Source organism: Scyliorhinus canicula, chromosome 13 (assembly GCF_902713615.1).
Source record: "Scyliorhinus canicula chromosome 13, sScyCan1.1, whole genome shotgun sequence".
Taxonomy (NCBI): domain Eukaryota; kingdom Metazoa; phylum Chordata; class Chondrichthyes; order Carcharhiniformes; family Scyliorhinidae; genus Scyliorhinus; species Scyliorhinus canicula.
The window spans coordinates 155,641,508-155,929,865 of record NC_052158.1 but is presented as its reverse complement, the minus strand read 5'-3'; the positions used below and the strand labels follow the sequence as shown (position 1 = coordinate 155,929,865).

At 48.4% G+C, this 288,358-nt stretch overlaps 3 protein-coding genes across 4 annotated transcripts; 2 read left to right on the top strand and 1 right to left on the bottom strand.

The window, feature by feature from the left end:
* Positions 1 to 4,962: 4,962 nt before the first annotated feature.
* On the bottom strand, positions 4,963 to 47,526 carry dynlt2b (dynein light chain Tctex-type 2B). Of its 2 annotated transcripts, XR_005462825.1 has the most exons (6): positions 47,372 to 47,526; positions 42,251 to 42,384; positions 38,062 to 38,131; positions 10,859 to 11,014; positions 10,094 to 10,157; positions 4,963 to 5,166 (listed from the first exon to the last, which is right to left on the bottom strand). XR_005462825.1 is itself a non-coding variant. In XM_038815826.1 (5 exons), the coding sequence occupies exons 1-5, from the start codon at positions 47,413 to 47,415 to the stop codon at positions 5,119 to 5,121; spliced, it is 360 nt and encodes a 119-aa protein (XP_038671754.1). In that variant the 5' UTR covers positions 47,416 to 47,525; the 3' UTR covers positions 4,964 to 5,118. The 2 variants fall into 2 exon arrangements, 1 of the variants encoding a protein (XP_038671754.1); XM_038815826.1 differs by lacking the exon at positions 10,859 to 11,014 and having other exon boundaries at positions 4,964 to 5,166; positions 47,372 to 47,525.
* A 20,183-nt stretch (positions 47,527 to 67,709) lies between these two features.
* Positions 67,710 to 207,857, top strand: LOC119975669 (IgGFc-binding protein-like). Its single transcript, XM_038815451.1, is given in 60 exon segments — positions 67,710 to 67,810; positions 67,897 to 68,061; positions 93,498 to 93,553; positions 96,126 to 96,275; positions 99,964 to 100,226; positions 101,978 to 102,065; positions 113,270 to 113,407; positions 116,118 to 116,374; positions 116,668 to 116,752; positions 117,313 to 117,378; positions 122,688 to 122,932; positions 123,023 to 123,306; positions 123,446 to 123,723; positions 124,326 to 124,688; positions 124,691 to 124,729; positions 124,732 to 124,773; positions 124,776 to 124,921; positions 125,633 to 126,194; positions 126,501 to 126,700; positions 126,804 to 127,184; positions 127,285 to 127,571; positions 127,987 to 128,266; positions 128,360 to 128,408; positions 128,514 to 128,605; positions 128,607 to 128,652; positions 128,741 to 128,997; positions 129,290 to 129,374; positions 136,307 to 136,551; positions 136,642 to 136,925; positions 137,065 to 137,342; positions 137,705 to 138,303; positions 138,662 to 139,223; positions 139,331 to 139,422; positions 139,558 to 139,734; positions 139,838 to 140,218; positions 140,322 to 140,608; positions 141,022 to 141,302; positions 141,557 to 141,694; positions 141,783 to 142,039; positions 142,333 to 142,417; positions 143,290 to 143,355; positions 149,353 to 149,597; positions 149,688 to 149,971; positions 150,111 to 150,388; positions 150,752 to 151,350; positions 151,709 to 152,270; positions 152,584 to 152,783; positions 152,887 to 153,267; positions 153,371 to 153,657; positions 154,070 to 154,350; positions 154,603 to 154,740; positions 154,829 to 155,085; positions 155,617 to 155,701; positions 155,933 to 156,001; positions 161,144 to 161,346; positions 193,093 to 193,222; positions 196,082 to 196,270; positions 198,114 to 198,293; positions 202,999 to 203,193; positions 207,739 to 207,857. Coding segments are annotated over 58 exon segments (12,969 nt in total). The 3' UTR covers positions 198,158 to 198,293; positions 202,999 to 203,193; positions 207,739 to 207,857.
* Positions 207,858 to 259,795: 51,938 nt separating this feature from the next.
* On the top strand, positions 259,796 to 287,758 carry LOC119976559. Its single transcript, XM_038817145.1, has 3 exons — positions 259,796 to 260,093; positions 282,962 to 283,016; positions 287,106 to 287,758. The coding sequence occupies exons 1-3, from the start codon at positions 259,950 to 259,952 to the stop codon at positions 287,615 to 287,617; spliced, it is 711 nt and encodes a 236-aa protein (XP_038673073.1). The 5' UTR covers positions 259,796 to 259,949; the 3' UTR covers positions 287,618 to 287,758.
* The last annotated feature ends 600 nt before the right edge of the window (positions 287,759 to 288,358 follow it).

Genomic DNA, 288,358 nt, shown 5'->3' with positions numbered 1-288,358 from the left:
CGGTATTATAAGTTACCAATGTCACTCTGTTCCCATTGCATATATGTACCGATATTGTAAGTGCAGTTGCACTACCTGACCACCAGAGGGAGTAGCTCCGCCCAGAACTCCTCCCCCTGGAGCTGCTGTAAAAAGATCCGTGCCACAGAGCCAGCCGGCCAGTTCATCGAAAGTTCAACGGCGAACAGGCTAGCTCTGTTGTAAGTATATTAAAACCGCTATTCTAATCCTACAAGCACGTGTCCGTAGAATTGATGGTTCCATCAGTTTCGAAAGTCCTTCATCGGCTGTGAAAGCGCTTTGAGATACAGAATGGTCGTAAAAAGCATTGTGTAGATGCAAGTCATTCTTTTCATGATTTTATAAACCTCAAATCTCCTCTTAATCTTCTCTGCCATGTGGAGAACAACGCCAGCTTCTCCAGCCCGGCCACATGACTAATCTTTCAGCACTGGAAGCATTCCCGTCTCCCTCTTCCATATTCTTTCCAAAGCTTTCATATTCTTCCTAAAGTATGGGCCCAGTAAAATCCCTTCTTCACATGGATTGGGTGAAGTAGGAGAATGATTGTAAAGGCAGTCAGATGTTGGGAAGGGGATGAGAATGAGCTCGGACAGCTATCCAGCCACCACTCATCTACTTCTCTGTCTGGTGTCGCACGTTGAGGTTCCGCCCAATTACAGTCTCTGTTTCGGTGGAAGGTTGCATTAGACACAGCAAACAGGCCATTATTAAGCGCCACAAGACATGCCTACCAATTAAAAGATTTTTTTTTTTAGTTGCTGCCCATGCATTTCATGCTGGGATGGGAGCAAAGTGAAGCACTACATTCTCTTTTGAAGTTCTTGGGGAGGATGTTTTCTCTGATTGCTCCAGACATTCATTAACACAACATCTCATCACATCTTGAAAATGTCTCAAAGGCACTGCCCATGCAACAGATCGCTTTGAAGAAAAGCAAGCAATAGCCCAGAAATTAAATGTTGACTATATTGATACCCAAAACCTCACGAACCAGCATTTTATTTTAGGCCTTTTATCCCAGTTATTTGAAGGCGCTTAATGCGCAACATTGGAAAATAAAAATGAGTTGCATTTATTTAAAGCCTTTTCCAACTTTAAGATGTCCGAAAGCACTTCAAAACCACGATATAGAAATATAGTAATTTCTGTAATGTAGGAAAAACGGCCACTCATTTGGGGAGTAAACGTTGTGTAAACGTTCAGGTTGTTTGTTTCAGATGTTGGCCAAGTCACAGTTCATTTGTGTTCTTATTGTTCTTATTATCTTTATTTGTGTCACAAGTAGGCTTGCCTTAACAGTGCAATGAAGTTACTGTGAAAATAGTTCAATACTTCATCCAAAAAGGGGCATCTCTGACAGTGCGGCACTCCCTCAGTATTGCACCACTCTATTGAGATGGGTTTTAATTTACCTCCCGGTTCAGAGGCCAGAATAATACCAGAGTCAGTCTCACAGGGTCAAAGGGATTGAGTACAGAGAACTGTAAAGGACCACCTCGTCATTCAATTGGGAACCTTCCAATCTTACCGATTCAACTATTTCAGATCATAATCTCTGCTCCATTTTGTTTGTTTTGCTTATTTTTCAACCAGCTGTACACTTGATCTCGGCACATCTTTTCTTGCCCAACACAATTCCCTTTGGGAAAGGCTAGCTCTTCTGTTGTTCAATGGCCCCTGACTTTCACTCTATCAGACCTTCTTTTTGTTCTTGTCCCACCCACCCCTTGCTCAAAGCTCAATACATTTCTAACTCTTCCCAGTTATGGTAAAAGGTCACAGACCTAGAACGTTAACAGTGTCGCTCTCCACAGATGCTGCAATAAACTGGTGAGTATTTCCAGCATTTCAAGACCTGCTGTACTGTCTTTTGCTGTTTGATCACCTTATTGCTGTTTGTGGATGTTTGCTGTGTGTATGTGGGTTTTCAATACCACAAGTGTCTTACAAAAGTACCTCGTTGGTTGCAACGTGCTTTGGGATTTACTGAGGATATCGCTTGGATCAAGGTGGGAGGAGTGCGCACCAGCCCCATTATTGCACAGGTCGCAGCAATAGTGAAAAGGTTTAATTCATTCACCAAAATGACTAATCGTTTACTTTCACTAATATTGAACCCGAAATAAAAGAGACTTCAACCAGACTTATTTCAATAAACTCAGAATAATTGATTTATTATACAACAAAATACTTCAAACAAGTTAAAAATAACATAATCTGTAATCCAAAGGTTTAACAATTTACCCCCTTATAAAAATCCCAACACACACACAAACACAAAACAAGACAAATAAGGTCCCCGCAGAGGATGGCATAAGGAAACTATACAGGATGAAGTTAAAAAAGGTCTTGACACTGCCGATCTGACAGACTGCTGGTCACTGTGGTTATCCGGAAATCCTTTCAGATGGATCTTTGGTGAAACATCGTCTTTGCTGACTCTAGCTTGCCACAGTTTTGCTGTCCTTCAATATGGAGGAGTTATACTGAGCTGAGAACTTTCTGGCTGAATGTGAAAATTCCACTCTGGGCTGCAGGCAAAAGAGGGGGCGAGAGAGAGAGAAGGAAAGAGAGAGAGAAGGAAAGAGGAAGAGAGTAGTCTTCCTTCACTGTTTGCTCCCAAGGCACGCGCACACATGGAGTCCAAAATAAAACATTCAGAAAGAACATCGCCCAGGCAAGGTGTTTCCAACCACTCACCAGGAGCCTACAACCTGGCAACAGCCATTGCATTTACTTTAACTCAAGTGAACAAAATAACTCTCTCACCAGGTGTCGTGTTGGTCATCTAGCTGAAGTCATGTGATTTCATGGGAAAAGCAGCTTGCTCACAGACCAAAGTGAACTTGTAGCCTTTAAAAAAAAACCTCAGGACAGTGTCCAAAACACAATGTCCTTCCATTTTTTTTTAAAAGCTTAAAGCCTTTGGATATATTGTATTCCTCATAATATAAATGTTTCTCTATAAATACAAGCCTTTCTATGTCCTCAATAATAATTTTGAACTGTATCACGAAGACAAAAGAGAACATTCTTCGGATTGGAATCTAGCAAAGTCGTAAAGGAAATCTTTCTGCCTTATTCACGATAAGTTTTATACATAAAAAAAGCAATGCTCACCCAAGATATTATGAGAATGATCTTCACCACTTGATCAGACAGATTCAGGAGTTTCACATTTGGGGTCGGACTTTGCACTCCGTGGCAAATTGATGGTGCTTGTTGCTGACCTCGAAGGAATCTGCTCACAAAGATCTAGTGGCCTCTCAATTCCCAATATTAATTTGGCTCAGGACCAAGTTAATGGGATCTCTAAGTGTGCAGGAGCAGCAATGTTATTCAGCAGCATAAGCTGTCAATCACATTGATTTGCTGTCTGTGAGAATACCTCAAAGTTAAATGCATTGATTATCCTTTTTATAATTTTTTCAGAGAGTGAAATAAAGATTGGGATTGTATATAAAGTGAAATAAACAAATTTTAAAATAAAAATGAAAAACTATGCAATTGCCATAAAGTGCAAAAATTGACATTGCAGAAATACAAAATTAGTTTTCTAATGTCAGAAAGGTTGTTTTGCAGTAGTTCCGTGATACTTTGTTAAAAGCCAAGTTATACCTCATTGACAAACCGTGATTATTTTTGCAATTTTTAAGAGTGATATCACAAGAAAGAGGAGGTTCTTGTTAGTTCAATCATGTCTGAGGATTGCTGTCTGCAGGGATTTCAGCAGCCCAGCCTGTGGAGGAGCAAAGAGTCAGGCAACAACTTCTGGATTTCCCTGTTTAGCTACATACGCACTGATTTCAGAAGGCAATGTAGTGAAGGTCAGCATTGACAGTTTCAGCATCATTACTGGCCAATTTCTATTGAGACTCGATGATCCCACACAATGGTGACCTGTACAGTATCCTATGCGTAGCGGAGTAATTCTACACCAAATCCCAATAGCTCACCAATCTTTTTCATTTGATCCTTCTCAACAGGTTCCCTTGTACCGCCGTTTTTGGTCTCGTATTTTCAGTCTGCGATTGATTACTTGCCAAATTGTTCAGGAGTATGATTGGGTTAAACCAGCTTCCAACATGCTCCTGCCTCCATTTGAGACCCAATGTTTTGAGGTTAGAACCTCCTCATTCCATTCCACATTGCAGCACCCATACATGCTCACCTTATTCAGCTGCTCTTTGTGCATATTACATAACTTGTTGCTCCAACTTCTGAACCAATGCTGAAAATAATGTAGCTAAAAGGGTTAAATTAAATTCTGCGAACTGGCTGCATAAATTTAAGTTTGTATTCCCGTCATCTAATTGATTGACAATTCTGGTAAATCTGTGCTGTATCCCCTTCAAGGTCTATACATCCTTCCAGAGGTGAGATGACTACTGCAGCCAGGTGTGATCCCCGCACACAGCTGAAACATCAGGTTCTCAATTCCAAAACGAGCAAGGTGTTTAATTCAATCAAGGCATTATTTTTGGGGCATAGGCACAGATTGAAAATGGATAATTAAAAGGAAAATACTGCGGATGCTGGAAATCTGAAATAAAAACAGAAAATGCTGGTTAAACTCAGCAGGTCTGGCAGCCTCGGTGGAGAAGAACTGAGTTAATGATTCGAGTGTGTATGATTCCCTCTCCGCGGGTCTGCCAGGCCTGCTCAGTTTACCCACCAATTTCTGTTGAAAAAGGGTACATTTTCCTGTGTGCTTGCTGGCCCCTGACTGGGCAGGGCAACGCGCAAACATGAATAGATTGTGTGTGTGTAGCCTCTATCATAACTGGCACTGGACACGAGTTTCAGGTTCTGAAGAAGCAGCGATATTGTTGACCTGCTATTTGTTCTTTTCAGATGCTGACAGGCGTACCGCATACATTTTAGCATTTTCTGTACAAAATTTGTGCAGGGTATTTATTTTAACCAGGGACAACTTGAACAAGATCACTCTATATTTCTTTATTCTTGGTATGAGCTATTACATTATACAGCACTTCATTTAAAAAACCTATTGTACAGACGCAAAAACTTTTAAGGTATTTGCATAAAGACATTTAATAACAGCGCTGGTTCCAGTTAGATCCTTGGAGGTTGTTAATAGTAGTAGCAGCCAAAGGCAGCAGCAACGCAGAACAAGCTTTCCTAAAAGCAGACAAACTGGATTAATACAAAATTGAGACATATTACATGTCGAAGATACAGTCATTACTAAGGCTCAACAAAGTTTTGGTAAGGCTTGAACTCATAATCCAAGCCAGCACGCCCAGTGCCAGGACTAAAGTGCAATGTTACTGGATTAGTAACCCAGAGACCCAGGCTAATGCTCTGGGGACATGGTGTGAAATCCCACCAATTTGGAACTGGAACTGGAAGCTAGTCTCAGTAACAGCAGCACAAAACTATCAACTATCAAGGGGCTGGTTTAGCACACTGGGCTAAATCGCTGACTTTAAAAGTAGACCAAGGCAGGCCAGCAGAACGGTTCAATTCCCGTACCAGCCTCCCCGAACAGGCGCCGGAATGTGGCGACTAGGGGCTTTTCACAGTAACTTCATTGAAGCCTACTTGTGACAATAGGCGATTTTCATTTCATTTCATTTTCAATTGTTGTACAAACCCATCTGGTTCACTAGTGTCCTTCAGGGAAGGAAATCTGCCGTCCTTACCCCGGTCTGGCCTACATGTGACACCAGACTTACAGCAATGTAGCTGACTCTTACCTGCCCTCTGAAATGGCCGAGCAAGACACTCAGTTGTACCAAACCGCTACAGAAAGGGTCAAGCCACCTCATTCTCAAGAGCAATTTGAGATGGTCAACATGCTGATCTTGCCCAATCTTGCAAGAATTGAAAAAAGGGAGTGCGACAAGTGAGGTGTTAAAACAAAGCTCTGTCGATCCTCAGGAGGTTGCAAATTCTCCACAGACACTATTTCAAAGAAGAGCAGCAAGTTTCCCGAATGTCCTGGTTAATATTTATCCCTCAACCGATATCTAAAAATGGATGATCTGGTCACAATCACATGGCTGTGCACAGGAGAGATCGGCCGTGCACACACTGACCAGTGTGATCCCTTTACTGTCTTGGGCAGCACGGTAGCATTGTGGATAGCACTGTGGCTTCACAGCTCCAGGGTCCCAAGTTCGATTCCCGGCTTGGGTCACTGTCTGTGTGAAGTCTGCACGTTCTCCCTGTGTCTGCGTGGGTTTCCTCCGGGTGCCGTCCGGTTTCCTCCCACAGTCCAAAGACGTACAGTTTAGGTGTATTGGCCATGATATATTGCCCTGAGTAATCAAAACGGTTAGGAGGGGACAGCACGGTGGCGCAGTGGGTTAGCCCTGCTGCCTCATGGTGCCGAGGTCCCAGGTTCGAATCCCGGCTCTGGGTCACTCTCCGCGTGGAGGTTGCACATTCTCCCCGTGTCTGCGTGGGTTTCGCCCTCACAACCCAAAGATGTGCAGTTTAGGTGGATTGGCCACGCTAAATCGCTCCTTAATTGGAAAAAATGAATTGGGTACTTTAAATTTATATAAAAAAAGGTTAGGAGGGATTATTGGGTTACGGGGATAGGGTGGTCGGTGCAGACTCGATGGGCCGAATGGCCTCCTTCTGCACTGTATGTTCTATGTTCTAAATAGTGACTGCATTTCACAAAGTACTTTGTTGGCCATCATGCACTTTGGGATATTTTGAGACTGTGAAAGGTGCTACAGAAATGCAAGCTCTTTCTTCTTTTCATCTGGGATAGCGGGTGTCGTCCAGGGCACCTCAACCACAGAAAGGGTTACCTGTGATTTCAGGTATTGAGAAGTTCCACCCTCAGCAAAGGTTGAGAGTGTTGCGGCCTCATTTTGGGGGAAGAGAGAATACAAGTTGTCAGAATGGAAATCATAAAATCTCCGCAGTGCTGAAGGAGGCCATTCAGCCCATCAGGTCTGCACCGGCCCTCTGAGAAAGCACCCTACCTAGGCCCAATTACCTGCCCTATCCGCGTAACCTTTGGACACAATGGGGGAATTTAGCACGACCAATCCACTAAACCTGCACATCTTTGGCCTGAGAGAGGAAACCGGAGCACCCGGAGGAAACCCACGCAGACACGGGGAGAATGTGCACAGGGAGAATGTGCAGACTCTACACAGACAGTCACCCAAAGTTAGAATCGAGGTCTGACTCGAACCTAGGTCCCTGGCGTTGTGATGCAGCAGTGCTAACCACTGTGCCACCATGCTGCCACGTCAATTCCCATAATCTCACGACTGTGGAGGGAATTGACAAAGTTGTTGGCAAGGTAAAGATGAGAAGGATCAGAATGAAAAAGAGAGTCAGGGAAAAGCTATTTCAGCCAAATGATGACTGAGTTATAGAATATCGTACCTCAATGAGGAGACAATTGAACGTGTTTATAGATTGAAGACATTGATATAGAGAAAAAGCATGTAGAATTCTGGGCTTTATTAATAGGGGCATAGGAGTACAAGAGCAAGGAGGTTATGCTGAATTTGTACAAAACACCAGTTAGACATCAGCTGCAATATTGTGCATAGTTCTGGGCGCCACTCAATAGGAAGGATGTGAACACATTGGAGAGAGTGTGGAAGAGGTTGACAAGAATGGCTCCAGGGATGAGAAACTTCAGTGATGAGGATGGATCGGAGAGGTTGGGACTGTTCTCCTTGAAGAGAAGAAGGCTGAGAGGAGGTTTGATAGAGATGTTCAAAACCATGAAGGGGCTGGACAAAGTAGACAGGGAGAAACTGTTCCCACTTGCAAAAGGATCGATACCAAGAGGGCACAGATTTAAAGCGATTTGTAAAAGGAGCAAATGTGATGTGAGAAAAAAACTTTTTCACAGCGAATGGTTTGGGTCTGGAATGTGGTGGGCGCAGGTTCAATCGAGACATTCAAGAGGGTATTAGATGGTTACTTGAATAGAATCATAGAATTTACAGCACAGAAGAGGCCATTAGGCCCATTGAGTCTGCACTGGCCCTTACAAAGAGCTCCCTACTAAAGTCCAAGTATCTACCCTATCCCCGTAACCGAGTAACCCCCACTTAACATTTTTTGGACACTAAGGGCAATTTATCATGGCCAATCCACATACCCTGTACATCTTTGGACTGTGGGAGGAAACCGGAGCACCCGGAGGGAACCCACGCAGATACGGGGAGAGCGTGCAGACTCCGCACAGACAGTGACCCAGCCGGGAATCGAACCTGGGACCCTGGAGCTGTGAAGCAACTGTGCTAACCACTATGGTATTGTGCTGACCTGCACAATGTGCAAGGGAAAAGGGAAGGGAATGGCAATGAGCCACGATGCTCTTTTGGGGAACCAGTGCAGACACAATGGACCAAATAGCCATATGCACCATAATAATCTGGGACTCCGGATACTGGGATTAGCAAAAAGTGATACTTTTTTTGACTTCAATGGGTTTTTTCTCTTTCTCAACCTCACTGCCTTTTCTCTCTCTTTCCTGCAGCCTGTTGCAATTGCGGCAAACAGAAAGATAAGAATTTCTGTATTTCAGGTCATCAACGTTCCATTATCTTTAATTGAGAAAATGAGTTGGAGCACTGCGGGTCACAGAGCAGACACCAAACACCTTTAATATAATAAAACGTCTCAGCAGGTTGCACGGGAACACAATCAAACAAAATTCGACACCTTGAGGAAATATTAGGAAAAAACTTGGTCAAAGATTTAAGTTTTAAGGAAGGGTCTGAAAGGAGGAAAGATAGATGGAGGGATTTCAGGAGAAAATTCTAGTGCTTAGGGCGCGACTGAGGCACGAGGTCGATGGTGAATGATTCAAATTGGTGAGGTGCAAGAAGTCAGAACCGTGGCAGAGAACAGGGGCTTTTAAAGATTTCTTTTTCACAGGATGTGGGCGTGTCGCTAAGCCAGCAATTTTTACCAATCCCTAATTGCCCTTAAGGTGTGGCGATCCGCCTTCTTGAACCATTGGCGTCCATGTGATGTATAAAACGCTGGTTAGGCCCCAGCTGGTGGCCACACTATAGAAAGGAAGTGATTGCACTGGAGAGGGTGCAGAGGAAGTTCACCAGGATATTGCCTGGGCTGGATCAATCCAGCTATCAAAAGAGAGTGAAAGGGTGGTGAGGCAGGAACTCTCACAACTTTTACAAAGTATTTAGATAAACACTTGAAATGTCACTGCAGACAAGGCTACGGACCAAGTGCTGGAAAATGGGATTAGATTAGATAGATCCTCGGGGCAGCATGCTGGCGCAGTGGTTAGCACTGCTGCCTCACTGCGCCAAGGACCCGGGTTCAATCCCACGCCCGGGTCACTGTCCGTGTGGAGTTTGCACATTCTCCCCGTGTCTGCGTGGGTCTCACCCCCACAACCCAAAGATGTGCAGGGTAGGTGGAATGGCCACGCTAAATTGCCCCTTAATAGGAAAAAAAAAGAATTGGGTACTCTAAATCTAATATTAAAGAAGAGATGGTGTTTGATGGTTGGAATGGACGCGATGGGTTGAAGGTCTCTTGCTGTGCTGTAAAACTCTATGTATTCACTAGCTAGTCACACGTGACGCTGTACGGTAATGCAATGGTCATGCTGCCAGACGAGTAATCCAGAGATCTGAAGTAATCGCCCAGAGAAAATACGTTCAAATCCCTCATGTTGGAGAAAATTGATAGAGATTGGCTGTTATTGGTCAACATTACATGTTATTCATGAAGGCCTCACCTTCTCAACCTTGACCCTCGCCTGAGGTGTGGTGACCCTCAGGTTAAATGATCATCAGTCGTCTCTCCCCATAAGGAGAAAGCAGCCAATGGTCGTCTGGAACTATGGTGGCTTTACCTTTTCTATCTTTACCTTACCAGTAACATTGACCATCTGGATGGCAGTAGGTGACCTATATGGTCACCTTCAGGAGAGAGAAACACAAGCGCAATTTTTTTAAAAATTCAGTTGACCGACTAAAACAAACCAAAGTGGAGATAAAACAGTTACTGGTCCAGAGTAAATCCTTTCTCCCAGACACCCCAGATCCCCAATACACAGCATTAATGCACAATGTACACTTACGTTCATATACACAGCCTGCGCAAAGTTATCCGTGTCAGCATCCCAGAAACACCTTGCAACCATTCTGAAAGGAAACAAAGACTTGTTGATATTTGGTAAAACTCACATTTATTCAGAACAAAGTCAGGGTATTCCGCACACTGAAAGGGTTGGTCAAATGAAACGGGAAAAAGAGTGGGCCTGACAGATATCGGGTTGATAATGCGAGTAAGAACCAGGCTGAATGTAGAAAATTCAGAAGAAATAAGAGAAGCAAAGAGAGAGTATAAAAGACTAGTATTAACATGAAAGGAAATTTTAAAGTCTTCCAGAAACATAGAAATAGGGGGGAGGGGGAACGGGGGACCTGGAGGCAGGAGGCATGCCTGAAGTACAAGGGAGTCAAAGGGGTATGGGTGGAATGTGGAGTTGAGGCCACATTCAGATCAGCCATTATCTTATTGATTCACAGTGTGGCTCGAGGGATGGAACAGCCACTTCTACTGCTAATTCATATGTTTATATGCACCTTGCATCTGTCCTTACCAAAGAAGATCCTGTCACAGTCATAGTGAAAGAGGAGACTGTTAAGACACATGATGAGTCAAAAATCGATAAGGAGGTTCATAGAATTTACAGAACAGGAGGCCATTCGGCCCATTGAGTCTGCACTGGCCCTTGGGATGAGCACCCTACTTAAGCCCACAACTCCACCCTATCCCTGTAACACAGTAACCCCAACATTTTGGACACTAAGGGCAATTTAGCATGGCCAATCCACCTCACCTGCACATCTTTGGCTGGCTCTACTTAAAGTTGGTAAGTCACCAGGACAGGACCAAATTCATCCAAGGATTCTGAGGCAAGTAAAGGTCAAAATTGCAGAAGCCCACAGTCCATAATTTTCCAATCCGCCTTAGATACGATGCTGGTGCTGGAGGACTGTAAATATAATAAGACCATAAGACCATAATAGCCTAGTTCAAGAAAAGGGTGCAAGAATAAGGCCAGCAACAGCAGACCAGTCAGTTTACCTCAGGAGGAAAGCTTTCGAAACAATTATCTGGACAAAGTGTCACAAAAACAGAGTAATTAAGGAAAGCCAGCACAGATTTGTTCAGGGCAATTGTTGTTTAACTAACCTAATTGGGTTCTTTCATGAAGTAACAGCGAGGGTTGATGAGGCGATGTGCTTGATGTGATCTACATCAGTCATTTTCAAAGTCAGGATTTTGGGCAGGTGTCGGGAGCCCTTGTGTGTTATATGTAGTGAAGTACTGGCAAATGAGAGTCTAAAGCCCTCAAACATCAAAGACATTTGAAGACTAAGCATGGTGAGTTCGAGGACAAACCTCTTGATTTTTTTCAACCGTTGCAATGAGACCTTAAATCATCAACTGAAGTCCATAACAGAAATGTAACCTTGAATAACAAAGCAACTGAGATCGCGAGGACCAAGCAGACTCACCTGTCACATTAAAGCTAAGTGAAAATGGTGGGTCGCAAAGGTCAACTGGCATGCGTCGCAAAGGTCGGCCAGCGTGGGTCGCGAAGGATGACCAGTTGGTAAAAATCGGTCCCGGACATCCAGAAGGTGTTTGATAAAGTACTATATATCAGGTTAATCAGCAAAATCATTCCCATGGAATAAGATGGACAGTGGTAGAGTGGTTATGGAGTAATGGTGAATAGTTGTTTATCAAACAGGAGAATTTATAGTGGGGTTCCCCAGGAGTCGGCATTGGGACCCCTGGCTGTTCTTGAAATACATTAAGAGCCTAGATTTGAGTGTAGGTGCTAATGGCACAAAACTTGCAAGTATAGTGAACTGCGAGGAGTATAGTGATAGATCTCAAGGGTACATAGACTGGCTGGTGGTATGGGCGAACTGTCAGATTACATTTTTTGCAGAGAAGTGTGAAGTGATACATTTTCATAAGAAGAACAAGGAAAGACAACGTAAAATAAAGGATATAATTCTAAAGGGGATGCGGGTGGAGGGTGGCCTGCAAATATATATGCACAAAGTATTTATTGAAGGTGGCAGAGCAGTTTGATAATAATAATAATCTTTTGTCACAAGTATGAAGTTACTGTGAAAAGCCCCTAGTCGCCACATTCCGGCGCCTGTGCGGGTAAGCCGGTATGGAAATTGAACCCACGCTGCTGGCCTCGTTCTGCATTACAAGCCAGCTGTCTAGCCCACTGAGCTAAACCGGCTGATTGAGAAAGTGGTTAATAAAGCATATGGAATCCTGGGCTTTCTAAATCAGGGCATACAGTACAAAGCAAGGAAGTTATAAGGAACCTTTACAAAACATTGGTTTGGTCTCAAGTGGAGTATTGCGTCCACTTCCAGGTATCAGACGTTAGGAAAGATGTGAAGCCATCACAGTGGCTTCAAAAAAGATTCATGAGAAAGGCTCCTGGGATGAGGAACTTCAGTTACGTCGAGAGGTTGGAAATCTGGGATTGTTCTCCTTAGAGAAGGTCGAGACAAGATTTGATAGATGCATTAAAAGTCACGAGGGATATCGACAAAGTAGACAGGAGTGGCACTGTTCCCATTGGTAGGAGTTTGAGGACCAGAGGAAACAGATTTAAAGGTGATTGGTAAAAGAACGAGAGGCAACATAAAAACGTTTTTGCGCAGCGAGTGGTTAGGATCCAGAATGCACTGCCTGAGAGTGCGGTGGAGGCAGATCCAATCGTGGATTTAGAAAGGAAATTGGAGAAGCATCTGCGGGGCTACGGAGATAGGGAGGGGAGTGAAACCAGCTGAGTGCTCTTTCTCCCACCTGGCATGGATATGAAGGGCCTCCCTCCGTGTGTGCTGTCTATAATTCTATACCCTGATGTAGTAAAACATCCCAAGGTGTGTCAGAGGAATGTAAACACATAACTGGACCATGTAAGGGGATAACAAGGCAGGTGGTCATAGAAAGAAATTTTAAGAGGTACCTCAAAGAAGAGGAGGCTTATTGCGCTGAAAGCGAAGGCCTCTCCACGGATCTCCTTTAAGATGAATTTTAAATTAAAAGCAACTTGGTCTTGGCCACGAACCTGTTCCTTCCTTCATGCTGTGTAATTTTTTTGTTCTCAGCTATTTCTCCTTTCTCTTGTCACAGCACACTCAAGAACAAAGAACAATACAGCACAGGAACAGGCCCTTCGGCCCTCCAAGCCTGCGACGATCACGTGTCCTATCTAGGCCAACCGTCTGAATCCTTCTAAACCCCATCTGTTCATGTGTCTATCCACATAAGTCCTAAAGGTCGCTAAAGTATCTGCCTCAACCACCTCACTTGGCAGTGCATTCCAGGCCACCACCACCCTCTGTGTAAAAACCTTCCCCCGCACATCTCCACTGAACCTATCCCCATCACCTTGAACTTGTGCCCCCTTGAAATTATCATTTCCACCCTGGGAAAAAGCCTCCAATTGTTCACTCTATACCTCTCATAATTTTATAAACTATCAGGCCGCCCCTCAGCCCCGTCTTTCCAGGGAGAAAAATCCCAGTTTATTCAATCTCAACTCATAGCTAATACCCTCCATACCAGGCAACATCCTGGGAAACCTTTCGTGTACTCTCTCCATATGTCCTTCTGGTAGTGTGGTGACCAGAATTGGACACAGTATTCCAAATGTGGCCTAACCAACGTTCTATATAACTGGAACATAATTTGTGAACTTTTATACCCGATGCCCCATCCGATGAAGGCAAGCATGCCATTTACTTTCTTTACCACCATTTCCACCTGTGCTGCCATTTTTAAGGACCTGTGGACCTGCCCTCTCTGCTCCTCTTCACTGAGGATGCCGCATAGGACTGATCCTCCCGATCTTAGCTAGGTTGGTGTTTGAAGGGACCAGCAGCTGGGAAAAATCACAGGTCTGCTACCCCAGATCTATCGCCCCTTAAATCGATCTACTATGAGGGCAGCGAGCCTGTGATTTTTCACAACCAGTTTCACCGCCGATCATGAATCTCTTCAGGACCACCCGAGATCTCCCCATGAGATCTACAGGCAAAATATAAAATGGAGGTTGCCTAATTTATTCTTTCGTGGGATACAAGTGCCACCAGCAAGGCCAGCATTTGTTTTCCCATCACTAATTTCCATTGAACTGAGTGGCTTGCTCAGTCAATCATATTGCCATTCGTTGTGGAGTCACATGGAAGGCCAGACCAGGCCATGATGGCAGATTTCGGGCAGCACGATGGCGCAGTGGGTTAGCACTGCTGCCTCACGGCGCCGAGGTCCCAGGTTCAATCCCGGCTCTGGGTCATTGTCCGTGTGGAGTTTGCACATTCTCCCCGTGTTTGCGTGGGTTTCGCCCCCACAACCCAAAGATGTGCAGGGTTAGGTGGATTGGCCACGCTAAAATTGACCCTTAATTGGAAAAAATCAATTGGGTACTCTAAATTTAAAAAAAAAAATGATGGCAGATTTCCTTCCCCACAAAACATTAGTAAACCAGATGGGTTTTTACAACAACCGATAATTAATTTAATAATCACCGTTACTGAAACTAGCTTTCCCAAGTTCAGATTTCATTATATTATTTAATATGTTAGAATTGCATAGAATGTAAGCATGGAAACAGGTATTTAGCCTAAATCGGACATTCTGAATTTTCCCTCTGTGTACCCGAACAGGTGCCACAATGTGGTGACTAGGGGCTTTTCACAGTAACTTCATTGCAGTGTTAATGTAAGCCTACTTGTGACAATAAAGACTATTTAAAAATTGGTGTATATACTCCACTGAGCCTTCTTCCACCCCTCTTCATTTAACTCTACCAGTATAAATTTTTCTTATTTTCCCCCTTATGTATTTATCTAGCTTCCCCTTTAAGGCTTCTATCTACTTTCATGAGCTGCTACTCATTATAAAGTGCTTCACATTACAACGCTTGTTTTTTTCTACAAATACTCTCTTCATTGCTATACTAGGACAAGTTTCAAACCAGAACCAATCTGGTGATGTTCTGCACCCATCATTTTGAGCTGATAAACAGGCATTAAAACCAGCTATGTGATGCAAGACAGCAATGCAGAATAGCAACAGAATGTGAAATATGCATTGAATTTACTGAAGAGAAAGAATTCATTGGTGACCATTCCCTGGAAGTATCCAGTGAAAAATTGTGATTAACCAGGCACATTGGTTACTTGGATACATCTTCAAGGATATTCAACAATTATTTTGAACAACGTATTTTTTAATCTTGCCAGTTGTTGCTGAATGTTAAGTCGCATTCTTGCCCAAGTCGGTGGGTTCAAGGTTCAAGTGACACCCCAGGGTCTTGAGCCCAAACTCTCGGCAGTATTGAAGGAATGATGCACTATGAGAGGTGTTGTCTTTGGATGAAATGTTCAGCTGGGGTCCCATCTATCCTCTCAGGTGGATGCACTATATCCCAGGGCACCATATGGAAGGACTGACCCTGGGACAATTTCCATCCCTCAATCCACATAATACCAGATTATCTGGTCATTATCACATTGCTGTTTGTGGGAGCTTGCTGTGCACAAATTGGCTGCTGCAATTCCAACATTACAGCAGTACGTCATTGGCTGTGGAGTGCTTTGGAATATCCTGAGAGTTTGAAGGGTGCTTTATAAATGCAGGATTTTTTTCTACTTTTGTTGGAACAGCCAGGTCACCGATTCCCAGCATTTAAAAAAAATTAATTTACGGGTATGGGCGCCGCTGGTTAGACCAGCATTTGTTGCCCATCCGTAGTTGCCCATCAGAATGTGACGGTGAGTTGCCTTCTTGAACCGCAGCAGTCCTTGAGGTGTAGGTACACCCACTGAGCTGTTAGGGAGGGGGTTCCAGGACGTTGACCCAGTGACAGTGAAGGAACGGCCGATATATTTCCAAGTCAGGGTGGTGAGTGACTTGGAGGGAAACCTCCAGGTGGTGGGGTTCCAAGGAATCTGCTGCTCTTGTCCTTCTAGATGATAGTGTTTGTGAGCTTGGAAGGTGCTGTCTCAGGCACTTTGGCTAGTTGCTGCAGTGCATCTTGTAGATGGTGCATCTGGCTGCCACTGTTAGTCAGTTGTGGAGGGTTTGAATGTTTGTGGAAGGGGGAGCAATCAAGCAGCTGCTTTGTCCGGGATGGTGTTGAGCTTCTCGAGTGTTGATGGAGCGACACTCATCCAGGTAAGCAGAGAGTATTCCATTACACTCCTAACTTGTGCCTTGTAAATGGTGGTCAGGTGGTGAGTTACTCGCCGAAGGATTCCTCGCCTTTGACCTGCCCAGGTAGTCACAGTATTAATGTGGCTAGTCCAGTTTAGGTTCTGGTCAATGGTAACCCCCGGGATGTTGATTGTGGGGATTCAGTGATGGTAATGACATTGAATGTCAAGAGACAGTGGTTAGATCCTCTCTTGTAGGAGATAGTCATTGCCTGGCATTTGTATGGTGCAAATGTAACTTGCCACTTGTCAGCCCAAGCCTGGATATTGTCCAGGTCTTGCTGCATTTGGACATGGACTGCTGGTTTAGCTCACTGAGCTAAATCGCTGGCTTTTAAAGCAGACCAAGCAGGCCAGCAGCACGGTTCGATTCCCGTACCAGCCTCCCCGGACAGGTGCCGGAATGTAGCGACTAGGGGCTTGTCACAGTAACTTCATTGAAGCCTACTCGTGACAATAAGCGATTTTCATTTCATTTCATTATCTGAGGAGTCTCGAATGGTGCTGAACATTGTGCAGTCATCCGCAAACATCCCTACTTTTGACCTTGTGATGGAAGGAAGGTCATTGATGAAGCAGCTTAAGTTGGTTGGGCGGAGGACCCTGGGGGACTCCTGGAATTTAGATGATTAACTTGCAACCACTACCAGCATCTTCCTTTGTGCCAGGAATGACTTCAATCAGTGGAGAGTTTTCCCCCCGATTCCCATTGACTCCAGTTTAGCTCGGGCTCCTTGATGCCACACTCGGTCAAATGCTGCCTTGATGTCAAGGGCAGTCACTTTCACCTCACTTCCGGCATTCAGCTCTTTTGAGAATAGGAGTGAGGATATATTGGGGAAAGTCTTTAAACGAGGAACCACATTAACATGATAATCAAACAGTAAAGCTACAACGTTGCTTCAAATTAAACAGCTGCAGTGAATAAAATCTGGAATAAAAAGCTAGCAGCACTCGTGGTGACCACAAAACTACTGAATTACCAAAAACCCATCTGGTTCAAAGATGTCCTGGAGGGAAGGAGGCCTGCTGTCCTTATCGATCCTGGCCTCGAGGTGACTCCAGGTCCGTAGCAATGTGGTCAACTCTTAACTGCTCTCCGAAAAGGCCGAGCAACCCATTATAATCTATCAGGACATCACTGATATATTGCATTCATCGATCTCACCAAGGCATTTGATCTTGTGAACAGAGGTGGTCAATTTAAACCGGAGAAAGTTGGCTGTCCGCCGATGATGCTCAGTGTTATCTCCTGTTCCCAAGATGTGATTGGAAGGTCAGCTGTGACAGGGCATCACCAGTGTCCTTCGAGATCCGCAGTGGCATCAAAGAGGTTTGTGTTCCAGCACTGACAGGCTGCATATTGTTCTCTTTGCTGTTGTCATATGTTTTTCCGGTTATCAACAGTGGGGTTTGTTTTATCAATTCAAGGGGTGTATTCATTGTAGGTTCTGCCAGCATTTATTGTCCACCCCTAAATGACCTTGAGAAGTTGGTGGTGACCTGCCTCCTTGAACAGCTGCAGTCCATGTGGTATAGGGAGTGCTGTTAGGAGGGCAGTTCCAGGATTTTGGCACAGCAACGGTGAAGGCACGGCAATATGTTTCCAAGTCAGGATGATGTGTAGCTTGGAGAGGAACATCCAGGTTGTGATGTTCCCATGTATCTGCTGCCCTTGTGCTTCTCGATGGTAGCGGTTCGTGGGTTTGGAAGATGCTGTCAAGGAGTCTCGGTGAGTTCCTGCAGTGCACCTTGTAGATGGTATACACTGCTACCACTGTGCATCAGTGCTGGAGGGAGTGAATGTTTGTGGACAGGGTGCCAATAAAGCAGGCTGCTCTGGATTGTGTTGAGCTTCTTGAGTGTTATTAGAGCTGCACTCATCCAGACAAGTGGAGAGTCTTCCATCACACTCCTGACTTATGCCTTGTAAATGGTGGACAGGCTTTGGGAAGTCAGGAGGTGAGTTACTCGCCGTAGGATTATCAGCCTCTGACCTGCTCTTGTAGCCACAATATTTATATGGCTAGTTCAGTTCAGCTTTTGGTCTACCTACATGGCAGAACCAATGGAAGGTTGCTCAAACCTGCTTCTCTGAGATCTAAGAGTAAGGTGTATGTTATTTATTTGTTCAAAGAAAAAAGGCATGGAGGAGCCCAAACTGGCTTCTTGTAAAACACGATGAGAAGTTTATTAAGGGTGTTGCTCACACAATAAAGATGGAGATCGGCCCAAAACCCACACAAACACCGTTGATGTCACTACACACCATGTGACATAGAACCAGCAAGGATATATTCCCTTCATCCCCACCACACCAGAATGTCCCTCATACAGTTGGTCAAGAACTCTACTACGCAAGCACAGAAGAGTAATCACACAGATTCCCCACACTAGAACTCCATTCTACATTTGCAACTCAAGTCTTCATGTGATGTAGGGTTTGAGGTCTGGACCTTTCCTACGAACGTCTGACAGTGTACCTGTTTGATCCACATCCAACACCTTTCCCATCACTGGATCGGTTCTTGTACAACTTTGAGTTTGACAAGAAGTCACAGGTAAACTATCCAAAAGCAAAAAATACAAAATATTGACAAAATGTTCTTCAGGATAATGCCTCACTTGTAAAGGCAATCGTGAGAAAGCATCAGCATTTGCATGCTGCTCTGACTTGTGATATTGGATATCATAAGTGTGTGCCGACAATATCAATGACGATCTTTGCAATTTACGAGCTGCCAAAGAAGATATACGTTTATAAGGCCCAAGGATGGTGGTCAAAGGTCAATGATCCATTAAAAGGGTAAAATGACGGCCATAAATGTAATGGTGGAACATTCTTTTTAATTTTTCCAATTAAGTGGCAATTTAGCATGGCCAATCCACATACCCTGCACATATAGAACATAGAACTATACAGCACAGTACAGGCCCTTCAGCCCACGATGTTGTGCCGAACTAGTCTGAAACTAAGATCAAATCAACCTACTCCCAATTATTCTAGTGCACTCCATATGCCTATCCAATAACCGCATAGATCTTTGGGTTGTGGGGGTGAGACCCACGCAGACATGAGAAGAATGTTAAATTCCACATGGACAGTGACCGGTGGCTAGGATCGAACCCAGGTCCTTGGCACCGTGAGGCAGCAGTGCTAACCACTGCACCGCCATGCCGCCCCTGTTAAAGCTTTTTTTCCTAGCTGAGCGTAATTCATTTCTGCGCGCGTAAAAGTGCATGAAGCAAATGCGATCAGTTGTTCCTCTCCTGAAGGCAGCACAGTAGCACAGCAGTTAGCACAGTTACTTCACAGCTCCAGGGTAACAGGTTCGATCCCCAGCTTGGGTCACTGTCTGTGCAGAATCTGCACGTTCTCCCCGTTTCTGCGTGGGTTTTCTCCGGGTGCTCCGGTTTCCTCCCACAGTCCAAAGATGTGCAGGTTAGGTGGGTTGGCCATGATAAATTGCTTTTAGTGTCCAAAAAAGGTTGGGTGGGGTTACTGTGTTACGGGGATAGGGTGCAGGTGTGGACTTGTGTGGGGTGCTCTTGCTAAGGGCCGGTGCAGACCCGATGGGCCGAATGACCTCCTTCTGCACTGTAAATTCTATGTCATGTCTGAGACGACAGCACCAACCCATAGGATGAGGTATCGCAACTTCATTTTTGGATTATAATGAACCAATAGCTCTGATTTCACTGAAGCTTCTTTCACTGCACTGTATTCACATTCTTCTGACCAGTGCCATGTCTGTTCAACACAATGTGTGGAAAGACTTCAATCGTGTTGCAAATTTTGGCACAAATTTACCATTATAATTGATCAATCCTAAAGACAACCTTAATTGTATCACATTTTGAGGAGGAGGTGTTTCTCGGATTGCTGACATTTTTTTGGTTCTTTGTGCAAACCGTCTTTGTGGATAATATGACCAAGGTAATTTATGGATAACTTGAAAAGGTCGCAAGTTTTCTTCTTAACTCTCAGGTTGTGGCTCTGTAACCTTTTCAGGGTAGCTTCCACATTCGTCAAGTGCCCCTGTTCACTCAAACTGGTGACGAATATGTCATCGAAACACGAGCTTTCGGAGCACTGCTCCTTCCTCAGATTCACCCGAGGAAGGAGCTGTGCTCCCAAAGCTAGTGATTTGAAACAAACCTGTTGGACTTTAACCTGGTGTTGCAAGACATCTTACTGTGCTCACCCCGGTCCAACGCCGGCATCTCCACATCATGGATCCAGTCATAGAGCCGAGTGAATCTTTGAACACCTTCTAGGACTTCTTCAGAAATTGTTGCAAATTGCTCTTTGAATACACTAATTGATTGACTGTCTCCCAGTTAAACCTAATCTTGGCCAACCACGCTCTGCCAAATAGAGCAGGAAGGTTTCCAGGTAAAGAGGCAGCTTCACCGTCTGTCCATTTGCTTCTACTTTCACCAGGATACATCCTTTTAATGGTACGACATCTTCAGTGTAAGTCCTTAGGATCACAACTGCTGGTTTTAAAGGCAGATGCTTCAGCTTTTAATGATAAATTGTCTCAGGTATTAGCGATAGCTCCGGCCCCTATCTGCGAAGCTTCTCTCATAGCAAGCTACATGGATGTGGCAATGTCTACAGCAACATAGCTACATGGATGTGGTAACGTCCACAGCAATATAGCTACATAGATGTGGCAACGTCCACAGCAACATAGCTACATAGATGTGGCAACGTCCACAGCAACATAGCTGCATAGATGTGGCAACGTCCACAGCAACATAGCTACATAGATGTGGCAACGGCCACAGCAACATAGCTACATAGATGTGGCAATGGCCACAGCAACATAGCTACATAGATGTGGCAACATCCACAGTAACATAGCTACATAGATGTGGCAACGTCCACAGCAGCTTTCTACGTTAAATCACTTACCGTAAGCACTTTCCTCTGAATTGCTTCACTGTGTAGCCCACAAACCAACCCGTCTCAAAGAATATAAAGTATTGAACGAAATCCATGATATCTAGATAATCTTCTTACCACTATAAATTGTAAAATGGTTTCACCTTCTTCCTGACTATGGCGATGGAGTCGGAACCTTTTGGAATCTTTCTGCAATCAATAATGGCTTCGGAGAGAAATGTCCTCCAACATTTTCATGAATTCACTGAAGGATTCGTCTCCTGGTTTTGCTGAAGATTCTGTAGCAGCAACAATGTTTAATGACCAACTGAGCTGAGAAATGTTGTGACCTTTAGGTCCTCCAGTGTCTGATTAACTATTGAAAACAACTGGAACCTTTCCTCGTATGAATTCCATGTTTCTTAACCTCACCAAACGTGACCACGCTGCCCATTTACGGATCCTGGCCTTGAGGGTTTACATTTCCTCCCTTCCGACTGTGTTGGAACATTTGGCACAAACAATCCCTTGGAGAAACAAGGGAATCATTCCCCTTTATGCTTGAGTATTTTGACTTTTCCACAGAGTATTGAGATGCCCATGCATAGTCAGTAGACTTGGAAATCTCCGGTCCCTGCAGCCTGTGCAGCTTCGCCATGTGCGTGGTCCCGACAGCTCAGACCCCACTCAGTTCAATGCAGGCAAGTCTTCCCCGAACGTTGGTCTTCTTACTCATAGTTTGTCAAAAGCTTTGGTTAAACATTCACATCTGCAACAGTGCTTTGCCTGACGTCTTTGTGTGAGAAGGCTGGTCCGGAGAACCTGCAATTGCTTCTGACGCCGTCCCACAATTAGTTAGCGAAAATCTTTCCGGTGATTTTTCTGCCCAAATCCGCGTCACCAGTTTTCTCTCCTGTTACATTGCTTTGTTCCCGCCAAGGTAAAAGGTATGGCGGTTCCCACACTCTGGATTCTTAAAGCATGATGAGAGGTGTATTAAGGGTGTTGCTTATACAATCAAAGTGGCAATGCCTGCTTAGACACTTTGCTGATATCACTACACATCATGTGACTGCAAGGATGTATTCCCAGATACATAATCGTGTGCTAAATCCTCAGAGTTGCTCTACGCTAATGATGTCACTGTACGGTTCCGTACTGAGGATCACCTTCAGTAACAAATGAACAGCCTCTCTCACGCCGGTAAAGTGTTAATGAACAGCCTCTCTCACGCCGGTAAAGAGTTAATGAATAGCCTCTCTCACGCCGGTAAAGAGTTAATGAATAGCCTCTCTCACGCCGGTAAAGAGTTAATGAACAGCCTCTCTCACGCCGGTAAAGAGTTAATGAATAGCCTCTCTCACGCCGGTAAAGAGTTAATGAATAGCCTCTCTCACGCCGGTAAAGAGTTAATGAACAGCCTCTCTCACGCCGGTAAAGAGTTAATGAACAGCCTCTCTCACGCCGGTAAAGAGTTTGGTTTGACCATCAGTGTCAGGAAGACAGATGTCATGGTCTTGGATCTTGACAATGTGACCCTGCAACTTCATATATCTCGGCTCTACAATCACCAGAAATGCATAACTTGATGCTGAAATTAACATATGCATCACAAAATCTGTGGCTCTTACGTCCAAACCGAATGAGTGGGAAGCAACACCAAACTGACGGAGAACAGTAAACTGCGAGTCTAACAAGCCATCATTCTCAGCGCACACCTCCCCAGTCGTGAGGCCTGGACAAGATAAGCCAGGCAGGAGAAAAGGCTCAACAGTTTCCTACTCCGCTGTCTCAGATATGTCCTCAGCATTTCGGTGCAGGACAAAGTCAACAACGGAGGTCCTGGAGCTAATTTCATCAGCATACACTCATTGCTAAGCCAATGATGTATGCACTGACATAGCCGTGTTCATAAGATGGATGCCGGCCATGTATCTAAAAACTTCTGTGTGATGAACTGGTCACTGGGTCATGACCGCCTGGGTACGATGAATGTAGGAATTTCAGATATATTGTATTATAAGTATTTGATGCAGTAAGGGTTAAGTGCCTGGGTTAGTGTGTGTGACTGCTGCAGCCATGTTTTAAGATGAGGACCTAGTTGCAATTGCAAGAATATTTTGGGAGCCAGGGGTGCAATTAAACCATCTAAAAGGCTTGGGCTAATGGAATTTTGCTTTGATGAAGGGAATTCCCTGTGGAGTTAATTGGATTTCAGCTTGGTATGGTGATGCCGTTAATGGGTGGTGCTAATGCCTTAGGCATTTAGAGAAAGCAGTAAGTTCTGTTCCAACTGAAGCTGTGTCCAGAGATCAAGCAGTTTTGCTCTGACTGCAGTTCAGTTAAAAAAGTTGAACAGTCTTTACAGCAGTGCAGACTTGTCTGAGAACAAGAGGGAGCTGAAACAAGCCAAGAAGCATGTTAGTTAGAAATACAGCCAGAGTTTCTGCTTGGGTCTGACAGGAGTCAGATCTTGACTTTAAAACAATATCAAGAGATTTCTCTTTCTTAAAGAACAGCTCTGTAAAGCAAGAATTCTAATGTGCCATTGGTGGTTAAAGTGGATTGAGAGCTGAGGTTTGTTTAAAAGGTGGGAATAAAGATATAATAAGGGTATTGTATTCACTGTATTGAGTAGTGTAGGGAAATATTGAAACCAAGTTTTGAAAATATTGCAACTGTGGTTAAGTCAAAGAAAGAATTAGTTGGGCTATAGATGAAATTACAAGCTCAGTTTATAATAATAATCATTATTATTGTCACAAGTAGGCTTACATTAACACTGCAATGAAGTTACTGTGAAAATCCCCTAGTCACCACATTCCGGCGCCTGTTCGGGTACACGGAGGGAGAATTCAGAATGTCCAAGTTACCTGCAGCACGTCTTTCGAGGCTTGTGGGAGGAAACTGGAGCATCCGGAGGAAACCCACGCAAACAAGGGGAGAACGTGTAGACTCTGCAGACAGTACCCAAGCCGGGAATCGAACGTGGCGCTGTGAAGGGAAAGTGCTAATCACTTTATACATTTGCAGTTTGGCGGTGATCCAGGCTGCAAATGTGCACAGCCAGTAAGTTAGATACCAGTGTAACTGATGGTATGCAGCACTATTCAGAAATCACAATTCAAAACTTGTAAGCCAATAGGGGCAGAGAGGGGGGCGGTACCAGAGCGTGCAGGTAAAAAGCTCTTGGTGCCTCTCTTTCTTCTTCTTTTCCACTGTTCTCTTCCTGAGAATGTGAAGCAAGGGTTAATAGCTAGAACAATCCAGAATTAATGGGACACATTAGTGGAAAGTTACAAATAAGGGAGTTATTATTGAATTTGTGAGCCGACTCATGACTGTAAGCCGAATAGCCTTGAGAAACAAGGAAGATGGCTGGATGACGGAATATGAAATGTGGGAGCCATTGATACTGTGGCTAAACACCTGTTGTTTTTGCTAGTATTGCTATATACTCATGTGCCAATACATAACCTCAAAGTCTGTAAAATCATGTATTGAAATTATGGCAAAAACAAGTTAATCATGTATCGAAACTATGGCAAAAACAAGCTATGCTTTGTAATGGGGGCAAGCTCAAGTGAATGTAAGGGACAGCCCCTTAAAAAAACATATAAAGACAGGATGTTTTGAGCAAAACTTTGGCACACTCAGAGGTGTTTCTTTGGAATACCTAGAGGGCTGCCCCGATCGCAATAAAGAATATTCTAAAGTACGAACGTGTTCGAGACCGTTTCTTCCGGACTGAGAGACAAGTGAATTAGAGACACATTCACATTTTGGTGGCAGCGGTGGGATTTCAAAGAGTCTCCGCTGGGACTGGCGGCATAAGCAACTGATCAAGTTCGGGAGCGAAGGAGGAATTGGGCCACCATTGTGAGTAAAGCTTTTGCCACTTTGGTATTCCCCTCCGCTGTACCGTCCACGATTCGGCCCCGCTGTCAGCGCTCAGGGACGCTCCTACGAAATCCACGTCAGTCCGGCGAACCCGTTTAAGGGAGGGAGTGTGACCCCTACAGTAATAGTCACTAGGCATAGTCAGGGACTAGTGCTTTAAGGGAGGGAGTGTGACCCCTACAGTAATAGTCACTAGGCATAGTCAGGGACTAGTGCTTTAAAGGGAGGGAGTGTGACCCCTACAGTAATAGCTACAGAAGAGATTTCGGCATCATGATCCTTGCTTTTGTTTAAAAGTGCCCCCGCGATAAGAGGCTTTAGAAGGGTGCGTGATCAACCCTAAGTTAAAAATATAACAAGGACGTTATAACCTTGTAGTTAGATAGGCTTGCAGGCACGGATGAGCCTGCCTGAATTGGGCAACGGAGCAGGATAACTCCGTTTAAATTCATGATTGAATAAAGTGGTCCAGGACCATTTCGCCAAATAAACAATAATCGCAAGGATCATTAACTGTGTTAGAGATGGGTAATACAACCTCTGATAGTGGAAGCGCGCTTCAAACCTTGTGTGAACAATATCCGGAATATTCCAAGCAACTGAGACAATTGTCAGGAGAATTGCATAAAAATTTAGAAGAAAAATGGCCACTGGGGGAAAACTAATGCATTAAAATTGGGTATAAAATTGACAGAGAAAGAAATAGTTAAAACAGCCAAGGTCTTAAAAAAAAGGAAGGCACATATGGGAAAAGAACCAAGACATTAGGCTATCCGCCTTGAATCTGTATATTAATCCATGTGAGTTTAAGCTTAAGTGGGATAAGGTGCTGTCAGGGACTGCGGAGTCCCCAGATCTTACCTCCCAGAATTCTGACATAATAAACTGCTTTGTTACTGATACTCAGGCCTTCGTGTGAATATTTTCACCCCTAACATTTAGTGTAAGTCTGGAAGGCTGAGCTGGACGCCGCTCGAGCCGGTGGACAAGGCGAGTAGTCAAACCTTTGACCGCCAAAACTTAGAATCACTTGGCAAGGCGGACAGACGGTGAGGTAACATCCAATAAGTCTGGTATCAAGGCCAAATGAGTAAAAAAAGTCAGTAAAAATTTTTTTTTTTGGTTTTTGAAGAGCAAAATACTCTGTGGTAAAAAAAACAATGATCAAAGATGGGTGTAATTTCTGTGGAACAGAGAAAAATGGTGAGATACACAGAAGTAAAGACAAGACAAATAAAGTTAGAAGCACAAATGACATAAATCAAACCTTCACACCATTTGTAAGACAGGCTGGTTTAAAGGAATTGAGCTCTAACTCCTTTAAGCATGTCAATAAAGCGAGTAAACATAGCAGCAGTAGATTCTGCAAACTAGCAAAAGACATCACAAAACTGCCAACAATTACGGCTAACGACTGTCCCGGAATGTCGCAAGGAGAGAAAAAAAATCAAATTAAGTGAAGTCCAAAAGATCAGAAAGGGGCTAAAACACTCAATTAGTTTTGTTCAGGAATATCTGAGGATGACTAACTCCCCCTCCCAAAATGTAAAAATGGGGAGGAAAATCAATACAAGATTACGGTTAGAAACTTAAGAATGGATACATGTCGAGAATAACTTCAGATCGTTTCAAGCCATCCAGATAAATTCAGCAGTAATTCAACTCATTTGAAATTTAAAAAAAATAAACATCCAGTAATGTCTCTTTCCAAAAACCGGTTAAATAGCGAACATTGAAAGAAAGGATGGGTAATGTCTAAGGTCACATAGCGGACGGAGATGGCATCATGCCACGTTCTCCACCACTTTCGATTCTGTACAAAAATTTAACCATTTCAGCAAGCAGGTCATCTGCACAAAGAAATATACATCTCTAAGAATAGCTAATGCCTCTAAAATTAATCAGTGGAAATTGACTTAAATGGAATAACACAGATAAAGTTTTCAAAGGAGAATGAAAAATTTTGTTCAGTATTTTAATTGAGCTCCATTTTAGAGAAAGAGTGAGAGGGTTAGAGAGAGAGAGAGCCAGAGAGGGACTGATAGAGACAGCAAAAGTTGAGACACCGAAAGAGAGCGAGTCAGGGAGAGACAGAGAAGGGGAGGGGTAGTTAGATAAAGAGAAAGAGCAACAAGAGTTCCAGAGACAGACAGTTACGTAGAGAGACAGACAGAGAGAGAGAGAGAGTTTTAGGCATCTATAGAGAGGGAGTTTTAGGCATTTAAACTTTGTTCTGAACTATTCACTATCTCTGTATTCAGACTTTGACTTCAGACCTTGACTTTTTACGTGCTGCGATTATTTGAAAGCTTCAAATTGTCTACGCATTGTCTTTAAAGATTATAGTTTGAGTACAGTTAACAATTTTTTCTTTTCAAAGGCTACCATTGGCATTTCCAGGGTAATTTTGATACACAAGGAATTTTAATCAGGGTGCAAAATCACGTATGTAAGAATAAGAAAATATTAGTTTTATGGTGTTCAGTGGAGGTTAGGATAGTTGAAATACATATGATAAATATGATCAAGCCGGTGTTTCATTAGTTCAGAGTTAAAACTTCCCTGACACAAATAATCATCAGTAGGGTGAAACTAACCTGTCTCACAACGCAGATGTTTTAATTATGAAATTGCAGAATTACTTATAAACAACAGATGGGGAAATGAAATATGTCCATGATCAACGCAAAATTGGTTCACTCAGAGTTTCAACAACATATTGTGTTTGCTGAAAGACTTGATAACGGGAATTTGGCAGCACTCCAACTTTTACTCCCAGTCCATTTGAGTGAAAAATATAAAAACAAGTTTAGAGATGCGAATGGCATCATTCCAATTTATCCACCCACTATACGCCCCTTTTTGTCTCTGCAAGACAATTAACCCTTTCAACAAGCTTTTGTGTGTAATCCAGAAGATGTCTTGACACTCCCATGCTGGTTTGCCTGGGCTCTGGTCCTTTTAATTCTGATAAAGTAATGAACAGTCCACACAGCTGAAGATGCATTTTAATTGGAACTTACAAATCTTAAGTTTTGAATTTTCACCCTCTTAACGACCCAGACCTGACCATGTTCACAGATGGAAGTGCTTCCATCGGTGAAAGGGGGGAGCGGTTATCAGGATATGCTATAATCAACCAGGGTGGGGAGACAGTAGAATCAGCAGCATTTGAAACTCCATTCTCGGCCCAGCAAGCAGAATTGTTCGCACTAATACGTGCATGCGCACCAGGAGCAGGCAAAAAAGTAAATATTTATACAGACTCCAGATATGCCTTTGGAGTCGTACACGATTTTGGACAATTATGGAAGAACAGAGGATTCTTAACATCCTCTGGCACCCCAATTTCCCATCAGCAGCTAGTAACCCAATTACTCCAAGCTCTTATGTTCCCAGAAAAGGTAGCAGTGATAAAGTGCCCATACGAAAGGAAAAATTCCAGTAGATGAAGGAAATAGGCAGGCAGACCACCAAGCAAAAGAAGCCTCCCATTCAAAGGAAATGGTGGTGCCCAAAATGATGAGCCAGACTAAAAGCTCAAAAGACAAGTCTCCCTCTAAAAAACCTATGCCGACCATTACTGACGTAATCCAGCTACAGGAGGACGCTCCTGCTAGCGATAAAATGTTATGGGAAGAATTGGAATGTACATATGATAAAGAAAGTAAGCTGTGGGTCACCCCAGCAGGGCAGACATGTATGCCCGATGCTTTGGCAGCCTGGGTGACCGAATGTGTACACTTTGCAACTCACTCTGGTGCTCGCGCTACAGGTGATATATTGTTAAAAACCTGGTGGCATCCCAGACTGCAGGAGATAGCCTAACGAATTATCAGTCACTGCTTGATATGTCAGCAGTATAACCCTGGGAAGGCAGTGCCCTGTGAGCAGGGGAAAACACCATTACCCGAGGGTCCCTTTGAGACCCTGCAACTGGACTACATTGAGTTGGAAAGATGCCAGTGTTATAAGCATGTATTAGTGATTGTTGATGTGTTTAGTAAATGGATAGAGGCCTATCCTACTGTAGATAATAAGGCTTCAACTGTAGTAAAAGTTCTTATGCATGAAATTGTACCAAGATTTGGAATTCCCTATCGTTTAAGCTCTGATAATGGACCTCACTTTGTGGGACAGATTAATAAAGAATTCTGCACTCAACTGGGAATTAAACAGCAGTTACACTGCACCTACAGACCCCAGGCAGCTGGGAAAGTGGAAAGAGCTAACCAGACTTTAAAGACTAAGCTTTTTAAATTACAAGCTGAGACTGGAGCCACTTGGTTCAAACTATTACCTACTGCACTCCGCACTCCATGGGATTGTGAGATTCCCCAAAAGGTCCAGTTCCACCACATGACTACAGAAATGGCTAATTACATAATAGCCTTGACTAAAGTATTAAAGAGTCTCCACTTACGAGTACATGCCACGCAAGAGGAAGTGCCACCCTTAGCTAGCTCCGATATTGTACAACCAGGAGATCATGTGATGATCTGCAATTGGACACGGAGGGGGTTGGAACCACGTTGGGAAGGACCGTTCCAAGTTCTCCTAACCACCCCCACGGCAGTCAAAGTTGAAGGACGCAATGAGTGGATTCACACCCACCACTGTAAGCTAGTGAAGTTTTCGTGATTATTAACTCTCGTTTTAAGTTTTAGGTACATACGACCTTACTCGGAATAGGAGCAGGACCCCACGATGAAGCTGCTCTTTTTACTAGTGATCCTCGCCAGCGCCATCCAGTTTACATTCACTAGCGACCGGCGATGTAGACCCGGCGGACGAATTCTGCACCTTTGTCGTGAGGACACCTTTAGCTGTGCCAACAGCACCACAGATGAGACCTTGTGGACGCCGACCCCGGTAGATACCTGCACCACCATCATTCATCAAGACGAGCAGAAGCCTCGGTTCCTGACTACCCGCAGATCCCTGACCTGCGATCGCTACGCTTGCCGGTGGGACTACCGGTGTACGAGGGAAAGGCAAGCCACGAGTTCCTGAATGTAAAACTATTCATACTCACCCACCTACCAGGAGGAAGCGGGCAACGCACCATGTGACTGTGAATTAATTCCTGTTTATGTCTTATACTTATGCAAAGAAATTGAATGTCTCCTCTTGTTGGGTATGTACGCATGTTCCTAGCCATGCCCATGGGTATATTCCTTTGGTCCCTCATTCCTATTTGATCGAGGAGGTCGCAGAATGGGCTCTGCGACGTAATCGCACCGATCCTGATAATGATACACAAGATATGATAGACTGGCGATCGGCCGGGTTCAATATGAACAGGTTTAAAGGATGGTGGTGGCCAAAATTTACTGTAACCCGTCAGCCGCCCTACCTGATCCTCCCCAAGTATGCTAAATTTCCAAAAGGCAGTATATGTTTTAAAAAGGATCATGCCAATGGGACCCACCCGGTAGGTACCAGCCAATGTAACCAGACCTTGATTTGGCAACCACCCATAACTAATCTTACACAAAAAGGCTTGTTCACCTTTAATTGGTCAGTAATAGAAAACAGTACAAGTGGCGGCCCCTGGAGGGGGGAGCCGACTAGAATCATGATGACGGATGCCAAGGGGAACTTGACCTCGTACAATGATACCTATTTTATATGCGGACATAAAGCATATCCCTGGTTGCCGGAAAATTGGTCGGGTTCTTGCTTTATGGGCTTTGTAGTCCTTGGCATCACCCATAATACAGACCTATCCAAACATCCCCATGCCCGAACCACTAGGTCCCTTCTGCCTTGGGAGGTGATAGCTACTGTCCTTTGGCCGCAGTTCGGCAGTATTAGAGCTCCGGGATATATTGGAGCAGGTGGCTAATGATACCTCGGAAGGACTCAGTGAGCTCAACACAGAGTTAGTAGCTGTTCGGATGGTTGCCTTACAGAACCGCATGGCTCTAGACTACCTCCTCGCCAGCGAGGGAGGTGCATGTGCTGTAGTGGGTTCTGAGTGCTGTACTTATATCCCTGATAGCTCGGAGAACATTACTCACCTAGTGGACCACATTAGGGATGGGGTAAAGAGGCTCCGCCAGTCCTCCTCGAACGACTGGTGGGGAGGGCTGTGGTCTAGTTCCTGGACCACCTATCTGTTTCATGGATTTATTATCTTTATCGTTATTTGCCTTTTGCTATGTATCATTGTAACCTGTGTTAAATGCTTTTGTAATCATTTAGGCGCCTCTGTGATGCCACAGATGCTGCAGCGGCTTTCCCAGTTAGACAAGGAGGACTTAGTAGATGCCGGAAATGTGTACGAGGACATTGGACCAAAGGATGATTTCCCGGAGGAATTCCTCAGACTCTCAAGGATAAGTCCCTGAGGGCTGTGTGATCATGGAATGATCACAGGGGGGAATGAGAATGTGAAGCAAGGGTTAATGGCTAGAACAATCCAGAATTAATGGGACACATTAATGGAAAGTTACAAATAAGGGAGTTATTATTGAATTCGTGAGCCGACTCATGACTGTAAGCCGAATAGTCTTGAGAAACAAGGAAGGTGGCTGGATGACGGAATATGAAATGTGGGAGCCATTGATACTGTGGCTAAACACCTGTTGTTTTTGCTAGTATTGCTATATACTCATGTGCCAATAGATAACCTCAAAGTCTGTAAAATCATGTATTGAAATTATGGCAAAAACAAGTTAATCATGTATCGAAACTATGGCAAAAACAAGCTATGCTTTGTAATGGGGGCAAGCTCAAGTGAATGTAAGGGACAGCCCCTTAAAAAAACATATAAAGACAGGATGTTTTGAGCAAAACTTTGGCACACTCAGAGGTGTTTCTTTGGAATACCTAGAGGGCTGCCCCGATCGCAATAAAGAATATTCTAAAGTACGAACGTGTTCGAGACCGTTTCTTCCGGACTGAGAGACAAGTGAATTAGAGACACATTCACATTCCTTTTGCCCTGCTGAGCTTTCGTTTATTTTTTTTTTGTATTTTGAAAGTTCACTGACCAAGTTTTGCAATAAACTCAATCTCAAACTACCACCGGACTCCGTCTTTTATTGGAAAATAAGAGATGCTACAAGTAGGATCCCTATATTTTCTGGTTTGACGTTAAAGATTTTAATTGTTTTAGTAATAAAGTTTGTTTTAATATACCATATCCCGATTTCTTTGTGCACTCAAGCCTTGGCGAAGTAACCTTTCCTCACAGTCTTACAAAATTAAACTAAAATATTGGGGCTTCTGACCAGTATCCTAGCCACTGTTGGAGACTGGCCCGAGATTGTGATATGGATGTCTACACCTCTGTTATGAGGACACCTGCAAGTACAATATGAAGGTACGGATATTGACACTGACAATTCGAAGTCGATCGCTGGCGGCTGTGACCTCCGGAAGTCAACTGTTTGGAAGGACTTTGGAAGAGGTAAACAGAAATGAAAAGCCCAGTTTGCCGAGAGGAGGGCCCAGACAAAACAGTTGCTTGTGAGAAATTATACTTTATGAAGTTATGACTTGAATGGTGTCACAAAGGCTGAATTCAAGGAGTTTTCTGCTTCAAAGGAATAGTTAACAGCACTGAGCTCAGCAGTCTGAACTTAGCATGACATCTTATCTTCAAATAAACCATGTATTGCTTTAATTGATCTGCACCAGGGGAAAACTTTATTTTCTGATATCTTTGGGAGCTGGGTTAAAATATGTTGACAAGAGAATGGGACTTTGTTTATGTCTTCTTTGTATCTGGAAGAAACGTATTATTTTTTGTAATGTAATGTAAATTTTGAGGCCCGGGGAAAAGAGATGAATACTTGTTTTCAGTTTATTTGGCTCGAGTTACAAATGTGCGGGTGACATAAGATGATTTGCACGCTATAGTCAATAGGAGGGAGAATTTGGACCATATCCCGAAAAAGGACGAATGAGAGACTGGGAGATAGAAGTTGAGAAACCGTAGTCCTTGTTGACACATGGCTTCATGGGGAATGATACTTCAGAACACAGTTCAACGACAAATAGAGAGACACTGACTGTGCTAACAACACCAAGAATTCCTAGGTTTTTGAAAGATGAGAAACTTCTATGTTGTTTTCATTACTTCTTAAGTATATGTAAACACTTGCTTAATAAATTCATAGAACATAGTAACATAGAATTTACAGTGCAGAAGGAGATAATCCGGCCCATCGAGCCTGCACCGGCTCTTAGAAAGAGCACCCTACCCAAGGTCAACATCTCCACCCTATCCCCATAACCCAGTAACCCCACCCAGCACTAAGGGCACTTTATCACGGCCAATCCACCTAACCTTCACATCTTTGGACTGTGGGAGGAAACCGGAGCACCCGGAGGAAACCCACGCACACACGGGGGGGGGGGGGGGGGGGGGGGGGGGGGGGGGGGTGTTTGTGCATAGAACAGTAGAGCACAGAACAGGCCTTTCGGCCCTTGATGTTTTGCCCAGCATTGTCTGAAACCAAGATCAAGCTATCCCACTCCCTGTCATTCTGGTGTGCTCCATGTGCCGATCCAATAATCGCTTGAAAGTTCCTAAAGTGTCCGACTCCACTATCACAGCAGGCAGTCCATTCCACACCCTAACCACTCTCTGAGTAAAGAACCTACCTCGGACATCCCTCCGATATCTCCCACCCTGAACCTTATAGTTATGCCCCCTTGTAACAGCTACATCCACCTGAGGAAATAGTCTCTGAACATCCACTCTATCTATCCCCCTCATCATCTTATAAACCTCTATTAAGTCGCCTCTCATCCTCCTCCGCTCCACAAAGAGAAAAGCCCTAGCTCCCTCAACTTTTCCTCATAAGACCTATCCTGAAAACCAGGCAGCATCCTGGTAAATCTCCTTTTCACCCTTTCCAATGCTTCCACATCCTTCCTATAATGAGGTGACCAGAACTGCACACAATACTCCAAATGTGGTCTGACCAGGGTCATGTATAGTTGAAGCATAACCCCGCAGCTCATAAACTCAAGCCCCCTGTTAATAAACGCTCTGATGTGGAGATGCCGGCGTTCGACTGGGATGAGCACAGTAAGAAGTCTTACAACACCAGGTTTGAAACAACAGGTTTGTTTCAAACACTAGCTTTCGGAGCACTGCTCCTTCCTCAGGTGAATGAATGCTAACACACAAGAAGCCTTCTTCACGGCTCTATCCACTTGAGTGGCAACCTTCAGAGATCTGTGGACATGAATCCCAAGATCTCTTTGTTCCTCCATATTCCTCAGAGCCCTGCCATTGACCCTGTAATCCACATTCAATTTTTTTCTACCAAAATGAATCACCTCGCACTTATCAGGGTTAAACTCCATCTGACATTTTTCGGCCCAGCTCTGCATCCTATCAATGTCCCTTTGCAGCCAACAACAGCCCTCCATCTCATCCACTACTCCACCAATCTTGGTGTCATCAGCAAATTTACTGACCCACCCTTCATCCCCTCCTCCAAGTCATTGATAAAAATCACAAATAGCAGAGGACCCAGCACTGATCCCTGTGGTACACCGCTGGTAACTGGTCTCCAGTCTGAAAATTTTCCATCCACCACCCTCTGTGTTCTGTGTGATAGCCAGTTACTTATCCAATTGGCCAAATTTCCTTCTATCCCACACCTCCTTACTTTCTTCATGAGCCGACCATGGGGAACCTTATCAAACGCCTTACTAAAATCCATGTATACGACATCAACTGCTCTACCTTCATCTACCCACTTAGTTACCTCCTCAAAGAATTAAATCAAATTTTGTGAGGCAAGACTTACCCTTCATGAATCTGTGTTGACTATCCCGGATTAAGCTGCATCTTTCCAAATGGTCATAAGTCCTATACTTCAGAACTTTTTCCATTAACTTACCGACCACCGAAGTAAGACTAACTGGCTTATAATTACCAGGGTCATTCCTATTCCCTTTCTTGAACAGAGGAACAACATTCGCCACTCTCCAGTCCTCTGGCACTATCCCCTTGGCCAGTGAGGACCCAAAAGATCAAAGCCAAAGGCTCTGCAATCTCATCCCTTGCCTCCCAAAGAATCCTTGGATATATCCCATCTGGCCCAGGGGACTTGTCGACCCTCAGGTTTTTCAAAATTGCTAATACATCCTTCCTCAGAACATCTACCTCCTCCAGCCTACCCGCCTGTATCACACTCTCATCCTCAAAAATATGGCCCCTCTCCTTGGTGAGGAAGAAAAGTATTCATTCAAAGCCTCTCCTATTTCTTCTGACTCCATGCACAAGTTCCCACTACTGTCCTTGACCCGCCCTACTTTCACCCTGGTCATTCTTTTATTTCTCACATAAGAGTAAAATGCCTTGGGGTTTTCCTTGATCCGACCCGCCAAGGACTTCTCATGCCCCCTCCTGGTTCTCCTAAGCCCTTTTTTTAGCTCATTCCTTGCTACCTTGTAACCCTCAAGCGACACAACTGAACCTTGTTTTCTCATCCTTACATACTCTTCCTTTTTCCTCTTGACAATTCATTCAACCTCTTTTGTGAACCATGGTTCTCTCACACGGCCATTTCCTTCCTGCCTGACAGAGACATACCTATCAAGGACACGCAGTATTTGTTCCTTGAACAAGCTCCACTTTTCATTTGTGCCTTTCCCTGACAGTTTCTGTTCCCATCTTATGCTCCCTAATTCTTGCCTAATCGCATCATAATTACCCCTCCCCCAATTATAAACCTTGCCCTGCCATATGGCCCTATCCCTCTCCATTGCAATAGTGAAAGACACCGAATTATGGTCACTATCTCCAAAGTGCTCTCCCACAAACAAATCTAACACTTGGCCCAGTTCATTACCCAGTACCAAGTCCAATGTGGCTGCCCCCTCTTTTTTTTTTTTTATAAATTTAGATTAGCCAATTATTTTTTCCAATTAAGGGGCAATTTAGCGTGGCCAATCCACCTACTCTGCACATTTTTGGGTTGTGGGGGCGAAACCCACGCAGACACGGGGAGAACGTGCAAACTCCACACGGACAGTGACCCAGAGCCGGGATCGAACCTGGGACCTCAGCGCCGTGAGGCGGTTGTGCTAACCACTAGGCCACCGTGCTGCCCTTGGCTGCCCCCTCTTGTCAGCCTATCCACATACTGTGTCAGGAAACCCTCCTGCACACACTGTACAAAAATTGCCCCATCCAAACTGTTCGACCTATGGAGGTTCCAATCAATATTTGGAAAGTTATAGTCACCCATGACAACTATCCATGATCTCCACACCTATCCATAATCTGTTTTTCAATTTCTTCCTCCACATCTCTATTACTATTTGGGGGCCAATAGAAAACTCCTAACAATGTGACCGCTCCTTTCCTATTTCTAACTGCAGCCCATATTATCTCAGTGAGCAGATCCCCTTCGAACTGCCTTTCTGCAGCCGTTAAACTATCCTTGATTAACAATGCAACTCCTCCACCTCTTTTACCACCGTCCCTACTCTTACTGAAACATCTATACCCGGAACTTCCAACAAACATTCCTGTCCCTGTTCTAACCATGTCTCCGTAATGGCCACAACATCATAGTCACAGGTACCAATCCACGCTCCAAGTCCGGATGCTCCTTATCGAAGTAGACACACTTCAACCCACCTTTCTGTTTGCCGGTACACTCCTGCGACCTTGATACCCTCCTCAGTACCTCACTACTCTTAATACTGGCTTCTGGACTACAGCCCCCTGACAAATTAGTTTAATGACCGAAGAGCAGTAGCAAATTTCCCTCCCAGGCTATTGGTGCCCCTCTGGTTCAGGTGCAAACTGTCCTGTCTGTACAGGTCTCACCTTCCCCAAAATGTGCCCCAATTATCCACGGACCTGAAACCCTCCCTCCTACACCATCCCTGCAGCCACGTGTTTATCTGCACTCTCTCCCTGTTCCTCACCTCACTAGCACGTGGCACCGGCAACAAACCAGAGATGACAACATGGTTTGTCCTGGCTCTCAGCTTCCACCCTAGCTCCCTAAATTCCTGTTTTAAATCCCCGTCCCTTCTCTTACCTTTGTCGTTGGTACCGATGTGTACCACGACTTGTGGCTGTTCCCCCTCCCCCTTAAGGATTCTGAAAACACGGTCCGAGACGTCACGGACCCTGGCACCCGGGAGGCAACATACCATCCACAAGTCTCTTTCGCTGCCACAGAAATACTATTTATATATTTATTTATATACTATTGACTATAATAAATACTAGTTATTCATACCTTGTAGGTCAAATACATCCGAGGACCCTCGATGTAGAAATTAAGAATTCAGACCTTAAGAGTCTTCGTTAATTGGAAGGGTTTTATACCTCGAAGCATTAAACCTTGCAAGTCTGAACTGATATATTTTTGCCGAAGGAACAAGGAGGGGCAATACAAAATAAAATATATAATTCCAACGGGGGGTGCAGGAACAGAGTGGGGAGATGTGTACAAATGGCAGGGCAGGTTGAGAAAACAGTCAGTAAGACATTGGAACACGTCCTCTCCATGTCTGCGTGGGTCTCACCCCCACAACCCAAAAAAGGTATGCAAGGTAGGTGGATTGGCCACGCTAAATTGCCCCTTAATTGGAAAAAAAAGAATTCAATACTCTAAATTTATTTTTAAAAAGTAAGAGATATGGGATCCTGGGTTTGTGTAAACAGAGGCATCGAGTACAAAAAGTCCAGAAGCTTGCCAGGAAACTCCTGCACTTGGTTTGTGTTGTGTTACTGGATCTACTCGGGTGTCATTGGGAAGCACTATAACTGGCCAGCACGCAGTGAGGAAGAAGCAATCAGCTAGTGTTGTTGCTCCCGCCCACCCATCCAGTGATCCCTGCTGCAAAGGGCGGCAGTAACATGTCGAATCCCCGCAATACTAAAGCAAGGTCAAAGAGTACCTGTGCAAGGAGAGAGCACCTTGCGCTGAAGAAGGCAACAAAGAATCATAGGATCAAATGTAAAACAATCAAGATAAGTTGACAACATACTTCACCCCTTCACCTCGCTGCTCTCCAATAACGACCTGTACCACCAGCTTGTAACGGTCAAAAGAACATTCTGTGGAAACAGGACAATACTGCTTTTTTAACACAGACTTCTGAAAGAAGAGCTAGTGGTCATTATACTTAATATATCTAAAATATACAGGACACATGTGGAGTGCTTTAAATAGTTTAGGCCTCCTTACAAAAGGTTAGGCTTGGGTTAGAGCCACTGCAATGAAGATTCACACGATCAATTCCTGGAATAAGATGATTGTCTAAGAGAGATTGAGATGAATGGGGCGTCTACTGTTATAGTTTATAGGAATGAGAGGTGATTTTGTTGCAATACACAAAATCCTTCGGGGCTTTGACAGGGGAGGTGCTGAGAGGCTGTTTCCACTAATTGGCGAGTCCAGGCTTAGTGGGTCAGGATCAACTATTTAGAACGGAAATGAGGAAAAACCTCTTCACTCACAGGTTTGTGAATCTTTGAAATCCTCTATCCTAAACAGCTGCTAGTGCTCAGTCATTCAGTATATTCAAGAGAGATTGATTGATTCTGGACGCAAAGAGAATGAAGAGGTATGCAGATAGTGCGAGAAAGTGGACGGGAGGTCCAAGATCCACCATAATCTAACTGAATAGCGGAGCAGGCTCAAGGAGCTGTATGGCCCACTCCTTTTCCTATTTCTTCAATTTGTTTCAAAACTTTTATTGGATCTCCAGGTGATAGAACAAGAGCTAACGTTTGTTTAAGAATTCCTCAGTCGGAATGGGGTCTTTGCGGAGCAGGGTAAAATAGGTAGTCCGAGAGGTGAAGGATGAGTCAAACAAAAGGAAGCAGGGAAAGGCGTGAGGAAGGTGGAGCTGAATGTCGGGTTGAAGCAAAGAGCAACTCGGCAACAGCTTAAGATATGGCAAGTCAAGCAATCTGTGTAGACTGTTCCAGAGGACATGGATAGCTGCTTATGATGGAGTAGAGAGGGAGAGCGGATCAGGTCACAGTTAGGTCAGTAAAAGTTGTAAGAACGTAGAATTGGGGCAGATTATGGCAGTGCAGTGGGATGAAGCCACCAACAGACTTAAGAGAAAGGAATAACTATTTATATTGCGACTGCTGGATGGCACAAAATGCTTTTCAGCCGATTCTTTTAAGTGTAGTTGCTGTTATAAGCAGGAACCGTGACAGCCAGGTTGCATACAACAAACGCCCCAAAACAGCAACTGACAATAACAGGATCATCTATTTTGTTGTGACATCAATTGAGAGATACATATTGGTCAGGTCACCTGGCATAATGCCCCCATATCTCTTCAAAATAGTGCCATGAGATCCACCCCAGCAGGCAGATGGGTCTTCCGTGTAACACAACAAACAAAAAACAGCACCTCCAAAAGTGCAATATTTCCTCACTACTTCACTGGAGTGTCAGCGTTGGTCTTTGTGTTCAAGCCCTGGTGTGGGACTTGAACCTGGAACCTTGTGACTCAGAGGTGAGCGTGCTGTCTATCAAATCTCTATCAAATTACCAGACAACAAAGATTTTAAAATCAATCTGCTGGAGCAGGGGAGGATGCCAAAGGTAGTGTGAAACACTATTCACGACTCCCTAGGCTGCTTTTGCTCATGTCGTATTTGCTTTGTTTGGCCCTTTATAATATAATATTTATTGTCACAAGTAGGCTTACATTAACACTGCAATGAAGTTACTGTGAAAAGCTCAGAGTTGCCACATTCCAGCGCCTGTCCAGGTACACAGAGGGAGAATTCAGAATGTCCAACTCGCCTAACAGCAAGTCTTATGGGACTTGTGGGAGGAAACCGGAGCACCCGGAGGAAACCCACGCAGACATGGGGAGAACAGCGAAATACGGGCTGGAGCAGGGGGAAATATTTAGATACATGCAGGTTTGAGACTTTGCCAGAAAGGAGATACAGAGCTTCCCAGTAGAGCCGGCTTCCACATTGCTGGAGGAGGTGCTGACGACAGGGGAACTGGAGAAGGGGTTGTATCGGCGGTTTACGAGGCTATTTTGGAGGAGGAGAAGGCACCAAGGCAAAGTGGGAGGAAGAGTTGGGAGAGGGTATGGAGGAGGGGTTCTGGTATGAGGTTGCCTGGAGGGTGAACGCCTCCACCTTGTGTGCGAGGTTGGGGCTGATACAGCTGAAGGTGAGGATGTGCCGGCTCTTTGAGGGGGTAGGTGTGTGTGAACGTTGCGGGCGAGGCCCCTCAAACTGCGTTCATATGTTTTGGGCCTGTCCAAAGCTGGAGGATTACTGGAAGGAGGTGTTTAGGGTAATCTCTAAAGTGGTGCACGAGAAACTGGACCCGGGCCCTCGGGAGGCCATATTTGGGGTGTCGGACCAGCCAGGGTTGGAAACGGGCGCGGAGGGAGATGTCGTAGCCTTCGCTCCGTTGATCGCCCGAAGGTAGATCCTGTTACGGTGGAGATCAGCCTCTCCACCCTGTGCCATGGCGTGGCGGGGGTGGGGGGGGGGGGGGGGGGGGGGGGGGGGCTGCTGGAATTCTTAATGCTTGAAAAGGTCAAATAGGAACTGAGGGGAAGGATGGAGGGGTTCTACAATTCATGGGCATTATTCATTATGCACTTTCGAGAATTGGATCACATCGAATATTAGGGGGGTTGGGGGACTGTATGTATTAATGGTGACCACGGTTGATTCCTGATTCCTTTTTGTCAGTTGTTTATGTGAACATGTGGGTGAATGTTTTGGATTTGGTGGGAGGATGGGATTGTTGTTATTGAAATGGGGATTGACATTACATTTGTTACTGATTATTGTTGGGTGTAAATTTGGGGGAAAATGTGAAAAAAGAGAATTAAAAAAATATTTTAAAAATACATGAGGAGAACGTGCAGACTCCTCACAGACAGTGACCCAAGCCAGAAATCGAACCCGAGACCCTGGCGTTGTGAAGCAACAGTGCTAACCACTGTACTACCGTGCCACCCTTGTTCTGCACTGTAACTAATTATTTATTTGTCGATTATTCTTTGTGTCTACTGTGTACGTTCCCTTAGCCACAGAAAAATACTTTTCACTGTATTTCGGTACATGTGACAATAAATCAATTCAATCAATCAACAATGTGCAGGCGAGGACAGCATGTTTGAGAAATTAAAACTCAGTATGAGCAATAGATTTATGGGTAGGGGCAATGGAAAGGTGGATGTAATATGTGGTGGGTACCAAACAGATGCAGGGGGGGGGGGTCAGCCAATGGTTAAACAGCTGGGTCAGGTGTGAATATGACAGGGTACAGACCAGTGACTCACAGGGGTATGTGGCTGCTGAAAGAGATGGCTTTTATTTTGCTGGCAAACCAGCAGAAAGAAACTGTGTTTTATCCAGAGACGGTGGGTGAATGCAGGGATACAGAATCACACAGACCTACAGAACCACACAGACCTGGAGGACCCACAACAGATCTTGCCCCCTACTCACCATCACCCATTCGGGGACAAGCCAGCTATTCTCAGCTTGGGAAACAGTACAGAAGGGACAGTGAGGCCTCAAATGCTTCGGCTGGAGGGCATGACTGTCCCCCATCAAGGATGCCTCCTGTCTATCCCTCACCAAGAAGATTTCTGTATAACGGAAGGCCACGCGCCTGAAACACGAGTGGTCGAAGGCTGTGCCTGCTCCAGCGTTGAGCCAGCACCTTCAGAAGCAAGGGGTTAAAGTCAGAGAATGAACTGCGTCCAGGTCATTTAAACTAATTTTATGACAAGTTATTGAAGAGAATGCAATTCTTGCCCAGCCAATTTTTCTACTTTTATCAACTGGCACAGAGCAGAACATTGGCTCCCAATCTCCCACCTCCCATCCCTTCACACTCTCTGTACCCTCTGACAGATCTCCAAGTTTGCTGCACTGCCCTAATTCCAGCCTCTTGTGTATCCCAAATTTCAATTGCTCCACTGCTCATTCGCAGCCATAACTCGGCCTTACCTTCTGGATTTCCCTCCCTAATCTCTCTTCTGTAGCACCCTGGGCGTTTTACCAAGTTGAAAGTACTATATAAATGCCAGCTGTTGTCATTATATGTCCAGTAACAGGGATGATATAAGTGGGGGGATTATAACTCTGAAGTCCCACCTCACCCTACTTGTTCCTTTGTAAAGATGCCTCTACACTGCAGACAAGTATGATACAAGTGCAATGTACCTTTCACTCGAGTCTTTATGGCCTCTGCAATCTTCTTAGTCACAGAAGGAATTTCCTCTGGGTTATAAAACATGTTCGATAGTTCCTCCTTCAGAACATTATTGATCTTCGCTTTCACAATGGCTGTCTTGAACCTAGTGACAAAGTTGGATTGGATTTGTTTATTGTCACGTGTATCGAGGTACAGTGAAAAGTATTTTTCTGCGAGCAGCTCAACAGATCATTAAGTACATGGGAAGAAAACGGAATAAAAGAAAATACATAATAGGACAACACAAGGTATGCAATGTAACTACATAAGCACCAGCATTGGATGAAGCATACAGGGGTGTAGTGTTAATAATGTCAGTCCATAAGAGGGTGATTTAGGAGTCTGGTGACAGTGGGGAAGAAGCTGCTTTTGAGTCTGTTCGTGCGTGTTCTCAGACTTCTGTATCTCCTGACCGATGGAAGAAGTTGGAAGAGTGAGTAAACCGGGTGGGAGGGGTTTTGATTTTACTGTCCGCTTTCCCCAGGCAGCGGGAGGTGTAGATGGAGTCAATGGATGGGAGGCAGGTTTGTGTGATGGACTGGGCTGTGTTCACCGCTCTCTGAAGTTTCTTGCGATCCTGGGCCGAGCAGTTGCCATACCAGGCTGTGATGCAGCCAGATAGGATGCTTTCTATGGTGCATCTGTAAAGTTCATAGATCATAGAATTTAGAGTGCAGAAGGAGGCCATTCGGCCCATCGAGTCTGCAACGGCTCTTGGAAAGAGCACCCTACACCCAAGGTCAACAACTCCACCCTATCCCCATAACCCAATAACCCCACCCAACATTAAGGGCAATTTTGGACACTAAGGGCAATTTATCATGGCCAATCCACCTAACCTGCACATCTTTGGGAGCAAACCAGAGCACCCGGAGGAAACCCACGCACACACGGGGAGGATGTGCAGACTCCGCACAGACAGTGACCATAGCCGGAATCGAACTTGGGACCCTGGAACTGTGAAGCGATTGTGCTATCCACAATGCTACCGTGCTGCCCCAAGTTGATAAGAGTTAATATGGACATACTGAATTTCCTTAGTTTCCTGAGGAAGTACAGGCACTGTTGTGCTTTCTTGGTGGTAGCGTCGACATGGGTGGGTGGACCAGGACAGATTTTTGGAGATGTGCACCCCTCGGAATTTGAAACTGCTAACCATCTCCACCTCAGCCCTGTTGACAGGGGTGTGTACAGTACTTTGCTTCCTGAAGTCAGTGACCAGCTCTTTAGTTTTGCTGGCATTGAGGGAGAGATTGTTGTCGCTACACCACTCCACTAGGTTCTCTATCTCCCTCCTGTATTCTGACTCGTCGTTATTTGAGATCTGGCCATTAGTACATGACATCCCAATAACCTCACTGTTAAGTGCACAGCTTTATTATACCAGGGTGATAACTACTTTACACAGCAAAAGACTGGTGTACACCGAGTTACGCCAACATACATTGGGTTGTTACTTCCTTGGTTATATTTCCTGATGCTGCTGGGGTATAAATCGACCAACAACACTGGACACATTATACAGGTTCCTGCACTTCATAAAAGCAAAACACTGCCATTTCTGGAAATGTGAAATCAAAATAGAAAAAGCTCAGCATCTGGAGCAGCACCCATGAATGAGAAACAGGGTTAACACTGAAGTCCAACAACTCATCCTCAGAAAGTAGAAGATAGAAGTTACGTGATACATCAGTTTATAAGAAAAGATAGAGCTATGGAAGAAGGTAACTATGTGGTATGCTGGAGTTCAGGGGAGATTGACAAAAGGTGGAAATGGAACAAGTAAAACAATTTTGTGGAGATCTTTGAGAGGCAATAATCTAATATAGAATTAACTGTTACTTGGAAAACATGGGTTAATAACTGACAACAAACAGGGATTGAATTTAAAGGAAAATAGTCTTTGAAAATGAAATGAAATGAAAACCGCTTATTGTCACGAGTAGGTTTCAATTAAGTTACTGTGAAAAGCCCCTAGTCGCCACATTCCGGCGCCTGTTCGGGTAGGCTGGTACGGGAATTGAACCGTGCTGCTGGCCTGCACGGTTGAATAGCTTGAGTTGGTTGATGAAGCTATTCAGAGGATTTATGAGGGTAGGGTGGTTGATGTCTGCCATTGACGAGTGGTTGCCTTCAATTCGAGGGTGATGTCTACTGAGGGTCATGAGTTTCTGCCAAGGGTCCTCATGTGACTGAACAGGCCGATTCTCGACCCGCAGATCTTTGGTCACATGGGGCATATCCCAAACGGTAGTGGATCCGGAGAGCAGGATTTACTTCATTTTCTTTTTTTTCTCTGCCGCTCTGCCTCAACGATAAGACGTTGTGACTCAAAGTGCAATACAGGTCGATGGACAATTGTCTGAATGATTATCAGCAAGCTCCTCCCAGTCATTAACGTCAATGCTGCTACACTTTGTGCCCACCTCGAAGATGCTTTTTGGCCATCTGGACACAGTGACCAGTCCGTCAAAGTTGATTGCACAGGAGTTTTGTCTCGATGCTTGTGGAGCTGGCTTTAAGAAGGGCACTAGCATTTGTTTGATGGTTCTCCCATTGAATCCAAGGGAGGCAGTAGATGCACTGCTGATGGAATTTCAGTCTTTACATGTCGCTGCTACACAGTCCAGCCTCACTGCAGTACAGAGTGTGGTGACGACAGCTGTTCTGGACAATAGATCTTTTATTGACTTGCTGTAGTTTGTAGAAGGTTGGGTAGGCACAGATGATCCGGTGTTGGACCTCCTCAACAATGGTGGCCTTTAAGAGATGCGGTTGCCAAGGTATGAGAAGCACTCGTATTCCAGAGTCTCTCCTTCAAAATATACAAGTGGAAAAATTGGCTGACCAGATGACAGATGATATTTGAGTCTTGATTTTGCAACATTCACAGACAGGCCGAGCTTCTTGTATGCAGAATTAAAGAGATCAAGACTGGCTTGCGGATCCCGTGCAGACACTGAAGTTACTTGGAAACTGTAGATCATGTATATCTACAGTGGTCAGTTTAGTTCTGGTATGATGGCAACTGAGCTTAAAGAGGTTTCCATTTGGGTGGTATACCAGGGGAGGGTTGATCTTTGAGGTGAATTGTCATTGTCTGTTAGATTGGAAATAGTGTGGGGGTTAGCAGACAGCCGTGCTGGGCCCCGGTCCAGATTTTCAAGACATCTGTTGCAGATCTCCCACTCAAAACTTTTGCAGTCACACCATCATGAAGCAATTGCAGGATCAAGACAAAGTATCTTCAACATCGAAATCCTTGGAGCACAATCCACAGAGCCTCATGATTTATCATGTAAAATGCATCAGCTTGATGAATGCAATGAAGAGTTACTAATGTTGTCGTTAGCATTTTTCTTGGATTGGTCTGGCATCAAAGGCATCATGTTGAGGAGATGCCATGTAGATGGGAGCAGTGCAGTGTAGTCTATATGGACTTCAATATGGCTTTTGAGAAGGTCCGCACAGAAGACTGATCAAGGGATCAGGAGATCCAGGACAATGTGGCAACCTGGATCCAAAATTGGCTTAGTGACTCGAAGCCAGTGTCCTTTGGTGAACCGCAGGGGTTGGTGCTGTGGGTACATCCACAGATCCCTGAAGGCAGCAAGACATTTAGGTAAGGTGGTTAAGAAGGCCGATGGGATACTTGCCTGTATTAGCCGAGGATTAGAATATAAGAGCAGGGAGGTTATGATGGAGCTGTATAAAGCGCTCGTTAGGCCACAGCTGGAGCACTGTGTGCAGTTCTGGTGGCCACACTATAGGAAGGATGTGATTGCACTGGAGAGGGTGCAGAAGAGATTAATCAGGATGCTGCCTGGGCTGGGATGTTTCAACCATGAAGAGAGGCTGGATAGGCTGGGGTAGTTTTCCTTGGAGCGGGGGGGGGGGGGGGACATTGTGGTACATAAGGTTCTGAGCATAGACACAGTAGACAGGAAGACATCTTTCCCCTCAGCAAAGGTGTCAAGAACCGGGGGTGAGACAAGGGAGCAGGGTACACGGTCTACCGTCTCCCCGGGTACACGGTCTACCCTCTCCCCGGGTACATGGTCTACCGTCTCCCCGGGTACACGGTCTACCCTCTCCCCGGGTACACGGTCTACCCTCTCCCCGGGTACACGGTCTACCCCCTCCCCGGGTACACGGTCTACGGTCTACCCCCTCCCCGGGTACACGGTCTACCCCCTCCCCGGGGGACACGGTCTACCCTCTCCCCGGGTACACGGTCTACCCCCTCCCCGGGTACACGGTCTACCCCCTCCCCGGGAGACACGGTCTACCCCCTCCCCGGGAGACACGGTCTACCCCCTCCCCGGGAGACACGGTCTACCCCCTCCCCGGGTACATGGTCTACTCCCTCCCCGGGAGACACGGTCTACCCCCTCCCCGGGTACACGGTGTCTCTCCCCTCCCCGGGGTACACGGTGTCTCTCCCCTCCCCGGGGTACACGGTGTCTCTCCCCTCCCCGGGGGACACGGTGTCTCTCTCTCCCCCCTCCCCGGGGTACACGGTGTCTCTCCCCTCCCCGGGGTACACGGTGTCTCTCCCCTCCCCGGGGGACACGGTGTCTCTCTCTCCCCCCTCCCCGGGGGACACGGTGTCTCTCTCTCCCCCCTCCCCGGGGTACACGGTGTCTCTCCCCTCCCCGGGGGACACGGTGTCTCTCTCTCCCCCCTCCCCGGGGGACACGGTGTCTCTCTCTCCCCCCTCCCCGGGGTACACGGTGTCTCTCCCCTCCCCGGGGGACACGGTGTCTCTCTCTCCCCCCTCCCCGGGGGACACGGTGTCTCTCTCCCCACCCCCCTCCCCGGGGGACACGGTGTCTCTCTCTCCCCCCTCCCCGGGGGACACGGTGTCTCTCTCCCCCCTCCCCGGGGGACACGGTCTACCCCCTCCCCGGGTACACGGTCTCCCCCCTCCCCGGGGGACACGGTGTCTCTCTCCCCCCTCCCCGGGGGACACGGTGTCTCTCTCTCCCCCCTCCCCGGGGGACACGGTGTCTCTCTCTCCCCCCTCCCCGGGGGACACGGTGTCTCTCTCCCCCCTCCCCGGGGGACGCGGTCTCTCTCCCCCCGGGTACCTGTGCTGGAAAGCGGGTCTGATGCTGTAAGTGTTCTCCGACATGTCCCCCGCTGGAACTGTTGCCACGGCAACCGGCACTTCCGGCGCAGGACGGAAGCGGGGTCCGGGGATCTACTTCCGGGTGGAACCCCGACCCCGCCTCCCAGCTTCCGGCGGCTGGCTGGTCCCGCCTACCGACTTCCGGCTGGGAGGCCGCGCTGTGGTTTTCAGTGACGGGGTTGTGGGCGGAATGTCTCCCCCTGGACACTACAGATTGTAAACACCCGCAGGGGGGGGGGGGATGGGGCTGGGAGGGGGAGGGGGAGCTGGGTGTAGCGGCTGTGCTGGGACTGGTTGTGGGGCTGTGCTGGGGGTGGGGACTGCTGGGGCTGGGACTTTCCCCCTTTGACCTTCCCCCTTTGACCTTCCATTGGGATGTGGGCAGACACCTCACTCTCAGGCTGCAACCCTCCCTCCAGAATGCAGGGGAGGCCGGAACAGTGGACACACTTCAGGAGGAGACATAGAACAGTACAGCACAGAACAGGCCCTTCGGCCCTCAATGTTGTGCCGAGCCATGATCACCCTACTCAAACCCACGTATCCACCCTATACCCGTAACCCAACAACCCCCCCCCCCACCTTACTTTTTAGGACACTATGGGCAATTTAGCATGGCCAATCCACCTAACCCGCACATCTTTGGACTGTGGGAGGAAACCGGAGCACCCGGAGGAAACCCACGCACACACGGGGAGGACGTGCAGACTCCGCACAGACAGTGACCCAAGCTGGAATCGAACCTGGGACCCTGGAGCTGTGAAGCATTTATGCTAACCACCATGCTACCGTGCTGCCCACATTGGTGTTAACGGGTTCCGGGGTGAAGGATTATGGGGAGCGGGCAGGAAGGAGGCGATGAGGCCGAGAGGAGATCAGCCTCGATCCTATTGAATGGCGGAGCGGACACGAGGGGTTGAATGGCCGACTCCTTATGTTCATATTTGTCGCCCACAGGGTGGCACAGTGATTAGCACTGCTGCCTCACAGCACGAGGGACCCGGGTTCGATTCCGACCTCGGGTAACTGTGGAGTTTGCACGTTCTCCCCGTGTCTGCGTCGGTTTCCTCCGGGTGCTCCGGTTTCCTCCCACAGTCCAATGATTTGCCGGTTAGGTGGATTGGCCATGCTAAATTGTCCCTTAGTGTCCAAAGAAAAGGTGAGGTGGGGTTACTGGGATAGGGCGCAGGCCTGGGTGGAGTACCCCTTTGGAGGATTGGTGCAGACTCAATGGCCCAAATAGCCTTCTGCACTGTCGGGATTCTGTGATTGATCCCGAATGGCCCAGAACTGATTGCATTGGCTCGGTCAGTTCAGAGGGCCAGTTAAGTGTCAACCACATTTCTTTGGTCTGGAGTCACATGTCGGCCAGACCAGGTAAGGACGGCAGATTTCCTTCCCCAAAAGGACATTAGAAAACCAGATGAGTTTTTACAACAATTGATGATCGTTTCATGGTCACCGTTATTGAGGCTCGCTTTTAATTCTGGAGTTCAACTGCATTTAAATTCCACCAGCTGCTCTACTGAACTTTGAGGATTAGCCCGGACCTCTGGGTTACTATTCCAGTAACACCACCGTCTCCCCTAATGTGACTGGACCAGTAATCCAATGGTAAACAAATTGGAGCAGCAGTAGACCATTCAGCCTCCTCAAGTATGATCCGCCTTTCAATACGATCAAGACTGATCTTCCATCTCAAATTCTCTTTCCTGCCTGCCCCATTGATCCTCTGAGAGCCCAAATATATGCCTGCCCCAGCTTAACAGTAATCACCCGCACCCCTCGAACGTAACGGATTCCAAAGATTCACAAGCCTTTAAGCGAAGGTGTTTCTTCTCATGTGAATCCTAAATGATCAACCTCTTATCCTGAGCCCTCCCATCCCAGACTTGTTCTTATTTCCACGTACCATGTGGTCACTTTGTGTACAAATGACCTGACACATTAGGTTAAGGGATAGGTCAATAGAGATGCCGTGGCAGATATTTAAGAAAAAACAGAATAGATACATTACAATGAGAAAGAAAGATTCCAGAGGAAAGACCCAGCATCCAGGGCAAAGCTGAACAAAATGTGCATCATTGGGTAGAGTTGGGTTGAAGGTGAGAAGATTGGACAGAATATAAACAACAGCAAAAATGACTGAAAGATTAATAACAAGGGAAAATTAGAGTAATTTAGAGAACTTCTGGCCGGCTAACTGGCAGGTGCTGGGGACCAATGTCACCGCTCGCTTGAGACACTGGACAGGACTGCTCCGAATGCTGTCTTACAGGGGTTGAGTTCTCGTCATAAACCCGCTGATAGCCTTTATATTGTGGTACCGGCTGATCACTTTGACCCTTCCCCCTGACTTTGTCCCAAAGATCCAGATAATGCTGGAAAAGGTCTTCTGGGACAAGAGATTGGGTCGCTGTTGAGGTTTTGAGTCTCCTGTTTAGGGAAGGTGGCCAGGTGCTGGTGTGCTTCACACCCAGGCAGTGACCGTCCGCCTTCAGACTCTGCAGCGATACCATTACGTTAAGCCCTGTCCACGATTGTGTGCCTTGGCAACGCTTTACTTCCGGCAGTTGTACGGCCTGAATTATGACCGCTCCTGTTCATAGATCTGCAGGGTCTTCGTTCCCCTCTGCAGGCGCTACCCGTGTTTTACCAGGGTCTGCTCAACGCCTGGAACATGGGTCGCTTTGCACCGCAGCTCCTCCCTCCCGTCAGGAGTGGTGGCTGTCGTCGGGGAGCTGCTGCTCAGGAATCCGCACCTCCACCAATACCATTTCGAGTGGCTTGTGGAGGAACGAGCTGTGGCTTCCGGGACGTTCTGGGTGGTGGAGGAGTAGGCTGGATGACACCCCACAAGTTAGCACAACGTGCAGCGGTGATGTTCAGCACGCGACCTCAAAAGGGTCGTGATCAGACCCGATGGCACTAGCAGTCTGGAGGATGCTGAGGTGTGCGGTGGTATCCCATCTAGGCAAACCCCTGCCCGGACAGAATTCCACATTGGCCCCAAGCACCGAAACCTCCCTCGGGGGCTGGTGCCCTACAATCCTAGCCGCCTCACAGAAATTCCCTTTGTGCCTTTTCGCACTGCGCGGAGGGGTTTCCTGTACGTGCTGCTGCTGCACACCCTTCACTTCCTTACCCGTCGTCCGGCCACGTCATGGCAAGCCTTGTTTCCGTCCGGTGGCGGAGGTCCCCACTGGAGGTCCCTCTGTGGAGGAGTCTTTGTTGGCTTCTGGCTGCTGTTCAGTGAAGATCAAGAGTTCTGTTCCTTTCCCAAGAAACCTTTATTTTCCACACTCCATACAAAACTCTTTCACCAGCTCACACCAAACAAATGCCACCACAACCTCTTTACATATCAGTGTCAATTATTGGATACTCCCCATCAATGAGACATCTAATTGGAATGTCTTTCAACCCATTCCTTAACAGTCTTCCCCTTCCATGGAGAAAGAAAATAATTTGGTAAAAACTGGTTTCCCCTGAAAAAACAAAATTCCAAGAAACTGAAACACACGCAATTCACTCCCCTCTTTTTTTTCTTTTTTTTGGAAGCTAAAAGAAAGTCACAGAAACAGGCTCCCTTCATTAATAATATCCCAAAGTTTCTGCGAACTAGCCCCTCTTTTCACAAAACAGTCGGTAGCTACTGTCGACCCATTTAATTTTTGCTATCTCCCCTCTGTTCCACGTCTGCTTCAAACCTGCGATGTCTATCCTTAATCTTTTCTCATTCACACTTTTTGTAGAGTGCTCATTTTCCCACAGGGATTTACTGTCAATCTGACACTCAATGGGTATGTTACCCAAATCCCAAAATGTCTGTCAATATCTGGGATATATAAAAGGCCATATCCACCACCTCTACAAGGCTTAACTTCTCAGCGTCCAAAGTGCTTTTGACCACTCTCCTTATTTTCTTTGTTTCCCACACAAGAGGGCAACATTTACCATTGTTTCCCAAAAGGAAAATTATAAATCCTGCGCATGAAACCCCATTACATAAATTTGCATAGGACGCATCACTGTAAACGATGAGTTTCAAGTGTCTAAGATCACCTAAAACCAGGAACCTCAAAACACACTCCTGCATTTTTAGTTTGACCAACGCTTTATTTGCTCTTATTATGTCTTCCACTTTAGGATCATTCATTTTTGTCCTCAACTCTAAGACATCAAAACTAACGCCCGGTCTAGTCTGTCTGCCTAACCAGTTCAGTTGCCCAATTAAACTTCACAGTTGCTCTATTTCCATCATTGAAACCATTGCGCCTTTTTGTGATCGTTTTGATAATCTTTTTTTAAAAATAAATTTAGAGTACTCCAGTAATTTTTTACAATTAAGGGGCAATTTAGCGTTGCCAATCCACCGAACCTGCACATTTTTGGGTTGTGGGGGCGAAACCCACGCAAATACGGGGAGAACGTGCAAACTCCACACGGACAGTGACCCAGAGCCGGGATCGAATCTGGGACCTCAGCGCCGTGAGGCAGCAGAGCTAGCCCACTGCGCCACCGTGCTGCCCTCTTTTGATAATCATATCCATGAAACGTAATAGAGTCTCCAGAGTTCCAATTCCAGTTCAGAAAACACTTTGCTTCGGATTTTACTCTCTCAAGGCAGAGAAAGAGCCAATGCCATATCTTGTTTCTTCTTTCCCAAGGCAGTTACCTTCGTCCATGAAACAACTGCACTTCTCCATTGGTTGCACGATCCCCTTTCAGAAAATAATGGCGGATAGTCATATCCGGACATCTTTATCCTAGGTTCAGTCAGATGTATATATTTTTTGTTCTTTTCCTTGGTTGATGCAGAATTTTTTTTTCTGGAAAGCTGTATCTTTACAACCCTTTACATATGCACAGTAACCATCCTCTGCTACCATTGTTAACTTCTGGCTGCTGTTCAGTAAAGAGTCAAGAGTTTTCCTTCTTTCCCAAGACGCCTTTATTTTCCATACTCTATACAAAACTCTATCACCACACCAAACAAATGCCACCTGCAACCCCTTTACATATCAGTGTCAACTGTTGGATTATTAACATCAACAAGACATCTAATTGGAATGTCTCTTAACCCATTCCTTAACAGTCTTTCCCCTCAATTTTGGGGACTTGGGGTGGAGGGTGTCACCTATTACATCCATTTTTACTGCCTTATGGAGTCCGTGGACCATGTCTATGTTATGTATTATAGGCTGCACTCCCTTTTAAGTTTTCTGACAAATCTTTTGTTGAGGTTCTGTTTGCAATTCAGCCCCACGCTTCTGATCTACGCCACCTGGTGGGGACAAGGGCAGTTGTTGCTCGTTTTGATCCCAACAGCATCGCCAATACTGTTGCTAATATTAATAATGTTGGTGAACCACAAGCCTTCCCTTATATTGATCAAATGACCACACAACCAGTTAGTTAGTTCAAAAGATGATTTATTTACATGCACAAGAGTTACCTCGACATGCAAACACAATATCTACTATGAGTTAAACTGCACCTATCAACTACAATAACCTATACTTAACTTCAGGGCGACCGGCACTGTGTAAATGGATAAGGCCTTTATCTGGATTTCACTTGGCTGGTTCGAAGAAAATGGCTCTGTCTCTGCTGGGCTCATCCGTCAGGTAGCGATCGTTGGTCTTGAACTTGGCTGGTTGTTCCTGCTACAGTTGGCTGCCACAGGCCGGATCCAAAAGAGACAGAACACATGGCTGCGCCCTCTTTTATCCCTCTGGAATTTCGCGCTCTTTGGGGTGGTCCTTAACCTTGGACCCAATAGTTCAACAGGGCTCTGATCACTGTCTTCGATTTCGGCCAATGAAGGGGCGGGTGCCTTGATAGCTGGGCGTGTCCTTAGTGGACATTGACCTTGGCAGTTGGACTTTCTGAGTAAAGGGAGTGGCGCCGATCAGTCTGTGGCTGTACCGGTTTCTTGATTGGAGTCCTATTGTTCTGGGGAACGGGCCATTAAAATGCAAACGAGCAGGGGTTTCGATCAGGTCTAGCTACCTGGGTCTCGAATACACAGAAGTTCTGTATCTATCAGTCCTGGGTTGGCCATAATTCCCATGGTCCTTTGCAGGTGGCCATCTTTGATGGCTACACAGTAAAGGCGTAGGACCTCCTTGTGAACATGCTCCTGGACCTGGCAAGCACGTCATTTATAGGTCCGGGCCGTGGGCGACAAGGGTGTCATCCGACCAGGCTATCTGCCCCTCTTCCACAGCTACATTTGCAGCCGGGTGTGTGTAGAAAGGAAGCATGCGGTGTCCATGGGCACCATCAGGCCTTCCATGCCCGGTTGGCACTGCAAGGGTTGGAGTGCTGTACTGACCTGTTACATTGCATCTCCTTTGATTTTTTTTTGAAATTTCCATTCACCTTTGTTACATTCAGGCAGTGCCACTAACAGGAACAGCACTTTTTATTTGTCCATATGTTTGTTTCCTATCTTCCATCTGGCTGACCTCAGAAGAGTGGTCAACCCCCCTAATCACATCTTTGGATGAGGAGAATCTTTTTCTCTGGGAGGATCATGAGTCTTTGGACCCGTCCCTCAAAAGGCAGTGGATGCAAAGTGTTTGACTATTTGTAAGGCAGAGCTAGATAGATTCTTGATAAGTAACGAGGTGAAACAGGAAGAAGGGAGGTGGGAATGAGCAGATTACAACAGATCAGCCTGGTCGAACAGGTTTGAGGCACAGAGTGGCCTACTCTTCCTAATTTGTATCTTTGTTTGTGTTCCACAGGCTGAAGTGGGGTCCAGCTCACCCACACCAACTTCCACGTGTAATAAATAAGATAAATAACCAGCTGGTGTTGACTTAGGCCTGAATACTGGCTAGAATCTTTAAATGACAAACTTGTGAAGACTCTAGGATTAATGTTTCAGGTCAAAGCTCCAGCATCGATGGAACAAAAATGCTGTCTGACCTGCTGAGTATTTCCAGCATCTGTAGTATTTAAATTTTTTGTTTGAGTCTATCCATGATTTGGGGTCTCGTGGAGGCCTGGTATGGATATATTAGATGGGCCGGTAACATTTATGGGTTGTGTGGCCTTATGCCTACACGTTCTGTGCAATATTAAAGTTGTTTAGTCAGACTTCTTGTTTCACTCATCTTTTCTATGGTCTTCTATATATTCTTTTACGTTGACTGTAAAATCAATTTGCATTTTGACAGTTTTGAAGCTGTTTTCTGAAGATTAGCACAGAACACAGACGAAGTTACTCCTGACTGCCACAGATTTGAGGGGGCTAAGGGGGTGAACAGTACAAATGGCTCTGATTTCTGGCAACGGGAGGTATTCAGGTAAGCTGGGGCCTTGATGTAGTGCCTCCACCCAGACCTGCGTAACTGTCACCAGATGATCCTCCCACTGGAAACACACCCTGACCCATAATTCCACTGGTGATATATGATTTTCATGTGAACCCTATGGATGTCAGATCCCAGTTGTCAGCAGCATCTATGCCGGCTGGTGAAGCAGAAACCAAGACACAGAGCTTTTCTTCTTTGAGAAAATTTGTTGGCTTGTTCAGTCTCACAGCTCTCTTCCAAATCGACCCAGTGTCCCAGCTATCCCCTGTTTATATGCTCATTTGAAAACCCATAAATAACAAATTAATAGAGATAACAACCCCTTAAAGGGACATTGCCCCCTATATATACTCAATAATAAAACCAATTATCAAAAATAAACAAAAAATAACTAACGAGAAGCGTGATAGATCCTGGTGAGGCAGTGTAACAAAAATTCAAAACTGCAAAGGAAACTTAAAAAATAAAATCAAAATGTAATTCTGTCGGGGCCCATGGAAGGCCTCTAGCATATGAGTGGGCACCATGTGCCCGTTCTCCACTGCCCCCCACCCATGAACATGGGACCTGCTGATGGCCAACTTGGCCAGGAACAGGCTTCAGAGGAGGTCCTCCTCCCTCCTCCGTACTGGGTGACCAAAGATCAGGAGCATGTGGCTGAAGTGCAACCAAACATTGAGGAGCAGCCCCTTCAAATAACTAAAATAGGGGCTGCAACCTCGGGCAATCTACATAAGATTTCTCTTGGTCGCAGAAAACACATGCGACCCGGGAGTCCGTGAACCACCTTAGCCTACGGTTACATGGCAATGCTACGTGCAACATCCTCCACGCCAGGTCCCCAATGGAAAAAGGGAGGACTCCAATGTAGAGAGCCCTCCAGTGAGGACATCCACCACTGCCAGGCGACGGAATAGAATGCCATGGTGTGTCCTGATAGTGGAGGAAGGCAAAGAAGTGACTGGTATGCACCCCATACAGGGATCCCTACCTCTCTGAATGAAAAGGCACATGGGAATTTCTGAGACATGGCTCAAATTGTGGGGTTGCAGCTCCCGAGGAAAGTGATGGGATGCAAGACCAATGTGAAAATCTGTCAGAGCTGACCCCATTTGGAGGAAGGTCCACCACACACTTGAGGTTAAAGTATCAATAGCTGAAACTACAAGCACTTGAAACTTTTTTACCTTGCGTAAATAATCATGGTGAAATTGACAGCATGGATCTAGAGATCCAGATCTGTCAATCGAGCAATATTTTCCCTGGGGCTCAGGTGTTTCAATACTCTAGTAGATATCTGGTCCACCAGCGAAGAATACATAATGAGGGCCAGCTGAGAGCCCAGAAATCTATTTGCCTTTTGACACACCTCCAGCCAAAATGCACCATTCTCTTTAAGAGGTGCAGACTTGTTTTAACTCGTGTTGGATAGCTTGAACTTGTGCTGACCCCTCAATTTTTGTATCCCCTGCTCAGGTATGCAGCCACTCAACAGTGTGCTCAGGACTGGTTGAATGCAGAAATCATGTAAGTGAGCAGGTAGCACAAAGTTCAAGTGCTGCAGGGGTCTGAACAAATGGCGGTGTGTTAATTGCGCATCACAACCTCTGTTTCCTGGACCTATCCAATTCCAACCCTCAAGCCTTGGACTCTATGGAGATCGAGGGATATTGTCGAATCTATTGTGTCATTCAATGATCTTCCACCGCAACTCCATTTCCTCACCCTATTTTTATTCCTATTCCCTTGAGATCCTTCGAGTCCAAAAGTCTATCGATCTCAGTCCTGATCATACTCAATGATTGAGCACCCGCACACTTTGGGATAGAGAATTCCAAAGCTTCACAGCCCTCAGAACGAAGAAAGTTCTCCTCACCCCAATCCTAAATGTACGACCCATTATCCTGAGGCAATGACCCCATGTTCTCAACTTTGCATGAAGGGAAGGAACATCTCAGTGTCTTTGAGTTCTTTGAAATCAGCATGTAAATGGTTAAGTACAGACACTGAATAAACATCCCTATAAATTATGAAAAAGCCTGTTGTGATCAATCGAGGAGTTCAAAAGAAGGACCGAGTCCTGAAATATGTCCTCACGGGTTGTAACACTTCACCTATTCTTTTTCTCTTCATATCAGTGTTCATTTTGCCAGATTGTGAAACAACCTGTCGATGCCAGGACCGGGGTGGAAAAGCACAAACTGATGAGGAAGTGGATGAAAGAACTTGATTAGAGTCTGCTTTGATAACACAGCTTCACAGCAAGCATCAAACGGAAACCTTAGACTTTGTTCACCTCACTTGTGTGGTGATACAGAGATAAGCAAGACAAAGGCTAACGGAAAAGCTCTGAGCAATGTCCCTTTGTCATACTTGCACTCGTGTTGCAATCAGCAGTGAGAACTGGTGGTAAATCACAGCTCTGTTCAACCCTACCTTAATAAGTCATCCTGTTACTGAGAATTGTCCAGCAAGCTTACAGCTTCCTTACTCGTTTGCATATTGTACTGGCCCTGGAGGACTTTCTACCTTCAACGCACCCAAAAAAATCTCAATTTGTTTCATTCCAAATGTTATTTCTTGCTACTCTTTAACAGACTAGTCAGCAAAATTGGAGTCTGTGTAAATATTAACTTTTATGTGCGCTGTAATATTCCGCAACATCTATAATATGTTGCTTCACAATACCCCTGTCTCTTTTATTTTGACTCAATGAATGGTTCAGTTGTCTTTACCACTGAGAATTGGGAGAGAGATGCGGTGGTATTTGTCCAGGTTCATCCCGAGCGGCTCTGTGACACAGGACCCTGTGCTATACGGACTGTTTCCAGGGACACACACCGAAACAAACATCAACTGCTGCTGGAAGGTCATCAACTCGGTGAAAGACGCTCTTTGGTCTGCCCGAAACTTGCTGATCTTCCAGTGCAAAGAATTGTCCTCGACCGAGTGTTGCAGACTGGCACATTCCAAGGTCCAGGACTACGTGCTGAGGGACGCACTCAAGCTTGGGGCAGCTGATGGGGGATTTCGGGGATGGTATAGAGCGGGCATTAGACAGCTGAAGGACCTGTTTATCGACGGAAGGTTTGCGAGCCTGGGGGAGTTGGAAGAGAAATTTGGGCTCCCGCCGGGAAACATGTTTAGATATCTGCAGGTAAAGGCATTTGCTAGACGGCAGGTGGAGGGATTCCCTGCGCTCCCCGCGAAGGGGGTGAGTGACGGTGCTCTCGGGGGTCTGGGTCGGGGAGGGGAAGATATCCGATATCTACAAGCTTATGCAGGAGAAGGAAGAGGCGTCAGTAGAGGAGCTGAAAACGAAGTGGGAGGGGGAACTGGGGGAACAGATCGAAGACGGGACATGGGCTGATGCCCTGGAGAGGGTAAATTCTTCCTCCTCGTGTGCGCGGCTTAGCCTCATCCAATTCAAGGTGCTGCATAGGGCCCACATGACTGGGACGAGGATGAATAGGTTCTTTGGGGGTGAAGATAGGTGTGCCAGGTGCTCGGGGAGTCCAGCGAACCATGCCCATATGTTCTGGGCATGCCCGGCATTGGAGGAGTTCTGGAAGGGGGTGGCGAGGACGGTGTCAAGGGTGGTGGGATCCAGGGTCAAGCCAGGATGGGGACTCGCGATCTTTGGGGTTGGGGTAGAGCCGGGAGTGCAGGAGGCGAAAGAGGCCGGTGTGCTGGCCTTTGCGTCCCTAGTAGCCCGGCGAAGGATTTTGCTACAGTGGAAGGACGCGAGGCCCCCAAGCGTGGAGACCTGGATCAATGACATGGCGGGCTTTATTAAGCTTGAGAAGGTTAAATTCGCCCTGAGAGGATCGGTGCAAGGGTTCTTTAAACGGTGGCAACCTTTCCTCGACTTTCTGGCTCAACGATAGGGTACTGGGACAGTAGCAGCAGCAACCCGGGGGGGGGGGTTGATTATGTTAGTTTATTTTATTTAAATTTGATTTATCTAATTTTAATTTATGGTTAAGTTCTCTTGTTTGGGGGGGGTGGGGGAATGTGATACATGTGATGTTACGGTATGGGGGGAATTGTGGGTGTTATGGGGCTGTTAGTTGCATATTACTGCTTTTTGCTATACTTTTTGTTATAGAACATAGAACATAGAACATAGAACAGTACAGCACAGCACAGTACAGCACAGAACAGGCCCTTCGGCCCTCGATGTTGTGCCGAGCAATGATCACCCTACTTATATTTTCTGCAAAAAATTCCAATAAAAAAAATTAAAAAAAAAAAAAAGCTTGGGGCAGCTGCCGCCAAGGCGCAATGGGGAAAGACCACTGTGTAAGGTCTCACCAGCAAATGTACACCGAGGGGTGGGTAACAGTGTAAAATCCCTCGGTCTGTGTCATTAACACTCCAATGTATAAAAGAAACATGACAATGTAAATATTTAAGAAAGAACTGTAACATAAAGAGGGATATGTGTGTAATGTCATCCCAATTGAATGGAAGAAAGACAAGTGAATGTGTAACTTTGATGGAAATGTACAATCAAGACAATTTGAAATGTTCTGTAATGTTTATTATAAATTTTATGAATAAAGTATATTTTTTGAAAAAAAAACATCAGGTCACAGAACATAGAACTTACAGTGCAGAAGGAGGCCATTTGGCGCATCAAATCTGCACCGACCCACTTAAGCCCTCACTTCCACCCTATCCCTGAAACCCCCCTATCCCCGTAACCCAATAACCCCTCCTAATTTTTGGACACTAAAGGGCAATTTATCATGTCCAATCCACCTAACCTGCACGTCTCAGGACTGTGGGAGGAAACCGGAGCACCCGGAGGAAACCCACGCAGACACGGGGAGAACGTGCAGACTCCGCACAGACAGTGACCCAGCGGGGAATTGAACCTGGGACCCTGGAGCTGTGAAGCCACAGTGCTAGCCACTGTGCTACCATGCTGCCCAATCTTGGAGGAGACATTCGTCTGTGAAGTAAACCTATTGGCCGAAACTCTTCGGCTGTTCCTGCTGGTGGGGTCTTCCCATCCTGCCAACAGTGGCCCCCTGCTGTGGGAACCCCAGCGGCAGAGCGTGCAAACGAGCAAAACCTATTGAAAGCAGCAGGACTGGCAGATCCCACCGCCGCAGACCATGCCGCGGAGATGCACGGAAAATCCTGCCCAATGTGGCGTCCCCAGGATAGAGGAAATTTTTGCTTCCTCCACCCTGTGGTCGAATGTGGCTCTACGGTCCAAAAGATGTGCAGGCTAGGTGGATTGGCCATGCCAAATTGCCCCTTAGTGTCCAAAAGTTTCAGTGGGGTTATTGGGTTACGGGGTGGGGGTGTGGCCCTACATGGGCTGCTCTTTCAGAGAGTCGGTGTAGACCCGATGGGCCGAATGGCCTCCTTCTGTGATTTGTTCTGAAGGAGGTGTTTGCCTGAAGTCTACAACTTTCTGACTAACCAACTGATGATGTATTTTCAGCATGTGTGAAGTTCTGTTAATTGTTTTCGTGGGTTTGTGGTGTTTGAGAGGTGTTAACCCTGGGCATCTGCATCACATTGACTTGAATCATGGGAGGAGGTCGCTTTCTGATTCTTTTATCTCTCTTCACATGAAAGGTTGGGATGAATTCACTGACAGGCGGGATATTGGCCAAACATTATAGGGGTTGAAAATAGGGGTACAGCTCTTGAATTATCAATTGTGCGCACTCCCACGCAATTGGCCTCAAGTCGGTCAGGTTGTCCATGGAGACCACCGCCCCACCCCCCAAAAGGGCAATGCGGCGCGGTAAATCCACCTACCCTGCACATTTTTCGGGGTTTGGGGGGTGAGACCCATGCAGACGCAGGGAGAATGTGCAAACTCCACACAGACAGCAACCCGGGGCCAGGATTGAACCAGGTCCTGGTGCCATGAGGCAGCAGGGCTAACCACTGCACCACCATGCCACCCTAAAGAAATTAATTTTAACACAATATCATATACAAAGTCCCGGTTACACCTTACTGGGTCCTCTCTCCTTTCTGGGCAACTTCACACTGATCGACCTTTTATACCAGGGCTAGTAAGCTGTGCTGCCAATGAGCACCGGGAAACAATCATCCTTAACTGTTCGACTTTGGATGGTAGGGGACTGTCCTCGTATGTCGTATCCATTTGTTTGCAGAAAACCCTGGAAATCATCGGTGGTAAAGGGGCGCGCCATTGTCTGAAATAATTGACTCAGGATGTCCATAATAATAATCTTTATTGTCACAAGTAGGCTTACATTAACACTGCAATGAAGTTACTGTGAAAATCCTCTCGTCGCCGCACTCCGGTGCCTGTTCGGGTACAGAGAGGGAGAATTCAGAATGTCCAATTCACCTAACAAGCATGTCTTTCGGGAGGAAACCGGAGATGCAGAGGAAACCCACACAGACACGGAGAGAATGTGCAGACTCCGCACAGACAGTGACCAAAGCTGTGAATCAAAGCTGGGATCCTGGTGCTGTGAAGCAACAGTGCTAACCAGGACATCTACCATGGCCGCGAGGCAGTAGTTCACATCCCTTGAAACGATAGCCGCTTCGAGTGGGCATCTACCAGCACCAAAAACATCTTGTCCATAATGGGCCCGCATAATCATGGCCATTCCAATGGGTGAAGGGTTGTAGAAGGCTGCAATGATGCTGCATTTGGCAAGGGTGGCACTGTTGCATGAACTTGTCGATGCCTGGCCACCAGATGTGATTATGGGCCAACATCTTCATCTCTGTCTGCCCCGTGTGGGTGCTGTGGAGCTCTTGAAGGAATGGCCCCCTACCCTGAGACAGGACAACCACCCATGATCCCCACACAATCACATCATCTTCAGATGTTAACTCATCTTGATGAGTGAAGTATGGCCTCAGCTGTTCAGACGTCCCATGTCGCCAGCCGGACCGCGCCACTCATTCAATCTTTCAAAGAATAGAGGGCTGGATTCTCCGCACCCCAACGCCAAAATCACGTCCGGAGCCGGGGTGGAAAATTTCAATGGACAGGGGACTTTCAACGGGCATTTGACTGCCTGAAAGCTGTGATCACCAATGCTCCTGTATTGGAGAATTGCAACGGGCTCTGTGGTCAGATTGAACTAAAGTATCTGATTCTAAAGAGAAATGCCGAGGAGTAGAGGAATGGATGGATCATGCAGAGACTTTCTTGTTCAAAGAGACTGTCAATCGAGAAGGTTTTCGGTTGGAGGAAGAAGAACGGGAAAAATTGACTATATTATTATGCCTGTTTGCGTGAAACGAAAAAGTATTTTTACTGTGTGCATTTCTTAGTGGGTGGTTCAAAAGTGAAAAATGAAATCATCTTAAAGTTGATGGTTTATTTTTTCTTGGGGGGAGGTGTCATGTGAGAGTGCCTTTAAGAATTGGATGTTTAAGAAATGTACCTTTAAGAAATGAAGCTGATCATATTACTGAAGTGATGTCACAGGGTGGGGGGGGGGGGGAGCTGAGCTCACTTCTGTTTTTGGGAGCTTTAGTTTCAGTTTGAAGAAAGCTTGGGTGTGGCTGTGAGCTGCATTGCTGGTGATCTCTGCCATGAAGGACTATCTCTTAATCCTTTGGTGAAATCAGAATTGTAAAAAGGTCTCAGTATTGAATATAAATCTAATGTGCTTCTGTTTGAAGGATTTGTTAAGTCTTTTGGATGTGTAAAGGAACTGTTTGCAGGATTGGATAGTGTTGTATTATTTTCGGGGTTATCTTTGAAGTAAGGGGTGTTAAGAGACCCAATGTTTATTTAAAAGGTTAATTTGAGTTCATGGAATAAACATTGTTTTGTTTTAAAAACCACGTGCCCAGAATTGTAATACTACACCTGGGGAACATGCGTGTGCTTCAAAAGCAACAACCCATTAAAGGTGGGGGTTGGTTGAACTCCATGATACATTTTGGGGTTCTGAAAACACCTCTCTGAGCTGAAAGACGGTGTTCTTGTATGCAGATATTGGAAAGTCTGATCATCCGCTATGGTCATTTTGAGGGGTCTACCATTTACCCTTAAGACAATTACAATCAGAGCCATCTTATTCAATTGGACTGCATTGAACTGCTGCATTCCATGCTGTTGTTCATGGCTCTTCTCCATTGCGTTAAGTGGCGCTGTGGACTGCTGCTGGTGTTTGTTTTTGCCATTGGCACGCTTTGCCTATCATGGAAACGTGTTTCGATGTGCCCGCTTCGGTTGTATCAGAGGCACATGGACTCCCGAAATAGGCAGATTTCCTGGGGATGGTCCACCGCCCGGTCCACATTGGGTTCAGATTGACGCTTCGACTTCTTCCCACTCCTTTTGTTACGATCCTCTCCTGAGGACCGTGTTTCCGCTGTGCCTGTTGATCTGGCCAAGGACCTCGTGGCCAAACCATCCCATACTTGCTTAACCTCCCGTTCAGCAATGCTTTGAAGTCGTGTGGCACCATTTTCGGTGCACACCTTTGCCTGAGCTATCCTGTCTGCTTTTTCCAACGTAATTGTGGTCTGTGCCAGAAACTCCTTCTGGATATTAAGGTTATGGATTCCACAAACCAGCCGGTCTTGCAACATATCACTAAGGGCAATCCCAAACTCACAGTGCTCCGTAAACTGGCAAAGTCTGGCTATGAAGGCTGAGACAGACGCTTCATGGGTCCCTCACTGCAGTGTTAAACCTATAATGTTGGTGGACATATAACCTTGGAAGATTTATAATGTTGGGCGGCATGGTGGCACAGTGGTTATCACTGCTGCCTCAGAGCGCCGGGGACCCCAGTTCAATTTTGGCCTCGGTGTGGAGTTGTGTGGAGTTTGCACATTCTCCACGTGTCTGCATGGGTTTCCTCCCCCTGCCATAAGGTAATTGGCCATACTAAATTGTCGCTTAGAGTCCAAGAATGTGCAGGTTAGATGGGGTTATGGGGATAAGGTGGAGAGTGGGCCTAGGTGGCGTGCTCTTTCAGACGATCAGTGCAGACTCAATGGGCAGCACAGTAGCATTGTGGTTAGCATAATTGCTTCACAGCTCCAGGGTCCTAGGTTTGATTGCGGCTTGGGTCACTGTCTGTGCGGAGTCTGCACATCCTCCCCGTGTGTGCGTGGGTTTCCTCCGGGTGCTCCGGTTTCCTCCCACGGTACAAAGATGTGCAGGTTAGGTGGATTGGCCATGATAAATTGCCCTGAGTGTCCAAAATTGCCCTTAGTGTTGGGTGGGGTTACTGGGTTAAGGGGCTTAGGGTGCAGGTGTTGACCTTGGGTAGGGTGCTCTTTCCAAGAGCCGGTGCAGACTCGATGGGTCGAATGGCCTCCTTCTGCACTGTAAATTCTATTCTGTAAAAAATGGGCCAAATGGCCTCCTTCTGCGATGTAGGAGTTCTATGGTTCTATAATATTTGTGGGCCGCGTATTGAAGTATTCTTGAACTAATTTGACTATGTGGTCAAAGGTCTTCATGTCGGGTGCCTCCAGGGATCTGAGGTTCCTAATGAAATTATACTCATGGAACCCGCAAACTGTCAGTTTGTCCTCCCCTGTGATCTCATTGGCGGTAAAGAAGAAACAGAGCCGTTCGATGACTCCATGACTCAACCCCCTAGTTTCCCAATGAGGCATTTCTACTCACGGTTTAAATGATTCCGACCCTTGTTGAAGCTTCTCTACTTTCTCAACTGTTCCTTCCTTCCCTCCTCAATTCACAGACTATTGGCTGCAATTGAAAACTTTAACCTCGCTTCCAGTTGTAAATAAAAGGGGTTTATTGATGAGAGGAAAGGCAGTTAGATATAACTGGCAGAGTGCACAATAGAACAGGTCTTTAATCTCCATCTCCCTGGTACACACTGCTCCCAACGACCCATGCAAACTTCCCATTGGCCGGGATTTACACGCTCCCATGCGATTGGCCTCGAGCCGGTCACGTGAACCATGGAACCCACAAAAGTGGCCATTCTATCACAAACAAATCTCTTAACTGCTCTAATATCTTCTTATGTGACCTGGTGTTAAAGTTAGTCAGTCAAAGCTCCTGCAAAACCCCTTGGGTTATCTTCCTGTGTTAGATGATCTATATAAAAGCAAGTTGTTTTGCAGCCCATGCATCCTTCCCACTGGGAGTGTGGGACTGAATAATCTACTCCTACCCTGTCCTGTTCTGCCTGTACCTGCTCCTCGCCGGAGATCTGCTCTCAGGGCATGGCACACTTGTCTGCCTTGCGTCATCCTCACTCACCCACTGTAGCTCATCTGCAACCACTTGGCGATGACCATCATCCACTACACCTTGGGTTGGCACCTCCCCTATCCACTGACCTCCTCTTTGCCCTCTCAGAGAGATCTCAGCTCTGATCAAATGGCCAAAATTCTGACATTTCTCTGGATGTCATTTTTTTTAACATTCTTCTTCCTCTTGTAACGTCAGGTACCTCCTCATTTGTCTTTTGGTCTGTACATGGAACTTTTCACCCACATCTTAACATCCAACGTCCAAAGGCCTCTATTTACTTCCACAGATCTTTATGTGTTTTCCATATCTGATGTGAAGCAAACTTGCAAATCTTTTGCTACTTAACCAGGATTAGAATAAATAAGAAACAATGAAGACGTGACCAGGTCGGTAACTCTAAGCTTTGGAGTAAACCTGAATGGCGTCCAGATTTCCTGTCCATAAAATTCTGATTGGGGGGGGGGGGAAACTAGCAATGAAAATGGAGGGGGGGGGAGCAAACTAGCAATGAAAATGGATTGCTGTTCTCACAATAAATAGATTAAACCATGGGTTAGCGGGCTCGGAGTCATGGCTTCAAATACAGATACAGCAGGTGCTGGAAAATTGAAATTAAATCAGAAAATGTTCGAATTATTCAGCAGGTTGGAAAGCATCTGTGGGGAGAAACGGAATAAATGTTTCAGGTCAATGGCCTTTCATCAGAATTGAAGAAAAATACAAATAGTCTTTTGGTAGTACAGAACATGAGTATTGCTGAAAAAGAGGCATACTTACACTCACCAGGACAGACACAAGAATATCAAATTTTAAAGGGAGCACCAACTGATACCAATGGGCACCCTCTGCTCATAAAGTATAAACTCTTTGAAGTTTGATATTCTTGCATCTGTCCTGATTGTGCAAGATGAACAGCTTCGACATGTTGCACGTTCTGGGTGAGTGCTTTACACTCAATTTGGCTCTGTTTCGTTCCTTAGCTCTACAGTCGGCAGGTATCGTTAAGATACTGCCACAAGTTTCAAGTGCAAGTTCAAATCAAGAACTCCACACACCAGTTAGTAAATTCAAACAAGACACGTTTATCTACTAATCATGCATATAAAATTATAAGACTAGGCTAATCCTACCACTAATAGGCCAAATACTTATCTGGATAAGGGAACTGCCGGATCAGGGATCAATGGTCTGTTGCTCTGCACTGGGTCCGCAGGTTTCCAGTAGTTATGGACTAAAGGGGGTCAGGAGTGTCTACTCTCGTAGCGTGTGTTGTATGACACTTATGTGATGGCGGCTGCTGTCCAGGCCTCTCCTTCTCAAGGTTCTTCTGCTGCAACGGTGTTCTGCTGGGAGGGCTGGCTGGTCAAGGAGAGGCTGGCAGAGAGAGAGAGCTGAGGTCGGGATCTCTGTCTTATACCTCTCCCAGGGTCTCGCGCCCACCTGGGCGGACCCTCTATACTCTCGCAATCGATTGGGTCTCTTCCCAATCGATTGATTTGAATTCCCCAATAACGGGGCAGTCCCTCGATCACTGGGCGGTTCTTGGGGCTTATTGTTTTGGACTTCTCTTGGCGCCGAGAAGTCTGGCCTTCTATTCACTGTAGCGATTTGAGTTAACTTGTTTCCATTGTACCTGGGAATCACCTGGTATCGCCTCATTAGTATGCTAACTTGTTTTCTTTCACAGTGCTGTCTGGTTTCTGCAGCAGTCAGAATACACAAGCGCTTTTGCAAGCTGCTTGCTTTTGCAACATGTCCATTTTCCCTGCATTCTTTGTAATCTTCCATTCTGTGTTGGGCAGTGGCCACCCCAGGTGGCTACAGACAGTACGTCTGTTTTGGCAGAACAGTAGCACAGTGGTTAGCACTGTTGCTTCACAGCGCCAGGGATCCGGGTTGAATTCCCGGCGAGACTGCATGTTCTCCCCGTGTCTGTGTGGGTTTCCTCCGGGTGCTCCGGTTTCCTCCCACAAGTCCCAGAAGTCGTGCTTGTTAGGTGAATTGGACATTCTGAATTCTCCCTTGGTGTACCCGAACAGGCTCCGGAGTGTGGCAACTAGGGGCTTTTCACGGTAATTTCATTGCAGTGTTGATGTAAGCCTACTTGTGAGGTTTATTATTATTATTATTCTGAAAGGATAACAATAGAAATGTTTAATCTCCTGCCATTGGGATTCTGTTTTTTCGTCGGTAGCGCACATCCGCCCATGGATTTTCCGGTGGGTGGTTTCAATGGGAAATCCCATTGATAGGTGGTGGAGTAGGGAATCCCACCACTCGAGAAGGGCCTACCTGCCACTGAGAAACACGTGGTGGGGGACGGGAGAATACTGCCCACTGTCTTTCAGATGAATTGTGAAACTACGGCCTCTGATTGCCCTCAGAAGCGGATGTAAAAAATACCAAAGCACTATTTTGAAGAAGAGCAGGAGAAGTTTCACCTCTTGGTGGGAGAATCTAGTAGAAGGAGCCACTGTTTAAAAATTGAGGGTCCCCCAAATCATGAAAGAATGAGGCGAAATGTTTTTTCTCAGAGGATCGTGAGTTTTTTTTACTCATTTCCTCAAAAGGTGGTGGAAGCAGAATCCTTGAATAACTTTAATGCAGAGCTAGCTAGATTCTTGATAAACAGGGGGTTGAAGTGTTGTCGGGGACAGGCGGGAGTGTGGGGTTGAGGTTACAATCAGATCAGCTCCGATCTTATTGAATGGCGGAGCAGCCTCGAGAGGCTCCTGCTCCTAATTCTTATGCATGTCATGGTTATATTAAAAGTGCATCAGGAAAACTGTGTCCCAAATGGAGTGAAACACTTCCTGAAACAGTTGGAAATGGTCCTTTGCCAGTTAGCAGGTCAAAGGTTAGATATTCTGCTGATAAATTGATTGGTGATTGAGGGATTTTCCCATTTTATTACCACTTGATCTATTGCTGTTATATATTCAGCAACTTCAGCAGACATAGTCATTCCCACAGAGTAGGTGCAGCAGGCGGGCATGAAACTGCATGCCTGGATCAGATTGGGAATATGTTGATCATGGCACGCTTAATTTTCCTACTGCCACTGATAGTCGAAGTGCAGTTTTTGAAAGCCACAACATTAAGGAAAAGGTAAGTTGACTTTTTTTGCTTTGTCATTTGCTGTTTAATTGTCTGGCAAAGATATGTAACACCACAATAAAACAAAAAATTCTGGATAAACTCACACGGACCTTGGGTCGTACTGACACGAAACGTTACCCGTGTTTCGCTCTCCACAGGTGCTGGCAGACCTGCTGAGTTTATCCAGCATTTTCTGTTTTACTTTTAGACTTGCAGCTGCCACAGTATTTTGCTTTTATATGCATCACTGCTCATGGCTGAGAAATGATACAGGGGGAGCAGTAAGCAGGTTGGAGATGGGGGGATAGAGAGGAGGGACTGGGCCCATACATCACAGCCAAATCTGATCCCATTGTCACCACATACACACTCACAGTAAGAGTAGCTGGACAGTGGTCAGGACCAAGAATCCTTTCTGAATGTCCCCTCCCTCATATCGGAATTGGTGCTCAAACATGACAAGAGTCACACAGTCTGGTCGGGGTTGGGAATGTCTCTTCTCTGTCCCTTCTCCATCCTGGTGAGAAATTTCAATAGTTGGACTGGAGGACTCTCCCACCATCTCGCACAATCCATTGATGCTGACATTGGAATTGATGCCCGTTCCCAACTCATTACTCCCACCAAAAACAATTGTACAGCATGTGCCAGGACCAAACCCGAGTAAAAATCCTCCATCTGTACGGGAACACTCATAGAGATGAAGGAGCTGTGCTCCGAAAGCTAGTGATGCCAAATAAATCTGGTGTAGTAAGGCTTCTTACTGTGCCCACCCCAGTCCAACACCAGCATCTCCACGTTAGTACTCATTGAGTAACACACCTTAATATCACCACCTTTGCTTTGTTTTGGTGTCATTGCTGTTGCACGTTTTACTTGAGTGTAATTCGCGTTTATTGGAGTGTATTAACACGCCTCCGTTTAAAGGCCGTGTGCTTAACACTGCTAGGCTCTGTGTGTGTATTTTCAGCTCGGGAGTCACCAGGTGTCGTATAACACCTCACAAATATTCCAAGGTCAGGTTCAAAGTAATAAAACGATACACCGATTAGTAAGTTCCAAACGATTAGTATTTATTATTACAAATATAATAAATACGCATGCACACGCTAAGGGACTAAGCTACAACTAAACTAAGCAATCAGAATACTTAACTAAACAGGAACAGGCAAGGTCAGGGAGCGAGGCCCTCGTTTCGATCTTGGTCTGTAACCTTCAGAGAGTGTGCTGGTCGCTGGGGGTCTAGTGGGGCTGGTTCGCGTAGCGAGCGTCGTATTGTCACTTACGGTTCGGCGGCTGGTGCTCAACGGCTGGAGTCAGGATACAAGTTGAAGTTCTGGGTCGAAGTCAAAGCCGGAGCACAAAAACAACAGACAGGACCATGTGTGGGGGTCTATCTTTATAGGGCCCCAATGTCCGTGCCTTTTTTGGGGCGGGGTTTCACCTTCAGGTATCGATTGGATCAGATCCCAATCGATATCTTTTGAATTCCCCCAATGTGAGGGTCTCTCCTCGATGGAGGGGGCGGTCTCTATGGTGGATATTTCTGGTGCCGCTCTGTCTGGACATCCACTTAAAGTATCTATTCAAAACCCAAATGTTGCCATTGTGTGTGCCCAGATCTGGATTGCCTCATTAATATGCAAAGCGTTTTGCTATTAACACCTTTGGTTGAGATCTTCCACCTGGCCAGAAACTAGTTTTGCTGCTTGCAAAATGCTAATCAGTCTTTGCAGACTGCTTGTCTTGGCTAAACTGCTTTTTCCCTGCAGTCTTAGCAATTCTCCATCTTGTTAGCCCAGTGTCCATCTTAGGTGGCTACATTGCTGCCTCACAGCTCCAGAACCCGGGTTCAATTCCAGCCTTGGGTGACTGTGTGGAACATAGAACATAGAACAGTACAGCACAGAACAGGCCCTTCGGCCCTCGATGTTGTGCCGAGCAATGATCACCCTACTCAAACCCATGTATCCACCCTATACCTGTAACCCAACAACCCCCCTTAACCTTACTTTTTAGGACACTACGGGCAATTTAGCATGGCCAATCCACCTAACCCGCACATCTTTGGACTGTGGGAGGAAACCGGAGCACCCGGAGGAAACCCATGCACACACAGGGAGGACGTGCAGACTCCGCACAGACAGTGACCCAACCGGGAACCGAACCTGGGACCCTGGAGCTGTGAAGCATTTATGCTAACCACCATGCTACCGTGCTGCCCACTTTCTCCCCGTGTCTGCGTAGGTTTCCTCCGGGTGCTCCAGTTTCCTCCCATAATCCAAAGATGTGCAGATTAGGAGGATTGGACATGCTGAATTGTCTCTTAGTGTCCAAACTTTAGGTGGGGTTGCAGGGGAGTCTGCCTAGGTAGAGTGTTCTTTCAGAGGGTCAGTGCAGACCCGATGGATTGAACAGCCTCCTTCTGCACTGTAAAGATTCTACGACTCTTTATAATGCTGATGTTCTTCAATGAGTCACAAATTTGCAGTCATTGACTACAGCCAGGTTGCATCATTCTTCCTCAAACTATCAAGGCATTAAACGCATGCCAAAAACAGGAGCTAAGGGGTGAATTTTACTTCTAACTCCCGGATTGATCAACTGTTTTCGCATTCCTGTCACACTTGGAATGGAGATTGATCACAGGGTCCTCCATTCATAGCCAGTTACAATAATGATTGATGGATCTTTAATCAAAATCCAGTGCTTAATCTCTAGAATTGGAAGGCACGTTTAAGGGATGTTTCCTGATGTTCTTCATCACCTCACTGTTTCATAATTTATAGGATCAGTGAAATGTACATGGAAAGTGAATTGCTATCAATAAATTATGTGAATGCATTGAGCAGGTCTTATTGAAGGAGAAGGGTCAAGAGCCAGACTCAGGTCTGACCATCCTAAACACTTGATTTGAGATCTCCTTCCGAATAATGTTCAGACAAACTTTCCAAATGAAACAAAAGTTAAAAATCTTTAAATTATTACAAGCAATCAGCAGCTGAATGCTTGCGTTACATGTGTCATGTGAGAGTACCTTTAAGAAATGGGTGTTTATTACTGCAGTGATGTCAGAGAGTGGGTGGAGCCGGGCTGTGTCAGCTTTTTACTTTTGTTTTAGACTGTCTGCTGCAGGGTGTGCTTTAGTTTTGTTTTCAGAGCTGGATAGCTGCAGTCACAGCCAGAAGGTGTATTAGAGTCTCTCTCTGTAATATAAAAACTGTAAATCGATCCTGGTGATTTAAAACTAATAACAGTAGTGACTTTAACCTGATGTGCTTCTGGTAAAAGTTGTTTTAAGTTTTATGGATGTTAAAAGGAAAGCTTAAAGGATTACTTGGTGTTGTATTCTTTGGGGGTTGATTTGAATTGATGGTTGCTAAGATGTTCTCTGTATGTTTTAAAAGGGTTAACTTGAATTCATAGAATAAACATTGTATTCCTTTAAAAAATACTTTTCCATTTCTGCTCTACCACACCTGTAGAGTGGGCCGTGTGCTCCCCATACCACAATCTATTAAAAGTTGTGGGTCAAGTGAACTCCATGATACGCTTTGGGGTTCTCTAAACCCTGGCCCATACACAGAACCGGACACTGAAAGTCAGATCAATCGAATGCCAACATTCGACTTTGTAAATTCTAGACTTTTGTTTGTAAAACATTATGTAAATTATTAATGTAAGGATCATCATCTGTGCTAATAGTACAGATCCACCCTTGAATGAGAAATATCATAAAGGTCCTCCAAAGGCTAAATGTATTGTGTCCATTGGATAGATTGGTTTCAGAAAATAAAATTTGGAAGATCTGATTAATTTGAGCCATGATATATGGTGAGTGGAGTGTGTAGTGTAGCCATCTAAGATGGGCACCAGTAACACAAAATGGAAGACTGCAAAGAATACAGGGAAAAACGGACATGGTCAAAAGCAAACAGCTGGCAGAAGCTTTCAGCATTGAGACACTTGCAAAAACCGGTTTCTCGACAGCTGCAGAGTTCAGGCAGCGCTGTTAATGGGAAAACAGTTTACATACTAATGAGGTGATACCGGGACAGTCCCGGACACAATAGATACACTCAAGTATCAATCGATACTTTCAATAGAGAAGCAGACACGATGGAGCCCGCGAAACCAGGACAATGAGTCCTAAGAACCGCCCCAGCCATCAAGGAACGGCCCTAGGATAGGGGGGTTCAAATCATATCGATTGGGAAAAGGCCCAATCGATCCCCAGCAGGTGAGGAAGCCCGCCCCAAGGGGCACGGACCCCCTGTGACCTATAAAAGAGAGGTTCCGCACATGGTTCAGTCCCCTGTCTCCGGCCTCCGACTCCAGCCTCCAGCCTCCAGAATCCTGTCTTTTACACCAGCCGTCGAGCAGCAGCCATCGATAAGTAAGTGCCAAACGACGATCACTACCTTGACCCAGGCATTACTTATACCCGTGCCGACCAGTAGTAACAAGAAGTTACAGACCAGAACGGAATGAAGGCCTTGTTCCCTGACCTTGCCGGTTCCTTCTTAGATATGTATTAGTCGTTTAATGGTAGAAGTAAGTTAGTCTTTAGCGTGTGCATGAGTGTTATTATATTTGTTTTATAATAAACTCTAATTGTTTTGGACTTACTAATTGGTGTATAGCTTTATTGCTTTGAACTTGACCTTGATACTTGTGACGGTGTCCAGCGCCGGCTCTAGGGTTGCTGGCGCCCCGGGCAAGCTGAACTTCGGCACCCTTGGGGGGGGGCGGGGCCGAGGGGGGGGCGGGGGGCGGGGCCGAGGGGGGGGCGGGGCCGAGTGGGGGGGGCGAGGGGGGGCGGGGCCGGGGGGGCGGGGGGGGGCGAGGCCGAGGAGGGGTGGGGGGGGCGGACCCGAGGGGGGGGGCGGGGGGGCGGACACGCGGGGGGGCGGACGCGGGGGGCGGACCCGAAGGGGGGGCGGACCCGAGGGCGGGGCGGGGGGGACTGAGCAGGGGGGCGGACCGAGTCGGGGGGCCGCCCTGGAGGCGGGCGGCCACCGCGCATGCGCTGGTTGGCACCGGCCCAACTGCGCATGCGCGGGACCCGAGTCTCTGGCGCCCCCGAGCACATGGCGCCCCGGGCGACTGCCCGAGTTGCCGGTGCCTTGAGCCGGCCCTGACGGTGTCTCTTACGGCACCTGGAGCATAGAAACGAGAAACAGAGCCAAGCGAGTGTTAAGCACACTTCCTCTGTTGGAGGAGTGTTAAACACACTAACTCAGAACGAGCAACAGTATTAGGAAGAAGAGGTGACATATGGCCTGTGGTTCACAACCCTCTTCCCTACTGGGGGTTTTCCTCGCCTTCTTTTTGTGTCTGCTGATGGAGATTGATCACGGTGATTAGTTAACAACTCCATTGTTATTGGATCAAACAAACATATGAATTAGGAGCAGGAGTAGGCCACTCGGCCCCTCGAGCCTACTCTGCCATTCAATAAGATCATGATTGACCTGACTGTAACCTCAAACCCGCATTCTTGCCCACCCCATTTAACCTTTTAACGCCTTATTAATCAAGAATCTATATAAATTTCTGCCTCAAAAATATACGAAGGGGATGATTTCGCGCATACCTTCACCACGATCCGGCGAGATCGCGTTTCCTAATTTTCCCCATCCCTCGCTAGTGATGTAATGAGCACCCCGAAAGGGCGGGGACCTCATTTACATACATTTTAATGAATCTCCATGTTATTGACGGGCCTACTTAGAACATAGAACATAGAACAGTACAGCACAGAACAGGCCCTTCGGCCCTCGATGTTGTGCCGAGCATTGTCTGAAACCAAGATCAAGCTATCCCATTCCCTGTCATTCTGGTGTGCTCCATGTGCCTCTCCAATAACCGCTTGAAAGTCCCTAAAGTGTCCGACTCCACTATCACAGCAGGCAGTCCATTCCACACCCTAACCACTCTCTGAGTAAAGAACCTACCTCGGATATCCCTCCTATATCTCCCACCCTGAATCTTATAGTTATGCCCCCTTGTAACAGCTACATCCACCTGAGGAAATAGTCTCTGAACGTCTACTCTATCTATCCCCCTCATCATCTTATGAACCTCTATTAAGTCGCCTCTCATCCTCCTCCGCTCCAAAGAGAAAAACCCTAGCTCCCTCAACCTTTTCTCATAAGGCCTATCCTGCAAACCAGGCAGCATCCTGGTAAATCTCCTTTGTACCCTTTCCAATGCTTCCACATCCTTCCTATAATGAGGTGACCAGAACTGCACACAATACTCCAAACGTGGTCTCACCAGGGTCACGTACAGTTGCAGCATAACCCCGCTGCTCTTAAACTCAAGCCCCCTGTTAATAAATGCTAACACACTGTAGGCCTTCTTCAAGGCTCTATCCACTTGAGTGGTAACCTTCAGAGATCTGTGGACATGAACCCCAAGATCTCTCTGTTCCTCCACATTCCTCAGAACCCTGCCGATGACCCTGTAATCCGCATTCAAATTTTTTCTACCAAAATGAATCACCTCGCACTTATCAGGGTTGAACTACATCTGACATTTTTCGGCCCAGCTCTGCATCCTATCAATGTCCCTTTGCAGCCTACAACAGCCCTCCACCTCATCCACTACTCCACCAATCTTGGTGTCATCAGCAAATTTACTGACCCACCCTTCAGCCCCCTCCTCCAAGTCATTGATAAAAATCACAAATAGCAGATACTTGGCCCTGAATATTCAAACTTCGCCAATGTGAAGTCATATTGGCGACATTCGCAACAACTTTATGAAGACAATAAACGGTCGAGGAGATTCCACCAAGGTGCCAAGATAGGTACAGCCCCTGGAGGGAGGGGGACATGCCCAGGCAGTGCCCTGGCACTGCCCCAGCACTGCCAGGTTGTGCCAACCTGACTAGTGTCAGCCTGTGCTGAGCTGTGCCGGGCCAGTTCCAGGGCAGGACCTCTGGAAAGCCCACAGGGGATGTTCTCGTTATCTGTGGTGTGGGCGGAGAGCGCCAAGGCCTTTGAAGCAAGGGACTTGGGAGTGATGGGGGGATCTGGCAATGAGGTGGAGGAACCCGGCATTGATGGAGGGGATGTAGCCGTGTGCGGTGGAGCACTAGTGATACAGCCATGGTGGTTGTGAGGTGGAGGTGGGGAGGAAGGGCCCTTGAAAATTGTGTCGTTGTCGGGGGTGTTTGGGAGCCCCTGATAATTTTGCGGTGGGGGGGGGGGGGGGGGGGGGGGGGCCCCCGTTACCTTTGTGGCTTGGGGGGGGGGGGAAATGAAGTGCGACCTCAGTTCTGATCAGTGCACCCATCAAGTTGGCACCCGATCTCTACGGAGCAGGTATTGTTGGCCCTATCAGGCCCCACACTGCATAAACCACGGTGTCTCTTTGTTTTGTTGGAGTGGCTCGAGATCTTGCCTGAAAACTCGACAGAGCATCTGCAGAGATACGCTCCACTTATCAACCAGAGCCTGGCATCTGAAAAACCAGGGGGGGAAATTCCACCCAGATACTCCACTACTTTTTGAGGAAAACGGTTCCAAAAATCCAGGAGAAAAAATGATTCTCATCTCTGTTTTAAATGAGGGACTCCTTATTTTTAAAAAATGACCCCTAGTTCAAGATTCTCTGACACGAGGAAACATCCTGGGTGGGATTCTCTCAGCCCTCGCCGGGCCGGAGAATCGCCGGGCTGGGCGTTAATCGTGCAACGCCACCGTGATGCCGGTCCGCCGATTCTCCGGAGAGCGGAGAATCAACACCATTGGCGCCGGTGCGGCGCCGGTCGGGGGCAGCTCTATGCAGCCCCCCCACACGGTGATTCTCCGCCCGGGATGTGCTGAGCAGCTGCACAAAAAATCCGAGTCTCGCCAGCGTTGTCCACGTGTGGTCTTACCCGGCGGGATCGTGCCGTGCATCCATCCGGGGGAGGGGGGGGGGTCCGAACCCGGCAGGATCGCGCCGTGCATCCACCCGGGGGAGGGTGGGGGGTCCGAACCCGGCAGGATCGCGCCGTGCATCCATCTGGGGGAGGGGGGGGGCCCGAACCCGGCAGGATCGCGGCGTGCATCCATCCTTGGGGGAGGGGGGGGTCCGAACCCGGCAGGATCGCGCCGTGCATCCATCTGGGGGAGGGGGGGGGTCCGAACCCGGCAGGATCGCGCCGTGCATCCATCTGGGGGAGGGGGGGGGGGCCCGAACCCGGCAGGATCGCGGCATGCATCCATCCTTGGGGGAGGGGGGGGGTCCGAAACCGGGGGGGGGCCTCCGCTGTGTCCTGGTCCACGATCGGGGCCAACCGATCGGCAGGCTGGCCTGTCGAGCTGGGGGCCTGTTTTGCTCCGTGCTGGCCCCTGTAGCCCTAACGCCATGTTGCGTCGCGGCTGGCACAGCAAAGGGAGCCTTCGCACTGTACATTGACGCCGGTCGCAACGCGCATTCTCAGACCCGTGGCACCCATTTGACGCTGGTATCGGCAGCTGAAGCGGCGTGGGGCACTCCAGTGCCTTGCTGGCCTACTGAGGGTCTCGGAATCGCTGCTCCTGGGGGCATGTTGATGGTGTCAACACAGCCTCAGGATCAGAGAATCCCGCCCCCTCTCAACACCCACCCGGGCAATACCCCTCAGAATCTTAAAGTTTTGATCAATGAAGAGAGATTGAGCAGTTGCGGCCTACAATTATAATAATAATAATAATCTTTATTGTCACAAGTGGCTGCCCCAATACTCTCTCGAGTTCACAAGAATGAGAGGAGATCTAATTGTGGTGTATAAGACGATAAAAGGTATTGACAAAGATGCTTCCTCTTGTGGGACAATCTAGAACGAGAGGTCATGGGCAGGATTCTCCGAATCCTTGCCGTGTCAAGAATCGTCGGGGGTGGGGGGGGGGGGGGGGGGGGCGTGAATCCCGCCCCTGCCGACTGCCAAATTCTCCGGCGCCGGGAATTTGGCAGGGGCGCGAATCGCGCTTCGTCGGTCAGCGGCCGCCGGCAGCGGCTCCCTCGGCGATTCTCCGGCCCGCGATGGGCCGAGTGGCCACCTGTTTACGGTCGGTCCCGCTGGCGTAAATTACAACAGGTACTTACCGGCGGGACCTGGTCCGCGGGTGTCCTCCAGCTTCCTTGGGGGGCCGTCGGGGGTTCTGGCCCCGGGGGCTGCCCCCTTGATGTCCTGGCCCGCGATCGGAGCCCACCCGGCCAAAGAGCGGGCCTGTGTCCTGGGGGCACTCTATTCCTCCGCGTCGGCCGTTGTAACTGTCCGCGATGGTCAATGCGGAGATGAACTTCCTGTGCATGCGCTGGGATGGCGCCAGCACACGCTGGTGCTCCCATGCATGCGCCAATTCGCGCCGGCCTGCGGAGGCCCTTCTGCGCCGGCCGGTGCGGCGCAAACCACTCCGGCACCGGCCTAGTCCCTGAAGGTGCGGAAGATTCCACACCTTCGGGGCGGCCCGACGCCGGAGTGGTTCACGCCACACCTTCGCGCCGGAGTTGCCCGCCCCACCGGTTCGCGGAGAATCCCGTCCCATTGTTTTAGGGTAAGGGGTATCAGATTTAAAACAGAAATGAGGAGAAATTACTTCTCCCATTGTGAATCTGTGGAATTCGCTGCCCCAGAGTGAGGTGGATGCCGGGACTTTGGGTAATTTTAAGGAGGAGATAGACAGATTTTTAATCAGTCATGGGTTGAAGGGTTATGGAGGACGGGCAGGAAAGTGCTGAGGCCGAGAGGAGATCAGCCATGATCGTATTGAATAGCGGAGCAGACTCGAGGGGCTGAATGGCCCATTCCTGCTCCTAGTTCTTATGTTATTAAACTTCTAAATTCCAGCGGATACAAACCTAACCTCTACAACCTTTCCTCATAAGACAACTCACCCATTCCTGCTATTAGTCCAGTAAACCTTCTCTGAACTGCTTCCAACGCGTTTCCCCCTTTCCGTAAATAAGGAGACCAGTACTGTGCACAATACTCCAGGTGTGGTCTCACCAATGCCCAGTACAACTGAAGCATAACATCCCTACTTTTGTAATCAATTCTCCTCACAAGAAATGATAACAATCTGTTTGCTTTCCAAATCTGTACCTGCTCAATAGCCTTTTTGTGATTCATGCACGAAGACTTCCGGATTCTGATGACTTGAAGCGAACAGGATGAACCTTAACCTTTTGATCATGTGGCAGTTCTTGTGCCTGCTGTCGCAAGGTTTCACGTTCCGGTCCAAATCCAGGGATTGAGTGCAAAAACCAAAGGCTGACTATCCAGTGGAGTGCCGAGGGAGTGCTGTACCGTTGGAGTGACAACTTTCAGATTAGGATTAAAATCAGGGTCCTATCTGTAATAGCCGGTATGGGGCCTATAATGTGGGATTGATTATCAGATTGATTACTGTGGGATCCACCAGCCCGCAACACCTCGCGAGATTCAACATCATCACCTTTTAGCAAATCTGCGTATTAGAGCGAGGGCGTAAGCCTCCCTCTAGCGTACCTGAGGCTTTGGGGTTCAATCCCGTCACCTCGGGGATCTCGGGCGAGCGCCGTTTGTTTCGGGAATGAGATGGAACGGCCCTCATGGGGTGATCCACTATCAATTACGATGAGACGTGAGTAGGATGTAATCGAGGCTTTATTACACAGAGATCTGTGGCCTCCTACAGCAGCTGACGAAATGGCTGCTGTATGGAGAGCACACATATTTATACTCCGCCTACTGGGCGGAGCCAGCAGGCAGGGATCTACCCCCATACCTGTAGTACACGGGCCTTACCGTAAAACCTATATATATATAATATATACAGTATAATACATCAGTGGTGACTACCACATGGGGGTCGCCAAGGCGACCGCAGCTGCATTCCCTTTAGGCAGGGTGGTACCTTGGCATTGCTGTTGCCACATGGGTACCCTGACTGTGCCACCAGGATGCACTACCAAAGTGCCAAGGTGGCACAGCCAGCTGGCAGGGGCCAGGCTGGCATTTCTGCACACGCGTGATCAGGCTGGTGTTACCCGATGTGGGTGTTTGGGGAGGTGCGGGTGCCAGGGAAACCCCCCCCCCCCCCCATGTTGTGTTCGAGCGCGGCGAGGTGGGGATTTGTTTAAGTGGGCCTCGGAGATCGGGATCCCAATCTCTCGCTACAACGGGGAGTTCCAGCGAGCAGAGCTCACTGGTGTAAAAAATGGGCTATGAGTGGCCTTCGCCCCTTATGCTACATGAGTAGTGTTGAATAGTCGCATGATTCTCGGCACTGCAAGTACCAGGAAACACGTGGCTAAACGCGCTCACTTGGGGACTTTGTTCCCTTTTGGGAAGACCACACCCATAGGTTTCGGACTCTGAGACAAGAGTGAGGTTTCGAACTCTGAGACAAGAGTGTTAATGAACCACAACTGAAAAAGAGGCCAGGTTGCATTGATAAAGTTCGATTTGAAGATTTGAAGAATCTATTGTTCTGGATTAGACACCCTAATTTTTGGAACAATCCATTTGTAATTCTTTATTTAAAGCAGCCACGGTTTGAGATTCAAAACATTTGCTCATTTAAAGTCTGCTCCCTACAGCCCTTTTTCTAATAGGAACTGGTTTCTCTAATGGGGGCTGGTTTAGCACAGTGGGCTAAACAGCTGGCTTGTAATGCAGAACAAGACCAGCAGCACGGGTTCAATTCCCGTACCGGCCTCTCTGAACAGGCGCCGGAATGTGGCGACTGGGGGCTTTTCACAGTAACTTCATTGAAGCCTACTTGTGACAATAAGTGATTATTATTATTATTCTCTGATGCTCTTTTTCTTAACTTAACTGGAATCTATTTATGTCCCCTGTCTTTGCCCTTACCTGGGACACTCTTTTGGGGCCTTTCCCTGTTCCCCCCTCCTCCCTTGTCCCTCTGTTTGTTGCATCTTTTGATTCTGGAGCTCAGCGCTGTGTTATCTGACCCAGGTTTTCACGCCCTTCTTTTTTCTCCTGTCCCTGGCACACAGGGCCGGTAGAATGTGAAGATGTTGAACTGCGTAGGGCAGTCTGCACTCGACCTGTACATGCGCAGCCGACTCCTGAAGAATTTTGGGACTTGCAGTTCCTGACCTTTGTTCCTGACAAGGGTGTCATAAAAGGTCAGAAAGATAAAGCAATCTGCATATCTATCTTACTCTCTATCATTCATGATTACTATGATGTACATGTGAAATGACAGGCAAACTGTTACAACACAGCACATTGCACAATATGTGGCAATTACGACCAAGACAGATTCCACGGATTTCTCAACACTTACCAAGGTGTCAATAAACACTGTAAGTCAACCAATCTCAGTGAAACTCTGTCTCTCTCCTGAGGGTTTCCAGTCGTTTCCTTTGAAGATCTTTCCTGGGAATTCTCTCCAAGCGTCGCTCTATTCCGAATGGCCTTAATGATGGCCCACTTCACAGGATTTCAATTTGCTTCTCAAAGACTCCGGTCCCCTCGATTCCTGAATCTGCATTCCAGCACTAACTTACAAGCACAACCCCAGATATTTAACTTGCCGAGCAGAAAACCATTGCTCCAAAGGAGTACCTTTACCCCAATGGCCCGCAGCATGGGACACCTACTTTTGTGAGGGCCACAAAGAATCCAGCATGAGTCTTCAGGATACAAAGAAATAACATTTATTTACAATAACATATATATATACACAACAGCAGCAACTTCCCTTGCTGCTCACCTCTCTCTCTCTGCTGGTTCCAAATTGGCCAGCTTTATTTATGCAGGGAGTCTGCTAATGATTTATCCGCCCCCCCTCATTGGGGAACCTCATACTCCCACAGGATTGTGGGATTGCCATTAGTCCCCAGCCAATGATAAGCAGGCAGGTTATAACATCCCTCCCCCCCCAAAGTCCAAGGAATCCACCAAAGACCCTGGCGAAGGAGGGCGTCGGACTTGTTTTGCCGCAGGCCGGACCCCATTTGCACGAGGCGCTGGATCGGGCGGCGTGTAACGAAACGGAGACCGGTGCTTCCGTGATGAATGGCGTAACGGTTGTCCATCCACGGCCCGTGGGCCCGAGGTTCCCCCTCTGAGGTGTCTTGTGTCTCCATCTCGGAGTCAGAGTCTGCTGCCTCCGTCATCTTGGCGTCTTTATCGCCACGCGGTTCTGTCACGACCTGCGCAGGCTTTGAGTGAGGCACCAGAGGAAGATTGTGAGGAATACTTTCCATTGTGTCTGGTCTCTGCGGCTGTAGAAATGAGCTCCTGGGGCGGGGATCTTTGGAAGGAATAGTCTTCTGGACCGAACGTGGTCTACATGTTTGCGCTGGAGACGACCCTGGGCTTGCACCTGGAAAGAGATAGGGCCCGTTTGGCGAAAGATTACGCCAGGGACCAACTGGGCACCACCAGCAAAAGTCCAAACTAACGCTGGGTCACCGGGCGCAAACTGCCGAATCGGCCGATGCCGAGAAAAACCATGTCCCTGCCGCTCTTGTGTGCGGTGTACTTTTGCGCCAATGTCCGGGAAAACCATGCTAAGGCGGGTGCGAAGTCTCCGGGCCCATTAGGAGTTCTGTGGGAGCTACCCCAGTCACCGCATGGTGGGTGGTCCTATAGGAAAACAAAAACCGAGCCAGTCTCGTGTCCATTGACCCGGAAGATTGCTTCTTGGGGCCTCAGTTGAATGTCTGCACTGCGCGCTCCGCCAACCCATTTGAACCCGGGTGGTATGGGGCAGTGCGGATATGGCGTATGCCGTTCATCTTCATGAACCTCGCAAACTCCTCACTTGTGAACAGAGTGCCGTTGTCCGTGACCAGCACCTCGGGGAGGCCATGCGTACTGAAAGACAAACGCATCTTCTCGATTGTTGCGCAGGACGTTGTGCCTCCCATCTTATGCACCTCTAGCCATTTAGACTGGGCGTCGATTAATAGCAGGAACATGGATCCTTGAAAAGGGCCGGCAAAATCAACATACAAGGGCGCCCAAGGCCCCTCTGGCCATTCCCAGTGATGTAGGGGCACGGCCGACGGAAGCTTCTGATGCTCCTGGCAAATGGAGCAGTTTTGGGCCACCTTCTCAATGTTGGTGTCGAGACCTGGCCACCAGACATAACTCTGGGCCAACATTTTCATTTTGGTCACACCTGGATGCCCATTGTGCAAGTCTTAGGATCAGCTCCTGTCCTTTTTCCGGGACGACCACACGCGTCCCCCACAAAAGGATGTTGTCTTCCACGCTGAATTCGGACAGCTTGGAGGAAAATGCCCGCAACTCGCCTGGGAGCTGTCTGTGCTGCCCACCATACAGGACTATGTGCCGAACCTTTGACAGGACTGGCTCCGTCTGGGTCCACTCACGGATCTGTGATGCCGTGACAGGCAAGGTGTCCATAAAATTTAGGGTTGCAACCACCTCACCGGTCGTGGGGGTCGACATGGGGCCGGTCGATAAAGGCAATCAGCTCAGTGCGTCGGCATTCCCTATCTGGGTCCCTGGTTTGTGCTCCAGAGAATACTCGTATGCAGCGAGCAACAAAGCCCAGCGCTGGATTCGTGCGGAAGCAATGGGCGGTATTGGCTTATCCTCTCTGAAAAGTCCCAACAGAGGCTTATGATCAGTCACGATATTGAAGAGGCGGCCATACACCGCAAAGACCACTGCCAGGCCCTCCTTCTCGATCTGCACGTACTTCTTTTCCACTGACTTCAATGTGCGGGAGGCGAAAGCTATCGGCCGCTCGGCCCCGTTCTCCATCTTGTGGGACAGGACGGCCCCAATACCATACGGGGATGCATCACATGTGATGAGCAAAGACTTTCCAGGATCACAGTGGGTTAGTAACCCAGACAACGACAATTGTTGTTTTACACGCCGGAAAGCGGTTTCTTGCGGCTGACCCTAAACCCAGGTGTGATTTTTCTTTAGCAGAAGGTGCAACGGGGCCAGTGTAGTTGCCAGATTGGGGAGGAACTTTCTGTAATAGTTTACGAGGCCGAGAAACGAACGAAGAGTCAGTCCGGGCGGGGGCCTGTTGAATTGCGCGCACCTTCTCTGCGACGGGGTGCAAACCTTCGCGGTCCACCCGATAACCCAGGTAGACTACTTCCTTCACCTGAAAGATGCACTTTGTGCGAGGTAAACGGACTCCAGCCTCCAAAAAGCGTCTCAGGACAGCCTCCAAATGTTCCTGCTCCGACGTCCCAGTGATCAAAACGTCATCTAAGTAGACAGCAACACGGAGTAAACCTCTCAAAATGCCCTCCATAACGCAAACATGTATATTCATACAGGCCCCGGTGTGTATTAATCGTGACATATGGCCGGGAGGCAGGGTCCAGCTCCAACTGTAGGTAGGCGTGACTCATATCTAATTTTGTGAACGAGAGTCCGCCTGCAAGCTTTGTGTAGAGATCCTCTATGCGAGGCATTGGGCATCGATCGAGTCGGGAAGCCGTATTCACTGTAAGTTTATAGTCGCCGCACAAGCGAACTGTGGCATCTGGCTTCATTACAGGTACAATTGGTGCTGCCCAGTCAGCGAAACAGACGGGCCTGATGATATCCAAAGTCTCCAAGTGAGTGAGCTCCCCTTCTACCTTCTCGAGCAAGGCGCAAGGCACCGGGCGCGCCCGGAAATAGCGCAGCATGGCTCCTGGTTCGACGTGGATACGGGCTACAGCCCCTTTTATTTTCCCCAAACTGGGCTGGAATACATCTGGGTATCGTCCTAGCACCTCAGTCAACCCTCCAGAAACTGTTTGGAGGATGTGCTGCCACTGCAGCCGCAAATGGCGCAACCAGTCCCGACCCAACAGGCTGGACTCATGGCCGCGCACCACGATAAGTGGGAAACGCCCCTCCTGGCATCCATAAGCAATAGGGGTCATCGTAGTTCCTGCAATGTCCAATGGTTCCCCCGTGTAGGTGGCCAACCTGGCCTGTGTGTCGGTTAATGTAAGGGTCTGTATACCCTGCTTGATGCAGTCGAATGTCCTCTGGGCGATCATGGAGACCGCTGCACCAGTGTCCAACTCCATCTCAAGCGGGTGACCATTGACCCGTACTGTCACTTTAATGGGGGCCACACGGGGAGCTGCCACACAATGCAGCTGCAGGCAGTCGTCCTCCGTCTCCACATCATCGGGAGTAGTTGCCGCAGGTTCATCCAAATGAAAGGTACGGCCCCTGGGCTGGCCCCAGTTTCTGTCGGAACGATGGCGCCTCTGGCGCCCCCAGGACCGACGTCCACGACGGCGTCGGCGTCTACAAGTCTGACAGGGACATGGCTCCTCATCCATTGGTTCTGGAGAAGGCTCCCTTCGGGGAGGAATGTCCAACGGCCACTGGCATCAATTCGGACGTCACCTCGCCCAAGGTACCGCAGGGGTGCAGGGGGACGCTTTTGGACGGAAGGGGTTGCGCCCCAAGGCTGCACCTCCATTCCCTGTAGCTCCTGCACTCCTTGTTCTGCCCTCTCTCAGGAGAATACTATTTGAATGGCCTGTTAAAAAGTCAATGTTGGCTCAGCTAACAACTTTCTCTGGGTTGCCGCATTGTTAATACCGCAAACCAAACAGTCGCGTAACATTTCTGACAAGGTATCACCATAGTCACAGTACTCCGCAATCCTGCATAGCCTGGATAGAAACTCGGCAAGGGATTCTCCTGGGGTCCTCTCAGTATTAAACCGGTAACGTTGGACTATCGTGGATGGGGTTGGGTTAAAATGTTGCCCCACTAAGTTCACAAGTTCATCAAACGTTTTGGTGTCCGGCGCAGCTGGGTATGTACGTACCTAATCACCCCAAACGTATGCGGGCCGCAGGCGGTGAGCAATATGACCACCTGGCGCTCGTTTTCGGTGATATTGTTTGCCCGGAAATAGTAACGCATCCGTTGTGCGCACTGGTTCCAGCTTTCCAGCGCAGCATCAAAAACATCCAAACGTCCAAATGTACAGAGGCATGGTGTAATAGAAAACAACTTCCAACCTGTATCCAACAAATATCCAGGGAAGTGGCTTCAGCAGTGTAGACAGCTATTCACTTTAACCCTCGTCGCCAGTTTTGTGAGGGCCATGAAGAATCCAGCATGAGATTTCAGGATGCAAAGAAATAACATTTATTTACAATAACATTTACAAATACAATAAAATACAATACAATACAACAGCAGCAGCAGCAGCAGGAGCAGCAGCAGCAGGAGCAGCAGCAGCAGCAGCCGCAGCAGCAGCCGCAGCAGCAGCAGCAGGAGCAGCAGCAGCAGCAGCAGCAGCAGCAGCAGCAGCAGCAGCACATCAGCAGCATCAGCAGCAGCAGCATCAGCAGCAATCAGCAGCAGCAGCAGCAGCAGCAGCAGCAGCAGCAGCAGCAGCAACAGCAGCAGCAGCAGCAGCAGCAGCAGCAGCAACAGCAATAGCAGCAGCAGCAGCAACAGCAGCAGCAGCAGCAGCAGCAGCAGCAGGAGCAGCAGCAGCAGGAGCAGCAGCAGCAGCAGCCGCAGCCACATCAGCAGCATCAGCAGCAGCAGCATCAGCAGCATCAGCAGCAGCAGCAGCAGCAGCAGCAGCAGCAGCAACAGCAGCAGCAGCAGCAGCAGCAACAGCAACAGCAGCAGCAGCAGCAGCAGCAACAGCAGCAGCAGCAGCAGCAACAGCAACAGCAGCAGCAGCAGCCGCAGCAGCAGCAGCACCGCCGCCAGCCGCCAGCAGCAGCAACAGCAGCAGCAGCAGCAGCAGCAGCAGCAGCAACAGCAGCAAGCAGCAGCAGCAGCAGCAACAGCAGCAGCAGCAGCAGCAGCAGCAGCAGCAACAGCAGCAGCAGCAGCAGCAGCAGCACAGCAGCAGCAGCAGCAGCAGCAGCAGCAGCAGCAGCAGCAGCAGCAGCAGCAGCAGCAGCAACTTCCCTTGCAGCTAACTCCTCTCTCTCTGCTGGTTCCAAACTGGCCAGCTCTATTTATGCAGGGAGTCTGCTAATGATTTCTCCGCCCATCTCATTGGGGAAGCTCATACTCCCACAGGATTGTGGGATTGCCATTAGTCCCCAGCCAGTGGTAAGCAGGCAGGTTATAACACCTACCTACCTTCTTCTGCCTCCTTTGATTGGCAGGGCTTCTGCTGAACCCTCCCCAATTAAGGGTAACCAACCGCAGCTCTGATTCTGCTCAGAGCCTTCTTCTCTCCTCCTCTTTCTTCTTAGCCAGGACCTCTACATGTCCCCCCTCCCCCCTCCCTTTAGGGACCTCTCCCCATCCCCATCTGAGACTCTTTCTGATTATGGCGCTCTGCTCCCAGTCACACGATACAGGTTTTGGCGCCGTATCATTTTATTCTCTTCATGCAAGCACCCCAAAAACTCCCAAAACGCTGTGCAGCACATGCGTAGCCTGCCCCTGGTCTGGGCAAGTGCATGCCGGGAGCTGTAGTTCCCAGCCTCCTGACAATGAGGTACGTGGGGGTAATGTCAGTAAGCACCTCTTCACACAAAGGGCAATGGAAATTTGGAATTCTCTTCTCCAAAAAGCTGCTGAGACTCGTGATCAATTTCAAAACTGGGATTGATTACATTATTGTGAGATAAGACAAGGGACCTAGGTTGGCCAATGAGATTGAGATACAGGTCAACCATGACCTAATTGAAAAGCTGAACATGCTTTTAAAAAAAATAAATTTAGAGTACCCAATTTTTTTTTTTCCAATTAAGGGTCAATTTAGCGTGTTCAATCCACCTACCCTGCACATCTTTGGGTTGTGGGGGCGAAACACACGCAAACACGGGGAGAATGTGCAAACTCCACACTGACAGTGACCCAGAGCCGGGATCGTACCTGGGACCTCGGCTCCGTGAGGCAGCAGGCTAACCCACTGCGCCACCATGCTGCCCTAAAAGCTGAACATGCTTGAGGTGTGGAATGACATCCTTCTGCTCCGATATTCCTAGTACACAGACAATTAATTGGTGCAAGTTCATTCATTTACTGACCAGATCAGAACATTGAATTGTGATAAACTCAATTCATCAATCCTATTGCAAGTTCTTCCACAAATGTCAGAACAATGCACACAATTACTGAAGCATTAAAAATGATAAAAATGATAAGCTCAGCGGCTCATTCGCTTTGGGCTTCTTCGCAAGGGCTCTATGCGCTCTATCCACTTCCAGGGGTGGTGGAAACGCCCCAGCTCCCATCAATGTTTCCAACATGTTTGCCACATAAGCCCTCGCATCCGATCCCCTACTGCCCTCAGGGAGGCTGACCATTCTCAAGTTCTGTCTCCTGGACCTGTTCTCCAAGTCCTCCAGCTTCTCCTGGATTCTTTTCTGGCGGCCATTCATCATCTGTAGGGGCTGTTTAGCTCACAGGGCTAATCGCTGGCTTTGAAAGCAGACCAAGGCAAGCCAGCAGCACGGTTCAATTCCCGTAACAGCCTCCCCGAACAGGCGCCGGAATGTGGCGACTAGGGGCTTTTCACAGTAACTTCATTTGAAGCCTACTTGTGACAATAAGCGATTTTCACTTCCACATTGCCATGGTTAGGAAATGGGCGGTGGAGGAGCGGTCGATGTGGGTGCGGATGGAGGCGGCCTTGTGTAAAGGGGCCAGTTTGAGAGCACTATTGTTGGGACCCCTTCTGTTCTCGCCGGCCAGGTAATCCACACGCCCGGCGGTGGCTTCAGCATTGATGTGTGGACCTATTGCTGGCTGCATTTTAGAGAGGAAAGCATGCCCCTGTGGGCGCCAATTTGCGACAATAGGTTTGCCCCAGCAGGGCTGAATGTGGGGCTCCGGGGGCGGGTGGGGATAGAATATTTTAGGGATTTATTTGTTGGAGAGAAGTTTGCAGACTTGGAGGAGATGGAGGGGATGTACCAGTTGCTGAAGGGGAATGGGTTCAGGTATCTGCAGGTGAGGGACTTTATGAGGAAGGAGGTGCCTTTGTTTCCAGCGCTGTCACCCCCAACGCTGCAGAACAAATTCCTGTCCGAGTACGAAATAGGGGAGGGCAAGGTCTCGGACATATAATAATTAATAATCTTTATTGTCACAAGTAGGCTTACATTAACACTGTAATGAAGTTACTGTGAAAAGCCCCTAGTCGCCACATTCCGGCGCCTGTTCGGGTACACAGGGAGAATTCAGAATGTCCAATTCACCTAACAGCACGTCTTTGGGCACTTGTGGGAGGAACCCGGAGCACCCGGAGGAAACCCACGCAGACGCGGGGAGAACGTGCAGACTCCGCGCAGACAGTGACCCAAGCCAGGAATCGAACCTGGGACCCTTGAGCTGTGAAGCAACAGTGCCAGCCACTGTGCTTCCGTGCCGCCCATTTATGGGGAGCAGTTGAAGAGAGTGTCCCGGTGGAGGAGGTCAGGTGTAGGTGGGAGGGTGGGACTTTGGGGGCTGGCGTGTGGAGTGGATCTTTACAGAGGGCTAATGTATCCTCATTTTGTGCAAGATTAAGTCTCATTCAGTTCACAGTGGTACACAGGGGCCACATGGCAGTGTCCAGGGTGAGTCGGTTATTGGAGGGGGGGTTCATTTTCTAATTGAGCCGGGGGTTTGGATTAAAAGTTAAAAAATGGGGGGCAGGCACTGGTGGGTGGGGGTGGGGGGGGGGGGGGGTGGAATGGATTGGGTGGGGGGGGGGGGGGGGGTGGAGATTTCGGAGGGTGTTTGCTGTTGCCGCAGTTGCCTTCTGTTTTTTTTTCTTTGTTGTTTATATATTTGACAATGCCTGCAATAAAATATTTTTCAAAAAAAAAGAAAACAAGTTTGGCTCCAGTTCAGATGATTAAGACAAACATTGGCTGAGCCAATACCATACATGGCTGAAAATCAGCTTGGGAGCTTCTTTATGATTGCTCTCCAGTGACCCTAGCTGGAAGACTGGCAGTGTGGATGATGATTGAGAGCAAGGTGGAGTTCAACAATTTTGTCATCCACAGTTTATATGTTGAGGCGTAATTTTAACCCGGGTCCCCAAGCGGATAAGGGATTGAATTTGGCAGGATGTCGGTTTTGCACCCCGCTCAATATTGCTTTCCGCAAAAGCGAGTGAAATTGGGCGCAGCATAAAACTAGAATGACAGCTGGTATCATCAGTTTCCCAATGGGAGGGTCTCTTGGTTGAAGAACGGCAACTTGCTCAGGGTAACCGGAGAGGGATTAAGGTGACAAGTGGTACATTGCAAAAATGTATCAGCGTCTTAAAGAAAAGGAGAATGGAAATCTGGTGACAAAAATGAAGACAGCCACAGGGCTTAAGTCTATTAAGGCCAATTAAGACCTTGGGCTCGGTTCTCTGATTTTGAGGCTCTGTCCGGAAGAAGTGTCCGGTTTTACAGCCGAAAACGTCAGCGAGGCGCGAGCGCCTTCCCGATATAAACAGCTGGAGAATTGCCAGGTCTGTGGCCACGCATGCCCCATAAACGGGTCTGCAAAATCGGCATGAAGTAGCGACCATGGTCTACCCGGCCATTCCCATGGGTGCAGCGGGGCTTCCGGTGGCACCTTCTGCCCGTTGTTGGCATTCTTGGCACCGACCTACCAGGCCCGGCCACCAGACATAGCTTCTGGCCAGCATCTTCATTTTTGAGACTCCAGGGTGCCCATGATGTAGTTTGGCCAGTATGACTCGATGGCCTTGATTTGGAACTATTACTCGAGCCCCCCCATAGCAGGATCCCGTCTTCCACGGTGATCTGCTCTCTTCTGCTCCAGTAAGGGTGGAATTCCGCCTGGACCGGTCTTCCCCAGTTAGCACCATGTGCTTTATTTTTCATAAAACCAGGTCCCTCTGGGTCCATAAACGAATGTTTTTTGCGGCCACTGGAAGGGTGTCCCAGAAATGTAACGTCATCACCGTTTCCTCTATTTTGGGTCCTAATGGCGTGCGGTAATGGCAGCCCACGTAGAGCATCGCCGTTTGCCACCCGGGTTCCTGGCCAATGCTCCAGTTGATACTGGTATGCCGCCAGTAGTAGGGCCCAGAGTTGGATCTGGGCCGAAGCCATTGGAGGTATTGCTTTGTCTTCTTTCAACAAACCCAACAATAGCTTGTGGTCTGTAATGATAGTGAATTTCCGCCTGTACAAGTATTGGTGTAATTTCTTCACCGTGAAGATCACAGCCAGTCCTTCCTTTTCGATTTGGGCGTACTTTCGTTCTGCTGCTGCCAGCATCCTGGAAGCAAACGCAATAGGTCTTTCCTGTCCGTTTTGCCCTGTGTGTGCCAAAACTGCACCAACGCCATATGGAGACGCGTCGCACGTATGCACCAACTCTTTCCTGGGGCCGTAGTGTGCCAAAATGTTCTCTGAGGAAAGCTGTTCTTTTATCTTCTTGAAACCCCCTGGCGGGCGGACCACTCCCAGGCTTGCCCCTTTTTTAGTAATTGGTGTAGGGGGTCCAAGGTGGAATCTCTGTTCTGTATGAACTTTCCATAATATGTCACCAGTCCTAAAAAAGACCTTTACGCCTGGATTGTGGTGGGGGCCGGGGCATCTTTAATCGCCCTCACTCTATCCTCCAAAGGGTGTAGCCCTGATTTGTCAACCTTGTACCCCAGATAGGTTACTTGAGGTGCTAGGAAAGCACATTTCTCCCTCTTTAGGTACACGCCTGCTGCTGAAAACCTCCTAAGGACTTCCTCCAGGTTTTGCAGGTGTTCTGCCTTTGTTTTACCTCTAATGAGGACGTCGTCCAGGTAACTGGCGACTTGTGTTAGCCCTTGCAATATATTCTCCATTGTCCTCTGGAATATCGCACAAGCTGACGATACCCCGAAGGGTAATCTTGTAAACTGAAAAAGGCCTTTCAGGGTGTTTATCGTTGAGAATTTTTGGGTCTCTTCGTCCAGCTTCAGCTGTAGATATGCGTGGCTCATATCCTGCTTTGGGAATAGGAGTCCTCCAGCCAGCTTTGCATACAAATCCTCAATCTGAGGAATTGGCTATTTGTCCAGTTATGAGTAGCAATTAATCGTTTGTTTGAAGTCTCCACAAAGGCGACCGAGCCGTCCGGCTTAAGGATAGGTACCACGGGTGCCACCCACTCTGCAAACTGGACCGGTTTTATTATTCCCTCATACTCTAATCGTTTTATTTCCATATCGACTTTCTACCTTAATGCGAAGGATACTGGTCAGGCCTTGTAGAATTTTTGGACTACCTCTGGATTTACATGCAATGTCGCCTTTGCTCCCTTTATTGTTCCGAGCCCTTCTCGGAAAATCTTTGGGTATTTGCACAGGAGTTGGCTCAGGCGGCTATTTCGGAAAATGTTTACCCATCCAGCTGGATCTCTTTTAGCGAGTTTCGTCCCAATAAGCTTGGCCCCACACCTTTCACTGCCATTAAAGGCAGCCTAACCTGTTCTCCTTAAGCCACAGTTACATGCGTTGTGCCCAACACTCTCAGTGGTTCCCCTGTGTATGTCCTCCGTTTTGCCGAGGTCCTGATTAGGAATAAGGGTTGGAGTCCAGTGCGTATTTTATTGAATACCGTTTTCCCTATCACTGATACGGCTGCTCCAGTGTCGACTTCCATCAGTGTGGGACGTCCATTCAACCTTATGGATAATTTAATGGGTTTTCATTTCACCATCGTTGCACAATTTAGTTGTTCCTCGTCGGAGGTGGTTGGGGCTTCGAGGGTATGCATTCCCCTGCACCCCGGCCTACGTGACCTCCTCCAGGATGATGGTTTTAAGATTCTATTTTCCCTTTCTGGCTCCGATCTCTACCAACAACTACAATATTTTGCCGGGCGAAAGGCTGCAGGGGCTGCCGTCTGTCTGGACCTAATTTTCCCTTGCTTGGGAGGGATTCTGCGAGTGGGTCTGGTTAACTTAGCATCCGCGTCATTCCTGAGGGTGGCTATGCAGTTCCCTATCCTCCAGCAGTAGTTCCTAACTCAGTTTCACTTGTATGGGCATCTACCTCCATCAGAGGACCCTGTAACTCATGCACTCCGTTTGCCGCTTTTTCCAAGGACAAAGCCTGCTGCAATGCTTGTTTGCAATCCAGCTTGGCCTCTGTTAACAGACGTTTCTGTATTAGTAAATTATTTATTCCACATACCAAGCGGTCTCGGAGCATCTCATTTAGTGTCAGGCCAAATGCGCACGCCGCTGCTAATCACCTTAATCTTGTTAAAAAGTTTGTAACTGGCTCCCCAGTGTCTCGGAATGCTGAGTAGAACCGGTACCTTTGCAGGATCAGAGGTGGCTCAGGGTCATAGTACTCTTTTACTAAGTCCGTCAATTCCTGGAAAGTTTTCGTGTCCGGTGCCTCCAGAAATGTGAGACTGCGCATAATGGCAAAGGCTGCTGGCTCACACATGGTCAGCAAAATTACCCGTTGCTTTTCATCCGGAATTATATAGTTTGCTCTAAGGAAGTATTTCATCCGCTCTACATATTGGGCCCAGTCTCCCACTGCAGGGCCAAAAGGATCCAACTTTCCGAATAAAGGCATGTTGCCTGTCAGTGGCTGACCCTCAATATGCAGCAGCTGCTGACGAGCCGGTTTCTTCGGGTTGTTCCGTTTTCCTCGTCGCCACTGTAATAAGTCCACGGAGGCAGAGGTCCCGTCACCAAAATTCCTTTTATTTACAGACCCAACAGTTGACCAACCATGGCCATTCATTCTGCTGTCTACACCGGGAGTGCACAGGATCTGACACTCCCTGTTATATACACAGAAAGGGGTTCCCTGATTGGGCCACTAATCAGGGAACTCATATTCTAATTGGCCAATCTCAAAGGCCTGGCCTAAGTCATTACATAAACATTGACACACATGAAATCCAAGGTCCAGAACCAATGTCCAATGAGGTATTTCTTAATGGAGGTCAGTAGTTTCAAATCCGATTCTGGATAATTCAATTTTCCCGTAGTGTTGACTTCATCCAATGAGATAGACATACATAGATGAATCAGTCTTGTGAGCATTGGTGTAGAATTTTCAGAAAAAAAACAGTGTAGATGAGGGCCACGTAGTCCCCAGAGTTGAGTTCCTTGACTTTGAGGTTGCTAGTTAGATAGAATACAACAGACTGATCTTTTCAGTTTAGCGAGGCAATATGACTTGTCCCACAAGACAGAGGTCTATGTCACATTGCCGTTGTGTCGTTCTCTTCAAAATTGGGCTGTACGGCGACTGGGGGGGGGGGGGGGGGGGGTCATTAGTGGCTCCTCAGAGATAACGGGTGTGAGCTTTCCTAAAACTACCAACTGACTTCTTTGTTCAGGGGTCACAGACATAGATTCTGCCATTTTTAAGGTCTTTCCTCAGTTTTAAAACTTCAGAAACAGCAATGAGCGTATCCTTATATTTTATAAAAATATACTGTGAGGTCTCAGTTCCTCGTGGACTGTTTTGATCATATTTAGTTTTAATTATTATTTGTTGAAAATGCTCCAACGTTTTAATTCATTGATGTATACTCATTTTTTTTGAAACATGCAGTGAGGAGGATCCATCACATACACAAAGGAGTTTAAACATCTGGATTCCCGATGCAGGTATGTTCTTTTCGTACAGCTGCAGGATAGACAGATCCATGAATTAAAGCAGAAAATTTGGGAAATGCACTGCAGCCTTACCATCATCGAAAAGTGAAATTTTTGGGTGTGTTGCTTACTGATCTGCAGTATTATTCTAGAATGTTCTCTTTCTGTTTTCATGTGGGCCAAATCTAAAAGGGGATACATGGCAAACGATCACAATTGTTTTCTATTTGAATTTTACCACAAGGAAATATGTGTCCTGAAGTCAGAAGTCACTAATTCCAATAACATGTTTGGAGATTTTAAATGTTAAAATGAAAACACTTATTAAGAAAAGAAAACCTAAACACACATGATGTGGGCAGTGGGCAGCACGGTAGCCTTGTGGATAGCACAATGGCTTCACAGCTCCAGGGTCCAGGGTCCCAGGTTCTATTCCGGTTTGGGTCACTGTCTGTGTGGAGTCTGCACATCCTCCCCGTGTCTGCATGGGTTTCCTCCGGGTGCTCCGGTTTCCTCCCACAGTCCAAAGATGTGCGGGTTAGGTGGATTGGCCATGCTAAATTGCCCTTAGTGTCCAAAATTGCCCTTAGTGTTGGGTGGGGTTACTGGGTAATGGGAATAGGGTGGAGGTGTTGACCTTGGATAGGGGGTAGGGTGCTCTTTCCAAGAGCCAGTGCAGACTCGATGGGCCGAATGGCCTCCTTCTGCACTGTAAATTCTATGTAATGATTACGTTTACACAGTTAAAATTATTCTTACAGAGCATATTCCTAAAAGATCCTGATTTGGTTTGACTCATATATAAACAGCCATTTAGGCAACAGTCCATACAGATATTTAATCTATAAAATAACATTACTATGATGCACGACCCACTGTTGCTCTCAGGGAGGTATTTGACAGAGTCTCTGGGCGGGATTCTCCCACAATCGGCAGGGTGGGCCATACCGGTGCCAAGGAGTGGGGTGAACCACTCCGGCATCGGTCGGCCTAGAAGGTGCGGAATCCTCCGCACCTCCGGGAGCTAGGCCGCTGCAGGAGTGGTTGGCGCTGCGCCAACCCACGCCGAAGGGCCTCCGCCGGCGGGCGCAAGTTGGTGCATGCGCAGGAGTGCCAGCGTTTTCTGGCACATGCGCAGAACCGCTGGCGTGTTTCCTGTGCATGAGCATGGGGTTTCTTCTCCGCGCCCACCATGGTGGAGCTTTACAGAGGCCGGCGCGGAGGGAAAGAGTGCCCCCATGGCACAGGCCCGCCCGCAGATTGGTGGGCCACATGGGGGCCCTCCCTGGGGCCAGATCCTTCCGCGCCCCCCCCCCCCCCACCGAGGACTACGCAGGCCGTCCTCTAAGCCAGGTCCCTCCGGTACGGACCTGGGTCTGGCCGGAAACGGGCAGCTGCTCGGCCCATTGGGGCCCGGAGAATCACCGGGGGGCCCGCTGCCAACGGCCCAAGACCAGCGCGGCGCGATCCCTGCCCCCACCCAAAAACCGGTGCCGGAGAATGCGGCAGCCGACGTCGGAGTGGCGGGGCGGGATTCACGCCGTTCCCCCGGTGATTCTCCAACCCAGCGGGGGTCGGGGGAGGGGGGGGGGGGGGGTCGGAGAATCCCGCCCTCTCTCTTTCTCTCCGTCTTCCACTCACCATTAAAATTGAAGACTTTAAACCAAAGCCCTGCTTTCTGGAAAAACTCTACACTTCCTGGGCTCGCTGAAGGCTGCTCAATTAACTTGTTCAAAACCCTGTCCCAGCACAGAGCACTCTTTTCAGGATATTGTACATGGCTACATCGAGCTCAGCTTTCAACCTCTCTATAAGTATGTTTTTCTCTTTCATATTTCCCATTGAAATTTACCTTTCCCACGATATAAAAAAATCTTTTATGTTCTCCTTATGGCCACAACTTCCAGGTAAAATAAAATTTAGTAACATTGCCTTATTTATTCATGACCTTTTCTAAGTTGCAAAGTCCTTCTCAGCTCGCTTTGAAATTCAACAACTAAAAATTTAAATCCTCAGTTATCTCCTAATGCAAATTTCCACCCAAGTTGTGTCTCTCTGTAGAACATCCGACTCAGCCACATTCACTTCAAATGCCTGCTTTTCACACATGACTCTTTTGATGTCCTCAACTGTGCAGACACTTCATCCCTAACTTAACTAACTTAGTTGTACACACATGCATACACGCACACATGCCCCAGAATCCTGCTTTACATAATACTACAATAGACCCCAGAAACATTTTGAAAAACAATTTTCTTCACAAAAGTGCCAAGCAGACAATGTTTGTCAGCCTCCTCCTGAGGTTTACACTGTTATAGGTGCCAGTGTCCAGTTAATTCAGTTTACTCTATGTGATAAGTGGCTGCATGCACTGGACATACAGCTTCTCCCTGACCAACTCAGTGTTTTCAGGACTTTTTCTGTTTTGGTTTCAGATTACCAGCACTGCATTTTTTTTATTGCTATTTGTATATATCTCAATAAATTGCAGTCCTCCATTTGATTCACTCCGATTGTGATCCGCCAGTCTCTAGATGTTTTTGAAAAATAAAAATTGCTTATTTTAATATCTTTGCTCCAGACTACATCACAAGATGTGATTTCAATAACAACTCAAAGCCATTTTGTGGCTGGATCCAGACTTGTGAAGGTGACAATGGAAACTGGATAAGAAACAAGCACGCTACGCCGACACTGGGAACTGGCCCTGATGGAGACTACCCAAATGGAGGTGAGATTCCTCAATACTGAGATCTTGAGTTCGGCCCTAAATTGTGGATTTGCCTCCCTCAGCCTTTCCACCTCTCATCCCTCCTTTCCCACTTTACCGCTTTGACGGAGATTTTGGACACATATCCCAATATCTCTGTCTGTGGTTCTGTATCAAATTTGATTGATATTACTACTGTGACGTGTTTTGGGATGTTTACTATGATTAAAGTGCTATATATAGATGCAAGTTGTTGTTGTTAGGTTGTCAAAATGCCAAAGCAACAGCTGAAGCATGATCAGCAATAAAGGATTTGATTATATATTTATGAATCTAAAAATCTGTTTTGGACAATGTTGTCAGCCAAGCAAAGCGCTGGCATTAAATACAATTAAAATAATTCATGTGGAAAACTCTTCAGCTCCGGTCAGCACATAGCACAGGGCTAAAGAGCTGGCTTTTAAAGCAGACCTAGGCAGGCCAGCAGCACGATTCAATTCCCGTACTAGCCTCCCCAAACAGGCGCAGGAATGCGGCGACTAGGGGCTTTTCCCAGTAACTTCATTTGAAGCCTAATTGTGACAATAAGCGATTTTCATTTCATTTCACATGAATAACATACCATAAGCGCTGGAGGGTGGAAATTCTGCTTTGGGTGCATTTTGCCATATGCTTGTGCTCAGGATTTCACTTGTTTTGGGAAGTATTTTGTCCTTGAGTTTTCCTTTGAGCTTGGCAATTAACTGTTCCCCGATGCATTTTCCATGACAATGCTTCTGCCAATCAGAATTCACTTGCCAACCAATCAACACTCTCTTTTCATGCAGTATAAATTGTTGTCCCCTTTAGAATTGGTATTCTTGTGAATCTGCCCTGACAAGTCAAGACATAAAGCTTTGACAGCATGTCTCTTTTTTTCAGCAATGCTTAACAATTGTGTTAGGACTGACTGTTCTGAATTGTTAGTCATTATAATTCTCAGCAGAAATGCATTGGAATATTGCTTTTTTATTAGGAACTTATTCGACGCTGTCAAAAAGTCTGAAAAGTATCAAAATGTGTGGGCTTCGTCCACCTTGCATTCTTTATTGACGCTTACAATGTTCTGCAAATTAATGTATTTTTCAGCAGCTGGGCACTCTTGGGAAGGCCCTGTTCACTCTTTATAATTCTTGCACCTGCAACAAAGCCCTTTATTCACCACCATTGTCCAGTGCTTTGAATTGAAAGTAAATAAATAATCAAATATTAAATTTACAAAATCATTGCCCAATATGGGCGTCTAGACAATGACTCTGCGATTAAGGACCCCATTAACTATCAAATTACTAGCTGGGTTTGTGCAAGAGTTGAGATTTGTGTAAAAACGATGTTCCTGCCGTTGATCTGAAAAGGGTCAGGGTCAGTTCCGCTTGGGGCCAGCGGCTGCAACAGAGTGCACACATGCACACATGCAACTATTTGGCAGCAGGAGTGACAGTGAATTTGCATATCACCAAATGCAAAATCTGCCATGAACCAATGCTGTCAGGCAGTGTTTTCAAACATCATGGGTGGAATTCTCCGCTCCCCACGCCGGGTGGGAGAATTGCGGGAGGGCCGGGCGACTCATGACACGCCCCCCCCTGGTGCCCCCCGCGATTCTCCCACCCCCCGCTCGGATGAATCGCCGTTCGCCGTTTTTCACGGCGACCGGCGATTCTCCGACCCGCATGGGCCGAGCGGCCTACCGTTCGCGACCGGTTCACGACGGCGGCAACCACACCTGGTCGCTGCCGTCGTGAACATGGCGCCAAAAGCTAGATTGAAGCTTGTGCGGGGCGGAGTGGGGAGTGAGCACCACGGCCGTGCTCGGGAGGGGACTGGCCCGCGATCGGTGCCCACCGATTGTCGGGCCGGCGTCTCAAAGGGACGCGCTCTTTCCCCTCCGCCGTCCCGCACGATCAAGCCGCCACGTCTTGCGGGGCAGCAGAGGGAAGATGGCAACCGCGCATGCGTGGGTTTGAGCCATCGTGACGTCAGCCGCGCATGCGCGAGTTGGAGCCGGCCAACCTGCGCATGCGCGGCTGACGTCACATAGGCGCTGCCATCGCGTCACTCTCGGCGCGCCAACTGGCAGCCGAGAGTTACGGAGCGCCGCTCGTAGCCCCCCGGGTGGGGGTGAATAAGGTGAGAGGAGCGGCCTCCCGATTTTTCGTGGGAGCGGAGAATTTCGCCCCATTTTTAATGACATTTAAGGGTAGTAATTTGGTGCAGTCAGATTAACACGACTGAAAATGAATTGGTCTCAAAAAAATACCCATTTTTAAATCACAGCCCGACCTACAAGTAACCTCCTTTTAAATCACTGAAATTGTTTTTATAAAAATATATAGAACCATTTGCTTGTAGTCATTTTCTGGGGAAATTGGAAAGGAAATACATTCGAAAGATGCCCGTTCGTGACCTTGTGCCCAAGAGAACCAGTTTTAGATATTCTGGTCGTTCTTATATTGCTGTGCGTGAGAGCTTGCTGTTTTTCTTTTATTTGTTCATGGGTTGTGGGTGTCGCTGGCTGGGCCAGCATTTATTGCCCATCCCTGAGGACATTTAAGTGTCAACCACATTGCTGTGGACCTGGAGTCACATGCAGGCCAGACCGGGTAAGGACGGCAGATTTCCTTCCCCCAAAGGACATTAGTAAACCAGATAGGTTTTGTGACAATTAACAATGGTTTCATGGTCACCATTTGAAATTTCATTTCAGATTTTTATTTTTAATCAAATTCAAGTTTCATCGTCTGCCATGGTGGAATTTGAAATCGGTTCACAGAGCATTACCCTGGGATTCTGGGTTACTAGTCCAATGACAATACCACAATGCCACTACCTCCCCAAATCGATTGTTGCTATTCCTACATTAGGACATTAGAAACACCACAGGTCATGATCATGGTCACCTTCACCTAGAAGGATGAAAACGAAGAGGAAAGCGATGACCACAATTCAAAAGTAACTCATAGCATTTACAGTGCAGAAGGAGGCCATTCGGCCCATCGAATCTGCACCGGCTCTTGGAAAGAGCACCCTACCCAAGGTCAACACCTCCTCCTATCCCAATAACCCACTAACCCCACCCAACACTAAGGGCATTTTTGGACACTAAGGGCAATTTAGCACGGCCAATCCACCTAACCTGCACATCTTTGGACTGTGGGAGGAAACCGGAGCACCCGGAGGAAACCCACGCAGACACGGGGAGGATGTGCAGACTCCGCACAGACAGTGACCCAAGCCGGAATCGAACCTGGGACCCTGGAGCTGTGAAGCCATTGTGCTATCCACAATGCTACCGTGCTGCCCTTAAAAACTCATTGGCTCTGAAATGCTTGGGGAACATGCTGTAGTTACAAAAGGCGTCATAGACGTTCAAGTCTTTCTTTCCTTTCCCAATCTGAAAGACGACACCTCCATGTGCAGCGTTCTCTCATTACTGCACCTGAGATGCAATCTGGATTATGGATTCAAGTATCTGCAGCAAGATCTGAATCCACAACCTTCAGGACTGCAGTGAACTGTCAGTTTAGATTATATACTCAAGGCCAGGATTGGAGCTTGAACTCGTGATTTTCAGTCTCAAAGGCAAACTGACTGGTAGAAATATGATGACGCCGTGATTTTTAAAAGTTGCATTGAACCTTTTTTTTTATTGCTGTACCTAAATACCCAGGTGGCTACTTCATTTATCAGGAAGCCAGCAATTTTGGTCCATCTGGATTCATTAGATTGGAAAGTGAGGAAATCAGCGTGTCTGGGGAAATATGCATCGATTTCTGGTACCACATGCTGGGGACTGAAGAACAGAATGAACTGAAGGTTCTGGTTAAAGAATATACAACTGAAGCACAAGTGTGGAATAAAAGAGGCAGTCAGGGTTCCTCCTGGATATATGCCTCAAAGACAGTTGATTTTCCAACAAAATCCAACATACAGGTGATTTAATTACTCAAGCTTCAAAGTAATATAAGTTTCATGGGCGTTGTAACAGGTTCACTTATTTACTCAAGAATTATATGAAATACTTTGTTTCTCATCATGTAATTTCCACTGAGACACGCAAAAGAGCCTATCACCTGCCCACCAGCTCCCAGAATCTCTAGTTACGTTCCTTCTGAGTTGCCTACAACTGAGGACAACACAAGAACACAACACTAATTTGGAGCAGGACTGGGCATGGTAGCACGGTGGTTGGCATTGTTGCCTCACAACGCTAGGGCACCAGATTTAATTCCCGGCTTGGGTCACTGTCTGTGCGGAGTCTGCACGTTCTCCCCGTGTCTGTGTGGGTTTCCTCCGGGTGCTCCGGTTTCCTCCCACAAGTCCCGAAAGTTTTGATTTGCGGCTTGGGTTACTGTCTGTGCGGAGTCTGCATGTTCTCCCCGTGTCTGCGTGGGTTTCCTCCAGGTGCTCCCACAAGTCCCGAAAGACGTGCTGTTAGGTGAATTGGACGTTCTGAATTCTCCCTCTGTACCCGAACAGGCGCCGGAGTGAGGCGACGAGGGGATTTTCACAGTAACTTCATTGCAGTGTTAATGTAAGCCTTCTTGTGGCAATAATAAAGATTATTATTATGTAAGCCTACTTGTGACAATAATACAGATTATTATTATTTGATAAGATCATGGCCGATCTGATTATGGCCTCAGTTACACAACGGCCTTGGAGGCCGCTCCTTGCCCCCTATTCTCCCCTCCCGGCGGGGCTAGGAGCGGCGCTCCGTAACTCTCGGCCGCGGGGGCATCGCGCCAAGAATGATGTGGCCGGCCGCCTAATGACGTCAGCCACGCATGCGTGGGTTGGCCGGCTCCAACCCGCGCATGCGCGGCTAACGTCATGACGCTGATGGCTCGAACCCGCGCATGCACGGTGTCCATCTTTCCCCTCAGCCGCCCCGCAAGACAGGGCGGCTTGATCTTGCGGGGAGGCGGAGGGGAAATAGTGCGTCCGATTTGGACGCCGGACCAATGATCGGTGGGCACCGATCGCGGGCCTGTCCCCTCCCGAGCACAGTCGTGGTGCTCTTTCCTTGCTAGGCCACCTACAAGCCCCAAACTGGCTCGTCACTCCCGTTTCACGACGGCAGCGACCAGGTGTGTTTGCCGCTGTCGTGAAACGGCCGCGAATGGCAGGCCGCTCGGCCCATCCGGGTCGGAGAATCGGCGTTCGCCGTATAAAACGGCGAGCGGCGATTCTTCCGAGTTGGTGGAGGGGGGGGGGGGGGGGGGGGGGGGGGGGGGGGGGTGAATCAGGGGGGCGTGAAATTTGTCGGGGGGCCCTCCCGCGATTCTCCGACCCGGCGTGGGGAGCGGAGAATCGCGCCCCTCATCTCTGGAATCAATCTAGTGAACCCTCTCTGAACTGCCTCCAATGCCACTACATCTTTCCACAAATAAGGGGAATAACTAGCTTGCTGACATTAACTGTCAAGGCTCAGAATTGAATAAATCCCAGGAGAAAGGGATCAGTATCAAGAAGACTTGGCTGTCCAGTCAGGACTTGATGCCTTTGGAAGGAAAAGCAAAGAAAATGGGAAAAGGAAACAAGTGGATCTTGTATCTCTTCTTGTGATGAAGCAGTACATTAGTGCTGAGTCGGCACATCGCAATGTCACATCATTTGGATATGGGTAATTTGTGTTATGAATCATCATGTTGAGTAGATTCTTAAATTTGTTAATATTGTAGGTAATCTTCGAGGCAATCCGTGGACAGACTGAATATGGCGACACAGCAATTGATAATGTAGCTGTCAGGCGAGGAGGCTGTGAAAGTGGTAAGATTTAAATAAAGGCTCTAATTTTGGTTCATTTTTAGTCTCTCTGCAACACTACTCGCCAGTTGCAGTGGAATCAGTCAACCTGATCCCAAGTGCTTTCTTATAAAACTGGGATAACATCTTCGATCTCTCACTACACATATACACTCTTCCAACTTTCCTCCTAAAATTATTACACACCAAGTAGTTGTTCATTATGTTTGAAGTTTGACAGTGAATGCTGGCAGGGTGTTTGATTGGATTGGATTGGATTGGATTTGTTTATTGTCACGTGTACCGAGGTACAGTGAAAAGTATTTTTCTGCGAGCAGCTCAACAGATCATTCAGTACATGGGAAGAAAAGGGAATTAAACAAAATTCAAGAAAATACATAATAGGGCAACACAAGATATACAATGTAACTACATAAGCATTGGCATCGGATGAAGCATACAGGGTGTAGTGTTAATGAGGTCAGTCAATAAGAGGGTCATTTAGGAGTCTGGTGACAGTGGGGAAGAAGCTGTTTTTGAGTCTGTTGGTGCGTGTTCTCAGACTTCTGTATCTCCTGCCCGATGGAAGAAGTTGGAAAAGTGAGTAAGCCGGGTGGGAGGGATCCTTGATTATGCTGCCCGCTTTCCCCTGGCAGCGGGAGGTGTAGATGGAGTCCATGGATGGGAGGCAGGGTTGTGTGATGGACTGGGCGGTGTTCACGACTCTCTGAAGTTCCTTGCGGTCCTGGGCCGAGCAGTTGCCATACCAGGCTGTGATGCAACCCGATAGGATGCTTTCTATGGTGCATCTGTAAAAGTTGTTAAGGGTTGAAGTTGATGTTGATGTATCTGACCCCGACCTTGTTGTCATTGTGAAATCCTTTCTTGCATGCGTGCCTCGCACATTAGATTGTGATCAAACCTGGGAATTATACCTCAAACCCCTCTGAGACTACAAGGCATAGGAGCAGAAATCGGACCATTTGGCCATTAAATCTGCTCCACCATTCAACGAGATCATGACTGATCTGATATGATAATCCTCAATTCCACTTTCCTGCCTTATCCCCACAACCCTTGATTCCCTTACTGATTAAAAATCTGTCGATCTCAGCCTTGAACATCCTTAACGACCCAGCCACAGATTCACTACCCTCTGAAAGAATTCCTCATCATCTGTCTTAAATGGGCGATCCCTTACTCTGAGATTACGCCCTCTGGTCCTAGACTCTCCCATAAGAGAAACATCCTCTCAGCATCTACCCCATCAAACGCCCTGAGGATCCAAGATGTCTTAATAAGGTCACCTCTCATCCAACTCCAATCCGCACAGCCCAACCTACTCAAACTCTCCTCATAAGAAAATCTCTATACCTGGGATCAACCAAGTGAACTGCCTCTCAATGCCAGTATATGTATTGCCTTGTACAGTTTTTGCAAGACTTCCCTATTTTAATACCCCACTCCCTTTGAAATAAAAGCCAACATTCCATTTGCCTTCCCTATTACCTGCTGAACTTGCATGCCAGTGTTTTGTAATTTATGCATGAAGATCGCCAAATCCCCGTGCTGCGGTTTTCTGCAGTCTTTCTCCATTCAGATAATACTCAGCTCCTTTATTTTTCCCACCAAAGTGAATAACCACATTTTCCTATGTTATATACCATCTGCCAAGTTTTTTGCCCATTCACTTAACATGTCTATATCCCTCTTTGCGGGGTCTTCACCACTTAGACTTGGGTGAGCACTTGAAACACCATCACATTGAAGGATATGGGACGACTGCTGGTAAGTGGGATCAGCGCAAGGTTTGGGGTAGTTGTTGATGGTGCAGACTCAATGGGCCAAAAGGCCTTTTCTGTGCTGTACGACTCTGTAACTCCATGACTTGTCTTCCCCCTTATCTTTGTGTCCTCTGCAAACTTGGTAATCATACATTCACTTCCCTCGTCCAAGTCATTAATATATTTTGTAAATAATTGTGGCCCCAGCACGGATCCCTGCGGCACTCCACTAATTACAGGTTTCCATCTTGAAAATGCCCCTCTTATCCCAACTCTGTTTTCTATTAGTTAAATCAACCCTTTATCCAAGGTAATATACTATCTCCAACACCATGGGTTCTTATCTTATCAAGTAGCCTTTTGTGTGGTGCCCCATCAAACACTTTTTGGAAATCCACTTTACTGATTCCCCTTCATCTATACTGCTCATCACACCCTCATAGAATTTACAGTGCAGAAGAAGGCCATTTGACCCATCGAGTCTGCACTGGTCCCGCCTCCACCCTATCCCCATAATCAAGTAAGCCCACCTAACCTGTTGGACATGAAGGGCTATTTAACTTGGCAATCCACCTAACCTGCACATCTTTGGACTTGAATTTGCCAGGTATGATTTTCTCTTCATTAAGCCATGCTGGCTCTGCTGGACTATATTACGTATTTTTAAAAGGTCTGCTATTACATCCTTCATCGTGGACTCTAACATTTCATAGAATCACAGAATCCCGACTGTGCAGAAGGAGGCCATTTGTGCCGTTGAATCTGCATCAACCTAGGCCCACTCCCCTGCCCTATCCCTGCAACCCCACCTAGCCTTTGGACACTAAGGGGCAATTTAGCATGGCTAATATACCTAACCTGCACATCTTTGGACCGTGGAGGAAACTGGAGCACCCGGAGGAAACCCACGCAGAGAACGTACAAATGAAACACTCCCGAGTCTCTGGCGCTGTGAGCACCAATGCTAAACACTGTGCCACCCAATGACTAACTAGCCTATAATTACCTTTTTTTCCCTCCATTTTTGAATGAGGGTATTACATTGAAAGGTTTCCAGTCTTCTGGGACTTTCCCCTAATTTCAAGATTCTTGGAATATTACCACCAGTGCCTCGACTTTCATTGTAGCTACTTCCTTTAATATCCGAGGATTCAACCCGTTAGGTACAGGTACGGGCGGCGCGGTAGCACAGTGGTTAGCACTGTTGCATCACAGTTCCAGGGTCCCGGGTTTGATTCCCGGCTTGGGTCACTGTCTGTGCGGAGTCTGCACGTTCTCCCCATGTCTGCGTGGGTTTCTTCCGGGTGCTCCAGTTTCCTCCCACAAGTCCTGAAACACGTGCTGTTAGGTAATTTGGACATTCTGAATTCTCCCTCAGTGTACCTGAACAGGCGCTGGAGTGTGGCGACTAGGGGCTTTTCACAGTAATTTCTTTGCAATGTTAATGTAAGCCTACTTGTGACAATAAAGATCACTATTAAGTATGTATTTAACTCCTCTGCCATTTCTTGGTTATTATTTCCTCAGTCTCATTCTCTCAGGGGCCTGTGTTCACTTTAACCTTTCTCTTCCTTTTTACATATTCAGAGCTTTTACCATCTGTTTTTATATTACTTAATAGTATACCCTCATAGTTTATCTTCTCCCTCTTTATTTATTTTTGATCAGCTTTTGTTGCTTTTTAAAACTTTCCCAACTACTCTTTGCAACATTGTATGTTTTTCTTTCAGTTTAATACTATCCTTATCTTGTTTAATTTTTAAATCTTTACAAATTTAAAGTACCCATTTCTTTTCCCAATCAAGGAGCAATTTAGGGTGGCCAATCCAACTACCCTGCACATCTTTGGCTTGTGGGGGTGAGACCCATTCAGACATGGGAGAATTCGCAAACTCCACATGGATAGTGACTCGGGTCTGGGGTTTGTTTCGTTAACCATGGTTGATTAATCTCCTTCTGAGAATCTTTCTTCCTCACTGGTATATATCTTTGTTGTGAGTCATGGCCAATACTCTTTTCTGCTAAACTCCGTTCCCAATCCACTCCAGCCAACTCTACTCTCATTTCATTTTTTTTAATTACCCTTAGCATAGATTAGCATAGTTGTTTCCAACCCAAGTTCTCATCTCAAATAAAATGTTCTCCCATGTTATGATCACTGTTTCCTGGGGGATCGTTTACTCTGAGATTGTTTACTCATCCTGCTTGATTACACATTACCAGATCCAAAATAGCCTGATCCACAACACATTGTTCAAGAAAACATTCCTGAATACACTCAATGAATTCTTTTTCGTGGCTACCACTTTGATTTTCCTCATCCACACGAAGATTAAAGTCAATCATGATTAATGCAATGCCTTTTGTAAATGCCCCCATTATCTCCATTGTCCACAGCTACTGTTAAGGGGCCTATAGACTACTCCCACCAGTGTCGTCTTCCCCTTGTTATTTCTTATCTCCACTAAATATGGATTATGGATTCTACATCCTCTGGACCAAGATCATTTCTCTTGTACTTATTCCATTTCGTACTAACAAAGTTACAAAACCACCCTTTCCTTCCTGTCTGTACTTACTAAAATTACATACCCCTGAATACTTAGTTGCCAGCTTTAATCTCCTTGTAACCACATCTCTGTAATGGCTATTAGATCATATCCATCAACCTTAATTTATTAATTCATTTATTTTGTTTTTTTTAATATGAAGCTAGAGCACCCACTTATTTTTTCTTTTCCAATTAAGGGGCAATTTGGTGTCACCAATCCACCTAACCAGCACATCTTTGGGTTGTGGGGGTGAAACCCGTGCAGACACCGGGAGAATGTGCAAACTCCACACGGACAGTGACCCGGGTCCGGGATTGCTAACCACTGCGTTATTTTGTGTCCATTTAAGGAAAGAGCTTTTTAAAAAAAACATTTCCCCCCTTTGCTTCCGTTCTTTTTAATTTCCGCACACTCGGCCCCTTACTGTGACACTCCAGGTACCATCACCTAAGTAGCTGCCTTGCAATGCTGCCAAATTATTTTGCTTTGTAAGCCTATATATACTCTCTCCAGAACAACACATGTCTCTGTTTAGTTTAAAGCCCTCTTTCCTAGTTATGTGGGTTGCAAGAACGCTGACCCCAGCAGGATTCAGATGTCAGCCGTCCCAATGGTACAACTCCCATTTTCCCCAGTATTGGTGCCAGTGCCCACAAACCAAAACCCATTTCTCTCACACCAGTCTTGCAACATACTCTTCCCCCTCACCCAACTCCCTCTCTCTCAATTCACCCCTTCCCCATCACCCTGCCCCCACCGCTCACATTGCTCACTACCATAATCACCATGCACCTTCCCCACTCACCTTACCCTCTTCCTCCTCCCACTGCCCCCTTTCCTCCTCGCACTGCCCCCTTCCTCCTCGCACTGCCCCCTTCCTCCTCGCACTGCCCCCTTCCTCCTCGCACTGCCCCCTTTCCTCCTCGCACTGCCCCCTTCCTCCTCGCACTGCCCCCTTCCTCCTCGCACTACCCCCCCTTCCTCCTCGCACTGCCCCCTTCCTCCTCGCACTGCCCCCTTCCTCCTCGCACTGCCCCCTTCCTCCTCGCACTGCCCCCTTCCTCCTCGCACTTCCCCCTTCCTCCTCGCACTGCCCCCTTTCCTCCTCGCACTGCCCCCTTCCTCCTCGCACTGCCCCCTTCCTCCTCGCACTACCCCCCCTTCCTCCTCGCACTACCCCCTTCCTCCTCGCACTGCCCCCTTTCCTCCTCGCACTGCCCCCTTCCTCCTCGCACTGCCCCCTTCCTCCTCGCACTGCCCCCTTTCCTCCTCGCACTGCCCCCTTCCTCCTCGCACTGCCCCCTTCCTCCTCGCACTACCCCCCCCTTCCTCCTCGCACTACCCCCTTCCTCCTCGCACTGCCCCCTTTCCTCCTCGCACTGCCCCCTTCCTCCTCGCACTGCCCCCTTCCTCCTCGCACTGCCCCCTTTCCTCCTCGCACTGCCCCCCTCCCTCTTCGCACTGCCCCCTTCCTCCTCGCACTGCCCCCTTTCCTCCTCGCACTGCCCCCTTTCCTCCTCGCACTGCCCCCTTCCTTCTCGCACTGCCCCCTTCCTCCTCGCACTGCCCCCTTCCTCCTCGCACTGCCCCCTTCCTCCTCGCACTGCCCCTTTCCTCCTCGCACTGCCCCTTTCCTCCTCGCACTGCCCCCTTCCTCCTCGCACTGCCCCCTTCCTCCTCGCACTGCCCCCTTTCCTCCTCGCACTGCCCCCTTCCTTCTCGCACTGCCCCCTTCCTCCTCGCACTGCCCCCTTCCTCCTCGCACTGCCCCTTTCCTCCTCGCACTGCCCCTTTCCTCCTCGCACTGCCCCCTTCCTCCTCGCACTGCCCCCTTCCTCCTCGCACTGCCCCCTTTCCTCCTCGCACTGCCCCCTTTCCTCCTCGCACTGCCCCCTTTTCCCTCACCCCACCCCTTCCCCTCTCACCCCGCCCCTTCCCCTCTCACCCACCCCCTTCCCCATTCACCCACCCCCTTCCCCATTCACCCCGCCCCTTCCCCATAAACCCAACCCCTTCCCCTCTCACCCCGCCCCTTCCTCTCTCACCCCGCCCCTTCCCCTCTCACCCACCCCCTTCACCCCACCCCTTCCCCATAAACACAACCCCTTCCCCTCTCACCCCGCCCCTTCCCCTCTCACCCCGCCCCTTCCCCTCTCACCCACCCTTCCCCATTCACCCACCCCCTTCCCCATTCACCCCGCCCCTTCCCCATACACCCAACCCCTTCCCCTCTCACCCCGCCCCTTCCCCTCTCACCCCGCCCCTTCCCTCTCACCCCGCCCCTTCCCCTCTCACCCAACCTCTTCCCCTCTCACCCCACCCCCTTTCCCCACCCACCCCACTCTTTTCCCCTCACCCACCCCCTTCCCCATTCACCCCACCCCCTTCCCCATACACCCAACCCCTTCCCCTCTCACCACACGCCCCATCCCCTTCCCAACTCACCCCATCCCCTTCCCAACTCACCCCATCCCCTTCCCTACTCACCCCACCCCCTTCCCCACCAGCCCTGCCCCTTTCCCTCACCCCACCCCCTTCCCCACCAGCCCTGCCCCTTTCCCTCACCCCACCCCCTTCCCCACCAGCCCTGCCCCTTCCCCACCACCTCACCCCGCCCCCTTCCCCACCACCAGCCCTGCCCCTTCCCCACTCACCCCGCCCCCTCACCTCTCACCCCGCCCCCTCACCTCTCACCCCGCCCCTTCATCCCCTTACGTCCCACCCCCCTTCCCCACCAGCCCTCCTCCCTTTCCAGTCACCCTGCCCCTTCTCACCCCGCCCCCTTTCCCCACCCCCCCCCGCCCTCTCTTCCACTCGCCCCGCCCCCTCCCCCCATCCCGCCTCCCGCGCTGCCGCGAGCTGTGGCCGTTGGTCGGTTGGGCGCAGAGTGGAGCGCGAGCCCCCCCGCGCGGGGCCTCCCCCCCCCCGCTCCGTGGGGCTCCCGCTCCCTCCCGGGGGACGGGGTCCCTTCCCGGCCTCCCTGGGCCGGCCGGCCGCCACTCTCCAAGGAGCTGAGAGGAATGTTCCAGATCCCGTCCTCGGGCCCCTCAGGGCAAGGGCTGGACTCCCAGAGCCCAGTGGGTCAGAATAATGTGGCGACCCCCCACACCCCCCCAAAACCAGGCTACTTTGCAGGAGACATGGAGCCAACCCGCCACCCACCCTGCTGGGAAGCCAGTGGCCCATGCCAGGCTGATTGGCGTGCCAGCCGGGAGAAGACAGCAGCCACCACGATGGCACCTCCTGGCACCATCCCCGGGGCTAAACGGTCAAGATGTGCTGCCAAGCATGGCCGGACAGTCGGCAAGGCAGGCTGCTGGTCCAAGGCCTGCAGGCCCACAGGAAGAAGACAAGCTAGGAAGCCAGAGAAGGTTGCCTTTGGCCAGGAAAATTGGGCTGGGATTCTGACGTCAAGGATCGCCTCCAGTGATGCGTTTCCCCTGCCACCCACTGGCTCCCATTTTCCAAAGAGCTCCGCGTTGAGAGCATACCCTTCCTGCACTCTGAACTGGCATCTTCCCACCATCCCACCTTCCCAACACTTAATATCCTTCCATGGCCCTTTCCAGTAAACACTCCAAACCGTTGACAGAGAGAGTCCGAAACCATGCTTCCTCCGGGTGATCCAGTAAGGTCGTTCTCTCAACCTACATTGCAACAGCGACTGCACTTCAATTGCCTTAAGATGTCTGGCAGTAACGATAAATGTGCTATAAGTGCAAGTCTTTTTTTTCTTGTATTGGGTCTACAGTTGATATGAGAAACAGTGGTGATGATTTCAGAAGACCTGGGTACAGCACGATCGTCTACACTGGAGGGACCGGCGAGTGCCAGCCTACCATTATTGGCACCTTTATAAACAGACAGTCACGTAGGCAAAACATTGTTTAGACTCCGATGCTCTCTGGATCCAGATTGGTGCATGGTTCGCAGGCAGGGTGTCTGCCCTCCCCAGTTCTTCCCAGAGGCCGCACCTAATCCTTGCCTCGCTGTGCTCCTTCTACAATAAACAATTGCACGGCAACATTTTGCTCACTTAGGTTGGCGAGGAGTACAAGGCTCGTCTGGGAAATGCATCTTACTGATATAAGCTTGTGTGGTGAAGGTTCAATGGTGAAATGTTGAATGTTGGAAACATGCTGTTAGTGGTGCCTTTAACTCCAATTGCATGAATGTTGGTTATACTCCCTTTTCATAAATTCATATTAATTTAATTAATTCCTTTTATAAATGCATTTAATACATTTATGATAGTTTAATTATTTCCTAGCATGTTGGGCTAGAGGAGAGTTGAGGATTTTTGTCACAAGGAACCTGGTACTTACTGCCTGAAAGGTTAGGAAAGACAGAAACCCTTATCACAGAGATAAGAATGCATGGATATTCACTTAAAGTGCTGCAACGTACAAAATGTTGATGGCGGGGATCCAGCTATGACAATGCCATTGAATGGTTAGATTCTCCCTTGCTGGAAATGGTCGTTGCTCGGCACCCGGCGAGAATGCCACCTGCTACCCACCAAGCCTAAATGCCATTCAGGTCCCACTGCACATGGACATGGGCTGCTCCAACATTCGAAGAGTAACAAATGACGCCGAACACTTCACAATCACCAGTGAACATGCCCACCTCCGACCACATGATGGAGGCAATGCCCCATCTTTTTGAAAAGCTGCCTTGTGTCATTTTTTTGCCACACCTCCAGGTCTGGGCTCTGAACTGAGTGACCAATGCAGCAGAAGAGCAGTTTCCAACGTGGGTAAGGTTTGCTGTTATTGTTGTTTCCAGATGTACACTCAGTTTGTCCAATCTGAGAAAGCAGTGTTTCTCAGACCCACTGTGACCCCATTCAAGGCTTGAGAATTACCGTGACCCCTTCATCTGTGGGAGCAGATGAAGGAATGGGGGAGGGGGGGGGAGGGGGGAGAGAGAGAAGGTGGTGGGGGCTGGTGAGGAGGGGCAGGATGTTTAATCCTGAGGGATTTTAAAACAACTACCTTTTCAATGACTCTTTAGGAATAGAATTCAGATTTATTCCATGCCCATTGTTTTTAACATTTAAAGGGCGTTAACATTCATAAATTGCAGGTGGCAGAATGCAAAGATCCTCATGTTAGGGCAAGTTCAAAGCCCATGCTGCATGACAACCAGGGATTGTCCAAGGAGATACGCAGCAGCCTTGGTGCCTTGGAGCTCACAACCCTGTCGTCCCATTTCATGACAACACCCCTCCCCCCCCCCCCCCCCCCCCCCACACACACACACACACACACACACTTTGGGAAGCCCTGTGATAAAGTCTGTAACAGGGTATCCACAGGCTCCATGGTGCCAGCGACAGCATGAAATGAAAATGAAATTAATTGTTGGAAACTTGTTTTTGGAGGAAGCTACTTATGGTGACATCAACGGAAATAGCAAATGCATTTTATTCCTGCATTATCAGCTTGAATATGAAGACAGGCCCAATCCCTGGTTGTCATGCAGCGTGGGTTTTGAACTTGCCCCAACATGAGGATCTTTGCATTCTGCCGCCTGCAATTTATTCTCCTCAATGGCAAATTGTGATTCACATTATTACACTCACAAATTATATTCTTCAGCGTGCTGATGCTGAGGGCACGGAAGTAAGTGACAGGCACATTGTTAGATTCACGGATTTCTTTCAAAATGTAAAGCCTATGAGAGGAAAAAGAGGAAAATGTCAAACAGAATGATCAGGCTATCTCATTTGGTGCATCATGCAGCTGCACAATGAGTGCAGGGCTTGCTGTGAATCTTCTGCTTCAGCCCATTGAAACAGTTGGTGCTACTCTTGGAGCCAGCAGGGAGTGACCATATTGAGAAAAGTAAGTTGATACCAAGGGTCTTTGCTAGATCTGTTCTATTTTATTTCCCCATCCATATAGGCATACAGATAGAAAGAACCTTTGAAAGAAAGTGTGGTATTACGATCCTGGACCAGACCCTAACAGTTGCTAGGATACCTACAGAAACACCAATATTTTATTTAATTTGTAAGACTGTGAGGAAAGGATACTTTGCTCCAGGACTGAATGCATGTAGAAATATGGATATGGTGTATGAGCTTACAATTACCTATTAAACAATCCTTAAGAATGACAATGAAACACTCCTAACTGCTATCTTCTATCTCCACGCAAGCAAAACCCATTTCAGGTCAAAACCCACTTTTAAATACAGTTAGCCAACTCAAGAATACTTGCTGCAAAGAGATGTCTTGGATAAACCGCTTTGAGAGAGAGAGAGATCCTTCAGGAACGAGCTTGCAGATTCTTGCCTATGCCAAACTACTGTTTAACTCCTAACATTCCTAAGCAGAAAGTGGCTTGTCTATTCACATCCCCAATCTAAACTTTTTTCCAGAAACTGAAACTCAACACCTGACTGCTTGAGTGCCTGGTAACCACATCTTCTTATTAAGGCCAAACACAATTCCTTAAATGATCTATCCCCAGGGAACCTTTATATAAACAAAATTCCATTAGTCCAACTTCAGGTAAACAATATACATGATTGGAATGAATGATGATTTTTATGATGCTTTAATTGCACGTCCAAAGCCAAAAAGCCTGGCTGTCTCTCAAACCAGGATTTTTAAAACCAGGATTTTAAAAACTATTACTGCAGCAGTCACATACAGGCCCTAAGCCAGACTTTTAACCCTTACTGCACCAAATACATATAATACAATATATCTGAAATCTTTACGTTGATCACAATGGAGAATTATCAAATTGATTCCAATCTAGTTTTTCCCTAAGTCACTTTCATGTAATATTGAATAGTTTGGTTTTGAACATCTGCTTCGATTTATCAATTATGTCAGTTTGCAAAAGATGCAAACTAATATTCTTTATTAAATCAACAGGTTGTGTGTTGGACTGTAATTTTGATGTTGACCTGTGTAGTTGGACGCAATCCAAGACAGATAATTTTGACTGGAAACACATCAGTGGATCAACACCATCAGCTCACACGGGGCCGTCTTATGACCACACCACTGCAGGTAGGTGATGTGAGATCCTTAACTTCCACTCGGGGTTGATGGAGAAGATGGCCGAGCATGTAAGGCACAGCACCAGGCATACCTACATGAGGTGACAACCCAACAAAGCTACAACACAGGACTATATGAATAGCAATCAGTAGAAGCCACTTGCTATAGACTGAGCTAAGTGATTCCACAAACAACAGATTAGAACAGAATTCTGCAATCTGGACATATCCTGTCTTGAATGGTTGTGGACAATTAAACAGGAGGAGGGGATGTTGCAAACGTTCCCGTCCCAGTGATTGCGTGTTCCTGCACATCAGTTCAAAAGACAAGGCAGAATAATTTACAACCATCTTCAGCCAGTAGTACTGAGTGGATTGCAGCTCAGGTTCCTTCTGAGGTCCCCAGCATTACAGATGCCAATCTTCAGCCAACTAGATTCAGTTCACAAGATATCAAAAAATGACTGAAGGCACTGGATACAACAGAGGCTATGGGTCCCAACAACATTGTAGCTGCAGTGCTGTAGACAGGTGTTGTAGAACCATCCACACTCCTAGCCAATCGTTCTGGTATAGCTATAGCACTGACATCTACCCAAAAGCAAAGTGGAAAATTTCCCAAGGGTGTCCTGTCCACAAAATGCAACACAAATCCAATCAATCCAATTACTGCCATAACAGTAATTGGGTGGGGTGAAGAGGAAATTCTAATGGTTGGAGTCATACCTCGCACAAAAGAAGGTGGTTGTCGGTGGTGAAAGTGTTCCCTCTTGAAACTCGTTGAAGCCTAATACGAACCACAGTTATTTTGAAGAGGCAGTCTCTTTGTTGTGAAGGCCTTCTTAGGAAGACCAGGTGCTCAAAAGAGGGTTAATGGACCGTGAAGAGCCATAAAAACAAACAACATGAATTCCTCCTTTGCAATAACCTGAACCTGTCAATTGAGACTTGTAAAAGGTAATGGACCATGAAATTGAATGCAAACAATGCAGTTCAAAGCTTTTAGGCTTCTCAGCATTGCCTGGGGCTTTAAAAAGTTAAATAGGAACGCAACAATGAAATTGACTGTGAAAAAAAGACTTCAAAGGTTTCCAACACATTAAAGGGAACACTTTCAGCTTGCTCTGACATCTTTGAACTTGACATGCTGGGAGAGACAGCAAAGGGTTTCAACACATCAGAGGGAAGACTTTAAATTACAACTTTACATGCAGAAACACAGTTAAACTATATTCAAAGCCACAGAGAAAAGACCTGCCACACAACCCCCCATCACAGGAAAGACCCTCGACCTGAACTTCTCTAGGACAGCTTAAGCCTCCCATGACCCCCACCTCCCCTGAAGGATCCCACTCGGTACCCTGAAGGTAAGTGCAGAGAGGTACGTACCCCCTTAATTCCCCCTCAGAGTCCAGGGCACCAGGTTGGCTGTGCAAAGGGCCGGGGCCCGAAGTGGGGCTATGAGGGAGGGACTGAAAGGCGGGTCTGCAATGGGAGGGGCCTGAAGGACTGGGGAGGTGACATTTGGCGAGCCCATAATGGGGCTTTTCTCACTTGCGGGGGGGGGGGGGGGTGGAAGAGACTTGCTAGTGGTTCATTGGGGGGTGGGGGGGGGGGAGCTAAGCCAGTGATTGGGGGTTGGGGTAGGGGGTTGCAAGATTATTCTGAGATCAATGGCGCCACGATCTCTGACTATGTCCCTGAGTTCTTGTCTCCCCCACCATCAGGAATATTCTTTCTGAATCTACCCTGTCTAATCCTGTTAGAATTTTCTAAGTTTCTTTGAGATTCCCCCTCACTCTTCTAAACTTTAATTAATATAATCTTTACAAATTTATTCCCCCCTCATATGACAGTCCCGCCATGAAATGAAAATCGCTTATTGTCACGAGTAGGCTTCAATGAAGTTACTGTGAAAAGCCCCTAGTCGCCACATTCCGGCGCCTGTCCGGGGAGGCTGGTACGCCATCCCAGGAACCATCCTGGTAAACCTTCACTGCATTTCCTCCACAGCATGAACATCCTTCCTCAGAAAAAGACACCAAAACTGCCAGGTATGGCCTCACCAATGCCCCATAGAATTACAGTAAAATATCCCTATTCCTATAATCAAATCCTCTCGCTATGAAGACCAACATACAATTTGCCTTCTTTACTGCCTGCTGCACCTGCGTGCTTACTTTCAGTGACTGATGCACAAGGACACCAATGTCTCTCTGACTATCCGCCTCTCTCAATATTCACCCATTCAAATAATAATCTGCCTCCCTATTTTTGTTACCGAAGCGGATAACCCCACATTTATCCACATTATACCGCATCTGCCATGTATATGCTCACTTACACAGCCTGTCCAAATCCCGCTGAAGCATCTCTGCATCCTCCTCACAGCTCACCCTCCCACCCAACACTGTATAATCTGTAAATTTAGAGATAATACATTTAGTTCCCTCATCCAAATCATCGATCTATAATGTGAACAGTTGGGGTCCCAGTACAGATCCCTGCGGATCCCACTAATCACTGCCTACCAATTGGGTAAAGACTCATTTATTCCACCTTTTTGGTTCCTGTCTACTAAGCAGCTTTCTATCCAACGTAAGACACTACCCGCAATCCCATGCGCTTTAACTCTACTTTGTCAGTGACACAAAACTCAGATGAACAAATTTAAAAAACTATGATTTGTTTCTCACCAATGATCATTATTGTGTGTCCAGGTGGTTACTACATCTACCTCGAAGGCAATGAAGGCAGTGAAGGAGACAGAGCACAACTGGTCAGTGCTCCATGCAAAAAGATAGGAGCTCAGTGCTTGCGATTCTGGTATCACATGTATGGAGTAGCTCACAGCATGGCTTTGAAAGTTTACCAGGTTGAAGGTGGGATACCAGTGCTAATGTGGCTGGAGACAGGAAATAAAGGAAACAGATGGATTGCAGGAGAAGTGGGCCTACAGCTCTCGGGAAATTCGCAGGTAAATTATGTGGATAATATTTGTGTAATTGGTTTTGCATTTTTGTTTTGTGATAAACTCGGGGCAACATGCGCCCTTTACTCAGAAATCACATTGCAATTTTGTTTCTTGTGCTCACATTTAACTTGCTGATTATAAATCAGAATACATAGCTTTGGTTGCTTAAACAAAATAGAGAATTGGTGTATTCATACTATTTACCAGTGTAACTGGAAGGAAGATAGTGAAATTGTATTGTTTGACTTGCCGTTGCCATCTTTTGCTTGCTGCTATTGTGATGCTTTCTCTTCCAGATCCTCATTGAAGCAGTCCGGGGCAATGACTATCGCAGTGATGTTGCTGTGGATGACATTTCCTTCCATACTGGATGCTGTGGAGGTTTGTAAACGTGACTAATTTTCTGATGTATATTATGATCTGTTGATTACATGACATAAACATAGATCAACAAGAGACCTTAAGCAATTGGAGCGAGAGCAGACTATGTGGCCCCTTGATCCTGCTGGTCCATTTAGTTTGACCATGGCTGATCTTCTGCTTCAACTTCACTTTCCAATTTGCTCCACATGTGCCTTGATTCCTTGAAATTTACAATAATCTGTTTCGCTTGGCCTGAAGTATACTCAATGATGGATAATCCGCAAGCTTCTGGAATTGAGAATTCTGAAGATTCACAGCTCCTGGAGTAAAGTAATTTCTCCTCATCTCAATCCTAAATGATCGACGCTTTCCCCTGAGATTGAGCCCTGAGTTTGAGGTTGGCCGGCCAAATGTAAGAACCTCTCTGTGTCCAGCACTGGTTTTAGTTTTTGTGTTTGCTATATCTCTTTCTGTAATGTGTGGTCCTTTCTTGTTTTCCACATTGAGCTAGTCTGGAGTGTTGACTTGATTTGTTTCTAACATGGATTATTTGAGCTTTTACCATTTTTTGTTTGCAGATATGTGTGACACAGCAGCCACAACGAGCACTCCAACTACAGCCATCACCGTGACTCCTGAAACTGGTAAATGAAAGCAGCCGACATATGAAGTGGGGACATGGATTGTGCTATTCTTAATTCAGTCTCATTTACTTTGAGTTGCTAGTAGATAAAGGCGGCACGGTAACACAGTGGCTAGCACTGTTGCTTCATAGCGCCAGGATCCCAGGTTTGATTCCCGGCTTGGGTCACTGCCTGTGCGGAGTCTGTACATTCTCCCTCTGTACATTCTCCCTCTGTGTGGGTTTCCTCCGGTTGCTCCGGTTTCCTTCCACAAGTCCCGAAAGACGTGCTGTTAGGTAATTTGGACATTCTGAATTCTCCCTCTGTGTACCTGAACAGGCGCCGGAGTGTGGCGACGAGTGATTTTCACAGAAACTTCATTGCCGTGTTAATGTAAGCCTACTTGTGACAGTAAAAATTATTATAATATTATTAATTGAAGACCGCTACATTTTACACCCATCCTATAGGCAAGATCGTCCGTCTGTTCACGACCATGGGATCATCTGATCGTGCCAATGTTAAATTCCCACGGCGGATTTCCGGATGTACTGGGTTTGGACTCAGTGGGAAATCCCATCGACAGTGGCAGGGTGGGCCACCTCCTGCCACCGAGAAACACGTCATGGGGAGGGCAGAGAATCCCGCCCTATATTTTTTATTGATCATTTAATCAGTCTCGATTAGTTGAGTCCAAATATTACTGATACCATTTGATTTTTCATGAAGGACTGATAACTTTGAATAGAAATAAGTTTGATAATTACTGGGAAGGTGGATGATGCAAACACCAAGATCTGGAAGCCAAGCAGGTGACTGCTTTTATTTCTCATATGCTTTCTGATCCGCTGTTCGAACAGTACGGGTAATGACAGAGACAATAGTCAGAATCTTGTTGAGTTGCCGGGAGCGGGGCAGGTGGGTGGGGTGCTTCTGTTCCCAGTGGGTCAGCAGTTCCTTCCCCATGTCCAGACCCTTGATCATACAATTAGGGTGCAATGTACTGGCTGTGTTGCACCCGACAGCCAGTACGTCTCCCGAGATGTAGCCATACGTTGCGATACGACGCAATCCGGATCCTGCCCACAATGGGGGGACCATGTCTCGCACGCCTAAGTAGGTTTAAAAGCTTAGGTATGCAGGTCGGGGGGGCTTTCGGGCTCCCAGCATCTTATGTCCTCCCGAGGGAGACCACAGCTGGGCTCCTTCAGTACTGGTCCCCACAAACGTGGACCAGGCGGAACGACACCTTGGAGTTCACTCGGGCAATCAGAGGTCTTGGGCGGTCAAGGACAGGGCATGGTGGCCCCCTGGCTCTACATCCGGCACCTGGGCACCTTGGCACTGCCGGGCTAGCACCTTGGCACTGCCATCCTGGAATTGTGAAGGTGCCCGGATGGCACTGCAAAGCCAACAGGAGCACTGCCAGGGTGGCAGCTCCAGGCTGCCCGGCTGATGGGTGGCACTGCCACGGGTCAGGACCTGAGGGGCGACATGCCCATGAAAGAAGGCTTTAGGAGTTATGAATGATGGGGGCATATGAAGGGGCCTTCGGAAGGTTGAGGGGGTCGGTGTCCTGGAATGGGGTGGGCACACAAGTGGGTGTCGGATGGTCTGAAAAGGGGGGCCTGAGGGACCCCATAGCATTGTGTCATCACTTGGGGTGCTGATTCTTATAGATCGGGGCATTCTTCGAAAATTATGGCCCGATCTCTGAGGAGCTGGTCTGGCCAGCGAGTTGAGCTCCCCAGTGATTAAAGTAATTCTAAGTGTGGGCTTGACCAGGGAGAATCTCCCCATTGCTCAAAAAAGTGACTAAATGTGGTTACCATGATGTGGAGATGTTGGCGTTGGACTGGGGTGAGCACAGTAAGAAGTCTTACAACACCAGGTTAAAGTCCAACATGTCTGTTTCAAACACTAGCTTTCGGAGCACTGTTCCTTCCTCAGATGAATGAAGAGGTATGTTCCAGAAACATATATATAGACAAATTCAAAGATGCCAGACAATGTTTAGAATGTCGCATTTGCCCACCTCCATGTCGCCCACCTCCTCCTCATTGCAGGATCGCATATTCCCCAAGAACCACGGAGTAACTAATTGTCCCCAGCCAATAGGATCCGGGCAGGTTATAACAATAATCGTATTAAAATCACCCCCATGATCAACCGGTGCACATCAGTCCACATCAGGAATTTTCCCTAGCACCCGCCTCATGAAATCTATATCATTCCAATTTGGGGCATAAACGTTTACCAGGACCACCGGCAACCCCTCCAGCTTCCCACTCACCATCATGAACCCCCCCCCCCCCCCCTCCGAGTCTGCCACAATATCCCCACCTGATTATTCACCAACACACTCTCCTCGTCTTCATATCAAGTCCTGAGTGGAATGCCTGCCCCACACATCCTTTCCTCAGCCTTGTCTGGTCTCCTATCTTTAAGTGCGTCTCCTCTCCGGAAGGCCACGTCCGCCTTCAGACACCTCAGGTGCGCGAACACACATGACCGTTTGCCCGGTCCATTCAGCCTACTCATGTTCACATGACCAACCCAGTTGGGGGTCTCTCTCTCTCTTTCCTCTCCCCCCTCCCCCCACGACTCTCCAGGGCCACCCTTGGATGTCCTTTTCCAACTACGCCACATCAACCCTTGTCAGCAACCCCCCCCCCCCCCCCCCCCCCCCAACCACCACCTTAAATAAAAACAAAACATCAACTCCCAGGGCTATCTCCTGGCAATGCCCACTTCACTTCCGATAACTAGCCCGTCCTGCTAGCATTGTGGCCCCCGCCCAAGGCCTCCAACTTCCCTGCCCCCCAATTTTCCTCCTCCCATCCATACCCCCATAAAGAGCAGCAAAAGGTGCACTGACCCTCGATGTTCCCACATGAAAAGCCCTCGAGAAAGCCCGCCATCAAAAAACTCTTCAAAGAGAACATTTTTCAAACGAACAAAAACTCTTCCAAAGTTCAATGTCCTCACTCTCTTTCCAGTTAATTGTCCCTCATGAACTCCTTCGCCAAAATAGTATTCAAGCTTCTGGAAAGTCACCCAGAGGCGGGCCAGGTACAGTACTCTGGCTCCCTTCTTTGCCAGTTCTGCTCCCAGGTCCTGGTATACTCGCCGCTCGTTCCATTCTCAGGTGTACTTCCTTGTCTACTTCTCCTTATTCAGAAAGTGGTGCAACCACATCATCATTACCACTGATGGCTCACCTGCTTGCGGCCTCCTCACCAGCACCCTGCGCACTCGGTTGACCACCAGGGGCGGGTCAAAGACCCCCTCTCCCATCAGCTTCTCCAACATATTGGCCACGTATAAACCGGCCTCTGCACCTTCAATGACTTTGGGCATCCCCACGATCCTCAGGTCCTGTCTTCTGGAGCAATTCTCCAGATCCTTCACCTTCTCCTTCAGTTTCTTTTGGGTCTCCCGCATCACCCTCTCCTCGGCCACTAACGAGGCCAACTGCTCCTCGTGCTTCCCCACAGCCTCCACTTTCTGAATAGCCCAGACCTGGAACACCAGCCTCCTACACTCTTTCAATCACTGACTTAATCGGCTCCACCACTCTGGCCACGTCTTCCAGGGCCTCCTTCCTCTGCTGTCAGAACTATGCATTTAGAAACTCTATGATGGATCTCTGTGTCTATTCGGAACCCTGGATATCCGTTAACCCTTCTCAGTTCCCAAATAGCAGAGGTGAAGTCTATGCTTTTGGCAAGTCCATTTGTACATTATTTGTCAGTGGTGCCACTGGTACCTTTATTTTCAATACAACATTTAGGAAGTTCCGACTAGCCCTGCAGCAAGCTAGTCAGATTGATTGTCTTTAGCGAATACAGTAGTTGAATTTTCATTCAATTACAGATCATGGTAATTCTTCAAATCAGAATACACAGGATAACATAACTAAGTGAAAGAAATAAAACAAAGATGGCGATTGGCAAAAGCAAGCAGCAAAGAAATAGGTTTCAGAAAAATAGATAGGGTGATTCTGGAATACATTTTTCCATCCCGGTAAGTGATTCTTGAGGAGTTTATTATCTTAAGGTCTGGCTTCTTTTTACTTCTGATTGGCTTTAACTAATTTATAATTCACTCAATTCTGCCAAACTGTCTGTCCATCAATTTAAGAGATATATGTATTTAAATATATTGGTGCCAATTTCCCATTCCATCACTTGCCAATTTAATTAGAAAAACACAGTTTTCATTAAGAAATTATCAGCCCGAGACTGGCTGTTACTATAGAAACAGGACAACTTGTACTGGGCAGCCGCTCAGTTTTTACCAGACAATGCGATCTTTTAGCTAGTTGTCGTCACTGACCTTGCATTTGCAAAATGTGAAACCGAAGAAATTGAATGAATGAGTATTATCTGGATTAACCCTTAGTGGATTCCCAGCTATTGTTGTACTGAAGTAAGGCTTAATATGATTATAGTTAATTATTCTTAATGAGTTCTCAATTAAACCTCGATCATCTTCCCTTACTTTCATGGTTATAGCTGACTAGAAAAGTCAATTTCTAAGAGTCTATTAGCTGCTCCATTGACCACTGGGTGGGCATGGCAGCTCTTCTGCCCTCCACCATCTTACCCTGTGGCACAACACAAAGCCAGTCCTGTTCCAGCAGCTCTTTTCTTCTCACACCACTCCCAGTTCGTGGATCCATCCACCAGCCACACCAGAGGAGTGAAACCTTCCACAGTCACGCCTGCATCTCTTGCCGTCAAATAGTTCGCCCTTCAGGTGGGGAAAGAAACCAAAGAATACCACCTTGACCGGGAGCCACCAAGCGAGCAACTTCTCACTTCATGGCGGTTACTGGAAGTCCTGGCCACACCGTTTTAATGGGTTATTTAATTGAAACTGACTTTGTGGAAGCTTAAGTGTGGTACGAATATGTTTGGATGTCTTGTAGATTTTGCTACTGGACTGTGGTCCTGTGAGTATCACTTGTTCTTCTGCTTAGTGACCTCTTCAGCTGTCAAGCAAGTTTCATACATTTTGCAGACAGCAGACCTGTTTGATGGCACAACTTGAAGGAGCATCAGGAGAATTCCAACCATTCAAGATTGTGTGCTTGCGATAGATGGGGAAACAGTAATGACAGGAGTGTCCATTATTGGCAGGATGGAAAGATTTGGATGGAATTGTGTGATTTAATCATCTGACAGAGTCACAACAATACCTTGTTAGTAAAAGATAGCAGTCACACTGTAATCAGCATGTGGAAAAAGAAAAGAGCGGGAGAGTCTAAAATAATCCAATTTGATCTTAGATGTACCACAAATTGATATTTGTTTTACAATTTTTAGAATCGTCCTGCACTGTGCAAGGTGATCCTCACTACAATACCTTTGATAAACAAGCTCACGACTTCATGGGAACATGCACATATACCCTATCAAAATTATGTGACACCAACAGTAACCTGCCTTATTTCAATGTTGAAGCTGCAAATGAGCACAGATCAGGGAATGCCTATGTATCGTACATCAAACATGTCAACGTTATTGTTTACAATCACAGAATAACATTAGAGAAGGGACGTGTGGTAAAGGTAAGAGTTCGATATTTCCATACCTTCATGAATTATATTGAACGGTTTGTTTGTGGAAGAATCAGTTGATCAATGCTTGTGTGTCTCCAGGTCGATGGAGAAGTGGAGGTGCTGCCTGTGTCAGTTGCTTCTGGTGTTGATGTTGGCCTCAGTGGAAAGTACGTGGTTGTGAGCACCGATTTTGGATTGATAGTGAGGTTTGATGGGAGGCATCGAGCAGAGGTGACCCTTCGCAGTGTCTTCAAGGGGAAAGTGTGTGGAATGTGTGGAAACTATAACGACAACAGAACAGACGATTTCCTCAATCCAGATGGCATGATGGAGCCCGATTCTGTCAGCTTGGGAAACAGCTGGCAAACTCACAATGATACAAGGTACACTATATGGAAGTGTTCAGGTTGTTTCTGTTCGTGCCTAAAGCTGCAAGCTGTTAATGACCATAGTCATGCCATTCGCATGCAGACTTTATATAGCTTTAACCGTTTCTCATTAGTGATGCTGCTGTTTTTGCAGGTGTATTCCTGACATTGGCATCAAACCAAATTGTACTGATGATGAAAAGCACATCCTGGAAAGTAAATCTTACTGTGGAATAATCATGGATTCACGTGGTCCCTTCAAAGGATGCCACTCTGTTATAGACCCCAAGGATTATTTTGGTGACTGTGTGTACGACCTGTGTGCATTAGACCTGCAGACAGAGACTCTGTGCAGTAGTTTGCAGTCCTACGCAGATGCATGCCAGTCGAAGGGAGTGAGAGTGGAAACTTGGAGGAATGAGACTTTCTGCCGTAAGTGTTTTGATGCTATATTGCTTGATGTATAAATTGTGCTTAGTGGAGATATAAACACGAGGTACTTTCGAACCACTATGTAATAACCCTGACGAGAACCATGGGGCGTCCCGATTGATCACCCCATTGGACTTGTGGAATACCAGCTCCCTTGGTAATGGGCGGAGGCTCATGAAATGAAAATCGCTTATTGTCACGAGTAGGCTTCAATGAAGTTACTGTGAAAAGTACCTAGTCGCCACATTCCGGCACCTGTTCAGGGAGGCTGGTACGGGAATCAAACCGTGCTGCTGGCCTGCTTGGTCTGCTTTAAAAGCCAGCGATTTAGCTGAGTGAGCTAAACCAGCCTCATCTGCTGCTGCTCACAGAATCACCTCTTAAAAGCCTGCCCAGATTGGGACTGGCATGATTGGCAGTTCCGGTTGGGACCTATGTGTTGTCCGCTACGTTGTAGATTTTTCATTTGGCTGAAAATAAACTGCTGTTTTGATTCTGCCTCTCGAGTCTCCTGAGCTTTAATACACGGATTTTCATAAAACTGTTGGATGGCAGCGATTTAATGCAAAAATAATACAAGACCTTTTGAACTCTCTTTACAGCTTTGAAGTGTGCAGTGAATAGTCACTATCAGCAGTGTGGCTCAGCCTGTCCAGCTACTTGTGTCAATCCCAATGCTCCTTCCAGCTGCTCCCAGCCGTGTGTAGAAGGCTGTGTGTGTGACAGAGGTTACGTTTTCTACAATGACAGATGTGTGCCAAGCGGTCAGTGTGGCTGCTGGTCTGAGGACAAACACTACCCGGTGGGATCTGAATTCTGGACGGATGATACCTGTTCAACGAAGTGTCAATGTCCTTCTGCAGGTAGTAAATTAGTGTGCTGGAGTTCTGGCTGTGTTACGGATTCATTCTGCGGAGTTGAAAACGGAGTTCCTGGTTGCTACCCGCATGCATACGGCATCTGCAGAGTTCATATGACCCACATTACAATACGTTTGACAAAGCGACCCATCATTCATGGGGACGTGCACCTACACGATCGCCAAGCTGTGCACAATTCCTCGTCTCTTCCATACTTTAACGTCGAAGCGAAAAATGAAAATCGGGGCAACGCGAAAGTATCTTACGTTCAGAGAGTTCGAGTAACTGTTCACGGCCATACTGTCTGGATTGTAAAGAGGGAATCTCACCGTGTGTTGTTAGTGTCTTTTGCTAGGTTGCGTTTTCTAAATTCTGCATTTTCAACTGAATTTATTCCGAATCGTTCCTTATTGGGCAGCAGGGTAGCATGGTGGTTAGCATAATGCTTCACAGCTCCAGGGTCCCAGGTTTGATTCCCGGCTGGGTCACTGTCTGTGTGGAGTCTGCACGTCCTCCCCCTGTGTGCGTGGGCTTCCTCCGGGTGCTCCGGTTTCCTCCCACAGTCCAAAGATGTGCGGGTTAGGTGGATTGGCCGTGCTAAATTGCCCGTAGTGTCCTAATAAAAAAAAAAAGTAAGGTTAGGGGGGGGGGGGGGGTTGTTGGGTTATGGGTATAGGGTGGATACGTGGGTTTGAGTAGGGTGATCATGGCTCGGCACAACATTGAGGGCCGAAGGGCCTGTTCTGTGCTGTACTGTTCTATGTTCTATGTTTATTTCATTACAATAGTAGACGAATGATGAGGAATATATTGTGCAGTCTTGGCAGTGTTATAATGCTGAATATGATATCTTCCATTTGTATATAGAGTTAAAGACAGTGCTGTGAATCAGTATAATCAATCAGTTGCATCCATCAGATGCTAAGGATTGTGTTTACTCCATTCCTGCATTCAGATCGCTGTTCAGGTTTGTTGGGTTATTGTGTGAAAGGATGCCGGACTGTTTTAGAAAAGGTATTGTTCAATCTCCATTTTCCTCTTGTGTTCAGGTTGATGAAGTGTGGATGACATTACCCGTGACCCTAGTCAATGGTGCCGTGAGTGTGAGTAGGAGTGGAAGATACGTGGTCCTGGCGACAGATTTTGGGCTTGGTGTCTCCTATGACACTGATCATTCGGTAGAAGTGAAAGTGCCAAGCAGATATTTTAATCAGACTTGTGGCATGTGTGGCAACTACAATGGATTGAGAAAAGATGATTCCATGAAACCCGATGGAGAGCAAGCCAAAGATTCGAATGAGCTGGGAAATAGCTGGAAGGTGCCACCGGATGATCCAGGTTGTGACCCAGGCAACCCTGGGGAATGTGAGCCCGCTGACGAGAACCTCTACCAAAGCGATGATTTCTGTGGTCTGATCACCAGTCAACGAGGTCCATTTGTAAAATGCCACTCTGTAATAAATCCCATTGGTATCTTTGAAAGCTGTGTTGTCGAGCTGTGCCTGTTGGCAGGAAGTCAAGATGCTCTGTGCAATGCTCTCCAAATCTATGCAGACGCGTGTCAAAATGCAGGAGTGACTATTCCACCCTGGAGAAACTCCACTTTCTGCCGTATGTATTTGCCAGCTGCTGGTGTTTTGCTTGAATATTTCCTTATTGCACCTGAGAAAAGTCTCTGTTTTTGTGATATTGTGTGAGATGGTTCATTTTGTTACAGACTTGCGATTTCCTGTTCAAGTTACTTTAGTTCAATTAGTTCACGTGTTTGATTTTATATTTTCAATTCTTGTGATCCAAGTGAAATCCAAAAGTATGTGTGTGGCTTTTTCTCCGTGAGCTTTCCTTCTCGCTTGTCTTTGTAAACATTTTCTGGTCTCAGAAGCCTTGAAGCTTTTCTTGTACCTTCTTTGCTTTCAGATGTCAACTGTCAAGTCAATAGCCACTACAATGCATGTGCCAGTGCTTGTCCTGCCACATGCACGGATCGTTTTGCCCCAGAGAACTGCAGCAAGCCTTGTGTGGAGGACTGTGAGTGTAACATGGGGTCTGTTCTCAGTGGCAGCACCTGTGTGGCTGTGGAGAACTGTGGCTGCGTCTACAACAACAAATACTACGAAGTAAGTTTTCCCAGCAGTTGTAAGTGTTTTTGGTACCCTTTGCTTCTTGTACATGAGGAGTATGTAGTAATTTTGAAAATGACCCTTGCTCTTTGTCTGTCAGAAAGGGACAATGTTCTGGGAAGAGGGATGTCTAAAGCGTTGCCGATGCACTGGAAATGACCACATAGAGTGTGAAGCAGCGTCTTGTGGAGCAGAGGAAATTTGCAAAGTGCAGGATGGAAATTTGGGATGTTACCGAGCAGACACTGCAAAGTGCCACATTTACGGTGACCCGCACTATACCACATTTGACAGGAAACTGTACCACTTCCAGGGTGCCTGCAATTATACTGTGACTGAGACTTGTGGAAATACATCCGTGCAGTTTTCTGTGACAAGTAGGAACGAACGCAGAGGCAGCCCAACGTGGTCTGCTATTAATTCCATTGCTTTGCGACTTGATGACCTTCATGTTGCAGTGAGGAAACATAAGCTTGTTTATGTGAGTAACCTCTCTGATCGGTAGAGTTTTCTGACTTAATGTACTGTTGATTAGTGGTAGTCCCTGTCTTTGTTACTAATTTTGGTTATGTTTTGTTTAGGTGGATGGGTTGAGGGTTGAGCTCCCTGTGAATCCCCGTCCTTCAGTAAGGGTATCGATGGCAGGATCATTTGTTATGGTCCAGACAGACTTTGGTCTTCAGCTGAAGTTTAATGGCGATGCCGAACTGTTTGTCATGGTGGATGAGAGGTACAAAGGGCAGCTGTGTGGCTTGTGTGGTACCTATACTGATGACCAGCTCGATGACTTCTTGATGAGTGATGGAATTCTAGCCTTGGATTCCAATCAGTTTGGAAACAGCTGGAGCGTTAATGATGATGACTGGCTGTGAGTATTTCCTGCACCGTATTGTGAATTAAGGTAAATGCAATGCAACTGGGTAGAGTTCTGCAGAGATTGAGGAGCTATGACAGTAAGTAGAGTAGTTGGTTGATGTAAAAACGACTGATTTACTTGGCGGAAAGTCTGCAAATTCCTGTAAATGTCCACATGAACGGGTGCGTTTAGTTCTGTTCAATCTCTGTGATTTGCAGTGAAGACTTGAAATGGATCATCCAGTATTGGTACATATTACTTTGAAATATAACCAATGCGTAACAGAAGTACATCATGCCTTTAGTGGGAAAGATTTTGACAGCACCTGTATTATTTTCTTTGCCCTGTGCATTGATGTTGGAGGAGGAATGAAAATGAGAGATTTTCTAATTTAGGACAGAAATCATACATGACTTTCCTTGCACAGGTGTAATCAAACCGCTCCACCACCACACACCTGTGAGCCATCATCAAATGAAGAGGCCGAGGAATACTGCAAAATAATTTTGGCAAGCAATGGCCCTTTCAAAGATTGTCACTGGTTATCCCTCCTCAGTTGTACTTTGAAAGCTGTGTGTATGATCATTGTGCCACTGGAGGAGATTCTGTGTTGCTGTGCAGTGCTCTGGGGTCATATGCTTCAGCCTGTGAAGCAGCTGGTGTTGTTCTGGGAGACTGGATGGAACAGAGTGGCTGTGTTGAAAAAAGTAAGTTTGAAATCACGTATCTTTACTTGTTCTTTTCCATCATTTTGTTTCTTCTGAATAGTTATACCGAAAAGACACAATTTCCCTTCAAAGCACACGCCTATTATTAATAATCAGCTTTGTCTGCGTTTAGTTGACTTAAGTGAGTTGATTGTGTTTCTCAAGGAACTTCCTTGTGATGGTTTTAACTGGTTTAATTTCTGGGTAATTCTGCATGCATTAAAAATTTTGTGTATTAAACACACAGGTTGTACATGGGACTGTAATTTTGATGTTGACCTGTGCAATTGGACACAATCCAAGACAGACAATTTTGATTGGAAACGCATCAGTGGATCAAACACCATCAAGCCACACCGGGCCGTCTTATGACCACACCACTGCAGGTAGGTGATGTGAGATCCTTACCTTACCACGAGGTGTTGACTGAGCATATGGTTTGTTTCTAACCAGTGAGCATAATTGTGTGTCCAGGTGGTTACTACATCTACCTCGAAGGCAATGAAGGCAGTGAAGGAGACAGAGCACAACTGGTCAGTGCTCCATGCAAAAAGATAGGAGCTCAGTGCTTGCGATTCTGGTACCACATGTATGGAGTAGCTCACAGCATGGCTTTGAAAGTTTACCAGGTTGAAGGTGGGATACCAGTGCTAATGTGGCTGGAGACAGGAAATAAAGGAAACAGATGGATTGCAGGAGAAGTGGGCCTACAGCTCTCGGGAAATTCGCAGGTAAATTATGTGGATAATATTTGTGTAATTGTTTTTGCATTTTTGTTTTGTGATAAACTCGGGGCAACATGCGCCCTTTACTCAGAAATCACATTGCAATTTTGTTTCTTGTGCTCACATTTAACTTGCTGATTATAAATCAGAATACATAGCTTTGGTTGCTTAAACAAAATAGAGAATTGGTGTATTCATACTATTTACCAGTGTAACTGGAAGGAAATAGTGAAATTGTATTGTTTGACTTGCCGTTGCCATCTTTTGCTTGCTGCTATTGTGATGCTTTCTCTTCCAGATCCTCATTGAAGCAGTCCGGGGCAATGACTATCGCAGTGATGTTGCTGTGGATGACATCTCCTTCCATACTGGATGCTGTGGAGGTTTGCTCATTTTCTGATGTATATTATGATTTGCTGACTTTGTGACTAAAACATTGACGAAGACGAGACCATAAGCAATTGGAGCAGGAGCAGACCATGGTTGCAAGTCTCCCAAAAGGGAACAAAGCCCGCTAGCGAGTGCGTTTAGCCGCCTGTTTCCCGGCACTCGCAGTGCTGAGTAACACATGGCTATTCATCGTCTCGGCCCATGAAAGACTCCCAGCCTTCCCTCTCCAGCCTGAACACAATTTGGGAGAGTCCCCGGCCATGCTCCCCCCCCGCCCCAATATCCCGGCCCAATGGCTCGTGCACAGAAAATACCACATGTTATTGTCACCTGGGTACCGTTGCAGGTGGCACCAAGTGACACTGCTAGGGTGCCAGGCTGCAGCCCTCAGGGTGTCTGGATTGCGATGCCAGGGTGCCCATGTGGCACCAGCAGTGCCAGGGTACCACCCTGCCCAAACATCATGCAGCTGGGGACCTCCCATCCCTTCGAGAACCCCACCAGTGCCATTCCATCTGGTCGACGTCTGTTTATCTCGGCCTGAGTATTCTCAACGTTGGATATCCACAAGCTTCTGGAATTGAGAATTCTGAAGATTCACAACTCCTGGAGTAAAGTAATTTCTCCTCATCTCAATCTTAAATGATCACTGCCTTCCCCCTGAGATTGAGCCCTGAGTTTGAGGTTGTTTGAGTTTGAGAACCTCTCTGTGTCCAGCACTGGTTTTAGGTTTTTGTGTTTGCTGTATCTCTTTCCGTAATGTGTGGTCCTCTCTTGTTTTCCACATTGAACTAGTCTGGAAAGTTGACTTGAGTTGTTTCTAACATGGATTATTTGAGCTTTTACCATTTTTTGTTTGTAGATATGTGTGGACACAACAGCCACAACGAGCACTCCAACTACAGCCAATCACCGTGACTCCTGAAACTGGTAAATGAAAGCAGGCGACATATAAAGTGGGACATGGATTGTGCTATTCTTAATTCAATCTCATTTACTTTGAGTTGCTGGTTAGAGTCTACTACTTTTTCCACCAATCGTGTGGGCAAGATCTTCCGTCTGTTCACGATGGCGGTATCTTCCGGTCCTGTCGACGCCCCACCTCTACCGCGGGCTTCCCGGCGTAGTCGGGTGAATTCAATGGGAAATCTTGGGGTGGGACGGTGGCACAGCGGCTAGCACTGCAGCCTCACAATGCCAAGGACCCGGGTTCAATTCCAGCCTCGGGTGACTCTCTATGTGGAGTTTTCACATTCTCCTTGTGTCTGCCAAGGAACATGTCGCCGCGGGGAGACCAGAAATTCTCTCCCTATATTTCTATAAATCATTTAATCAGTCTCCTTTAATTGAGTCCAAATATTACTGAAGCTATTTCATTTTTCTTAAAGGACTGATAACTTTGAATAGAAATAAGTTTGATAATTTTTCAATGTGGGCAAATTATTGGGTAGGTGTACTTCAAGCATCATGCAAACACCAAGATATGGAAGCCAGGCAGGTGGTTGTGTTGATTTCCCGTGTGCTTTCTGATCCGCTGTTAGAATGGTACGTGTAATGATACAGACAACGGGTAGAATCTTGTTGAGTCGCCGGGGTTGCCTCTTCTTGGGAAGATTGTTGAACCACAAGGCAGTCAGGCAGTGGTTGGACCAGTGATGGGACTTTCCCTGGGATCGAGACTCCAGTGGTGGGTGTTTCGCCGCTCATGGCCGGAAGCTCTTGTGCTCAGCAGCACCAATGTGGAGGCCGTGGTTGCTGCTACAGTGATAAGCACTAGACTGTCAGCATCACGGTACGGCCCAGGCCACAGGTATATAATATGCGCAGTAGGAGGTGGTAGTTTCATCAGGTCGGGAACGAGGAGGATGGATGTCGGGGTGTCAGCAGTAAGGGCAGGGGCTTGTTCCTTCTCGCTGACCAACTGGCCTCACAGTTTGAAAAAAAATATTTTTATTAGGGTATTTGTAGTTTTTATAATGATAATAACAATATCGGCAACGTAAACATGGTACAATAAACATTTCCATCCCCATCACATTTTTCACACCCCCACCAGGCAAGCAATAATCTAGCCCCACCCTCATGGAAATCTGCTTCTGCTGACATTTTAATTATCCGAAGTTCAACGAACGGTGTCAATTCCGGGCGAACCCTAACATTGACCCTCTTCGGACAAATTTTATTTTCTCGAGACTGAGAAACCCAGTCATGTCACTAACTCAGGTCTCCAATTTTGGGGGTTCTGAGTCCCTCCACATTAGTAGGATCTGTCTCCGGGCTACCAGGGAGGCAAAGGCTAAGATGTCAGCCTCTTTCACTCCCTGAACTCCCGTGTCTTCCAACACTCCAAAAATCGCCACCTCGGCTCAGCACCACCCGTGCTTTCAGTACCGTGCACATAGCCGCAGCAAACCCCTGCCAAAACCCTCTAAGCTTCGGTTATGCCCAAAACATGTGGACATGATTTGCTGGACTTCCCGCGCACCTCACACACCTGTCCTCTACCCCGAAAAACTTACTCATCCGGGCCACCGTCATGTGTGCCCAGTGGACTACCTTGAACTGTATCAGGCTAAGCCTGGCACATGATGAGGATGTGTTCACCCTGCTTAAGTCATCCGCACACAGACCCGTCTCTATCTCTCCCCCGAGCTCGTCTTCCCACTTGCCCTTTAGGTCCTTTATTGGGGTTTCCTCCGACTCCATAAGTTCTTGGTAGATATCTGATACCTTCCCCTCTCCCACCCATGTACTGGAAACTACCATGTCCTGTATCCCGCCCCCCCCTCCCCCCGTGGTGGCAGGAGTGGGAAGGTCGGAACCTGCCTTCTCAAAAAATCTGGTACCTGCAGATATGTAAACCCATTCCCTGCTGGCAATTCAAATTGATCCTTCAAAGCTTTCGGGCTGGGGAAGCTCCCGTCTATAAATAGATCTCCCATTCTCCCAATTGCTGCTCTCTGCCATCTCCGTAACCCACCATCCAGTCTGCCCAGTACAAACCGATGGTTATTGTAGATCGGGGGTCCAAACCGATGCTCCCTCCACTCTCTTCCATTCTACCACTGCCCCCAGATTGTCAGAGACGCCACTACGACCGGACTTGAGGAGTATTGGGCCGGCAAGAGATGCCCGTTATCAGTGCGCCCAAACTTGTATTTTTACACGATGCCGGCCTCCACCTGCCCCGACAACCGACACCGCCCCCCCCCCCCCCCCCCCCCCCCCCCAACCACCTGCTCCCCAATCATGGCTATTTTGGCCACCCAGTAGTAGTTACAAAAGTCGGCAGCACCAACTCTCCTCCTCCCCCGGCCCTCCCGTTCCCGACTACGCTCCAACAGTACTTTCTTCACTCGCGGGTTTTGCCCGTCCACACAAAGCCCAAAACCTTATTCACTTGTTTAAAAAAAAGCCCTCGGGATGAAGATGGGGAGGAACTGAAAAACAAACAGGAATCTGGGGAGGACCATCATTTTCACTGTCGGTGCCTGGTTGAGCAACTGTGCCCAGTCAATGAAGCCCTCACCAAACTCAAACTTTCCTCGCACCTTCCACAGGTAATTCTACTCCACCCGACCAAAAGCCTTCTCCGCATCCATTGCGACCACCATCTCCATCTCCCCTCCCTCTGAGGGCATCATAATAACATTTAAGAGCCTTCTAACATTGGCCGTGAGTTGCCTGCCTTTTACAAATCCCGTCTGGTCTCCCCCTATCACCCCGGGACATAATTCTCTATCCTTGTGGCCAATGTCTTAGCCAGCCATTTGGCATCCACATTCAGTAGGGAGATTGTCCGAAATGACCCGCATTGCTCCGGATCCTTCTCCCGTTTCAGAATCAATGAGATCGAGGCCTGCTACATTGTTGGGGGGAGGATTCCCTTCTCTCTTGCTTCAGTAAATGCCCTCACCAGCAGTGGGCTCAAATATCTCCGTAAACATCTTATAGAATTCCGCCGGGTTGCGATCCGGCCGCAGGCCTTGCCTGACTGCATGGCCTCCAACCCCTCCATCATTTCCCCAATTTCAATTGGGGCTCCCAGCCCTTCCACCAGTTCCTCGTCCACCCTTGGGAACCTCAACTGACCCAAGAATTGCCTCATCCCCTCCAACCCAGCCGGGGGTTCCGGCTCGTATAATTTACTGCAAAAGTCCTTAAACACCTCATTCACTCCCACAGGGTCCAGGACCATGTTCCCAACTCTCTCCTTTATTCTCCCTATTTCCCTGGCTGCCTCCCTTTTTCTGAGCAGGTGCGCTAACATTGTACTTGCTTTTTCCCCACACTCATAGACCTGTCCCCTTCCTTCCTCAGTTGTTTCACCGCCTTCCCTGAAGACAACAGCCCTAACTCCACCTGTAACCTCCGCCGCTCCCTCAGTAGCCCCGCGTCTGGGGCTTCCGAATATCTCCTGTCCACCTGAAGTATCTCCCCAACTAACCTACCCTCTCAGCTCATTCCACCTTTTCTCTATGGGCCTGTATTGAGATTAATTCCCCTCTGACCACTGCCTTCAAAGCTTCCCACACCGTTGCTGCAGAGACCTCCCCCGTATCATTTATTTCCGGGTAGTTCTGAATGGTCTTGTTCACTTGCCCACAGACCGTTTCATTTACTAATAATCCCACATCCAGACTCCATAGCTGGCGTTGCCTCTCTCTCCATACTAATCCGTAGATCCACCCAATGTCGGGTATGATCCGATACTGCAATTGCCGAGTACTCGGTATCTGCCACACCCGGTAGTAGAGCCCTGCTCAGAACAAAAAGTCGATCCAAGAGTATACATTGTGGACATGGGAGGAAAAAGAAAACTCTTTAGCTCTTGGCCGTCCAAACCTCCATGCGTCTGCTTCCCGCATCTGCTACATAAACCCCCTCAACTGCTTTGCCGCAGCTGGCATCGTCCCTTTCCTGGATTTTGACCGGTCCAATTCTGGATCAATGACTGTGTTGAAATCTTCCCCCATGATCTGATTGTGTGACTCTCGGTCTGAGATCTTACCTAACTGCTGCCTCATAAATTCCACATCATCCCAGTTTGGAGCATATACGTTCAAGAGTATCACCCGCATCCCCTCCAGCTTACCACTCACCATTATGTACCTACCCCACCGTGTCTGACACAGTTCTCCCTGCCTCAAATGCCATCCGTTTTTTAAACAGGCTCACAACCCCCCCTTGTCTGTCTCTTGTAAAATTGCCACGTCCGCCTTCAGTCCTCTCAGAAGCGCAAACACCTGAGCCCTCTTGACTGGCCTATTTAGCCCCGTAACGTTCCAAGTAATCAGCTTGTTCAGGCACCCAGTTCCCAATGAATCAAAGTTAACTTTAGAATCAGAAACCACCCCTTATTATACATAACACTGCTTATTCAAAACAGCGTAAAAGTGATTTTCACCAAATCGCCAAATCTCCCCCAAGTTTCAATGTCTTTAGTTCACATCTAGTCTTTGTCCTTGATGAAAGCCAATGCATCGTCTGGTGTTTCAAAGTAAAATTCCGGGTCCTCAAACGTGAGCCAAAGACAGTCCGGATACAGCATCTCGAACTTGGCCCCCTTCTTAAAGAGAGCCGATTTTGCCCGATTAAATCCGGCTCGCCTATTGGCCAAATCCAGGTCTTGATATATGCGCAACTCACAAATCTCCCACCTGCTGCTCCGTTCTTTCTTGGCCCATCGCAGAATATGTTCTTTGTCCAGGAACCGGTGCATTCGTACCACCATCGCCCTCTGTGGCTCATTCGCTCTGGGCTTCTTAGCAAGGGCTCTATACGCTCTATCCACTTCCAGGGGCCGTGGAAATACCCCAGCTCCCATCAATGTTTCCAACATGCTTGCCACATAAGCCCTCGCATCCGATCCCCTACTGCCCTGAGGCGGCTGACGATTCTCAAGTTCTGTCTCCTGGACCTGTTCTCCAAGTCCTCCAGCTTCTCCTGGATTCTTTCTGGCGGCCATTCATCATCTCCACCTTGGCCTCCAGCACGGTTATATACTCCTTGTGCTCGGACAGCCTTTTCTCCACCTCCTGAATCGCATGCCCGTGGGTTTCCTGACCCTGCACCACCTGATCAATCGATGCCTTAATCATGTCCAGCGTGTCTTTCTTAAGCTTAGCGAAACATTCTTCGAAAAACTTCTCCAGTTGTTCCGTCGACCACTGTACCGTCTCCCCGCGTGCCAGCTTCTCTGCCATGTTTTCCCACGTTGCCGGCTATACCCGCGTCTTTCTTGATAAACTTTGTCTTCTTACACGGCCACTTCTAGTCCATCTCTCCACACACTAGTGGGGGATTTCTCCTCACCGTCTCACTCTCCACCAATTTATACAATAAAATTTGAAAAAAATGGGTGAAGAGGTCAAAAATTCCGTCACAAGGGGGAGCTGTCAAATGTCTGACCTACTCCTCCATGGCCGCCACCGGAGGTCCCTAGCCACACAGTTTGAATGGGTTATTGAATTGTTCTGATGTTGTGGAAGATTAAGTGTGGTATGAATATGTTTGGATGTCTCGTATGATTTTGCTGCTGGACTGTGGTCCTGTGAGTATCACTTGTTCTTCTGCTTAGTGACCTCTTCAGCTGTCAAGCAAGTTTCATACATTTTGCAGACAGCAGACCTGTTTGATGGCACAACTTGAAGGAGCATCAGGAGAATTCCAACCATTCAGGATTGTGTGCTTGCGATAGATGGGGAAACAGTAATGACAGGAGTGTCCATTATTGGCAGGATGGAAAGAAATGGATGGAATTGTGTGATTTAATGATCTGACAGAGTCACAACAATACCTTGTTGTAAAAGATAGCAGTCACACTGTAATCAGCATGTGGAAAAAGAAAAGAGCGGGAGAGTCTAAAATAATCCAATTTGACCTTAGATGTACCACAAATTGATATTTGTTTTACAATTTTTAGAATCGTCCTGCACTGTGCAAGGTGATCCTCACTACAATACCTTTGATAAACAAGCTCACGACTTCATGGGAACATGCACATATACCCTATCAAAATTATGTGACACCAACAGTAACCTGCCTTATTTCAATGTTGAAGCTGCAAATGAGCACAGATCAGGGAATGCCTATGTATCGTACATCAAACATGTCAACGTTATTGTTTACAATCACAGAATAACATTAGAGAAGGGACGTGTGGTAAAGGTAAGAGTTCGATATTTCCATACCTTCATGAATTATATTGAACGGTTTGTTTGTGGAAGAATCAGTTGATCAATGCTTGTGTGTCTCCAGGTCGATGGAGAATTGGAGGTGCTGCCTGTGTCAGTTGCTTCTGGTGTTGATGTTGGCCTCAGTGGAAAGTACGTGGTTGTGAGCACCGATTTTGGATTGATAGTGAGGTTTGATGGGAGGCATCGAGCAGAGGTGACCCTTCGCAGTGTCTTCAAGGGGAAAGTGTGTGGAATGTGTGGAAACTATAACGACGACAGAACAGACGATTTCCTCAATCCAGATGGCGCGATGGAGCCCGATTCTGTCAGCTTGGGAAACAGCTGGCAAACTCACAATGATACAAGGTACACTATATGGAAGTGTTCAGGTTGTTTCTGTTAGTTCCTAAAGCTGCAAGCTGTTAATGACCATAGTCATGCCATTCGCATGCAGACTTTATATAGCTTTAACCGTTTCTCATTAGTGATGCTGCTGTTTTTGCAGGTGTATTCCTGACATTGGCATCAAACCAAATTGTACTGATGATGAAAAGCACATCCTGGAAAGTAAATCTTACTGTGGAATAATCATGGATTCACGTGGTCCTTTCAAAGGATGCCACTCTGTTATAGACGCCAAGGATTATTTTGGTGACTGTGTGTACGACCTGTGTGCATTAGACCTGCAGACGGAGACTCTGTGCAGTAGTTTGCAGTCCTACGCAGATGCATGCCAGTCGAAGGGAGTGAGAGTGGAAACTTGGAGGAATGAGACTTTCTGCCGTAAGTGTTTTGATGCTATATTGCTTGATGTATAAATTGTGCTTAGTGGAGATATAAACACGAGGTACTTTCGAACCACTATGCAATAACCCTTACGAGAACCATAGGGCGTCCTGATTGATCACCCCATTGGACTTGTGGAATACAAGCTCCCTTGGTAATGGGCGGAGGCTCAGCTGCTGCTGCTCACAGAATCACCTCTTAAACCCCTGCCCAGATTGGGACTGGCATGATTGGCAGTTCCGGTTGGGACCTATGTGTTGTACACCACGTTGTAGATTTTCATTTGGCTGAAAATAAACTGTTGGATGGCAGCGATTTATTACAAAAATAATACAAGACCTTTTGAACTCTCTTTACAGCTTTGAAGTGTGCAGTGAATAGTCACTATCAGCAGTGTGGCTCAGCCTGTCCAGCTACTTGTGTCAATCCCAATGCTCCTTCCAGCTGCTCCCAGCCATGTGTAGAAGGCTGTGTGTGTGACAGAGGTTACGTTTTCTACAATGACAGATGTGTGCCAAGCGGTCAGTGTGGCTGCTGGTCTGAGGACAAACACTACCCGGTGGGATCTGAATTCTGGACGGATGATACCTGTTCAACGAAGTGTCAATGTCCTTCTGCAGGTAGTAAATTAGTGTGCTGGAGTTCTGGCTGTGTTACGGATTCATTCTGCGGAGTTGAAAACGGAGTTCCTGGTTGCTACCCGCATGCATATGGCATCTGCAGAGTTCATAATGACCCACATTACAATACGTTTGACAAAGCGACCCATCATTTCATGGGAACGTGCACCTACACGATCGCCAAGCTGTGCACAAATTCCTCGTCTCTTCCATACTTTAACGTCGAAGCGAAAAATGAAAATCGGGGCAACGCGAAAGTATCTTACGTTCAGAGAGTTCGAGTAACTGTTCACGGCCATACTGTCTGGATTGTAAAGAGGGAATCTCACCGTGTGTTGGTTAGTGTCTTTTTGCTAAGTTGCGTTTTCTAAAATTCTGCATTTTCAACTGAATTTATTCCGAATCGTTCCTTAATTGGAACGTTTATTTCATTACAATAGGAGGCGAATGATGAGGAATATATTGTGCAGTCTTGGCAGTGTTATAATGCTGAATATGATATCTTCCATTTGTATATAGAGTTAAAGACAGTGCTGTGAATCAGTGTAAAATGTGCATCAATCAGATGCTAAGGAAGGTGCTTACTCCATTCCTGCAGTCAGATCACTGTTCAGGTTTGTTGGGTTATTGTGTGAAAGGATGCCGGACTGTTTTAGAAAAGGTATTGTTCAATCTCCATTTTCCTCTTGTGTTCAGGTTGATGAAGTGTGGATGACATTACCCGTGACCCTAGTCAATGGTGCCGTGAGCGTGAGTAGGAGTGGAAGATACGTGGTCCTGGCGACAGATTTTGGGCTTGGTGTCTCCTATGACACTGATCATTCGGTGGAAGTGAAAGTGCCAAGCAGATATTTTAATCAGACTTGTGGCATGTGCGGCAACTATAATGGATTGAGAAAAGATGATTCCATGAAACCCGATGGAGAGCAAGCCAAAGATTCGAATGAGCTGGGAAATAGCTGGAAGGTGCCACCGGATGATCCAGGTTGTGACCCAGGCAACCCTGGGGAATGTGAGCCCGCTGACGAGAACCTCTACCAAAGCGATGGTTTCTGTGGTCTGATCACCAGTCAACGAGGTCCATTTGTAAAATGCCACTCTGTAATAAATCCCATTGGTATCTTTGAAAGCTGTGTTGTCGAGCTGTGCCTGTTGGCAGGAAGTCAAGATGCTCTGTGCAATGCTCTCCAAATCTATGCAGACGCGTGTCAAAATGCAGGAGTGACTATTCCACCCTGGAGAAACTCCACTTTCTGTCGTATGTATTTGCCAGCTGCTGGTGTTTTCGCTTGAATATTTCCTTATTGCACCTGAGAAAAGTCTCTGTTTTTGTGATATTGTGTGAGATGGTTCATTTTGTTACAGACTTGCGATTTCCTGTTCAAGTTACTTTAGTTCAATTTGTTCACGTGTTTGATTTTATATTTTTAATTCTTGTGATCCAAGTGAAATCCAAAGTATGTGTGTGGCTTTTTCTCCATGAGTCTTCCTTCTCGGTTGACTGTATAATTGTGAACATTTTCTGGTCTCAGAAGCCTTGAAGCTTTTCTTGTACCTTCTTTGCTTTCAGATGTCAACTGTCAAGTCAATAGCCACTACATGCATGTGCCAGTGCTTGTCCTGCCACATGCACGGATCGTTTTGCCCCAGAGAACTGCAGCAAGCCTTGTGTGGAGGACTGTGAGTGTAACATGGGGTCTGTTCTCAGTGGCAGCACCTGTGTGGCTGTGGAGAACTGTGGCTGCGTCTACAACAACAAATACTATGAAGTAAGTTTTCCCAGCAGTTGTAAGTGTTTTTGGTACCCTTTGCTTCTTGTACATGAGGAGTATGTAGTAATTTTGAAAATAACCCTTGCTCTTTGTCTGCCAGAAACGGACAATGTTCTGGGAAGAGGGATGTCTAAAGCGTTGCCGATGCTCTGGAAATGACCACATAGAGTGTGAAGCAGCGTCTTGTGGAGCAGAGGAAATTTGCAAAGTGCAGGATGGAAATTTGGGATGTTACCGAGCAGACACTGCAAAGTGCCACATTTACGGTGACCCGCACTATACCACATTTGACAGGAAACTGTACCACTTCCAGGGTGCCTGCAATTATACTGTGACTGAGACTTGTGGAAATACGTCCGTGCAGTTTTCTGTGACAAGTAGGAACGAACACAGAGGCAGCCCAACATGGTCTGCTATTAATTCCATTGCTTTGCGACTTGATGACCTTCATGTTGCAGTGAGGAAACATAAGCTTGTTTATGTGAGTAACCTCTCTGATCGGTAGAGTTTTCTGACTTAATGTACTGTTGATTAGTGGTAGTCCCTGTCTTTGTTGTTACTAATTTTGGTTATGTTTTGTTTAGGTGGATGGGGTGAGGGTTGAGCTCCCTGTGAATCCCCATCCTTCAGTAAGGCTATCGATGGCAGGATCATTTGTTAAGATCCAGACAGACTTTGGTCTTCAGCTGAAGTTTAATGGCGATACCGAACTGTTTGTCATGGTGGATGAGAGGTACAAAGGGCAGCTGTGTGGCTTGTGTGGTACCTATACTGATGACCAGCTCGATGACTTCTTGATGAGTGATGGAATTCTAGCCTTGGATTCCAATCAGTTTGGAAACAGCTGGAGAGTTACTGATGATGACTGGCTGTGAGTATTTCCTGCACCGTATTGTGAATTAAGGAAATGCAATGCAACTGGCAAGAGTTCTGCAGAGATTGAGGAGCTATGACAGTAAGTAGAGTAGTTGGTTGATGTAAAAACGACTGATTTACTTGGCGGAAAGTCTGCAAATTCCTGTAAATGTCCACATGAACGGGTGCGTTTAGTTCTGTTCAATCTCTGTGGTTTGCAGTGAAGACTTGAAATGGATCATCCAGTATTGGTACATATTACTTTGAAATATGACTAATGCGTAACAGAAGTACATCATGTCTTTAGTGGGAAAGATTTTGACAGCACCTGTATTATTTTCTTTGTCTGTGCATTGATGTTGGAGGAGGAATTAAAATGAGAGATTTTCTAATTTAGGACAGAAATCATACATGACTTTCCTTGCACAGGTGTAATCAAACCGCTCCACCACCACACACCTGTGAGCCATCATCAAATGAAGAGGCCGAGGAATACTGCAAAATAATTTTGGCAAGCAATGGCCCTTTCAAAGATTGTCACTGGTTTATCCCTCCTCAGTTGTACTTTGAAAGCTGTGTGTATGATCATTGTGCCACTGGAGGAGATTCTGTGTTGCTGTGCAGTGCTCTGGGGTCATATGCTTCAGCCTGTGAAGCAGCTGGTGTTGTTCTGGGAGACTGGATGGAACAGAGTGGCTGTGTTGAAAAAAGTAAGTTTGAAATCACGTATCTTTACTTGTTCTTTTCCATCATTTTGTTTCTCAATCCTTCTGAATAGTTGTACCGAAAAGACACAATTTCCCTTCAAAGCACACGCCTATTATTAATAATCAGCTTTGTCTGCGTTTAGTTGACTTAAGTGAGTTGATTGTGTTTCTCACGGAACTTCCTTGTGATGGTTTTAACTGGTTTAATTTCTGGGTAATTCTGCATGCATTAAAAATTTTGTGTATTAAACACGCAGGTTGTACATGGGACTGTAATTTTGATGTTGACCTGTGCAATTGGACACAATCCAAGACAGACAATTTTGATTGGAAACGCATCAGTGGATCAACACCATCAAGCCACACCGGGCCGTCTTATGACCACACCACTGCAGGTAGGTGATATGAGATCCTTACCTTACCACGAGGTGTTGACTGAGCAGATGATTTGTTTCTAACCAGTGAGCATAATTGTGTGTCCAGGTGGTTACTACATCTACCTCGAAGGCAATGAAGGCAGTGAAGGAGACAGAGCACAACTGGCCAGTGCTCCATGCAAAAAGACAGGCGCTCAGTGCTTGCGATTCTGGTACCACATGTATGGAGTAGCTCACAGCATGGCTTTGAAAGTTTACCAGGTTGAAGGTGGGATACCAGTGCTAATGTGGCTGGAGACAGGAAATAAAGGAAACAGATGGATTGCAGGAGAAGTGGGCCTACACCTCTCGGGAAATTCGCAGGTAAATTATGTGGATAATATTTGTGTCATTGTTTTTGCATTTTTGTTTTGTGATAAACTCGGGGCAACATGCGCCCTTTACTCAGAAATCACATTGCAATTTTGTTTCTTGTGCTCACATTTAACTTGCTGATTATAAATCAGAATACATAGCTTTGGTTGCTTAAACAAAATAGAGAATTGATGTATTCATGCTATTTTCCAGTGTAACTGGAAGGAAGATAGTGAAATTGTATTGTTTGACTTGCCGCTGCCATCTTTTGCTTGCTGCTATTGTGATGCTTTCTCTTCCAGATCCTCATTGAAGCAGTCCGGGGCAATGACTATCGCAGTGATGTTGCTGTGGACGACATCTCCTTCCATATTGGATGCTGTGGAGGTTTGACTCATTTTCTGATGTATATTGTGATTTGCTGACTTTGTGACTAAAACATTGATGAAGACGAGACCATAAGCAATTGGAGCAGGAGCAGACCATGGTTGCGAGTCTCCCAAAAGGGAACAAAGCCCGCTAGCGAGTGCGTTTAGCCGCCTGTTTCCCGGCACTCGCAGTGCTGAGTAACACATGGCTATTCATCGTCTCGGCCCATGAAAGACTCCCAGCCTTCCCTCTCAGCCTGAACACAATTTGGGAGAGTCCCCGGCCACGCTCCCCCCCCCCGCCCCAATATCCGGGCCCAATGGCGCGTGCACAAAAATTACCACATGTTATTGTCACCTGGGCACCTTTGCAGGTGGCACCAAGTGGCACTGCTAGGGTGCCAGGCTGCAGCCCTCAGGGTGTCTGGATTGCGATGCCAGGGTGCCCATGTGGCACCAGCAGTGCCAGGGTACCACCCTGCCCAAACATCATGCAGCTGGGGACCTCCCATCCCTTCGAGAACCCCACCAGTGCCATTCCATCTGGTCGCCGTCTGTTTATCTCGGCCTGAAGTATTCTCAACGATGGATAATCCACAAGCTTCTGGAATTGAGAATTCTGAAGATTCACAACTCCTGGAATAAAGTAATTTCTCCTCATCTCAATCTTAAATGATCACTGCCTTCCCCCTGAGATTGAGCCCTGAGTTTGAGGTTGTTTGAGTTTGAGAACCTCTCTGTGTCCAGCACTGGTTTTAGTTTTTGTGTTTGCTGTATCTCTTTCCGTAATGTGTGGTCCTCTCTTGTTTTCCACATTGAACTAGTCTGGAAAGTTGACTTGAGTTGTTTCTAACATGGATTATTTGAGCTTTTACCATTTTTTGTTTGTAGATATGTGTGACACAACAGCCACAACGAGCACTCCAACTACAGCCATCACCGTGACTCCTGAAACTGGTAAATGAAAGCAGGCGACATATAAAGTGGGACATGGATTGTGCTATTCTTAATTCAATCTCATTTACTTTGAGTTGCTGGTTAGAGTCTACTACTTTTTCCACCAATCGTGTGGGCAAGATCTTCCGCCTGTTCACGATGGTGGTATCTTCCGGTCCTGTCGACGCCCCACCTCTACCGCGGGCTTCCCGGCGTAGTCGGGTGAATTCAATGGGAAATCACGGGGTGGGACGGTGGCACAGCGGCTAGCACTGCAGCCTCACAATGCCAAGGACCCGGGTTCAATTCCAGCCTCGGGTGACTCTCTATGTGGCGTTTTCACATTCTCCTTGTGTCTGCCAAGGAACATGTCGCCGCGGGGAGACCAGAAATTCTCTCCCTATATTTCTATAAATCATTTAATCAGTCTCCTTTAATTGAGTCCAAATATTATTGAAGCTATTTCATTTTTCTTAAAGGACTGATAACTTTGAATAGAAATAAGTTTGATAATTTTTCAATGTGGGCAAATTATTGGGTAGGTGTACTTCAAGCATCATGCAAACACCAAGATATGGAAGCCAGGCAGGTGGTTGTGTTGATTTCTCATGTGCTTTCTGATCCGCTGTTAGAATGGTACGTGTAATGATACAGACAACGGGTAGAATCTTGTTGAGTCGCCGGGGGTGCCTCTTCTTGGGAAGATCTGTTGAACCACAAGGCAGTTAGGCAGTGGTTGGACCAGTGATGGGACTTTCACTGGGATCGAGACTCCAGTGGTGGGTGTTTCGCCGCTCATGGCCGGAAGCTCTTGTGCTCAGCAGCACCAATGTGGAGGCCGTGGTTGCTGCTACAGTGATAAGCACTAGACTGTCAGCATCACGGTACGGCCCAGGCCACAGGTATATAATATGCGCAGTAGGAGGTGGTAGTTTCATCAAGTCGGGAACGAGGAGGATGGATGTCGGGGTGTCAGCAGTAAGGGCAGGGGCTTGTTCCTTCTCGCTGACCAACTGGCCTCACAGTTTGAAAAAAAATATTTTTATTAGGGTATTTGTAGTTTTTATAATGATAATAACAACATCGGCAACGTAAACATGGTACAATAAACATTTCCATCCCCATCACATTTTTCACACCCCCACCAGGCAAGCAATAATCTAGCCCCCACCCTCATGGAAATCTGCTTCTGCTGACATTTTAATTATCCGAAGTTCAACGAACGGGTGTCAATTCCGGGCGAACCCTAACATTGACCCTCTTCGGACAAATTTTATTTTCTCGAGACTGAGAAACCCAGTCATGTCACTAACTCAGGTCTCCAATTTTGGGGGTTCTGAGTCCCTCCACATTAGTAGGATCTGTCTCCGGGCTACCAGGGAGGCAAAGGCTAAGATGTCAGCCTCTTTCACCCCCTGAACTCCCGTGTCTTCCAACACTCCAAAAATCGCCACCTCGACTCAGCACCACCCGTGCTTTCAGTACCGTGCACATAGCCGCAGCAAACCCCTGCCAAAACCCTCTAAGCTTCGGGTATGCCCAAAACATGTGGACATGATTTGCTGGACTTCCCGCGCACCTCACACACCTGTCCTCTACCCCGAAAAACTTACTCATCCGGGCCACCGTCATGTGTGCCCAGTGGACTACCTTGAACTGTATCAGGCTAAGCCTGGCACATGATGAGGATGTGTTCACCCTGCTTAAGTCATCCGCACACAGACCCGTCTCTATCTCTCCCCCGAGCTCGTCTTCCCACTTGCCCTTTAGGTCCTTTATTGGGGTTTCCTCCGACTCCATAAGTTCTTGGTAGATATCTGATACCTTCCCCTCTCCCACCCATGTACTGGAAACTACCATGTCCTGTATCCCGCCCCCCCCTCCCCCCGTGGTGGCAGGAGTGGGAAGGTCGGAACCTGCCTTCTCAAAAAATCTGGTACCTGCAGATATGTAAACCCATTCCCTGCTGGCAATTCAAATTGATCCTTCAAAGCTTTCGGGCTGGGGAAGCTCCCGTCTATAAATAGATCTCCCATTCTCCCAATTGCTGCTCTCTGCCATCTCCGTAACCCACCATCCAGTCTGCCCAGTACAAACCGATGGTTATTGTAGATCGGGGTCCAAACCGATGCTCCCTCCACTCTCTTCCATTTCTACCACTGCCCCCAGATTGTCAGAGACACCACTACGACCGGACTTGAGTATTGGGCCGGCAAGAGATGCCGTTATCAGTGCGCCCAAACTTGTATTTTTACACAATGCCGCCTCCACCTGCCCCGACACCGACACCCCCCCCCCCCCCCCCACCCCACCCCCCCCAACCACCTGCTCCCCAATCATGGCTATTTTGGCCACCCAGTAGTAGTTACAAAAGTTCGGCAGCACCAACTCTCCTCCTCCCCCGGCCCTCCCATTCCCGACTACGCTCCAACAGTACTTTCTTCACTCGCGGGGTTTTGCCCGTCCACACAAAGCCCAAAACCTTATTCACTTGTTTAAAAAAAGCCCTCGGGATGAAGATGGGGAGGAACTGAAAAACAAACAGGAATCTGGGGAGGACCATCATTTTCACTGTCGGTGCCTGGTTGAGCAACTGTGCCCAGTCAATGAAGCCCTCACCAAACCCAAACTTTCCTCGCTCCTTCCACAGGTAATTCTACTCCACCCGACCAAAAGCCTTCTCCGCATCCATTGCGACCACCATCTCCATCTCCCCTCCCTCTGAGGGCATCATAATAACATTTAAGAGCCTTCTAACATTGGCCGTGAGTTGCCTGCCTTTTACAAATCCCGTCTGGTCTCCCCCTATCACCCCGGGACACAATTCTCTATCCTTGTGGCCAATGTCTTAGCCAGCCATTTGGCATCCACATTCAGTAGGGAGATTGTCCGAAATGACCCGCATTGCTCCGGATCCTTCTCCCGTTTCAGAATCAATGAGATCGAGGCCTGCTACATTGTTGGGGGGAGGATTCCCTTCTCTCTTGCTTCAGTAAATGCCCTCACCAGCAGTGGGCTCAAATATCTCCGTAAACATCTTATAGAATTCCGCCGGGTTGCGATCCGGCCGCAGGCCTTGCCTGACTGCATGGCCTCCAACCCCTCCATCATTTCCCCAATTTCAATTGGGGCTCCCAGCCCTTCCACCAGTTCCTCGTCCACCCTTGGGAACCTCAACTGACCCAAGAATTGCCTCATCCCCTCCAACCCAGCCGGGGGTTCCGGCTCGTATAATTTACTGCAAAAGTCCTTAAACACCTCATTCACTCCCACAGGGTCCAGGACCATGTTCCCACCTCTCTCCTTTATTCTCCCTATTTCCCTGGCTGCCTCCCTTTTTCTGAGCAGGTGCGCTAACATTGTACTTGCTTTTTCCCCACACTCATAGACCTGTCCCCTTCCTTCCTCGGTTGTTTCACCGCCTTCCCTGAAGACAACAGCCCTAACTCCACCTGTAACCTCCGCTGCTCCCTCAGTAGCCCCGCGTCTGGGGCTTCCGAATATCTCCTGTCCACCTGAAGTATCTCCCCAACTAACCTACCCTCTCAGCTCATCCCACCTTTTCTCTATGGGCCTGTATTGAGATTAATTCCCCTCTGACCACTGCCTTCAAAGCTTCCCACACCGTTGCTGCAGAGACCTCCCCCGTATCATTTATTTCCGGGTAGTTCTGAATGGTCTTGTTCACTTGCCCACAGACCGTTTCATTTACTAATAATCCCACATCCAGACTCCATAGCTGGCGTTGCCTCTCTCTCCATACTAATCCGTAGATCCACCCAATGTTGGGTATGATCCGATACTGCAATTGCCGAGTACTCGGTATCTGCCACACCCGGTAGTAGAGCCCTGCTCAGAACAAAAAGTCGATCCAAGAGTATACATTGTGGACATGGGAGAAAAAAGAAAACTCTTTAGCTCTTGGCCGTCCAAACCTCCATGCGTCTGCTTCCCGCATCTGCTACATAAACCCCCTCAACTGCTTTGCTGCAGCTGGCATCGTCCCTTTCCTGGATTTTGACCGGTCCAATTCTGGATCAATGACTGTGTTGAAATCTTCCCCCATGATCTGATTGTGTGACTCTCGGTCTGAGATCTTACCTAACTGCTGCCTCATAAATTCCACATCATCCCAGTTTGGAGCATATACGTTCAAGAGTATCACCCGCATCCCCTCCAGCTTACCACTCACCATTATGTACCTACCCCACCGTGTCTGACACAGTTCTCCCTGCCTCAAATGCCATCCGTTTTTTAAACAGGCTCACAACCCCCCCTTGTCTGTCTCTTGTAAAATTGCCACGTCCGCCTTCAGTCCTCTCAGAAGCGCAAACACCTGAGCCCTCTTGACTGGCCTATTTAGCCCCGTAACGTTCCAAGTAATCAGCTTGTTCAGGCACCCAGTTCCCAATGAATCAAAGTTAACTTTAGAAACAGAAACCACCCCTTATTATACATAACACTGCTTATTCAAAACAGCGTAAAAGTGATTTTCACCAAATCGCCAAATCTCCCCCAAGTTTCAATGTCTTTAGTTCACATCTAGTCTTTTGTCCTTGATGAAAGCCAATGCATCGTCTGGTGTTTCAAAGTAAAATTCCGGGTCCTCAAACGTGAGCCAAAGACAGTCCGGATACAGCATCTCGAACTTGGCCCCCTTCTTAAAGAGAGCCGATTTTGCCCGATTAAATCCGGCTCGCCTATTGGCCAAATCCAGGTCTTGATATATGCGCAACTCACAAATCTCCCACCTGCTGCTCCGTTCTTTCTTGGCCCATCGCAGAATATGTTCTTTGTCCAGGAACCGGTGCATTCGTACCACCATCGCCCTCTGTGGCTCATTCGCTCTGGGCTTCTTAGCAAGGGCTCTATACGCTCTATCCACTTCCAGGGGCCGTGGAAATACCCCAGCTCCCATCAATGTTTCCAACATGCTTGCCACATAAGCCCTCGCATCCGATCCCCTACTGCCCTGAGGGCGGCTGACGATTCTCAAGTTCTGTCTCCTGGACCTGTTCTCCAAGTCCTCCAGCTTCTCCTGGATTCTTTTCTGGCGGCCATTCATCATCTCCACCTTGGCCTCCAGCACGGTTATATACTCCTTGTGCTCGGACAGCCTTTTCTCCACCTCCTGAATCGCATGCCCGTGGGTTTCCTGACCCTGCACCACCTGATCAATCGATGCCTTAATCATGTCCAGCGTGTCTTTCTTAAGCTTAGCGAAACATTCTTCGAAAAACTTCTCCAGGTGTTCCGTCGACCACTGTACCGTCTCCCCGCGTGCCAGCTTCTCTGCCATGTTTTCCCACGTTGCCGGCTATACCCGCGTCTTTCTTGATAAACTTTGTCTTCTTACACGGCCACTTCTAGTCCATCTCTCCACACACTAGTGGGGGATTTCTCCTCACCGTCTCACTCTCCACCAATTTATACAATAAAATTTGAAAAAAATGGGTGAAGAGGTCAAAAATTCCGTCACAAGGGGGAGCTGTCAAATGTCTGACCTACTCCTCCATGGCCGCCACCGGAGGTCCCTAGCCACACAGTTTGAATGGGTTATTGAATTGTTCTGATGTTGTGGAAGATTAAGTGTGGTATGAATATGTTTGGATGTCTCGTATGATTTTGCTGCTGGACTGTGGTCCTGTGAGTATCACTTGTTCTTCTGCTTAGTGACCTCTTCAGCTGTCAAGCAAGTTTCATACATTTTTCAGACAGCAGACCCGTTTGATGGCACAACTTGAAGGAGCATCAGGAGAATTCCAACCATTCAGGATTGTGTGCTTGCGATAGATGGGGAAACAGTAATGACAGGAGTGTCCATTATTGGCAGGATGGAAAGAAATGGATGGAATTGTGTGATTTAATGATCTGACAGAGTCACAACAATACCTTGTTGTAAAAGATAGCAGTCACACTGTAATCAGCATGTGGAAAAAGAAAAGAGCGGGAGAGTCTAAAATAATCCAATTTGACCTTAGATGTACCACAAATTGATATTTGTTTTACAATTTTTAGAATCGTCCTGCACTGTGCAAGGTGATCCTCACTACAATACCTTTGATAAACAAGCTCACGACTTCATGGGAACATGCACATATACCCTATCAAAATTATGTGACACCAACAGTAACCTGCCTTATTTCAATGTTGAAGCTGCAAATGAGCACAGATCAGGGAATGCCTATGTATCGTACATCAAACATGTCAACGTTATTGTTTACAATCACAGAATAACATTAGAGAAGGGACGTGTGGTAAAGGTAAGAGTTCGATATTTCCATACGTTCATGAATTATATTGAACGGTTTGTTTGTGGAAGAATCAGTTGATCAATGCTTGTGTGTCTCCAGGTCGATGGAGAATTGGAGGTGCTGCCTGTGTCAGTTGCTTCTGGTGTTGATGTTGGCCTCAGTGGAAAGTACGTGGTTGTGAGCACCGATTTTGGATTGATAGTGAGGTTTGATGGGAGGCATCGAGCAGAGGTGACCCTTCGCAGTGTCTTCAAGGGGAAAGTGTGTGGAATGTGTGGAAACTATAACGACGACAGAACAGACGATTTCCTCAATCCAGATGGCATGATGGAGCCCGATTCTGTCAGCTTGGGAAACAGCTGGCAAACTCACAATGATACAAGGTACACTATATGGAAGTGTTCAGGTTGTTTCTGTTCGTGCCTAAAGCTGCAAGCTGTTAATGACCATAGTCATGCCTTTCGCATGCAGACTTTATATAGCTTTAACCGTTTCTCATTAGTGATGCTGCTGTTTTTGCAGGTGTATTCCTGACATTGGCATCAAACCAAATTGTACTGATGATGAAAAGCACATCCTGGAAAGTAAATCTTACTGTGGAATAATCATGGATTCACGTGGTCCTTTCAAAGGATGCCACTCTGTTATAGACGCCAAGGATTATTTTGGTGACTGTGTGTACGACCTGTGTGCATTAGACCTGCAGACGGAGACTCTGTGCAGTAGTTTGCAGTCCTACGCAGATGCATGCCAGTCGAAGGGAGTGAGAGTGGAAACTTGGAGGAATGAGACTTTCTGCCGTAAGTGTTTTGATGCTATATTGCTTGATGTATAAATTGTGCTTAGTGGAGATATAAACACGAGGTACTTTCGAACCACTATGCAATAACCCTTACGAGAACCATAGGGCGTCCCGATTGATCACCCCATTGGACTTGTGGAATACAAGCTCCCTTGGTAATGGGCGGAGGCTCAGCTGCTGCTGCTCACAGAATCACCTCTTAAACCCCTGCCCAGATTGGGACTGGCATGATTGGCAGTTCCGGTTGGGACCTATGTGTTGTACACCACGTTGTAGATTTTTCATTTGGCTGAAAATAAACTGTTGGATGGCAGCGATTTATTACAAAAATAATACAAGACCTTTTGAACTCTCTTTACAGCTTTGAAGTGTGCAGTGAATAGTCACTATCAGCAGTGTGGCTCAGCCTGTCCAGCTACTTGTGTCAATCCCAATGCTCCTTCCAGCTGCTCCCAGCCATGTGTAGAAGGCTGTGTGTGTGACAGAGGTTACGTTTTCTACAATGACAGATGTGTGCCAAGCGGTCAGTGTGGCTGCTGGTCTGAGGACAAACACTACCCGGTGGGATCTGAATTCTGGACGGATGATACCTGTTCAACGAAGTGTCAATGTCCTTCTGCAGGTAGTAAATTAGTGTGCTGGAGTTCTGGCTGTGTTACGGATTCATTCTGCGGAGTTGAAAACGGAGTTCCTGGTTGCTACCCGCATGCATATGGCATCTGCAGAGTTCATAATGACCCACATTACAATACGTTTGACAAAGCGACCCATCATTTCATGGGAACGTGTACCTACACGATCGCCAAGCTGTGCACAAATTCCTCGTCTCTTCCATACTTTAACGTCGAAGCGAAAAATGAAAATCGGGGCAACGCGAAAGTATCTTACGTTCAGAGAGTTCGAGTAACTGTTCACGGCCATACTGTCTGGATTGTAAAGAGGGAATCTCACCGTGTGTTGGTTAGTGTCTTTTTGCTAAGTTGCGTTTTCTAAAATTCTGCATTTTCAACTGAATTTATTCCGAATCGTTCCTTAATTGGAACGTTTATTTCATTACAATAGGAGGCGAATGATGAGGAATATATTGTGCAGTCTTGGCAGTGTTATAATGCTGAATATGATATCTTCCATTTGTATATAGAGTTAAAGACAGTGCTGTGAATCAGTGTAAAATGTGCATCAATCAGATGCTAAGGAAGGTGCTTACTCCATTCCTGCAGTCAGATCACTGTTCAGGTTTGTTGGGTTATTGTGTGAAAGGATGCCGGACTGTTTTAGAAAAGGTATTGTTCAATCTCCATTTTCCTCTTGTGTTCAGGTTGATGAAGTGTGGATGACATTACCCGTGACCCTAGTCAATGGTGCCGTGAGCGTGAGTAGGAGTGGAAGATACGTGGTCCTGGCGACAGATTTTGGGCTTGGTGTCTCCTATGACACTGATCATTCGGTGGAAGTGAAAGTGCCAAGCAGATATTTTAATCAGACTTGTGGCATGTGCGGCAACTATAATGGATTGAGAAAAGATGATTCCATGAAACCCGATGGAGAGCAAGCCAAAGATTCGAATGAGCTGGGAAATAGCTGGAAGGTGCCACCGGATGATCCAGGTTGTGACCCAGGCAACCCTGGGGAATGTGAGCCCGCTGACGAGAACCTCTACCAAAGCGATGGTTTCTGTGGTCTGATCACCAGTCAACGAGGTCCATTTGTAAAATGCCACTCTGTAATAAATCCCATTGGTATCTTTGAAAGCTGTGTTGTCGAGCTGTGCCTGTTGGCAGGAAGTCAAGATGCTCTGTGCAATGCTCTCCAAATCTATGCAGACGCGTGTCAAAATGCAGGAGTGACTATTCCACCCTGGAGAAACTCCACTTTCTGTCGTATGTATTTGCCAGCTGCTGGTGTTTTCGCTTGAATATTTCCTTATTGCACCTGAGAAAAGTCTCTGTTTTTGTGATATTGTGTGAGATGGTTCATTTTGTTACAGACTTGCGATTTCCTGTTCAAGTTACTTTAGTTCAATTTGTTCACGTGTTTGATTTTATATTTTTAATTCTTGTGATCCAAGTGAAATCCAAAAGTATGTGTGTGGCTTTTTCTCCATGAGTCTTCCTTCTCGGTTGACTGTATAATTGTGAACATTTTCTGGTCTCAGAAGCCTTGAAGCTTTTCTTGTACCTTCTTTGCTTTCAGATGTCAACTGTCAAGTCAATAGCCACTACAATGCATGTGCCAGTGCTTGTCCTGCCACATGCACGGATCGTTTTGCCCCAGAGAACTGCAGCAAGCCTTGTGTGGAGGACTGTGAGTGTAACATGGGGTCTGTTCTCAGTGGCAGCACCTGTGTGGCTGTGGAGAACTGTGGCTGCGTCTACAACAACAAATACTATGAAGTAAGTTTTCCCAGCAGTTGTAAGTGTTTTTGGTACCCTTTGCTTCTTGTACATGAGGAGTATGTAGTAATTTTGAAAATAACCCTTGCTCTTTGTCTGCCAGAAACGGACAATGTTCTGGGAAGAGGGATGTCTAAAGCGTTGCCGATGCTCTGGAAATGACCACATAGAGTGTGAAGCAGCGTCTTGTGGAGCAGAGGAAATTTGCAAAGTGCAGGATGGAAATTTGGGATGTTACCGAGCAGACACTGCAAAGTGCCACATTTACGGTGACCCGCACTATACCACATTTGACATGAAACTGTACCACTTCCAGGGTGCCTGCAATTATACTGTGACTGAGACTTGTGGAAATACATCTGTGCAGTTTTCTGTGACAAGTAGGAACGAACACAGAGGCAGCCCAACGTGGTCTGCTGTTAATTCCATTGCTTTGCGACTTGATGACCTTCATGTTGCAGTGAGGAAACATAAGCTTGTTTATGTGAGTAACCTCTCTGATCGGCGGAGTTTTCTGACTTAATGTACTGTTGATTAGTGGTAGTCCCTGTCTTTGTTGTTACTAATTTTGGTTATGTTTTGTTTAGGTGGATGGGGTGAGGGTTGAGCTCCCTGTGAATCCCCATCCTTCAGTAAGGCTATCGATGGCAGGATCATTTGTTATGGTCCAGACAGACTTTGGTCTTCAGCTTAAGTTTAATGGCGATGCCGAACTGTTTGTCATGGTGGATGAGAGGTACAAAGGGCAGCTGTGTGGCTTATGTGGTACCTATACTGATGACCAGCTCGATGACTTCTTGATGAGTGATGGAATTCTAGCCTTGGATTCCAATCAGTTTGGAAACAGCTGGAGAGTTACTGATGATGACTGGCTGTGAGTATTTACTACACCGTATTGTGAATTAAGGTAAATGCAATGCAACTGGGTAGAGTTCTGCAGAGATTGAGGAGCTATGACAGTAAGTAGAGTAGTTGGTTGATGTAAAAACGACTGATTTACTTGGCGGAAAGACTGATTTCCTGTAAATGTCCACATGAACGGGTGCGTTTAGTTCTGTTCAATCTCTGTGGTTTGCAGTGAAGACTTGAAATGGATCGTCCAGTATTGGTACATATTACTTTGAAATATGACCAATGCGTAACAGAAGTACATCATGCCTTTAGTGGGAAAGATTTTGACAGCACCTGTATTATTTTCTTTGTCTGTGCATTGATGTTGGAGGAGGAATTAAAATGAGAGATTTTCTAATTTAGGACAGAAATCATACATGACTTTCCTTGCACAGGTGTAATCAAACCGCTCCACCACCACACACCTGTGAGCCATCATCAAATGAAGAGGCCGAGGAATACTGCAAAATAATTTTGGCAAGCAATGGCCCTTTCAAAGATTGTCACTGGTTTATCCCTCCTCAGTTGTACTTTGAAAGCTGTGTGTATGATCATTGTGCCACTGGAGGAGATTCTGTGTTGCTGTGCAGTGCTCTGGGGTCATATGCTTCAGCCTGTGAAGCAGCTGGTGTTGTTCTGGGAGACTGGATGGAACAGAGTGGCTGTGTTGAAAAAAGTAAGTTTGAAATCACGTATCTTTACTTGTTCTTTTCCATCATTTTGTTTCTCAATCCTTCTGAATAGTTATACCGAAAAGACACAATTTCCCTTCAAAGCACACGCCTATTATTAATAATCAGCTTTGTCTGCGATTAGTTGACTTTAGTGAGTTGATTGTGTTTCTCACGGAACTTCCTTATGATTGTTTAAACTGGTTTAATTTCTGGGTAATTCTGCATGCATTAAACGTTTTGTGTATTAAACACAGATTGTGCATTGGACTGTAATTTTGATGTTGACCTGTGCAATTGGACACAATCCAAGACAGACAATTTTGATTGGAAACGCATCAGTGGATCAACACCATCAAGCTACACCGGGCCGTCTTATGACCACACCACTGCAGGTAGGTGATGTGAGATCCTTTCCTTACCACGAGGTGTTGACTGAGCAGATGATTTGTTTCTAACCAGTGAGCATAATTGTGTGTCCAGGTGGTTACTACATCTACCTCGAAGGCAATGAAGGCAGTGAAGGAGACAGAGCACAACTGGTCAGTGCTCCATGCAAAAAGACAGGAGCTCAGTGCTTGCGATTCTGGTACCACATGTATGGAGTAGCTCACAGCATGGCTTTGAAAGTTTACCAGGTTGAAGGTGGGATACCAGTGCTAATGTGGCTGGAGACAGGAAATAAAGGAAACAGATGGATTGCAGGAGAGGTGGGCCTACAGCTCTCGGGAAATTCGCAGGTAAATTATATGGATAATATTTGTGCAATTGTTTTTGCATTTTTGTTTTGTGGTGAACTCGTGCAACATGCGCCCTTTACTCAGAAATCACATTGCGAATTTATTTCTTGTGCTCACCTTTAACTTGTTAATTATAAATAAGTTTGACATCTTAGGTTGCTTAATCAAAGTAGAGAATTGATGTAGTCCTTCTTTTTCCAGTGTCACTGGATTTGATTTGATATTGTCACATGTCCCGAGTTACAGTGAAAAGTATTCTTCTGCGTCCAGTACAGTCCAGACAGATCATTCCATGAAAAAAATACAGGACAAATATAGAGGACATACATAAATACACAATATACGTACATAGGCACAGGCATTGGGTGAAGCATACGGATTGCGATACTGCTCAGGGGAGAAGATGTGTGAAGAGATCAGTTCAGTCCATAAGAGGGTCCAGGTCCACTGGAAGGAAGATAGGGAAACTGTATTGTTTGACTTGCAGTTGTCAAATTTTGATTATCAATAGTGTGATGCTTTCTCTTCCAGATCCTCATTGAAGCAGTCCGGGGCAATGACTATCGCAGTGATGTTGCTGTGGATGACATCTCCTTCCATACTGGATGCTGTGGAGGTTTGTAGACATGACTCAATTTCCTGACATAGTTTGTGGTTGATTTGTTTTGATATCTTGAATATAAATGAAACTTAGCACTGCTTTTAGTTTTGACATTTGTTTGACCTCTTTTTGTAATGTGTTGGTATTTTTAATTTCCCGCACTTACGTTGGCTGGAAAGTTGACTTGATTTGTCTGTTTTGTAAAATGGCGATTCTTCTCAGGTTTTACCTTATTTTGTTCTGCAGTCACGTGTGTCACAACAGCCACAACGAGCTTTCCAACTACAGCCAGCACTGTGACTTCTGACACAGCAGGTGAATTAAAAGAGCCCACATATGATGTGGGACTTAAGTTGTTATATTCTTATTCCAGTCTCATTAATGATCGGTTTACAGTTGTAATTATTCTCATGATCCCCAAGGGGATACTCTAATCAATCTCCCCGTGGGATTCGTGGAATACTAGCTTCACCTCCCAGTTGTGGCTTGTTACTAGACAATCTAAAAGCCTGTCCGGACAAGGACAGTATCCTGGTTATCCCAAATGGGGCCTTATTGAGTGTAAACTATTGTTTACTTATTGTCTTGGGACTCCTGCATCTTTATGTGACAAAGTACACCAGCAATTAAGATTCTAGGCATCCCAGCCGCATTGGAATATTGCCAGACAGCTACGAGTTGGGTGAAGTTTTGAAAATCCTAATCTTTGGGAAATTAGAGGCCTTTGATGCAGGCCTGGGGGATTGGGCCCATTACGCCGAGCGTATGTGACACTTTTTCCAGGCTAACGGCATCAATGAAGAGGACAAAAGGTAATTCTCCTGACTGAATACGGGACCCCAATTTTTGGCATAATCAAAGCCTCACGTACGCGGCAGCCCCGGAGTCAAAGTCCTTTGATGAACTGGTGGAATTGGTGGACAATCAATACGATCCAAAACCATCCGTGATTTTGCAACGGTCTCAGTTTAACATGATTGTATGGATTTCAGGGGAGTCGGTAACTGATTTTCTGTCATGACTCTGAAGGCCGGCAGAACATTGTGAGTTTTGTCCATCCCTCTCCGAGATGTTATGGGTGTGCGGGGATTAACAATGTGGCAACTCGGAGGAAGGTGGTGACAGAAACAACATTGGACCTGAAAAGAGCTATCGAGCTAGCCCTGCCACGAGAGACTGCTGAGAAGAGGGTTCAGAAACTCCATGGTTCCATTGACTATAGCGTCCATAGTGTTGGACGACCCCCTCACAACAGTGTTCGCATGGTCCGATCATCACCAAAGCAGCAACAAACTGCACAACGTTGCACCAGACTCAATGGTCAAGGGCACCACAAACCAATGCGATACCTCCCTGGAGGATGACAGGGGTATCGGTGACATTGTTAGGCTGCAATCACAGAACGTGCTGCGACCAAGGCTGTCAGAATCACAAAAGATCTCGCCTCCTTGGGCAGACTACAAAGTCCCTCCGATCAGGACCTTACATATAGCTAACCCTGAGGAGAATGACCTGATGAAGGTGAATTGTATCACTGTCCCTAAGGTGGCACCTGTCCCTAAGGTGGCAGTACCACGGCCGTGCCAAGGGTGCCATGGGCCCGCGATCGGTGCCCACCGATCGCTGGCAGCGGATCCGTTTCCCGCGCACTCTTTGTCCTTCCGCCGCCCCGCTGTATCACTTCGCGGGGCGGCTGAGGGGCATCCCGGCCCGCGCATGCGCGGGTTTCGCGCAAATGCGCGATGACGTCATCCGCGCATGCGCGGGTTGGAGTCTTCCAATCCGCGCATGCGCGGCTGACGTCATGTGACGCGTCAGCCGGATCAAACTCTGGCAAGCGGGCTTAACGAAATTCGTTAAGCCCGCGATGCCGGAGTTCACGGCCGCGGCATACTAGCCCCGACCGGGGACCAGAATCGGTTCCCGGTCGGGGAGGGGGAGGCTGGCGTCAAACCCGCCCGGATTTGACGCCAGCCTTACGATTTCTCCCTGTCTGGGAGAATCGCGCCCATGGTGTTCAGTCCCATTCACAATTCCTCAGATACTGAAGCAGTCTGTGCCTGCATGCAGCAAGACCTGGACAACATCCTGACATGGCTTGTTAAATGACAAGTAACATTCGCACTGTGCAATGTACATCTTCAACAAGATTTCCCTTTGACAGTCAATGACATTACCATCCCTGAATCCCCCACTATCAACATCGTGGAAATTACCATTGACCAGAAATTTAACTTGACAAGTCATGACCAGTTCAGTAAGAATAAACAACAACACCTCCTCCACAATAGTCCTCAATAATGGGGCCCCGCAAGGCTGCGTACTTAGCCCCCTACTCTACTCCTTGTACACACACGACTGCGTGGCAAAATTTATTTCCAACTCCATCGACAAGTTTGCTGACGACACGACCATAGTGGGCCGGATCTCGAATAACGGCGAGTCCGAATACAGAAGGGAGATAGAGAACCTAGTGGAGTGGTGTAATGACAACAATCTCTCCCTCAATGCCAGCAAAACTAAAGAGCTGGTCAACGCCTGTACTTCCTCAGGAAACTAAGGAAATTCGGCATGTGCACATTAACTGTTATAACCTGCCTGCTTACCATTGGCTGGGGACTAATGACAATCCCATAATCCTGTGGGAGTATGAGCTTCCCCAATGAGGGGGGCGGAGAAATCATTAGCAGACTCCCTGCATAAATAGAGCTGGCCAGTTTGGAACCAGGGAGAGAGGAGTTTGGCAGCAAGAGACGTTGTTGCTGCTGTATAAATATATGTTAATTTGTAAATAAATGTTATTTCTTTGTATCCTGAAAACTCGTGCTGGATTCTTCGTGGCCCTCACAAAATTAACCTTTACCAACTTTTACAGATGCACCATAGAAAGCATCCTATCTGGCTGCATCACAGCCTGGTATGGCAACTGGTCGGCCCAGGACCACAAGAAACTTCAGAGAGTCGTGAACACCACCCAGTCCATCAAACAAACCTGCCTCCCATCCATCGACTCCATCTACACCTCCCGCTGCCTGGGGAAAGCGGGCAGCATAATCAAAGACCCCTCCCACCCGGCTTACTCACTCTTCCAACTTCTTCCATCGAGCAGGAAATACAGAAGTCTGAGAACACGCACTAACAGACTCAAAAACAGCTTCTTCCCCGTTGTTACTAGACTCCTAAATGACCTTCTTGTGGACTGACCTCATTAACACTACACCCTGTTTGCTTCATCCGATGCTGGTTCTTATGTAGTTACATTGTATATCTTGTGATGCCCTATTATGTATTTTCTTTCATTCCCTTTTCTTCCTATGTACTTAATGATCTGTTGAGCTGCTCGCAGAAAAATACTTTTCACTGTCCCTCTGTACACGTGACAATAAACAAATCCAATCCAATGAACAGGTCAGAGGATAGGAATTTTGTGATGAATAACTCATCTCTTAACTATCCAAGGTTCTCCACCTTCTACTAGGCAGAAGTCAGGAATATGGGGCGCGATTCTCCCGAGTTACGAAAAATCGGGAAGCTGGCGTCAAAAACGGGCGCGTTTAAAGCCAGCCTCCGCACCCCCGACCGGGAACCGATTCTGCTCCCCGGTCGGGGCTAGCATCGTGCGGCCGTGAACTCCGGCATCGCAGGCTTAACGAATTTTGTTAAGCCCGCTAGCCAAAGTTAGCGACGGCTGACGGGTCAGATGACGTCAGCCGCGCATGCGCGGATTGGACGACTCCAACCCGCGAATGCGCGGATAACGTCATCACGCATATGCGTGAAATCCGCGCATGCGCGGGCCGGTATGTGGTACGGCCGTGCCAATCGGTGCCATGGTTCCCCAGATCGGGACTTTACGGCCGTTTTTACGAACGGTCAGACCAGGTGTGTTTTACGTTCATAAAAACGTCCGTAAAGGCCTTGGAAATCGACCCATCGGCCAGCTGAGAATTGTTGCTCGCCGTAAAAAAACGGCGAGCAGCGATTCGTGTCGGGGGGGCGGGTGTGGGGGGGGGGGGGGGGGGGAGAATAGCGGGAGGGCGTCGGACCAGCGTGTCCGTAAAAATTTACGCCGCCCGCTATTCTCCGATTTTTCGTAAGTCCGGAGAATTGCGCCCATGATCCTTCGGCAGCTATTTCCAACCTTGTTAACATCCACCACCTAGAAGGACAAAGGCAGCAAGTGTATGGAAACTCGCCATCTCCAGATTTCCCGACCTAGCATGTCATCCTGAAATTGGATCAAAATCCTGGAAATTCCTATGTGACAGCACTGCTGAAAGTACCTTCTACGGTGGTTCAAATAGGCACTTCATCTCATCTTCACAGATTGCACCTGAATGGGAAAGTGATGCTGAGAATGAACTCATTCCTCCTGGTTTCTGCCATGTGGGGGGAGTTAAGATATAGAACATAGAACAGTACAGCACAGAACAGGCCCTTCGGCCCTCGATATCTTGTAATTTTGTAACAAATTGTGCCAATGATAAACTTAAGTTAATACCATTATTACATTGTCAAAAATTAACTCATAAAATCAGTTCCCTGCCATCGTCACCCCTTCTTATCACATTAAGAGGGACATAGATAGGGGAGTTAGGAATGAACTTTTCCTTTTAGTAGAGTGCTCAGTAACCTGGAGGCATTAATTTAAGGTAAGGAGCCGGACATTTAGAGGAGAGGTGAGGAAAAGCATTTTCACCCAGAGGGTGGTGGTAATCTGGAACTCATTACCTGAAAGGGTGGGAGAAGCAAGAACCTTCACAACATTTAAGAAGCACCCAGATGAGCACTTGAAACACCAGAGCATACACGTATCGCATCAAGTGCTGGAAAATGGGATTAGAACAGATTAGTACATGGTGGCCGCCATACAAATGATGGGCTGAAGGGCCTCTTTTTGTGCTGTAAAACTCTCTGACTGTATCCCTACTTGCCCTGAGGTAGCCTTCCAGAACTTTGCTCAAAATGGCCATTCCCGTACGGTTTTAGTTTAGGCAGGTACCGTGATCGGTGCAGGCTTGGAGGGCCGAAGGGTCTGTCCTGAACCGCATTGTTCTTTCTTCCTCATTTGTGCAGAGCAATAGAAATTTCAAACACAAAAAAGCACTTTGAAGGTTTCAGTATCCATCTTCAATCGCAGCAACCTCCACACACCACTGGATTGAGACCTATATTGTTATCATTAATTAATGAAAAATCAAAAGCAACAGTTTCCTTTGAGACGTTTTGACATTGTGATGTTGGGGTTGTAATAATAATAACCTTTATTATTGTCACAAGTAGGCTTACATTAACACTGCAATGAAGTTACTGTGAAAAGGTAGTGTGATGCATTCTATTGTTATGTAAAATGGCCAAACCTATTGAATACCAGTTTATTTTTCCGACGCCCATTGAAATGTTATATAAGATGGTGACAGAATAAATTATTTTAGGCTGTATTTCTGTTTTCTTCAGCCATATCCTGCCCAAGTGGTAGTCACTATGAGAGGTGTGGTACCAGTTGTCCTGCTACCTGTACGGATCTGTCTGCACCTGACGGCTGTCTTCTACCAACTGTTGAGGGATGCTTTTGTGACCCTGGATATGTTCTGAATGTGGACAAATGTGTTCCAAGCAGTCAGTGTGGCTGTGTGGATAAGAACAACAAATATTTTCAGGTAAATTCATAGACATTCATGTAAGCTACTTGAATGAAAAGAAAGAATGCTGAAAAAGCACGGCAGATCAATCTGAACCTGGAAGGAATAGGCCGGTTATGCCAGAAACCTGCTCATTACTCTGCCTATTTAAATTCTAGAGCTGCTGAAGTCTTTTTTTTAAAATATAAATTTGGAGTACCCAATTCATTTTTCCAATTAAGGGGCAATTTAGTGTGATCAATCCACCTACCCTGCACATCTTTGGTTGTGATGGCGAAACCACATGCAAACTCCACTCAGACAGTGACCCAGAGCCGGGATCGAACCTGGGACCTCAGCACTGTGAGGCTGCAGTGCTAGCCACTGTGCCACCGTGCTGCCCTGCTGCTGAAGTCTTTGAGAGAATCTTCATCTCTATGCCTCTGACGTCAAGGGGGAGTGTCTGGGGTAATTACTCAGCTTCCAGGAATTCAGCATGTTATATTCTTAGTAAGACTATGGAATTAAGCTAGATGAGATCTGACATGAGTCCTGTTGAAGTCTTTAGAGATTCCCAGATCTTATTTGAAAATTGATAGATGGCCGTCTTTGGAGCTGAAGAGCTTTTTAATCTCTCTCCTCAGCTCCAGGATGAGCCTCAGCTAGTCCTGATGGAGCAGCTTTGCATCGCTCCACCTTAGAGCAGATAAATTGGTGTATATGTTGCTAATGTGCGTTACCCTAGTCATGTAAATGAATCTGTGTATGGGATTTCGGATGGGGTCTCCAGTTTCAAGTTAGATCGGCCATGGATTCTGCTCTGCCATGGTTGAACTTGAGGAAAGGAAGCCCAGAAGTTGCCTGCAAATGGAAACAGCTTCTCTACTTATACCCTATCATATCCTTTCATGACCATCAAGATCTCTATCAGGTCAACCACATACTTTTTTCCAGAGGCCCCACCTGTTCAATGGGTAATGCTCTGAATAACTTGCAGTAGTTTGTATAACGCTGTTAAAGGCCTACTTAAAACTGTAAATTAAATACGAAGCTGGAAGCAAATTACTGCGGATGCTGGAATCTGAAACAAAAACAGAAAGTACTGGACAGTCTCAGCAGGTCTGACGGTCTCTGTGGAGAGAGAAGGGAGCTAACGTTCCAGAGTGGGTGACACTTTCGGAGTGTGACCAGGAGGAATGGCCTCCAGTGCCATACAAAGAGGTCAACAAGTAGATACCAATGCCCCCCCCCCCCCCTCCCCACGGCTCCTCGAGACCTTTCCGCCCCCACTTGAGCATCCACACACCTCCCCCCCCTCCACCTCCTCAGGGCAAAATATACATAAGGTGGCCCCAGGCGAGACAGCAGTCGTAGGTCTGCTGGATGCCAAGACCCAGCTGGGTCCCAGTCAGATACTGAGCCTATGGAACAGGGTTACCCGGAGCTGATGGAAACGTTAAGGTCGGGACATTTAGAGGCAGATGTCAGCGACACTCCAACAGATCCATAGCCACTTGGAGGAGTCCCAGAGGCTACAGGCGCAGGAGATGTGGGTGACAGTGCGTGGCACCGAGGGCAACACAGCTCTCGTGGGTGGCAACCGCAGTGGAAAGCCTGATGCACAACATTGCCACCATTAGTGAAGGTGTCCAAGGTGTCTCGTGGTCGGTGACGGTCATATCCGACTCGTTGGAGGACGTGATCTAGTACGAGGCTGATCTTGATGACGTACTGCTGGACGTATCCCGCTCTCAGATGGGAATGGCTGAGGCGCTGTGGAACTTGACCCAGTCGCAGGTGAGATTAATGAGGCAGTGCAGATCATGGCCTCATCACAGGAGCATTGCCGAGGGCATCGACACAATGGTGCAGGCACGTTTGTAAATTCCTTTCTTCATTTTTCCAATTAAGGAGTAATTTAGCATGGCCAATCCACCTAGCCTGCACACCTTTGGTTTGACCCACGCTGGCTCAGGGAGAATGTGCAAACTCCACACCGACAGTGACCCAGAGCCGGGATCGAACCTGGGACCTTGGCGCCATGAGGTAGTAGTGCTAACCACTGCGCCGCTGTGCCGCTCTTCGATGGTGCAGGCATTGAAGAGCTGCCAGGGCTGGCAGAGTCAGATGATGCAGGGGCAGCCAGCTCGAACCAGCTGCCCCTCCATCCTGAATTGTCTCCCGGGGTCCTATCGGTACTAAGTGGGAGGAGGGGGTCCTGGTTGCCAACACAGACCCGCCCAGGAAGTGGCGACGGTGGCCACCAGCTCCTCCCGAGTTCCACTCCTATGGTGAGGCCGCTTCTCACAGCCAGCACACGGGACAGGGTGGCATTGGTGTGCAGGTGCCACCGACAAGTACGCTGCTGCCCTCCAGCCCCAGAACCCCTAGAGGACGCCCAACTACCAGGGGCATCGAAGGCCACAGGACGAGGTAAGCAGCAGGCTGCCTCCACCACTGATGTGCATCCTAGACGTACCAGCGCAGCTAGGAGCTAAGAGGGCCAAGCACATCAAGAATCACTGAAGGCACTGAAGATAATCTCGCTATAATTATACAGGGACTTGGTGAGGCCAGACCTGGAATATTGCTCTCCTTATCTGAGGAAGGATGTTCTTGCTCTAGAGCAGTGGTTCTCAACCGGGGTCCATGTAACATTACTGGGGGTCCACACAAAAAAAATACCGAATTGGGGGTCCACGGTGATATTTTAGTGGTCCATAGAGCAATTCTACTTCAGAACAATTAGAATTAGAACAGTACAGCACAGAACAGGCCCTTCGGCCCTCGATGTTGTGCCGAACAATGATCACCCTACTTAAACCCACGTAACCCGTATACCCATAACCCAACAATCCCCCCATTAACCTTACACTACGGGCAATTTAGCATGGCCAATCCACCTAACCCGCACATCTTTGGACTGTGGGAGGAAACCGGAGCACCCGGAGGAAACCCACGCACACACGGGGAGGACGTGCAGACTCCACACAGACAGTGACCCAGCCGGGAATCGAACCTGGGACCCTGGAGCTGTGAAGCATTGATGCTAACCACCATGCTACCGTGAGGCCTCAGTAATTGTTATTACTGAGAATTAAATTTTTACAGTAATGTACGCCATATTAAAATACTAAAAGTAGAAATATTCATGTAGCTATGAATTGTTTATGGCAATCAAGTAGAAGAAAAAAACTTTACATTTGACAGTGTCGTAAATTTAAAGTTACCTAGAACAAACAGAGGTGAAAATCACCCATCGTTTCTCCTTGACAAGTTTAATGAATGATTTAACACAGTAATCACTAGAAACTGTGTATATTTGATATGAATTGGTTATTTTTAGAGTAATTTAATTCAATTTAGTAAAAAGTTTTTTTCATTACTTTTCATATTAGAATAAGTTTGGCAACGTACGAAAATACGGCTAATCCGTTTCCAACCCTCACGGTAAGGTAGATGGACTTTAGTCATCGGACAAAATATAAGGATTAGTTTACCACGCATATAAGAAGCTTTTTTTTCTGTGGAATGGCTATGGGGGTCCACAAAAAAAAATTAAGAGGAAAAGGGGTCCATGGGTTAAAAAAGGTTGAGAACTCCTGCTCTAGAGGGAGTGCACAGAATGTTTACCAGACTGATTCCTCGGATGGAAGGACCGACGTATGAGGAGAGATTGAGTCAGTTCGGATTGTGTTCGCTGGAGTTTAGAAGATTGAGTGGGAATCTCATAGAAACCTATAAAATCTTAACATGGCCACATAGGGTAGATGCAAAAAGGATGTTCCCAATGTTGGGGGTGTCCAGAAGCAGGTGTGATAGACTGAGGATACGGGGTAGACAATTTAGAACAGATCTGAGGAGAAATTTCTCCACCCAGACAGTGGAATTTATTAACACAGGAAGTGGTTGAGGCCAAAATATTGTGGGCTAGATTCCCCTGTCGGAGGGATCTTCAGCTTCGCCGGCAGCGCACTCACGCCTGCAGATTTTCCGACGGCATGGGGTGCCCACTATGTAAAACCCCATTGGCTGGCTGTCGGGACGAGGATCCTGCTGTCAGTGGGGGCGCTCCAGACCCAGGATGGAGAATCCAGCCCTGCATGTTTTCAAGAAACAATTAGATATAGCATTTGGGTAGGGGGGGGAAGGATCAAAGGATATGCAGTGAATACGGGATTTGACTATTGAGTTGGATGATCAGCCATGATCATGATGAATGGTAAGAAGTCTTACAACACCAAGTTAAAGTCCAACAGGTTTGTTTCAAACACGAGCTTTCGGAGCGCAGCTCCTTCCTCGGGTGAATGGCGGTAGCTTCCATCCCAGGACCCCCCCCCCCCCAACGCAGAATGTCCTGCCCATGCATACCCGGCCGCAAGTGACTCACCCCACCCCAGACACTGAACCGTGAACACCCGCTCATAACGTCACCTGGATTGGGCGCTTGTCCCCTCCCCATGGCACGCATCCACCCTCTAGCTATGGATGTGTCCCCGGAGCTGGGTCCCATTCGCTAGGTGTTTGGATCTCGGCTGCTGGGTGTATGGTGTTGCCTCCCTCAGTGTTCAGGCACAGTGCGCAGGCATCACAATCTGATTGGGATGCTAGGCAATGGCTCCCACATGCTACATGGCCCCGCACACCCATGGGTATCCACTTGGGTTGTGTGAAGTTCTCACTTAACCATGATTGCCAATTCCCTATTAGCAATATCTTTTAGCTGCACGGCCAGAGACCTCAAGCCGGTGGGGGTTCTGGGAGGTTGTTGGGGCAAACGGACAAGGTTTGCCCCGGGAACGGCTACACATGATCCAGGAGTTGGCATGGTGGCGTCGCCAGCGGTTGCCCCCCCAGCGCCCTTCCCCTGCCCTCCCATGGTGGCCCGCCCCTGTGGAGAGTCTCCCACCCCAAGCCAAGTGTCCCCCCCCCCCCCCCCCCCCCCCCCCCCCCCATGGAGCACAGGGGCTGCACTCCCACCGCCGCCGGGCTCTTTGCCTGTGAACAAAGATGACCATTCACCTCCCCGGCTCTCCACAGAAGCCCTGCCACCAGGTTCACGTTTTTCAAAAAGAGCACTAATGGACGCCAGCGTGACCACTTGCTGTGGAGGCTGCTGAATGATGGGAGACCGTTGGATATGGGGCGGCTCACATTAATTGTACAGGGCAGCACGATAGCACAGTGGTTAGCACAGTTGCTTCACAACTCCAGGATCCCAGGTTTGATTCAAGTCTGGGTCACTGTCTGTGCGGAGTCTGCATGTTTCCCCCGTGTGTGCGTGGGTTTCCCCCGGGTGCTCCAGTTTCCTCCCACAGTCCAAAGATGTGCAGGTTAGGTGAATTGGCCATGATAAATTGCCCTTGGTGTCCAAATAGATTGGGTGGGGTTAGTAGGTTACAGGAATGGGATGGTGAGCCGGTGCAGACTTGATGGGCCCAATGGCCTCCTTCTCCACTGTAGATTCTATGAAAAAAAGGGCTTAAGTAGTGATAATTAGATTCTTTCCTCGCGAAGGCGCGGTCCCGATTTTTCCTACGGGAGCGGGCCGGTTGCGTCGCAGACTGTTTGGCGCCCAGCGCGGACCTCCTACTATTCACCGTCCTTGTTTCGCTCGAGCGAGAGGCCAATGAGACTGGAGAATCACATCCTTCGTGTGGGCTACACCGGTGAGAAACTCTCCAGGGCCAAATTCTGGAGAATTGCAGCCAACATCTTGGGCGGGATTCTCCGAACATCCGCGCCGGAATCGTGCCCGGCGTGGGGGCAGAGAATAGCCGTTCAGGCCGGAAATCCGGCGCGACAGCGCTTCCGCGATTCTCCGTGGCCCCGTCAGTCCTGCGCACGCGGTCGATGCAACGTTGGTCGGGAGCCGTAGGAACAGGCCCCCACAGCGATTCTCTGCGGTCGTCTGGCCGAGCTCCTGCCGGCGTGGTTTACATGTGCTACCACCTGGCGGGAGCTGGGACCCACGTCTGCGGTGGGGGCAGAGGGTATCTGACTCCGGGGGGGGGGGGGCCTCAGCAGTGGCCAGGCCGGTGATTGGGGGCCACCGATCGGCGGGCCATTGCGATCTGCGAGGGATCTACCTTCGCGCGGGCCCGCGGTCTGGTTAGCGCGGCCCCGCGGTCTGGTTAGCTCGGCCCCGCGGTCTGGTTAGCGCGGCCCCGCGGTCTGGTTAGCGAGGCCCCGCGGTCTGGTTAGCGCGGCCCCGCAGTGTGGTTAGCGGGGCCCCGCGGTCTGGTTAGCGCGGCCCCGCGGTCTGGTTAGCGCGGCCCCGCGGTCTGGTTAGCGCGGCCCCGCGGTCTGGTTAGCGCGGCCCCGCGGTCTGGTTAGCAGGGCCCCGCGGTCTGGTTAGCGAGGCCCCGCGGTCTGGTTAGCGCGGCCCCGCGGTCTGGTTAGCAGGGCCCCGTGGTCTGGTTAGCAGGGCCCCGCGGTCTGGTTAGCGCGGCCCCGCGGTCTGGTTAGCGAGGCCCCGCGGTCTGGTTAGCGATGCCCCGCGGTCTGGTTAGCGAGGCCCCGCGGTCTGGTTAGCGCGGTCTGGTTAGCGCGGTCTGGTTAGCGCGGTCTGGTTAGCGCGGCCCCGCGGTCTGGTTAGCAGGGCCCCGCGGTCTGGTTAGCTGGGCCCCGCGGTCTGGTTAGCGAGGCCCCGCGGTCTGGTTAGCGCGGCCCCGCGGTCTGGTTAGCAGGGCCCCGCGGTCTGGTTAGCGAGGCCCCGCGGTCTGGTTAGCAGGGCCCCGCGGTCTGGTTAGCGGGGCCCCGCGGGCTGGTTAGCGCGGCCCCGCGGGCTGGTTAGCAGGGCCCCGCGGTCTGGTTAGCGGGGCCCCGCGGTCTGGTTAGCGGGGCCCCGCGATCTGGTTAGCGCGGCCCCGCGGTCTGGTTAGCGCGGCCCCGCGGTCTGGTTAGCGAGGCCCCGCGGTCTGGTTAGCGAGGCCCTGCGGTCTGGTTAGCGCGGCCCCGCGGTCTGGTTAGCAGGGCCCCGCGGTCTGGTTAGCAGGGCCCCGCGGTCTGGTTAGCGCGGCCCCGCGGTCTGGTTAGCGCGGCCCCGCGGTCTGGTTAGCGAGGCCCCGCGGTCTGGTTAGCGATGCCCCGCGGTCTGGTTAGAGAGGCCCCGCGGTCTGGTTAGCGCGGTCTGGTTAGCGCGGTCTGGTTAGCGCGGCCCCGCGGTCTGGTTAGCAGGGCCCGGCGGTCTGGTTAGCGCGGCCCCGCGGTCTGGTTAGCGCGGCCCCGCGGTCTGGTTAGCGCGGCCCCGCGGTCTGGTTAGCAGGGCCCCGCGGTCTGGTTAGCGAGGCCCCGCGGTCTGGTTAGCGCGGCCCCGCGGTCTGGTTAGCTGGGCCCCGTGGTCTGGTTAGCAGGGCCCCGCGGTCTGGTTAGCGCGGCCCCGCGGTCTGGTTAGCGAGGCCCCGCGGTCTGGTTAGCGATGCCCCGCGGTCTGGTTAGCGAGGCCCCGCGGTCTGGTTAGCGCGGTCTGGTTAGCGCGGTCTGGTTAGCGCGGTCTGGTTAGCGCGGCCCCGCGGTCTGGTTAGCAGGGCCCCGCGGTCTGGTTAGCTGGGCCCCGCGGTCTGGTTAGCGAGGCCCCGCGGTCTGGTTAGCGCGGCCCCGCGGTCTGGTTAGCAGGGCCCCGCGGTCTGGTTAGCGAGGCCCCGCGGTCTGGTTAGCAGGGCCCCGCGGTCTGGTTAGCGGGGCCCCGCGGGCTGGTTAGCGCGGCCCCGCGGGCTGGTTAGCAGGGCCCCGCGGTCTGGTTAGCGGGGCCCCGCGGTCTGGTTAGCGGGGCCCCGCGATCTGGTTAGCGCGGCCCCGCGGTCTGGTTAGCGCGGCCCCGCGGTCTGGTTAGCGAGGCCCCGCGGTCTGGTTAGCGAGGCCCTGCGGTCTGGTTAGCGCGGCCCCGCGGTCTGGTTAGCAGGGCCCCGCGGTCTGGTTAGCAGGGCCCCGCGGTCTGGTTAGCGCGGCCCCGCGGTCTGGTTAGCGCGGCCCCGCGGTCTGGTTAGCGAGGCCCCGCGGTCTGGTTAGCGATGCCCCGCGGTCTGGTTAGAGAGGCCCCGCGGTCTGGTTAGCGCGGTCTGGTTAGCGCGGTCTGGTTAGCGCGGCCCCGCGGTCTGGTTAGCAGGGCCCGGCGGTCTGGTTAGCTGGGCCCCGCGGTCTGGTTAGCTGGGCCCCGCGGTCTGGTTAGCGAGGCCCCGCGGTCTGGTTAGCGTGGCCCCGCGGTCTGGTTAGCGCGGCCCCGCGGGCTGGTTAGCGGGGCCCCGCGGTCTGGTTAGCGGGGCCCCGCGGTCTGGTTAGCGGGGCCCCGCGGTCTGGTTAGCGGGGCCCCGCGATCTGGTTAGCGCGGCCCCGCGGTCTGGTTAGCGCGGCCCCGCGGTCTGGTTAGCTGGGCCCCGCGGTCTGGTTAGCGCGGCCCCGCGGTCTGGTTAGCGCGGCCCCGCGGTCTGGTTAGCAGGGCCCCGCGGTCTGGTTAGCGAGGCCCCGCGGTCTGGTTAGCGCGGCCCCGCGGTCTGGTTAGCGAGGCCCCGCGGTCTGGTTAGCTGGGCCCCGCGGGCTGGTTAGCGGGGCCCCGCGGTCTGGTTAGCGCGGCCCCGCGGTCTGGTTAGCGGGGCCCCGCATTCTGGTTAGCTGGGCCCCGCGGTCTGGTTAGCGCGGCCCCGCGGTCTGGTTAGCGCGGCCCCGCGGTCTGGTTAGCGCGGCCCCGCGGTCTGGTTAGCGAGGCCCCGCGGTCTGGTTAGCAGGGCCCCGCGGTCTGGTTAGCGAGGCCCCGCGGTCTGGTTAGCGGGGCCCCGCGGTCTGGTTAGCGGGGCCCCGCGGTCTGGTTAGCGAGGCCCCGCGGTCTGGTTAGCGGGGCCCCGCGGTCTGGTTAGCGCGGCCCCGCGGTCTGGTTAGCAGGGCCCCGCGGTCTGGTTAGCGCGGTCTGGTTAGCAGGGCCCCGCGGTCTGGTTAGCGCGGCCCCGCGGTCTGGTTAGCGCGGCCCCGCGGGCTGGTTAGCGCGGCCCCGCGGTCTGGTTAGCAGGGTCCCGCGGTCTGGTTAGCAGGGCCCCGCGGTCTGGTTAGCAGGGCCCCGCGGTCTGGTTAGCGTGGCCCCGCGGTCTGGTTAGCGGGGCCCCGCGGTCTGGTTAGCGGGGCTCCGCGGTCTGGTTAGCGGGGCTCCGCGGTCTGGTTAGCGGTGCCCCGCGGTCTGGTTAGCGCGGCCCCGCGGTCTGGTTAGCGCGGTCTGGTTAGCGCGGCCCCGCGGTCTGGTTAGCAGGGCCCGCGGTCTGGTTAGCGCGGCCCCGCGGTCTGGTTAGCGCGGCCCCGCGGTCTGGTTAGCGGGGCCCCGCGGTCTGGTTAGCAGGGCCCCGCGGTCTGGTTAGCAGGGCCCCGCGGTCTGGTTAGCGGGGCCCCGCGGTCTGGTTAGCAGGGCCCCGCGGTCTGGTTAGCGGGGCTCCGCGGTCTGGTTAGCGGGGCCCCGCGGTCTGGTTAGCAGGGCCCCGCGGTCTGGTTAGCGGGGCCCCGCGGTCTGGTTAGCGGGGCCCCGCGGTCTGGTTAGCGGGGCCCCGCGGTCTGGTTAGCGGGGCCCCGCGGTCTGGTTAGCGGGGCCCCGCGGTCTGGTTAGCGGGGCCCCGCGGTCTGGTTAGCAGGGCCCCGCGGTCTGGTTAGCGGTGCCCCGCGGTCTGGTTAGCGAGACCCCGCGGTCTGGTTAGCACGGCCCCGCGGTCTGGTTAGCGGGGCCCCGCGGTCTGGTTAGCAGGGCCCCGCGGTCTGGTTAGCGGTGCCCCGCGGTCTGGTTAGCGGGGCCCCGCGGTCTGGTTAGCGCGGCCCCGCGGTCTGGTTAGCGGGGCCCCGCGGTCTGGTTAGCGCGGCCCCGCGGTCTGGTTAGCGCGGCCCCGTGGTCTGGTTAGCTGGGCCCCGCGGTCTGGTTAGCGCGGCCCCGCGGTCTGGTTAGCGGTGCCCAGCGGCAGCCAGAGCTGCGGAACGCAAGCCGGGGCTCTGCTAGCCCCCCTGGAAAACAGAGAATCACCCCGGACCTTCGAGGAAAACGTCCGGAGTGATTCTCGCCCGTTTTCCAGCGGGCGTGACTCACTGGCTAATGTTCTACCTCCATGCAAGTTCGGTTGAGTGGCATCAGCCATTTGGTTAAGAGTGGGGTATTAATTTTTGGTAAACTGTACACATTTGTGAAGCTTAGCAGGGAATAAAGGTATTATAATCAAACTTTTCATGTTTATTGAATGTTTTCTCTTGTTCTAAAAACAAATTAGCAGTCCTGTGACTCTGTTCCTCCATGTTTTCTAAAAAGATATATAGGGCGCGATTCTTGCATTTGTGGTGTGTTTTTCGGGAGTTTCCCACCGGCTCTGCCAGCAAGTTCCCCGCTGCTATTCAATGACGCTGAGAGCATAATCTTAGCAAAAGGGAACAACGTTGCCGAGCGAGCACATTTAGCCGTATATTTCCCAGCACACAAAGTGCCGAGAAACCATAAGAACAGACCATCAGACATAGGAGCAGAGTTAGGCCACTCGGCCCATCGAGTCTGTTCCGCCATTCAATCATGGCTGATATTTTCTCATCCCCATTCTCCTGCCTTCTCCCCATAACCCCTGATCCCCTTATTAATCAGGAACCTATCTATCTCTGTCTTAAAGACACTCAGTGATTTGGCCTCCACAGCCTTCTGCGGCATAGAGTTCCACAGATTCACCACCCTCTGGCTGAAGAAATTCCTCCTCATCTCTGTTTTAAAGGATCGTCCCTTAAGTCCGAGATGGTGTCCTCTGTTTCTAGTTTTTTCTCCAAGTGGAAACATCCTCTCCTCATCCACTCTATCCAGGCCTCGCAGTATCCTGTAAGTTTCAATAAGATCCCCCCTCATCCTTCTAAACTCTGAGTACAGATCTAGACTCCTCAACTATTCCTCAAACAACAAGCTCTTCATTCCAGGGATCATTCTAGTGAACCTCCTCTGGACTCTTTCCAAGGCCAGCACATCCTTCCTTAGATACGGGGCCCAAAACTGCTCACAATACTCCAAATGGGGTCTGACCAGAGCCTTATACAGCCTCAGAAGTTGCTCTCTGGTCTTGTATCCTAGCCCTCTCGACATGAATGCTAACATTGCATTTGCCTTCCTAACTGCCGACTGAACCTGCACATTAACCTTAAGAGAATCGCGAACAAGGACTCCCAGGTCCCTTTGTGTTTCTGATTTCCATAGCATCTCCCCATTTAGAAAATAGTCTATGCCCCCTGCCTCCTTCCAAAGTGCATAACCTCACACTTTTCCACATTGCATTCCATCTGCCACTTCTTTGCCCACTCTCCCAACCTGTCCAAGTCCTTCTGCAGCCCGCTTGCTTCCTCAATACTACCTGCCCCTCTACAGATCTTTGTATCATCTGCAAACTTAGCAACAGTGCCTTCAGTTCCTTCTTCCAGATCATTAATGTATATTGTGAAACGTTGTGGCCACCATCCACACAGGGCAACCCTAGCCCAATCGCACGTGCACCAAAAATGCCAGACTGGCACCTTGTCAATGTCACCTGGGCATTGGTAGTGCCAGGTTGGCATCCAGGTGGCACTGACAGGGTGTCCAGGTAGCAGTGCCAGGGTACCCAGGTGGCACTGCCCGGGTGTCCAGGTGGCACTGTCAGGGTGTCCAGTCTGGCACTGCCAGGATGTCCAGGTGGCACTGTCAGGATGTCCAGGTGGCACTGCCAGGGTGTCCAGGTGGCAATGCCAGGGTGTCCAGGTGGCAATGCCAGGGTACCCAGGTGGCACTGCCAGGGTGTCCAGGTGGCAATGCCAGGGTGTCCAGGTGGCAATGCCAGGGTACCCAGGTGGCACTGCCCGGGTGTCCAGGTGGCACTGCCCGGGTGTCCAGGTGGCACTGCCAGGGTGTCCAGTCTGGCACTGCCAGGATGTCCAGGTGGCAATGCCAGGGTGTCCAGGTGGCACTGCCAGGGTGTCCAGGTGGCACTGCCAGGGTACCCAGGTGGCTCTGCCAGGGTGTCCAGGTGGCTCTGCCAGGGTACCCAGGTGGCTCTGCCAGGGTGTCCAGGTGGCACTGCCAGGGTGTCCAGGTGGCACTGCCAGGGTACCCAGGTGGCACTGCCAGGGTGTCCAGGTGGCACTGCCAGGGTACCCAGGTGGCACTGCCAGGGTGTCCAGTCTGGCTCTGCCAGGGTGTCCAGGTGGCTCTGCCAGGGTACCCAGGTGGCTCTGCCAGGGTGTCCAGTCTGGCTCTGCCAGGGTACCCAGGTGGCACTGCCAGGGTGTCCAGGTGGCACCAGCAGTGCCAGGGCACCACCCTGTCCAAAAAGCAAGCAGCTGAGGGCCTCCGATCCCCTTGGAAACCCCCAGAGTGCCATTCCGTCTGCTTCCCATTTGTGGGGACCCTTACCAAACGGCGCTAGCGTGAGGTCCCCGACACAAAGGGATTGAACCCCAAAGCCTTGAGTATCTCGGGAATCTGCAAATTACAGTGAGGCTTACTGCTTCGCTCTAATATTCAGATTTGCTGAAAAGTGATCCCGTCTATTGTGGGTGGGATTTGCTTTTCAACGTCTAACCGAGATTGCATTGAATCCCGCAAGGCGCTGCGAGCGGGTAGATCCCGGGAGCAAGGTCTCCCGACTCTCACTGGCCACCCTGTGCCGTGGCGAGCTGATATTCCGGTGCAGCGTGGCAGGGGGGTCATTCCCTTAGTCACTTTTCTGGGCCCTGGGGACTTTCTCACAGGTTTAGCCCACACTTCAAATTTCTTTTAGCTCTGGGGAGCTGAACTCCGAGATCGGGCCACCATTTTGTAAGGGTGCCCCTATCTCTACGTGAGGTTCTGGGTGCCTCACACCCCCACCCATGGGCAATTTCACCCCCCCACACATATGGGCACTACCGCACACCCCCCAAGTGAGGACTACTATAGGGGCCGTGGAGATCACCCTTCTTCAGGCCATCCTAAACCCCCTTACAGCACCCCGTCCCTTCTCCCGTCCAGGACTCCTCCCATCACCCCTCCAATCTCCCAGAGGCTGCTACTTACCTGCCCTGTACTCTTCAAACCCCCCCTCCGACCTCCTTTCATGGGCATGGCACCCCTCGCCCTCTGACCCTTCGCACTGCTACCCTAGCTCCCGGGCAGTGCTCCTTTGGGCAGTTCCAAGGTGCCCGCGTTCCTTGAGGAGGGTCAGACCTCCACCCTGGCACTTATCTTGGCCACCCAGGGCTCTCCGATAGCCCAAGAGACCCCCCTGGGTGCCGTTCTGCCTGGTCCATGCTTATGTGGACCAGTGCTGAACGGCGCCGGGCTGCAACCTCCTGGGGAAGCCGGTGAATCCTGCATTGACGGTGGATACCGGGTAAGTTCACCTAAGCCGGTTTTAAAATGGCTTTGGAGTGCAGCATTTGGTCCCTTGTGGGCGCGTTTCAGATTCCCACACCTCGCGGGACTTGGGTGAATCCCGCGAGGCATGAAGACTGTCAGGAGAGGGCTTTCCTGGCATTTGCCAGCCACACTGCGCTCAAGGGAGAGCACAACCCATCTGGTGGATCGCACCCATATGTTATGATCATTTGTGTCAGGCTACCATTCTGGAATCTTCCCATCCAGTGAAAACACCAACTGGGACCCTAATAATGAGATGTGGACATTGCTGGCTTGCCAGCATTTATTGCCTGTCCCTAATTTCCCTGGAACAGATTGTGATGAGCTGCCTTTTTAAACAGCTGCAGACCACGTGGTGTAGGCAAACCCTCAGCGCTGTTCGGAAAGGAGTTCCAGTTTTTTGATTGAAAGTAAAGGAATAGCGATATATTTCCAAGTCAGGATGGTGAGTGGCTCAGGGAGGAACTTCAGGGTGGTGGTGGTTTTATATGTCTGCCTTTGTCCTTCTGGATGGTAATGGTCATGGGTTTGGAAGGTGCTGTCTAAGGAGCCTTGGTGAGTTCATGCAGTGCATCTTGTAGATGGTCCACACTGCTGACACTGTTTTTCGGTGGTGGAGAGAGTGAATGTTTGTGGAAGGAGTGCCAATCAAGCAGGATGCTATGTCATGGATGGTGTCTAGCTTATTGAGTGTTGTTGGAGTGTTGTTGCATCACTGAATATTGGTCTCTGCAACCATTGTCCCAGCATCAAGGAACCAACCATTTCTCAACATATCAAAGTGGAAAATTTGCCTTAATCTTCCTAATATCGGTTTATTGTTAAGACGAACAAGAATTTTTCTTCGATTTTATATGTTACAGTATCTAATGTCAACTCTTACTTATTATCACTTTTGGGAATCCATCTCTCTATTACTGTAGGTGTGCGCCATGTGTGGTAATTACAACGGCCAAAAAGCTGATGAGTTCCAAATCCCTGATGGAATCATTGCACCCAATGTGGCCCACTTTGGAAACAGTTGGAAACCAGAGGAATACAGCGATGCAGGGTAAGATTTAACCATTTATGTATCCCAGAGATACACAAAAGTACTTTTTCTTCATTCATTACACATAGTAAATAAAACTGAAGGGGATGCAAGTAATTAACATCGTCCTAGAAACAAGAGTAAGTATATACCAAAGTCTGGGTGTAAGATGGCCATTGAATTGAAGCTTTGGAATAAACATAATGCTAAAATTGATCATTTACACATGAACACATAAATGCTTATTTCACATTTCTCTCTACCTGTAAGTAGAATAAGGAGCACGTTAATAGATATGTTACTAACATCACTTATTTTCAGACTGTTGTAGTAGCCTTTCAAAGACATGCTTTTCAGAGCAAGGTATTTAAATAACAGGGTTAGAATATTTGAAGTATAATAAAATCTGTGCTGTCTGTTTTTACTAGCTGTCAACCGGACGACAGAAAACGAATGGCCTCTCTTTACACTTCAGGAGAGAAAATGATCATTGATTCCCAGTGCCAGGAACTGCTATCAGATAAATACAAATCTTGTCATCGCTTTGTTAACCCAGATGTTTTCATCAAGAACTGTATGCAGTACATGACCGAGTATGGGCAGCAGGGTAGCATGGTGGTTAGCATAAATGCTTCACAGCTCCAGGGTCCCAGGTTCGGTTCCCGGCTGGGTCACTGTCTGTGCGGAGTCTGCACGTCCTCCCCGTGTGTGCGTGGGTTTCCTCCGGGTGCTCCGGTTTCCTCCCACAGTCCAAAGATGTGCGGGTTAGGTGGATTGGCCATGCTAAATTGCCCGTAGTGTCCTAAAAAGTAAGGTTAGCGGGGGGCGGGGGGGGGGGGGGGGTTGTTGGGTTACAGATATTGGGTGGATACGTGAGTTTGAGTAGGGTGATCATTGCTCGGCACAACATCGAGGACCGAAGGGCCTGTTCTGTGCTGTACTGTTCTATGTTCTATGTCCTATAAAGGCTTCCAACATTCTGTGATAACATCCAAAATTATGTTGATGCTTGTAAGGAAGAGGGACGACAAATTACCTGGAGGAACAGTACATTCTGCCGTACGTTGATTATTATGTGTTATTATGATTATATTATGTGAACGGTTATTTGCAGGAGAGAGATGAAGGTTAAATAACTCACATACACATATGTATACTAATATTCAAATACACCGTAGGAAGGACAGTTTGGCTTTGGAGGGAGTGTAACGTAGGTTTACAAGAATCATATCTGGACTTTAGGGGTTAAAGTATGTGGAGAGATTATACAAATCAGGCACTTGGTCGAGGCGTTGCCGATCGGGGGTGGAATGCCCGACGGCTGCGGCCAGCTTTTAAAAATGCCGGCTGCTACGCACTTTTGAGATTGCCGGCCTTCCCGCGCACGCATGCCGGATCAAGCAGTGCACGGGCCTGAAGCCCAGTGGGATGGACTGCCTCCTCCTGACGTCCGCCCACTGTCCAGGGTCAGTTTCTTTCAGCAAACAACGGAGTCCTCCCACTAGAAGCGGTGGCAGAGACAGGTCGCAAGCCCCGTACACTGACGTCACGTGTTCTGGGAGCGAGAGAGATTCCTCCATTTTGCAGCTGCCACCAGTGGTGGTGTGAACTCCTGGGCCTCTAGTGAACAAGCATGAAGAAGGAGCTGAAAACAGGAACAAAGCAGCATAAAGATGATATATACAGGGAAGCACTGGCAAATGAAAGTTTAAAACCCTAAAAAATTCAAAGACATTTCAAGACTAACCACGGCGTGTTTGAGGGCAAACCTCTTTTTTTTTTCAACGGCGCAGTGAGATCTTAAATCATCAGCTAAAGAACAATGCAGGAACAGGCCCTTCGGCCCTCCAGGCCTGTACCAGTCATGATACCAACTTTTGCCAAAATTCTCAGCAGTTCCTTGTGCCATATCCCTCTTTCCCCATCTTATCCATGTGTTTGTCAAGATGCCTTTTGAACGCCGTTTATGTATCTGCTTCCACAGCCTCCCCTGGCAACGCGTTCCAGGCACTCACCACCCTCTGCGTAAAAAGCCTGCCTCTCATGTCTCCTTTTAACTTTTCCCCACGGACCTCAAATCTATGCCCCCTGGTGACTGACCCCTCCATCTTTGGAAAGAGTGTCTGCCCATCCACTCTATCCATGCCCCTCATAATCTTGAAGACCTCTTATCAGGTCGCCCCTCAACCTCCGTCTTTCTAATGAAAACATTATTCAGCCTCTCCACATAGCTAACACCCTCCAGACCAGGCAACATCCTGGTGAACCTCCTCTGCACCCTCTCCAAAGCCTCCACATCCTTCTGGTAGCGTGGCGACCAGAATTGTGCGCAACATTCCAAGTGCGGAGTTACCAAGGTTTTATACAACTGTAGCATGACTTGCCAGTTTTTGATATCGATGCCCCGTCCAATGAAGGCAAGCATTCTATATGCTTTCTTGACTATCGTTTCCACTAGTGATCAAAGATCTTTGGACCGTGTTCGGGAGGAAAAGCTGGACCTGAACTAGAACTTGGGAACGCCGGCGGTCGAGGCCGCCCGAGTACCCTTGACTGATCAAGTGGCCCATGTCTTTCTTAGGCCAGGTCGGAACTTGGTTAAAGTTGATGGATCGTTTGGTTTCTTTGAAACTTGTGTTATGGGGGGTTTCTTTGTTCCTTTTTGTGTGTCTCTTCCCGTTGCCAACTTCCCTTAATTATTGTTGTTGTAGGGGGGGCTTTTTTACTGTTTTTTGATCTGTTCTTTAAGGGTTATGGTTACTGTTCTGTTCGATGGAGGGTGATGGTTAAATACGTTATTATTGGGTAGTTATTTAGTTATGCAGGCATAGTTATGTATTTATGTATTTATTTGAGATTTGTTATTTATATTGTTATATTGTTAAGTTGGGGAGGCGGGACGGGGGGGGTGCAAGTTGGTTATGCGTGTTTTCTTTTTCTCTTTTTTCTTCCTCTCGTTTTAAGGGGGCTTTTTTATGGGCTTGGATGGGGACGGGGGTGGAATTGAAGATGGCGGGGTAGGGTGTGGCCGGGCGAAAGCGCGGGCTTTCCCCTGTTTCCCGCGCGCGGGACGGAGGAAGGGGGAGGAGAGAAGAGTGGGGTGTGGCCAGCAATGGCGGCTTTTCCCGCGCTGAAGCGGGGTCAGAGAGGGATGGCAAGGGGGGGGGAGGCCCCTCCCCCCCCACATCGGGAGGAGTCGGAGTGTGGCAGGGGCAGCCGGGTCAGCGAAAACCAGCTGACTCTCGGGAGTACGATGGTGGATACACCGCGGCTAGGAGGGGTCCTAGCCGGGGGGGGGGGGGGGGGGGGGGGAGGGAAGGGGGGTTAGGGGGGGATACCGGGTTGCTGCTGGAAAGGCCGAGGACGGGAAGGGAAGAACGGGAGGAGAGAGGGGGAGGGGCCATCGCCATGGGGAACGGGTCAGAAGGGGAGGGTCGACCCGGGGCGAACAGGGGACAGGACATGGCTAATAGACAGGGGAAAGGGACGGGTCGCTCCGCGACCCGGTTGATTACTTGGAACGTGAGGGGGCTGAATGGGCCGGTCAAGAGATCAAGGGTTTTTTCACACCTAAAGGGACTGCAGGCGGATGTGGCAATGTTGCAGGAGACTCACTTGAGAGTAGTAGACCAGGTACGCCTGAGAAGGGGGTGGGTGGGACAGGTGTTCCACTCAGGCTTGGACGCAAAGAACCGGGGGGTGGCGATTTTGGTGGGAAAGAGGGTGTCGTTCGTGGCGGCGCAGGTGGTAGCAGATAAGGAGGGTAGGTACGTGATGGTGAAGGGTAGGCTGCAGGGAGAGAATGTGGTGCTGGTGAATGTGTATGCCCCGAATTGGGATGACGCGGGTTTTATGAGGCGCCTGTTGGGCCTCATTCCGGGTCTGGAGGCAGGGGGCCTGATCATGGGGGGGGACTTCAATACAGTGCTCGACCCTGGGCTGGACAGATCGAGTTCCAGGACGAATAGGAGGCCGGCAGCGGCAGAGGTGCTAAGGGGGTTCATGGAGCAGATGGGGGGGGTAGACCCTTGGAGATTTGGCAGGCCAAGGGCGAGGGAGTATTCTTTTTTCTCCCACGTCCACAGGGTGTACTCCAGAATAGACTTTTTTGTACTGAGCAGGGGGCTGATTTCGAGAGTGCAGGACACGGAGTACTCGGCCATTGCGATTTCGGACCATGCACCACACTGGGTAGAGGTAGAACTGGGGGAAGCACGGGACCAGCGCCCGTTGTGGCGCCTGGATGTGGGGCTGCTGGCGGACGAGGAGGTGTGCGGAAGGGTCCGGAAGGGCATTGAGAGATATCTGGGCACGAACGACACGGGCGAGGTGAAGGTGGGGATAGTCTGGGAGGCCCTGAAAGCAGTGATCAGAGGAGAGCTGATCTCCATAAGGGCACACAGAGAAAGGAAGGAGAGGCAGGAGAGGGAGAGACTGGTGGGGGAACTTATAGAAGTGGACAGGAGATATGCGGAGACACCAGAGGAGGGGCTGTTGAGGGAGCGGCGCAGTTTACAGGCCCAGTTTGACCTACTGACCACTAGGAAGGCGGAGACGCAATGGAGAAGGGCACAGGGCGCGGTCTATGAGTACGGGGAAAAGGCGAGCAGGATGCTGGCACACCAGCTGCGCAAGCGAGATGCAGCCAGAGAGATTGGGGGAGTGAGAGAGAAGGGAGGGAACGTAGTGCAGAAGGGGCAAGAGGTGAACGGGGTCTTCAGGGATTTCTACAGGGAATTGTACCGGTCTGAGCCGCCCAGGAGGAGGGGGGGAATGGAGAACTTCCTCGATAGATTGAGGTTCCCAAAGGTCCAGGAGGAACGGGTGGAGGGGCTGGGGGCGCCGATAGAGATGCAGGAGCTAGTTAAAGGGATAGGCCAGATGCAGGCGGGGAAGGCGCCGGGGCCGGATGGGTTCCCGGTGGAATTTTATAAGAAGTATGTGGACTTGGTGGGTCCAGTGCTGGTGCGAGCCTTCAATGAGGCGCGAGAGGGGGGGGTTCTGCCCCCGACAATGTCACAGGCCCTGATCTCCTTGATCCTGAAGCGGGACAAAGACCCTGTACAGTGCGGGTCCTACAGGCCTATCTCCCTCTTGAATGTAGATGCCAAACTGTTGGCAAAGGTCCTGGCAACCAGAATAGAGGATTGTGTGCCAGGGGTAATCCATGAGGACCAGACGGGGTTCGTAAAGGGACGACAACTTAACACAAATGTCCGGAGACTGTTGAATGTGATTATGATGCCAGCAGTGGAGGGGGAGGCTGAGATAGTGGTAGCACTGGATGCGGAGAAGGCATTCGATAGGGTGGAGTGGGAATACCTGTGGGAGACGCTGGAACGGTTTGGGTTTGGGGAGGGATTTATCAAGTGGGTGAAGCTGCTGTATTCGGCCCCGATGGCGAGTGTGGTTACAAACGGGAGGAGGTCAGAGTATTTTGGGCTCCATCGAGGTACCAGGCAGGGATGCCCCCTATCCCCCTTACTATTTGCATTAGCGATCGAACCGTTGGCGATGGCACTGAGGGGTTCAGGGGGGTGGAGAGGACTGACAAGGGGAGGGGAGGAACATCGGGTATCACTCTATGCGGATGATTTGTTGTTGTATGTGGCAGACCCGGAAGGGGGAATGCCGGAGGTAATGGAAATACTAGCGGAGTTTGGGGACTTTTCGGGATATAAATTAAATGTGGGTAAAAGTGAGGTCTTTGTGATACACCCGGGAGATCAGGGGGAGGGAATTGGGCGGCTCCCCTTTAAGAGAGCAGTAAAGAGCTTCAGGTACTTAGGGGTGCAGGTGGCAAGGAACTGGGGGACCCTCCACAAGCTGAACTTTTCAAGGCTGGTGGAGCAGATGGAGGAGGAGTTCAAGAGGTGGGACATGGTACCGCTGTCGCTAGCAGGGAGGGTGCAGTCAGTCAAAATGACGGTCCTCCCGAGGTTCTTGTTTCTGTTCCAGTGCTTGCCCATCTTTCTCCCCAGGGCCTTCTTCAAGAAGGTAACTAGCAGCATTATGGGCTATGTGTGGGCACATGGCACCCCTAGAGTGAGAAGGATTTTCTTGGAACGGAGTAGGGACAGTGGAGGATTAGCGCTACCCAATCTTTCCGGGTACTACTGGGCGGCGAACGCATCGATGGTGCGCAAGTGGGTGATGGAGGGGGAGGGGGCAGCTTGGAAACGTATGGAGAGGGCGTCCTGCGGCAATATAAGCCTGGGGGCGCTAGTAACGGCACCATGGCCGCTCCCCCCCACAAGGTATACCACGAGTCCGGTAGTGGCGGCCACCCTTAAAATCTGGGGGCAGTGGAGGCGACACAGGGGGGAAGTGGGGGGTCTGATGGCGGCGCCACTGAGAGGGAACCACAGATTTGTCCCGGGGAACACTGGCGGGGGATTCCAGAGCTGGCACAGGGCGGGCATCAGGCAACTGAGGGACATGTTCATAGAGGGGAGGTTTGCGAGCCTGGGAGAGCTGGAGGAGAAATTTGAGCTCCCCCCGGGGAACACGTTTAGATACCTGCAGGTGAAGGCATTTGCCAGACGACAGGTGGAAGGATTTCCCTTGCTTCCCGATAGAGGGGTGAGTGATAGGGTGCTGTCAGGGGTCTGGGTCGGAGAAGGGAAGGTCTCGGACATTTACAAAATAATGCAGGAGGTGGAGGAGGTATCGATAGAGGAGCTGAAAGACAAGTGGGAAGCGGAGCTGGGAGAGCAGATAGAAGATGGGACATGGGCGGATGCCTTAGAGAGGGTCAATTCGTCGTCGTCGTGCGCAAGGTTGGGCCTCATCCAATTTAAGGTGCTGCATAGAGCCCATATGACGGGGACTAGGATGAGTCGGTTCTTCGGGGGTGAGGACAGGTGTGTTAGGTGTTCGGGAAGCCCTGCGAACCATGTACATATGTTCTGGATGTGCCCGGCACTGGAAGAGTTCTGGGAGGGGGTGGCGGGGACGGTATCGAGAGTGGTGGGAACCAGGGTCAAACCAGGGTGGGGGCTAGCGATTTTTGGGGTTGGGGTGGAGCCGGGAGTACAAGAGGCAGGGGAGGCCGGAATATTGGCCTTTGCGTCCTTGGTAGCTCGGAGAAGGATCTTGATTCAGTGGAGGGACACAAGGCCACCAAGTGTTAACACCTGGTTAAACGACATGGCAAGCTTCATCCAATTGGAAAGAATCAAATTCGCCCTGAGAGGGTCGGTACGGGGGTTCTTCCGGCGGTGGCAGCCCTTCCTTGACTTTCTGGATCAGAGATAGGAACTGGAGGCCGAAACAGCAGCAACCCGGGGAGAAAGGGGGGGGGGGGGGGGGGGAAGGGAGGGGGGGGGGGGGATAGCAACGAAGGGAGCACGTCAGCGGGGGGTCGCGGGCAATGACTGCCCGAGGCCATCGGCAGAAAGGGAAAAAACGGTTTGGTTGCTAGACTGGTAGCGCGGGGGGGGGGGGGGGGGGGGGAGGGTGGGGGGGGGTGCGCGCGGGGGAGGGCGTGGGGAGGATTTTCCAGGGGGGATTTGTTGTGTTATAATTTAAAATGTAGTAGGGGTAAATGTTTGTATCGAAAAATTTCAATAAAAATTATTTAAAAAAAAAAAAAAGATCTTTGGACCTGTTCGCCCAGATCTCTCTGACTTTCTATATTTCTAAGAGTTTTGCCATTTACAGTATATTTCCCCTCTATATTAGACCTACCAAAATGCATTACCTCACATTTGTCCCGATTAAACTCCATTTGCCATTTCTCGGCCCAAGTCTCCAACCTATCTGTGTCCTGCTGTATCTTCTGGCAATCCTCAACGCTATCTGCCACTCCACCAACCTTGGTGTCATCCGCAAACTTACTAATCAGACCGGCTACATTTTCGTACAAATCGTTTATGTACATGACAAACAACGTTCAGAAATGTAACATTGAATAACAAAGCAAGTGACGTTGTGTGGACCAAGCAGGCTCATCTATCACATTAAAGATAAGTGAAAATGGTGGCTCGCCAAGGTCGGCCAGTGTGGGTCGCCAAGGTCGGCCAGTGTGGGTCGCCAAGGTCGGCCAGTGTGGGTCGCGAAGGTCGGCCAGTGTGGGTCGCGAAGGTTGGCTGGTGTGGATCCCAAAGAATGGCTGGTGGGTCCCAGGCAAAAAAGTTTGAAAAACACTGATTTAATGCAATAAGTAAAATGAAGTAAGTTAGTATACTCCCATAAAGCCACATTTCTATAAATCAAACGATGGTTTGATAGACTAAAAGGTAACAAGGTAACAATACAATATAAAGCACAAAATTTAATATTGGCCGACTTCTTAATTGTTAACATTGAAATAATTATTAAACGTTATTAAAAAAAATTTGGAGATGTGTGTGAAGAATCACATATACCAGGTTTATTTTGAAATGTCAAAAGGACAGAGAATTGAGTACTCCATAGGTTTATTCATTGGGTAGCTGAGCTGTACAGCTTGTGAAATCTTTGGTTCAATTTTCAGTCTATGTTAATTTGCTTGCCTTCTGCCAGACTGGTATTAAAGACTCTGGGATTGAGATCAACTCCCATTGTTTGGGAAGTGAAATTCTCCAAGGTTCATGCTTTTAATCACTGTCCAGTAACCATTGCTTGGAGTGTACTCCTGTAAATGTTAAGGGGGATTAAGTTAAGATATCCTCTGTGACAGGATGGACTATAATATTTACGTTCCAAGGCTCAGCATGAATCATGATCACTTGAGGAAGGTACTGAAAGCATCAAGCCAGGCCTTAGCAAGCAGACAATGAATCATTGCCTTCTAAAGAGATGCAGAGGGGAGAGAATTGGTAAGCAGAAATAAGCAGCAAACTATTAACCAAAATATTGCCCATCCATCAATCCAAACAGAACTACACCAGGACAAGACATTACTACCTTCCAATAAGGAGCAATTGCAATAAGAACACACTGTAAAGAACTTGAAAATAATAAAGTTTAACTCTATTGTCATAATATTATTCTGAATGCCTGTGCATCTGAAATTGTTATAGTTGTCTTTCTGTTTCATTCATCATTATATCGAACAAATTATTTGATTCATTCAAGGAGCATTGAAAGCCGCCCGATTATTTTTCTCTTTGTTCTTTCACTTGATCCAGAAAACCTCATTAACTGATCTGGAAATGTTTTATATTTGCTTTTGCAGCTCTGTATTGTCCACCAAACAGCTCCTACATGACCTGTGCTCCAGCTTGTCTGCCTACATGCAATAATATCTATGCAGAATCCAGCTGTGATAAACCTCCTGTGTGTCTAGAAGGATGTGTATGTGACAACGGCTTTGTACTCAGTGATGACAGCTGTGTTCCAATCAGTGAATGTGGCTGCAGAGACAGAAATGATGATTATCATTGTGTACGTGTGCCAAGAAAAAAGTTACTGAACTAATTTCGGGAAGGACTACAAATTTTGTGAAGTGGGTTATACGCATTCTTTGATAGAAGATGCCTTGTCTCTATGTCAGAAGGTTGTGGGCTCAATCCCACACATGAGATTGGAACATATAATCTGGTACTATTTTATTGAAATACTGAGGATCTGCTACACTGTCTGATTTCTCAGGTTATCTGAAGCATTATCTGGTTATTTATCTAATTGCTGTTTGTGAGACTTACAACATGTTGTTTAATGTACTATTACATGAATGCAAATTGTCATTTGGTAGCTCAGAATTTGAGTTGAAAAAAGAGCAATGCTGTTGAAGCTTTTCATCTTACACTCGTCAGGGCATATTCACAAGAATATCGGCCGGGATTCTCCGACCCAGCGGGGGGTCGGGAAATCCCCGGGTGGACGCGGGAATCCTGCCCCACCGCCGGCTTCCCCATTCTCCGGCGCCGATTTTGAGGGGCCCGCGAGATTCCAAATGACCTAGCAGCACGGGCGGAATTCTCTGCCGGCTCCAAAAATCGCGGAGGCCGTCGTGAACTCGGCCGAGGTTCACGACGGCCTCGGGGCTCGCTCCCCGCACCTAATTCACCCCCACCCGGGGGGCTAGAAGCAGGCCCCCGTCTTTCCCGGCCGCGACCTTGGCCGCCGGAAATGACGCCCGAAGGGCGCTTCGCGGATGACATCAGCGCGCAGACGACACGAACCGCGCATGCGCGGTGCCGTCTTTCTCCACCACCGCCCGGCAGGACGTGGCGGCTTGATCTTGCCGGGCGGCGGAGGGGAAAGAGTGCGTCCGTTTTGGATGTTAAGTAATGAGTTAAGAGACATTGCAATTAGTTGTCTCATTTATATTAAGTGTTCAATGATTGACACTGATATGTAAAGGGGCTTCAGGTGGACTGGAGCTGGTGATGATCTGTAGAGTTCTGTGCAGAGTGAGTTTGAACCATTAAAGGTGTGTTGGTGAAAAAGGAGCTGAACCCTTGCCTCTTCATACCACAGCATCTAGTACATGTTAACATTGGACGCAAGCCCGACGATCGGTGGGCACCGATCGCGGGCCTGTCCCCTCCAGAGCACAATCGCGGTGCTCCTGTCCCAATTGGGCCCCTGGGTGCCCCAAATGGGCATCCGGCGCCCGTTTCACGAATGCAGCGACCAGGTGTGGTTGCTGCCGTGGTGAAACGGGCGTGAAGGGCCGGCCGCTCGGCCCATCGGGCTCGGAGAATCGCCGTTCGCCGTGAAAAACGGCGAGTGGCGATTTTTACGAGGGGGGGAAAATCGCGGGGGCGCCAGGGGGGGGCGTAAGAAATGTCGGGAGGCCCTCCCACGATTCTCCCACGCCATGTGGGGAGCGGAGAATTCCGCCCCTCGTCTTTCGGGACTTGTGGGAGAAAACCAGAGCACCCGGAGGAAAACCCACGCAGACAGGGAGAGAACGTACAGACTCTGCACAGACAGTGACCCAAGCCGGGATTTCGAACCTTGGACCCTGGCGCTGTGAAGAAACTGTGCTAATCACTGTGCTACTGTGCTGCCCTGCACAGTATTTCTTAAAAGGGGAGAGATAGGTAATGGCACTTTGGTGTCCTTTTTGATAAAGCGCTGAAGACTAATAAGTAGTTGCAACAGGTAATTTGGAAGGCAACTTTATTAAAGGTTGGCCTTTATTGCAAGGGGATTTGAATACAGGAATAAGGAAGTCGTACTGCAGTTGGATTGCGTCTTGGTGAGACCACACCTGGAGTATTGTGTGCAGCTTCGGTCCCCTTATTTAAGGAAGGAAATACTTGCCAGAGAGAGAGAATGCGGCAAATGTTCGCCAGTTAACCCTGGGAATGACATGATTGTTCTTTGAAAAAAGATTGAGGAGACTGGGCCTGCATTTTCTAGAGTTTAGAAGAATGAGAGGCAAGCTGATTGAAGTGTACAAGATTCTTACAGGGTTCTACAGTGTAAATGCAGGAAGGATGTTTCCCCTGTTTGGGGAGTCTCGATCCAGGGGGCACAGTCTCAGAATAAAAGGTAGATCATTCACGACTGAGAATAAGAGGAATTTCTTTACTCAGAGGGTGGGGACTCTTTGGAATTCTTTACCCCAGAGGCTGTGGGGGCTCAATCATTGAGTATGTTCAAAGCAGAGGTCGATAGATTTTTACATACCAATGAAATCGAGATCTGAGATGAATGTGGAAGATGGCATAGAGGTAGAAGATCAGCCAAAATCTAGTTAAATGGTAGAGCAGACTCGGAGGCCAAATGGTCTACTATTGCCCCATGTTCTTACATCAGTAGCTCCCACCTCTGAAGGTGGGCTGCCAGTCTCTCACAGCTGGAGGACTTCAGATTACCGCCCTTAATTGGACAGGTGAACAATTGGATCTCTTGCCAGGTCGGGACCCAGAAATGGTCCTGTCCCAAAAACAAAAACCCTGCCCTTTGACTGGGAGACAAAGATTGACCCAAGGCAGTCACTTATACAGATAGATAGATAGAACAGTACAGCACAGAACAGGCCCTTCAGCCCTCGATGTTGTGCCGAGCAATGATCACCCTACTTAAACCCACGTAACCCGTATCCCAACAATCTCCCCATTAACCTTACACTACGGGCAATTTAGCATGGCCAATCCACCTAACCTGCACATCTTTGGACTGTGGGAGGAAACCGGAGCACCCGGAGGAAACCCACGCACACACGGGGAGGACGTGCAGACTCCACACAGACAGTGACCCAGCCGGGAATCGAACCTGGGACCCTGGAGCTGTGAAGCATTGATGCTAACCACCATGCTACCGTGAGGCCCGTAATGTGACCGAAGATGTGTAAATAATTTAGTAACATGTCTTTGTAATCAGTTAATATATCATATTCATTATATGGGAAAGCTTTAAAATATTTAATAATAATAACAATCTTTATTAGTGTCACAAGTAGGCTTACATTAATACTGCAATGAAGTTACTTCTCACAATTAATAGTACGCAATAGAGTTACAACCATTTAAAGGACAGGCTTACTTTGCAATAGGGAAACTGAGGCAGAAAGACCAAATATTACATCAAAATTGAACTACTTGAATCTGATCATAATTACTGTTTCGCCTTACTATGGAATAAAACAGCTTAATGAATTGAACCGTAGTCTGTCTCGCTCAAGAGTAATCCAATTCACCTGCAAAAAAACTGAAGAAACAAAACATGGGAAATGTGTGAAGATCTGGTCTAGATCACAAGGGGCTGCTGTTAGAGATAGATAGAGAAATAAAGCACAGAACAGGCCCTTCGGCCCACGATGTTGCGCCAAACTTTTGTCCTAGGTTAATCATAGAATTTTGGCCAATTTTTCACGGCCAATCCACCCAACCCGCACATCTTTGGACTGTGGGAGGAAACCGGAGCACCTGGAGGAAACCCACGCAGACACGGGGAGGATGTCCAGACTCCACACAGACAGTGACCCAAGTCAAAATCGAACTTGGGACCCTGGAGCTGTGAAGCAATTGTGCTATCCACAATGCTACTGTGCTGCCCTGTTGTTCCATCCCTGGGTTATATGACCTAACGAGTAGACACAAGGCAGAATGTGTAAGTTGCTGCAAAAATAAGGGAAAGACTGGCAATACTGTTCTTGAAAATATGCCTGCAGCATGCTGCAGATCACGTATACAGGCAAAGAGCTGCATATAGCAACATGTCTTTTTTATTTTCAGAGGGTGTTAGACCTTTTGGGCAAGATTCTCCTGTCCCCCAACCTGGTGTTTCTCGGCCGTTCACTGGTGGGGGGATCTATCTTCCCATCGCTTGTCCATGGGCTTTCCCATTGAAGCCAACCCAGGCCGCCGCAAATCTCGTTGGCAGGGGTGCAATGCCAGCAGGAAAATCCCGACAGCTGGAGAATTCCGGCCATTGCATATTTCCAGTAGTTTTTTGATATTATCTGATATTTGTATTAATTGTTTTTAGAGTTGCCAACTGTGATAAAATGTATTCTTGGAGGTTTCGTCACACAACTTGCTCCAGCCATTAGTCGGGCAACACATTGTTGCATCAAAAGGGAATTGAATAAATACTTGAAGGGCAAACAGTGGGGAAAGAGCAGCCCCTTGTGATCTAGACCAAATCTTCACACATTTCCCATGTTTTGTTTCTTCAGATTTTTTGCAGGTGAATTGGATTACTCTTGAGCAAGACAGACTTCAGTTCAATTGGATAGCTCTTGCAAAGCAAAAACACTTATTACCCAATTGGACGATGCTTGGCTATCTGGCAGACAGCCTTAATTTCCCATTTTCAATATTTTTATATCTGGTAAAGAGAAATATTCAAAGAAAATGAAGAACATTTATTTTAATGTCCATATGTTTGTTCTCCAGCGTTCCGCACAGCAGGGCCATGTAGATTGATATTCAATTCCTGGAGACACCTGGCCAATCCTGGAGGATTGGCAACCCTAATTATTCATGCTGTTGACATTTTCTTAGTAAAGATGTTATAAAACATTAGTGGAAGTTGATGACCATTCCCTCCGACAAACATGCACTGTGTAGCCTTGTCATATTCTCATGTCTATGTAGTTTAATAACATTTGTGTGCAACCATTTCAGATGGGAGAGATATAGTTGACCCCACATTGTGCTCAAAAATGTAGCTGTGGAAAATGCAGTGCGATAAACTGCACAGACTATGGCTGTAGGGCAATATATCTGCAAATCCATTGGTGTGTAACTGAAAGTGGTAACTACTATGTTCTTCAAAATGTATAAACATTTGATGGATTATTTTTAATCAAACCAGGCTGTGAAATGCCCCACCTCATAATTTTCCCCAAAAGGGAAACTGTTTGTGAGCAAACCAGCTGTCTCAATTCTACATGGCCACCTTCCATTGGCCAGTTACAGCAGTCATAGATGTACACATTTTACTTGATTCAACGGAAACATTTCAAAGTGTGATTTTGGGCACATTTGGCGGGCGGGGTGTTCCGCAATGGCAAGATGGAGACTGCTATTCAATGGCACTTAGCCGTTTTGTGGGGCCTTGGGGCATTTCTCCTCAGTCAAGGCCACACTTTGAAATGCTTCTGGCACTGGGGAGCTGAACACACTGGGAGTCCCAATTTGAAAGGCTGCCCCAATCTCCACTCCCCCTTTCAGGAACCCCCTTCACCCCACCACCTTTCTGCGGCCCCTTCATACCTCCCCCCTTACCTCCCCTTTCATGGACATGACCACCCTCACGTCCTGACCCTTGGCAGTGCCAACCTGGCACTCAGGCACCTTGTCACTGCCAGCCTGGTAAATAGGCACTGCCCCTGACAACCAGGAAGTACGGTTGGCAGTGCCAGGGTACTAATCTGCCCTGAACCCGACAACTGGGAGGCTCTAATAGATTTTGAGACCTCCCGAATTGCCATCACGCCTGGTCTACATACGTGGAAATCAGTACTAATTGGCACCCGGTTGTGGCTTTGTAGCTGCAGCCATTGACTCCCAGGTCTCGGGTGAATGCAGCTTTGGAATATTTAAATAAGCCTAATGTTGACTCGCGATCGGCTCGGTGCTCAGCACGCAGCCCAATTTAGGGCAACACGGTAGCTGAATCGCGCCCATTATTTTATATGTTCTATAAACCTATTGGGTACTTTTGTCCTAATCTTTTTGTCTCCTTTTCTAAAGGTACTAGCTCTTTCGTTGGTATTGTTCAACAGCGCTCAGCCATCCAATACCTTACTCTCGGACCCTGATCTTTGATCTTTGCATACACTTTTACATGCATCTACTTTGTGGTATTCAGCAATGTCTCCACATCATCCTCCTCCCTTCTGTTCCTGACACTTTCTTCATTTCTGCTTTGATTGTTCGGAAAATAAAGGTTGTTTTAAGCGATTTATATTTGTATTGGTAAATATTAGGAATGAGGTATAGTTTTAAGTGGGTTTAATTTAATTTTTTTGTGCCTGGAAGAGTAAAAGCTATAGTTAGATTAATGCTGGATGGGGTGGCACAGTGGCTTAATGGTTAGTACTGCTGCCTTGTGACGCTGAGGTCCTGGATTCGATCCCACCCCGGGTCACTGTCTGTGAGGGGTTTGCACATTCCCCACGTGTCTGCGTGGGTCTCACCCCCACAACCCAAAGATGTGCAGGATAGGTGGATTGGCCATGCTAAATTGCCCTTAATTGGAAAAAAAGTATTGGGTACTTTAAATTTAAAAAAATATTAATGCTGAATAATACAAAGGTTTTGTATGTGTTGGGGTTGGTTAAGTTTGAACTGTGTTTCTATTGTCCTCAGAGAGAGCTGAAACGTGAAGAATAAATAGAAGGCATAAGCATGTGTGTGTTGCTTCGCAACTGGGGCATTGTAAGTGAGTGAAGCTTTTAAGTTTTAATTTAGCTAATTTGATTTCAGTTGAAGATAGGTAGTGATTGAAAAGGATGCACTCACAGTTCTTCTGAAGCAGTTGGTTTAGCGGAAGAGATAGGGAACATCTCAGCTTTGCTAGAAGATAAGCTATACAATGGAGTAATGGATGAGAAAACAAGTGCAGAGATCTGAAGAGCAGCTACTTAAGGAAACTAGAGAGATGAAGAGAGGTTTCCAAGAAGTCTGAGGTTAAAGGTAGTAGAACAGAGCACTGTTCAATAAAGACAGACATAGCTTAGAAGAAGGCTGAGAAGCCAGAAAGGTCTCTGGAGTAATTTTCAGGTTTTTGAGAATTTACTACAGTCTGTGGAACATGTGTTCAAATAACAATAGAAATTGGTGGCTGGATCTTGGAGTGAAAGCAGTCAAGATAAAGGAAACCTAAAATGGGGCGATGTAAATCCTGGACTAGATTCACTGTTAAAATTGGAGCGGAGGCTTTGTTTAAAACTGTCATTTGGAAAACCTGGTTTGGATTTCGGAAAGCAAACTGCTAAGGCAAAGTATTATTGTAATGAGAGAAGCTTTTAAAGTGTGTTTTTGGGAGTGGAGTGTGGAAACTCTCATGTGACAATCATCTGGGGGGATTCTGAAGAGACGTCCACAGACACTAACTTGGATTCAGAGTGGAGTGCATATTTGACTCCGTTCTTCCACGTTTCATAAATAAAAAGTTATTTGAGCTAGAGTTCCATCTGGGATCTTCCCATCCAGTTATAACATCAACTGGGATTGTAACAATGATACAATTCTTACTTAGGATTCCCTCACAGATAATCGTATCATGTAAATCTGACAAAGCAATATCATTATAATATGCATTATTTCCCATCTCAGTGTGACTGAGCTGTGCAGGAGTGAGCATTTATAAGATATGTTTGAGATTTGGAGTGTAATTATGTGGGTGCTTAGGTGGAACTTTTGGCAGCAAGTATAAATTAATATAATAGATTGTGCCAAAAAGGCACCAACATAACTGACTTGGATCCTAGCGAGATTCTAAATGTATGTATTGTTCTTAGGGTTCATGAAGTGTGCTATTGGGGGAGAACCATATTATTTGGCCTTCAATGGTTTGGTCCACCATTTCACAGTTAAGCATCTGTACACTCTAGTGTAAACATCCGACATTCCCAACAGACTACAGAAGTTCAGGATTGAAGGCAAAAATACACCTCTGAAGGATGGGAAAGGCATTGTTCACCTGGAAGAGATCTTTATTGAAGTGTATAACCATACTGTTCAGTTCAAAGGCCAGTGGAAGCTTGTGGTGAGTTAGCACGCCAGCATGACTGGAAAAACGAGGCCGCAGAATAATTCCCTACTTTAATTGTTCAAGCAGCATTGCAGACTTTAATGCATTGTTTACATGGCTGATTTTAAAGCTGGTTCTGTATTTTATGTCCTGCCCTGTTTTGTCGATTGTTAAATAGTAAGCATTTAAAACACAAAGATTAAAGATAGATTACTATGTCAAGAGCAACTTGATTGAGTTGCAGTAAAAACTAAAGATGCAGGTTAGTAATCAGTAACAGCAGTGTTCACAGTAATGAATTTTCTTCCAGGTGGATGGTGAACTAGTAAAGCCCCTAGTTCAGCCTCATGATGGTTTCCAAATCTATCAGAGATCCAACAGACTTCACCTGGAAACAGACTTCGGCTTAGCCATCAGCTTTGATGAGAAAGATAATTCAGGTATTACTGGAGAGTTTTCAGCTGAATATAATTCAAGGTTTTCAATGTTCGTGAACTAGTAAGTAATTGACCTTCAGTACTGACTACTGATTGTCTCACATTGTACCCAGTCATTTAAAATGGCACAAGTCAGGAGTGTAATGGAATACTCTCCACTTGCCTGGATGAGTGCAGCTCCAACAACACGCAAGATGCTCAAAACCATCCAGGACAAAGCAGCCCGTTTGATTGCTCCTCCTCCCACAAACATTCAAACCCTCCGCCACCGACGAACAGTGGCAGCCGTGTGTACACGGTCTTTTGAGCTGGCGTTCCATTCTGGGATCTTCCTATCCAGTTATAACATCAACTGGGATTGTAACAATGATACAATCTCCTCCGCTGTAGTCTCTGGGACTCCTCCAATCGGCCATTGACCAGCTGGAGTGTCACTGACATTTCCCTCTGAATGTTCTGACTGCTCCCTCTCGGCTGCATAAGCTCCGGGAGTACCACTTCCACAGGCTCAGCGCCAGGCTGGGACCCAGCTGGGCCCTGGGATCCAGCAGGCCTCCGACTGCTGCCACACCTGGGGCTTTCTGCCTCCTCCTGATCTACATCAGCAACTGTGTGGTGCTCACCAGATTGTGCCCCAGAAGCCTGACCACTAACATTTCCCACTGAGCTGGGAGACTGGAGATAGGGCCACCTGGGATCAGCGCTGGCCCTAGGGTTGCTGGCGCCCCGGGCAAGCTGAACTTCAGCGCCCTCCGGGGGGGGGGGGGGGGAGGGGGGGGGGGAGGGGGGGGGGGGAGAGGCGGGGGGGGGCGGGGGCGGGGCCGGGGCGGGAGCGGGGGGGGGCAGAGGGGGCGGGAGCGGGGGGGGCGGAGGGGGCCACTCTGGGGGAGGACCCGAGTCTCTGCCGCCCCCTAGCACATGGCGCCCCGGGCGACTGCCCGAGTTGCCGGTACCTTGGGCCGGCCCTGCCTGGGATGGGCCGGCGATGTCGGCTGGATGACCTGTGGGAGAATGAACATGTAGTCAGTGGGAGGGATGGGTCAGTCAGTAAAGTAATAACAACTCATGGTTGACAGGTTCTCTGGATGGGGCCAAGTGGTTCCTCACCTCTGCGGCATCCGCCAACCTCCTCCGGTTGTTGTATTGAGAAAGATAAGGCAATAGATCTTTGCTGTGGCACTGAGGCATGAATCATCATTATAACAGGTTGCAGCAGTTCATAATCAATCAGCTCAACTTCTTTCCAAACTCGAATTTAACTTTAGTCGATAGTGCAGTCACTGAGGAGCCGAACAGAAAGAAATAACCACCTCTGTTACTGACGGTATCTGCCATTGCTGTGAGCTGACTGGGGTTGGCTGAGCAACTGCTGCTTAAGTGCTGCTCGACCTTGTTAGCGGGGGAGGGGGGGAGCTGGCGAGTGCAGAGCCGGCAAATCGGTTGGCGAGGCTTCGCTTGTGGCGAGAAGCCCATGGGGCCTCGTTAAGTAGACCAATTAACGTTGAATAGCTTGGCCGGCCTCGCTGGGCCGAGCGGCGGGAACCTTGCGTCAGTTCCCGCTCACTACCGCACTTAGAAATCTTCCCGGAGAATTGCAGCCATTATTTTTGTGAACTTATCAGCAGTGATATTGGGCACCGAAGTGATTCATTAATTTATAGACTAAGGTGGACTTAATTTAAGGGGATCGCTCTGCAGTATTGATCTACTTGAAATTCGAAAACCAATACTTCCTCGTGGAATGTGATACCCACAGTAACAGAGGTGGTTATTTCTTTTTGTTCAGCTCCTCAGTGACTGCACTATCGACTAAAGTTAAATTTGTGTTTGGAAAGAAGATGAGCTGATTGATTATGAACTGCTGCAACCTGTTACAATGATGATTCATGTCTCTGTGCCACAGCAAAGACCTATTGCCTTATTTTTCTCAATACAACAACCTGTGCAAGCAAATTCCATTATTTCCTGGAGTGTTTGGCAAATTAATTTTTAAAAATTGTGCTACAGGCTGAGTCATTGATATAAAACCTGATTAATCAGCTGAGCAGTAATCCTTGAAATTACAACAGAACTTTATAATTTTGACACACATTGTCTCTGTAAAGGATGAAGTACTAATTAAATTTGAGATGTCTCATCAATTTGATTTGCGTGGCCTCAAATCTGTTGCTTTCTCAATGGTGTGAAAATGCACAAGCATATTTGCTATAAAGTGTGCACAGGCTCATCACACTGCAGCACTCCTGCAAAAGCCTTTCTTTCATATTAAAAATGTTGTGAAACTTTTATTTTAGCATATATTTCTGTCGTTATGTACCTGTCTGGTCTGAAAAGGATTGTCCTTGTCATGGTCCTCTGGTCCTTAAAATTCCACACTCTTCATCTCTCCTCACTTCTGCACAAATAAACCACAGTTGGCTGTTCTTAAATAGACTATTTTCCCAGCAACATAGGAAACATTATTTCAAATTAGCATTTGAACACAACAGAAATTTGGACTGAAGAGTATATAATTCCATGGAATTTACAGCACAGGAACAGTCTGTTCTGTCCAACTTATCCATGCTGGTGTTTAAGCTTCACACAAGCCTCCATCCATCCCTCTTCGTTTTGCCCTGACAACAGTCCTTCCACTTCCTCCTTCATGTGCTCAATGAACTTATCCTTAAAAGCATCTATGTTGTTCACCACAACTACACCATATGATAGCAAGTTCTGTATTTTCCCCGCTCTCTAAAAATGTTCCTCCTGCCGAACAAAAAGTTATAATATCTGGCCTGAAATAAGATTTTAGGTGAAGATCATAATCTAAAATAATTACCATTGCAGGGAATTTTTAAATATCCATTTCTTTCTCTTTAGACATCTCTCTTCCCATTACCTACAGGGAATGGGTTCATGGATTATGTGGTAATTTTGAGGGAAAGAGAAAAAATGATCTTACAGAGCGTGATGGAACCAGAATTACTGAAGTGAAACGTTTTGGTGAAAGTTGGGATTTTGATCTAAATACATCTGCAGCCAGTGAACCAGGCTTGCCAGTAGACAGAGGTATGTGTGTCCTATGATGTGTGGTATAATCAGGATTAGGATGTATGTGAGGGAAGATAAACAATGGTTGTACTAATTCACAGCAAGCTCCAGTCATCAGAACATCCACAGTACTGTATTGTCAAATGATTTATGCAGTAAATGAAAAATTAATTTCCAAAATTTGCAATGTGTATGTCGAGTAAAATACCAGTGTGTTGCTTCTGTGCTAAAAATATATAGTTTTTGTAATACTCTATACAATAGCCCTGAACTAGCAGCAAAATCATCAGCAACTGTTGATGCAACATCAAAATCACAGTAGTGTCTGGGTAAGAGCAGTTTCAGTAGTTCATCTTGCAGTTGAAATAGCTTTTAATTTATGTATTAAAATCCTTCCTGTGGTTCATGAGTTCAGGTGCAAATGAGAATGGAAACATCTTTGGGGCTGGGGCTGGTTTAGCACAGTGGGCTAAATCGCTGGCTTTTAAAGCAAACCAAGCCAAGCATGGTTCAATTCCCGTACCAGCCTCCCCGAACAGGTGCAGGAATGTGGTGACTAGGGGCTTTTCACAGTAACTTAATTGAAGCCTACTCATGACAATGAGCAATTTTCATTTTCATTTCATTCATTTTGTAATGGAGAGTCATTTGGAGTAATTTTCTGACTGTATGCGAGGAATTTTTCTGATTGACAGAATTACAGACAACGTTCCCAAAGTATTAGATGCCCCCACTACTTATTTGGAAAAGGTACCGCCATTGTTCCATCTTCCTCTCGCTCCGATACCAGATAGGGTGAGATGGTGGCATAGGGGTAATGTCGCTTGACTAGTAATGCAAAGAACCAGGCTAATGCTCTGGAGACATGAGTTCAAATCCCAGCAGAGAAGCTGGTGGAATTTAAGTTCAGTTAATAAATCTGGAATAAAGCGATTCTCGGTCATGGGGACCATGAAATTATCATCAAGTGTCATAAAAACCCATCTGGTTTAGTAAAGGGCTTCAGGGAAGGAAGCCTACCATCCATACTCGCCCTCCACACCCATAGCAATAGGATTAACTGCCCTCTGAAATGGCTGAGCACACCACTCCGTTCAAGGGAAATTAGAGATGGACAATAAATGCTGGCCCAGCCAGTGACAGTCACAATCCATGAAAGAATGACAAAAAAGACACCTGTGCACAGAAGATGATCTGACCCACATAGTACAGTGTTATGCACCTCTGAAGTGACTCTGAACAAAATATTTCTATGGTTTGGGGGAGTCTGTTCAAAAAGAAGTGGAAAACTAATATATTACTTACCCCCATTTTTGATTAAAATAGGGCCAGCACGGTAGCATTGTGGTTAGCATAGTTATATCACAGCTCCAGGGTCCCAGGTTCGATTCCCGGCTTGGGTCACTGTCGGTGTGGAGTCTGCACGTTCTCCCCGTGTCTGCGTGGGTTTTCTCCGGGTGCTCCAGTTTCCTCCCACAGTCCAAAGATGTGCGGGTTAGGTGGATAGGCCAGGCTAAATTGTCCTTCGTGTCCAAAAAGATTTGGTGGGGTTACTGGGTTGGGGGTATAGGTTGGGAGTGTGGGCTTAAGTGGCGTGCTCATTCCAAGGGCCGGTACAGATTCGATGGGATGAATGGCCTCTTTCGGCACTGTAAATTCTATCATTCTATGAAAACTTCCAACAAGCCATATGCAAATTAATGAACTGTGTTGAAATGGAAAATTGATTCATGAATAAACAGGTGATTACCACCATGAATGCCTCTGGCTATGTGTAGATAAGAGACTCAATCCAGTCCAAAGTACAGCGGTTGTTGTTTGTTTGTTCTGAATATTTTTACTGCTTGTTATTTTAATGCAGGCAAATCCCTACTACAGATGAAGATCTTGAAAATATTGAATTAGACACTGGATTTGACATGCTGTGCAGCAAAACTGAACTAAACTTTATAAAAAGAACCAATTACTGTGGAGTTATTTCCTATCCGAATGGTCCATTTAGCGATTGTCAGAGATTTATCTCACCAGAGCAGTATCAAATGTAAGAATCATATATTCTATTGCACTGACTATACAGTTTGACTGCCATCATTGTTCATCCCCTGACTCACACCAAGTCCCATTCACCCATCACCCTGTGCTGACCAACTTACATTAGCTGACCGTCCGACAGTGGCTCAGTGCTCCACCATTGGTAGCTGTGCTAAAATCTTTCTGACTCCCTCCATCTCTCACCTTCTTTAACATGCTCCTCAAACTCTACCTCCTTGACCAAACTTTTGGTAATCTCCCAGTGTCTTCTTTCCGTGGCTCAGTGTTAAATTGTTTGAAAATGCTCCTTTGAAGTACCTTGGGACATTAAACACAAAATATAAATGCAAATTGTTGTATAATTTCACAATTCTAACAATCCTCACAAAATTGGATACTTTACTTGACTTACTGTAACCATGTATACAATAAGCCTCTCACACATAGACAGTCACCCACAATCTAAAATCTAACTGAAAGCTATATTTTCCTTTGCATATCGAATTAAATGAAATGAAAATCGCTTATTGTCACAAGTAGGCTTCAATGAAGTTACTGTGAAAAGCCCCTAGTCGCCACATTCCGGCGCCTGTCCGGGGAGGCTGGTACGGGAATAGAACCGTGCTGCTGGCCTGCTTGGTCTGCTTTAAAAGCCAGCGATTTAGCCCAGTGAGCTAAACCAGCCCCTGAGTGAGCTAAACCAGCCCCTGAGTCAAGTAGACAGGTGCAATCGGTTGAACAAGGATGCGAGTCAGCAGAAATTTATTAACGCACCCCTTTTTAGTGTTGGCCTATGGTCTGAATTTTCATCACCATGGTCGGTAACAGGAGCTACTGGCTTGATCGTCCACCTCGAGAGAAAATGTCCGTGAAGGTGGGATCTTCATTGCTGGTGGGTGGGTGCGGGTGGAATTGGGTCAACAAACATGCCGAAGTGGGTTGTTCAGTTTCAGTGCTGTGAGGTTTCATCCTGGTTAAAATAAACACTGAAAGACCCTCCAGTCTTTGTACCTGCACGACACCCTACATACTCCTCATGCCCCATCAATGCCATCTCATGCCACCCCCAAGCCCAATGGTTCCTCATACCCCCATGCAAAGGTCTGCCCTGCCACTCTTCAACAAGCAATGGCACTTCAATGCCACTGACTCACTATACACTATAGAACCAGTGAACCCTGGAGTAACAGTTGGATCTGTTTAAAGAAATCTTTAAAAAATATATTTTTTTCATTATGTTAAAAACAGGGTGCTCTTTCAGTGGGTTGGTGCAGACACGATGGGCCGAATGGTATCTTTCTGCACTGTAAATTCTATGATTCTATGAAAAAGAAAATGATTTCACTTTTTATAAACCCCATGAGACCCACGGGGATGACCTGATTATTCTCCCCCTGAGCTGCGTGGAGTACAGGCTCCCCCACTGGGGGGGTTTCCCCCTCAGCGGGCCTGTTAATTCATTGCCATAAAAGCCGATCCAGGGAGGAGCAGATCTGCAGAGTAGTCCCGCCCGGCTGGGACTTGGACTGTTGCATGTAAATACTTTCCAGTTGGAAATAAACCATTGTTTGACTCTCCTTTCAAGACTCCTCCTTGACTACTAAAGCGATAATAAAAGTTTTAATTTTTCAGACACTTTAAAGTATCACTAACAGCGGCTGCAAGCAGGGAGCAGGGGCTTGGCTAATTATATAAAAATGTTTGCTAAACAATTAAAATAAGGTTCCCGCCCTCATGGAACCACCGGTGCAAGGCATGGAAAATTGGGTAAATCGTTCCGGATTTTTCGTCCTTGTCAGCGATCCCACGGACCTCTAACGTGGGCTCACCCTGATTGAATATTCAAATCCCACTGACGTGACTTCACATTGGCAAGATTTACAACAAGTTTTGAAAAATGAGACTCAGTCGAGTGGTTCCCCCCAGGGTCGTAAAGGTAATTATAGCCCCTGGGGGAGAGGGACTTGTGCAGGTTGGCACTGTGCCAGCCTGGCATGCCAACGTTTGCAGGGGCAGTGCCAAGGGTGGGTCCTATAGGCAGCCCCATGGGAGGGGCTCCCTTCAGTATGTTGGGGAGGGCTGGTGCTGGTGAGGGGGGGAGCGTGCCCCCAAGACTGCGTGGGGGAGGAAGGGGGAGGGGGAAGTTGCCCTGATGCTTGCAAAGGGGGGTGGTGCTTCAATGTTGGCATTGTGGGTGGGGGAGTGCCCTATTGCCTCTGCTGTGGTGGTGGTAGCCCCTCACCCCCATACTCGTGAGAGGGGTCCTCACATTTACATTGGTAGGGGAGGGAATGTGGAGTTTGTGGAGCCGACCTTGCCGCCAGTAGATTGATGGTGCAATCCACACACACTCTTTCCTTACTCCGAGAGGCTCAGGATCAGGAGTGAAAACTGGCCTGTACAGCTGGGGATAAAATCACCAGCATTGCGGGGCGGAGAATCCAGCCCACTGTGGTTGCACAGCTCACCATATAATCACCAGCATTGCGGGGCGGAGAATCCAGCCCACTGAGTTTGCACAGCTCACCATGTAATCACCAGCATTGCGGGGCGTAGAATCCAGCCCACTGAGTTTGCACAGCTCACCATATAATCACCAGTTCTCAGTCTGAACCTGACACTACTTCTGCATTCATGGTACGTCTGTATTCACTGCTAGAAGCACCCACTTGGCCCCATTCTCCTTGCATTCCTGGTCACACAACATCTGTACCAAGCGATTACACTTAGTTAGTCACATTGTGTGGTGAATGATAATGGTAGTTATTTCCGACAATTCACATGAATTTTTTCCTTTCTAGGCGTTGGATCTTTAGCATGTGCTCTCTGTTTAATATCACTGAGATGATGTGCCCCAGCCTGGAACTATATGCAGGGCACTGTCAGGAACATGGAGCCACTCTGGGAGACTGGAGGAAAGACACCCTCTGTGGTTATGGACTGCATTCTCTTTCTATCTTTTGCTTTGTGACAGGCGATGCAAAAGCGCTGATAAATGCTGACAGACCTGCTGGGTTTTTCCAGCATCCTCTGTTGTTGATACTGAGGTACTGTTGGGGTGCTTTCGCATTGTGTCAGCATGTAGCAGTTTGCTTTACACCAATATTGCAGCAGTCAAGCAAATTCAGCCGGAAAATATGTTCAGTGTGGGAACTGACTTGGAGAAAGAGCAACGTGACTCCGTGGGGGATGTAATCTCACTTTGTATCACTCCAGAATCAGTTTAGCTGCTGACGCCCAATTCAAACTGTACACGGTTTGCTGTGCAAACACTGGGCTGGGCTGGATTCTCCCACCCGCAATGCCAGCAACGACTATTGCAATTGGGCACCCAGCTGAAATCGAGGTTTGCACTGGGCGCTTAACCGACCTCTGTGCTCCAGCACCCCCTCTGAAGGCAGCATCGGGGTTCCCGCCCACTTGCCAGCAAGAGGATTCTAATGACCCATTAGAATGGTGTCGCTTTTACAATGCCCCACCCCCTCCAAAACAGCGTACTCAAGGAGTATGACGTATGGAAGGCCTCAGGACGTGACCGGAGGCCGTCCCCCCAATGCTCCGCCCCCGACGGGATGGGTCCCTCGTGCTATTTTTTGTCGGGAACTCGGCGTGGCTGATGCGGACTGAGTCCAGCGCCGCCACAGTCGGGGGAGAGCCAATCCGCGGGTAGGGGGGTGTGGTGGCATGATTAACATATCTGCCTGCCATTGGTGCAGAACACCGGCTTGCCATTGGCCCTGGTCGGTCATGTGCCTCTCGACCGATTGGTTGAGACCAGTCATGTGATGGCTCCCCGATTGGTCGAGAGGCTGAGTTAACCCCGCCTCCAGGGCGGGGTATAAATACCCAGTACGCCCGGCGGTCGTCCATTTACTGTAGTCGACCGCAGGGCTAACATCTAGCTTATTAAAGCCTTACTTTTGTACAGCAACTCGTCTCACGTTCAATTGATGGTATATCAGGGGGTTTTGGCAGGGGCTGGGGGCACTGGTGGGGGGGCAGTCCGGGGGTGGCGAGCCTGGCCAAAGGGGACACTATTTGGCAGGTCGGGTGCGCGCCTGGCAGACGGCATGTTGCACGGCGCGGGTGCTGCAGGCCGCCGCCATGCGCATGTGTGGCCACCGACCCGGCAATTATCCGGCCGTAACGGCAGCTAGAGCCGGGTGCTCTACGCTGTGTGCCTGCTAGACCTCACCAGACGGGGGATCAGAGGCCATTTTTTTCAGTCGTAAAAGGCCACCGTTTCCCTGCCGGCGTCAGCACTTAGTCTCAGAATGTCAAGCCCACCTCCCAAACAGAAGTGTCATACGAATCCACCATTAACTGAATAATTAAGATCTGTAAGCTTGATATTTTTACGTAACCATCCTTCATCTACTATTTTTTTATAGAAATTTGAAGTACCCAATTCCTTTTTTCCAATTTGGCAATTTAGTGTGGCCAATTCACCTGTCAGGTACATCTTTAGGTTGTGTGGGGGTGAGACCCACGCAGACACCAGGAGAATGTGCAAACTCCACATGGATAGTGACCTGGAGTCGGGATCGAACCCTGGTCCTCAGCGCCGTGAGACAGCAGTGCTAACCACTGCGCCACCATGCTGTCCACTTCATCTGCTGTTTTACCGCAGATATAAACTCATTTATTTAAAATTTACTGCTTACATTTTGTGTCTTCTAGCGTGCAATGAACATTTGCTTTATTCTACTCAACAGCGATGTCCATCAAACAGCCAATACCGTATGCAGATGTCAGCCTGCCCAGCTTCCTGCAGTAACTTTGCTGCCCCATCGGAATGTGAAGCAGCCACAATGGAGGGCTGTGAGGGTCTCCCAGGCTGTATACTGAGTGATTTCCAGTGTGTCCCCTACAAAGACTGTGGATGCACCTATCGAAACAAGTATTACGAGGTAAAATTAATACTGATACTATTACAGCAAGTGTATTGCATTTGTTAGTGCGCCCTGGATTATCCCAATTGACTGCATTCATTTATAAATCAGTGGAGAATTGAGGGCTTGCAATCCATGTTTTGAGTTATGACTGGTTTTGTTATTCTCTTGAAACTGTATCCATGTACCATGTGAAGGTCGCAAATGTTGTCTGATATTCGTTTCAAGCAGATCTAAACGTTCAGAATCCAGTTCTTGAGATGGTAAAGATTTTATCAAAGCCACAGAGAATTTCTGCTTTGCAACTGTGGCTCACACCCTATGATTTAATCAATGGCACCAAAAATACAATGCAGTTCATATAAAGTAGCTTTAGATTGGCTAGACAGTTAGATAAACAGGGAACAGTTCCTGCCCAAAGAAATGGACAACGCTCGTCACATTGCCCAGACAGAATATCAGTAGCATGACCAAACCGTACAACATTAAATTGCTTTCCTGTACTGCTCTCTTTACTCTCTCCCATCAAGCTGAATGCACAGTTCAACTGATGCTCTTGAGAATAGAAAGACTTCGAGAGAAAACTGTGATATTTTCCTGTTGAAAAGAATGTGAATGGTAGAAGCATTAAGATTGTAGGATATTTTGGCAGACAACGGTCCAATTAGATTTTCTGCCAGATGAAAAATTCGAGTCAGTTCATGGTTCTTCTCGGATAGACTGCCAGTACAGGGGTCACACAATAAAACAGAGTGTGGTTGTTTTTTTAAAATAATCTTTATTGCCACAAGTAGGCTTACATTAATGCTGCAATGAAGTTACTGTGAAAAGCCCATAGTTGCCACACACCGTCGCCTGTTTGGGCACACTGAGGGAGAATTCAGAATGTCCAATTTACCTAACAAACACATCTTTCAGGACTTGTGGGAGGAAACTGGAGCACCCGGAGGAAACCCACGCAGACACGGGGAGATTGTGCAGACTCCGCACAGGCAGTGACCCAAGCCGGAAATCGAGCCTGGGACCCTGGAGCCTGTGAAGCAACAGCGCTAACCACTGTGCTACCGTGTTGACCAGCATTGTGTCCATAAAATTCCTGTGTGAAAGAAGGTGAATATTCTGACCAGCTCCCTACTCCTAAACGTCAAGGGAGCTTGTCTGGGGCCACGTACCTTCACTACTCAGTATGCAATTTTAAGGTTGAGAGCTGGCTTGAATCCTATTGAAACCCTAGGTAATATAAGGTCCGGAAAGGAATCCACATTGAGCCAAACAGCTTAAAACAAAAGGAAAAAGATTTCATGCAACGGAACAAGAGTACAGAGCAGTTACTCTGCTACAGGAACCACTCACAGTTCATGGCCCTCCAGTTTTATACAGGATGGAGAAGGGGTGCCAGCCCCTCAGTGGGGGAGTGCATAATCCCCATAGTTTGGGAATATCAATCCCCCAGTCTCATAAGTGTTGCTAAAGGTTTCATTAGTGTCCCATGACCGGCTTATCCCCAGGTTATGACATTCCTCCCCCCAGAAGTCCGTGGCGGCGCCGTCACACATGCGACCGGGCCAAGACGGAAGCAGGAGACGAGGGTAGACGCTGGCATCTTTTAAGAAACGGTTGGCCCTCAACAGTCAAAGACGGTGGAGGGTCCGGCGACGAGTAGCAGAGCCGGGTGCGCCCCTTCCGTCCAGACTGGTGGCCAATTTCGGGCACCTGTGGCGTCGACAGGGAAGACACTGGCGGTCCCGGTATTGGGGGAGTTGAGTCCATCTCCGAATCAGAGGAGTCCGACTGGGAGTCGGGAAGAACGGCGCGGTCACCCTGTGGCACAGCAGGGGCAGGATGCCGTATGGGTCCAGTGGGGTCGGAGAAGCTGCCCACGGGTGGGGCCACCTGGCACCTGGGTCCAAGGTAGTCCACATGGTGCTTCACCTGTTGGTCCACCACTTGCAGGTGATACAAGTTTGGCCCGGCCCACCGCAGAACAGTGCCCTTAAGCCTGCGGTCACCCTGAGCATAGTTACGGACGTAAATCTCCCACCGGGACAAAAACACAAACTGGATGCTTGGCAGATGGAACCATGGTCTGAAGATCCTGCGCCTTGCGTACCTTTTCCCCTACGTCTTGCAACACAACCCCAATCTGGTCCGTAGACGTCGACCCAACAGAAGTTCTGCAGGAGGACCTCCGGTGGCGACCATGGAGTGAGCGGTCGCATATTTGGCAACTCCCGCTCATGGTGGCCTTTACATCGGTTTGTCACAGGAAGTTTGTAAGAAAAAGGTTTAGAAGCGAAAGCAGAAGAAAGTGACCCCTAGTTTATGGAGCTGTGGTCCAGAAGTGCCCGGAAACAAGCAAACTAGTTGGTTGAGGTGAGCGAGAAGCAGACAACACACGCGGAGATGGCAGGTGTGCAGGGTCTGGCCCTGCCGGCTCAGTGGTCGATGGACCAGTTGGTGAGCTTCCTGAATGAGAACTTCACCCAATAGCGAAAGGAGAGTCTGGAGGACCTGGCCCGGGCGGTAGACTCGATCAAGGCGGTGGTTTACTGCATGGGGACGAGACTGGAGCCCCTAAGTTCTTAGAATAAAGCTTGTTTTTTTGATTAAAAGTGCCTATGGGGTCCGTTGAATAATAGCTGAAAGGCAAGCTCTTCTGCTCATCCTAGCCAAATTCAATCAAAAGTTATAGATCCGGTGAACTCCATAATATACTTTCGAGTTTTTTAAACCCTGGCCCATAACAATTACCGAAGGCGGAAGGGTAGAATGGCCATTGACCACCTCGATCAGCTGTTCGAAAGTGCAGGAGTCGGGTGCAGCAGAAAAAGCCAGATCTCAGATCAAACCGTAAGTCTCCACCCCCACCTCGGTGAGGATCACCACCACTTGCTGCTCATTCGCAACAATGGAATTTGGCCTGAAAGGAAAAGTGAGCACGCTCAGCGTAGTGGACCCTACTCTCCTGAGCCACATCAAGCGGATCCAACCACCAAACAACAGCATTCCAGGGCACAGAAGAACCCAACCAGAACTCGGGGATTAGGAGGCGGCAGAGGTCAACGGCTGCAGCGTTGTACAGAGACCAGAGTTTATTCCACGTCACCAGTATTATAAGGTCCGGAAAGGAGTCCACATGGAGCCGAACTGGCTGAATCAAAAGGAAAAAGGTTTAATGCAACATAACAAGTGTACAGAGCAATTACTCTACTACAGGAGCCGGCCCACAGCTCATGGCACTCCGGTTTTATCCAGGACCTAGAAGTGGGGGCACCTCATTGGGGAAGTGCATATTCCCTTTGTAAGTATCAATCCCCCAGTTTCATGACTTGCTTACGGTTTCATTAGTGTCCCATGACCTGTTTCAGCCCAGGTTATGACACTAGGAAAGGCCCTAAAACCTCTGCAGCCCATCAGTCAGAAATCAATGCCGACGAGGTTCAATTTCCTGAAACAAAAGAATCAATAACCCCATTAGGAGCAGGACATGAGAAAAATAACTTTAAATGGGCCTTCCCCATGCCTCCTTGTCAACCTCCGAACCATTTTTGAAAATGTATTCTTTCATCGCATGTGTGTCACTGGTAAGCTTTGCATTTGTTGCTGAACTTGATTGTCCATGAACCGAGGACAGTTAAACATTGCTGTACGACTGGAGCCATGATGAGCCATCAATTGCACGAGAGATGAGTTGCTTTACAAAAGTTAGGCTTTAATAAACTAGAACTTAGCCCTGCGGTTGTCTACAATAAAATGGACGACCGCCGGGCGTTTGACTATTTATACCTCGGCAAGGAGGCATGGTTAACTCAGCCTCTCGACCAATCAGTCGAGAGGCACATGACCGACCAGGGCCAATGGTAAGCCGGTGTTCTGCCCCAATGGCAGACAGGTATGCAAATCATATCACCACAAGCCACATGTAGGCCAGACCATGAAAGGCTTGTCACCATTACTGAGACTAGCTTTATATTCTAGGTTTGTTAATTGAATTTAAATTCCACTTGCTGCCGTGGTGGGATTTGAACCCATCTCCAGAACATTTGCCTGGGTCTCTAGGTTAGGAGACCTATTACATTACCGCTACCAATATGGCAACACTCACTTTGCTACTGGTACATTGGGACAAGCAATGCTAATGTGCCCAATAGACATAGATCACTTGGACCCAGAGTGTAAATGATACCAACCCCACCATTTGGTACCCGCCATTGGGAGGCACAGGGGCAATTCTGTATTTCTGTTGGCATGGCAATTTAGTCAGAATTTGAAGACCAAGGGTCAAATTAAAGATGACAAAGGAAAATGGGATCTTCAGGAAATATTTTTCTATAAAGAACTGATAAATAATTGGAAAACACCATTAACAAGGCTAATGGAAAAAAAATAAGTGACAGTCAAAAGGAACTATACACTTTCTTGTCAGCAAATAGTATTCAATGTTATTGGATTTAGAAATATGTATTGGAGATCTTAGATAGATAAACTAAATGACCTATTTGTGTCTAAATATTGTTTGTGTGGTCTTGATATAAATCTAATTTCTCTGCCCTTTGCCAATAGATTGGGGAAAAAGTTATGACTGAAGATTGCTCTGAGACTTGTGTGTGCATTGGAACTGCAACAGTTAACTGTAGAAAATCGCCATGTGCACCCAACACACCCTGTACCATCGTTCATCTCATCAGAGGATGCTATCGATGTAAGAACATACTTTTCCCATTTGATGTACATTAACTATACTCAGGGTAGCTTGTAACTTCCAGCATTGGGCGGGAAACCGACCGTAAGGATCATCTGCTTGAAGTATGGGAAAATGGGATGAGTGTAAAAGAAGTGGCTGATCCATTATCACCAGTTTCCAGCCCAGTGGTGAAAATAACTATTGGCCCGTTTCAGTGTCTTTCTCGACAGGGGAGATTCTGCATCAATGAATCTCGTGAGGAATTTTGGGCAAAGTCAATTGAATTTTCATGAATGGAAAAACCATACAACAACAATTTGTATTTTCAATGTCGAATAATATCCCTTGGGGACACATCATTTACTGGGCAGTTTAACTCACTGTGATACCCTCAATTACAATTCGAGAGAGATGGTTGGTAATACAAAGGCTTTAATTAGCAGAGAACCAGTCAGCTACTGAGAAGTGTGCTCACTGCCCACTGAACATGACCTTATATATGGCTCCCTGGGGGGGTGGAGCCGGAGGCGGAGTCCCCCAGGATTCCAAACCCGCTCTTAAAGGGATCATTACATTAAAGGTGAAGTTAGCATTCATCACATTCACCCCCTGTTCTCAGAGAAAACACAGTCGGGGGTGAAGTGGAATTACATGTCCAGTCTTTTGGGTGGTCTGATTGTCCTTGTTGACTTTCTCATCTCCGGCGGTGGTACGGCGGACACGGGCATCTTCAGTGGGAGTATATCCGGAGGCATGGTGGTCAGCGCCTTTGCCCGTGGTTGAGCAAGGGGGGTATCCGGGGTGACTAGGGTGATTGGTGCCGGCGCCGGTGGGGCGGGAGGGGGCGCTAGAGGTGGGGGGGGCTAGAGGGGTCGGCAGCCGGTGCGGGAAGGGGAGCGTTGGTCGAGGGGGGATGTCGGTGGGAGATCCAGCAGGTGCCAGGTCTCGCAGGGAAACTGTGTCTTGTGTTCTGTCGGGGTGCTCGACGTAGGCATATTGGGGGTTTGCATGCAGCAGTTAGACCCTCTCGACTAGAGGGTCCATCTTATGGCTCCTCGCGTGCCTCCGGAGTAGAACTGGTCCTGGAGTCGTCAGCCAGCGTGGAAGCGAGACTTCAGAGGTGGACTTCCTGGGGAAGACAAACAAAAGGTTGTGAGGGGTCTCATTCGTGGCCGTGCAGAGGAGCGACCTAATGGAGTGTAGGGCATCAGGTAGGACCTCCTGCCAGCGGGTGGTTGGGAGACTTCTTGATCATGGGGCTAAAAGGACAGCCTTCCAAACTGTTGCATTCTCCCTCGCCACCTGTCCATTTTCCCGCGGATTATAGCTGGTCGTTCTGCTCAAGGCGATGCCCTTGTTGAGCAGATACTGACGCAGCTCATCGCTCATGAATGATGTACCCCGGTCACTGTGGATATAAGCGAGGAAACCAAACAGAGTGAAGACACTGTGCAGCGCCTTGATTACGGTGGCTGAGGTCATATCGGGGCAGGCGACTTCCCGAATGGGAAGCGGGAGAATTTGTGGATGAGGAAGTAGGTGTTGCGGTTGGTGAACGGGAGGGGCCCTTTGAAGTCGATGCTTAGTCGCTCAAAGGGCCCAGAGGCTTTCACCAGGCGAGCGTTGTCTGGTCAATAGAAGTGCGGTTTGCACTCCGCACAGATCTGGCAAGCCTTGGTCATGGCCTTGACCTCCTCAATGAAGTAAGATAGATTGCGGGACTTGATGAAATGGGCAAACCGGGTGACCCCCGGGTGACAGAGGTCATCGTGGATGGCCTGCAGTTGGACTTTCTGTGCGTTGGCGCACATGCCGTGGGGCAGGGCATCTGGGGACTCGTTGAGCTTCCCGGGATGATATGTAATATCGTACACGTAGGTGGAGAGTTCGATCCTCCACCTCAAAATTTTATAATTTTTAATTTTGCCCCTTTGTGCGTTATCAAACATGAAGGCTACCGATCATTGGTCGGTGACGAGGGTGAACCTCCTACCGGCTAGGTAGTGCCTCCAGTGTCGCACGGCCTCCACTATGGCTTGTGCCTCCTTCTCGACTGCAGAGTGCCGAATTTCCGAGGCAGTGAGGGTTCGGGAGAAAAATGCTACTGGCCTGCCTGCCTGGTTGAAGGTAGCAGCCAGGACGATGTCTGATGCATCGCTTTCTACCTGAAAGGGGATGGTTTCGTCCACCGCGTGCATGGCGGCCTTGATGATATCGGCCTTGATATGACTGAAGGCCGACCGGGCCTCAGCCGTGAGGGGAAAAACCGTGGTCTTAATGAGTGGTCGGGCTTTGTCCGCATATGTGGGGACCCACTGTGCGTAATAGGAAAAGAGCCCCAAGCACCGTTTGAGTGCCTTGAGGCTACGGGGGAGAAGTTCCTTTAGGGGGCGCATGCGGCTGGGGTCTGGGCCTAGGACCCCGTTTTGGACGACGTAGCCGAGGATGGCTAGTCGGGTTGTGTGGAACACGCATTTCTCTTTGTTGTAGGTCAGATTGAAGGCCCGGGCGGTCTGGAGGAACTTTTTTTAGGTTTGTGTCGTGGTCCTGCTGGTCATGGCTGCAGATGGTGACATTGTCCAAGTACCGGTAAGTAGCCAGTAAGCCGTACTGGTCCACCATTTGGTCCATCGCCCTTTGAAAAATGGAGACCCCATTTGTGACGCCAAAAGGGACACTGAGGAAGTGAAAAAGCCGACCGGCTGCTTCGAAGGCCATGTAGGGGCGGTCCTCCGGGTGGATAGGGAGCTGATGGTCATAAAGGCTTTTGACAAGGTGCCACACAAGAGATTAGAGAGCAAAAATAAAGCTCATGGTATTGGGCGTAATGTATTGACGTGGATAGAAAACTGGTTTGCAGACAGGAAGCAGAGTGTGGGAATAAATTCCTTTTCGGAGTGGCAGGCGGAGACTACTGGGGTGCAGCAGGTTTCAGTACTGGGACCCCAGCTGTTCACAATATACATTAATGATTTGGACAAAGGAATTGCAATATCTCCAAATTTGCGGCCAACACTAAGCTGGGCGGCAGTGTGTGCGGTGAGGAGGATGCAGAGAGGCTGCAGGGTGACTTGGACAGGCTGGCTGAGTGGGCAAATACTTGGCAAATGCAATATAATGTGGGTAAATGTGAGGTTATCCACTTTGGTGGCAAAATAGGAAGGCAGATTATTATCTGAATGGTGGCAGCTTAGGAAAAGGGGAAGTGTAGCGAGACCTGGAACATTCGCTGAAGGTTGGCATGCAGGTATAGCAGGCGGTGAGGGTTGGCATGCAGGTATAGCAGGCGGTGAGGGAAGCTAATGGCATGCTGACCTTCATACTGAGAGGATTGAGTATCGGAGTAGGGATGTCTTGCTGCAGTTATACAGGGCCTTGGTGAGGCCACATCTTGAGGATTGTGCACAGTTTTGGTCTCCTAGTTTGAGGAAGGACATCCTTGCTAATGCTGGAGTCCAGTGAAGGTTCACCAGACTAATTCCCGGGATGGCAGGACTGACATATGAAGAAAGACTGGGCTTGTACTGACTGGAGTTTAGAAGAATGAGAGGGGATCTCATAGAAACATATAAAATCCTGATGGGACTGGACAGGCTAGATGGGGGAAGAATGTTCCCGATGTTGGGAACATCCAGAACTAGGGGTTAAGAATAAGGGATAAGCCATTCAGGACTGAGATGAGGAAGAAGTTCTTCCCTGAGAGAGTTGAGAACTTGTGGAATTCTCTACAACAGAAAGCTGTTGGGGCCAGTTTTTGGATATATTCAAGAGGGAACTGGACGTGGCCCTTGTGGCTAAAGGGGATCAAGGGGGAGAGAAAGCAGGATTGGGATACTGAATTTGCATAATCAGCCAGGCTCAAAGGACTGAATAGCCTCCTCCTGCACCTATTTTCTGTTTCTAAAACATTCTGACTCATCTTCTTGTATATAATGTGCAGAAGTGAAAGTTAAGGGCGCGATTCTCCCAAAACGGGAGAAATCGTAAGGCTGGCGTCAAACCTGGGCGGGTTTGACGCCAGCCCCCCCCTTCCCGACCGGGAACCGATTCTGGTCCCCGGTCGGGGCTAGCAGCCCGACGCCTTAAGCTCCGGCATCACGGGCTTAACGAATTTCGTTAAGCCCGCTTGCCTGAGTTTGCGCCGGCTGACGCGTCATATGACGTCAGCCGCGCATGCGCGGATTGGAAGACTCCAACCCGCGCATGCGCGGATGACGTCATCGCGTATTTGCGCGAAACCCGCGCATGCGCGGGCCGGGATGCCCCTCAGCCGCCCCGCGAATGGATACTGCGGGGCGGCGGAAGGCGAAATAGTGCACGGGCATCGGGCCCGCTGCCCGCGATCGGTGGGCACCGATCGCGGGCCCATGGCACCCTTGGCACGGCCGTGGTACTGCCGTGCCAATCGGTGCCATGGTTATAAAATGCGAGTGTTTACGGCCGTTTTTACGAACGGCCAGACCAGGTGTGTTTGCCGTTCGTAAAAACAGCCATAAAGGGCTGGGAACTCGGCCCATCTATCAGCTGTGAATCGCTGCCGGCCGTAAAAAAACGGCGGCAGTGATTCGTGTCGGGAGTTGGGCGTGGGGGGGGGAGAATAGCGGGAGGGCGTCGGAACAGCGTGGCCGTAAAATTTTACGAGCCACGCTATTCTCCGCACCGTCATTGCTGAAACCTGGTATCTGGGTAACTCTCTCTTCCAGTTCCTTCACCAACTACACTGCAAAGTCACACAATTGCAGTTTCTTTGTAATGACTGTTTTCCTTGTTTCGAAGGAATCGGATAAGTTTGTTTTAAGAGGTTCCTGCCCTCATGTTATGGAACGAGAGGCCTGACGTTGTCCTCCCAGCTAGGGGTCCTCTGATCGGAGCTACTACGGGTGGAAAATCATAGGTTCCATGCCCATGGATTCCCATAAGAAGCTTCCTTCAAGTGTCACTCCTAACTTGACCACTCCAAGATCTCACTGAAAGTGTAATAATGCTCTTTTAAGATCTGCTTTCTGTGAGCTATGAGCAGTCCCCATTGTGACTACTCACGCTGTGTTGCTGGCTTTCAAGTACATCAGATGCAATTAATCCGATGGTCACAGCTGGTTCATGGTGCTTAACTAGATCCTGCTGGATTAGGTTGCATTAAACTATTGGAAATCTGTGAATTATCCACTAGTACTCGAATTGAAATTTTCCAGGTTTTAACTCCACAGGCACTTTTGTGAGCCATTTGTCCTTCTGTTACCAAGCACAGCATGTCATTACGACATCTAATCTACTGAGACAGAAGCCTCAATGGAGGGAAAAAAGCCATTCCAAGATAAAACAGTCCGAGGCAAACATTTCCATCTCATGTTCTTGCCTCCCTGCTACAAAATAACAAAAAAACTAAGACGTGAATTTTTAGGCTGGCAGGGTTTCCCTTTTCGGCATCCAAAGAGCTGGCGGGGAACACATCCCCATCCACTCTGAGTGCCCCGCAGCCATTTCACTATCTAAGTGAAATCTAAGCAAGCAAGATTTCTCTCCAGCCTTAAAATTGAGCCTGGGCGGGAAATGACCCTTAAGTGGCAAATAATTGGTCACTTAAAGGCCTCAACTGGGGTAAGGATGGGTATCCCTTCCAAGGCTTTGTCCGCCTCAGCATAAAATCACTGTGAGGCCAGGGCAGACGGAACAGAGAGGAAATTCTGTTCCTTCAGTTTCACACTCTCGCCGGCAGACGAGCATAGAATTCTGGCCTAAATGATATCTGGGAACGAAATCTAGCCAGATACTGGAAAGAAACGAAGAGATATATATTTGGGGCAGCACGGTAGCACAAGTGGATAGCACTGTGGCTTCACAGCGCCAGGGTCCCAGGTTCGATTCCACGCTGGGTCACTGTCTGGGCGGAGTCTGCACATTCTCCCCGTGTCTGCGTGGGGTTCCTCCGGGTGCTCTGGATTCCTCCGTCAAGTCCCGAAAGACGTGCAGGATAGGTGGATTGGCCATGATAAATTGCCCTTCGTGACCCAAAAAAAAGGTCAGGAGGGGTTATTGGGTTAGGGGATAGCGTGGACGTGAGGGCTTAAGTGGGTTGGTGCAGACTTGATGGGCCGAATGACCTCTTTCTGCACTGTATGTTCTATGTTCTATTCCTGTCAGTGCACTTTAACAGGAAGGATCAATGGGCATGCTACAGAGGAAAATCAGGCAGAAATGATTGGAGCTATAAAGGAAGATTGCCTGTTCTAATAGCGTGAAAGCAATTATTTTTGTACAATCTTTCTCCGTGTCCTGTCTTTCATGCCCATGTGCAATAAGAGAAATTTCTTCCCTGTAAGGGCAGTTCGTGTTCCTCATGCAACAGACAAACCGTTTCAAAATCAACCACTGAACACCACCTTATACTGTAAAAAAAACAAGAGAGGCTATAGGGCAAAGGGAACTATTTATATTTGATTCAGTTATACGGCAGCATCCATGCATTCTAGACGTCAGTTTGGAAGATCACAAAAACCCCGAATAGTGGCATAATACCCCCCAGATTGAACACTTGTTTAGTGAGCCTATCTGCTAGACATCAAGAAAATGTGGAGTAGTACCAGGCAAGAGAAGCTAATCACACAGAGAAAATCCAGATAGGGGGCGAAATTCTCCGACCCCCAGCAGGGTAGGAAGTGGCGGCGGCGGAAATCTCGCCACCCCGATCAGCGAGGCCCCTGCGGCGATTCTCCGGCCCGGATGGGCCGAAGTTCCGCCGCTGGGAGGTCACTCCCGCCGCCAAGGTTTAAACCACCTCTGGAATGGCGGGATCAGCGGCGCGAGCAGGCCCCCGGGGTCCTGGGGGGGCGGGGGGCGATCGAACCCCGGGGGATGCCCCCACGGTGGCCTGGCCTGCGATTGGGGCCCCCCGCTCAGACTCCGGGCCAGTTCCCTGGGTGCACTAGTTTCTTCCGCGTCCGCCACGGCCTCCGCCATGGCGGAAGCGGAAGAGAAACCCACATTGCGCATGCACCGGTGGTGACATCACAGGCAGCTGGCCGCTGACGTCACCGCCGGCGCATGTGCCGACCGGCGAAAGCCTTTCGGCCAGCCCCGCTGCCGGGGGCGCCGGTTTTTTCCGCCAGTCTTCTGGTGCCAACCGCTCCGGCGCGGGGCTGGCCCCCAAAGGTGGGGAGAATTCCCCACCTTTGGGGATGCCCAACCCCTGAGTGGTTGGCACCATTCCCCTACGCCGGGACCCTCCGTCACGCCGGGTAGGGGAGAATCCAGCCCAGGATGTCAGTCACCATGCTCACCTGTCACATCTATACAACCTCAGCCAGTAATTTACATTCATCCATCATGCGCAGTGCTAAAGTGCAACTTCCACTTTGCCAACCCACTCAATGCAAGTGCCGAGACTATCAATCGATGAAGCACTGCTTTAACAGAGTGCAACCTGACTGAACCTATAGGGAAAATGGGGGGAAATCATGGAGCATGTGAGCTAAATTTCCGATATGTGTTCTCATCAGGTGAAGCTTGGTACTCAGAATGTGAACGTTCAAAAATGATTGTGAAAATGTTAATGTTTACGCTTCTTAAAACAATTGTCAGTTTTTAGTTGTATGGCACCTTTTGAAATAGCAATTGATAGACCGCTGTTAAGAGAGAAAGAAGGACATATAAATACCCTGGGCAAGATTCTCCCATCGGGAGACTAAGTCCCGAATCCGGAGTGAAAACCGGAGTGTTTCACTCTGGCATCGGAGGCCGCTCCTCGCCCCATATTCTCGCACCGGGGGCTAGGAGCGGCGCCACGTCAATTACGCGTGCCAGGCCTTGGCGCCGCGTAAATGATGTCATCCGCGCATGCGCAAGTTGGCCGGCGCCAACCCGCGCATGCACGGTTGTCATCCTCCCAGCTGGCGCCCCGCAAGAAATGTCGGATTGATCTTGCGGGGCGGCGGAGGAAAGGAGTTCCTCCTTCAGAAAGGCCGGCCCGCCGATCGGTGGGTACCGATCGCGGGCCAGACCCCTTTTGAGCGCCCCCCCGGTGCTGGATCTCCCCCCCCCCTCCCCACAGCCCCCCTCCCCCCCCCCCCCCAGCGTTCCCGCGCTGTTCCCGTTGTATTGGGCAGGCCGCTCGGCCCATCCAGGCCGGAGAATCGTTGCTCGCCCGTTATGAACGGCGAGCGGCGATTCTCCGAGCGGCCACCCGTAAATCTCGCCGCGCCGGTTTGGGGGGGTGGGAGAATCGCGTGTGGGTGCCGGGGCGGCCTGGCGGGACTCGCCCGGCGCCCCAGCGATTCTCCCACCCGGCGTCGGGGGGGGGGGGGGGGGGGGGGGAGAATTGTGCCCCCTTTACGTGAGGGGTTTTAATGCTCTTCATATTTGTTCTTGTAGCTGGCCTCTGTCTCAATAATCCATGAGAAAATGGAGACATTTGTCTGGAGGCAACTTATGAAGCAGATGGTTCTCAAAGCTTTCACTGTGATTGCCCAATAACCCATGAAGGTCCTCACTGTGAGAAAGAATAGGCACAGGATGGTAAGAATTGCACAGAACATAGAGCTACAGAGACTGGTTTAACTATGGATATAACATTTAGAACAGTCACAGCACTGAAGGAAGCCATTCAGCCATTCGTGTCTGTGCCAGCTCTTTGCAAGAGCAACACAGCTAGTTCCACTACCTTGCTCTTTCCCTGCAGCCCTGCGGTTTGTTTTCTCTTCCGATAATTATCCAATTCATTTCAGACAGTCATGGGTGAAACTGCCTCCACCACACAGTGAAGCAGTTCATTCCAGCTCCTAACCACTTGTGATTATTGCAAAAACTACTATACCAGTAAAGTGAAACTAAAGTTGCTCCTGACTAAATTAATATCTCAGGCATAAGATATAGGAGCAGAATTAAGCCATCTGGCTCATTGAGTCTGCTCTGCCATTCTATCATGGCTGATCCCATCCTGGCCTTAACTCCACCGTCCTGCCCATTCTACATAACCCTTCAACCCATTACCAATTAAAAATCTGTCTAACCGCTGCTTAACTTTACTCACTGTCCAGCATCCGCTGCTCTCTGGGGTAGTGCATTCCATAGATTTGGGAGAAGTAGTTTCTACTCAACTCTGTTTTAAGTTTGCTACCTTTTATTCTGAGACTATGACCTCTTGTTCTAAAATGCATCACAAGAGAAAACACCCACGTCACATCTATTTTATCCTTACCTTTTATCATCTTGTTTTCCTCAATATTATCTCTCTTCATTCTTCTAAACTCGAGAGAGGCGAGGCCGAGAATCGAACCTGGGGCCCTGCTGCTGTGAAGCAACAGTGCTTTCCACTGTTCAATCTCTCGACAAACACCTCATCTCTGGAATCAACCTAGTGAACGTCCTCTGAATTGCCTCCAATGCCACTACATCTTTCCTCAAATAAGGGGACCCAAACTGTGCACAATACTCCAGGTGGGGTCTTACCAATGGCTTGTATAGCTGCAACAACACTTTGTTACCTTTATACTGTATTCCTTTAGCTATAAAACAATCATTCTATTTGCTTTCTTTATTACCTGCTGTACCTGCATGCTAGTTTTCTGTGACTCATGAACAAGGAACCCCAGATCCCTCTGCAGCAGAGAACCTCAAAGTCTTTCCATAATAATAATAATCTTTATTATTGTCACAAGTAGGCTTTACATTAACACTGCAATGAGGTTACTGTGAAAAGCCCCTAGTCGCCACACCAAGCCGCCTGTTCGGGTACACTGAATGGCCAATTCACCGAACAGCACGCCTTTCAGGACTTGTGGGAGGAAACCGGAGCACCCGGAGGAAACCCCACGCAGACACGGGGAGAACATGCAGATTCCACACAGACAGTGACCCAAGCCAGGAATCGAACCTGGGACCCGTTGCCGCTGTGCCATCGCCATTTAGATAATAAGTTGCCTTCCCATTTTCCGAACAAAATGGATGACCTCACACTTGTGGGCAGCATGGTAGCATGGTGGTTAGCATAAATGCTTCACAGCTCCAGGGTCCCAGGTTCGATTCCCGGCTGGGTCACTGTGTGGAGTCTGCACGTCCTCCCCGTGTGTGCGTGGGTTTCCTCCGGGTGCTCCGGTTTCCTCCCACAGTCCAAAGATGTGCGGGTTAGGTGGATTGGCCTTGATAAATTGCCCATAGTGTCCTAAAATGTAAGGTTAAGGGGGGGGGGGGGGGGGTTGGGTTACGGGTATGGGGTGGATACGTGGGTTTGAGTAGGGTGATCATGGCTCGGCACAACATCGAGGGCCGAAAGGCCTGTTCTGTGCTGTACTGTTCTATGTTCTATGTCTACTTATCCACACACCAGCTGCTATATTTTGGCCCACTCTCCTAACCTATCTATATCTATTCATAAGGTTCTTATTTCCTCTTTGCATGAATATGGAAATACATCAGTGCCCATAAGCTTTTTACATTTCAAAGTAACTAATGTCAGCTTGGCTCAGTTGGTGGTAATTGTTCCTTAATCACAAGAGTTCCAAACCAGGGCTTGAGCCAACTGGTCGTGAGTCAGATGAAAGACACTCCAAGTGAGCTCTGCTAGCATGCCTTCAACCTACCGGTACTTGCTTGATCCCGGAAGACATGCTTGTTATTGGGCATCCTGAATTCTCCCTCAGTGTACCCGAACAGGCACCGGAATGTGGCGACTAGGGGATTTTCACAGTAACTTCACTGCAGTATTAATGTGAGCCTACCTGTGACAATAATAAAGATTATTATTATTATAAATGGAAGGGAAATGGCTATCATCTGCTTGTCCTTCTGGTGGTGTTCAAAAACAACAGCCAGAAGGTCTCAGCATATTATGCTGACCCTGCTAATCTGTAAAAGAAAGAAAACTTCCTTGGACTCGAAGATAAACGCAAATTACCGCAAATGCTGGAATCTAAAACAAAAACAGAAAATACTGGGCAATGTCAAGGAGTCATCCAGATTCGAAACGTTTGCTCCCGCCTCTCTCCACAGATGCAGTCGGACCTGCTGAGATTGTCCAGTGTTTTCTGCTTTTGTTCTGTGAACCCAAACTTCTCATATCCTTTAGTCTGAATGCACTTGTCACACTGCATAAAGTGGCAAGTAGAGTCTGAATAGACAGGGAGCACCATGAGTCCTGCTTCATAAGTACTGTATTACTATGCTTGTACCTGCACTACCTGGGAAACCCCTGAGAGTACCTGCGGGGACAAAGCAAGGGAGGTGGACGCCTGACATCATCTCAGGATTTCCACTCTCAATTGCCCTATAATTGGAATTAAAAAAAAAAAGATCATGAGAGGTCCAGACAGGATAAACAGGGAGAAACTGTTCCCGTTGGCAAAATGATCGAGATCCAGAGGACACTGAATGCCAAAGGAACCTATGATGACATGTGGATTTTTTGTTTCAACACAGCAAGTGGTCAGGACCTGGAATGCACTGTCTAAGAATATATTGGAGGTAGATTCAGTCATGGCTTTCACAAGGTAATTAGATATGCAGCTGGAGATTTCGGGCATGATTTAACGGGAGAAGTAATGGCGGGCGGCACGATGGCACAGTGATTAGCACTGCTGCTTCAAAGCTCCAAATACCCAGGTTTGCACTTTCTCACCGTGTCTGCAAGGGTTTCCTCTGGGTGCTCCTGTTTCCTCCCACAGTCCAAAGATATGCATTGGCCATGTTAAATTGTCCCTTAGTGTCCAAAAGGTTAGGTGGAGTTACGGGGATAGGGTGGAGGCCTGGGCTTAGGTCGGGTGCTCGTTCCAGGGGCCGGTGCGTACTTGATGGGCCCAATGGCCTCCTTCAGCACTGTAAATTCTATAACCCATTTAGTGCCGGAAATGGTCCCTCACGAGCTTCATGGTGGAAATGGCTGTCCACCAGCTTATTCGCCTGGACTTCATCCGGCAGCTCCCTGCTAACAAGGGGGGGGGGGGGGGGGGGGCTACTCATAAACACTACGTCTGAACACATTCCAGTTAGCACACAACTATTCCACCATGCAGACCTGCTCCACACTTCGGGGATGCTGCCCTGGCCAGGCTGCTGGGCACTGTGGAGGTGAGACAAGGCACCTTGTTCCCCTGAAGGGGTCAGAGTATCAGTCATAGGGAGGTAGTGGCAGCAGCCGTCAGTGCAGGCAGCGTGACCAGGAGGACGGCTGCTGGAAGACCGAAGACCACCATGTTCCGCATGGTTAAGTTGACACTGGCCCCTTGGCATTGATCCCACCTGCCACCACCCTGACATTCCCCCCACCAGCCCACTCCACAAGTCAGAGGCTGGCAGCCCGCACCCCCTCCCAGCATATTATCATGCCAGTGCCCCAGCACAACCTGGCACCCACCAGCACAATCCCTCCATGCCCAGGAGCGGTTCGCACACAACCCACCTGCCATAGACCCCCCCCCACCCTCCCCGTTATGCGTCAAGCGTGCTTCCCTCTCTCTGTCTCCGCAGGAGGTTAGCCCATAATAGGCTAGAAAACGCCCAAATGGGCAGCGGGGTTCCGGATATCGGAGAGTCCTCATGCCCTGAAGATCAGGGGTATGAGGATAGATCATGAGGATAGAGAAGTCCCGAGCTGGCCTGCAGTGCAGAGGTGAGGATCCATTATCCCTCCACCCAGGTGACCTGCCTCAAATGAGTCGTTCATGTCAGACGAAATGATCCTTCCCTCTCACTGACCTCCATGGATGGGGCCAGGCTATCCAGGGTGTCCCCCCCCCCCCCCCTCCCCCCACCGCCACCCAAGAGAGCACCTCAGAGCAGATCTCTGTGGATGCACCATCGACGCGTCACAGCTATCACCTCCACCATCCGCCAACGTAGAGACACACACCTCGCTGAGCATCGGTAGGGCACAGGTATCTGGGGCACAATCTGGTGAGCAGCACACACATGCTGGTGCACATCAGGTGGAGGCAGAAACATCCAAGGGAATCGGCAGTTGGAAGTCTGCTGGATACCAGGGCTCAGCTGAGTCCCAGTCAGACGCCGAGTCTCTGGTCAAGGTTATCTCGGAACTGATGCAGACGTTAGGCCACGATCGGGAGATTCAGGAGGGAATGTCAGCACACTCCGCCATGTGCATAGCCAATTGGAGGAGTCCAAAAGGCTACGGATGGAGGAGATGGCACCGGTAATGCGTGGCACTGGGGACAACACTGCTCAGGGGGCGACCGCAGTGGGAAGCCTGCAGCACGTATCAGTGCCTTGAGTGGCGGTGTCCAAGGCATGCTCAGTCAGTGACGATCGTGGCTGAGGGCCTCGAACGTATGTCCCAGTTGCTGGGGGACATGTTCCAGATGCAGGTGGACATCATTGGGGAACACCACAGCATGTCCCAGTCAGTAAGAGATGTGTTTCAGACTTAGGTAGGCATTGGCAGGGCACTCCGGAGCTTGGTCCAGTCACGGAGGAACAAAGCTGCATGGCGCAGACAACAGAGAGGGGTCAGGGCCGGATGGCACAGATGCCTCTGGAGCTGTCTCTCCATCCCATGAAAATCCCCAGAGCCCCAATGACATCGTCTGGGAGGAAGAAGTCCTGGAGGCCAACCCAGGGCCTGTCACCAGGGAGGCGATGGTGATCTTCACCTCACCCGAATCCTGCCCTCCTGACACCGGCATGTCTCAAGGTAGGTGGGCAAAACAGAGTAGCATGGCAATGCCAGTGGCACCGGTAAGATTGCCAGGGCCCTCCGGCTGCTGGGACCCCAGAGCCCATCCGGCAGCAGCATCAAAGGCCACAGGGTTCAAGAAGCAGCAGGCTGCCACCACCTCCGATGTGCATCGTGGGGACACAGCAGAGTAGCAGCAGAGCACAGAAGCTTAAAAAGATTGAGGATTACTGAGTGGGCACTGGGGGTGGGGGAGGTGTTGGGCATCATCTGTAGTTGGGGACAATGAGGTTTTCGAATGTTGACAGTGATACACCTGATACATGCAAAGCCTCTGTCACATTTTTCCTCACCGCGGGCCAACCTGCACCACACCCCCTGTTGCCCCCTGCTACATAGCCCCCCCCCCCCCCCCCCACCCCCGCCCCTCTCCCTCCAGGCGCAGTGATCCCAGATCAGGAGCCTCCGATGCAGACACATGCAGGTGGTGGGCTTGAGTGCGCTGTCACCAGGACAACAGGAGTCAGACTATGGCATAGACTGAGGAACACCAGAGCTTAGCTCACAGCGAGTTAGCATTACTCTCCTGCCCTGTATATTGACCCAGTAACAGGATAGACAAAGGCACATCACCCTGGGATGATGTTACACAGACCCGGGAGGGTGGTCTGTGTGGGAGTGTCGGGCAATGGGAGCGGGGATTGGGGGCGGGGAGAGTGCGGGGTTGGAGTAGCGAGGGAAATGGATTGGAGGGTGAGGGTAGTCAATGGGGTTGATCGGGTAGGGAAAAGGAAGGATTGGGGGCGTAGGGAGGAATTCAGGGGAAGGGAAGGATTGGAGGGAGTGAGGGATAGGCTCTTGATTAATAAGGGGATCAGGGGTTATGGGGAGAAGGCAGGAGAATGGGGATGAGAAAAATATCAGCCATGACTGAATGGCAGAGCAGACTCGATGGGCCGAGTGGCGTAATTCTGCTCCTATGTCTTATGGGAGGGAGGGATTGGGGGAGAGGAAAGGGGGTGAGCTGATGGACAAAGCCTCGGCTTATGAGAATCAGGCGATGATGAGGGCCTCCCTGGCCCTCCGGGCATGCCGGATCCTCGCCATCGACTAACCTCCATCCTCCGGCTGCTCCTACGGGTCCTTCCGGGCTTGAGCCCCTCCTGGTTCGGCCCCTCGACAGACAAGGTTGCATATCCCTCCATCTCCTCCTCCTCCAGCATGTCACCCTGCTGCTGTACCAAGTTGTGGAAGGTACAGAAGCCCACCACAAAGCGGGCGACCCTCCGGGGGGTGTACCGCAAGGCACCACCAGTGCGGTCCAGGCACCGGAACTGCATTTTGAGCAGTGCGGTTCACCGCTCAATGACAGCACGGGTGGCAGCATGAGCCTCGTTATATCGGGTCACCGCCTTGGTCTCCACACTGGTATTATCAGCCAGGACCTGGGCGGGTGCCCCTTATCGCCCAAGAGCCAACCCGTCATCCTGCGGTGGTCCTCAAAGGTGTCGGAGAACTGATTGTTCCAGGATGTTGCTGTCATGCACACTCCAAGGGAAGCATGCAAACACGTGCATGATCCAGACAGAGGTGGTGGTCGCCATGATGTGAATATTCAGGGAGTGGAACCCCTTCCTGTTAATGAAGGGAGCTCCCTGATGCCCCTGTGCCGCAAGGTGATGTGCAGCCACCTGGACCTGGGGCAACCCAGCAGTGGCCGAGAATCCTGCTGCCTGGGCATCTTGGTCCTGCTCAAAGTTTATATAGTCAGCTTCCCGGGGATACAGGGCATCGTCACTTCAACGATGCACTGGTGGGCTGTAGTTTGTGATATGTCGAACAAGTTCCCGTTCAAAACCTCAAATGAACCGGTATGATTGAGGTTCAGGGCGGTGACCATCACGGCCTCCTCCTCCACAGGATGCCAAGTCTGAAAAGAACATGGCATAGGTGTCGCTCAGTCTCCTTGTTGAGACGAAGCCTCCTGCGGCACATGCTTACCGTCATCTCTTCGAACAATCAACGATGCATGTACACTTTGGGCCGTTGCTGGCGTTCCCCCTCTTGGGTCTCTCCTCGGCCTGGTGGGCAGCCGGGTCTGCAGGATGTGCAGTGGCCCCCTGAACATGGTATGCCACCTCGAGCTTGCATCGATGCTGCTGCCACCTTATCGCCGTTAGGCTGTCTGGGCAGCCACCAGCACTGCAAGGGATATTGCTGCGGGGTCAGTAATACCATCCATTTTGTTATATCTGTAAGGAATTGGAGAAGGCGAGAGACCAACAATCAGTTAGGACCTCCACCCAGGCATCCTCGAATCCCCCAAGCCTCCTGCACCCTTACGTTTCCCGCCTTCTCTTAGAGTGCCATCCACCAAGCCAGTTGTTCTGGGTGACCCCACCCTGCACACTCACCCCGGCCACAACAGGAGCACCTAGACCCAAGACCTCAGACCCCTGCCAGGAACATCAGGGGGACCGTGCTCAGGTACCTTCCCTTGATCCACATACTCACCCTCTGGTTGTGGGGATATCCTCAGTGCTGGGGCCCAGCTCAGAGTGTTTGATTGTTGGCTGCTGCCTCTGTGGTGTAGACTCCCCCCGGGGTTCAGCAAAGTGCCCAGGCCCCGGGGTTCAGCAAAGTGCCCAGGCCCCGGGGTTCAGCAAAGTGCCCAGGCCCCGGGGTTCAGCAAAGTGCCCAGGCCCCGGGGTTCAGCAAAGTGCCCAGGCCCCAGGGTTCAGCAAAGTGCCCAGGCCCCGGGGTTCAGCAAAGTGCCCAGGCCCCGGGGTTCAGCAAAGTGCCCAGGCCCCGGGGTTCAGCAAAGTGCCCAGGCCCCGGGGTTCAGCAAAGTGCCCAGGCCCCGGGGTTCAGCAAAGTGCCCAGGCCCCGGGGTTCAGCAAAGTGCCCAGGCCCCGGGGTTCAGCAAAGTGCCCAGGCCCCGGGGTTCAGCAAAGTGCCCAGGCCTCACGGTTCGATTGGAATGCTTTGCACTAAACCCCATCTGAGACATGGCATGTGTACCCAGGAGAATGCACTGGAGAGCTGTGCCCCTGAGTTGCATGCCTGAAAACGAAGATGGCTACTCACCTCCTCTGATCCCCTCAGCAGCCATCGCACTATGTTCCCGTTTTTAAATAGGAGTGCTAAATGGCGCCCGCAAGACCTCTCGCTGTGAGCCGCTTAGTTCGGGTCGGCCGTTAGATACGGCGTCCATCTTGTTAATGAGATGAAGATTGCCCTTAATTGGTGATAATTGATGTCTCTCCATGTCTGGGTGGACTCCGGAACCTGCTAACAGAAGTGGGCTGGTTGGATCGCGAACCGATCGGGTCCCGGCACGGATCCCAATTTTGGCCTCTCCCGCAATTTACCTGCAAAGAAACGCGCTGGGCGCAATGCGGTCATTACATTGCGTCCTTAATGTTTGTAGGGTTATGGGGAAAAGCGGGGAATAGACTGGCTGAGTTGCTGTTGCATATTGCTGACACGGACCCGATGACTGAATAGCCACATTCTTTGCTATAACCATTCTGTGAGTCTACTTTCATTTACCAGTTGTCAGAACTCTCGGAAATATTAGACACAATATTGATGTTGTAATGTTTTTAACGTGAACTGATTATTTTAGTGGATTGTTTCTTTTCTCTTAGTCAGATAATGCAATGAGAATTTTTATTATTACCATCAGAGTTCCAATCGGGATAATCATTGTTATTGTAACAGTAGTTGCACTGTTGGGGATGCTGTTTCAGATGTCTGTCTGAAACACAATCGCAAAGACTATCATTACTGTTTTCATTATCTGCTTCTATCCTGACTCATGCCAGCTTATGGTTGCTCTCTAATATCTTGCCCAAATAGCTGTTCCTTATGAGAAACCCTAGATTGTGGGTTAACAATCTCTCTTACTATAGGTACCACAGCTGAGCTGGTCTGTCCCTAACTGACATTTACATGGAGCACTTTGATAGGTCAGGAGATAGATAATAACCAGGAGCAGGAACGTCTGCTTATGTTCTACTCCTTAACGCGAGGAACACATCAACAATGACTAGATTCCCGTTTAGTCATAGGGCAATGGTTCAATTAACCCACGGATGCTGAGGCTGATTGTGGAAACTTTACTGCTGGTCCGTTGAGATCTACACAAACAGTAGATCTTTCTGACATGTATAGCTCAGCATTCATTGACTTAACCAGCTGAGTAAGAAGTCTTACATCACCAGGTTAAAGTCCAACAGGTTTGTTTCAAATCACTAGCTTTCGGAGCGCAGCTCCTTCCTCAGGGGAATGAAGATGTTCCAGAAACATATATATAGACAAATTCAAAGATGCAAGACAATGCTTTGAATGCGAGCATTTGCAGGTGATTAAGTCTTTACAGATCCAGAGATAGGAGTAACCCCAAGTTAAAGAGGTGTGAATTGTCTCAAGCCAGGACAGTTGGTAGGATTTTGCAAGCCCAGGCAAGATGGTGGGATTGAATCCAAGTCCTGGTTGAGGCTGTACTCATGTGTGCTTAACCAGCTGAGCCATAGGAGGAGTCTTAACCTCTCCAAGGCCACATGTTGTTGAGTAAATTTCACTTGCCATTATTATCCTATTCGGCTATGTTGTAATTGCAACAACTCACCTTCTCTTCCTGCTGTGTATGCAGAAAGCTTAAAGTTAGCACATCTATGGATTTTGCTTTCCAACCGATGGAGTGAGCTGGTATTAGAATAACTCGATAGCAGTTGGGAAGAAGGACGGGTGGCGGGGTGATGGTTATTGCATCTATTAATTTGCCCATAATCGCAGTTATGATTTTGTACTTAACTTTTATTACAAAATGTGAATGTGAATATTTTTCTGTGTACAAGGAACAAATAAACCCATTTTTAAAGAAGGGTTTTGCGATTTAATTAACTACCTTGCATTGAGGAAATCTTCCCACACCAGAACTGTGATCTCAGGAGTTAATTATCTGCTCCCTGCAGAGGGAAATTAAATTATTTAAGTAAATTGCAAAGAGCTTTCAACAAGAAACATCCCCACATAGAGCAGTAGCTGCTGAGTCTGACGACCCTGACCTATATAAGAAATCCAGGTACGACGTACGGAAAGCCATCTGAGATGCTAAAAGACAATACTGGATCAAACTAGAATCCTAGGCCAACGAAACAAACCCGCAATGTCTATGGCAGGGCTTACACAAGGTCACAGGCAACACAGCAAGGCCAGATGGAATCTCTGGGGCTGGAGCATCCCTCCCCGATGAACTGAACAAGTCAGCCAATACATCAGTGCCACTCGTCCCAACAGCCCTGGACACACCCATACCCACTATTATAGCCTCAGGGGTAAAAGCTGCCTTCTTGACAGTAACCAGCGGAAAGTGGCGGGTCCTGACAGAGTCCCTGGGCGAGCACTCAGAGCCTGCACAGACCAGCTGGCGAGTGTATTCGCAGATATCTTCAACACCTCACTTCGCTGCTCCGAGGTCACCTCCTGCATCAAGAAGACCACCATAATACCAGTGCCAAAGAAGAGCAAGGTAACTTGCCTCAACGACTACCGACTGGTGGCCCTGACGTCTGTTATCATGAAATGCTTCAAGTGGCTAGTTATGCGACAGATCACTGCCAGCCTCCCAGACGGTCTCCATCCACTGCAGTTTGCCTATCACCGCAACCGGTCCACAGCAGACGCTATCTCCCTGGCTCTGCAATCAACACTCGAGCACCTTGACAACAAGGACACCTTCATAAGACTGCTGGTCATAGACTACAGCTCCGCCTTCAACACCATTATCCTAACAAGACTAATAACCAAACTCTGTAATCTTGGACTTGACCTCTCCCTGTGCAGCTGAATCCTCGACTTCCTCACCAACAGACCGCAATCTGTCAGGATCGGCAACAGCACCTCCTCCACAATAGTCCTCAACACCGGGGCCCCGCAAGGATGTGTGCTCAGTCCTCTACTGTACTCCCTATATACACACGACTGTGTGGCAAGATTCAACTCCAATTCGATCTAAGTTTCTGGATGATACAACTGTGGTGGGCCGTATCTCAAACAACAACGAATCAGACTACAGAAGGGAGATAGATCACTTGGTTGCATGGTGTACCGAAAATAACCTTTCTCCAAATGTTGGAAAGACCAAGGAACTGATCATCGACTTCAGGAAGCGTAGCACGACAACACCACCCTCATCCCTCCCCGCCTGCCCCTGTCTACATCAATGGCTCCGAAGTGGAGATGGTCGATAGCTTTAAGTTCCTGGGGGGGGGGGGGGTCACCATCACCAACAGTTTGTCCTGGTCCACTCACGTTGATGCAACAGTCAAGAAAGCCCAACAACTTCTCTACTTCCTACAGAAGCGAAAAAAAATTGGCATGTCTGCATCGACTCACAAACCTCTACAGATGTGCCATAGAGAGCATCCTATCCGGCTGCATCACAGCTCGGTATGGCAACTGCTCAGCCCAAGATCTCAAGAAACTGCAGTGTGGTGAACTCCGCCCAACGCATCACACAAGCTTGCCATCCTCGCATTGATTCTGTATACACCTCTCGCTGCCTCAGGAAGGCAGACAGCATTGTCAGAGACCCCTCCCACCCAGGCATTGCCTTCTTCCAGACCCTTCCATCAGGCTGAAGATACAGCAGTCTGAAGACATGCACATCCAGACATAGGAACAGCTTCTTCCCCACAGCTACAAGACTCCTCAACGACTCCCCCTCGGACTGATCTGTTCCCTGTAAGAACACTATTCACAATGCCCTGTGCTGCTCTTGCTCATGTACTGCTTGTTTGGCCCTTGTTCCACACTGTAACCAATCACTGTTTGTCGATGTACCATTTGTCAAGTTACTCTGTCGATTATTCTTTTACATACTATGTACGTAATGTGTACGTTCCCTTGGCCGCAGAGAAATACTTTTCACTGTACTTCGGTACATGTGACAATAAATATCAATCAATCCCTTCAGCTTTTAATTATCATTATTATTCACGGGGTTCAGTGTAGATTGTGCACTGAAACCAGTGGTGGCATTTACAGGTAGTTTATCTCAGTGTGCAATAGCATTCAAGGCTATTTCGTACCACCTTTCATAGAATTTACAGAGCAGAAGGAGGCCATTCGGCCCATCGAGTCTGCACCGGCGCTTGGAAAGAGCACCCTACCCAAGGTCAACAACTCCACCCTATCCCCATAACTCAGTAACCCCACCCAACACTAAGGGCAATTTTGGACACTAAGGGCAATTTTATCATGGCCAATCCGCCTAACCTGCACATCTTTGGACTGTGGGAGGAAACCGGAGCACCCGGAGGAAACTCACGTACACACGGGGAGGATGTGCAGACTCCGCACAGACAGTGACCCAAGCCGGAATCGAACCTGGGACCCTGGAGCTGTGAAGCGATTGTGCTATCCACAATGCTACTGTGCTGCCCTAAAGATCAACCTGAAAGATCAACACAAAATATTCTCTTTCAGAAGCCGAATGACCTGTTTTGCAGCATCAGGATTTTCTTTGCTTCAGCTTTTTAACTTGGGTTTTTAAAAAAAATTACTTTGTTCTGATTTGATATTTCTAATTTTAAAGTGCAAGTCCATCACAGAGGTAAAACCAAGTGACAGATTTTACCAGCTCTGTGATAAGCTATGAATTATTAGCTTTTGCAGTTCATTTGCTTAACTCTAATCTCCGTGCTCAGGCAGATTTTCAGTGTAGGCAACAAAACGAATTTTCAACACAGAGATTCTCCCAAAACTCTCACTCGAGCTAAAGGAGGCTGGTGAGCAGCGGGAGACGCCAAAAACGTGAACCACGGCAGGCACCAAACAGTTTGCGATGCAATCGGCCCACTCCCGTAGGCGAATTTGGGATCCCGCCGTAGCGTGGCAAGAAACCAATTATCGCCACTTAAGCCCTATTTTCATGCAATTAATGGGAGCCAGCCCATATCCACCAGCCTCCCATCATTCAGTGGCCTCCCCAGCAAGTGGTCACCCTGGCACCGCCCCAGTGCTCGGAGGGGGCTGGGCACCCTCGGCTGGTGGGACACACCCTCCACAGGGGGTGCCGTATGGAAAGGTGGGGAATGGGGGGTCTGCTGGGGGACAACCACACATTGCTGGTGACCTCTCCTTTGCCCACAGTCTCTGGGATTCCTCCAATCGGCTATGGGCCTGCTGGAGTGTCGCTGACATCTCCCTCTGAATGTCCTGGCCGCTCCCTTACATGTCCATCAGCTCCGGGATAGCATGTTCCATAGGCTCAGCATCTGGCTGGGACCCAGCTGGTTTCTGCGACTCAGCAGATCTGCGACTGCTGCCTCGCCTGGACGTTACTGCCTCCACCTGATGTACATCAGCAAGTGTGTGGTGCTCACCGGATTGTGCCTCAGAAGCCTGACCATTTACCGTTCCCACCGAGGTGTGTGTATCTAAGCTGGTGGAAGGTGGGGATGACAGCTGTGCCGCATCGATTGTGGCTTCCTCAGAGCTCTCCGAGGTGGTCTTATGGGAGACAGGGGAGACAGGGGAGATGGGCCCTGATGTTAGCTTCCAGTTTCTTCTCATACTCTCTCTTTGCTTCTCTTATTTCCTTTTTTAATTCCTCTCTGAATCTTCTACATTTGGCCTTGTTTTCAACTGTATTATCCCCCTGACACACTTTTTCTGCTTCATTTTAATCTCTCATTTTCAGAATCCAGCGAGCTCTGGATTGTTTTGCCTTGCCTTTCCCCTTTGTGGGGCTATACCTTGACTGTGCTCAACATTTGAACTATCTCTTCTTTGAGAGCAGCCAATTGTTCAATGACAGTTTCGTCTGCTACCTTTTGGTTCCAATTTACCTGGATCAGATCCATCCTTACTCCACTGAAGTCGGCTTTCCCCCAATTAATTATTCATACTGTGGATTTCTCCTTGTCCTTTACCAAAGCCAACCTAAATCTTACGACACAAAGATCAAAGTTCCTTAAATTGTTTCACTGCTGTCAATCGATCAAATTGGCCCATTTCATTTCAAAGAACCAGATCCAATATTGCCTCTTTTCTCATTGGACTGGAAATATACAGTAGAAAATTTACTTGTGAAACTTTTTCTCCTCTCTGCCCTTTGCATTACCAAGGAAAGGCTGAAGGCATTGGACACTGTAAAGGCCATTATGCTGACAACTTCCCAGCTGTAGTGCTGAAGAACTATGCTCCAGAACTAACCAAGCTGTTCCAGTGCAGCATCTACCTCACATTGTGGAAAATTGCCCAGATCGTCCTATCCATAAAAAGCAGTACAAATCTAACCCAATCAATTACTGCCCCATCAGTTTACTCTCGGTCATCAGCAAAGTGATGAGAGATGTCATCAACAGTGTTATCAAGCAATACTTACTTACTCAACGATAGACTGTTCACTAATGTTCAGTGTAGCTTCTGCCAGGGCAACCTGGCTCCAGACCTCATTAGAACCTTGACCCAAACATGGAAAAAAGTGATGAATTCCGGAGGTGAGATGCAAGTGATTGCCCTTGACATTGAGGCAGCGTTTGCCAGAGTATGGCATCAAGAAGCCCTCACAAAATTGAAGTCAATGGGAATCGGGGAAAATCTTCCACTGGTTGGAGTCATTGTGTAATTTCAGGAAGGAATTTGATATAGCTCTTCAGGCTAAAGGGATCAAGGAATATGGGGGAAGGCTGGATTAGGGTATTGAATTTGATGATCAGCCATGATCATAATAAATGGTGGATCAGGCTCGAATGGCCGCCAACCTGCTTCTATTTTTTGTGTTTCTAAACCTGGCAGAAAGGAAGGTGGTTGTAGTGGTTGGAGGCCAATCAGTTCAAGGACCATCACTGCAGGACTTCCTCAGTGGAGTGTCGTTGACCCAAACTTCTTCAGCTGTTTTGTCAATTATTTTTGCTCCGTCAAAAGCTCATTAGTGAGGACGGTTCGCTGAGGATTCCGGAATGTTCAGTATCATTTGCCACTCCTCAGATACTGAGTTAGTCTGTGCCTTTGTGCAGTAAGACATGGACAACACACTGTGCTAGGCTGATCAGTTACAAGTAACACTTCTGGCACACAAGTGCCAGAGATTGACTATCTCCAATATGAGAGAATAGAACCATCTTCCCTTAAAATGCCATCACTCAATCAACCCCCATCAACATTCTGGGGGAATACCTTTGACCAGAAACTTAACTGGATCAACCATAGAAATACAGAGACTGGGAATTCTGTGGCGAGTACCTCACTTCCTGACTCCCCAAAACCTGTCCACTATCTACAAGGCACAATTCAGGAGTGTGATGGAATGTTCTCCACCTGTCTGAATGAGTGCAGCTCCAACAACACTCAAGAAGCTTATACCATCCAGGACAAAGCAGCCTCGCTTGATTGACACTCCATACACCACCACAAACATTCACTCCCTCCACCACGCACAGTGGCAACAGTGTGTACCATTGACAAAATGTACTGCAAAAACTTTACACGTCTTCTGAGATAGCACCTTCCAAACCCATGATCGCTAACATCTAAACGAATTAGGACAGCAGACACATGGGGAAACCATGTTGCCCGCCAAGCCATTCACAGCCACTGGGTTAAAATCCTGTAACTCCTGCCTGAACAGTACCTTGGGTGCACCTACACCACATGGACTGCAGCAGCTCAAGAAGGCAGCTCATCATCGTCCTCTCAAAGGCAATTAGAACATAGAACAGTACAGCACAGTTCAGGCCCTTCGGCCCACAAAGTTGTGCCGACCATTTATCCTAATCTCAGATCAACCTAACCTACACCCCTTCAATTTACTGCTGTCCATGTGCCTGTCCAAGAGTTGCTTAAATGTCCCTAATGACTCTGACCCCACCACCTCTGCTGGCAGTGCATTCCACACACCCATCACTCTCTGTGTAAAGAACCGACCTCTGACATCTCCCCTATACCTTCCTCCAATCACCAAAACTTTCCTCTCATGACAGCCATTTCCGCCCTGGGCAAAAGTCTCTGGCTATCCACTCTATCCATGCCTCTCATCACCTTATACACCTCTATCGAGTCACCTCTCTTCCTTCTTCGCTCCAGTGAGAAAAGCCCTAGCTCCCTCAACCTTTCTTGATAAGACATGCCCTCCAGTCCAGGCAGCATCCTGGTAAATCTCCTCTGTACCCTCTCCAAAGCATCCACATCCTTCCTATAATGAGGTGACCAGAACTGGAGACAATATTCCAAGTGTGGTCTGTTATATTACTGGGTCTCGTAATATGTATCGTTACTAGCTGCTGTTGATGCAGATGGTCTGATGGTGTGATCCTGAAGAAACCACGAGTCTTTTACTTAAAGCAAACTAATTTATTAAAGTAACATAGAACATAGAAAATACAGCACAGAACAGGCCCTTCTGAGTTCGACACTCTACAGAACTATCTCCAGAAATCAGGTCATTAAATATGATTGAATTAACTGATTCAAAACTATAAATACTAACTATATTGAGAGTTATCTATTATACACAAAGGCTTACTAAACATTCTTGGGTTGAAAGAGACCAAGATCCTCTGGGAGTTGATACTTATAGGTGGATCTAGTGGTGCCCTCTAGTGATACTGTTACAGATAAATATTATAATTAACCCTTTCGTTATATACATATATGCATATTATTACATGGTCTAACCAGGGTTTTATATTGCTGCAGCAAAACCTCGCGGCTCTTAAACTCAATCGCCCGTTAATGAAAGCCAACACACTATACGCCTTCTTAACAACCCTATCAACTTCACATTTATCGAGGTTGAACTCCATCTGCCTCTTCTCAGCCCAGCTCTGCACCCTGTCAATGTCCTGTTGTAACCTGCAACAACCCTCGACACTACACCAACCTTTGTGCCATCAGCAAACTTACTAACCCACCCTTCAATTTCCTCATCCAAGTCATTTATAAAAATCACAAAGAGCAGAGGTTCCAGAACAGATCCTTGCGGGATACCATTGGTCACCGACCTCCAGGCGGAATACTTTCCATCCACTACCACTCGCTGTCTTCATTCGGCCAGCCAATTCTGTATCCAGACAGCCAAATTTCCCTGTATCCCATGCCCCTAACTTTCTGAATAAGCCTACCATGGGGAACCTTATCAAATGCCTTACTGAAATCCATATACACCACATCCATTGCCCGACCTTCATCAATGTGTCTCATCACATCCTCAAATAATTCAGTGAGGCTTGTGAGGCATGACCTGCCCCTCACAAAGCCATGCTGACTATCTTTAATCAAACTACGTTTTTCTAAATAATCATAAATCCGATCTCTCAGAATCCTTTCCAATATTTTGCTCGCCACAGACGTCAGACTGATAGGTCTGTAATTCCCAGGGATTTCCCTATTCCCTTTCTTGAACAGGGGAACAGCATTCGCCTCCTCCAATCAGCCGGTATTACTCCAGTGGAGAGTGAGGATGCAAAGATCATCGCCAGCGGTGCAGCAATCTCACTTCCCGTAGCAACCTTGGGTATATCCTGTCAGGCCCAGGGGACTTATTTATCCTGATGCTTTTCAAAATTTCCAGCACATCCTCCTTCTTAATATCAACCTGTTCAAGCCTATTAACCTGGTTCATACTGTTCTCACGAGCAACATGGTCCCTCTCTCCAGTGAATACTGAAGCAAAATATTTATTTAGGGCCTCCGCTACCTCCTCAGACTCTAGGCTCAAGTTCTCTCCACTATCCCTGATCGGCCCTACTCTCACTCTGATCATTCTCTTATTTCTCACATAAGTGTAGAACGCGTTGGGGTTTTCCCTAATCCTTCCCGCCACGACATTTTCATGCCACCTTCTAGCTCTCCTCAGTCTTTTTTGAGTTCCTTCCTGGCTACCTTGTAACCCTCTAGAGCCGAGTCAGATCCTTGCTTCCTCAACCTTACGTAAGCTTCCTTCTTCCTCTTGACTCAAAGCTCCACTTCTCTTGTCATCCAAGGCTCCTTTACCTTACCATTCCTTCCTCGTCTCAGTGGGACAAAACTATCCAGCACTCGCAGCAAGTGCCCCTGAAACAACCCCCACATTACTGTTGTGCATTTCCCTGAGAACAACTGTTCCCACTTTATGCTCCTCAGCTCCTGTCTAATAGCAGTATAAATTCCCCTCCCCTAATTAAATACCTTCCCAAACTGTGTGTTCCTAGCCCTCTCCATGACTATGGTAAAGGTCAAGGAGTTGTGGTCACTGTCACTGAAATGCTCTCCCACCGAGACACCTGACACCTGGCCTGGTTCGTTGCCAAGCACCAAGTCCAAGATGGCCTCCCCCCACTCGGCCTATCTACATATTGAGTCAGGAATCCTTCCTGTACACACCTGACAAAATCTGCTCCATCCAAACCATTTGCAGTAAGGAGGTTCCAGTCAGTATTAGGGAAGTTCAAGTCACCCATGACAACAACTCTGTTACTTCTGCACCTTTCCAAGATCTGCCGCCCAATCTGTTCATCTATCTCTCTGCTGCTCTTGGGGGGTCGATAGAAAACTCCCAATAAAGTGACTGCTCCTTTCTTGTTTCTGACTTCCACCCATACTGACTCAGTGGACAAACCCTCCTCAACTACCTCCTTTTCTGCAGCTGTGATACACTCCCTGATTAACAGTGCCACTCCCCCTCCTCTTTTACCGCCCTCCCTATTCTTCTTAAAACGTATAAACCCTGGAACATCTAACAACCATTCCTGCCCCTGTGAAATCCATGTCTCTGTAATGGCCACAACATCGTAGTTCCTAGTACTGATCCATGCTCTAAGTTCATCTCCCTTATTACTGACACTTCTTGCATTGAAACAGACACACTTTAACCCATTCCACTCAGTGCAACTTTGCCCTATCAACTGTCTATCCTTCCTCACAGACTTGCTGCATACTATTTCTGCCTGTTCAACAGCTACTCTATTTTCTGATCCATAGCTCTGGTTCCCATCCCCCTGCCAAACTAGGTTAAACCCTCCCGAAGAGCTCTAGCAAACATCCCACCCAGGATATTGGTGCCCCTCCAGTTTAGATGCAATCCGTCCTTCATGTACCTTCCCCAGAAGGTATACCAATGATCCACATATCTGAAGCCTTCCCTCCTGCACCAGCCCTGCAGCCACGTGTTCAGCTGCACTCGCTCTCTGTTCCTTGCCTCACTTGCACGTGGCACCGGTAGCAATCCTGAGAATACTCTTCTCGTTCTGCTCTTTAGCTTCCAACCTAACCCCCCAAAAAAATCACTTTTTAGATCCTCATCCCTTTTCTTAGCTATGTTGTTGGTGCCTATGTGCACCACGACTTCTGGTTGCTCCCCCTTACCCTTAAGAATCCTGTAGACTCGATCCGAGACATCCCTGACCCTGGCACCCGGGAGGCAACATACCTTCCGGGAGTCTCGTTCGTGCGCACAGAATCTCCTGTCCGTTCCCCTAACCATTGAGTCTCTTATCACTATCGTTTTTGATTCTCCCTCATTTCCTTCTGAGCCACAGAGCGAGGCTCAGTGTCAGAGACCTGGCCGCTATGGCCTTCGCCTGGTATGTAGCCCCCTAACAGCATCCGAAACAGTATACTTGTTTTGAAGGTAAACGGCCACAGGGGATCCTGCACTGTCTGTCTGTTCCCATTCCTTCCCCTGACTGTAACTCAGCTACTCTTGTCCTGAACCTTGGGTGTGGCTACCTCCCTGTAACTCCTCTCTATCACCCCCTCTGCCTCCTGGATGATCCAAAGTTCATCCAGCTCCAGCTCCAGTTCCCTAACGCGGCCTCCGAGGAGCTGGAGTTGGGTGCACTTCCCGCAGGTGTAGTCAGTGGAGACACTAGTGGTACCCCTTACCTCCCACATCCTACAGGAGGAGCAAGCAAATGCCCTAATTCTATCTTCTCTGATCCGAATTCCCAAAGAGAATTAAATGGAAAAAGAAATTGAAGATTAAACGCCCATTAGGCCCTTAAAAATATATATATATATACTGCTGCTACTCCTGCAAGTGAACCCTCTAAAATTGGTGATTCAGCTGAATGATACAGATATAGCTTGCTGCGCTAAAAAAATAAACTCTTACCTTATAGAATGTAGCTGAGATTCTGCTCTGTGAATCAGCTGGAACTCCACCCTCCATCTCTGCTCCAGCTAGATGTAGTCTTTGTAAACTCCCGGCTCCCCTCCCGCTCTTTGAAGAGATGTAGGAAATGAAAAGAGCACCTTGCTCCCCCCTCACCAAACTCCCTCAATCACCGAACTCCCACTTTAGCACTCTAATGCAGCCCAAAGTCAGCACTCTAGTTCAAACAAAGTTAGCACTGTAAGATTGTCCACTTTTATACTGTCTGGCACTAGCCTCTGAAAACTAGCTTAATCCAGTTATCTAATTAACTCATTAACAGGTTGCAGCTGCAAGTAGAGCCAGAGTAAACTGTTTAAAGCTGGTTTAAAACTCACCTTCTTCTAACCCAAAGAGCAACTTTTAAGTTAATTTTCTGTCATGTGAGAATACCTTTAAATAGCTGTAGTGAATGTATCTTTAAGAAATGGGTGTTTATCAAATAGCTCCAGTGATGTCTGTGTGGACGGAGCTAAGCTGTGACTCAGCTTTTACTTTCGCTTTGAGCAAAAAACTGGTGTGTGTGTGTGTGTGTGTGTGTGTGTGTGTGTGTGTGTTTTAGTTTCCTTTTTCAGAGTTGAAGAAGCTGCAGTCACAGTAAGAAGGTGCATTGATCTCTCTCTGCAATCGAAAGACTGCCTCCAGGTCATTTGAGGATTTCAAAGTAATACCTGTTTCTGTAGAGAATTTAAACCTGCTGTCCTTCTGTAAAAAATGTCTTTTGGTTTTATGGATGTTGTTAGGAAAGTTATGAAGGGTTACTTATAGAATATTGGGGATTATTGGTGTTGATAGTTAGAGATGTTTACTGTCGGTTTATAAAGTGTTAACTGGATTCATAAATAAACATGGTTATGTTTTAAAAGTACTGTAGATTTCTGTTTACATCACACCTGTAAAGTCGGCCCGTGTGCTCCCCATAACCAAAATCTATTAAAAGTCGTGGGTCAGGTGAACTCCATGATACACTTTAGTGTTCTCTAAACCCTGGCCCATAACATTACTAAATAAAAGAAACGCTGGTTTTAAACTCAATCTTCTGACCCAAACAGCAACATTTAAGTTAATTTACTAAATAAAAGAACGACAAGACTTTAGATAGAAACGAACCCTTATTATCTCTCAGTCACCGAACTCCCACTTTAGCACTCTAATGCAGCCCAAAGTCAGCACTCCAGCAATTAGAGTCTGACAATAAATAGTAACCTTGTCAGCGATACTCTCGCCCCCATGAATGAATAAGAAAAATCATCCAACGATGCTCACAATACGGAGGATACAACTTCACCAAGTTGCTGGTTTACTTGCACATTAATACCAGTAAATACCGTGAAACATGGCTGTCCATTGCCACAGATCAGTCTTGAATTTTTCTATCTTCAAGCACAGACATTCTGATTCTGTTAATCTGAACAAGGGGAAGTAACTTGTCACAGTCAACAATCATCCAGTCCCTTTGGAAACTTAACCAGAGCAGCAACACCACCTCTCAACCTCTCTTCCAGCAAGAACAAGCCCAATTTACATCATCACCATAATAGTCTAATCTCTCTTGTTATGGGCCAGGGTTTAGAGAACCCCAAAGTGTATCATGGAGTTCACCTGACCCACAATTTTTAATAGATTGTGGTACGTGGAGCACACGGCCCACTCTACAGGTGTGGTACAGCAGAAATGGAAAAGTATTTTTTAAAAGCAAAACAATGTTTATTCTTTGAACTCAAGTTAACCTTTTTAAAATATACAGTGAACATCTTAGCGACCATCAATTCAAATACACCCCCCAAAGAATACAACACTAAGTAATGCTTCCGCTGTCCTTTTAACATCCAGAAGACTTACAAAAAAACAAAACCTTTAACAGAAGCATATCAGGTTAAAGTCACCACTCAAAACATTTATAATTCTGAATTCATCAAATGATCAAGAGATAGTCTTTTCATGGCAGAGAGATCAACAGTACGCTTGCTCTGACTGGCTTCAGCTCCAACACTAAAAACGAAATCAAAAACACACCCTGCAGCAAACAGCCTAAAACAAAAGTAAAAAGCTGACAGACAGCCCAGCTCCACCCACATTCTGACATCACTGATAAACACCCATTTCTTAAAGGTACATTTCTTAAACACCGATTTCTTAAAAGGTACTGACATACGACACTCTGTCCCGTCAAGCATCCTGATTGCTTTTCCGTCAATTTATTTTGTTTTGTTTATCTTTGTTTCAGTACCATTAGGTCAGTGACCCAACGGTAAAGCCTTAGACATATTCCTGTGGTCAGCACCCCAGCTATGCCTGAATGTTAAAATCCTCATCCTTATCAGACCTTGGAATAGTTCTTCACGGAATGAAACCATTCAGCTTATCAAGTCTATGGCAAATTTTACCAAAAGCATTCTATTCTAGTTCATCCCATCATCCACTCTTTCCCTATATCCTTGCAATTTATTCTCCCTCGTGTGTCCTTGTGTTCAGACCCCTCCGTGACCTTGCTCCTCATCTCTCGTTACGTCCTCCAGCTCTGCGGCCAGCCAAGATCGCTGCTTTCCTTCCATTTTGCACTTTTGCTGCTCCCCAATTTTCATCATTCTGCCATTGGTATCCGTGCATAATGTCAAGAAACAGCGAGAGGGAAAGTGGGATCAGAGGGGGGGTCACTGACTGGCATTACTCTGATCTTTCACTTTGTGCCAATGTGTGGGTATTTAAGATTGGGACCTATGCATCCCAGGTTGCACCCGCCACACTTGTCCCCATTGTGCAGATGTCACAATGGACCTGGTTTCAGGTGTAACAATGTGCCCTGAAGTTGCAGACGTCACAATGCCCAGCTCTGTGGATGTCACAATGTCCCAGGATGTGGGTCACCCACCCGGAGAGTGGCCTCCCGAATGCACAGCTTGTCAAATTCCTCCACAGAAACTCTTTGTTTCCCTCCTGAAAGACGGATTTGTTTCGAAGAGTTAAGAGATACTGGGATCCTCCCCCACCACCACCAGTCCAGCATGGATTCTGCCGGCAAGTCTGCATCTTTCTGGTTGGCTATCTCGGGTGCGTTTTCTTGGCTGTCGTGACTTTCTATATTCTTCCTAAGGTACGGAATCAGCTGGTATTGTCATATCACCATGCCAATCCAAACATTTCAGAAAAGGTGCAGCAGAACGTATTGAAAGGCAGGAGAAAAGAAATTGGGCTAAGATTTTGGATATTAAGATTTTGTGAGCGAGTTAGGACTCCACCAAAGGGTGCTGAATTGGAAAATAAAATGCTAGAAAAAACAGAGTGACCCTTCAGCATCTGTGAAGAGAAAATACAAACGATAACTAATTCCCTTTAACTGTTCATGGAATAATAGAGTGAAACATTACAGAAGGAGGCCATTGGGCCCATTTTGGCTGGATCAGCTCCAATTCCTTGGCCCTGCATTTCCTTTCTTTCCATGGGTGGTCTTTATCCAATTCGCTTTCGGGATCTTGCTGTTGAATCTGCTCCCGACACCTTTTAGGCAGCGTGGCCCAGATCACAACATCCACTGAGTGAAAAGCAATTCTTCCCAGCTCCCCTGATTCTTTTGGCAATCACCTTAAACATGTACCGCCGCTCCCACTACCCCTCCCCACCCCCACCCTCCTGCCACTGGAAACACTTCTCCCAACATCTTTTCTTTTGCAAAAATATACTTTATTTATAAAATATCTGAAAGGACAATACAAACATGTCCTTTATGCAAAGTGAAATAAAATTCAGGTTCTCTACACACATAACGCAGCACTTCTGAGGTGCTTCAATACGGTCAATGAAACATTACGGACATTTCAAAGTGGTCGTTACAAATAGTGCAAAGGTACTTAAGTTGTCTACATTGATCAGGTAGCACTCTGAGGTGCTTCAATACAATGGTGATACGTTAAGTTCGATTTCGACTTGGGTCACTGTCTGTGTGGAGTCTGCACATCCTCCCCGTGTGTGCGTGGGTTTCCTCCGGGTACTCCGGTTTCCTCCCACAGTCCAAAGATGTGCAGGTTGGGTGGATTGGCCATGATAAATTGCCCTTAGTGTCAAAAATTCAATGATTAACCTAGGACAAAAGTTCAGCACAACATGGTGGGCCGAAGGGCCTGTCCTGTGCTGTATTTCTCTATATTTCTCTATATTTCTATATTAGAGGGCAGCATAGTAGGACAAGTGATTAGCACTATTGCTTCACAGCACCAGGATCCCAAGTTCGATTCCCCACTGGGTCACTGTCTGTGCGGAGTCTGCACGTTCTCCCCGTGTCTGTGTGGGTTTCCTCCGGGTGCTCCGGTTTCCTCCCACAATCCAAACACGTGCAGGTTAGGTGGATTGGCCATGATAAATTGCCCTCAGTGACCAAAAAAGGGTAGGAGGGGTTATTGGGTTACGGGGATAGGGTGGAAGTGAGGGCTTAAGTGGGTCGGTGCAGACTTGATGGGCCGAATGGCCTCCTTCTGCACTGTATGTTCTGTGTTCTGTGTAATATTCATTCAATGTGTCAGACAGCCCAAGGGGGTTCTATACAATTCCCCTTCCCTCGGTTCACTATGGCTGAAAGGTGTTAAGACAGCGACCCTCCCCCACTGCGCCTCTGTGACGACTACCCTGAGCTTTACTGCGTCCCTCAGCACGTAGCCCTGGGCTTCGGAATGCGCCCGTCTGCAACACTCGGTCCGGGACAACTCTTTGTGCTGGAAGACCAACAGGTTTTGAGCAGACCAAAGAGCATCTTTCACCGAGTTGGTGATCCTCCAGCGGTAGTTGATGTTTGTCTTGGTGTGCGTCCCTGAGAACAGCCTGTACAGCTCAGAGTCCTGCATCACGGACCTGTTCGGGATGAACTTCAACAAAAACCTCCCTCCTAACACATTTGAGGATGAGAAACCTCTTGATGTTCTCCTTGGTTGCCTCCCACCAGTGTGTCAGGGATTCAAAGAGGGGTTTCACCATTCTCCAACCGTTGTAATCCTTTCTGAGTTTCTCAATGTTCTCTGGGGTCAACAATTTCACCTTCAGCTTCCATGTTCCCCTGCCAACCCTCTGGTCCTCCAATAGGTGACAGTCGGCCAGTAGGAGGCAGAGGTCAGAGAAGAAGACCAGCTTGACATCGGTGGATATGACTGTGAATGCCCGAGACACAAACAGGAAGACTATCCTGGAGTAGGCAGCCCCGTCTGACCATGACCAGCTGTATCTACTCTGCACTCCATCTGCAAGGGATAGCCCGGTAGCACAATGGTTAGCCCAGTTGCTTCACAGCTCCGGGGTCTCGACTTGATTCACTGTCTGGGCGGAGTCTGTACGTCCTCCCCGTGACGGCGTGGGTTTCCTCCGGGTGCTCCGGTTTCCTCCCACAGTCCAAAGATGTGCAGGTTACGTGGATTGGCCATGTTCAATTGTCCTTCGTGTCCAAAAAGATTAGGTGGGGTGTTATGGGCCAGGATTTAGAGAACCCTAAAGTGTATCATGGAGTTCACCTGACCCACAACTTTTAATAGATTGTGGTATGGGGAGCACACGGCCCACTCTACAGGTGTGGTACAGCAGAAATGGAAAAGTATTTTTTTAAGCAAAACAATGTTTATTCTATGAACTCAAGTTAACCTTTTTAAAACATACAGTGAACATCTTAGCAACCATCAATTCAAATACAACCCCCAAAGAATACAACAATCCTTAATAAATTCCCAAACAACATCCAGAAGACAAAAGACCCTATCAACACAAAGATCAGGTTTAAATTCACTATTGAGAACAGTTACCACGTTGAAATCAGAAAATGGACAGTCATAAGCTTGCAGAGATTCAGACACATCCTGCTGTGATTACAGCTTCCCCAAAACTAAAATGAAACCAAACCCACCCTGCAGCAAAAAGCCTAAAGCGAAAGTAGTCTTGTCTTGTAGTCTGCTCCTGCACATCCATAGAGTCCGCAAATTGTCTCCTTTCGGATGGGCTGTGGAACCTGTCCTGAACCCCCTCACTGGTCCTCCGATGGTTTTTTCTCCATTGGTTTGGTCCACTGAGAGGTGGTGGGTGCGGGGAGCGGTGACGGTGTTTGACCATCTATTGCCTCCCTCATTCCTTTCCTCTTGGCTCCCTCTGTGTCCTTCTTTGTCCCATTCTTCTGGCTGGAGGTTTGCACCTGTCCTTGGCAGTAGTCAGGCTGCTCATGCTGCCGACTTGGCCCCCCTTGGCTTTCGCTGCCTGAGAGTAAGTGAGGCCACGTTTGGGACAGGTTTTGTCGAGATGGCCTGCTCCGCCACACAGGTTGCAGCACTTATTCGGCTTGCAGTTCTCTGTCTGAAGACCTTCCTTTATCTGCAAGACAATTCTTGCCGATGATATCCCTGCAATTGGCCGCCACGTGACCTGATTTTTTTCAGGAGCGACAAGCCATCGGCTGCCCGGTGCAAGTGAGAGAGGCATGGCTTTCCCCAGTTGCACAACTGGATGAATTGTGGCTGATTGTTCCCTGACCATCGGTCTTGAGTGTCACTTTGACCTGATCTTTGGGGATAGGACGGGTGAACGGTCCTTGGTAGGGCGCTCTTTCAGAGGGTCGGCGCAGACCCGATGGGCTGAATGACCTTCTTCTGCACTGTAGGGATTTTATGGTTCTGCCTACTCTTCCACATGGATATGAAAAATCCCCCAGCACTGCTCGAAGAGCGTCCTAGCTGATCACATTGGCGGTAAAGTCCTTCAGGATGTCCTGTGGCTCTGAAAGGTGCTATAAATGCAACATTTTTCTTTCTTTAAATGTGCTTCTGAACAAATAATAACACTGGATCTTCCATTTCACTCCTGTCGCTGACAGGTCTTACTTCTAGGGGCACAAACTAAGAGATTGTGAGAACGTTACCCTTGATTTTACAGAGAATTAACAACACAGAAGCTGGCCATTCAGCTGATTGGCCCCTGCTGGTGCTAATGGTGCTAATAGTTCATCTCATTCATCAACATATTCTATTCTTTCTCCCTCATGTGTTTATCTATAGCTTCTATCTCAATGTGTCTCTTGTATTCACTCCCTGTGGTGGCGAGTTCCACATTCTCGCAACTCTCTGGGGAAACACGATTCTCCTGAATTCCCCACTGGCGGCTATGTTATGTTTATGGCTCCAAGTTTTCAACTCCTCCCCTCCCCCCACCCTTCACCCACCCGAGTAGAAACACAAATTAATCCAACATCCATAATGGATGGGAAAATTAATGGCAGACATCATTCACATCCTGATGTACAGTCAGTTTTCTGAGGTTGTACTAACTTCCTCAAGGGACTCATTCCAACCTGGCTACACATGTCACCCCGAAATGTTCTTTACCCACCTCACCTACTATCTTACTCCAACCAATCAGGCTTTTGGGGTGGTGGAAGGTTAGGGGGATGGGGTGGGGGAGCGGGTGAAGGGTGGATGGATATTGGTGTTGGGCAGTGGCCCTGAACAGGTGATAGTGAATCAAGTCCCAGTTTTATGCACCATCCAAGACGCATTTCACCCCTGAGACTTCTTAAATAAACTGGTTGGGGATAACTTTAACTCCTGCCAATGGTTTAAGGTGGAAATATTGAATTTTCTGACTGGTACTTGACTTTTAAGGGAGAGAGAAATGAGGGTTAGTGCCTATCAGATGGCTACTTCAATTATTGCCCGACTTACACCATTGTGCAAAGTTAAAAATACCCCTGTTTGAGTTTCTCCTGCTGTCGCGAAAGAGAAACTAACTCTCAATCTATTCTCGTTTGTTTAGATCTTTAGGAGATTACTGAACACTTTTTACAACCGCTACCAAACGTATTGTGAACGTAAGTATCTGGACATGGAACCTGTAATGTTCAATGTTGCGAATTTTGATTATGTGAGTCTGTTTAGTATTGATGCTCACTGTGCTTGATTAGTTAAGCCTGGACTCAGAAACGTAAACAAAGTTTTAGAAAGCGCCAGAAGCTACAGCTGTAGCATGGAGCAGACATTTCAAAGCATTGTGAATCAAACATGTCAAACAGGTAGAAACTAGTGTCATCTCTGCATACATCTGGGACTGGATTCTCTGATCCTGAGGCTAAGTGTTGACGCCGTTGGAAACGGCGTTGCATTTCCCGACGATGTCAACACGGCCCCAGGATCAGCAATTCTGGCCCCTACACGGGGCCAGCACGGCACTGGAGCAGTTCACGCCACTCCAGCTGCTGATCCGGCCGCGGAATGGGCGCCGGGGGATGCGCGCATGCGCAGTGGGTCCGGCGCGAACTTGCGCATGCGCAGACCCACCAGCGTGATTTCCACGCATGCGCGGTGTCTCCCTTGTTCCCGCAACCCAACATGGCGCAGGAGTACAGGTGCCGGCGCGGAAGAAAGGCCGGGAGACAGAGAGGCCGGCCCGCGGATCGGCCAGGCCACATCGGAGGGCCCCCCACGGGGCCAGACTCCGCTCCACCCCCACAGGCCGCCCCCAGGTGCTTCAATGTCGAGGTCCAGCTGGCTCAGAGCAGGTTAGAACGGCACCAGTGGGACTGAGTTCTTTTTACGGCCGCTCGGCCCATCTGGGCTGGAGAATCGCGTGGGGGGGCCCGTAGGGCCGCGGCTGTGGCTGTGATCATTGGGCTCAATTTTCTGGGCTGTAATTTGAACCCAGAAACAGGGGAACAGCCGTCTTTAATTTCAGCCATTCCCTCCGAGCATTGGCCAGTCTTCTACCTGGGTGGCGAGTTGAAAGTCTTCCCCTTTGATCTGAATTTGGAATTACCTGCTGTAAGCACAGATGAAATAGCAACAAGTGTAGAGCGGCCCCCGACCAACGCAGCGCCGACCACGCTGCGGAGAATTGCGTCCCGGCGTCAGGGTGGTGTGGCGGATTTGCGCCCCCCCCCCCCCCGTGCCGGGTCGGAGAATCCCCCCCTGAAATATAATATATACAACCGAGCACCGGCATATAAAGTGGGATATAAGTCATCGAGGGGGTCACTAATGGTGGAGGCCAGAACTGGGGGATCACAGAGATCTGACAGTTGCTGTGTCAGGAGGATGCTGACGAGGAATGGAGGCGTGGGGTCATGGAGGGATTTGAAAACCGGGATCAGCATTTTAAAATCACGATGTTGCAGTACCGTGAGCCAGCTGGGAGCAGAGGTGGTGATGGGTGAACAGGACTTCCTGTGAGTTAGGACAGGTAGCCGAATTCTGGATAAGCTGAAATTTACAGAGCGCGCAAGGTGGGCGGCGAGCTGAGATTAAATTAGTTAAGTCTCCGGAGCCGAGACAATGAGGTGATTCCATTGAAACAAGGTCACACTGAGATGCCGTTTCTCTATCTGGAGAGTCCTGAACTATGCAGCACAGTCTCCAGAAAAGTTATCATCCATTGAGGGCTGTGTTGAGGAGCAATTTCTTCACTCTGAGGGACGTGAATCTTTGGAATTCTCCACGCCAGAGAGCTGTGGATACTCAGATGTTAGTCTGAGGAATCAAGGGCGCGATTCTCCGCTGCCCACGATGCGTCGGAGAATAGCGGGAGGGCGTCCCCGACATTGTTCACGCCCTCCCGCTATTCTCTCCCCCCCCACGGCCGCCCCGCAACACGAATCGCTGCTCGCCGTTTTTTACAGCGAACAGCGATTCTCCCCAGGCCGATGGGCCGAGTGCCCAGGCCTTTACGACCGTTTTTACGGCAGCAAACACACCTGCTTGCTGCCGTCGTAAAAATGGCCGCAACATGCCCATTCTGGGCATCCAGGGCCCTGATTGGCATGGCAGTACCACGGCCGTGCCAAGGGGGGCACGGGTCCGCGATCGGTGCCCACCGATCGCGGGCAGTGCGTCTGTAACGGACGCACTCTTTCTCCCTCCGCCACCCTGCAGGATCAGTCCGCGGGGCGGCCGAGGGAGATGACGGCCCCGCGCATGCGCGGGTTGGAGCCGTCCAATCCGCGCATGCGCGGCTGACGTCATCGTGCGCGTCAGCCGGCGTGACGCTTGGCGCGCGGACTTAGCGACGGTCGCTAAGGCCGCGATGCCGTGCTTTACGGGGCCCCGCTGCTAGCCCCGCCCGGGGGGGAGAATCGGGTCCCGGGAGGGGGCGCGGAGGCTGCCGTGAAACACGGCCAGTTTCACAGCAGCCTTTACGACTCGCCGCATTTGCGGAGAATCGCGCCCTTCGGGTATGGGGGGGATAGAGTGGGAAAAGAACATTGAGGTGGAAGATCAGCCAAGATATTAGACATAGACATCGACATAGAATTTACAAAGCAGGAGGAGGCCATTCGGCCCATCGAGTCGGCACCGACCCTTGGAAAGAGCACCCTACACCTCCAACCTATCCCCGTAACTCCGTAACCCCACCTAACCTTTTTGGACACTAAGGACAATTTAGCGTGGCCAATCCACTGATTGGTAGAATAGACTCAAGAGGCTGTAAGGTCTACACTTGTTGCTATTTCCTATGTGCTTATAGCAGGTAATTCTAAATCCAGATCAAAGGGGCAGACTTTTAACTCGCCACCCAGATAGAAGATTGGCCAATGCTCGGAGGGAATGGCTGAAATGAAAGGTAGCTGTCCGTTCCCCTGTTTCTGGGTTCAAATTACACCCCAGAAAATTGAGCCTAATGATCACAGCCACAGCAGCGCTGAGGGAGCACCGCATTGTTGACGGTGCCAACTATTGGGTGAGACATTAAACCGGGCTCCAGTCTGCCCTCTCGGATGGATATGAAGAGAAAATCCCATGCACTATTTCAAAGATGAGTAGGAGAGTTCTCTCTAGTGTCCTGCGTGGTTATTCATCCCTCAATCAACATCGTAAAAATAGATTATCTGATCATCGCTGGTTTAGCTCACCAGGCTAAATCGCTGGCTTTTAAAATAGACCAGGGCAGGCCAGCAGCACGGTTCAATTCCCATACCAGCCTCCCCGGACAGGCGCCGGAATGTGGCGATTAGGGGCTTTTCACAGTAACTTCATTGAAGCCTACTCGTGACAATAAGCGATTTTCATTTTCCATTTTTCATTTCGTCACACTGTGGTTTGTGGGAGTTTGCTGTGCACAGATTGGCTGCTCCGTTTCTAAGATTACAACAATTACTTCACCTCAAAAGTATTTCATTGGCTGTAAAGTGTTCAGTGGCCATGAGAGGTGCTATAGAAATGCAAGTCTTTTTTTTAAACAGGGTTCTGAGATGTGTTCACAAGTGCAATTCTCTACAAAACAAAAGTATACCCCCTGCACAAGACCTTGGTCAGATTTGATTGAGAATATATTTTGTGTCCTGTTTTGGTCTCCTGACTTGGAGGAGATCGGAACAGAGAACTGGGTCTCTACACTTTAGAGAAAAGTAGACTTGGCTTTGATCGAGAGGTTTGTAAAATAATGAGTATTGTATTGATGCAGCCCAAATATTTCAGCTGAGGAGGTTAGGCAAGCCTTGAGTCAGAATGCCAAGTTAAGGCCGTGTCTTGGTTCGATGTCAGAGGCAGTTTTCCCCCCCCCAGGTTCAGTGTGTGCAGCTTGTGTGGCCAGTACTGATCTGTGAGAGGCGGATTGTGGGTGTCAGGGAGGTCACCTTGTTGTACAAGTGGTAAGTATCCCCAAACAAAGTCCGGGCCAGTGCATTCACCTGAGCTAGATTCGATCGCCAGAGAGTGACAGAGCAAAGTTTTATTTTGACTAATTAGAGATAGAGATAGTTGTCCTAGGTTAATCATAGAATTTTGGACACTAAGGGCAATTTATCACGGCCAATCCACCCAACCTGCACATCTTTGGACTGTGGGAGGAAACCGGAGCACCCGGAGGAAACCCACCCACACACGGGGAGGATGTGCAGACTCCACACAGACAGTGACCCAAGCCGGGAATCGAACCTGGGACCCTGGAGCTGTGAAGCCATTGTGCTATCCACAATGCTACTGTGCTCCCCTTAAGAAGAAATTAATCTACACTCCATTATTCTACCCTAATCCATGCACCTATCCAATAGCTGCTTGAAGGTCCCTAACGTTTCCGACTCAACTACTTCCACAGGCAGTGCATTCCATGCCCCCACTACTCTCTGGGTAAAGAACCTACCTCTGACATCCCTCCAATCAATGGAGAAGGCCTTGACCCCATCTGAGCAACGCTGGAGGAAAACAATGGAACCGTGAAAGCCCATGGAGCAACGGGTAAAGGGATTGGAATGGCCCTTTCGAGCCACAGTGACCAGATTACCTCACTGGAAACGAAGCTATTGTTGGTGGTCGAAGTGAACAAATGCTTGAAGGCCAAGGTGAATGATACAGAGATTGGTCTAGGAGGCAAAACATTGACTTGTGGGGCTGCCAGAGGGGATGGGAGGCCCAACACTCACACAGTCCTTCACAGAGATGTTTGGTAAGATGGTAGAAAGGGGGGGGTGGTTGGACTCACGTCCACTCCTGAGTTGGACTGAGTCCACCATCCATTCCGGCAGAGGCCCCCCCATCTTGAGAATCCACAGTGTGCGGTAATAGTGAAGTTCCATAGTTGCAAAGAGACAAAGTGGGTTCTGAGATGGTCGAAGGAGCAGCGAGACTTTAAATGAGAGGGCCACGCCATCAGGTTCGACCGTGGGAGCAGGGCTGGCGAAGAAGTGGGCTGAGTTCAATAGAGCCAAGGGCCCCCTGTATAACAGTGGTGTCTACCCGGCTCGGCTTAGAGTGACTTTCGATGGATAGGACGATTTATTTGATGCGCCGGGAGAGGTGTACTCTTTTGTTAAGAAACACTGGTTGGGCGTGGTGTGAGTGAGTGTTTAGGTGTTGGGCATGTTGAATTGTGAAATGAAAATTGCTTATTGTCACGAGTAGGCTTCAAATGAAGTTACTGTGAAAAGCCCCTAGTCACCACATTCCGGCACCTGTTCGGGGAGGCTGTTACGGGAATCGAACCGTGCTGCTGGCCTGCTTGGTCTGCTTTAAAGCCAGTGATTTTGCCCTGTGCTAAACAGCCCCTTACATTGTTGGGGATCCATGTTTGTTTTTGCATTTTCTTGTTCTTGTTGGGGTTGAATTTTCACAGTTTGGGTTTAGGTTTGGGTTTAGTTTTCTGTGGGTTTTGTTGTGATAACATACAGATCCCTTTCAGAACACAATGGTTTATGGGTTTCTAGTATTTTGCTGTTTGTAACCATTTTTCATAACTCTGGTTGGGAGCCTCCCTGCTAACTTAAGAGTTTGCTAACGGGAGCAGTTTTCATAGAATTTTTTTTTCATAGAATTTACAGTGCAGAAGGAGGCCATTCGGCCCATCGAGTCTGCACCGGCTCTTGGAAAGAGCACCCTCCCCAAGGTCAACACCTCCACCCTATCCCCATAACCCAGTAACACCACCCAACACTAAGGGCAATTTTGGACACTATGGGCAATTTAGCATGGCCAATCCACCTAACCTGCACATCTTTGGACTGTGGGAGGAAACCGGAGCACCCGGAGGAAACCCACGCACACACAGGGAGAACGTGCAGACTCCACACAGACAGTGACCCAAGCCGGGATTCGAACCTGAGACCCTGGAGCTGTGAAGCATTTGTGCTATCCACAATGGTTGGCTTCAGTTCACTATAGTAGCTTTTATATAATGAGCTTAGAGTTCTTGTTTTGTTCAGGTTTGTTAGAAGCAGATTGTAGTTGTTTGTGTTTGCCTTACTTCTATTTGTCTGTGTATTTGGATGTAAGCGATGGTGTGGATGGAGTGAGGTGGGGGTCGTTTGCTGACAGTTGCTGCAGATTTTATTTTGTTTGTCTTTTGATTTGGTTTGGTGGCCATCTTATGTGGGCCTGTTTGCTGGACCGTCTACGTACCTTTTGGGCAATCTCTCTTGGTGGAAATGGCTGACTCCGGATTGGGGTGGGGGGGGAGGGAGGGGGGGAGACCCACAATTTGGTTGGTCACCTGGAACGTTAGGGGTTGAATAGCCCAGTGAAGAGGTCGGGAGTATTAGCTCACCTTAAGAGTTTAAACTCCGATCTCCGATGTGGTGTTTTTGGGGGTCATGGACCAGGCAAGTCTGCGGAACGGGTGGGTAGGACAAGTCTTTCATTCGGGTTTCAATGGTAGGGCCGGGGGGGAGGGGGGGGGGGGGGGGCAGCAATATTAATTAATTAAAAGGTTCAAAAGGTTTCCTGCCTCTAAGATCTTGGCTGACCTCAACAGCAGACATGATGGGCATTTCCTTGCCCCTGACTTGGTCATTAAATCCTCAACAAGATCATTAAATCCTCTCTTGAGATTTACAACACTCGGAACACGCCTTGATCCTAATTTACATATCGAAGTGAACAGTCAGGCTCACTTAAATATGTTACCTATCGAAGCTGCTGAGGCCTGTGAAGTAATGTCGTGCCTGGGATACCTCACCATGGCGTCTTTTAGCACTGTTGCACACAAACGTGGACAGGCCAAGTGGTCGGCCCCTGGGCCGGGTGGTACCCTGACATTTCCACTGACACCCAGGCACCTTGGCGATGTCAGCCTGGCACCTTAGTACTGCTGCCTGGGTACCCTAACAGTGCCAAGCTGGCATTGCCAGGGTGCCAGGCTGGCAGTACCAAGTTGCCCATGCCAGGGATCAGGTCTGTGGTGCCGTACCCTCATGAGGTGGGGTGCTGGAGGGTCTCGAGGTCCCCCTAACAGGTACATTGAGCTGTCCGGAGGTACGGTGGGGAGTCTGAGGAGGGTCGAGAGATAGGGGTGGCTTTTAAAAATGAGGTCACTGTGGCCTCCATAGAACCATAGAATTCCGACACTACAGAAAGGCCATTAGGCCCATCGAGTCTACGTCAACCCTATGAAAGAGGACCCTACCTAGGCCCACTTCCCTGCCCTTATCTTCATAACCCCACCTACTACCATAACTTGGGTCCCAGGCATTGTGAGGTAGCAGTGCTAACCACTGTGCCACCCTGACGCCCTTTAGGGCCGTCCTTGCTGAGACCAAAAACAAATGAGTCGTTTTGACAGCGTGGCTATTCTCTGTTTGCTGGGCGTGAAATCGTGCCGGCTACTGTCTGTGGCTGTCTGGTGGGCAAGCCGGCGGTGATGGTTAATATCTACGCCCCGAACCTGGACAATACAAATTTTATTAATCTGCTGGTCTCCCACATCAATTTACACTCACATCAGCTTACTTTGGGTCAGGACCTAATCTGTGTTCTGGACCCTAGTCTGGATCGGTCCAAGACCAAATCTCTTCCTCCATCGGGTGTGATCAGAGCTTTGTTGTCTTTTATGGAGCATGTGCGGAGTGGGGGTAGATCCTTGGCGCCTTTTACACGCAGTTGGCAAAGTTTCTTGTTTTTCTCGCATGTTCGGCAGGTATACTCGCAGATGTATTTTCTTGTGATAGATGGGTCTCTCCTCCCTTCTGTGGTGGTGGGTGAATGCTCAGCGATTCCAGGCCATACCCCGCACTTAATTTAGCACCAGAGTCAGGTCCCTCCCGGCGCCCGCCATGGAGGTTAGATATAAAATTGCCAGCAGATAAGACATTTTGTGAACACATCTCCATTGCCATTGGGGTCTTTGTAAACTTCAATACACCTGAGTCAATCTTGCCCTCCATGGCTGTGGGAGGCCCTGAAGGTGGTCCTCAAGGGGGGAGATTATCTCCTATGCCGTGCACTTGGTGAAGACAGCGAGGGCGGAGCAGCAGAGGCTGCTGCACTCTATTTGTGAGGAGGACAATCAGTACTCACTTGTCCCTACCCCGGAGTTGTTGGCAAGTAGGAAAAAGCTGCAAACGCTATTTGAGCCAGTATCGGCAGACAGAGAGGTGCCAGCTGTCAAAGGTTATGAATACAGGGAGCAGGTCAGTCACCTTTTGGCTCACCATCTCAAGCTGCATGCCCGCCTCCAGGGAAATCATACGGGGCCACAACTCAAGCAGAAGCCTGGTTCCCCCCCCCCCCCCCCCCCCCCCTCCTCGGGGCTGGTTTAGCACACTGTGCTTCGACTGGAGCCCTGCCTCCCAGAGGTAATCTCTGAGGATCAGACAGGTTTCGTTAATGGTCAACAATTGTCGGCCATTATATGTCACCTGCTAAACATTGTCCTTTTCCCCTCGGTGCTGAAACGGAGGTGACTGACTCCCTGGATGCCGCAAAGGCATTTGCTGGAGTGGAGTGGGAGCATCTGTTTGAGATTCCTGGGAGGTTCAGATTTGGCCACAAGTTTATTTCCTGGATTCAACTACTGTATACGGCCCCCACTGCTAGTGTTAGTACGAATGTCCTGAACTTTGGTTGTTTCCTGTTGAATATTGGCACGAGTCAGAGGTGTCTACTATCTCTGCTCCTGTTTCCTTTGGCAATAGGACCACTCGCTATAGCGCTGAGGTCCTCTATTAAGTGGAGGGAATTGAATCGGGGAGGGGTGGAGCATTGGGAGTCTCTTTACGTGGATGACCTACTTTTCTATATTACGGGCCCATCATGGACAATATAATGAAGCTGCTTAGTATTTCTACCTCCTCCTTTGGTTTCAAGTTGAACTTGGACAAGGGTGAAAGTTTCCTGGTCACCCCAACCCCACCCCCTCCCCCGCACCCCCCCACCCCGGAAGGAGAGCCCGACTATTGTACCCTTTTGCCTTGTCAAGCCTAGCTTACATTATCTGGGGCACAAGGTGGCCCACAATTCGGCATTGCTTCAAACATTACATTGCACTAATCTAGTGGATAGTGTCAAGTCAGACTTTCAGAGGTGGGATAACCTTCCTCCTATCCTTGGCGAGTAGGGTTCAGACTATTAAAATGAACGTGCTCCCGAGATTTGTATTTCTTATTTCAATGTCTCCCCATTTTCCTCCCCAAGTCCTTTCTCATTAAAGTCAACAAATTAATCTCCTCCTTTATTTGGGTGGGTAAGACTCCAGCGGTCCGTTAGGCTTTGCTCCAAAATCGAGAGGCCTGGCCCGACCCAATTTATTGTTTTATGATTGGGCAGCCAATATTCAGACGATATGGTTATGGTTCAGCGATGGTTGTGGTTCCATATGGGGACAAATGGAAGCGAGCTCCTGCACTGTTTCTACTCTTTGCGCAATAGTTGCTGCATCGTTACCTTTCTGTCTGGTGAGATATTCCCTGAATCTAGTGGTGTGTCCACCCTGAGAATTTGGAAGCAGTTCAGGCAGCATTTTGAGCTCTGTTCCCTGCCTTCACTAACCCGTATCTGTAACAACCACCTTTTTCTGTCAGCGAGCTTGGACTCAAGTTTAAGTCATGGGAGAGGAAGGATCTGGAGGGGTTTAGAGACCTGATGGTGGAGGGGAGGTTTGCTAGTTTTAAGGAGTTTGCTGATAAATTCCAACGACCTGGTTCCAATCTTTTCAGGTATTTTCAGATTCGCGACTTTTCGCACAAGGCATTCCCCTCCTTTCCCTTGGCACCAACCTCTTCCCTGTTGAAGAGGATTTTGTCTTTGGCCAAATCTGATGGAAGGGGGGGGGGGGGGGGGGGATGGGGGGCTCTTCCAGGGATATTCGGACATTTCCCTCTCGGCGGAGTCAGCTCTGTTGAGTGAGGTAAGGATGAAATGGGAGGGTGAATTGGTCCCATTCTGGATGGTGAGGTATGGAGTGAGGCCCTTCACAGGGTCAACTCCACGCCTTCCTGTGCTTACAAAGAACAAAGAACAAAGAAAATTACAGCACAGGAACAGGCCCTTCGGCCCTCCCAGCCTGCGCCGATCCAGATCCTTTATCTATACCTGTTGCCTATTTTCCAAGGATCTACTTCCCTCTGTTTCCCGCCTGTTCATATATCTGTCCAGATGCATCTTAAATGATGCTATCGTGCCCGCCTCTACCACCTCCGCTGGCAAAGCATTCCAGGCACACACCACCCTCTGCGTAAAAAACTTTCCACGCACATCTCACTTAAACTTTCCCCCTCTGGTCTCTTTTGTATCTCTCCCCTCTCACCTTAAACCTGTGCCCTCTAGTTCTAGACTCCTCTACCTTTGGGAAAAGATGTCGACTATCTACCTTATCGATGCCCCTCATTATTTTATAGACCTCCATAAGATCACCCCTAAGCTTCCTATGCTCCAGGGAAAAAGTCCCGGCATCTCCTTATAACTCAGACCATCAAGTCCTGGTAGCATCCTCGTAAATCTCTTCTGTACTCTTTCTATTTTAACAATATCCTTCCTATAATAGGGTGACCAGAACTGAACACAGTACTCCATGTGTGGTCTTACCAATGTCTTGTTCAACTTCAACAAGACGTCGCAACTCCTGTATTCAATATTCTGACCAATAAAACCCAGCATGCTGAATGCCTTCTTCACCACCCTGTCCACCTGCCACTCCACCTTCAAGGAGCTATGAACCTGTACCCCTAGATCTCTTTGTTCTGTAACTCTCCCCAACTCCCTACCATTAACTGAGTAGGTCCTGCCCTGATTTGATCGACCAAAATGCATCACCTCACATTTATCCAAATTAAACTCCATCTGCCATTCACCGGCCCACTGGCCCAATTGGTCAAGATCCTGTTGCAATCTTATATAACCTTCTTCACTATCCACTATGCCACCAATCTTGGTGTTATCTGCAAACTTACTAACCATGCCTCCTACAGTCTCATCCAAATCATTTATATATATATAGCAAATAACAGTGGACCCAGAACCGATCCCTGAGGCACACCGTTAGGTAATAAAGTTTGTTTTAATACACCATATCCCTATTTCTGTGTGGAATAACTCCTGGGACAAAGTATCCTTTCCTCACAGTCTCACAAATTAAATAAAATATTGGGGTTTCTGTCTGGTAGCCTAGAAACTGTTAGGGTCTGGCCCAGGATTGTGATAAGGGGTATCTTAAATGAGTAAAGAGAGGTGAAGAGGTTTGGGGAGAAATGTTTGGAGCATCGGGCCCCGGTAACTGATATCATTGCTGCCAATGGAGGGGGTCATAAAAATTGGAGATGGGAATGAGCCAGAGTTGAAGGAGTGCAGTGATCCCAGGTTGGATGAGGCGATGGAGATGGGGAGGGAGTGAGTGAAGGTATGGAGAGATTTGAACAAATCCTGCAAAGTGGCCTAGCAAGGAACCCACTGGTGAGGGACGGACCGTCACAGTGTCACACAAATTCTGCGAAGGTGTAATAAAAAGTGGCTCCCAGTGTTGAAGGGAAAGGCAGGTGTTGGGAGGAACGTACAATGTTTACGGATGGTTGATTGTTGATCTGCTTTTCTTTCTTTTCTCCTCTTCTCAAGATCACCAGTGTGTCAGCATCTACAGCCAAATCATTCATGAGTTAAAACGTTTGTGGATGTTCCTGCATGACCTGATGTACAAGAAGGAAAGCCCGAGGAGTTGCACACCGCGGCCCACCTGCTCACGGGAGCCCCTCCCTTGCACCACCGCAGCAGGGCACAAGAGGCACAGGAAGTCCTTTGCCCATTGCAAGAGGAGACGGATGCGCTACCTGGAGCCTGATGAGCAAGAGATCCTGAGCCATCTGTGCTGCAACTATGACCCTCATAAGTTCACCAGGGCAGAATGGACGATAAACCTCCAAGGATACGCGCCTGGCGAGAAGAAATCTGGGAATTGCAGTAATGCCTGCAAACATTCACGTGTGGCCTTCAACACGTAGGGAAAAGTTGCGCAACCCAACACTTTGAGCCCTGGAACTATTAAAGATATAGCTGTCTCTCTTAATGACAGCCAATCCTCTCTCCTGGTAACCTCAAATGACGTTACTGGTTACTTGCAAAACAGCATACATAAAATTATTCTTATCTGCTTCCCAAAAATTATATATCAACTGGACTCTACCAATAATAAAACTCTTCGGCTTCAAATGCAGAACGACTGATTTCCATTGCTGTGCAAGTGCACCCCAACTGGCCAAGTATTTCCAAACTTAAACTCTGGTTTTGTTTGCAGCATTTGCTTCTATTTTGTTTATGAAGTTATTTCTAATCAATTGAACAGAAGGTTGAATTATAATTGTCCGAGCACAGAATTGTAGTTCTGTTTTTTCTTTTCCTATGTGTATCGGATTAAAACACCCGACTACTCTTTCCCAGTATGTTCAGTACTGGGGGAATATTCTGGTCTCTCTGTTGCTACGTTATGGATTTAAGCCCCATTACAGAGACTGGAGTTGACATTTCAGTGCGGTGCTGAGGGAGTGCTGCATTGTTGGAGATGCTCCCTTTTGGCATGCAAGGGTCCAACAGATGAATTCTTTCACAACCTTAGAACATCGCAAATACTTTTGGGAATTGAAGTTAGTGTTATAATGTAGGAAACACGGCCGACATTTGCAAACTCCACCAACATCATTAAAACACCTGATCAATAGTTCATTGAGGGATAAATATTGGCCAAACTAGCAGAGGAGGACTTCTCCACTCTTCTTCAACATGATTCTCTGGGATCCGAGAGGTTTCAAATCTTTTTTGAAACAAAGGGGGAGGTGGTGGCGTAATGGTGACCTCACTGAACGAGTAATCCAGAGACCCGGGGTCATGCTCTGGGCACCCTGGTTCGAATCCCACCACTGTCGATGGTGAAATTTTAATTCAATAAAATATCTGGAATTAAAAATCTAATGATGATTGTCAATTGTCATAACAAAACAATCTGGTTCATTAATTCCTTCCCAAAAGGGAACATAATTAACGCTCTTACCCATTGAGAGCTGTTGGAGGAGCATGTTGAGATTTTGGGGGGTGCATGGCCTGCTCATGGGGCAGACCAGGTGTACGGATGCACAGACACAATGAGGCCATTACTGTGGCTACATGGATCAATTGCTGTATTATTAATGTTGCAGGAAAGGCAATGGGCTGGAACCCAGGGCTTGCTTTGCTGTTGCAGATCGTGAGATCGTGAGATCCATCTGGCGGCTGTGAGGGAGTGGAGGTATAATAGCGATGTGTTTACTAGGCCATCTGAGGACAGTTCAGAATCAACCATGTGACTTGGACCTGGAGTCACATGTTGTCCAGGCCAGATGGGACAAAGTAGGCTTTCTACCCTGAGTATTAGTGAACCTGGTAGGTTTTTACAAAACTTGCTGCCATAGTCATCATTACTGAGCTTTGATTTCATTAATTGAATATAAATTTCACTATAGTGGGACATGGACCAGAGCACCCAAAGGAATTAGTCTAGGCTCCTGGATTGCTTGTCCAATAACATTAGCACCATCTCACACATTCTCTTCATGTCAGGAAATAGAGTACAGGGTCAGAATCCTAGCACAGCACTTTTGTAACCTTAAGGAGACAACAGTCAGAGCTTGTCTCACATCTTTATACTAGGGTTGCTATCAATGACTTGTCCCCCGGGCTCCAGCCATTAATCGGTCAACACATCCATCCTCGTGACTTCCTCCAATTGGAAAACAAAAAGGCGGATTTCCCAATTGGATCATGCCCCAACCCACCTTCCATTTTCAATATTTTTATATCTGATAATGAGAAATCTTCAAAGAAAGTTACAAAAAAAATCAAAGTGCGGGATTCTCCGTTGCCCGACGCCGATACAGTAACCGGCGATTGGGCGGAGATTCCCTTCCAACGCCCAGATTGGGTGCGGTGCCAGTTTGGTGCCCCTTCTGAAATGGCGTCATCACGTCGAGCTCCGCATGCCATTGGAATGACATTGGCACATCATCAGAAGGCCCTTCCCCGATGCTCCGGCCGCGTTCCCGACCGTGGTCTCAGCGGTCGGGAGCCCAGCACGGTGGCTGCGGACTGTGTCCAGCGGCGCCAGACGGCCGGGCTGGGGGGACTGGTGAGGGGTGACCAAGAGGGCAGTATTTGGCAGGTCGGGTCCATGGCCGCTGCAGGTCATCGCCATGCGCAGCCACGGGCCTGGCCATTCTTTGGCCGAGGTCCGGGAGCCGAGAGTTTAACCCGGTGCAGCTGCTCGCACCTCGCCAGTCGCAGGACGGGTGAGGGTTCGGCACCGATTTTGGTGTTCCCACGCCGGCGTTGGCACTTAGCCGCAACATTGGAGAATCCAGCCCAAGATCTTTCATCCTCCTTCATACAGTGACATGCATCATGTTATTTTTATTTTTTAAAAATAAATTTAGAGTACCCAAATCATTTTTTTCCAATTAAGGGGCAATTTAGCGTGGCCAATCCACCTACTCTGCACATCTTTGGGTTGTGGGGGCGAAACCCACGCAGACACGGGGAGAAATGTGCAAACTTCACACAGACAGTGACCCAGAGCCGGGATCAAACCTAGGACCTTGGCGTCGTGAGGCAACAGGGCTAACCCACTGCGCCACCGTGCTGCCCGACATGCATCATGTTATGAGTGATAGAATCTGCTTCCATTCCCAGTTGCCTCAACTGTTCCCAGTTGGCAGCAGTTGGATGTTTCCCACCCACCCAGTGCCAATTGCTCCAATCCATTTGCCAGTGTGAGGATTTCTGATTGAAAGTGGGAGAAGGAGGAGGGGGGTAGGGGGGAGGAGGAGGAGGGGGGTAGGGGGAGGAGGAGGAGGAGGTGGTAGGGGGGAGGAGGAGGAGGTGGTAGGGGAGGAGGAGGAGGGGGTAGGGGGGAGGAGGAGGAGGAGGGGGGTAGAGGGGAGAAGGAGGAGGGGGGTAGGGGAGAAGGAGGAGGGGGGTAGGGGAGGAAGAGCGGAGGGGGGGTAGGGGAGGAGGAGGAGGAGTAGGGGAGGAGGAGGAGGGGTAGTAGGGAGGAGGAGGAGGGGGGTAGGGGGAGGAGGAGGGGGGAGGAGGAGGAGGAGGAGGGGAGGGGGTAGGGGGGAGGAGGAGGGGGGTAGAGGGGAGAAGGGGGAGAGGGGTAGGGGGGAGGAGGAGGAGCGGGTGGGGGAGGATGAGGAGGAGGGGGGGTAGGGGAGGAGGAGGAGGGGGGTAGGGGGAGGGGGAGGAGGAGGAGGAGGGGGGTAGGGGAGGAGGAGGAGGAGGGGGGTAGGGGAGGAGGAGGAGGGGGTAGAGGAGGAGGAGGGGGGTAGGGGAGGAGGAGGAGGGGGGTAGGGGAGGAGGAGGGGGGTAGGGGGAGGAGGAGGAGGAGGGGTAGGGAGGGGGAGGGGGTAGGGGGGGTGGGGGGAGGGACGTCTCAGCTGGTGGGCGTCACAATTTGCTGGTCAGATGTTGCCCCCAGGGTAACTGGACGGTGATCCTGTGTCATGAAGCGGGGTCTGTGAAGCAATGGCCCGTGTCAGTGGTTTGGGGGGGGGAGGCTGCTGCTGTGCCCAGCCACCCGCTCAATGAGCAGCTCCAGCTTCACCACAGCCTCGCTGCTGTCTTGCTGACTGTGGCGGAGGGGAGAGTTCTCTCCAACGCGTGGAGTGGATGCATTTCCTGACCAGGGTGCCTCGGGAGGAGCCCCAAATAGACTGGGAGGGAGGCTACTTCTGCCCCCATGTGGCTGTCTTTGTCCTCTTCTATTTCAGCTGCATGCTGATTGTCCTGACCACTTACAGCTCCTTCTTACAGGTAAGACTCGGGCTTGAGGGCAGAGGGAAGAAGCAGGCGCCTCTCTCCGTGCACAGACAAACTGGGAATCATTGGCAGGGATTGCAAACCCCTCCTGGAGCTGAGCGTTCACCCCCTGCACACTGCTGTGACCGAGGGGTTTGAGAGAAAGAGCAGCAGTCACTGAAAAGAAAAACAATCTTCTTGTGAAAAACATTTGTTAATGATATGAAACATTGCAGATGGGTGTTCAGGGGAAAACTCTGATGTGCCCTAGGCAGTGAATTGTGAGGACAAGTGATGAAACCGCCCAGAATAATATTAATCTTTATTAGTGTCATAAGTAGGCTTACATTAACACCACAATTAAGTCACTGTGAAAATCCCCTAGTCACCACATTCCGGCGCCTATTTGGGAGAATTCAGAATGCCCAATTCCCCTAACAAGCACGTCTTTCGGGACTTGTGGGATGAATATATTTTTTGTATCCTGTAAAGAAAATTGTGCAATAAGAAACAATGCTGTGAATATCTGTACAAATTGTAACGAATTGTACAAAGCCAATTAATCAGTTTGATTCCCGTAACAGCCTCCCCGAACAGGTGCCGGAATGTGGCGACTAGGGGCTTTTCACAGTAACTTCATTGAAGCCTACTCGTGACAATAAGTGATTTTCATTTCATTTTTTCACATTGTCAGGTGGTTTATTAACATTCAAGTTCTGTTTACTGAGTGATTCATGTAGATTCGACATGGGAAAGACTGGTGTCCGAAGTTGTACTTTCAGTGGGTCTCGCCGATTACTTTGAAAAAGCACATCCTCTGCTGACTTGACAATGTAGGATCGCGGTGTTGCTTGCCTGAGTACTGTGGCTACAGCAGACCATCCTCCTTCAGGATTTCTCAGTCTGACGGTGACATCCTTCATTAACGGTTTTAGCTGAATCGCATGCTGATCACAATATTGCCTTTGTTTGTTACGTTGCTGTTTGATCATGTTGAGTACATACGATTGACCAGAATCCCTGAGTTGAATCGTAGGTAACGTCGTTCTAACATTTCGGTTAAAAAGCATCTGAGCCGGTGATAGCCCTGAGCTTAATGGTGATGCTTGGTAAGAAAGCAAAGCCAAGTGGATATCGGATTGCCAGTCATTCGCCTTGTGTATGAATTGCTTGATAACATGCACGCCTTTCTCAACTTTCCCATTAGACTGTGGAAGTGCGGACTCCAGGTCACATGACAAAAGTTAGCCCGCATGTTAACATAAACATGGTTTGCACTGAGTGCTGAACTGGTTGCATTTGAGTGCTACAGTGAGAGTTTGGTGACTGAGGGAGTTTAAGGGTTCATTTTTTATTTAAAGTCTAGTATTTCTTTTATTTAGTTAATTAACTTTAAAGTTGCTGTTTGGTCTATAAGAAGGTGAATTTTGAATCAGCTTTAAACAAGGTTCTACTTGTAGGTACTTGCAGCTGAAGCTTGTTAATTAGTTAATTGGATTAGGCCAGTTTTCAGAGGCTAGAGTCACAATATAAATCTGAGCTAGTGACAGTGCAGACTTTGTTTCCACTGAGTGCTGAACTGGTTGCATTTGAGTGCTACAGTGAGAGTTTGGTGACTGAGGGAGTTAGGTGAGGAGGGAGTAAGGTGCTCCTTACATTTCATTTCCTATATTTATCAAAGAGCGTGAAGGGAGCCAGGAGTTTAGCGTACAGCTGACTGGAAGCAGAGTCGGAGGGCGGAGGTCCAGTTGGTCTTCGGGGCAGCTAATTCTGTAAAGTAAGAGGGGATGGAGGCTAGGGCAGTTGCATGCTCTTCTTGTAGGATGTGGGTGGTGAGGGATACCACGGGTGTCCCCGCTGACTATACCTGCGGGAAGTGCACCCAACTCCAACTCCTCAGAGACTGTGTTAGGGAACTGGAGCTGGAGCTGGATGAACTTCAGATCATCCGGAAGGCAGAGGGGGTTATCGAGAAGAGTTACAGGGAGGTAGCCACACCCAAGGTACTGGACAAGAGTAGCTGGGTTACAGTCAGGGAAAAGAAAACTAACAGGCAGACAGTGCAGGGATCCCTCGTGGCCATTCCCCTTCAAAACAAGTATACCGTTTTGGATGCTGTTGGGGGGGATGACCTACCGGGGGAAGGCCCCAGCGGCTAGGTCTCTGGCACTGAGTCTGGCTCTGGGGCTCAGAAGGGAAGGGGGGAGCATAGAAAAGCAATAGTAATAGGAGATTCAATGGTTAGGGGAATAGATAGGAGATTCTGTGGTCGCGAGCGAGACTCCCGAAAGGTATGTTGCCTCCCGGGTGCCAGGGCCAGGGATGGCTCGGATCGTGTCTTCAGGATCCTGAAGGGGGAGGGTGAGCAGCCAGAAGTCGTGGTGCACATTGGTACCAACGACGTAGGTAGGAAAAGGGGCGTGGATGTAATAAACAAGTTTAGGGAGTTAGGCTGGAAGTTAAAGGCCAGGACAGACAGAGTTGTCATCTCTGGTTTGTTGCCGGTGCCACGTGATAGCGAGGCTAGGAATAGGGAAAGAGTGCAGTTGAACACGTGGCTGCAGGAATGGTGTAGGAGGGTGGGCTTCAGGTATTTGGATAATTGGAGCGCATTCTGGGGAAGGTGGGACCTGTACAAGCAGGATGGGTCGCATCTGAACCAGAGGGGCACCAATATCCTGGGAGTGAGGTTTTCTAGTACTCTTCGGGAGGGTTTAAACTAATTTGGCAGGGGAATGGGAACCGGATTTGTAGTCCAGCAATGAAGGAAGCCGATATTCAGGACACCAAAGCGTGTAGGACGCAGTGGGGAAGGTAACACTGACAAAGGAGAGTACTTGCAGGCAAGGAGATGGGTTGAAGTGTGTATACTTCAATGCAAGAAGCATCAGGAATAAGGTGGGTGAACTTAAGGCATGGATTGGTACTTGGGACTACCATGTGGTGGCCATCACGGAATCTTGGATAGAAATTCTATGCTCGGTTTGAGCAGGTAACCAACAACCCGCTATCAAGTGCCCCAGCAACCCATAATTCACCCATACCCACCATCACAGTTTGCGAAGTCAGATCGGCCTTCCTGAAAGTGAACCCACGGAAGGCGATGGGCCCGGACGGGATCCCTGGTCGTGCACTCAGAACCTGCGCGGACCAGCTGGCAGAGGTATTCACAGACATCTTTAACCTATCCCTACTCCACTCCGAGGTCCCCACCTGCTTCAAGAAGACCACCATCATACCGGTACCAAAGAAGAACCAGGCAACATGCCTCAATGACTACCGCCCGGTGGCCCTGACGTCAGTTGTAATGAAGTGCTTTGAGAGGCTGATCATGAAGCGCATCACCTCCATACTCCCGGAACGCCTTGACCCACTTCAATTCGCATACTGTCGCAACCGGTCCACATCAGACGCCATTTCCCTGGCCCTACACTCATCCCTAGAGCATCTCGAAAACAAGGACTCCTACATCAGACTCTTATTTATTGACTACAGCTCCGCCTTCAACACCATAATCCCAGCCAAGCTCATATCAAAGCTCCAAAACCTAGGACTTGGCTCTCCACTCTGCAACTGGATCCTTGACTTTCTGACCAACAGACCACAGTCAGTAAGAATGAACACCAACACCTCCTCCACAATAGTCCTCAACACCGGTGCCCCGCAAGGCTGCGTACTTAGCCCCCTACTCTACTCCCTGTACACACACGACTGCATGGCAAAACTTGGTTCCAACTCCATCTACAAGTTTGCTGACGATACGACCATAGTGGGCCGGGTCTCGAACAACAACGAGTCTGAATACAGGAGGGAGATAGAGAACTTAGTGGAGTGGTGCAACGACAACAATCTCTCCCTTAATGCCAGCAAAACTAAAGAGCTGGTCATCGACTTCAGGAAGCATAGTACTGTACACACCCCTGTCAGCATCAACGGAGCCGAGGTAGAGATGGTGAGCAGTTTCAAATTCCTAGGGATGCACATCACCAAAAATCTATCCTGGTCCACTCATGTCGACGCTATCACCAAGAAAGCACAACAGCGCCTTTACTTCCTCAGGAAACTAAGGAAATTTGGCATGTCCACATTGACCCTTACCAACTCTTACAGATGCACTATAGAGAGCATCCTCTCGGGCTGCATCACAGCCTGGTATGGCAACTGCTCGGCCCAGGACCGCAAGGAACTTCAGAGAGTCGTGAATACTGCCCAGTCCATCACACGAACCTGCCTCCCATCCATTGATTCCATCTACACCTCCCGCTGCCGGGGGAAAGCGGACAGCATAATCAAGGATCCCTCCCACCCGGCTTACTCACTTTTCCAACTTCTTCCATCGGGCAGGAGATTCAGAAGTCTGAGAACACGCATGAACAGACTCAAAAACAGCTTCTTCCCCACTGTCACCAGACTCCTAAATGACCCTTTTATGGACTGTCCTCATTAACACTACACCCTGTCTGCTTCATCCGATGCCAATGCTTATGTAGTTACATTGTATATCTTGTGTTGCCCTATTATGTATTCTCATGTATTTTCTTGAATTCTGTTCAATTCCCTTTTCTTCCCATGTACTGAATGATCTGTTGAGCTGCTTGCAGAAAAATACTTTTCACTGTACCTCGGTACACGTGACAATAAACAAATCCAATCCAATCCAATCCAAAAGGGGCAGAAATGGTTGTCGGAGGTCCCTGGTTATAGATGTTTCAATAAGATTAGGGAGGATGGTAAAAGAGGTGGTGGTGGGAGGCGGGGGGGGGGGGGGGGGGGGGGGGGTGGCATTGTTAATTAGAGATAGTATAACAGCTGCAGAAAGGCAGTTCGAGGGGGATCTGCCTACTGAGGTAATATGGGTTGAAGTTAGAAATAGGAAAGGAGCAGTCACCTTGTTGGGAGTTTTCCATAGGCCCCCCAATAGCAGCAGAGATGTGGAGGAACAGATTGGGAAACAGATTTTGGATGGTGCAGAAGTCACAGGGTAGTGGTCATGGGTGACTTCAACTTCCCAAACATTGAGTGGAAACTCTTTAGATCAAATAGTTTGGATGGGGTAGTGTTTGTGCAGTGTGTCCAGGAAGCTTTTCTAACACAGTATGTAGATTGTCCGACCAGAGGGGAGGCCATATTGGATTTGGTACTTGGTAATGAACCAGGGCAGGTGATAGATTTGTTAGTGGGGGAGCATTTTGGAGGTAGTGACCACAATTCTGTGAGTTTCACTTTAGTAATGGAGAGGGATAGGTGCGTGCAACAGGGCAAGGTTTACAATTGGGGGAAGGGTAAATACAATGCTGTCAGACAAGAATTGAAGTGCATAAGTTGGGAACATAGGCTGTCAGGGAAGGACACAAGTGAAATGTGGAACTTGTTCAAGGAACAGGTACTGCGTGTTTTTGATATGTATGTCCCTGTCAGGTAGGGAAGAGATGGTCGAGTGAGGGAACCATGGTTGACAAGAGAGGTTGAATGTCTTGTTAAGAGGAAGAAGGAGACTTATGTAAGGCTGAGGAAGCAAGGTTCAGACAGGGCCCTGGAGGGATACAAGATAGCTAGGAGGGAACTGAAGAAAGGGATTAGGAGAGCTGAGAGAGGGCATGAAAAATCTTTGGCAGGTAGGATCAAGGAAAACCCCAAGGCCTTTTACAAATATGTGAGAAATATGAGAATGACTAGAGCGAGGGTAGGTCCGATCAAGGACAGTAGCGGGAGATTGTGTATTGAGTCTGAAGAGATAGGAGAGGTCTTGAACAAGTACTTTTCTTCAGTATTTACAAACGAGCGGGGCCATATTGTTGGAGAGGACAGTGTGAAACAGATTGGTAAGCTCGAGGAGATACTTGTTAGGAAGGAAGATGTGTTGGGCGTTTTGAAAAACTTGAGGATAGACAAGTCCCCCGGGCCTGACGGGATATATCCAAGGATTCTATGGGAAGCAAGAAATGAAATTGCAGAGCCGTGACAATTATCTTTTCGTCCTCGCTGTCAGCAGGGGTGGTACCAGGGGATTGGAGAGTGGTGAATGTCGTGCCCCTGTTCAAAAAAGGGAATAGGGATAACCCTGTGAATAAACAGGCCAGTTAGTCTTACCTCGGTGGTAGGCAAAGCAATGGAAAGGGTACTGAGGGATAGGATTTCTGAGCATCTGGAAAGACATTGCTTGATTAGGGATAGTCAGCACGGTTTTGTGAGGGGTAGGTCTTGCCTTACAAGTCTTATTGACTTCTTTGAGGAGGTGACCAAGCATGTGGATGAAGGTAAAGCAGTGGATATAGTGTACATGGATTTTAGTAAGGCATTTGATAAGGTTCCCCATGGTAGGCTTATGCAGAAAGTAAGGAGGCATGGGATAGTGGGAAATTTGGCCAGTTGGATAACGAACTGGCTAACCGATAGAAGACAGAGAGTGGTGGTGGATGGCAAATATTCAGCCTGGAGCCCAGTTACCAGTGCCTTACCGCAGGGATCAGTTCTGGGTCCTCTGCTGTTTGTGATTTTCATTAACGACTTGGATGAGGGAGTTGAAGGGTGGGTCAGTAAATTTGCAGACGATACGAAGATTGGTAGAGTTGTGGATAGTGAGGAGGGCTGTTGTCGGCTTCAAAGAGACATAGATAGGATGCAGAGCTGGGCTGAGAAGTGGCAGATGGAGTTTAACCCTGACAAGTGTGAGGTTGTCCATTTTGGAAGGACAAATATGAATGCGGAATACAGGGTTAACGGTAGGGTTCGTGGCAATGTAGAGGAACAGAGATCTTGGGGTCTATGTTCATAGATCTTTGAAAGTTGCCACTCAAGTGGATAGAGCTGTGAAGAAGGCCTATGGTGTGCTAGCGTTCATTAGCAGAGGGATTGAATTTAAGAGCCGTGAGGTGATGATGCAGCTGTACAAAACCTTGGTGAGGCCACATTTGGAGTACTGTGTGCAGTTCTGGTCACCTCATTTTAGGAAGAATGTGGAAGCTTTGGAAAAGGTGCAAAGGAGATTTACCTGTTGCCTGAAATGGAGAGTAGGTCTTACAAGGAAAGGTTGAGGGTTCTAGGCCCTTTCTCATTAGAACGGAGAAGGATGAGGGGAGACTTGATAGAGGTTTATAAGATGATCAGGGTAATAGATAGAGTAGACAGTCAGAGACTTTTTCCCTGGGTGGAACAAACCATTACAAGGGGACATAAATTTAAGGTAAATGGTGGAAGATATAGGGGGGATGTCAGAGGTAGGTTCTTTACCCAGAGAGTAGTGGGGGCATGGAATGCACTGCCTGTGGAAGTAGTTGAGTCGGAAACTTTAGGGACCTTCAAGCGGCTATTGGATAGGTACATGGATTAGGGCGGAACAATGGAGTGTAGATTAATTTCTTCTTAAGGGCAGCACGGTAGCATTGTGGATAGCACAATTGCTTCACAGCTCCAGGGTCCCAAGTTCGATTTTGACTTGGGTCACTCTGTGTGGAGTCTGCACATCCTCCCCATGTGTGCGTGGGTTTCCTCCGGGTGCTCCGGTTTCCTCCCACAGTCCAAAGATGTGCAGGTTAGGTGGATTGGTCATGATAAATTGCCCTTAGTGTCCAAAATTCTATGATTAACCGAGGACAAAAGTTCGGCACAACATCGTGGGCTGAAGGGCCTGTTCTGTGCTGTATTTCTCTATCTAAATGACAAAAAGGAACCAGGAATCACCCATAGTCACCAGTAACACATACAGTCCCCCTCCCCCCAACCCTCCCAGCCCCCCCCCCACCCCCCCCCCCCCCCCCCCCACCACCACCCTACTGTTTGATGTAATTCAATTCTCAAAAGTGCATAATGAATAATGCCCATGAATTGTAGAACCCCTCCATCCTTCCCCTCAATTCACATTTGACCTTCTCAAGAGTCAGGAATTCCAGCAGGCCCCCCCCCGCCACGCCAGGGCACAGGGTGGAGAGGTTGGTCTCCATCTCAACAGGATCTGCCTTCGGGCGATCAACGAGGCGAAGGCTACAACATCTGCCTCCGCGCCCGTTTCCAACCCCGGCTGGTCCGACACCTCGAATATGACCTCCCGGGGGCCCGGGTCCAGTTTCACGTGCACCACTTTAGAGATTACCCTAAAAACCTCCTTCTAGTAATCCTCCAACTTTGGACAGGACCAAAACATATGGACGTGGTTTGAGGGGCCTCCCCCACAACGTTCACACACATCTTCTACCCCCCTCAAAGAGCCCTTGTAAGGTGTGCTCTGTACATCACCTTCGGCTGTTTCAGCCCCAGCCTCGCACACAAGGTGGAGGCGTTCACCCTCCAAAGCACCTCATACCAGAACCCCTCCTCCATACCCTCTCCCAACTCTTCCTCCCACTTTCCCTTAATCCCATCCAGCGGTGCCTTCTCCTGTTCCAAAATAGCCCCGTAAACCGCCGATACTACCCCCTTCTCCAGACCCTCTGTCGTCAGCACCTCCTCCAGCAATGTGGAGGCCGGCTCTACCGGGAAGCTCTGTATCTCCTTTCTAGCAAAGTCTCGAACATGCATGTATCTAAATATTTCCCCCTGCTCCAGCCCATGCTTCGCTCCCAGCTCCTTCAATCCTGCAAACCGAACCCCAAGAAACAAATCTTTTAGTGTCCTAATTCCTTTCTCCTCTCCGAAAATTTCCATCTCACTGCTCTGGCTCAAATCTATGGTTCCCCCGAATCGGCATTTCCCTTGACCCTGCCCCCCAACCCAAAGTGCTGATGAAACTGCTTCCAAATTCTCAACAAAGCTACTACTACCAGACTCCCTGAGAATCTCCCTGGGGCCGTTGGGAGCGGCGCTGTCGCTAGTACCTTCAATCCCGACCCCCTGCACAAACTCTCCTCCATTAACCCATTGGGAGTCAACCCCTCTGACCCAGTTCCGCACCTTCTCCACATTCACCGCCCAGTAATAATATATCAGGTTCGGAAGACCCAAACCCCCTGCCTGCCTTCCCCTCTGTAGCAGCACCTTTCTAATTCTGGCCACCTTCCCTCCCCATATGAACGAGGCAATCATCCCTTCAATCTCTCTAAAAAATGTCTTTGGCAGGAAAATCGGCAGGTATTGGAAAATAAACAGTAATTGTGGCAACACGTTCATTTTAACCGCCTGTACCCGACCAGCCAGTGACAGAGGGAGACCATCCCACCTTGCCAGATCAGCTTTCACTCTCCCCACCAAACTAGAAATGTTGTACCTTTGGTAAATATAGGAAATGTTGGAGCCCCCCCCCCCCCCCCCCCCCCCCCCCACTCCTGAGCAACCTGCACCCCCAGGACATTTTCCCTTGCCGCAGCCTCTCTACGGAGCTGACCCGCCAACATACGGCCCACCTTCTCTCTATGCTCGTAAACTGCCCCCCTTGCTCGCCTCAATTGGCGCACCGCCTTCCTGGTAGATAGTCGGGCAAAGCTCGCCTGGAGTTCCTTCCTCTTTTCCAACTTCGCTGGGTCCCCAGCTTCTGCATAACTCCTATCTACATCCAACATCTCATCTATTACCCTCTGACATTCCAACCTCTCCTTTTTGTCCACCCCTCACCACTGCCTTTAGAGCCTCCCAGACAACCGCCTTCGACACCTCACCCGTGCAGTTGAAACCTACATATTCCTCGATTACTTTTTCAATTTTGACACAGAAACCTCGGTCCCCCAACAGTCCCACACCTAATTTCCACCCTGGTCACTGTACCATCCCCTTCTCCAATATCATATCCACCCAATGCGGAGCATGATCTGATATTGCAATTGCTGAGTACTCCGACCCTTCGACCCCAGCCAGCAGCGCCTTCCCCACCACAAGAAAGTCGAACCGCGAGTACACCTTATGGACCGCTGAGAAAAACGAGTATTCCTGCTCCCTCGGGTGCAGAAACCTCCAGGAGTCCGCCCCTCCCATTTCCACCATTAGCCCATCCAAAGCCTTCGCCCCCCCCCCCCCCCCCCCCCCCCCCCCCCCCCCGCTCCCCGGACGGGATCGCGGCCGTGACGTGTCCAATTTTGGCTCCTGCACCAAGTTCCAGTCCCCCCCACACTACAAGATGGGGATGGCCCCAAACACCTTCTTCGTGAATCCCACATCGTCCCAATTGGGACCGTATACACTTACCAGCGCCACCCGCCTCCCCTCCAGTGCCCCTGTCACAATCACATACCTACCCCCCCTGATCTGCCACCACCTTCTCCACCTGGAAGCTTTTTGCTGACCATTACCGCTACCCTCTCGAGCCCTTCCGTCAAATCCAGAATGAATCACCTGACTAACCCAGGCCTTTTTAAGTCTCACCTGGTCCTTCGCCCTCAGGTGAGTCTCGTGCAGCATTGCTGCATCGGCCTTCAAACTTTTAAGATGTGCCATCACCCTTGACCTCTTGACTGGATCTCCCAGCCCCCTCACGTTCCACATGACTATTCTAACTGGGGTCTCTCATCCCCCCCCACCCTTCTTATCCATCACCATCATACCACCGGGCCCTGCCCCATGAGCCTGACCCGTCCCTTTCCATTATTAACATCGAATCCCCTCCCAGAACCCCCCCCTGCAATTCCCCTCGAAAGAATCTCCCCCAGTATCGATCCTCCCCTCCCCACCTGCTCAGCTCATAGGCCCATCGAAGCTGCTAGCCAGGCTCCAATGTCCGTACTCCTCCTCTCACCTCACCTCCATTCACTAGCCAACTCGAGTTAGCTAGTGCTTGTCCCCCTGCAAACCCCCCCCCCCCCCACCCCCAAGGCATCCCCTCCCACTCAGTCCCAGAAGAAAAGGAAAACCAATGTAACCCATATAATTCAATAAAATAACATATAACCGCTGCAACAAAAAAAAGGGAACAAAGAATGCCAATCAAACCAAACAAAAACTTAAACGCTATAACGATGTGAAGTCAACTAAGTTACAATACTGGTCAATGAAAAGAAAGTTCTAACATTTATACATTTTCCAGCTCCCCAATCGCAGTCCACGATCTCTCTTCCAGCTCCACTCCTCACTTCTGTCCCAGGCCTTCGGCCTTCACGAACGCCTCAGCCGCCTCCACCGTTTCAAAATTAAAATCTTTGGCATGTTACATCACCCTCAGCTTTGCCGGGTATACCATACCAAATCGCAGCCCCTTGTTGTACAGTGCTGCCTTCACTCGGCTAAACACCGCTCATCTCTTCGCCATCTCCACCGTCACGTCCTGTTATATCCGAACTCCAGCACCAGCCCACTGCACCTCCTGCTTCTGCTTCGCCCAGTTTAACATCTTCTCCTTCATGTGGTATTTATGGAAGCAGCTAATTACTGCTCTAGGCGGCTCATCTACTTTGGGTTTCGGCCTTAACGACCGATGAGCTTGGTCCAGTTCATACCGGGAGGGGTCCGCACCCTCCCCCATCAATTCTGCCAGCCTCTTAGCGAAGTACCCACTTGGCCTTGAACCCTCTGCCCCTTCGGGCAAACTCACAATTCTCAGATTGTGCCGCCTCGAGCGGTTCTCCAAGTCCCTTGAGCTTTGCTCGGAGTCCTCTGTTGACCTCCGCCATCCTCCGCAGCTCGTTCCCCCATCGAGGTGAGCTGGTCGCTGTGCTGTGACACGGCCTCCTCCACTTCCTTCATCTTTTTACCCTGTTCTCTCACCTCGGCCGATGTCTTTGCCACATCCACCCTCACCGGGGCGATTGCCTCCTCCACCAATGATCTCAGTGCGACCGCCATCTCCTTCCTCAACGCCTCCAGGTGCCTCGCAAACTGCTTCTCCAAGTCCACAGCCATCACCTCGGTCATCCTCTCCACTGTAAGCAGTGCGGCTCCACCATGCGGTCCGGCCTTCCGCCATCTTGTCATCGCTTTTACTGGTCCTCTCACTCAACGGCGAACCTGTGTTATCTCCCTTCTTCACTGCTGCCTTTGGCATCCTTTAACGACTTATTATTTTCACCCTACTTTCTTCAATCTTAAAATAAGTAAATATAAAAAATTAAAAACAATTTTTTTTTCATCAAAAAAAAATCTCTTCCCCCGGAAACGGACTTCGAACTTCTCAAAATCCATTTTCAGCGGGGGCCACCAGATGTGCTCTGCTCCCCCTCTACATCAAGTTCTGGATTCGGGCCTTGCCTCGTGTCAAGCTCCACCCCCGCCTCTCACTTCGGGCTCGATGCCCCCTGCTCCTCCTGCCGCCGGTCACTCCCACGGGCTCCTTACCGGCTCCAAACCGTCCTGGCCGGACCCGACGCCCATCCCTCAGGCCCCAAAGGCCGAAGAAATCTGCTTTCAAAAAACAACGGGGAAACCCCCGAAAAAATACCGGGATATCGCTGACTGGCGAGAGCCTCGTCCGAACACGGTCACTCCGCTCGCGAGCGCCACCGAAAGTCTCGTTTCTGATTCATCTTTTTTTTAAATTTAGAGTACCCAATTCATTTTTTCCAATTAAGGGGCAATTTAGCGTGGCCAATCCACCTACCCCGCACATCTTTTGGGTTGTGGGGGTGAAACCCCCGCAAACACAGGGAGAATGTGCAAACTCCACACGGACAGTGACCCAGAGCCGGGATCGAACCTGGGATCTCGGCGCCGTGAGGCCACAGTGCTAACGGCAGCGCCACCGTGTGCCCCCCATTCCTCATGAATTTTGGCCTGGATTCTCCACTAACCGGCGGGGCGGGGGGTCCTGGCGTACCGGAGTGCCGAGAACCACTCCGACGTCGGGCCTCCCTTTAGGGGCTAGGCCCGCGCCGGAGTGGCTCCCGCTCCGCCGACCGGTGCCAACGGCATTTGGCGCCCCGCCACCCTGCGTCGGGGCTGGCCGAAAGGCCTTCGCCGGTCGGCGTGAGTCCACGCATGCGCCGGAGCATCAGCGGCCGCTGACGTCACCCCGGCGGATACGCGGTGGAGGGGGTCTCTTCCACCTCCACCATGGTGGAGGCCGTGGCGCGGCAGAAGAAAAAGAGTGCCCCCACGGCACAGGCCCGCCCGCCGACCGGTGGGCCTCGAACTGTGGGCCAGGCCACCGTGGGGGCACCCTCCCGGGTCAGATCGCCCCGCCCCCCCCCCCCCCCCAGGATCCCAGGGCCCGCTCACGCCGCCTGCTCCCGCCGGCACCAGAGGTGGTTTAAACCACGTCGACGGGAGAGGCCTGACAGCGGCGGGACTTCGGCCCATCGCGGGCCGGAGAATCGCCCGCGGGGGGCCCGCCTCCGCCACCCAGGAATCGGCGGGGGCGGGGTTTACGAAGGCCTCGGGCGATTCCCCGACACTGCGGGGGGTCGGAGAATTCCGCCCCTTGCGTAGCATCTCTGATCTTAGACTCAGCGGAATGACAATCTGATCATTGCGTAACAATAGTCCATCCACTACTGTCAATTCTGTCTGTCAAAGTAAAAAACTCACCACTATTCTTAGAATTCTCCCTATACCAAAAAAAGGTCAGGATATTCTAAATGGTGAACTTGGATTCTCACTCCCTGATTCTCACTCCCTGATTCTCACTCCCTGATTCTCACTCCCTGACTCCTACGCAGATTTAGGTGGGTGCTATTCAGGTCAAACTACTGTTTCAAGTTATCCCCCGGCATAACCCTTCTCTTCATAGAAGAATTTTATCTACTTACCACTTAGTAGCATCGATCCTGGGTCCCGCGTTGCTAAGTAAGTAAGGTAGACTTTGTAATAACCACTGTTTCAGGTTAAAACTTCAAGTTCTTTTATTATTATTTTTTCTTTTAAAAGATAAAATCACTGTCTTTACAGAAAAGTAAAAAGATCTTGCTCCTGGATTCTCCGGGTTGGATGATCAGACCTTCCTGGGCCTCCTTGACAATCTCTCTTCTTTATCTGTTGGTTTTCTCCCGGTGTTTTGCTGTTCTGCTCGGTTTTCATATTCTGTCAGTCCCATGTACCGAAATCACTCTACAAGTTGAGTGAGTGCCTGGCTGAGAGCGATTCAGGATATATATCACCCTTCCAACAGCCTTGCTGATTACATGACATTATTTTAAAGTATTTTCTTCTGCTCCTTAACGCAATACCCTTTCTGTCCATATGATTCCACATCTAGTTTCCGTAATGTCTAACATGTGTGCCTTCATGTTAAGCTTGACCTTGGTTTGTCAGATCACTGGCAGGGAGGCACCCTGCTAATTATACTGTCGCATTCCAGCCTTTCAATCCCTTATCTTTTTTAAGCATTGTATTTTCTTGTATTCCTAAATGTTTCAAGTTACATTCTTCCCTTTTTACAATTTTACAAAAAGGTGTTGACTGCTTGTTTGAAAAGAAGCGGTTAGCTGTGGCGAATTGTCCCATATTAAAATCAACTGTTCTCTCCAGATTTACACTTTTAACTGGTGTCACTAAGTTTCTATCATTCACAAATACATTTTATTTCAAGTAATTCAAACTAAAGATTGTTGCAATTCCAATCAATTACTTGCTAAACGAATTAACCTCTATTAAAGGGTAGAAAACTCATTCCTTTCAGGTAACTTAAAACTTAACTTTTTTCTCAAACTTTCTCCGACTTGAACTAAAGGTATCAGGTTACAGCAGGAGCTGCTTCGTTATCTCAAGGCCTGTGTGATAACGGCTGTCTGCATTCTAAAGAACTTTTGTCTGCAGTTAACCCTTCGAAGGACTTCTGCTTTATCATTTTTTAGCATTTCATTAAATTTACGTTTGTAGGATCTTTTCTGTTACTTTGCTTTTCCTCATGTTCCTTGTGTTTTATCATCAGACCCTCATGTTTCAAATGACATCTTTCACATTTTTCTTAACACTGTGAGATCTGATACTGTGGCCACCGTCCGTTTGGCCAACCAAGCTGGAGGTGCTGCATCACTGAGCAAGGTCGCATCTTTTTGCGTCTCTTGACAATTTTGTTGCAGCTTCTCATCAGGTGCCGGAAGGTTCTCCGTGCATAACTGCGTTTGCGCTTCGATGTCTCCAATATACACTGGTGGTGAACTTTCAGTGTTAATTGATCTTGACAACGTGCCAGCTATGATGAGGTCCTTTCCTGGGTAAAGTCATACCTCCTCAACTTCATCATAATGCATTGTAGGCGAGGGGTCATGTCATTCAAGTTTTTGTCTATTATGTGGACTAACGGTCTGTGATCCGTTTCCACTATAAACGTAGGAAGCCCATACACATAGTCGTAGAATTTCATTATTCTTGCGAGCAGCGCAAGACACTGGGGGCGATTCTCCGCACTCACGACGGTGCGGAGAATAGCGGGGGTCGTAAATTTTTACGGCCACGCTAGTCTGACGCCCTCCCGCTAATCTCCCCCCCCCCCCCACGCCCGCCTCCCGATACGAATCGCTGCCCGCCGTTTTTTTACGGCGAGCAGCGATTCTCAGCTGGCCGATAGGTCGAAGTCCAAGCCTTTTACGACCGTTTTTAGGAACGTCAAACACACCTGGTCTGACCGTTCGTAAAAACGGCCGTAAAGTTGGGATCTTGGGAACCATGGCACCGATTGGCACGGCAGTACCACGGCCGTGCCAAGGTTGCCATGGGCCCGCGATCGGTGGGCACCGATCGCGGGCAGCGGGTACTTACCCCGCGCATTCTTTGTCCTTCCGCCGCCCCGCAGTATCCATTCGCGGGGCGGCTGAGGGGCATCCCGGCCCGCGCATGCGCGGGTTTTGCGCAAATGCGCGATGACGTCATCCGCGCATGCGCGGGTTGGAGTCTTCCAATCCACGCATGCGCGGCTGACGTCATGTGACGCGTCAGCCATCGCAAACTCTGGCAAGCGGGCTTAATGAAATTCGTTAAGCCCGCGATGCCGGAGTTCACGGCCGCGGCATGCTAGCCCCGACCGGGGACCAGAATCGGTCCCCGGTCGGGGGGGGCGGAGGCTGGCGTCAAACCCGCCCGTTTTTGACGCCAGCCTCACGATTTCTCCAGGTTTCGGAGAATCTCGCCCACTGTTTTTCAATTTGTGCATACCTGCACTCTGTGGCAGTCTGATTGATCATTTTCTCAAACGAGCGATGTGGTCTTCTTCTGTAGTCGATATATGGGGCAGCACGGTAGCATTGTGGATAGCACAATTGCTTCACAGCTCCAGGGTCCCAGGTTCGATTCCGGCTTGGGTCACTGTCTGTGCAGAGTCTGCACATATCCTCCCTGTGTCTGCGTGGGTTTCCTCCGAGTGCTCTGGTTTCCTCCCACAGTCCAAAGATGTGCAGGTTAGGTGGATTGGCCATGATAAATTGCCCTTAGTGTCCAAAATTGCCCTTAGTGTTGGGTGGGGTTACTGGGTTATGGGGATAGGGTGGAGGTGTTAACATTGGGTAGGGTGCTCTTTCCAGGAGCCGGTGCAGACTCGATGGGCCGAATGGCCTCCTTCTGCACTGTAAATTCTATGACTATGATATTATGTCAGCGACATGGACTCTTCCACCATCGATACCTTCAGTCATCAGCTCCATTATTCTGTGAACGATTTCGGAAGCAGAGATGATCTCAAAAGGCATGCGGTTAAAACAGAAGCGCCCAAATGGAGTATTGAACGCACAAAGCAATTTACTTGAATCATCTAGCTGCATCTGCCAGAATCCTTGTGAAGTACGAGTTTAGTAAAAACGCGAGCATTCGCCATCTCGCATATAATCTCTTTACGCTTAGGGAGAGGGTAATGTTCCCTACGAATATTCTTGTTCAGATCTTTGGGATCCATACAGATTCTGAGATCGCCTGATGGTTTCTTGACACATACTAGGGAACTGACCCAGTCAGTCGGCTGCATGACTCTGGAGATGATTCCTTGTGACTGTAGCCTTCCTAGCTCTAATTTCAGCCTCTCGCTACTGGTTCAGCAAAATCTTATATTGTTAAGGTAAAGTACCCATACCTCGAAATACGTCAGGGTATTCTTGAAGTAGCTGCTGGATCTCATTGTCCAGTCGTGATGTGTCTTTGGTATTCATGAAAATTCTTTGGGCAAGGGGGCAGCACGGTAGCATGGTGGTTAGCATAAATGCTTCACAGCTCCAGGGTCCCAGGTTCGATTCCCGGCTGGGTCACTGTCTGTGCGGAGTCTGCACGTCCTCCCCGTGTGTGCGTGGGTTTCCTCCGGGTGCTCCGGTTTCCTCCCACAGTCCAAAGATGTGCGGGTTAGGTGGATTGGCCATGATAAATTGCCCGTAGTGTCCTAAAAAGTAAGGTTAAGGAGGGGGTTGTTGGGTTACGGGTATAGGGTGGATATGTGGGTTTGAGTAGGGTGATCATTGCTCGGCACAACATCGAGGGCCAAAGGGCCTGTTCTGTGCTGTACTGTTCTATCAAGCTGCATGTCCTTGCAGGCTTGGGCACCTAACAGCGAAGATTTCTGGTTGTCCACGATCTCAAACCATGGTGCTTTATTGACCTTCTTATTTGCTACGTTTAAATGGCACAATCCTCTTGAAGCAATCCGGTTGCCATTACAGTCTTTCAGCCGACATGCAGCAGGTATCATCTCGTGTTCCCGTGTAATCGATGCAAGATCTTTGTTTGTCATTAAGTTGGCTGAAGCCCCAGTGTCAAGCTTGAACAGGATTGGAAAGTTGTTGACTTGCACTGTTGGGGTCCATTCACTGTTGGAGTCAATGACATTTATTTGATGAGGAGCCTTGATCGTTGCCTGAAGTTTCTCTGTCCTGTCAATAATTCCTCCGAAGACAGTGTTCTCCAAGGAAAAGTGATCTTCTTCGGCTGAAAAGTCTTGCTCTGATTTGTGATTCTCCGTTGTATCAATACTGCGAACATTGATGTTGTTTTGCCTTGGTGTCGGAGAGTGATATATCGTTGCAGATTTGCATTGGGAGGCAAAGCGATTGGGTTCGGAACATTTCAGACATTTACTCCCCTGAGCAGGGCATTTCCCCTTTGAGTGGGCGTCGCCACAGCGGTAGCACGTCATGACATCGTCTCTCTGATGCATAATGCACGTTCGCGCATGTGCAGACTTCTTTTCTTGAGGCTCGCATTTTCGAGCGAACTGCGCATGTCCCGGGTTGGAGTGTGCGCACGTAAGATAGCTGCCATCCGAAATGTGCTTCTTTGCTGCCTGCATTTTTACACTCTCGACCTTCTGCTGGATTTTCGAGCCCTTTTCACGGCGATGAAACTCCAGATATTGATTCTTGCTTTGTTCATGAGAAATACATTTCTCAATCGCGATTTTAAGTATTAAAGCGTTTTGCCTAAATCATGCTTCCCTCAAACATTCATCACAAAGTCCATATTCAATCTGATCCCTTATCAGCGAGCCATGCAAATCAGTGAAGTTACATGCCAGTGTTTGCAACTTTAAGTCAGTGACAAAGCTTGTGATTGGCTAGCCATGTTTCTGCAACCTTCTATGAAATCTAAATCGTTCCAAGATCTCATTACTCTTCATCTGGCAGTGGTCATCAAATTTTGCGATTCTCATTAAATTTGCTTTGGTCCTCCCCTTCAGAGAATATTAACGAGTTGTAAATTTCAATAACCTTGTTATCTCTTTCTCCAGAGTGACAATCGGGTCACTCTGGTTTGTTGAGGCCTTCTCAGTCTCCTCCATGGTGCTCTCCTGGCTTCCAATCGCCCCTCCGCCTTGTCCAGGGCCACCTGCAGGTCGGCGACCACCACCCTTACCGCTGCCTGGATATCAGACCTTGTCTGCTCTCTGAGTTCTCTCAGTTCTCTGGAGAGAAGCATTCTCCAACCACTCTCTGGTGAGGGGGGGAGCTCCCTGTCCTTGCTCTGGTGCAGCCCGAGTTTCATCCCCTCGTGTGTCTGCCGGCTCAGCCACTTGCTTCTCCTGGCTTTTCCCATTTTCCGTCTCTTTTCGGCCCCTGGATTTGCTGTTTCCTAGCCCCTGCAGGGAATACTTTCTTTCCTGGCTATTTCGAGTCAAAGAGCCTATTTTCAGGTTTGTAGGAGGCGAGCCGCCTGATGGACGACTACTCAGCACATCCCCATCACCTGGTCCAGGGGACAGTTTCAAGGTTTGTGAGTGAAACAAAAGTTAGAAACTGTGAGGAGGACATTGTGGAACTTCAGAAGGACACAGACAAGGTAGTGAAGTTGGCAGACAGGTGGCAGATGAAGTTCAATGAGGAGAAGTATGAGGTGATACGTTTTGGTGAGAAAAACATGGAGAGACATTATAAAATAAAGAGTAAAATTCTTAAAGGTGCGCAGTTGCGATGCAGTACACCCAGAGAGACCCGAGTGTGAGGGTGCAGAGATTATGGAAGGTGACAGGACAGGGGGAGAGGGCGATTAATAAAGCAAATAGAATTCTGGGCTTTATTAATAGGGGCAGAGAGCAGAAGAGCAAGGAGGTTATGCTGAATTTATACAAGACACTAGTTAGATCTCAGCTGGAATATTGTGTACAGTTCTGGGCGCCACTCTATAGGAAGGATGTGAACACATTGGAGAGAGTGGGGGAAGAGGTTCACAAGAATGGCTCTAGGGATGAGAAACTTCAGTGATGAGGATGGATCGGAGAGGTTGGAACTTTTCTCCTTGGAGAGAAGAAGGCTGAGAGGAGGTTTGATAGAGATGTTCAGAATCATGAAGGGGCTGGTCAGAGTAAACGGGGAGAAACTGTTCCCCCTCGTAAAAGGATCAAGAGCGAGAGGGCGCAGATTTAAAGTGATTTGCAAAAGAAGCAAATGTGATGTGAGAAAAAACTTTTCCACACAATGCGTGGTTCAGGTCTGGAGTACACGGCCTGGGAGTGCGCTGGAAGCAGGTTCCATCGAGACTCTCAGGTGGGCATTAGATGATTATTTAAATAGAAGCAATGTGCAGGGGAACAGGGAAAATTCAGGGTAGTGACACCAAGCATTCTGCCCATTTGGAAAGCCAGTGTTGGCATGATGGCCAAATGCCCTTCTTCTGTACCATAACAATTCTGTGATTCTACGATTAAAACTTGTCTTCTCAGCTTTTGAGGCCACAGATTGTTCTTGTATCTTGTCTAACCGATTACTTGCGGACTGTGACAGGTGCAGACATAAGGAAATAAATGGTGATGAATTGAATGATTCCTCAATCTACCACTAGCGGTTATAATCTTGTTAAAGTTACAAAACAACACTGCTACCTCACGGCGCCGAGGTCCCAGGTTCAATCCCGGCCTTGGGTCATGGTCCACGTGGAGTTTGCACGTTCTCCCCGTGTTTGCGATAGTCTCACCCCCACAACCCAAAAGATGTGCAGGGCGGGCGGATAGGCCATGCTAAATTGTCCCTTAGAATCATAGAATCATAGAATTTGCAGTGCAGAAGGAGGCCACTCGGCCCATCGAATCTGCACTGGCCCTCCAAAAGAGCACCCCACCCAAGCCCACACCTCCACCCTATCCCAGTAACCCCACCCAACCTTTTTGGACACTAAGGGCAATTTATCATGGCCAATCCACCTAACCTGCACATCTTTGGACTGTGGGAGGAAACCGGAGCACCCGGAGGAAACCCACGCACACACGGGGAGGATGTGCAGACTCCGCACAGACAGTGACCCAGCCGGGAATCGAACCTGGGAACCTGGCGCTATGAGGCAACTGTGCTACCGTGTTGCCCCTTAATTGGAATTTTTTTTTCAAGTTACCAAACAAGCAGAAGGAGAGCATTCAGCCCATTGCGCCCTGTGTTTGTCCTCTAAATGAGTTGCTTGTTTATTCCCACTTTACCCATAACTGTTCCTTTCTCCGCTCTCAAAACAAAAAGTGCAGGTATTGGAAAAACATCAGATTGGTCAGCATCTGTGGAGAGAGAACAAACAAATAAAAGTTGTCAAATGTAGAGATTGCTGTTAGTCCTGGACCATGTGTGTTTCCCATGCTATAATGAACTCTCTCCAAAAGGTGATAAATGTCACTAAAACTGATTGACTACAATCACATTGCTACTTCCAGCATCTTGCCATCTACAAATTGGCCACCATGTGTTCTACATTACAACCGTGGCTACTTATCAAAAGTATTAAAATATTTCACAACTTTAGGATGCCAGGAAGCGGTTTACAGTCAGTGACGTACTTTTTGAAGTTTGGTCGCTGTTGAAATGTAGCGAGACATGGCAGTCAATTTCACACAGTAAGATCCCACACACAGCAATGTGTGGTTGCAGGGAGTGCTTCTATATATATATATATATATATATAAATGTAAGCCATTCCATCTGTTTAATTTACTGGACCAGAGAGCAAAAGGATAGAAAATGTATTTATATGATGCATTTCACAGCCTTGGTGTATACTGGAGCACTTACTTCACAGCCACTGAATTACTTAATTGCGATGATGTGGAGATGCCGGCGTTGGACTGGGGTGAGCGCAGTAAGAAGTCTTACAACACCAGGTTAAAGTCCAACAGGTTTGTTTCAAACACTAGCTTTCGGAGCACAGCTCCTTCCTCAGGTTAATTGCAGTCACGGCTGGAATGTCAGGAAACATGGCATACTGTTTGTGCAGAGCAAGATCCCAGAGTAATAACTGAGCCGCTTTCATTCGAATCGATCAAGGATTAAACCACAGCTCATCCCTCATTACTGTTTAACCTGTGAGCAACTTGAGTTGCTACCAGGCTGTATGCCAAGCTGTATTGGGTTTGTTGGTTTCCTTTGGCCAGGTGAGATGGATATGGAATGGGCGCTATGTTAAATCAACCACAGTCCACCAAAATGTGCCTGCTCCATGCACCCTCTGCATGTCCGTACCTCTCCCAGCCTCGGCTCCTGTCCTGAAGGAGGTGAATGTGAAGGTCAATCAATAAAAACACACTGAAGTTTCACCATTGATTTCCAAAGGATATTGAGCAGAAAATGCAGGAATACAGTTCAATCAACGACACTTCAACCTTGCTCTCTGCCTGAGCAGATTTGCATGTTAATCACTGCACTCTTTTGGAATCGTGTATCTCAGTAATTTGAGGTGTGACGTGTGCTGAGTTGGGTGTGGATTGGGGAGGAACAGGTATTGCCGATCCTGTGGTTTCTGAAGCTCTCCGTCCACGGGGGTGTTTTCCTCACCTCCTGTCTGGTTCTGTTGTTGATTCAATGATAGAAATTGATAGAATCCATGGAAGAATCCCTACAGTGCAGAAGAAGGCCATTCGGCCCATCAAGTTCCGAAAGAGCACCCACTCCCCCGCCCCATCTCTGTAACCTTGCGCATTGATCATGGCCAATCCACCTAACCTGCACGTCTTTGGACAGTGGGAGGAAACCGGAGCATCCGGAGGAAACTCACACAGACACGGGGAGAATGTGCAAACGCCACACAGTCACCCAAGGCCGGAATTGAATCTCTGTCCTTGGTGCTGTGGGGGAAAATTGGAATCATCCAGCAGTGAGTTGTGTTATTGCACTAGTTTGGGCTGCCATTGCTCCTGCCTTGGGCTTTCTGTATATACCAGTACACCTCTCGCTCTGGGAGCACCGTCTATACAGTGAGCTGTCCTCTTCTGATATAACCCCATGTATTTTCTATGTGGGACAGCAGTGCTTGGGAGGATCCACATTGCCACCTGGTGGTCAGAGATCACAACTACCTCGTGACATGCTAACATAGCAAAATTCAATTGGAAAAGTTGACACAGCAATTAACAATGGTAAATGTTAACAGAAAAACATGAACAAAAATTGTGACAATAAGGATGATGTATGAATATTATAAAGCTGGTGAGAAAATTCTACTTGCTAGAAATACATAACAGCATCAGATTAATGTTTAATATATGTTACAAGATCTGCACCCACCCAAAACAAAAACCTGTCTTCTCCCTTTAGAGTGAGCAGGTGAAATACCTGGAGCATATTTCCATTTGTTTTTCTTCTTATTTCATCTGACAGGTTTGATATTTGAAATTCTGCACTGAAATGTAAGATTGTACATGTGTCTTTGTGTAGATTTTCAATGGTGTTCGCACCATTCTGAAGAGTTCCCGGAGGACTCAATCAGTGGGTAAGTGTTTGAAGAGCTTTCCGTGTCACAAGTCACGTTAGTGGGTGAATCACAGAATTTATACTTACTAAAAACGCGGGATACATTGGGAATGAACTCTCGCTGAAATGTAGCTCATGCAGCACTTAGCAAGGAATGCTGTGCGGGACACACGCCCACATCTTCATGTTTCACCCCATCGGCCTCCATTCCAAAGGGTCATCCCCTGCCACCTCCAATATGATAGAAACAAAACAGACAAAATAGAAGCAGGAGGAGGCCATTCGGCCCCTCGAGCATGCTCCGCTGTTCATTACAATCATGGCTGATCATCAAGTTCAATACCCTGACTCCCGCCTCCCCTCCCATATCCCTTGATTCCTTTAGCCCCAAGAGCTATATCGAATTCCTTCTTGAAATTACACAACGTTTTGGCCTCAACTACTTTCTGTGGTAGCGCATCCCACTCTCTGGGTGAATACATTTCTCCTCACCTCCCTTATCGTCAAACCGTGACTCCACCACCACCGGGAACATTCTGTCCAAATCTATCCTGTCTAATTCTGGTGGAATTTTGTAAATTTCTGTGAGATCTCCTTTCACTCTTCTAAACTCCAATGAATATAATCCTAACAGACTTCGGCTCTCCTCATACGACAGTCCCACTACCAAACACATCTTTCCCTCCCCTTTCAGCATTCCGAAGGCACTATTCCCTCCGTGATGCCCTGATCCACACCACAATCACCCCTACCAATCCCTCGCCTATAGCACCAGTCCATGCAAGTGTAGGAGATACAATGTCTGTCCTTTTATCTCTCCTCCTCCCACTATCCAAGCCTCCAGTCACTACATCCAGGGGAAAGAACAATTTATTTCGCACTGAAGCCTCCTGAACACCGGAAAAATAAACTCCGATTAGGTGACCACTTTGCGGCACACCTCCGTTCAGTTTGCAAGTGCGACCCTGAGCACCCCTCCTGCCCACTCTGACATCTCTGCCCTTGGCCTCTTGCACTGAAGCTCAATGCAAGCTCGAGAATCAGCACCTCATCTTTTTGATGAAGCACACCACAGCCTTCCAGACTCCACATTGAAGTTCAGCGGTTTCAGGCCAGCGCCCCTGCCTCCTATTCTTCCGATGCAGTTGTTGCTATTTTCCCAATTCACAACTCCTCCGGAACCATCTCTAGTTTCCATGACCATCTCCTTTTGGCTTTGCATCATCATCCCTGCCTTCCAGCCTATCACAGACCCTCTCTCTTTCTTATCCTGGCTCTGTATTTGCTTAAATCCTGTTCTATCTCTTAACTTGACCCAATTCCTATGAAAGGATGTGAAACATTAATTCTGTTCTTCTCTAAACAGGTGCTGCCGGTCCCATTGAGTGTTTCCACCATTTGCTGTTTTTATTTTGGGTTTCCAGCAGCTGCAGCAGTTTGTTTTTATCGACACATTCACATTGCACACACAACATTTACACACACACTCACACACACTCTTGCACTCACACACACTCTCTCACACACTCACTCACTCACACTTTCCCACACTCACTCACTCTCACACACTCTCACACTCACACTCTCACACACTCACACTCTCACACACACACACTCACACTCATACACACTTGCACACTCATACACACTCGCACACTCACACCCTCACACTCTCACACACTCACTTGCACTCTCACACACACTCACTCACACTCACTCACACTTTCCCATACTCACTCACTCGCACACTCTCTCACACTCACACACACTCACTCACACTCACTCACACTCACTCACACTCTCGCACTCACTCACACACACACACTCTCACACTCTCTCACACTCTCACGCTCACACACACTCTCACACTCACTCACACTCTTGCACTCACACACACTCACTCACACTCATACACACTCGCACACTCTCACACTCACTCACGCTCTCACACTATCTCACACTCACTCACACTTTCCCACACTCACTCACTCACACAATCTCACACTCACTCACACTCACACTCTCACTCGCACACTCACACTCACTCACACTCTCACACACTCTCATACTCACTCACACACACTCTCACACTCACACAATCTCACACTCACTCACACTCTCAATCTCACACTCACACACTCACTCACACTCACACTCTCACACAATCTCACACTCACACTCTCGCACTCACTCACACACACACACTCTCACATTCTCTCACACTCTCTCACACTCTCTCACACTCTCTCACACTCTCTCACACTCTCGCACTCACTCACACTCATACACACTCGCACACCCTCACACTCACTCACACTCTCACGCTCACACACACTCTCACACTCACTCACACTCTCGCACTCACACACACTCACTCACACTCACATACTCTCGCACTCACTCACACTCATACACACTCGCACACTCTCACACTCACACTCACTCACGCTCTCACACTCACTCACACAATCTCACACTCACTCACACTCACTCACACTCACTCTCACTCGCACACTCTCACACTCACTCACACTCTCACACACTCTCATACTCACTCACACACACTCTCACACTCACACAATCTCACACTCACTCACACTCTCAATCTCACACTCACTCACTCACACACACTCACACTCTCACACAATCTCACACTCACTCACACTTTCCCACACTCTCACTCACTCACACACACTCACACAATCTCACACTCACTCACACTCACACTCTCACTCGCACACTCTCACACTCACACTCTCACACACTCTCATACTCACTCACACACTCTCACACAATCTCACACTCACTCACACTCTCAATCTCACACTCACACACTCACACTCTCACACAATCTCACACTCACTCACACTCTCACACTCTCACACTCACTCACACTCTCAATCTCACACTCACACACTCACACTCTCACACAATCTCACACTCACTCACACTCTCACACTCTCACACTCACTCACACTCTCACACTTACTCACATCTTCACACTCACTCGCACAGTCACTCACAGTCACATTAAAGCAGACACCCCATTATCTGTACAAATGTCATGCACAATAAATGGGATTAAGTATTATTTTGTAGCTGCCAGACAGGGCTCAGTGGGTAACAAACGTCTCTCCGGGTACGAAGGTTGTGGGTTCAAACCTGCCTTTTGAACACTTGAGCAGATAATCCTAGGGGCTGGTTTAGCACACTGGGCTAAATCTCTGGCTTTTAAAGCAGACCAAGGCAGGCCAGCAGCACGGTTCAATTCCCGTACCAGCCTCCCCGAACAGGCGCCGGAATGTGGCGACTAGGGGATTTTCAGAGTAACTTCATTGAAGCCTACCCGTGACAATAAGCGATTTTCATTTCACTCGCGTGCAGGGTTGAAGCTGTGTCTTTTGGGTGAGATGTTAATAGGAGGCCCCGTTCTCCCTCTCGCGAGGTGGTGTAAAATCCAATATTTTGTTGAAGAGCAGAAGGAAACCCTGGTTTCCTGGGTCAGTATTTATCCCAAAATAAACACCGCTTTAAAAATTGACCTGGGTGTTTATTATTGTTTGTGGGATCTTGCTGTGTACAGACTAGCTGCTAAATTTCTGCATTTCAATGACTGTGAAGGCTGGAGGCTGGGAAAGTTGCTATATAAATGCAAACCTTGGTTTTAAAATTAAATTAATTGGGGCAGGAAACTTGCAGTTACAACGCATCCTTAACATAATGAAATGTCCAACACCCTTAACAAGACACCAAGTCACTTAAGATGACCAAAGGCTTGGACAAAGGTAGTTTTCAAGGAGTGTTTTAAAGGAGAGAGGTGGAGGGGTTTAGGGATGAAATTCCAGTGCTTAGTAACCAGGCAAGAGAAGGCACGGCATCTAATTATGTATCAATGAAGACTGGGAATGGCTATGAGGCCAGAATTGGAGGAGCACATATATCTTGGTGGGTTAGAGGAAATTACAGATATAGGAGGGGAGGGGGTGGGGGGTGATGCCTTGGAGAAAAATAAGGAAGAAAATGGTAAAATAGAGGAGGAGTTGCTGGGCCGGGAGCCAGGGTAAATTGCAACCAATAACAACCTCTTCCTCTTTGCTGTTTGCCACAGAATGTGATTCAGGTGCTCCACAAGGCTCCCTGTTGCTCCGCCCTCTGGCCGCACTGAAGAGGAGGGTCGGAAGCATGCTGGGGGCAGTCTTCAGACGATGGGGCGACGGGAAGGGGCACAGAAGGGTCCACTACCCGCTGGAGCGGACGGTGCCTCCCTCAAATACGCAACTGAGGCACCTAAAGGCAGGCAGGCATCACAGGAGGCAACGGTCCCAATACCCCCACTCATCCAGCGGTGAGATCCTGTGTTACATGCCTCACAAAACGCTGTCTTACCCTTACGCCAATCAGACCGCAATAGAAATCTTCAAGTTTAGGGGCTTCAACCGCGTGGACGTGTGGAAGACCAGGTACAGCCGGTCTGGCTATAGGTTTGTACGGTCAGGTGGAGAGGCAGGCTTGAAGACAGCAGTTAGCATTGCGGCCATTGAAAACAGACTCGAGGTGGAACACAGGCTGTCCTCTCCATTTCGCAGCTACGGAAGAAGCCGTTTCAAGCAGCCACAATGATATTAAAACCCCACCCAGGCCAACAAAGAAATGGGAGCGGGACAGTAGAAGCGGAAATTTCTAGGAGATTATAAAAAAAATCGGAAGATATGAGAATGTGGAGCCTTTTGTGTTTCTATGCAATAAAGAAAATTGAAATTCTCTTTGAGTTACCCTCACTCTTTTGGGCGTGGCACATGGTTTGGCTCGGTAGCTGTAACTCAGTCATGTACTGAGGAAGCAGGTTGTGGGTTCAAGTTCCCACAGTGAGGAGTTGAGCACATAAACCTGGCTGGGCACCTCCCAGTGAGGGTGCGTTGGACTGTCAGAGGTATCATCCTGTAGATGAGTCATTAAACCAAGGCGCCAATCTCTCATTGTGGATGTAAAAGACATCCTGCGGTCATGAACATAAGAACTAGGAGCAGGAGTAGGCCATCTGGCCCCTCGAGCCTGCTCCGCCATTCAATGAGATCATGGCTGATCTTTTGTGGACTCAGCTCCACTTTCCGGCCCGAACACCATAACCCTTAATCCCTTTATTCTTCACGAAAGTGGGTTTACAAATCTGAGTCTTTCAGTTAGTTTATAATGAAAGGGTGATGATGGATAGTTTTAGTGAGATTGAAAAGGTGTCCTTTCACTCCTCGCATGTTCCCCGGAACCCTGCAATAATGTTCTCTTCAGATAATTATTCAGTTCCCTTTTGCAAGCCACGGTTGAATCTTTCTCTGAGATGCTGCTCACGGAATTATCTGAATG

Coding starts and splice junctions, on each gene's coding strand:
- dynlt2b (XM_038815826.1), bottom strand. CDS start 47,415: ATGTCGGAGAACACTTACAGCATCAGACCCGCTTTCCAGCACAG. Junction 42,385..47,371: donor AGACCCGCTTTCCAGCACAG/GTACCCGGGGGG, acceptor CTTTGTCACTAG/GTTCAAGACAGCCATTGTGA. Junction 5,167..10,093: donor CGCAGGCTGTGTATATGAAC/GTAAGTGTACAT, acceptor GTCTGCTTTTAG/GAAAGCTTGTTCTGCGTTGC.
- LOC119976559 (XM_038817145.1), top strand. CDS start 259,950: ATGCATTTCCTGACCAGGGTGCCTCGGGAGGAGCCCCAAATAGACTGG. Junction 260,094..282,961: donor CTTACAGCTCCTTCTTACAG/GTAAGACTCGGG, acceptor GTCTTTGTGTAG/ATTTTCAATGGTGTTCGCAC. Junction 283,017..287,105: donor CCGGAGGACTCAATCAGTGG/GTAAGTGTTTGA, acceptor TGTTTGCCACAG/AATGTGATTCAGGTGCTCCA.